Raw genomic sequence first — 213,815 nt, 5'->3', positions numbered from 1 at the left:
TTTTTTTTTTTTTTGGACAGGCAGAGTTAGAGAGACAGAGAGAAAGGTCTTCCTTCCATTGGTTCACCCTCCAGTGGCCGCCACGGCCAGTGCACTGCGCTGATCCGATGGCAGGAGCCAGGTACTTATCCTGGTCTCCCATGGGGTGCAGGGCCCAAGCACTTGGGCCATCCTCCACTGCACTCCCTGGCCACAGCAGAGAGCTGGCCTGGAAGAGGAGCAACCGGGACAGAACCGGTGCCCCGACCGGGACTAGAACTTATTCTCTTCTGTATGAAGTACTCAGCCTCGAGTTATTTTATTATAGCAACAGAAAAGGGAGTAAGACCCAGTGCCATGGGAAAACACTGCAGACGCTTGTTGAAGTCGGAAAGATGGCTTTGATGCCGACTTCCACAGAGAGGGGGGAAGACACCAGCATGCACTGAGCTCAACTCTGACCGAGGTGAAAGTGATGAGGGTTTCAAGCCTCATAAATAAAAATAAATTTTAAAAAGAGTAAAAAAAAACAAGTCGGCCTTGGGGAAATGAAACAAGGGGGTGTGAGTGGGGGTGAGGCTCAGTTATAGAATAGTTGCAGCACTGTAAATGGCTTGTTAGGATAATGGAGCCTGTGCAGACTGGCAGGACTGTGCATTCCTGAGCAAAAGCTCAGCACAGCCCCTGGACAGCCTGAGGAACCCAGCCCGGTGCGGGTGGAACTCAGGCTCGTCGTCTGCTCGCATCTCTTGGCACAGTGTTGGACAGCTTCTTATGACACAGAAGAGTTCATGATTCACAACAGTTTTTTTTAGTAACGCCTTCCTATTTATTTTATTTTTAAAAGATTTATTTTTTTATTTGAAAAGCAGAGTTACATAGAGAGAGGGAGATATATAGAGAGAAATATCTTCCAACTGCTGGTTCACTCCCAATATGGCCCTAACAGCCAGGGTTGGGCCAGACTGAAGCCAGGAGCCAGGAAATTCATCTGGGTGTCCCGCATGGATGTAGGGGCCCAAGCACTTGGGCCAACTTCTGCTGCTTTCCCAGGTGCATTAGCACATTAGCAGGGACCTGGCTCAGAAGTGGGGCAGCCGGGATTCAAATCTGCACCCATCTGGGATGCCGGCACTGCAGGCAGTGGCTTACCCTGCTACGTCACAACGCCAGACCCTCACAGCAGTTTGATTGATAGGTTTGACCAACAATCTAAAACTGAAAGTATGCAACTATTCTATAGCTCTCAAAGTTAATAACTGCTTTATATGAACAAGTGTTTAATAGAATTTTATAATGCTAAAGAAGTAATATTTAGGGGCCAGCATTGTGTGCAGTACATTAAGCTGCAGCATGTAGCACCCACATCCCATATGGGCACCAGTTCAATTCCTGGCTGCTGAACTTCCAATCCAGTGCCCTGCTAATGTACCTGAGAAAGCAGTGGAAGATGGCCCACGTGCTTGGGCCCCTGCACCCACATAGGAGACCCAGATGAAGCTCCTGGCTCCTGGCTTTGGACTGGCCTATTCCTGGCCATTGCAGCCATTGCAGAGCAAACCAGTGAGTGGAAGATCTCTCTCTCTGTATATCTCTCTCCTTCTTTCTATAACTCTGTTTTTCAAAGAAATACATCTTTAAACAAATAATTTAGTTTAATTGATCTGTTACAAAGGAACCACCTTCAATGCAATTTAAAATTCTTAATTAGGCAATCTGTTCCAAAAGACAATTGTATTTATCTATCCCTCAACCATCCTTAGAAAGGGTCCTTGGCTTGTTGCTACTTTTTTTTTTTTTTTTGAGAGTTAATTTAAATCATTCCAGGTAGCAACAAATCTATGTGTTTCAAAAATTTATCAGGTATCTAATCTTTTGGTGTCTATTCCACCAAAGACTTGCAAACCTATCTCAGCTTCAATTCAACCCCATTCTTCAGAAATGCAAAATTAAAAGTCAATTTCACTTTGAAACAATGTTTCAAACCTGTTTAGCACTTTATCTGGTTCTGTTAATAGCAATGACTTATGAAGATTGCATATTGGCTGCTCCATAAAGTTTTAGCTCTTGATAAATAACACTTCTTCCCAAAGCAACTCACAGTATAAATATGAAAATAATCTAAATTAAAAATAGGGATTCCACAATTCACTCACTTTGCCAATACAAATCTACAGTCCTTCTTTCAAAAACCTTTTGGCTGGATGCAGCTGGGACTTCAGAATGTTGCGGTTTCAGACAAGTGATCTGTTACAAACACTATTTATTACGAAGTACCCACAATGGGGGCGACAGCGCCACAGGAGGCGGCTCACGGAGACGCCTGGAGCAAAGTGCGTGAATATTCCCACACTGAGTGTGGCAGGAAACTGCACACAGCTCCACGTCCGTCAGGTCAGGCTTCACACTCATGCATTTTGGTCCCAAGCTGATGAAAAATTTTTCACATGGTTGACAATTTTTAACTTCAGAATTGAAGATGAGGGACTGTGAACGTATTTTTTTAAAAGATTGTATTTATTTCTTTGATAGGTAGAGTTAAAGGCAGAAAGAGGGAGAGACAGAGAAAAAGGTCTTCCTTCCACTGGTTCACTCCCCAAATGGCTACAACTGCCAGAACTGGGCTGATCTGAAGCCAGGAGCCAGGAGCTTCTTCCAGGTCTCCCACAGGTGGGGAAAGGGTCCCAAGCACCTGGGCCATCTTCCACTGCTTTCCCAGGTCAGAGCAGAGAGCTGGAGCAGACGAGAAGCTGCCGGGACACCAACAGACGGCCACACGGGGTGCAGGCGTCTCAGGCAGAGGCTTCCCTACTACACCACAGTGCCGTCCTGGACGGTGAACATTTCTGACTCAGCTGAGGTCTTCAGAAGTGGACTGAAAGTCATGTCAAACGTGCAGAAAAAGAGGGCCTCGGCTAGAGGTTGCCTGCAATCATTTGTAACAGGAAAATCTTAGGACATCCTTTTCCTTCCAAACCCATTTTGACTGGCGACTGCATCTAATACTTGAGAGCAGTGCTTCCTCTGGGAGACAGGTGCAGTGTGAGACGCCTGATTTAGTTGTGCGTCTCTCTGGGCGATCTTCAAGTGCAACACTTTGTTTTCCTCTCTGTCGTAATTGTCTGCTTGCTCCTCCTGCAGGGTCTGTCCTGCCCCTTCCTGGCAGGGGCCCTCCTGAGCTGATCTTCCCACAAGTATCAGAGACGCTGGGGCTCTGCAAACCCATCCTTGGGACAAGAGTAGAGGGAGCACACCTCTGCCCCTACGGGTGTGTCCCTGGCAGAGGTCTCCTGTCCCAGGCAGCTGCAGGAGCACCGTGCTAAGAGACAGCACTACTCTCAGTCTCTCAGATTCTACTTAAAACCCATTTGAATGTACTGTCTTGCAATTTCTCTTCCAATAAAGACACCCTTCCCAATCAAGCTTTGTCTACGCATTTATCATCGTCAGCAAAGATGGATGACAAAATGATCACACAGAAGAAGATTAAACCTCAATGTCTTAATACTTTTACAATCAGCCTCTATTCTTCTTCATGGGAGCCTTAATAAAAGAAGTCAACGAGAGCCAGCAGTTAAAATTCTGCTTTGGTTCAAATTCTGGAATTTCTATTTAACAGATGACCTTGAACAAGCTACTCCGCTGTATGGTGTCATGGTGTCTCATGTACCTCTTCGTGAAGATTAGTCAGTCCTTAAAAGAACTCACAGCACCGCTGGCAGGTAGTACGCTCTCAATAAATGCTTTTTATTATTAAACTATATATGAATCTGCCTAGAAAGCTCTATTCTACACACAAGCATAAAGAAGAAAAAAATGTAAAATAGACTATAAAAAGCACATCTCATCAACAGACACCTTTTGAAGAGTGACTTTCAGCTCCATTTTTGGACAGCATTATAAATTCACATGTGAAGGAAATCCTGTTACTTCTTTGTGTGCATACGCAGTGCTCGCTCTGGAGTTTGTTTGCTCCATCCAGAACACAGGCGTTCCAATGGCAATGTTCCCCCTTCTCTGCCTGAAACCGCCTTCCCGTTTGTGGTTCCAAGGTGAGTTCCCAGTGGTCTTTCAGACTTAGACTGACGTTTCCTCCAAGGCTGCAGGGATTCCCTGACCCACCCTCAGTGTTTTGTGACTGTTCAGCCACGCTCTTCCGTGCTGGTTCTTATCTCTTGGCATTTCCCTCCCCTCTGCCCCCTCCCAAGGGCAAGGCAGGCCACGTCCATCCTGGTCCTCCCAGTGGTTCTTGCAGTGCTCGGCACATGCTGGGTGCTGAACACAGGGAAGAATAAGTCAAGAAATGGGTGAAATGACTGAGTCAATAAATAAAGCTAACCAACGCTCTACCCAAGCTAAATATCAACATTTGCTTACCAAACTAGTCTTATTTTACATGCCTTGCATACCTCATTTGTAAAGTACAATCTGAAGTCTTGATTTAACTGAAAAAGTACTGAGAATTCAAGTGAAGCAGTCCCAGCAATCCTAGTCTGCCTGTCTCTGCCTTCCTCTGAGTCGTCCTTTTCACAAACAACAGCACTTCAAATACGTGGATCTTTCTTTTTGTTTCAACAAGTAAAAGTTGGTCTTGTTGAGAAATCATAGCAAATAAAAATTTCAGGAAGACATTTAGAAATTGTACTAAGAAATTCAAGAAGACAGAATCACAGGGATATGTGCCATTTGCCTTTTTCTGGGTAAAAGCTTACCTTAATCAAAACTATTAAATGTTAGTGCTATAACAAATTCTTAATCAGGACTACATCCTACCTTTCAATTTAGGTCTAATTCCACTTGGGTTTCCAACATCCCTTGTCTGAAGCAAATATCCCTACAAGAATAATTTGCAACTTTGGCTGTGCACTGGAACACCTTGGAGATCAAAGACCCACTGCTGCTTGGGCTGACCCTCCAGACACTGTGATTTTATTTAGCCTGTGCTGGGGCTAGCTCCCAAGGCATTGGAAACCTTCCTCAGGTGATTGATTCTAAGGCACAATCAAGGCTAAGAACTGCTGCCCTAGATCATGTATTGTGTATGTCAGTCTCATTTACCTGAAATCAGTCCCTAACAAGAGCCTGGGACTTACCTATTTGTGGGCTGCATCTCATAGAGCTCTATTCTTCATATTTATTTTGGTAGTTTTGGGTAGGAGAATCTTAATAGGAAAAGGATTCTTTGCCTTTCAATGATGCATCTTGCCCAGGTAAGCCTTGAGTATAGGTAGCCCAGCTCTCCTATCAGCCAGACTGTCTTTTTGATCCACCTGTCCTAGCCAGATGGCATGAAACAAGAAGACAGGAAATCATCTGCCAAGCTGCACTTCTAGCTATCATTAGGGAGGGCAGTGCTCTGGACCGCTAACTAGGGACACACACTCATTCTCTCTGTTTTGGATCTACAGTTGAAAACATATCCCCATACATCTCTCTCTAATAACCACTGTCTGATTCACTCAATCTTCTGTGTCAATACAGTGCTTTTCCATGACTGTGAATCATCATGAACTTGATTCCACCCTTCCCCACATTCTTATACTGACCATGGGCTACTTCTGGTGAAAAGCAGAATGCTGTACTTCTCAGTAGGAAATTTGGAAAGTGAAATCCTTTGAGTTCCACCAATTTATTTGATCACCCCCATCCTATATTTGACATCAATCATATTTTTTTTTGAGAGGAGAAATTGCTGGTCTCTGATGCGCAAAGGATTCTCACTGGATTTAGGCACCCCCACCCAGCTGGGATCTACACAGTAAAGCTGCAACAGCATTTCTGCCAATGTCTGACCAGAATGCAAAATACTACACAGAGTTCTGTTCATGTGACTTCCAATAACTGGTCACTTTCATTAAAAAGAAGTCAAGACAACTATTTTGGGGAGCAACCCCAGTCACAGGTTAGCCAGGTGCAATTACACCTCTTTAGCTGAAATATTTGTCAGCAGAGGAAAAACAATTCCATAAAAATCCAAAGATGTATTTGCACCTGGGAACACTGACATGATCCTCTGGCTAAAATGACTGCTGAGCCCCAGAACCACCAAACAAGGACCCTCACTTTGGTCAAGCCGGCAGTAGGCTGCTGTAATTCCTAGACCGGCACTTCACATACACAGTAAAGTCCACTTCCAGCGAGCCCAGTCCTTACCCCGATCAGAAACCCAGCATCACCAGCTAGACAGCAGCACTTCTCATAGGAGCCAGGGACAGCGTCCCTCATCCAAGCACAGTACAAGCCGCCTGGGTTCTCTCCTTCTCTGTACAAAGCTTTTACATTCAATACTTAATCTTTGGTCTCTTTGCATTTTCTCTTAAATAGAATTAATTTTTTTTGCTTTTTTTTTAAATTTTTTATTTTTTTATTTTTATTTTTTTTTATTTTTGACAGGCAGAGTGGACAGTGAGAGAGAGAGACAGAGAGAGAAAGGTCTTCCTTTGCCGTTGGTTCACCCTCCAATGGCCGCCGCTGCAGCCAGCGCACCGCGCTGATCCGATGGCAGGAGCCAGGATCCAGGTGCTTTTCCTGGTCTCCCATGGGGTGCAGGGCCCAAGCACCTGGGCCATCCTCCACTGCACTCCCTGGCCATAGCAGAGAGCTGGCCTGGAAGAGGGGCAACCGGGACAGAATCCAGCGCCCCGACCGGGACTAGAACCCGGTGTGCCGGCGCCGCAAGGTGGAGGATTAGCCTATTGAGCCACGGCGCCGGCTCGCTTTTTTAAAATATTTATTTATTTATTTGACATGCACAGGGGGTCTTCAAAATTTCATGAAAAATGAACATTATTTTTAAAATTATACATGAATTTTAAATTGTTTTGCAACAAAATAAACTTATCTTTTAAGTCTATCTTTCCATAAATTTTCTGAAGTACCCTCTTGTGGTTCAATGATCCAACTGACAAGGGGATCCTAAGGAAACAAAGGAATGGTTGACCAAATAAGGACATACCAGCACATTCACTGCAGAACAACCTGGAGGAACTTTCTTTCAGATCCCTTGCCTTCTCATGCCACATCCAAACCATCAACAGATGGTCTCCAAGAAGTTCATAGTTTTTGTCAAGGCCACCAACGACTTCCGTTTTGCTAAACCAAAAGTTGAGTTCCTCTCCTCGTTCTGCAGGTCCCTCATGCTACCCTCAAACTCCTCTGGGCTTCTGGGACTCAGCACTCCCTTGATTCTCCTGCTACCCCTGGCCACACCTTCTTTGCGCAGCTTGCATCTTTGGGATGTCCCTTTATTACCCTCTCTCCTAGAGCTCTCATCCAGTTTGATGATCTAACACAGCTCTAAAATGGTGCCTCCAGCCTTGTCCTCTCTACACACAGTTTCTCTCCTAAACTCTGTCCAACTGTCACTTGTCATCTCTGGGAGTCTAATGGATGCCACAAACCTAGTGATTCTAAAATGTACCACTAAATCTGCCCACAATCCTCCTCATTCCAATGAAAGGAAACTGTATATCCTAGGAATATAAAACCAAGACCAAAACATGAAGCCTTCCTTAGCTTATCCTTTGCCTTCTCATGCCACATCCAAACCATCTACAGATCCTCTCAACTTTAACTTCTAGACACATTCAGAATCCTTCTATTTCTCATCACCTGCACCAGCAGGGTGATCTCTCAACGAGATTACTGCAACAGTCTCCTTCCTAACCTTCCTGCTACCTCCTTGTATACTCTCAGCCCCCTACTTCCTCCATAGTTTCATTTCCCAGACTCCCCCTCTCCCTGGCTCTTCCCTACCCACTTTGGTCTTTTTAGGTCTTGCTAGGCACTCTATTTCAAGGCCTTGGTACTCACTCTTCCTGCTGCTTGGAAAAAATTTTTTCCAGATATCTATGGGTCTTTCTATACTCATTTTATTACCCTGTTCTGTTTCTCTTCATATCATTCTCTTTTTATTACCACCTGCCTTACTAAATATTTACCTACTTATTGCCTGAATCCTCTGCACTAGGTTATAAGCTCCATCAGCACAAGGACTTTGCTTTGTCCGCTGCTGAATTCTTCATGCCTAGTGCAGTATCTTGAAGTCAGCAGGTACTGAGAAAATATTTGTTGAATGAATAAACGGGTAATTGCATGAAATGTAAAAACAGCTGGATATGATGCCAAAGGTACATTCTCCTCCATTGCTATCAACGTGGCATCCGTTAATACTTCTTTCTGGAGTTATATTGTCTAATACAATAGCCACTATACACATGTCTATTGAACACTTACAGAATGGCTAGTCCAAATTAAGATGTTACGTAACTGAAAATTCCTGTTTTCAAAGACTTAATTCCAAAATAGAAGGAATAAGCATACTAATAATTCTTATATTGACTATAGAGCAAAATGATACTATTTGGGGGGCATGCGTTATAGCACAGCAGGTTAGGCCACCACCTCCAATGCCAGCATCCTAGATAGGTGCTGGTTCAAGTCCCAGCTGCTTCACTTCTGATCCAGCTACTTACTGGTGCACGTGGGAGAGCAGCAGCAGATGGCCCAAGTCCTTACCCTGAACCCACATGGGAGACCTGGAGGGGAGTTCCAGTCTCCTGGCTTCTGCCTGGACTGGCCCAGCTCTGGCCGTCACAGGCAACTGGAGAGTGAACCAGCAGATGGAAGATCTCTGTCTCTGCCTCTCTCTGTAACTCTGCCTTTCAAATAAACAGATCCTTAAAAAAGAAATGATACTATTTTGAATATATATTATTAAAATTAACTTTGCTTTCTTTTTTATTGTGGTCATAAGAAAATTAAAAATTATATGCATATATATGACTATGCTATTCTAAAACATTTCTTTTAAAGTTCAGTACTATTTTTATTCTCAATTCCTATGGCAGAGAGTCAGAATTACACTCACAATAACTCTTCACCCTTTCTTCTTTGGTAATAGTATCTATCATTTTTAGCTGGGCAGACAACAGCTAGAATGACCAACAGCTGGGCATGGCCCATACTTTGTGGTGAGTGGTATAGGAGAGTAAGTGACATGTGCCCTTCAGGTAGAAAGGATACCTCTTTCCATTCCCTTTGCCTCGTTCCCACTGTAGGCTGGAATCTGGACAAGGGGCTACATCACCAAGGAACTTGCAAACTAGAACAAATCCTGATGCAGATGTCAGAACAACAAGCCAAAAAGCACAATCACTGTGCAGGTCGCACCGGTCCATGAGAGAACTGTAAAACTCAACCTTATTCAACCTGTTGTTGATTTGGGTTTCAGTTATAAGGAGATAGAACAAAAATTTAGGGGCCAGCCTTATGGCGTAGCAGGTTAAGCCACTACTTATAATGCTGTCATCCCAAAGGGGCATCAGTTCGAGTTCTGGCTACTCCACTTGCAATCCAGCTCCCTGCTAATAGCCTGGGAAAAGTAGCAGACGACCCAACAGAGGAGACCCAGAAGAAGCTTCTGGCTCCTGGCTTTGACCTGGCCTAGCCATTTGGGAAATAAACCAGCAGATGGAAGACGTCTCTCTCTCTCTCTGTCTCTCTCTCCCTCTCTCTGTAACTCTTTCAAGTAAATAAAATAAAATCTTTAAAAAAAATTTTTTTAAAGATTTATTTATTTATTTGAAAGGCAAAGTTACAGACAGGCAGGGAGAGGGAGAGAGAGGTAGGGAGAGAGAGAGAGAGAGGTCTTCCATCTGCTGGTTCACTCCCCAGATGGCCGCAACAGCCAGAGCTGCGCCAATCCGAGGCTAGGAGCCCTGAGCTTCTTTCGGGTCTCCCACGCGGGTGCAGGGGCCCAAGGACTTGGGCCATCTTCTATTGCTTTCCCAGGCCATAGCAGAGAGCCGGATCGGAAGTGGAGTAGCCGGGACTGGAATATGGAATGCTGGGACTCCCATATGGAATGCTGGTACTGCAAGAGGCAGCTTTACCTGCTACACCACAGTGCCAGCCCCTAAAAAAATGTAACTGATACAACTAACCGCTTAAAAATATCAATTTCATGGTACATTCACATAGCTCATTTCATTTTTTCAAACATTTCTCAGTATCTCATTTAATGGCCACATAACACCATCAAATCTGTAGAACGCAATCCTGATACTATATTGGGAAGACCCAGGCTTAAAGAGACTTCAAGACTCATCAAAAGATGAGCGGCTAGAAAGTGGCACACCTGATCACTATTTGGGTTTCCTGCTGTGTTCTCTAACACTCTCCTCTGTGCTACCCTGCAGTAGTGTGTGAACTTCTTCATACCCCTCCATAACAGCATACTGGACATTTTATCAGATCTCTCATAAACAAATGTAATATACACATTTCAAAAGACCTCTCTGAGTTTCTACAGGAAATCCATTTAAAACTGGAGACCATGAGGATACAGACCACATTTTCTGTAACATGCCTCCAGTCCTCTGACTAGTGGGGCACGTTAGTGAACAGAACACGGGGAAAGACACAGAGAATTCTCTGGGGCAAAGTAAGGACCACAAGTGATGTGTTGAAGATGAAAAAGAAGACTCTAATGAAAGAATAAGAGCAACGTGTGCAATGAAGCCACACCAGATGTGGGAGTTAGCGACGAAGAAACTTCGAATTTTTTTCAATGACAATATTTTGCTAAAGGAAAAAAAATTGATATGTAAAACTCAGGTAGTGCGTGGATTTAGATTTAGCTGTTGTAATGTTTTTTTAAAATAATGTGAAAACAAAGGAAAAGAGAAAGTGGCACACCTGATCACTATTTGGGTTTCCTGCTGTGTTCTCTAACACTCTCCTCTGTGCTACCCTGCAGTAGTGTGTGAACTTCTTCATACCCCTCCATAACAGCATACTGGACATTTTATCAGGACTTCAGGACTTTCTGTACCACATTTTTCTTACCAATGGAAGTTTTAGTGAAGATCTAAAGATAATCCAATGCTGTGAAAACAAAATCCTGTTTTAACAGTCCAGGTAGTGGAAGTCTCCACACTGCTCTCCACGTAAGCGTCTAAACTTGTATCCGAATCCATGCCTAGGGACAAATCGATAAATGAGTCTCTGCTCATTCACTTCAGCCTCTGATTGCTAAGACTGCCAATAAGGTAGCTATTGCAATAGCAATTTGAGGGATGAAGGCGCTGGCCTATATGAAATTGAATCGAGAACCATTCATTTTACACAGTATCCAGCCATCAAGTGCTATAATTCAATCTCTATCAAACCATGACAAAAGTGAAAATGCCTGAATTCCTTACCTATCTAGTTTATCTGTCTATCTACATGTTATCTTAAAGAGTTTTTTAATTGGAATATCACTGAAGAGCACAGTTAACATCCCTTTAGGGGAAATACATAAATGTATCAATTCTGTAAGCTTAAGATTACAGCTACATTTTAAGTAAAAACTGTGTACAAATAACTAGACTTAACTGACCTTTTTTAAATTCAAAGTTCTGAACTCAAGAAATTATAATTCATATATTTCCACAAATGGCTTTCAAGTCATTAAAACCAGATTGGACTAATGATGAATGAAATACCAGTTTCCATGCTAACCAAGTCATAAATCGTAGTGGCTTTACTGGCAATCGCCTGTCTTCCAAGCCTGAGAGCTAATTAGTAACGAAGTCATTTTACTTTATTTAAGGATTTATTTATTTAGAAGGCAGAGTTACAGAGAGATACATAGATAGATCTGTCATCTGCTGGTTCACTCCCCAAATGGCCATTGTGGGGAGCAACTCGGACTAGACTAAGTTACTGGAATTAAGACTTATTCTATGCATCTGCTCTCCCACAATATGGCGCTGAGAAGGGAGAAACAGCTTCTACACAGCTGCCTCCAGTTCAACCAATAAACTGTAGGACCTGCTCCTGATTGGAGGAGAGCAGCGTACTCGGCGTGTGGATAGCAGAGTTGGGACTGGTGGAAGAGGACTATAAAGGAGGAGAGAGACAACATGCATGAGGAACATCTAAGAGGAACATCTATCTGAAGGAACACCTGTGCAGCCCCCGAGAGAGCCGGCCAGCGGTGTGCCGCTCCCCTGCGGAAGTGGGGAAAGTGGCCAGGGGGAACCGCCCTTCCACGGAGGTGGAAGGGACGGTAGCCAACCCGGGAAGAACCAGCAGCAAACCCGGGGAGGGCCGAGCAGACGAAAGAACAGCGCAGGGTCCTGTGTCGTTCCTCCGCGAAGACGGGGAGCGACATAATGGTGCCGTGACTCGGATATGAAGCCTAGGCAGGGTTCAGTGTTGCTCCTCCACGAAGAGGGGGAGCGACAGCCATAATGGTGAGGGCTAAGCCAGGCCAAAACCAGGAGCCAGCAATTCCATACAGGCCTCCCACAGGGGTAGAAGCAGCCCAAACACTTGGATCATCTGCCACTGCTTTCCCAAGGGAGCTGGATTGGAAGTGGAACAGCCAGGACTCAAAACAGCGCTCATATCCGACACCAGCATTGCCGGTAACAGCTTAACCCACTGAGCCACAATGCCAGCTTCTCCTTTTACTCTGAGATTCCAATTTGTGGCAGCCCACACAGTAAATTCAGCCTGCAGGTACATTTTGCTTGATTCAGTGTCTTCTGTTAAAGGCCAGGAGATGTCACATGAAAATCCAGAGTTATGTTTTCTTTTGAAAATGTAGCTCTTCCAACAGTGAGCCACCTTCCCAAGTGGCAGCAAGGGGCTGAAACTGAGCACCACAGTCCCTACCACCTTCTCTTGCATCCCCAACTGTAAGTCAACTGTCAGCTGCCATTTCAATGTGGATGAACTGCTCTTTCAAGAAAAAAAGTGAACTATTTCCAGACATGGAGGAAGGAAAGACCAAGCAGCTTCATATTTTTGAAAAATGGGAAGAATGTTTAAGATGTTAAAATATCCTTATTATTTATTATGTAAAAACATGTATCTCTATCAGAAGAAGATAAAATTCCATAATGTCAGAATCATAGAAACCAAGCCTGAACTGTGACCAACAAGTTTAAAAGGTTTGTGATACTAATGTACTACGAAGATGAAGATTTCAACTGCTTTCTAATGTGATTAAACCAGAGGATGTGAAGTATATCCAATGTTAGGTAAACTGGTTTCCCAAGCATCAATACCTTTTATTAATTCATTTTTAGATGTGCCTACTGACTGCAACAGAACGTGAACAGAAACAAGGTTCTGTAATTGTAAAGCTTCTCAGAAATATGTTTTTCCAGTTTACAGACGCAATGCAATCCCAAACAAAATACTAACAACATGCTTTGCAGACCTAGAAAACAATGACGCTGAAATTCATATGGAAACACAGGAGATCTCCAACAGCTAAAGCAATCTTATACAAGAAAAACAATACCAGATTTCAAGACATACTACAGGGCAGTTACAACCAAAACAGCCTGGTACTGCACAAAAGCAGACTTGTAGATCAATGGATCAAATGGGATTACATCAAGCTTAGACAATTCCTCACTGCAAAAGAAACACAACAAAGTAAAGAGGCAACGGACAGAATGGAGAAAATATTTGCAGACTATGCAACTGATAAAGTGTTAACATCCAGAATCTATGAAGAGCTCAGGAAATTCAACAACAACCAAACAATCCAGTTAAGAAATAGACAAAGGACTTCAACAGGCATTTTTCAAGAGAGAAAATCCAAATGGCCAATAGACTCTTGAGAAAATGCTCAGGATCACTAGCCATAAGGGAATGCAAATCTAAACCACAATGAGGTTTCACCTCGCGCCAGTTAGAATGGCTCTCATTCAGAAATCAACAAACAACAAATGCTGGTGAGGATGTGGGGAGAAAGGTGCCCTGGCCCACTGTCAATGGGAATGTAAACTGGTGCAGCCACTGTGCAAAACAGTGTGGAGATACCTCAGAAATCTTAATATAGACCTACCATATGACCCAGCCATCACTCCTGGGAATTTACCCAAACCAAAAGAAATCAGCATATGAAAGAGTTATGTGTACCCCCATGTTCATTGCAACACAATTCACAATAGCTAAGATATGGAATTAACACAGATGTCCATCAACTATTGACTGGATAAAGAAATTATGTACATATTACTATGTAGTACTATTCAGTTGTATTAAAAAAAAAAAAGAAATCCTGTCTTTTGCAACAAGTTGGATGCAACTAGAAACCATTATTCTTAGTGAAATAAGCCAGTCCTAAAAAGACAGATAACATGTTTCCCTGATCCGAGGTAACTAATAGAGCACCTGAAATGTATTGGAAGGAAATAGACATTTTGAGATTCAATGACTGTTTATAGCCCTTGTCTCTTCCATTGAGGAACACTATTTTGCTGTTGCTGTTTTTCTCTTCATACTATTTGTTGAACTCTTTTACTTAGAGTAGGGTTAACTATATGATCATTAAATATACTGAAAACTGATCTTTGTAAAAATTAAGAGTGAGAAATGTGTGTGGGGTTCAATAAATGTGATGGGATAAAATGGGTTTATTAAAAGCTATGTAGCTATAGAAAAGCAAAAAATTAAAGGGACGATTCAAATCTTGTATTTCCAGTTTCCTGTTACTGCACGTTGTTCCCACCTCCTCAAATTCCCTAAATCCCTATCACTCAGCCACGCAATGGTCAGCTGTCCATGGTCCAGCTGTCCACGGATAAGGTCTCTGAGGCTTTCCAGTGACAGCTCCTGCGGCCTTAGGTGAGCAGTGGAGCTTCCTGCATCTGAACGCCACAGACTGCGAGACGGCTGCCGCCCCCAAGTATCCACCTTTCAGTCTAGTGCCTGAGCATCCACCAGCACTGGTTTGTGTCACTACCAACATACGTTGCTTCCACGATTACGTTACAGCAAAGACCGGAACTCCCCTGCCCTCCTAGATCATTGGCCCTGGGGGAAGCAAGCTGCTGTGGGGTGAGCAGCCCGCAGCCCAGGTTTCTAGGGAGAGGCACTGAAACCTCCAGCTGACTTCACCCCAGGGCCAGGGAAGCCTCAGGATGACCGCAACCTCAGGGCAGACCTGAGCCAAGATGGGACAGCCGGGGGACTCCTGGACCTCTGACCCTCACACCCCGTGAGATCATCACTTTCACTTTATTCCACGAAGTAACAGGATACTTTGTCACATAGCAACCAATAGAGGCACACCCTGAGAAGGATTTTAAAGCACCATGAACACACTTCATCCAGGGTCCTCTGGGGCCCTCTTGTCTTGTGACTATGCCTGTGACCGTCTTCCATCCCTCCCACCCCCAAAGATTCAAGTTTTTTCTGAGAATGAATACTCTGGAACTTTTCTTTTTTTTTTTTTTTTTTTTTAAGATTTTGTTTATTTATTTGAGAGGTAGATTTAAAGACAGAGGGAGAGACAGAGAGAAAGGTCTGCCGTCCGCAGTTCACTCCCCAAATGGCTGCAATGGCTGGAGCTGGGCTGATCCAAAGCCAGGAGCTTCTTTCCGGTCTAACACACGGGAGCCTTGGGCCATCTCCTATGGGTTTCCCAGGCCACAGCAGAGAGCTGGATCTGAAGAGGAGCAGACCGGATAGGAACAGCGTCCACATGGGATGTCGGCACTGCAGACAAAAGCTTAGCCCACTGTGCCACAGCGCCAGCCCCACTCCAGAACTTTGTGATACCCTAATAGCACAGTGCCTAGTATACGGCAAGTACTCTCTAAATATCTGCTAAAATAATTTGGCAGTTTAGCAGAGCATGCTAATGCAGGTTTGCTTACCTTGATGTAGTTAGAAAGTGACTTCAGAGCCTGAGAAATAAGTTGCAAAGAACAACACACACACAAAAGAGATACATTTCCCTGAAGAACTGGCTCAAATAATCTGGCACAAGGGACATGCCCATTAAAATAAGAACTCTGACAGGGATCTCTGATCTCTGCAATTTGGTTTCGCTGTCTTGTACCCACACTGACAGGAAAACATGTTGGGGGAAGGGAAGCATCAATGTGAAGTTAAAAAAAAAAGCCCATGGAAGAATTTGACAATTAACACGCATGACTGATATGATGTTGAATTCTAAAAGTGTAAAGAGATGGGCCAGAGCCGTGGCAGGCAGGTTAAGCTGCTGCCACCAGGGCCAGCATTCTACATCGGCACAGGTTCGTGTCCCAGCTGCTCCCCTTCCGATCCACCCCTGCTAATGCTCCTGGGAAAGCAGCAGCAGGTGGCCCACGTCCTTGGACCCCTGAGTCCACGTGGGGGACCTGGAAGAAGCTCCTGGCCCTCAGCTTCAGCTGGCCCTGCTGCCCTAGCTGCAGCCATCTGGGGAGTGAACCAGTAGACGGAAGGAAGGTTTCTCTCTGTCTCTCCCGCTGTGACTCTGACTTTCAAATAAATAAATAAACGTCTAAAAATGAAATGTAAAGAGAAACATCTTGACAAAAGTTCTCAGGAAATCTCAAGTACTTGGTTCAGATAATGTAACAACATAATTTTTAAAAAGTAAAGGCTTTTCTGTACTGAGACCCGTAATAAGTACCACTTTTCAGGGACATTTATTTAATGATATTTCTATGAAGATTTTTTTAAATGGCAATATCTTATTTAAACTGAGATGTCGAAAAATGTTTAATATGTACAAAACAAGGTTTTCTCTAAATACGGTAAACTCTTCCTCTTTCAGATGACAATCCTGTGTCTTGGGGAGCCCACGTAGGCAGCTCTTTAATAAATTCCATTACTAGGCGCTGACTGCTATGTGAGCAACATTATTATATTTTATATTGACTTCCGGCATGGGGTGAATCAAGTTGATCAAGGTTGAATCTTTTGAGTAAGAGAGTACTCAAAACTGGGATGGGGAATGTCCCAATGACACAAGAGACAGTCGAAAGGAAACTCACAGGCCAAGTGTGGGAGAGTAATTAATTATAAGTCTTTGAAAACAGCAGGAATCCGTGAGTTCAAACTGATAATAAATGCATTAACCTACAAGCAGATACATGAAAGACGGGCTCTGCTTACAGCAGGCCGCTGAGTGCCAGCTGGCAGTGTGGAGAGAGCCAGAGCTGGAAAACTCTCATTTTGCAATCCAGGAAAGACTAGCTCAGGCAAGAAATGTCAAAGGAAACTAAATCCATCGGAGTCGGACTGATAGAGGCGCAGTCTTTAGAAGTATCTCCCCACAAATTGCTTACTAACTGTGAAAGTGGAATACGGTAAAGACACAGTGGGGAAATTGGACGACACCTTGACCAAGTGATCGGAACAGCCATCACAGAGAGGGGCACGTGCACACCGCAGGCCTGCGGCTCCGACGCCTGGGGCGCTCACCACCCAGCGGCACTCCCTGCTGGGAGAAAAGCCCTGAAGACTCAGCGTGAGCGACATTCCCCTCGCACACACCCGTGTCACGGCAGACGGGGGTCCTTCCACACTGGGGGCTTGGGACAACTGGAATTCATGTATGGCGCTAGACTGGAGGAAAGCATACCATAAAAAAGGACCCTACCGGGTCAGTTAACAGAACTGAAATGCGGACAGTAAAGTATTACAACATTGTGAAGTGTACTTACAATGGTAACTTTACTAAATGGGTATTAAAGAGAACATCCCCGTTTTCATCCAACATCTGGAGTTCCGGGACCACGATGTGTGAACTTAAATCTGAACTGGCAGGAAAACTCCTTGTGTGTGTTTATAGAGGGGGGAGATGGAGGATGCAAAAGCATTTAAACAGTAACAATCTATGAGTGCTGGCAATGTTAACCATCTGTGAGTGCTAGCAATGTTAACCATCTGTGAGTACTAGCAATGTTAACCATCTGTGAGTGCTAGCAATGTTAACCATCTGTGAGTACTAGCAATGTTAACCATCTGTGAGTGCTGGCAATGTTAACCATCTGTGAGTACTAGCAATGTTAACCATCTGTGAGTGCTAGCAATGTTAACCATCTGTGAGTACTAGCAATGTTAACCATCTGTGAGTGCTAGCAATGTTAACCATCTGTGAGTACTAGCAATGTTAACCATCTGTGAGTGCTAGCAATGTTAACCATCTGTGAGTACTAGCAATGTTAACCATCTGTGAGTGCTGGCAATGTTAACCATCTGTGAGTACTAGCAATGTTAACCATCTGTGAGTGCTAGCAATGTTAACCACCTGTGAGTGCTGGCAATGTTAACCATCTGTGAGTACTGGCAATGTTAACCATCTGTGAGTGCTAGCAATGTTAACCATCTGTGAGTGCTGGCAATGTTAACCATCTGTGAGTGCTGGCAATGTTAACCATCTGTGAGTACTGGCAATGTTAACCATCTCTGAGTGCTAGCAATGTTAACCATCTCTGAGTGCTAGCAATGTTAACCATCTGTGAGTACTAGCAATGTTAACCATCTGTGAGTACTAGCAATGTTAACCACCTGTGAGTACTAGCAATGTTAACCATCTATGAGTACTAGCAATGTTAACCACCTGTGAGTACTAGCAATGTTAACCATCTGTGAGTGCTAGCAATGTTAACCACCTGTGAGTGCTGGCAATGTTAACCATCTGTGAGTACTGGCAATGTTAACCATCTGTGAGTACTAGCAATGTTAACCATCTGTGAGTACTAGCAATGTTAACCACCTGTGAGTACTAGCAATGTTAACCATCTATGAGTACTAGCAATGTTAACCATCTGTGAGTACTAGCAATGTTAACCATCTATGAGTACTAGCAATGTTAACCATCTGTTAGTGCTGGCAATGTTAACCATCTGTGAGTGCTAGCAATGTTAACCATCTGTGAGTACTAGCAATGTTAACCATCTGTGAGTGCTGGCAATGTTAACCATCTGTGAGTACTAGCAATGTTAACCACCTGTGAGAGCTAGCAATGTTAACCATCTGTGAGTGCTGGCAATGTTAACCATCTGTGAGTACTAGCAATGTTAACCACCTGTGAGTACTAGCAATGTTAACCATCTGTGAGTGCTGGCAATGTTAACCATCTGTGAGTACTAGCAATGTTAACCATCTGTGAGTACTAGCAATGTTAACCACCTGTGAGTGCTGGCAATGTTAACCATCTGAGTGCTAGCAATGTTAACCATCTGTGAGTGCTAGCAATGTTAACCATCTGTGAGTACTAGCAATGTTAACCACCTGTGAGTGCTAGCAATGTTAACCATCTGTGAGTGCTGGCAATGTTAACCACCTGTGAGTGCTGGCAATGTTAACCATCTGTGAGTACTAGCAATGTTAACCATCTGTGAGTGCTAGCAATGTTAACCATCTGTGAGTACTAGCAATGTTAACCACCTGTGAGTACTAGCAATGTTAACCACCTGTGAGTGCTAGCAATGTTAACCATCTGTGAGTGCTGGCAATGTTAACCATCTGTGAGAGCTAGCAATGTTAACCATCTGTGAGTGCTAGCAATGTTAACCACCTGTGAGTACTAGCAATGTTAACCACCTGTGAGTACTAGCAATGTTAACCATCTGTGAATGCTAGCAATGTTAACCACCTGTGAGTACTAGCAATGTTAAGCTATAATACTCGAGGTAACTCTGGATAGAGGATGTGCAGTACTTTTACTGCATCTCTTCTAGAAATAGAAAGTTATTTCCAGGTAAAAAGCAAACAAACACTCAATCTTTGGGAGTGGACACTTGCCCTCGCAGCTGCAACGTCCATGCCCTACATCGAAGCACTGGGGTTTGAGCCCCAGCTCCGGGTCCTGACTCCAGCCTCCTGCTGATGCACAACCTGCGAGCAGTGGTGATGGCTCGAGGGAGTGAGCTTTGCCTCCTCTGTGGGAGACCTAGATTGAGTTCCCAGCACCTGTCTCCTGCCCAGCCCACTCAGCCAGAATGAACCAGCAGAGAAGAACGTTCTCTCTCTTTCTCTGCTACTCTGCCTCTAAGTTACAAACAAGACTAATCTTCATTTAAAAATACAATTTTTTTTTGAGAGACAGAGTAACAGAAAGAGTTAGAGACAGAGAGAGAGGTCTTCCATCCTCTGGTTCACTCCCCAGATGGCCGCAACAGCCGGAGCTGTGCCGATCCAAAGCCAGGAGCCAGGAGCTTCTTCAAGGTCTCCCACGTAGGTGCAGAGGCCCAAGGACTTGGGTCATCTTCCAGTGCTTTCCCAGGCCATAGCAGAGAGCTGGATGGGAAGAGGAGCAGCTGGGACTCAAACTGGCGCCCACATGGGATGCCAACACTTCAGGCCAGGGCTTTAACCCACTACGCCACAGCACCGGCCCCAAAAATACAAATATTTAGACAGAAGAATTACATCAATGATATTTTAAATATTAAAGAAATATTTTAAATATTAAAGAAAAAATTTTAGGATTCCAACTACTTCACTAAGCACTATATATAAACTTAAGTCCTGAGCCACCCAAGTATGCACGGCTGTAGCAGAAATAATTTTGATGTATGCAGCCTATTTCTTTTAAGGTCTCTGAGACTACTCCAACACTGCGCAAGCATTTGAAGTTCACAAGCTTCAAAAGCAGGCAAGAACGTGAGTATCTCTGGCATTACCCCAGCCTTTGATCCCACAGCAATGACTCTTCAGCTCCAGCCATCTCAAAGTTGGTTCCTACAGCACAGAAGCCCCCTGCACATTTCTTCTCTACGTGCTTTCCCACCCTGCAAGTGCACACGAAAAGGAACATGGTCACAACCACCCCAACGAGTTCTCAACTGCATTTTATGCTGCATACAAAGTGGGTCTGGACAGGAAAGTACTTGTGGGTTCCCTTATTTCTTTCCTTCGCCTGTTTAGTCAGGCACAGCCTCTCCCAGCATATAGGGACACAGACGACAATACCAAATGGCTTCATTCATCCTCTTCTGTAACCAACTACACACAAGTCCTCCTCTCCCTCTTCCTGCACTGCGCCCAGTTGTTCACTTTGGAAGGGTGTCCATGCGGTAAGCCTCTTTCTCAAACCTGTCTCATGTGACTCATCCTCACAGCTACCACTATCGGACTTCAGAACTCACCATCTCCAGTCATCCCACTCCACACACAAGCCCCCTGCCCATCCTCCAGCTACGCTGTTGCCAGAGTGCTCTGTCCAAGCGAGCACGCCGGCGTCTGCACTGGCGTGTCCACAGCCACACTATGCACGATAAATAAGAAGTGGAAGTCCCATGCCCAGCAACCAATGAACGGACAAGCCAAACGTGCCCTACACACAGTGGAGCATTGTCTAGCCTGGAAGGAAGGGACTCCCGACACATGCTACAGCACAGATGAGCCTTGTTAAGTGGAACAGTCCAGATATAGAGACAAATACTGACTGATTCCACTCGCATGAGGTATCTAAAGTAGTCAGACTCACAGAAATAGAAAGCAGAAACCCCTGGTTTCCATCGGTCGAGAGAAGGGAGCGAAAGAGAGGTGCTTGATGGGTAAGGAGTTTCAGATTTGCAAGGTGAATAGGAGCTGGAAATGAACAGTGGTGATGGCTGCAAAACAGTGTGGACGCACCGAATACTGCTGGGCTTGTACACGGAAAATGGGTAGAAGTTGTTACGTATATTTTGGCCACAACAGAAAAGAGAATACAGATACCTCTCTTTTATTTAAAACTGCTCAACAGCTTTGTGTCACCTTTAGACAAAACGGAAACTCCTTAACATTTCAGTGAAGGCATCAGCATCGCATGATCTGGCCTCTGTCTGCTTTCTATTCTAATCTGTTCCTATCACCCTAGACACATTACATACAACTAATCCCCTGGATTCACAGCTTTCTCTCATTCCTTCCACGTTTTTTTTTTTAAGATTTATTTATTTATTTGAAAGAGTTACAGAGAGGCAGAGGCAGAAAGAGAGAGAGAGAAAGAAAGAGAGAGAGAGAGTCTTCTATCCGCTGGTTCACTCCCCAAATAGCTGCAATGGCTTGAACTGAGCCAATCTGAAGCCAGGAGCCAGGAGCTTCTTCCTGGTCTCCCATGCAGGTGCAGGGGCCCAAGGACTTGGGCCACAGCAGAGAGCCACAGCACAGGCCCCAAGCATACAGTTTTTAAAACAATAGTTTCTAAAAATGTTTACCAATTATTATGACATGAATTTTATTCATTTTCTAAGTCAATTGTAAGTAAAAATTTTATCCATGCTACCCTAGGGGAGATAGAGATAAAACAAATTGCCTCATTGTAGTCATCATAATTACTAATGAACTGTGGACTCTAAACCTTACAAAGATCAAGGAGATACACTGTTTGGGAAGGAATATAAAGAAAAGTACACTTTGGGCTGGCACTGTGGCTTAGAGGAAGAGCCTCCACCTGTGGCGCCAGCATCCCATATGGGCACTGGTTTGAGTCCTGGCTGCTCCACTTGCGATCCAGTTCTCTGCTGTGGCCTGGGAAAGCAGTGGAAGATGGCCCAGGTGCTTGGGCCCCTGGACCTGTGTGGGAGACCTGGATGAATCTTCTGGCTCCTGGCTTTGATTTGGTGCAGGTCCAGCCGTTGCAGCCAACTGGGGAGTGAACCAGTGGATGCAGGACCTCTCTCTCTCTCTGCCTCTCCTTCTCTCTCTGTGTAACTCTTTCAAATAAATAAATTTTTTTTTTAAATAAAAGCATACAGTGGCTAAGTTTTCTCCATCACCCCATCTAGCAATCCATATAATACATCTGAAGTAATTTTCCGTTTCAGTACAGAATTTTAGTGGGACCATGTGGAATAGCAGCTAATACAAACTACTACAAAGGGAACATTTCCGCTCACTTACAAGCCAGAGAGACTGTATCATATGCCTATTTGTAGCCTAGAAGACCTCAGATCATCTCCTGTTTTGCACACTGAGAATTTAGATTCTGATGACTTTCATGGAAGGAACACAGATAATAAAGAAATGGAACAGGATGTTAAAATTTAAGTTTTGCCTGAGCCAGAAGATGTAAAAGGTGTGAAATTCCAAAACCCCATCCGCAAAATTTAAGGAGGTAATACCGGAGTCCTGAAGTGCTCCGTCCTGTCCCGTAAGAGGACTGGAAGGGCGGGCGGGAGGAGCTGGTCTCGCAGAGCACTGTTTGCAGTGTTGTGGCTGGGGAGCTGGGACCCGCAGGAGAGGAGCTACTTCCTTCTCTCCAGCACAGTGGGGGCCCGAGGGCACTCAGCAACACCCTCTAGCAGGACAGAGGTCTCCCACTGCAAGAGCCGCCCCCCCCCCCCCCCCCGACGGTGGCCCAAGGCATGGCTGAGCGGACACTTCCCAGGGTTGAGGCATGGCTAACAAGGGGGAGGGAGTGAGCTCAGGGTTAGCGCCAGTCTCCTGGAGAAGCACCGTGACCTTGGGTAAACAGCTGAGGAGAACACCGTGGACTTAGGAGTAGAAGAGGGCATTCACAGCGCCACCAGGGACAGGCAGACGCCACCATCTGCAGAGGACAGAAGCAGCCGGAGCCTCTGAGAGTGAACCAAAAAGCATGCGCAAGAAACAACGTCGGCATTAAACCTGTGCTGGGCTCAGAGTGCGAAGTCGGCTTCCAAAGGTGCCAGTGCACAGGGGAACCTCCTGTTTCCTCCCCGGTCTTCTCTCCTAGCTCCAGCCTTGGTCGGTCAGCACTGGGAGAAGAGGCCAGGGAGCGAAGGGATGGAGAAGGAGGAACTGCCCCCCAGCCCCCCAGCCCCCAGGCCTGGTGATAGGACACTAATTGGGTGCCAGAGCAGTGAGTAGCCACTTTAACATCTGAGTTTAGACTGTATTTCTGACGTAAGTTAACCACAAACAGTTACATAGGAGGAACAGGAAACTAAAGGCCTGCTGAATTTGCACCTGAAGAAAAATAATTGCACAAGAAAAATACTACAATTCGACATCACAAGCAATGCTTATTTAACATACTGATCATACTAATAATGTTAAATTATACCAATAATGTTCAACAGTATAGAAATTTTATAGAAATTTATATTTAAAGAGCTTCTAAGATACTGTAGGGAAATAGCAGGGTGTTTTTCCTATTCGACATTTATGGGCTGAATTACGTTCCCCAGAATTCAAATGCTGAAGCCCAAACCCTCGGTATCTCAGAGAGGGACTACATTTGAAGATGGGGTTTCCAAGAGGTCATTCGGTTACAACCAGGTCATTACGGCAGAGCTAATAAGGAGACTAGGGCACACACACAGAGGGAAGGCTGTGTGAAGACTGGGGAGACCACGGCCACGGACAAGCCAGGGAGGGATCCCTCCGAAGAAACCCCCGGCAGCCACTGTGATAGCAGACTGCCCAGCTCCGGAACTCACTGTGTAAGCCCCAACCTGGGCACTTCTTATGGCAGCCCGGGCAAGGTAATCCAACACTGTACACAAATAGGGAGAAGCATGGAATTAAGTCATTTGAAGCAAATCTGAATAAGGTTCAATTTGCATTTTTGAAATTTCATCTCCATCAATGTGACGTTTGTTTCTCTCAAATACAAGCGTTAGCTTACTCTGCTCTGACAAGAGTTAAGGGTCTTGGAAGATTTCATCTGCTCAGCACCTCTCGACTCTCCAGGCGGGAACCCACGCTCGGGCGTCTGTACAGAGCGGGGCTTCTTGGAGTCTGCATGAATGCACGCCTGCTGGAGCCGGGATGGAAACTTCATTCCTGCCTGGTATCAGAGGAATTAGGTTTAGCGTCATTCAGGACGACCGGAACTGTATTTTAACTCACAATCTGCTTTCTCTCGGTTTTTAGTGTTGCAGCAAACAGAACAATTAGTGAACTGGCAGCAAATTCAGCTACTACAGGAAACCTTATTTCTCCATACTGATGACATGATTTACCTAGTTTTTTTTTTGTTTTGTTTTGTTTTGTTTTGTTTTTTTTTTTTAATGCAGCTGGACTTATTATGTAGCTACTGGTACAAAGTATAGCTCACCCAAACCCATATCACTGCATTTTATAATCATTAGCCAACATTTAATTGACCACCTTGAATAAACTCACTTACCAGGCCAATTAACTTGGAGGTACCATTTTTCAGTTTTACTATTTAGGAAGTTTTATCTGATGTTTTCTTAACTCTATAGTGAACACACTGCAGTTCTTGTACAGGTAGTAAGTGTAAACACCACTTTTAGATAGTGTAGGCTAATTCTTCTATGATGTGGCTTAACCAAAGACATACATGGGACCAGCACTGTGGCGCCGTGGATTAAAGCCCCAGCCTGCAGCACCAGCATCCCATATAGACGCCAGTTCAAGCCTTGGCCACTCCTCTTCTGATCTAGCTCCCTGCTGATGTGGCTGGGAAAGCAGCAGAGGATGGCTCAAGTCCTTGTGCTCCTGCACCCAAATGGGAGACTTGGAAGAGGCTCCTGGCTTGCAGCATTTGGGGTGTGAACCAGCAGATGGAAGGCCTCTCTTTCTCTCCAACTCTCTCAAAATAAATCTTTTTTAAAAAATAGACTTATACAAGGACTTAGGCTGAAACCCAGCTGTATTTTTCTTTTTAAGGAAAATGTAGATATTTTGTGGCATGTTTTGAAAGTTATTTATTTGAAAGACTGAGCAACAGAAAGGTCTGCTGTTTCACTCCCCAGATGCCCAAAACAACCACAGCCAGGCCATGCCAAACTCAAGAGCCAAGAACTCCCACATGGGGCAGAGAACCCCAAGAACTCGAGCTATCAGACGCCGCCTCCCAGGATGAGCGTCACCAATTTCAGGCAAAGCTGCAAAGCCATAGCTAGCTTGTAGCCAAGCTAATTCTTATTGTTTCACAATAGAATGGCAACACTTGCAGTCAAATGGCATCTATTCAGAAAAGGAAAATAACTATCATAGTCCTGTAGTATTCATTAGATATGACAGTAACTGGAAAACAGTAATTTCCGGGTGCGTGACCCTAAGCCGCTTCCATCTCTGTCCTGTCCTTTTCTGCAAAGTGAGAGGAATATTGTTTACCTCTAAGGGCGCTGAGAATCTCCAAGTCAATACATTCAAGCGCATGCCACTACTATGTCCGAGGCATTTTGCCAGGTGGAGAGAGAGAGAGGAACAGAAAGCTGGAACATTAACGAGACCCTGCAGGCTTGTGGTAGATTATTATACAGATGCCCAAATCAAGGGCATCTATGTAGCCACATCCCTTAAAACGTGACTGTGAGGATCTATCAAGAAGCAGAGCTGGGGATAAACATGTAGCCTGTGGTTAAGATGCCCACGTCCCACACCGGCCTTCCTGGGTTCCTAGCTCTGGCTCAGGACACCAACTGCCTGCTGCTGCGGATCCTGGGGGGCAGCAGTGAGGCTCAGGTACTTGGGTGCCTGCCACCCATGTGGAAAACTTGGATGGAGTTCCTGGCTCCTCACTTGAGCCTGGCCCAACCCCTGCTGTTGCAAGCATTTTGGAAGTCAATCAGCTGACAGGAATCTGTCTCTCCTTTCTCGCCACTCTCCTTCCCTCCCTTCCTCCCTCCCTCCATCCTTGTCTGCTTCTCAAATGATCTTTTTATAGTCAGCTCTATTTTCCCACCCTCTTAGTTCTGGCTGGACTCATATCAAACAGGAAGTGGGAAGAGGGGCAGGTGTCTGGTGCAGAGGTTAAGATGCCACTCGGGTACCTGCATCCCAAGTCAGAGTACCTGGATTCAAGACCCAGTTCCGCGTTCAATTCCAGCTGCTTGCTAGCACCTGGGAAGGCAGCAGCGCTGGCCCATGCAGTTGGGTCTCTACCACTCCCATATTGATTTCCAGGCTCCTGGGTTCAGCTGGCCCAGCTTTGGCTGTCATAGGCATTCTGGGAGTGAATCAACAGATAGTAATTTCTCTTTGCCTCTCACAGTATCTCTCTACTATTCAGATATAAATAAGAATTTGGGGGAGTGGAAGTGTGGCAATTCTTAGCCAACATCTTTGCTCTCTTTTGGTTCCTAAGTCTCAGCCATGAGAGCACGCCTGCTACTTCCAGTGGGAAACAGCACCGTTACTCCAGGTGTGAGTGAGTTACCCGCAGCCACAGGAATCAGTCCATTCTGCATGTCACAGCTGGCTGCCGGCAGCCCAACTCACTCACACAACCAAATCCCACCAAGATCAGCCAGAGCCCAGAGTCAGAGACAGCCCAGGGGCACCTCCAGTCCACACCCTCAAAGGCAAGAATAATCCGCTTGAGGGTGGCATGTTATCATGGCATATTATGCGTGCATAGGCTAACCAATATAACATCGACTGGCAATTCAGTCTGAAACCATACCTTAAGAACGTGATTCTGAGTGTAAACTTCAGAAGCAAGGCCCTTACTTAGTATGTGTAGAAACTAAGGTGACTCCATTCAGAGACAGGAGGCCAATGTCGACGTTCAGCCAAATTCTGCTTTAAAATACATTCCACGGGGGCCGGCGCTATGGCGCAATGGGTTAAAGCTCTGGCCTGAAGGGCCGGCATCCCATATGGGCGCCAGTTTGAGACCTGGCTGCTCCACTTCTGATCCAGCTCTCTACAATGGCCTGGGAAAGCAGTGGAAGATGGCCCAAGTCTTTGGGCCCCTGCCCCCACGTGGGAGACCTGGAAGAGGCTCCTGGCTCCTGGCTTCAGATCAGCACAGCTCCAGCCACTGGAGAGTTGGGGAGTGAACCAGCGGATGGAAGACCTCTCTCTCTCTCTCTCTCTCTCTCCGCCTCTCCTCTGTGTAACTCTTTCAAATAATAAACAAATCTTAAAAAAAAAGGGGGGGGGGGGACAAAACTGGTCATATTTGCAGACCATAATGACCTATATAGAAACTGTCAAGAAATTAAAAAAAAACTTCTAGAAATATTAATTTAGTAAGGTTTTACGACACAAACTTGACATTCAAAAATTAATGTTATGTCCATATACTAACAATAAACACCTGGAGACAAATCAAAAACACAATGCCATTTATAATTGTTAAAAAGAGAGGCGTATTTAGGTATAAATCTAACAGAACCTATACAGAACTTGTATTTTTTTAAAGATTTATTTCTTTATGTATCTGAAAGGCAGAGTTACAGAGAGGCAGAGGCAGAGAGAGAGAGAGAGGTCTTCCATCCGCTGGTTCATTCCCCAGATAGCCACAATGGCTGGAGCTGCACTAACCCAAAGCTGGGAGCCAGGAGCTTCTTCTGGGTCTCCCACACACCGGTGCAGGAGCACAAGGACTGCTTTCCCAGGCCATAGCAGGGAGTTGGACTGGAAGTGGAGCTGCTTGAACCGGCACCCATATGAGATGCTGGCACTGCAGATGGTGGCTTTTCCCGCTACGCCACAATACCGGCCCCAGAACTTACATATTAACAACTAAAAAATTAAGGAAAATTTGAATAAGTGGAGACTGTGTTCACTGATTAGAAAAATTCAACATAGTAAAATTATCAATTCTCCCCAAATTGACCTATATGTTTGCCATAATTTCTGTCAAAATGTCAGCAAGATTGTTTTTGTAAATATAATTCAGTTTATCTCAAAATTGACATGAAAAATCAAAGGAATTAGTTATTTCGATTTCAAAAGAGAAGAAAATGGGAGGAAACATTCTACTCAGTATTGCATGTAGGACACTGCATTGTTTTTGAAAGGATACACACATTAAATCATTGGAAAACAGAGACCCCAGAGACAGACCCACACATAGATGGAAGCTGATTTTTAATGAAAGTGCAAAGGACAATTGTGAATGGAAGGACTGCCTTTTCAATAAATAATGCTAAAGGAACTGGACATCTACAAGCAATAAAAACATTACATGACATAAGCCTCACATCTTACAGAAAAATTAACTCGAAATGGACAAAAGATCAGGCCAGCATTGTGGCAAAGGAGGTAAAGCCACTGCCTGCGACATCAGCATCATATATCAGCACTGGTTTGTCTAAGTTGCTCCACTTCCAAAACAAAACAGTTCCCTGCTAATGCCCCTGGAAAGGCAGTGAAGAAGGCCCCTGCACCCATTGGGCCACTACACCCATGTGGAAGACCCAAAAGAAGCTCCTGGCTTTGGTCTGGTCCAGCCTTGGCCATTGAGGTCGTTAGGGTAGTGGACCAGCAGGTGGAAGATCTCTCTAATTGTGTCTCTCCCTCTCCCTATGTAACTCCACCAAATAAATATTTTAAAAATTGACTTTTAAGATGTATTATTAGCTAGACAAAGCAAGATGTAGAAGAATGTTAATATTGATGTAAGACAGGTATTTAGATGTTGGCCTCTTTACAGAACTACCCTGGGAAGCTCCCAGCAATCTGGACATAGAAATCACATACAGAAAGTTGGTGTCTGAATTGTGTGCCATCCAAACAAGGCAATATTTATGGATATCTAGATTCCTATTACCAACATGATACACACTCAGGGCAGACAAAAAACTCTACCAGATCAGTATATTAGTATCTATCCTCCCACTTGCCAACATCCACACAATTTAAGGTTTATTTATTTGTTTGAAAGTCAGAGTTAGAGAGAGGGAGAGAGAGAGAAGAGATCTGTTGGTTCACTCCCAAGATGGGCATAACCCTGGCCAAAGCCAGCAGCCAGGAGCTTCTTCTAGGTCTCTGGGTAACTGGGACCCAAGCACTTGGGTCACCTTCCACTGCTTTTCCCAAGCCATTTGCAGGGAGCTGGATCAGAAGTGGAGCAGGTAGGACATGAATCTGTGCCCATATGGGATGCTGGCATCACAGGCAGAGGCTTTACCTGCTGCACCACAATGCCAGCCCCTTCCACACAAGTCTTAAGCACAAAGTTGTTCCTCTCTTCATTTGCTCCTTCTGACACTATATGTAACATCCATGCAACCATGATTTGAACACATGCTTTTCCTGATGCAGCAAAGCTGCATTTTATTCGTCACTTGGAAGAGTTCTCATGAGTAGCATATCTCGCATACAACAGCATTTCCAAGAGTTTATGAGAAAATGGAATTAAGGTAAGTGTAGGAGTAGTTATTTAGTCTAGTGGTTAAGACACCTGTGTCCCACACTGGAATAGCCGAGGTGGACGCCGGCTTTAGCTCTTGCCTCCAGCCTTCTGCCGCTACCTTGGCTCAAGTAATCAAGTTCCTGCTACCCACATACAAGACCTAGACAGCATTCCCAGCTCTGGCCCCAGGTCAGCCTAGCTGTTGTGGGTATTTGGGGAGTGAATCAGAAGACAGGAGTTGTCTCTCTGTGTCCCACCATCTTTCCAGTAGTTAGGCAGGCTTAAATCTCGAGGGAAAAAAATTTATTTTGGTTCAAAAAAGTTTTGAAATCCACATTTTTTCTTAATATACATTTTCCATGTACTTTTTGAAGATCCCTCATAGGCATAGATCTCAAAGACTTTTTGCTTCAAAAAAATTTTAGTTCTATTTTCCACAAACGATTTGAAGTATATTCAGATGAATCAGGATCCAAAAACCACATCAGTAATTTCAGCAGAGAAACATTAACATGGTTTACTCCAAGTGGTGAAAGATGACTGTAATGGATATGGAAATAACATATATATATATATACACACACACACACATACACATATATATATATATCTCCCTTATAGTATGGGTATGTCTGCTACAGGGACTGACTGTAGAGGAGGCGGGCCCCAGCCAGCCTCGTGGGAGCCCTCTGCCACATGCTGGAACCACCAGCAGCGTGTGGATGCGGAAGCATTCAGCAGGCAGGAGACAAACAGGAAGGTGGAGGCTGCCGAGGGGAACGCTACAAGACCCAGGACAAGCCAATCTGCCCACACCAAGGGAAAGAATGCATTCTAGAACCAGAGGGAAGCCCCTTACCCTTGCTACAGCCTTACTGTCTCCCACCAGTGACAAAGTCGAGCATGAGGCAGTTGGCATAGGAGAAACCAGCACTGGGTCATTCCCACCTTACAAAGCAGGGCAAAGAAGGGTGGACTTCAAGCTGAGCAACAACCAACCGCTAACAGGCACATCCCACAATCCTGAGGGAAGATGAATGAGAGTGCTAAAAGCTTCAATAGCAAGGTGTACTGGTGTTATGAAAGGGTGGAAGAGGGGACTGTGAACTTCTAACTACTCCTTATTAAATACCACTGTGTCTGGTTTACTTTTTCCTTTATATTTTGTATTACTGTACTTTTCCTTTGGAGACGGATAATCCCCAAACAGGTATTCTTTCTTTCAGATTTTGTTTTATATTTTTTAAAGATTGATTTTATTTATTTGAAAGACAGAGTTACAGAGAGAGGTAGACAGAGAGGTCTTCCATCCACTCGTTCACTCCCCAGATGGCCACAGCGGCCAGAACTGGGCCGACCTGAAGCCAGGAGCCAGGAGCTTCTTCCAGGTCTCCCACACGGTTGCAGGGGCCCAAGGACTTGGGCCATCCTTTACTGCTATCCCAGGCCATAGCAGAGAGCTGGATCAGAGGAGGAGCAGCCGGGACTAGAACTGGCGCCCATATTGGATGCCAGTGCTTCATGCCAGGGTGTTAACCCGCTGCACCACAGCGGCGGCCCCTTTCAGACTTCAAAGGCAGTGGTATTATCTTATGTGTGGGAAATACAGATATACATGTTGGATCAGTCTGTACATGGATAACACAGACACAAAAACATCTCTGTTCTATTGCTTTTAAAGAGCATTAATTGATTTTTCCCTCACATTGGATAATATTAACAAGGGGAAAGACTCCATGCTGCGAATAACATACAGAATCACAAAAACACGTGTGTTATTTGAGCTGTCCTGAACAATAAGAGCACAGGGAAAGGAAACGCACTTACGGAGGTGTGCAGATGTGAACAGGGACGCTAAGTTGAGAGGCTGATAAACAGTACATGTGGAACCTAAGTGTTTGGGAGGGATGCATCAAGTGAGGCTGAACAATATTAACATGGTTTAGGTTTTAAGAGTTGGTGTCTCTCAAAACAGCGTCTGAACCACATGAGGATCCTGTCAAGTGTGCAGACTGCGAGGCTGTATCCAAGTCTGTCTAGTAAGTTTGAGACAGGGGCCAACCACAACCACTGTGCGCCCCAGGAAGCTACTGCTCCCTATCCACACACCAGGATTTGATAAATACTGAACTGGAAGATTTTTACACATCTCATGGAGCACACAAGATGATTCCACCGCGTGCTAGAAGAAGACAACGAAATACCAATTTGCATTTAAATTAAACTTTATTAATAGTAAACATATGGACTGATTCCGATGCCTTCATTTGATCTGTATACAAGGTGAAGAGGCAAGAACAAGGCCTGGCGGTGCAGTCCTCACTCCCTCTCCCAAGCACACTGCGACACCAGCTCAGACGTTTCACAGAACAGCAAGGTGCACACAAAGGTAGAAGCAAAAACCCCAGTAGGTGGAACAAGAAACCGGCAGTGCTGACCTTTCTCCTAACCCTAAATTTGCTCTCTGCCAAACTATAAGGTTAAATATTATGAAATCATATGACCAGAAGTCTGTGGATAATTACTTCCAGAAAAAAAATTGCACTATGGAGAGAGCCTTCTGAAATATTTTTTGTTCTTTTGCAGCTGAAAACGCAAGTATATCACCTATCAAAACTCTCAAATCTTCACCATTTAACAACTTGGGGATAATTTCCTCACCTACTTAAAAATCTCCAAAACCTCAACACATTTTAAACACTATTCCAAAGAGCTTCTGCGGGCTTTACAAAGCTGTTTGTGAAAAACATAGAACTTCTGATTAGTTCAATTAATATATGTTGCTTATCTTCCACAAAGCAAACATCAGTTCTCACCAGGAATGGGAAATTAGGAATTTAGAATATCTTGAATCATTTACCACTCCCCCTCCACCATCAGTCTTCACTTTGAGGCTTGGCTGAGCTACCTAGTATAAATGTTTTTAATGTGAAAATAGCATAGTGTGTCTTTTCTACAAGATTGCTTTCTCAACACCATACGTTGCAAATTCCCAGTCACTCTCATAAAAAACAGGTCTTTGTTGTGACTAATTCGTCGTTGTTTTAGTTTGGGGGTTTTACCCTCACCTAAGCGTTTCCTAATGAGTTTATTATTTGGATCCTTTCATATCCTCAAGATGATCTTACCAGGAAAAGTCTTGGTTGCTATCTTGCTCTAAGGTACAGAGGTGTGACTCTCTTTAATCCTGAAATTCAAGGATTTGAGTACCAGCTGCTCAAGTGTAGTAAGCATCTGAAGCTCACCAATCTAAAACTAACAGATCCCCTCTAGCTGCTCCCATCCCCAGACCCCCAGACCCCCAGACCCGATCCTTACGATCTTTCCTACCACAGGAGGCAGAAACTCCACCCTTTCCATGACTCAGGGAAAACACTTTCTTTGTTGACTTTTATTTCACAAAACATTCCAAATCCACAAAGTTATTTCCAGAATCCAGTTAATTTGTCATTCCTCCATCACCACCCCCCTGGAACAAGCCCATTACTTCCTGTCCCAATTACTGTAATACCCAAAAGTCCAGGCGTCCATCCTCACTAGCTACGCAACAGTGACTCCCCTAAACCTCAGGTTGTCACTTCCCTGTATGTATCTTCCAAGCCGGATGCTTCACTCGTCTCTGAGATCCACAATCTTGTTCCCGCTGGTTCTCTAGCCTCACCTTCCGGGTGGCTTGCTCCCTAGCACCTGCATTCCCAGTCCTCCAAACAGGAGGCTATGATCCTGCCTCAGGGTATTTAAACATCTGTATGTGGAGAACTTTCTCCCCAGATAGTGACATGGCTAGCTCCCTCACCTCCTTCAAACTTACCTGTCTCGGATATCCCACACAGAATAATGAATCTTGTCTCTCCCTTGTCCCAGTGTGGCCTAGTCACTACTCTGTTTCATTTTGTTCTCTATTACTTATTACTCGCTGAGACATTCATTTACAATCTCTTCCCACCCAATGAGGGTGTGGCCAACATTTTTCTTCCTCCTGAGCCACTAAAACAGTTCATTTTCACAAATATTTCAATGAAGTATCTGCCTCTCTCTCCCCTGCTCAGCCCCAAAGCTGCCTAAAACCAATACAGTGGAAACCCTTTTCAAACTAGTGAAATTTCCTCTAGTATTTAGTAAACGTGGACTCCTAAATCTGTTTTTTTAGCTTCCTATAGTTTATTCACATTGTAGAGAATTTTTTATGAATTGAATTTTCTCACGTTGATTTTTTAAAATTAAAGCTGCCCTGTATTCCCACCAGCACTTGCTTTTCATCAAACATTTCTGAGTGTTCTTTCACTCTCGCCAGGTACTACTTTTCTACAGGCTTCCTTGGACTACTTTTTGTCTACTCATCCTCCCTTTGCAAAAGTCAAACTTTGGGATACTTCAAACAGCAGTAAGTTCATGAGCAATAGAAGCAAGTGATCTTGGCTTCTCTGGACTAATACCTATTGGACAGCAAGCTGCCAGATAATGGGAGGACAACCTTCCTCCTACTTCCTCTGCTGACACAAAGTCAAGGGATGGTGTGGAAATGTGCCTACCACGCAGCAACACAGCTGGTAATTCTGCATGTGGACTGTGCCACTTTTCTTCTAAGTCCACGACCTCTGAGATCGAGGTCTGGTCTATCTGGATGAGAGGAAGAGGATCACACAAGCCCTCCCCACCGTATTCCAACAGGAGCAAAGAGCTGGATCTACAGAGACGGCTCTGTTCAAGAGAGGCAGCTGATGGTGGCATCAGACAGGTGGAGAGCAGGGCAGAGACACACAATCACCAACTCCCTGGACCCCACTCGCATTCAAGAGGAGAGGTGAGCGGAAAGCACAGGGCGACAGCATGAAGATTCAAGAGCAGGAAACACCTATGAGGGGACCAACACTTAAATCCCCGCAGCTCCAAGAAAGGAGCAAAAACCCCTGCTACAGTCATGTACACGGGTTTGTCAGACACAGCGCTAAGAGTCCACGGCTTCTGTTTCCTCGGTCAAGGAAGGTAAGGTCACTTCCAGGTGAAGACGGCGGAGTGAAGCTGGATCACAGTTGGATCCTAACTTACCAACTAAGGATCTAAAGAGGAGCGAGGAAGCAGCAAAAACTGGAAATAAACTCGTTCAACAAACAAGAAGTTACATAACTTCATGCCAACAAGGAAAGAAAGGAATTCATGCTAAAAACTGATTAGATAAGCAGTAAAGATTTAGATGGGATCAATACAGCACCTAACCCAAATCACTACAGGGAAAGAAAACTGACAAGATCCTAAGAACTCTCACCAAAAACCCAGAACAGAGGAAATAAGAGCCATTCCATAAATAAGACCAGAGAATGAACAAATCTACCACTAGGATCTCCAGGAATTCCTTCTTCCAGCACCCTGCATCTAATTTGGAACCATTCAAGTTGTTCTTAGAAGGAGATGGGCAGAGACCTCTGCTTTGACATTTAATGTGACCTCAAAAAAGCTGGAGAGCAGATCTTCCTATAAGGGTTTACTCACCCACCAGGAGCGCCGAGTAACACAAAAGGAAAAGAACGTTAAGGGCCAACCTCACGTGGGAGCGACTGGAAAGACAAGACAGCCTCAGAAAAGTTAGGAGGCCTGTCAATAAGCCACAGAAAGCCCTCATCCTCTGTGCCCTACTAGACAAGTACAGGCTTTCTGACTGGAGGGGTACAGTGAAATGATGCATATCTTTAATTTGTCTTAAAACTCCTAGATGCACATTCATTCACTAATCCCTTACTAGAAAGCAAGGTTTTGTTTTGAGCTTGAGTTCTTTAAAGCTCACGCTGCCCAGCTACCATCTTCCCTTTGCGGCCATCACGTTTACTCGTGCGGCCCACCGTGCTATTTACTCACTTGAGTAACTGTGGCCCCACACATCTTAGAGTCCTCAAAGATCACCTCTCCCCACTCGGTCTCAGTCAGTTCCAGGGCCCGGACTTTTTTCTCACTAACAATCTGATTTCCCGTTTGCCATCCTCTGACCAGCTCCTCTCACTTCGCTGACACATCCAGTTAGAGGCACAGTGCCAGCCACTCCCCTGCCGCCCACCAACCCCTCCCATTCATTCTGTAAGCAGCTTAGACACTGTGCTTCTGTACCACCAGCATCACCTTGCAAACACCTTCCCTTGACTTTTACTTCCATCAAAATAGTTAAAAATCTAAGCGCAATTTTCTGTGCCTGCAAGCAGGCAGCTGAATGTCAGAGAAAAACCCTACAATGATTGCCTGACTTCAATTCAGGACCACAACCCCAAAAAGCATACAGCACACTACAAATCAAATGACATTTTCCCATTAACTCCGACTTCCCACATATTTTTCTCTCCTCAGATTCCCAGATCAGTTGCTTTAGTAGCTATCTCAATGTTCCTCTGCTCTGTTTCATTAGTGACCCTTATACTTATTGGATCGAGAGGTGTACTATGGGATAAAAACCTATTATCCAAGAATATGCATATTTTAAACCGTTTGATAGTTAAAACTGCCATGAACTAGTGATGCTCAACTGTGTCAATCAACTGAATATACCATGAGCAAGCTGACAACCATTACATAGAGACTTGCTAACACTTTCAAACAGTTCCACTGTAAGGAAAGATGTCTAATTTATCTATCAGTTTAACAAAGAGACATAGATGCTATCACATTTACTGGTGAACACTGTAAGCTCCATGAAGGCAGTACTCTTGAGAGCACACATTCTGCATGTCACTGATGAAATCACCACCGTGTGACCCAATGTGTTCCCAGTTGGAATTTTTTAGCAAATGAAGCACTGTGCAATCCAAAAGACACTGAACCTCTCAGATGTCTCCTGCTTCACTGTGGTCTTAGCTATTACTGACATTAGTTCTGTAACATAAATCAGCTTTGTCTGTGTGAGAACGAGTCATAAGCTATAATTCTGTGCCAAGGGATCTACAAATAACTACTAAACAGACTCAACTACAGCCTTCTCCAAAGCCACTTCATGGCATTGATACGGCCACTGAAGAGAACCAAGAGGGAAGTCTCATAACTCACCATAAATGCTGATCACTACACAATAAAATAGAAAAGGGAAAATATTTTAGAAAATGAGAGGCTAAGAGTTTTTTTGGAAACATGCTGTTACAGGAGTGTTTCAAAAAGTCTGTGGAAAACGGAATTAAATGATAACTACTCGGTTCAAAAAATTTCAGAAATCCATGCAGTTTCTTTAAAATACACTTTTCTCAAAAACTTTCAAGTACCCTCATATTTTAAAACCAGCACCTTTTAGCCTTAAAATAATTAAACAGCATTTAAAACACATGCTTTACATATTCTACTCACCCAAGAGCAGATGAACAAAGAAACGCCAAAGGCAGGATACAAATACAAATCCAGTGGACACTTAGGAACTGATGAAAGTTAAGTTTGAATATGACCCATTAAATTCCTCATTAAAGAGAAATCTGTTGGGCTGGCAGTGTGGTTAAGCCACTGCCTGTGATCCTGGATGCCATACTGGAGATCAAAGAGTCAGCTATTCCACTTCTGATCTACCTTGTTGCAAATGTGCCTGGGAAGCCACAGAGGATGGCATTTTTGGGGGGGAACCAGCATTGTGGCATAGTGGGTAAACTCACTGCCTGACGTGCTGGCATCCTATATGGGTGCCAGTTCGTGTACTTCCAATACAGCTAGCTATCTGCTATGGCCTTGAAAAGCAGTGGAGGATGGCCCAACCTGGACCTCTGCACATACACAGGAGACCTGGACGAGGCTCCTGGCTCCCAGCTTCAGCTAGGCCCAGTCCCGGCTGGTGCAGCCATCTGGGGAGTGAACTCATTCAAATATATAAATAAATCTTTAAAAAATAAAATAGGGGCCAGCACTGTGGCTCAGCGGGTTAAAGCCCCAGCCTGCAGTGCCGGCATCCCATATAGGCACCGGTTCTAGTCCCAGCTGCTCTTCTTCTGATTCAGCTCTCTGCTATTGTATGGGAAAGCAGTACAAGATGGCCCAAGTCCTTGGGCACCTGCACCTGTGTGGGAGACCACAAGAAGCTCCTGGCTCCTGGCTTCAGATCGGCACAGCTCTGGCCACTGCAGCCATCTGAGGAGTGAACCAGCAGATGGAAGACCTCTCTGTCTACATTCTCTCTGTAACTGTCTTTCAAAGAAATAAAATAAAATAATAAATCCTTAAAAAAATAAAAATACTTTTGCTAAAAATTCATGTGTAATTACTGGGACCACTAATACACTGACACTGTTAATGGTTGACTACATGGAAGAACAATTTGCTTTGAAAGTATAAAATATTAAAATCAGGATGCTTGGGACTGGCGCTGTGGCACAGCAGGTTAACGCCCTGGCCTGAAGCAATGGCATCCCATACGGGCGCCGGTTCAAGACTCGGCTGCTCCACTTCTGATCCAGCTCTCTGCTATGGCCTAGGAAAGCAGAAGATGGCCCAAATGCTTGGGCCCCTGCACCCACGTGGGAAACCACAAGAAGCTCCTGGCTCCTGGCTTCAGATCGGCACAGCTCTGGCCGTTGCAGCCATCTGGGGAGTGAACCAGCGGAGGAAGAGCCCCCCCGCCCTGCCTCTCCTCTCTCTGTGTAACTCTTTCAAATAAATAAATAAATATTTTAAAAAAAAATGATGCTTAAACTGTAAAGGTAATAAAATTTACCAGCATATATTCTAAATCCTATTATAATAGGAAACTTGAAAACAACAGAATTTCTAGTTCAGAAAAACATGTAGTTTGCTACTTTTATGAATTCTTTTATGATTTATTTACCTTTATGAGTCTCAACATTACTTAAAGACTGTAAATGAATTTACCTCATTAGTTTTCAAAATAAGTACTTGTATTTCATTTATTACCAAAACAGAAATATTTTGCCTGATAATCTCAAGAACCGCTTCATGTAGAGACACCATCCCAACCTACCACACAGTTGCAGCCTTTTGGAGAGAGAGCTGGGTAAACAGCAGGAGGGTGGGAATATCCCCAAGATTCTCAATGTAAAGTACTGCCAAATGTTCTATTTACAATGAAACCTAAAATTGAAAAGCCAGCTGAGATAAAATCAGACTGTATAGAACATTTCATCAAGCCACACAGTGGCCCAAACTTACATTATATTCAAGAACCATTTTGCTTAAGAAGTATTACCAACAGTGGTTAACAATCACTGCCAGTGTCTACCCCAGGTAAAGGAGCTGTGTTTCTTACTAAGCATGATAATCACACTTGCAGGTTAAGTAACTTTCAGTACATGTAAAGTGGGCAGAAATGGAACTTAAGGGCACACAAAAATCCTGGGCAAAAGAGAGGGAGATCATTTGCTAAAATTTGACATATTATCACCCCACTTTTTGAATTTTGGCAATGAAATTAGTTTTATTTCATTAACTTTACTCATATAAAAATGTTTATCACACACTTCAGTAAATGGCACATATTTTTAACTTCCAAAATACTCTCATGAATACTACCTAGCCAAAATAATACACACAAACCAAAAGAAATCAATAAACTTAAAATATTACTTATTGTATATTTACTAAATATAATTCCTTATATATCTATTACACATTTTCAACTTTTCCTTAGTCATTATTCCATCATATGAGTATGGAAACAACACTGAGGTCAGTATGTCTAAATGTAGCAATGAATATGCCAGAACATACAGGATATGGCATTTCAAAAATTCCTAATCCAGTCCTTATTTTAAATCAAATTCAGTAGTTTATTCCCCCCTTTACTTCTAACACTAGAATCACCAGATGAATCCCAAAGCAAAGTGAATAGTAGAAATTCAGTCTGGTAATATTAAAAACTAATGTAAACTCAATTTGATTTTCATGTTGTCCTTTTTTATAGAAAAAAAAAAAAACAGCAGCTGTCAACTTTTCAGTTAAAAATTCCTATGGCATTTATAAATCATTTTTCCTCAGCATTCTACATGAATGTTAACCAGATACAACAATCTTTTTTAAAAGTATGTGTGTGATATTATAATATAGTTCTCTGAAAAAAAATTAACAACAAAAGTTCTCTACTTCAGTTGTGATTTACGTTTAATGAGCAATTTCAAAACACAAAGTTTAAAGCTGCTTTCTAAGCCATTAATTTTGACCAGTTCTGCAATTACTGTTTGTAGTTTTATGAATACACTGCTAGCCTCAAAGAATTTTATATACTACATTATTAGTTTAACAAAGTCCCTCCCACTCACCCGTCAGAAAAGAACGTCATCACTATAGTTTTGTTAGGAATCACAAAAAAAATGTTTTACTTAGGAAAAATATTCCCTTAATTGTTTTTAGGTAATGAATTTAGAGTAATTTTTACTTTTCTGTGTAGATCAATTAAAAAGCGTATTTTTCTTTTATAAGTACTGTCTCATTCTGTATGGTAGATAGGAAATTAATATTTTACTTCTTTCTACATTTTAAAAGAGATTTTCCTCATTATAAATTAGTTATTTCTACATGGATTGCTGTTGTTCTGCTGCTAAAAACAAAGTTATTAAAGGGTATGGACACACAGAAAACAAACCATCAACTATAACACCAGTCAGTCATGAAATATATTAAACATCACTTAAATACTAAAACAGGAAAATACTCCTTCTATATTAAATAAATAATTAAGATTTGAATTTGTCATATGGTATGTATGTAGGCCAATATCACCAATAAGGGTATGATCTAGTGCAAAATATAGACACACACACACAAACACACATACACAAGTAGCAGGAGGAAGAGGAGGAGGAAATACATTTAATACTGGTATTGTTTTCAACAACAAACCATTGGTACTCAATCCTTCTTGCACATTAAAACTATCTGGAGAAATTTTGAAAAGCACTGCTGATCAGCTCTCATTACAGACAAATTACATCAGAATCAGCATTCCAAAAAGTATGTTTTTATCCCTCCAAATGACTCTACTGTGCAGCCAGGGTTAACGGCTACTACACGCAGACTCTAGGCTTCTTACTTTTACCTGACTCATAAGAGTATCTTACGTGTAAAGAAAACAGAGGCATCTTTATAGGTGGACCAGACAAGAGTATCTCCATTTAATAATAAATTATGGTAAGTTGTTTATTAATGGGTACTTCATTTCTATTAAAATATTTATGCTTCATTCCCTGTAATTGTTATAATCATACTTCAAGACCAAGTACAAATTACTGTTTTGAAAAACATCAGTTACTCTGAAAATACAACATTCATTCATGCATCTGTAGTTACTGAATGCCTACTGTGTGCAAGGCACTGTGTTAGGTGCTAATGTAGGACTGAGTCTTAGAATGAATAGTGATTGGCTTGAAGTTTTGTTTTTGTTTGCTTGCTTCTTTTTTAGAATTAATGGTTATGAAATTAAATACGCGAACGTAAATAAGGAATTAAACTGCAGAAAAGAAATAAGAAACCAAGTTCATACGAAGAGACCAATTTTAAAATATATGGTATAGCATATTTGTACTTTTCCTAATGTTCTGTACAGCATTTCCAGGAGCCTCTGAATATACATAAGGCAAATTCAAAATAGAAAAATAAACCCTGTTCAAAGTAGATGTTAATTTTAACCATATTCTGTATCAAGCAAATTTCATATATAAATACCAAAAATCTTCATGGAAAGGTAGTTAATTTCTATTTGTAGTAGTCTAAACAAGTAATCTTCAACTGAAATCTTGTAGATTCTAGTCCTTAACTATTTCATCATGGTCTAATGTTAACAAATTTGAGTTTTCTTTTATGAAGAGGGAATGCAGAGAAGGGAAGAAAATGGGGATAGAATTGGTTCAAACTTTACAAATATACTAAAATCTAACATTTTAAAATGCTGACTGCTTTTCTTCTCAAGAACCTTATAAATTCCATATGAATAAATATCTTTCTATTTACTACAAGTATGGAACTTTTTGGCTACTTAAAAAATAAATAATAATTTCTTCTCATTTAATGATATCATTAAATTCCAAAAAGAGGACAGGTAGTCCAATGAAAACATAAGGAGCTAAATGTTTACATCTATCTATCGATCGATCGATCGATCAACAGATAGAAAGACAGACAGACCTAAGAAAGAATCATTGGGGAAAAAAGTGGAGAAAAAAACTGACCTATGATTCAATGAACAGCAACAGTTCTGGTTGCAAAAACAATTTAGGGGAATAAAATCATCAGTTCCTTTTAAGTAGTAACAGACGAGATCAACACTCAAGGAAAATGGTCATTCATTATACCTTGGATACAACACTCTGTAGAGAAATAGTAAAATATTTTACTAAGTTAAAATATAGGTTTTATATTTTATACCATATTGAATACACACATAAAAATACCAGTGTTTTTATCTTGTTTCTGTTCAGACACTTAATTAAGCAAATGTGTTCTTTGGTGTCTGGAGTTTATCAATATTTAGGGATAATGGAAGATAAGAACACCAAAACTGACATGCCAGAAATAGAAGACTGGAAATCCAATACCATATAAAATAAGAATCAAAGGTGGACTTTGGAGAAAAGATAAGGAAGTTAAAGTTACACTGCAATACAGCTGACACATAATCCTTTCCCCAACTCATACTCTGGCTCCCAAAATAAAAAGTAGTACAGCCTATTAAGTTTTTAATCTGTGTCTTGAGATTTTCCAAGTGGAAAGATATCACAGATAGAAATATATCATTCTAAGTTTTGAAATCACCAAAGTCAGGGAGAAGAATGTACATTCATGAACTGTATTCATTTGTAAGGTAAAGTCTGATATAAAGGCTGAACAGTTCAACCAAAATTGAAGAATTATTCTTGATTTTTCATTATTCCTTTTTAAATAGAATAAATGTAGATAGAGTAGACTTACAAGTTGACATTTTGATTCATTCAAAATAGTCACATCCCTTTGCTTGTTTTTTTAAGTTCCCAAGACTAAAATTTAACACCATTCATAACATAGCATTTTCAGTAAAAGGAATTCATAGAGCAATGAAAAATCAGAAGCAAGATGGCTTGGAGAGCCTTAAACCTCTAAATATACACACATTTATATCCTGCATCTATTTCCTAAAGAAACAAGTTTTAAGTAATGCTAATATAACCAATAGAGAAAAAACTTCTATCAAAATATACAATTTCAATTACAGACTAGAAGGCTAATATTAAAAAAATAGTTGTAAGCCAAAAGTTTGCTTAAATGGATGACAAGCATCACCCCTTTGAAGCACAAAGCATCAAATAAGGTCCTATAAAAAGATCAATCTGTGACCTTCTTCACTTGTTAAGTTCTTAATAAATTCATAAAGCTTGAGTGAGTCTTAGTCTTTAGATCAAGGTATATGTATCCATGTTTCTTAATCCAGATTTTCAGAAAAGGAAGAACCAAGCAATTCAGAATCTCAAGTGGGATTTATGCTTCACCATGTATCTGGAAAACAATATTATAATAGGTTATAATGATTACAGGAATTTTAGAATTTTTAGAATATTACATGTAAAAATATATTTACACTTCTTAATACAAAGAAACAAAGTGTTTTGTTTTCTGAAAAAGCTACAAAATTGATGCTGTACCCTTTGAGAATATAACTGCTTCTAAAGCAAACTAGAGGAAATGTTCCCAATATTAACTTCCATAATCCAGGAGCTTCTAGGTGGAATAAATGTTTTCCTTTAACACATTATCAGTTTAAAATATCTATCACCTCTGACTTTGAGGAAACCTACAAAACAAGTGAGATTTATACCAAGAAAATTACAGATCTGAAGGACCATCACAAAGAAAACAACAGATTCAGGGTACTATGCTCATATGATATTCTTAAATATGCCAATGACAAACCGTTATTATTGTAAATGGTTCTAAAACTCTATTGCACTAGTACATTACAAAAAATTTTAAAAACTTATTTCTACCATGGATTTCCCATGACCAAATAAATCCAGAGTCAGAGACCTCTCAGTGCTCGCAAAAAAACATAGAAATCACTTAATCTAAGCTCTCTAGATGGACACTGAGATTCAGAGAGGTCACACGGTTCAACAGAACCAAGACTTCTGACTCCAAGTTTAATATTCCTTCCCTATAAAGCTATAAACCCTTCATCTACCCATTTCTAAACAGTCAATATATCAAAGATATTTTCGAATTAGGTATTGAAGATCAAATTAGCCAATATTTGAAGAAGGGAATTGGAGAATATGGTTCACAACTCTAAATAACTGAAAATTAACTGAAGAGATAAGAAAATTACTACAACAAGCACAGGCAAGCATATGTTAGGGTCAGAATTACCTATCCAGTGTCTCCCAGAACCGTAAGAAAACTGGTCTATCCAAATGACGTTTGTGATAGCTCAGTTCTAACACTGTTACATCCCATTTCTGCACGTTTGGATCTAGACGAACTTCATCATACTTGAGATGGAACGCTTTAACTAAATGGGGGATGGAGAGACAAACAAGGTTTCACATTCAAAGTAGTATTAAAATTATAAGAACACTTTACAGAATAAAACACCAATATTAACCAGAAAACTAAAACAAAGAAATTTCAGTATTTCTTCTATCAACTGACACAACATTGTTCATCAAGTGATTTTTTAAGCAAATGCTATATACTGTAGTATCCTCAAAAATGTTCAAGAAATGCTTAGAGATAGTTTATACATGCCAGCCACTGAGGACTGAAATGAGTAAATCTAAGATAAAACGTTTTTGGAACAGTAAAAGAGAGTAAGAAAAAAACCTATCCAAATACAGTACAAAAGAAGCTACCACAGAACAATAAAAGAATACCTTTACCCAGATCATGAATTCATAAAAGGCAGGCTAACCGAAAGCGTAAAGGTCAGGTAAGAATTAAGCAAGCACAGGGAAGTGAGCCAGACACCAGAAGGAGCATGCCCAACAGAACATGATTTAATCTAGGAACTGAAAAAGTAAATGTAAGAGAACTGGACCACTCAAGGTAATACAGGAAAGGGTAAGAGACAGTAAAACAACAGAGGTTTGGAACAATGCTGGACTAGCCCGTATGAAAGTTCGTCTTTTAAGCGACATGGGGAATTCATTACAAAAGGTTTAGAAGGTTTAGTAAACACTAACAATACAATTTAGTAATCTAGTGGATAAAAAGATGTGTTTCTTCAATAGGGTAGAAGATACAGTTTATAAGAAAACTGGAAAATTAATGCTCTACCCTCTGAGAATAAAAGGACTTCTAGAGCCAAGCTACAGAAAATGTTCCCATTATTAACTTCTATAAGCCAGGAATTTCTAACAAGAATAAATGCTTTCCCTTAACATATTATCAGTTTAATATAATTCAAAAGATGATCTGGGAGATGAACAGGAAATGATGAAGAGGGGGACCAGAGGCGCGGTGCAGTGAGTTAAAGCCCTGGCCTGCAGCGCCGGCATCCCATATGGGCACCAGTTCGAGTCCCAGGTGCTCCACTTTCCATCCAGCTCCCTGCTAATGCACCTGGGAAAGCAATAGAGGATGGCCCAAGTCCTTGGGATCCAGCATCCACATGGGAGAAATGGAAGAAGCACCTAGCTTGTGGCTTTGGATTGGCTCAGTTCCGGCCATTACGGCCATTTGGGCAGTGAACTTCTCTTTCTGCAACTGTCTTTCAAGTTAAAAAAAAAAAAAAAAAAATCCATTCAAAGGTGTATCTAACATTCAGCAAGTGTCTACTACATAGCTTAAACAGCCTAGGTACTCAGAACACAGTAATGACCATCCTCAAGGTAATTGCTCAAAAGATAAATATACAATATTCTGGTGGTATAATTGCTACTGAGGAAAAATAAAGCAAGCTGTGGATATAATAAAAGTGTGTAGGGAGTTACTTTAGATAGGCTATTGAGGAAAAACTCAATGAGAAAGTTATCTAGAAATAGATAATGGGAAATGTTGTCTTGCAAAGACCTTGGAAACAAGTCTTTCAAATAAACAAATGAAACTTTCATTGTAGGCAATGGTCTTTATGTAGAATCTTCTCAGCTACTGTATAGGAAATCTGGATTTTATTTATTTTTTTTAAGATTTACTTATTTGAAGAGTTACACAGAGAGAGAAGGAGGCAGAGAGAGAGAGAGAGGTCTTCCATACGCTGGTTCACTCCCCAGTTGGCTACAATGGCCTGAGCTGTGCCGATTCGAAGCCAGGAGCCCGCTGGTTCACTCCCCAGTTGGCTACAATGGCCTGAGCTGTGCCGATTCGAAGCCAGGAGCCAGGAGCTTCTTCCGGGTCTTCCACATGGGTTCTTGGGCCATCTTCTACTGCTTTCCCAGGCCATAGCCGAGAGCTGGATTGGAAGAGGAGCAGCCAGGGCTAGAACTGGCGCCCATATGGGATGCCAGCACTACAGGCGGCAGCTTTATCTGCTATGCCACAGTGCCAGCCCTGGAAATCTGGGTTTTATTACAAATGTATTAAGAAGACATTGGGAAATTAAAGGAAGAAGGTGAAATGATATGGCTTTCATTTTTAAAAGGTAAATCCAGGTATTGATAACAGAATTGTTTTCTGTGATTATCCAGCTGAAGCATGCCAGCTAGTTTATTACTGTTTTTGCAATCAGTTTACATCAATGGAGCTTTTGTTTTGCATGTGTATTTGTAAAACACTTAGCTTTTTTCCCCTAAACGTCTTCTATTTTTTAACTACCATATTATTATTGTTATCATTACCATCACCTAGTATTAGAGGTTTCTGAAGAGAAAACAACTGATTTGGTAAAACTTTTTGATAGCTTCTTTACGGAGTACCTGTTCTATAAGAATATTCAAATTCAACTCTTGATGGAAATTTAAAATGAGTAATTTATGAGGTATACAATTTACCTAGAGGTTAAGAGGCCTGCATTCCATATCAAAATGCCTACGTTCAATTCCTGGCTCCAGCTCATGATTCCAGCTTCCTGCTAATGCAGATATGCTGGGAGGCATGAAAAATTCAAGGAGTTTGCTCCTTCTACTCACATGGATTAAATTCCTAGCTCTTGACTTTGGGCTGTCCCACTCCCCGTCACTGTGGACATTTGGGGAATGAACCAGCAGATAGGTACTCTCCCACTTTCTGTCTATCAAATTACAAAAGAGTAATAACAACTTGTGCCCAGAAAGAAAGTTATTTCTAAATTATTTGCTTTTAGAACTTTCTTTGTAGAATACAAATTATTCATTTTTAATTTGTTATATTAACTTATTAACCGGGCTATGTGTTATATAGAGCTCAAAAAACTTATTTTCAGCCAGCGCCGTGGCTCACTAGGCTAGTCCTCTGCCTGCAGCGCCGGCACACCAAGTTCTAGTCCTGGTTGGGGCGCCGGATTCTGTTCCGGTTGCTCCTCTTCCAATCCAGCTCTCTGCTGTGGCCCGGGTGCTTGGGCCCTGCACCCGCATGGGAGACCAGGAGGAAGCACCTGGCTCCTGGCTTTGGAACAGCGCAGCGTGCCAGCTGTAGCGGCCATTTGAGGGGTGAACCAATGGAAGGAAGACCTTTCTTTCTGTCTCTTTCTCTCACTGTCTAACTCTGCCTGTCCAAAAAAAAAAAAAAAAACTTATTTTCACAATACTATTTATATGCATGAAAAATATTTAACAGATTTGCTTTAAATCATTCTTTTTACACATATTTCAGCTTAAGCCACTTTGTACAACACCAGCATCCCATACAGGCACTGGTTCATGTCCTGGCTGCTCCACTTCTGAATTCAGCTCCCTGCTCAAAGTCTGGGAAAAGCAGTGGAAGATGGACCCACGTGTCTGGGCCCCTGCAACCCATGTCGGAGACCTGGGTGAATTTCCTGGCTCTTGGCTCAGCCCTGACCATTGCAGCCATCTAGGGAGTGAACAAGCAAATCAAAGATCTTAGTATCTCTTTCTCTCCCCCTATGCAGCTCTTTCAAATTAAATAAATAAATATTTTTTTAAAAAAAGGTTACCTGAAGTCAAAGTCCTATAATCTCCTTTAATAATGTCCATGGCTTTAATTGGTGTCTACCAGCATAGACAAATTTGTAAACTACAGCTGGGATATCAGAATTCAAAAAGTTTAAGTCATGACAAAGAAACACAGGAAGGTTTATGTCAACAGCCAAAGTATTTGCATGAAGCAATGATGTCAAGCAAACTTAATTAACATATTATACAACATCTTTCTATTAAGAAAAGGAATTAAAGATTGTAAGCCTCTGAAAATACAACAGAAGAAGCTGTTTGGTGGTATAACAAATACTAATGTAAAATATTCACACAATTCAGAATTACTCTTTTTGGCAAACTTCATGAATCCTTAAAGCACTGGGGCAGGAGAGGGGGGGAGTGGCAAACAAAGGAAATTAAATACAAGAGGTGCCCTATTGAATAATATTTAGATACAATGCAGACAAATAACAATATAGAATACTGTTAAAAGAAATTTCTCAGCAGAAACAACCAAGAATTGAAAGAAATCAATACTAAAAAATCTTGATCAAAAATCTATAGTCACTTCAGATATAAAGAGTCACATCTAGTTAGAAATTCAAACTTCTCATTATAATTTTGAAAATATTTCATGAGTATCATGCAATTCAAGATTTATTATATTCTCTAAAACTTTGTACTTTATTATCATAATTATGCAATATAATAGAAAACACAATATTTTTATATAACCCTATGCTACATAGAAGCTATCATTTTCATATGTGTTCTAAGTGGGAAAAGGGCAGGATACCAGAAGGAAAGGGAGCTAAGAGCTCACAAGATAAAACACTTCTAAGTTTCTGGCTTGGAGAAATTACAGAAAAAAAATTAATTGAGGACAAGAAATGGTTTGAGAATGAGGAAGAGTCTGACAACCAACTCCATTAGGAACTGGGTGAATCTGATGTACCAATGGAGTATCATGGAGAAATCATCTGGTAGTTGGAGAGATAGCAGTCACAGAATATAAAGACAGAGAAACAACCTTTAGAATAAGAAAATACAGATGCTAAAAGTGAAAGCCACTAGATCTTGAGAAAGCATTCTGAATTAAGGGGGAAGAGAAATGGGAAAATATAGCTTTATTAGCTAGACAGAGGGAATGCAAGGGAATGCATGATACAGAGTAGCAAGTAGATGGAAAAGAACTTTAAAAAAGAAATGAAATCAATGGAATCCAATTCTGAAAAGGGGTCAAAAGCATCCAATACTTGGTCACTGGTGACTTCGGTAAGAACAGTTTTAGTGGAGAGCAAAACACAGGCTACAGTGGACTGAGAATTGAACAGGAAGTGAGTTAGTGGAGACAATTCTTTCCAAAGAGTTGTCAAAGGGAAGGAGAGTAGCCACAGGGAAAGGACAAGGTCAAGGGTAAAAGTTTTGCTTTCTTGTTCTCAGATGGAAGGGCCAGGAGCATTTATAAATGCTCTCAGAAAGGAGCCAGAGAAAGGAAAGCTGAGGAAGAAAGAACACCTCACTGAAGAAAATCACTGACAGCTTGAAGACATTCTAATCCTTTTTGTTACAATACCATTCAATAATCCACTCAAGTTCAATACTTTTCAGATACATGAAACACATCAATTATGTTTACCTGCATTAAAATTGCCCTTCTATCGATCCTTGTATATTTTTAACTGCTGCTCCTCCGCACGCGGAGGAGCCGCACCGGACCGGGCGCTTGTTGTTCCCTTTCTTTACAAGTCCTTTCTATAGTAAAGTAAGAATAAGTAAACAGCAAACTCCCAAAGCAAGAATGAGTAGAGAGAAATGAGAAAGAACGAAGTAACGAACTTCCCCGCGAACTCTCCAACGCACTCTCCAACCAACCCACACCACCATGCCGTCTCTCTCCTCCTATATAGTCCTCTCCACCAATCCCAACTCGGCTGCCCACACGCCGAGCACGCCGCTCTCCTCCAATCAGGAGCAGCTCCTGCAGCTTGTCAAGTTGGTGAGAGGCAGCTGGGTAGAAGCTGTTTACTTCTCTCCCAGCGCCATATTGTGGGAGAGCAGATGCATAGAATAAATCTTAATTCCAGTAACAGTATAGTCCGAATTGCTCCCCACAGATCCCCCTTTCTTTTTATTTTTTGGCGTTGATACGCGCCTGTGTAAAGTTCAGTGTGATCTTCATGCTATTGACTCTTGTTTGTCGTGCTACTTCAGAGTTTGTTGAAAAATGTCCCGTATTCCAAAGATCCCGGGGATTGGTTATTCATTGTTTTCTTCCTCAAATGGAGTTTTCTTCTTCTAGATCTTCTGCTGGCAGGTTTATCAACCGAATTCTTCTCTCAGGGGTCCATATTGGTTGTGCCGCACCCTGTGGAAAAAAACAAACGGCGCCTCGTACTCTTCTGAGTAAGGGGAACGGGCCTTTCCATTGGTTGTCCTGTAAATCCTTCCACATTACCCACTGTATTGATTCCTTATCAACTGATTGAGTATGCATTTCTGCAGGTGTTTTACCGTTCTTTTTCTTGTTCAAAAAATTAATTGTATAAAGAGCTAGGGCCAAGACATCCTTGTTGGATGTGGCCATTTCCCCTATTCCCCCTTTTTGTTTAATTATTAAATTTTTTAAATATAAGTGAGCGCGTTCTACCACAGCTTGCCCTTGTGGATTGTATGGAATACCGGTAATATGGGAGATTCCGAATTCTTTCAAAAATGCAGCAAAACGCTTTGATGTATACGCTGGGCCGTTATCCGTTTTGATCACATGAGGAACTCCCCAGGCTGCAAAAGCCTGCAAGCAGTGTTGGATTACTTGTTGTACTCCTTCTTTATTCATGGCTGTGGCCATAATTACACCTGAGTATGTATCTACAGTGACGTGAACACAGCTTTGTCGCCCAAAAGAGGGGATATGTGTAACGTCCATCTGCCAGATATGTCCTGGTTTAAGGCCACGGGGATTGGCTCCCGCAGGAATCTTTGGAACTATGGTAACAACGCACTTTTCACAGGATCTAATGATATCTTCTGCTTGCTTGCGGGGAATATTAAATTTAAAACTTAAAGTGTGGGTGTTAACATGCCATTTAGAGTGATATTCTTTAGCTTGTTCCAAAGCGGTGCATGCAAGCAAGAATCTTGAATAGTGATCTGCCATCATGTTTCCTCGAGTAAGTGGGCCAGGTAAATTAGAATGAGCTCTTATGTGGCCTATGTAAATAGCATGCTCTCTTTGATTTAATAACCCCTGAATTTCACTTAGATAAGAATAGACTGAGGAGGATTTAAGAATAAGGCACTGTGTAGCGAGCATCTGAACTGCATTCACCACATATGCACTATCAGACAAAATATTCATGGGTGCACTCTCTCTGCGTAATACTGTTGCGATAATAGCTAATTCTGCATGTTGTGGAGAAGGGGATGCTGTTAAAACGAAATATCGTTGATTGTTAAATATAGCTGCTCCTGTTCCGCCTTTAGCTCCATCCGTAAATACGGTAACTGCCCCTTGAATTGGATCCCTTCGCACCTTCTGCACCCGTTTTATTGAAACCTGTGTGCAGAAGTTAACAAATGGATGGCGAGGGTAGTGATTGTCAATCTCTATTTGTAGAATGAGAACTATGTATGCCCATTGCCAGCATTCCCTTGTAAAGGCTTCTACTGCCTCTTGAGCAAAGGGAACTACACATCGCTTTGGAGTCTTCCCCGCCATTTCTGTCGCCTTTTTTATTGCTGTTAATATTAAATCGGCCACCGCAATGCCTTGGGTGTATAGTACACGCGGTGCATGTGAATGTGGGTATACAAACAACAAGGGTCCTCCTTGCCAAATGACTGCGAAGGGATACAGCTGTTCCATAAAAATTAATATTTCTAGGGCTTGTTGTGGATCACATCTTTCCATCTGCATTGCTTTAATTTGTTTTTCAATTTTCTGTAACGCCAAGCGGGCTTCTATTGTCAATCTACGAGGGGAATCAAGCTGGGCATCTCCTTCTAAAATATTGAATAATGGCATCATATCTTCGGTAGTTAATTTACAATAGGGCCTCAACCAATTTAAATTGCCACATAATTTTTGGAAGTCATTAAGGGTCTGTAACCCATCTATTGCAATTTCAAATTCTAATGGGGTTACCTTTTCAGAAGTTACTTTAAGTCCTAAGTACTGTACTACTTCCCCTTTTTGTATTTTCTCTGGCGCTACTTGTAACCCAACTTTTTCCAAATATAATAGCAGCAGCTTATATGCTTCCATTAGGTGACTTTCACTTTCGGCCGTTATTAACAAGTCATCCATGTAGTGTAAAATTTGTACCTTTGGGCACTGTTGTCGAACCGGCTCTACTGCCTGGTCAACATATAGCTGGCATATGGCAGGACTGTTGGTCATTCCTTGGGGAAGCACCTTCCATTCATATCTTTTGTCGGGACCTTGATGATTAATGGAAGGTACGGTGAAAGCAAACCTCTGAGTGTCTTGTTCATGTAGAGGTATGCTAAAAAAGCAGTCCTTTAGATCGAGTACTATTAGTGGCCAATGCTTTGGGATCATAGTAGGAACCGGGAGTCCGGGTTGCAATGCCCCCATGGGTTGCATCTGCTGATTAACAGCCCGTAAATCATGCAACAACCGGTATTTCCCTGATTTTTTCTTTATCACGAATATTGGCGTATTCCATGGGGAGGTTGATGGTTGCAAATGGCCTGCCTCTAATTGTTGTGATACTATATCATTTACCGCAGCCAACTTTTCCTGGGTAAGGGGCCACTGTGGTATCCACTTTGGCTTGTTGTCCAGCCATGACAATGGCAGCGGCTGCATCTCAGTGGCCCCCACGAAAAACCCGTGTCCTGTCTTTTAAAATCGCCTATGGGCTGGGCTAGGTCCCTTCTGCCTTCTCTGGAGCCTAATCCTCTCTCCTGATATCCCTTTTTATACATAATACGCCGTCCTGTAGAACTCTCCAATTGATCCTCATTTGTTAACGTCAGTCCCAATTGTTCTAAAATGTCTCTTCCCCATAATGTGATGGGGAGTGCACTAACATAAGGTTGCACATTTCCCTTGTTCCCTTCTTGATCCTGCCAATGAAGCACCTGAGCACTCCTTGATGGTGTCATGGCCGCACCTAGGCCTACTAAAGTATTATCTCCTGGCTGAAGGGGCCATGACTTCGGCCAATCATTTTCCGAAATTATACTTACATCCGCACCTGTGTCTAGCAGGCCCTGAATTGACTTTCCTCTAATGGTTAAGGTCCACAGAGGTCGATCTGCTAGAGATAGGGACAAGGCTGCAAATTTCTCCCCTTGGGGTCCATTAACATCCTGCGCTCCAATCATGATCAGTATTTGAGCCACAGGTTCTTCTGGTTTGATTTGAATAATACCCTTTGTAGATTGTATTAGCACTTTTAACTTATCACAAGGTAATTGAATGACTCCGGTGATGACCATTAGGCCTCTCAAAGCATTTGTTTCTTTTCCTACGATTATTCCAAGTCCGTTATGCTCCGCTGAAATTGTTTCTGCCCTCACCTCTATGGCTTGTGGCCCCATTTGAGGTGTCAGTACCGAATATTCGGTGGCTCGTAACTCTGCGCGGTAAATATTTGGTTTTGGGACCGTGGCACCCACCGATTGTTTTGGCCCCGGGGTGCAGGGGCCCACATTCCGTTTTTTTGCTGTTGACCATATACACCTGATCTTCTTATGGGGCCCGGCTCATTTGGCATCCTCTGGGGATTGCCTGCGCTGTTTATTTTAAAGTAACATTCACTGACCCAATGATTTCCTCTTCTACAGCGTGGGCAAAGGCCTGGTCTTCTCGAGTTCTCTATGCCCTGCCGATCTCGGGCTGGAAATCTGGCCCTACATTCCCTCATTAGATGCCCTTCTCGACCACATCTAAAGCATATACGTCCCCTCATGTTCTGTCTGAATTGTCGGGTTACTGCTACTGCAGCATGTGATCCAGAAACTACATCATCCATGACATCCCTACAGATTTTCAAAAAGGTAGGGATGTCCTTATGCTGCCATGGTCTAAGAGCTTCCCGACATGTTTTATTGGCCTGCTCATACGCCAATCTTTTGACTAAGGGCATTGCTTCTTCCACGGTTTCGAAAATGTTTCCTGCTGCTTCCATTAATCGGTTCACGAAATCAGCGTAAGGCTCAGTAGGGCCCTGTACTATCTTAGTTAGGCTGTGTCTTACTTCTCCTTTTCTGGGTATCACCTTCCAGGCTCTTCTTACTATTTCTCGCACCTGTAAGAGGACAGCTGTTGGTAATCGGGCCTGCTCATCGGGACTGGCAAATCGCCCTTCTCCATTTAACATTTCCTCATCCCATGCTTGATTCCCTGTTTGATAGTTCTGCTTTGAATATTCTCGCGCAAATTCTTTATAGGCAGCTAGCCACAAGAGGAAGTCACCCCCGCCTAACACCGCCTTTACTAAGTTTCTCCAATCCTCAGGTATTAGGCCTTGCTGCCCGATGTTATCAAGGATTGCCTGAGTGTAACTTGCATGGGGCCCATACAATTGTACTGATTGCTGCAACTCTTTAAGTAATTTATGGTCAAGAGGCGTCCATCCCCTGTTTCCCTGTGGATCCTGAATTACAGGAAACACCTGGCCTGGTTCCTGGTACTGCTCCCAAGCAGGTTTTCTATAAACAGCTCCCCTTTGCTTGTTTTCGGTTCTTGGCCTTTCTAGCTCCTCCTGCATACCTACTCCCTCCATCACTCCTTCTTCCTCCCACTCTTCAATCTCATGGGGAAAAAAGGGGCTTTTCTTTACAGGAGGAAACTTTGGTAGTACCAATGGGCGATACCGGGGTGGTGATTCATCCTTTATGGTTGAATTTGCCAGCCTTGTATGGCCAGGCATCTCTCTCGGGGGCGAGGTTCCCTCCTCAGCTTCCTTCTCCCCCCCATAAGCTTCCTGGCTCTCTAAATCCTTCTTTGATTTTCTTCTCACTTGTTCGTTACAATAGTTGCTCGCCTGGCTGCCCTGCCATAATTCTTCCTGCATTTCACTCCCCTCATTAAGCAACAACTCGATCCCTTCCGTGGGGTTCTGAAGCACCTGATCAACGAGTTGCCACAGCTTCAGCACTTCTATCGGTTCCCCAGCCTCGCGCATTTTCCGTCCCACCTGCCTCCACTGCTGTGGAAACCAGGGGGACGTCTCTACGATTGCTCTTACGAATGCATGAATTTTCCTCCCCCCTCGTTTCCCTTGCTTAGAGGAAAAGCTGCGACGAGGTGGGGAGTAGGAAGAGAGAGAGAGAGAAACCATATTTAGCCCATAGATGATCTTTAGGGAGAAACAGAGGATGGTGCCCAGGAGGAGGAAGAGGTAGCCAGTGGGCAAAGAGTAGCCAAAGAACTCCATTGTCTGTACCGTCTGTGACATGTTGGAGCAGTGAGCGTAATGGAAGACTGAGTCTCCCAGACGTTCCCAGTTAATACCTCCTTCCTAGCTTCTAATTTTCTTCCCCCGCGGCTTTTTTCCTAGGTTCTGACTAGCTTTTCACCGGCACTCTTTCCGTCCGGCCTTCCCCTAGGCTCTTTGCTAGTCTCTCTCTCCAGTAATTTCCCACTTCTTCCCGGTCTTTCCCTCCTAGGTTTCCTATCCGAGTCACGGCACCACTTGCTGCTCCTCCGCACGCGGAGGAGCCGCACCGGACCGGGCGCTTGTTGTTCCCTTTCTTTACAAGTCCTTTCTATAGTAAAGTAAGAATAAGTAAACAGCAAACTCCCAAAGCAAGAATGAGTAGAGAGAAATGAGAAAGAACGAAGTAACGAACTTCCCCGCGAACTCTCCAACGCACTCTCCAACCAACCCACACCACCATGCCGTCTCTCTCCTCCTATATAGTCCTCTCCACCAATCCCAACTCGGCTGCCCACACGCCGAGCACGCCGCTCTCCTCCAATCAGGAGCAGCTCCTGCAGCTTGTCAAGTTGGTGAGAGGCAGCTGGGTAGAAGCTGTTTACTTCTCTCCCAGCGCCATATTGTGGGAGAGCAGATGCATAGAATAAATCTTAATTCCAGTAACAGTATAGTCCGAATTGCTCCCCACATTAACTTTCTGTTTATGAACTGTTTGTGGATCATTTAAGTTTTAGAAGTAATAAAGAATCATCAATATCAGTAAAATTAGAATTCATTTTTAAAAATGAGAAGGTGAAAAGACAACAAGTGGTTAGGACCTTCAAGCTTCAGCAGTATCTATTGAAAATAGTACACTGTTAGGAAAAACTGGGTTGTTAAAATCCTGGCTGCTCTACTTCCCATCCAGCTCCCAGCTAATGTGTCTGAGAAAGCAATGGAGAAGGGCTCAAGTGCTTGGGAGACCCAGATGAAGTTCCTGGCTCCTAGCTTTGGCCTGGTCCAGCCCTGGTCCTTGCAGCCATCTGGGGAGTAAACCAGCGGATGAAGATCTCTCTCATCTCTCCTTCTAACTCCACCTTTCAAATAAATAAATAAAGATCTCCCATCAAAACTCTGGCAAAACTGCCCATTGTTTAGGGTGAGGAACAAGCAAGAATACTGTGCTAGCAGAAAAGATCTCCCTGGTGGAGCTTTTCCAGGCATTTTTCTGCCAAACCTTTTGCTAACTTTCTCAAAGCACTCTCCCAGTAAGTAGATGTTATTATTCTTTGACCCTCCAGAAAGTCAATAAGCAAAAAGCAATGCATATCCCAAAAACCTGTTGCCATGCCCTTGGTTCTTGACTGGTTTGCTTTTGCTGTGATGGCCCCACTTCCAGCTCTTGGTAGACAGTACTCTGACTGTGCTGTCTTCAGAATTATGATGGTAAAGTCATATTTCTTCCAAGAAATGCTTCAGGATCTCAGTCCTATTTGTTTAAAATTTTCCACTGAGAGCTCTGCTCTTGTCTGCAGTTGACAAGCATGCAACAGTTTTGACATCCATCAAGCGGAAAAGTTTGCTCCACTTTAATTTTTCAGTCAGAGTGGTGTCAGCAGAACCAGCAGAGATGTTTGTGCTGTTGGCAATTGTTGCTGTTGTTAATCACTGGTATTCTTGAATTAGGACACAAAGAAGATCAAACTTTTTCTTCACAAATCAGTGTGGATGGTCTGCAGCTTTGAGCTTTATCTCCTACACCACCCTGTCTCTTAAATCAAGTAATCCATTTGTAAACTGCTGATTTCTTTGGGCTTTGTCTCCATAAACTTTTATAAGCAGAGGCTTCCCCATTCTTCCACGTAGGCATCATCAATTTGATGCTTGTTTTTGCTTCCATTTTAAAATAATTCACGTTGCTCTAACAGGAGCTCGTTTCAAACTGATGTTTTATCCTCCTCAGTGTCTTAAGCTAGATCTTGTTCAGACATGTTGTAATAAGTTAGAATGAGTTTACTTTGGTGAAAAAAATCTTAAAATCCATGCATACTTTTTTCATAATATGGATTTCCATAAACTTCTTTCAAAAATTATTGGAGGTACACACACACACACACACACACACACACGAGAGAGAGAGAGAGAGAGAAACATGCATACCTGCATGTGCAATCCCATCAGCCGGTTCACCCGCCACCTGCTCAGAGTGTTCTTGGTTATGCCATTCCAATGCCAGGAGCTAAAAGTCTCCCATGAAGGTGGCAGAAAAGCAACTACCTAACCATTTACCACTGCCTCTCAGTGTCTGCATTAGCAGGAAGCTGAAGTCAAAAGACAGAGCCAGGGCCGGTGCCGCGGCTCACTTGGCTAATCCTCTGCCTGTGGCGCCAGCACCCCGGGGTTCTACTCCCAGATGGGGCGTCGGTTCTGTCCTGGTTGCTCCTCTTCCAGTCCAGCTCTCTGCTGTGGCCCAGGAGGGCAGTGGAGGATGGCCCAAGTGCTTGGGCCCTGCACCTGCATGGGAGACCAGGAGGAAGCACCTGGCTCCTGGCTTTGGATTGGCGCAGCATGCTGGCTGCAGCAGCCATTTGGGGGGTGAACCAACAGAAGGAAGACCTTTCTCTCTGTCTCTCTCACTGTCTAACTCTACCTGTCAAAAAAAAAAAAAAAAAAAAAAAAAGGACAGAGCCAGGAACTGAATCCAGATACTACAATGTGTTCTGCCCCTTCAGAACTTTTTTGAAGGCCACCATATTTAATAAAAATATGAGCCACATGAAATAATCCTTTAAACAGGTATGTGCCTGTAAGTCCTCTGTGCTGAAGCCAAAATGATGAGTGAGGCAAAAAAGGCATCTTTTCAAAGTGGAACTTACACTATAAGAATGTAAAAGCTAGGTGAGGTCAAGCAATAATTAAGTGCTACCAAGAAAATAAAACCGCTTAGAGCGCAATTAAAATGAAGTGCAGTGTATTTCAAATAGGACCGTTTACTGAGATCTGAATGAAATAAGAAATGCAATGATACACAATCATTTATTAAGATGATGGGATAGGAGCCAGCACTGTGGCGCAGCAGGTTAACGCCCTGGCCTGAAGTGCCAGCAACAAATATGGGTGCCGGTTCGAGACCCAGATGCTCCACTTCCATAGCAGCAGCTCTCTGCTATGGCCTGGGAAAACAGTAGAAGATGGCGCAAGTCCTTGGGCCCCTGAACCTGTGTGGGAGACCCAGAAGAAGCTGCTGGCTCCTGCTTTCTGATCGGCGCAGCTCCAGCCATTGCAGCCAATTGGGGAGTGAACAAGTGGATGGTCTCTCTCTGTGTAACTCTGACTGTCAAATAAATAAATAAATCTTTAACCAAAAAAAAAAAAAAAAAAAAAGAGAGAGATGATGGGATAGCTGGTAAATACATATGGCACTATAACATACAGATGCATCATCTACTCAGCCAAAGTCAATCCAGTTAAAAACTGGCAGTCCACTGTAATGAAAACATGTGGATATGCAGCAGTATTAATGATTTTTTAGTGACCAAAAAATAGTGCTATTGTATAGGCAATAATTGCTTTTAGATAAAACTACACAGAAAATATTGTACAATTTCAAAGGTTTTCAAACAAATACAGAGCTAAAAAGTTAACATTAAGTAAGTTGCATAAGAGTGATACTTTAAAATACTTTAAAATACAATCAAAGATGGCTCATTCTTTTAAAGTAACAACACTTAGTGTAGATAAGCATTAGAAGAAATAAAATCTTACTTTTAGCGAATATATCAACCGGTGATCCATCAGGCAAAAGCCATGGCCAACCTTTGAACTGCCAAGCAGGACCCTGTACAAAAACTGCTACGACCCGGTCCCTGCAAAGAGATGAGGGATGAAGAGAGGGTGGTGGGAAGCGCGTCTCAGTCCTAAGCTTCAGTTACTGGAAATCCCTAAGAAAAGGGTCTCCGACCAACCCTCTTAGGAGGTGAATACAGTAAATACACTACCTTAACTTTCCAATATATCAGCGTTTAGAGCGCATTAATACTGCTGTACTTCCCATACATTTGTTTTTGTACCCAAGCTTTTTAATATAACTGTATATACAATAATTCTGTGTGACTGATTTAGTCCTTTTGCTTTCCCTCCAATGAGAATAGCTGCTCACCCATTAACTGAAAAAGATGGTTTCACAGGAGAAAAATTTTAAATTCAAACACATCTTAAATATTTTATTTTTCTATGCCCTCATATTTCATGATTTTGTACAACATTCCATTAAACTGAGAATCTGTAAATAGTGCAATACACAGTTCAAGACTACAACTAAAGAGGAGGGAACAAAGCATTAACAATATGGTTTATATTAGTAACACACAGTGAGTATTTACTATTGAAGGCATTCTATATTACATATATCAACAAACCATCTTCATTCAAAGAACTCAAGAAACTCAACAACAAAACAATCCAGTTAAGAAATGGATAAAGGACATGATCAGGCATTTTTCAAACGATGAAATACAAATGGCCAACAGACACATGAAAAAAAAAAACAAGAAAGAAAAAAAGGCTCAGAAAACTGCAATGAGGTTTCACCTCAATCCAGTTACAATAGCTATCATCCAAAGATCAAAAAACAATAGCCGGCGCCACGGCTCACTAGGCTAATCCTCCGCCTTGCGGCACCGGCACACCGGGTTCTAGTCCCAGTCGGGGCACCGGATTCTGTCCCGGTTGCCCCTCTTCCAGGCCAGCCCTCTGCTGTGGCCCGGGAGTGCAGTGGAGGATGGCCCAAGTGCTTGGGCCCTGCACCCCATGGGAGACCAGGAGAAGTACCTGGCTCCTGTCTTCGGATCAGCGCAGTGCACCGGCTGCAGCGGCCATTGGAGGGTGAACCAATGGCAAAAGGAAGACCTTTCTCTCTGTTTCTCTCTCTCACTGTCCACTCTGCCTGTCAAAAAATTAAAATAAATAAAATAAATTTAAAAAAAAATAAATGATGGCAAGGATGTGAGGTAAAAAGGTACCCTAATCCACTGTTAGTGGGAATGTAAACTGGTACAACCATTATTGAAGACAGTATGGAGATTCCTCAGAGATCTGAATATATATCTACCATGTAAGATCTAGCCACCCCATTCCTGGGAATTTACTCAAGTGAAATGAAATCAGCATGTGAGTTATTTGTGCCCCCATGTTTGCTGCAGTTCAACTGACAATAGATAAGATATGGAATCAACCCAGATGTCCATCAACTAATATCTAGATAAAGAAAATGTGGTATTTGTACACACACACACAACACCATGAAATACTACTCAGCCATAAAAATTAATGAAATTCTTTTACAAAGAAATGGATGTAAATGGAAACCACTATGCTTAGTGAAATAAGCCTGTCTCAAAACTACCAATATCCCATTTTTTCTCTGATAAGTGGCAGTTAATACTGAATACAAAAGAATGTACAGGGATAAAATGGACATTCTGGAATATGATTGTTGTTCTAAGCTCTTGTTTATACTCTTGCGGAACAGTTGTCTTCCTTCTTTTATTTGTTGAATATTGTGATTAGTGGCAAATTAAGCCTCTGAATATAGAGTGGATTAAAATTATGTCTTTGCAAAAACTGATGAAGAGAGAGGAGGGATGGAGAGGGTGAGGGGCTGGTGGTGAACAGGGGAGTGAGAGAAGTGTGGTTGTCTTCTTGGAACTGTACGTATGGGAGTGCATGAAATCAGCTCTCTTTATATTAATAATAATAATAATAATAATAATAAAAGCTTGAAAAAAAAATCCATTGAGATGACTATTATACAGCTCCATTTAGCAGATGAGGACACAGAAGTAAATGGGCACACTAGAGAATAGTCCACACGTGAGAAAGGGAGAAAGGAGGGAAAGGGAGAGAAGGCAGGAAGACAGGAGAATGAATCCTGGTCCTGGGTACTGGATAGGCTCCTGTTCCTGCTGTGGGATTAATAACAACAGCCATCTCAGTGTTACCATGACAACCATTCTGACCTGGAAATTCTCTGAAAGGGTGTTGGGAATGTCTAAAGCCTTGCAGGCCACATTTTGATAACCACGGCAAGAGACAAATACTCTATATTAAACCAGGGTTATCTTTTATTCAAATGAAGATCTATAGAAACTATCGAAGTTATCATAAAAGACTATCAGTTTAAAATTCTTAGTCTGCTTAAGTCTTTGAAGGTAAAATGTGAAAGTTTAGCAAACTAAAAAGAATTTGCTGGATAGAGGTTATCTAGCTCCTACTTTGGTCTCACAATGGCAGGGGAACAGAATAATGTTTCTTGCCATTAATTTTTTTTGTTTTTTGACAGGCAGAGTTAGACAGTGAGAGAGAGAGAGAGAGAGACAGAGAGAGAAAGGTCTTCCTTTTTCCATTGGTTCACCACCCCAGTGGCCACTACCGCCGGCGCACCGCCGATCCGAAGCCAGGAGCCAGGTGCTTCCTCCTGGTCTCCCATGTAGGTTCAGGGCCCAAGGACCTGGGCCATCCTCCACTGCCCTCCCGGGCCACAGCAGAGAGCTGGACTGGAAGAGGGGCAACCAGGACAGAATCCAGCGCCCCAACCGGGACCAGAACCGGGGATGCCAGCGCCACAGGCAGAGGCTTAGCCTAGTGAGCAGCGGCGTGGCCTGCCATCAATGGCCACTGCGGCCGGCACACCACGCTGACCCAAAGGCAGGAGCCAGGTGCTTCTCCTGGTCTCCCATGGGGTGCAGGGCCCAAGCACTTGGGCCATCCTCCACTGCACTCCCTGGCCACAGCAGAGAGCTGGCCCGGAAGAGGAGCAACCGGGACAGAATCCGGCGCCCCAACCGGGACCAGAACCTGGTGTGCCGGCGCCGCTAGGCGGAGGATTAGCCTAGTGAGCCGCGGCGCCGGCCCCCACCATTAATTCTTGAAAAGGATAATTAAAATGAAAGAGCAAAGCCATGTGACACCAAGGGCTACCGGTCCTAGCACATATTCATCAGCAATATTTTACAGCACACTGATGGCACTTGCACTCTGCATTATCACTCTGTACAAATAGTTGCAAATATAAATGGTGTAACTTTTCTACTTGGCTTGCAACATCATATCTGAAGCTCTCATATTATTCACTTGATACACATTACTCAAAGTATCTGCTAGGTATCAGGAAGAATTATAACAAAAGGAGCTTTTATTCTTTAGTGAATTTATAAAATATTAACATTCTTAATGACTTGACTTCTTAATGTCTGAAAAGTAATGAGTAATTCAAAGGTAAATTTCATATCACACACCATGTTATATTCTCTGTATCAGAGATATGTGGACTTGGAATTTTTACTCCAACCCAGATCAATGAAACAACTTAAAGACAATGCAAATGAATGAATTTATAGGTACCTCATACTATAAAGTTTAGTATTTTTTAAAAGAACATTTTAATGCAATAAAAGAGCTGTATCAGGGCCAGCATTGTAGCCAGCACATTGTGGGTTATTCCTCCACCTGCAACACCGCCAACCCACATGGGTGCTGCCTGAAGTTCTAGCTGCTCCACTTCTGATCCAACTCCCTGCTACTGCACCTAGCAAAAGAGCATATAATGGCTCAAGTACTCGTGCCCCTGCCACCCATGTTGGGGACCAGGATGAAGTTCCAGGCTCCTGCTCATGGTCTGGACCAGCCCCAGCTATTGCAGCCATTTGGGGAGCAAACTAACAAATGGAAGACTAACTCTGCCTTTCAAATAAATAAATAATTCTTAAAAAAATAAATAAGAGCTGTATCATGATATAAAAACTAATCATAACAAGTTTTATTTAATTCTTCCATTATAATTAAAATAATTGTCATTACTATTATTTCTTACCAGAAAACCTGAATTCTGCTAATCAAAAAACTAAAATACATTAAAGTAACATTAGTCCACTTGTTCTATTCTCTTTTTTTATTTCTTTTTAGGTAGAGAGATAGAGAGAGAGAGAATTTTCCATCTGCTGGTTCACTACCCAAATGGCTTCAATGGCCAAGGCTGAGCCAGACCAAAGCCAGAAGCCAGGCACCTCTTTCCAGATCTCCCAGGTGGGTGCAGGGAGCTGGATTCAAAATGGAGCAGTCAGGCCACTGTCCGGAGCACATATGGGATGCTGGCACCGCAGGTGCAGGCTCAACCTCTACACCACAGCACTGGCCCCAACCTGTTCTGTTCTAAAAGCTCATCTGGAACAAATGAACAAGTGGAAATAATTTTTTACTCTAATTTCTTCACAAGTTATGGTGCTGTTTCTTTTAAGCAAAATATAATGTTTGGGTGTTACTAGAATGTTAACAATGGTGATAACACATTAGATTCACACACATTAACCTAGTTTTCAGAGATACTTTCTATTTAGAACCCATGATAAAATCTGATACATCTTCAATAAAATTAACAGTAAAGAAAAAGTAATTAATTTTAAACCAATAAAAGCCATCTTACCAATCTTGAGGCATAAGTTTAAGGGGCTGGTCTACGACTCTATAAGGTACTGTGACACTAATTGCAGTGCCTCCTGGTTGCATTTGGTCTTTTCTTCTCTGTATTAGTGTTTCATTTTCTCGTTGACATCCCTGTTTCTTCTTTTCATCCGATGGGACAAATCTGAGAAAATGGAGTTAAGAGACAGTCAAATGTACTAAACATGATGAAAATGGAAAACAACTTTTATCACAAAGTGATACTAATTTTTAGTCACAGTTTTTTAACACATGGTGATAGGGATGGTCTTTCTCATACCAACTTCACAATTGAAGAAAAATTTAAAATTTCCATATCATTTAAAAATTTACCACAGATAATTACTTGCTCCTTATGGATTTATTTATCAATCAAGTTACAATTTTTATAGTTTGCTTTAAAAAAAATAAAAATTCACAAACCCAACTGGTATCGACTGCAGACTTGCTGTTTGGTGTATGGGGTGAGATGCCCACATATTATTTATAAAAAAGAGAAAGAAAATGTCAAATGTAACATTAGCAGTTGGGGTTTTGTAAATATTGAAGATTTGAAAGTCAGAGTACAGAGAGGGGGTTAAAGACAGAGAGATCTTCCATTCACTGGTTCACTCTCCAAATGGCAGAGTCAGGCAGAAGTCAGGAACCAGGAGCTTCTGCTGGGTCTCCCACATGGGTAGCAGGTGCTGAAGCACTCATGCCCCTTTCCATTGCTTTTCCCATACCATTAGCAAAGAGCTGGATCAGATGTGGAGCAGCCAGAACATGAACCAGTGCCTATAGGGGACATCAACATCACAGGCAGTGGCTATACCCACCATGCCACAGTGCCAACCACTAGCACTCTGAAGGATGAAACGTATTTTTAAAACTCAATATATGTAACTTGGAAACTGACCTCTAATATAAAAGCATTACGAAAGTACTTCAAGTAAACAGTAAGTCTAATTCATTGCCCTTTAAGTTGCATCATACATGGGGACGTACAAAACACAGTTTCCTACCCTTGTGAACTTCTGTTCTAGATACATAAAATAAAGGGATCTCACTTTCCAAAAGAAAGATGCTTTGCTTTAACTTATCTCTATCCATCAATACCCAGATGGAGTTAAATGTTTAAATTCCTAGGTATAATACTGCAACTTCCTCTTCTCTGGCTTGTGATATTTTAATATGATGTGAAAGTATAAAACTATATAAAATTACTTACAAACTTTTATAAAGATGAAAGAACTGCAAGATACAAATGAGTGACATATTATAATAACCAACTAATAAAGTCTGTTAAACCCCTAATTCCATTCCTGATGTGTCACAGCCAGCGCTACACAGAATCTGCATGTTGACACATTGGTTGCTCCATGTGCTATCAAAGTGACTTATGTAGTTTTTTATTTAATCACAGTCCTAGGATTTTTCAAGGCCCAGTAGTTTAATTTTTTATTGTATTTAAGTATTCTCTTGAAAAAGTAGCCTTCTGTTAGCAGTAAAAGAGGTCTTATTTCAAAATGCTTTTCAGCCTGGATCTTACCTGATAATTTAAGGACTGATTTTATGACCTTCTCTCCTAGAGCACCCTAAAAAGACCAGTGGGGGCCGGCGCCATGCTCACTTGGTTAATCCTCTGCCTGTGGCACCGGATTCTAGTCCCAGTTGCTCCTCTTCCAGTCCAGCTCTCTGCTGTGGCCCGGGAAGGCAGTGGAGGATGGCCCCAGTGCTTGGGCCCTGCACCCCATGGGAGACCAGGAAGAAACACCTGGGTCCTGGCTTCGGATCAGCGCTGCGCCGGCCGTAGCGGCCAACTGGGGAGTAAACCAACAGAAGGAAGACCTTTCTCCCTGTCTCTCTCTCTCTCACTAACTCTATCTGTCAAATAAATGACAATAAAAAGACCAGGGTTCCCCATCCAGCCAAAATCTCTTTCACTTGTTCACTCTACTGTAACTTCATCAGAATTTCCATACAAACCAGAGCCTTCACCTGGATGGAACTGGGTATTTCTCCTGATACAGACTGCACTACCTTCACGTCATCTCAGGAACACCCTCACCTACTGCAATCTTTCTTTTTAAGTTTCCATAAAGCACTTGGTTGTTGCAAGAATATATTGAATTTGAGGTCATTTCTCCAACAAGGAAGAATTCACAAATATCATGAATTTATGCTTCATTTCAGTGTATTTCTATACATGCAATAACATTTTTATTGGCATAAAATTTACAGAGTGAAATGCACAAATGAGTCCTGAGAAATGCATACCCAGTTTAAGCTTCATTCCAATCAGAGGGTTAAGCCGCCCAGCCTGTGAATCCTGCATCTAATAAGAGCATGGGTTCAACCCCTGGTTGTCCCAGTTCCGATTCAGCTCTCTGTAATGCACCTAGAGAAGCAGCAAGGGTGGTAGCTCAAGGGCTGGGACCCTGTTACACATGTGGGAAATCCAAGTGGAGTTCCAGGCTTCTTGCTTCAACTTGGCCCAGCCACAGCCATTATGGCTATTTTGTGAGTGAAGCAGTGGATAGAAGATCTCTCTAATTCTGCCTTTCAAATAAATAAATTCTCTTAAAAGAAAAAGTTTGTTCTTTTTTTATTATCGAGTAGAATTCTAACTAAAAATACACCACAATTTGTTTACCCGTTCCCCGCCAGTGGGCATTGATTGGTTGAGACTATAACAAAAACACTAGAGACTAAATGGTATACAAAGAACAAAAATTAATTTCTCACTCTTCTAGAGGCTGGGTAGTCCAAGATCCAGATGCTGGCACAGTATCTGTGCAGACCTGCTTCCTGGTGCACAGACTGCAGAACAAGGGAGCTCCTCAGGCTGTCTTTCACAAAGGCACTAAGAGCGTTCTTGAGGGAGGTGCTCGAAAGAACTAAGGTTGCCCCAAAGGACCTACTTCCTAGTATTAAGTTGGTGATAAGGATTCAACAGAAGAATGGGGAGAGGAAGAGGGCACACTTAGTCTATAACAAGGCTGTTTCAAAATGTGGGTTAGTACCTCACAATCAAAAGGATGAATGTGATAATTTTGGTTTTACAGCCTATCACACCTGGATTTGGTTTTGTGCAATTCTGTAAGTCTTTATTACTAAAGTACTTTACATAATTTGTCATCTCCCCACTAGACTCCAGGTTTCTTGAAGGCAGAGCCAGTCACTAAGGCGGTTCACTCAAACCAGTAAGTGTGCTGTGCATTTATCCTGTCCTCAAATACTAGCTGAACCAAAAAGTCTAGTCTGAAAGAATCCTTATCATTTAAGATTTCTAAGGGCTCTGAAACTTCCATCAAGGAATGATGGCAATTATATATTAGAATGTATTTTTACAAGGATTTAAAAAGCACAAGCAAAAAGGAACATTACAAAATTAAAATCTTAAAATTATGTATTTTATTTCTATTATGATAATATGCCATACTTCCTAAGTAACGAACAATACTTCCAAAGAAAACAAAAAATTACTAATAAAGTATAAAAACATCTACTAGCAAGACAAAGAATGCTTGGTCTAAAGTCTGAGTAAACAAGGGAACTCACAAAAGTAGTAACACTGTACACTGCCATCCACAGAAGGCATATGCAAACCAATGAAACTCAGGTTGTTTTTAGTATCTCACTGGGCCTCTGGAAGAAAATACAGCATGAATTCTCTTGGTGTAGTGAGTCTAAACATGTACTTTTCCTCATAAACCTGGGACTTTCAGGTTAAGTTCAATGTAAACTGGAAATAAACCCACTGCCTGCCCTCTTTCCTCCCTAACTCCCAGCCCTAACCCCTACTCTGGCAATTAAAGGAAAATCAAATGTTTCAAAATCATAGGCTGTGGCGTAGTGGGTTAAGCCTCCATCTGCGGCTCCAGCATCACAAATGGGGGCCGGTTCATGTCCAGGCTGAACTTCTTGCAGTCCAGCTCTCCGCTGTGACCTGGGAAAACAGTGGAAGATGGCCAAATGCTTTGGGTGGCTGCATCCACATGGGAGACCCAGCCGAAGCGCCTGGCTTCAGATCAGCCCAGCTCTGTTGTTGCAGCCATTTAGCGAGTGAACCAGTGGATAGAAAACATTTCTCTCTGTTTCTCCTTCTCTCTGTCTGTAACTCTACCTCTCAAATAAATAAATAAAAACTAAAATAGGAGGAAAAAAAAAAACAACTGTGAACTGGACCTTACCTGCTGCAAGAACAATAATATCTGGATGCGCAACTCAAGGCCACCGTTGTGGTGTAGCAGGGTAAAGCTGCAGCTTGAAATGTTAGCATTCTATACAGGCACCCATTCACATCCCTGCTGCTCCATTTCCAATCCAGCTCCCTGCTAATGGCCTGGGAAATATTGGCCCAAGCTTTTGGGTCCCTGCTCTTGGCCCCTGGCCTCAGCCTCACCCAGCACCAGCCATTGTAGCCACCTGGAGTGAACTAGTGGATGGAAGACTGATCTCTCTCCTTCTATCCCTTAGCCCATCTCTGTAACTAGGCCTTTCAAAATAAATAAATAAATCTTAAAAAAAGAAAAAAAATCTTAAATCAAGAATCTAAAATAATGCTAGGTTGGTAATGCACCCAAGTGCTTAGCCAACAGTGTGTCAATCGTCTCTGGAATACTCCCACATTACTAGGAACTTGAAGAATTTCCACAGGAAAAAAATTGAGAAAAATGACAGTAAACAAGTCAGTGAAAAACAGTAAAATGAGTATTAAGAAACTAAATACATAAGTAAACAAAATATTGGGAATGAAACATTCAAAATAAAAAGGTAACTGTTAAGTCCAAATATTGCAATTATCAAAAATTAAAGCTGGTAAAACAGGCTTGCAAAAACCAGCAGGGAAAAAAATTACAAAGACAGACCAAATATTTGAAAAAGAACTAAAGAGAACCACTGAAACTGAAATAAACAATATCTGAAATTTAAAATACAACAGATAGACTTAACATCAAATTAACACATGGTCAAACAGACACAACTATGAATTAATCTTAAAAACGAAAACAAAAAACAAAAAACAAACAAAAAAAAGAAACAGAGACAAGGAGATAGAATGCAGAACAGTTTAAGAAATATGGAAGACAGAATGAATGTATCTACAGTATGTCCCGTTTAAGTACCAGAAAGAAGAAAAAGGAGAGAGAAGAGAGGAGATCCACAGAGCTAATATAAAGCATTAAGGGCAAGACTTTCAGAACCAATGGGGAAGAAACCACAGATTTAACCCTACTGCATACCAAACAGGATTTACGAAAAGGAAATGTACATGTGGGCACAGAAGACAAATGTAAAATGACCTTTCCTGAAAATAACCACACACAGCCGATTTGCTTCATAGCACTCATTACCACACTAATGGCTGACTTCTCATCAACTATAACACAGTGCACTAATATCATTAATATGATGATAAGAAAAAATTAAGCATCGATGTTGTTTCCCAAAATGGCTGCATCACCCTACAATGCCCGTGGCTACTGGAAACAAGAAGTGCATTCTGGTGGAACGTGAGCTCCAGGAACTGGTCTGCGCCAGGCCCCAGTAGTGTGCGCACAAGCCCACTCTGAACAGCACCTGCTGCAAGCACGGAACCCTCCACGTCTCTGCCGTGTTCTAGCGTACGCAGCTTCTGCTCTTCACACAGGAGCTCTGTCCTCTGAAGCTGCCCTCCTGCCCAGATTCACCAAGTGTATCCAACCAATGTATTTTTAATAATTGGGCAGTCTCACTAAACTTGTCAATATCATGCATTTAGATTTAATGTATTTTTATTATTTTCATAACGTAATCTTTATGTTGTTACTTAAAGATGTTGAAAGCAAAGATGGACTTTGTTTTGTTTCACTTATTGAAGGGCTAGAAAATTAAAAAATCCTCTATTTTACATAAAACAAAATAAAATCTATGCCACCTTGAAATATGGGTTCCAGCCAGTACCATAATTGTGTGGAGGAGGTTTCAATTATGCATTAATTACACAGCAAAGCCTCCAGCTGACTCAGCCAGCAGGGGAGATGTCAGTTTCAATGAGGTGTTAAACAATGAAGGGAGTGTTTCAAACTTGAAAGAAAAATTAGGCATGGTCTATCCTAAAAATGTGGTCTGTTTGGTCTCTATGTAGCAAAGCTGAAGAGAAAGAAGACATTGTTTTACTTTGTGACTTCTATACATTATTAGATTTATAGTAAGTTCAAATGAACACTGCAAATGTTCTGGAGAATGAAGAACTGAAGACAGAATTTCTTTTCTGACCTTTTCAAACTTACTGTGAATATTTGGTAATCAGCCAAATATGCCTATAAAAATGTTATCAATTACTAAAAACTTTGAGAAACGAATGACAAATTTCAAAAAAATCATAAAAATGAGTTAAAAGGAACCTTGAAGATCACTTGATCCAAATACAGAAGTGCAAAAAAAATTAGTATCAAGAACAATGAAGACACATGATAGCTAAAACTCAGTGTTTATGTGTAGATATGACTACATCAAAGTTGTTTAAAATTAGGTAGAAATACACTAAATCACATTACATGCAAAACATAGCCAATTTTAAATTTCAGATACAGAAGTCCTCCATTCCATTCTCCAATTTTAACATTTTTCTCTGCTCTCTTTTCTCAGCCATTTATTCAACACCATTATACAAACATTTTTATCAATGTAGCTGCAACAATAGATTAAGAGGCCACTGTCTCTGAGAAATTCACTAACCCAATTCAATGGACTGCTAGCAAACTGCAGAACACAGAAACCATCACCAAGAAACAAAACCAAACAACAAAGAAGACGCATACAAAGACTATAAATGACAATAAAGTACTTTTGCTTACTGACCACAAGGTAGACAGGAGAAACATTAAGGCAGACACATAAACCAAACAGTTGTAAAGTGGTTAATGTGATCTATTGTTGCGCAGGTCTGACAGTTTCAGTCTGTTACCTATTTCACAATATGGGCCAAAAATGGATGTTATTCACCCAGGTGTGTATTACTTGAGGAATCTTATCAGGTGGCACATTCAATCAAAAGACCAACATCTGCCAGGATAGTAAAACTTTACTACAAAATTCATTTAATATAAAACTTCCACCTTCCCATCCTTTTATTGGAAAACAGTTCACTGAAAACTGTCATTCAAAACTTAACATATGGGTATACCAGTATGTGCCAAGCTACCTAGATTTTATTTGAAAGCAATTTAAATTGAAGCACTTCAAATATAACTCTGCATTTAGTAACTCCTAAACAAGCAAATACTACAACTTACTTTGCTTCCAATTTTAAGCAATTTAAGTATTTCTAAAATAAGGTTGTTTTTCATTTCTTTCTTACAGAATAATCAGTCACTGAGAAAAAAACCAGAGCATCCACACTTTTCTTTCTGGATGTTAATTATGATGTTGATTAAAGGCATTTTCCTAATTACCAGTAAAAATATTTAATAAGTTTTTAACATTAGACCATTCAGTCTATAAAGCAATATAATTATATTAATATGGAACTGAGGCTTTGGATTTTATAGAGGAGCTTTTGTTCTTGGTGGTCATCACATCCATGAAAGCCAGGATAAAACTCAACTTCTTGATCTCAAAGTCTGTTAAATGTCCACACTATCCAAAAGGTTACACTGAATTGGTCATCAGGAGGCCCGGTTTTAAAATTTCCGTGTATTTCATATTCTTTTTAGGTCTCAAATTGTAAAAAATAAATACATAAAAATTTCCAGTATTTGCTTTGATTAAAAAAGTGCATTATGTACATTCTAAGTAAAGCTTTTAATGCCTGATAATTGTTGAGGTTTTATTTGAACAAATTTATCAGCTGTAATTAATGGCTTCTAACTCACCACCACCACTATCCTAGAAGGTGGACTTACGGCATTATTTACTCATGTAGCTGCTTGCTTTGTTTTGCTTATTGAATAATCATGTTCAAGACAACCTATTACCTCCCCAAATGAAAGTGATCATCAAATTCATCTGGATCTCCTCAAGTCAGACACTGGCATGACCGATTAAAGACAAATTCATTTCTGATGCTGAATGTATACCAAAGCCAACAATCTATTCAGTTAAGAGGCAAATATTTTATGAAATATTTTCTGGGGGCTGGCCTTCTGGTGTAGCAGGTAAGGCAACCATCCTATACAGGTACTGGTTTGTGTCCCAGCTGCTCCACTTCCAATCCAGCTTCCTGCTAATGACTTGTGAAAAGCAATGAAGGGGCCATCGCTGTGGCACAGTAGGTCAATCCTCCCCATATGGGCACTGGTTCCAGTTCCGGCTGTTCCTCTTCCAATACAGCTCTCTGCTATGGCCTGGGAAAGCAGTAGAAGACAGCCCAAGTGCTTGGGCCCCTGCACGTACATGGGATACCCAGAAGAAGCTCCTGGCTCCAGACTGGCGCAGCTCCAGCTGTTGCAACCATTCGGGGAGTGAACCAGCAGATGGAAGACCTTTCTCTGTCTCTCCCTCTCAGTCTGTAATTCTACCTCTCAAATAAATAAAGAACATTTTAAAGAAAAGAGGGGAGGGGAGGGGAGGGGAGCAATGGAAGATGGCCCAAGTGCTTGGGTCCCTGGTGCCCCTAGTTGGCAGACCTGGTTGAAGCTCCAGGGTCCTTGCCAGCCCTGAGGCCAGCTGGGGAGTGAAGCAATGGATAGAAGATCTCTCTCTCTCTCTCTCTCTCTCTATATATATATAAATATATATATATATCTTGACCATTTACCATTTTTTTTTTTTTTAAGATTTCTTTATCTGAAAGGCAGAGGCAAAGAAAGAGACTGACAAAGACAGGGAAGTCTACCATCCGTTGGTTCACTCTCCAGATGGCTGCAACGGCCAGAGCTGTGCTAATCTGGTGCCAGGAGCCAGGAACTTCTTTCCAGGTCTCCCACGTGGGTGCAGGGGCCCAAGCACTTGGGCCATCTTCCACTGCTGTCCCAGGCCATAGCAGAGAGCTAGATTGGAAGTGGAACAGCCAGGACTCGAATCGGCACCAACAGACAGACGTTTTTACCTGCTACACCACAGCACCAACCCCTATAAATGACTTTCAGTTAAATAAATGTATCTTTAAAAAAACAAAGGAAAAGAAATTTTCTGATACTTTAACAGACTGCTTCCAATCAAGTGTAAAGGAAGTACGTTTTTCTTGACAGGGCTCTGCAGAAGCAGAAGCCAAGGCGCTCTTAGATAATCTGTCAGTTAAGGGTTAACTTCAATGTGACTCAGCTCTGATTTCAATTTGAATTTGTATTATACTAGTAGACCAGAAAGCTTCATGTTAAGGACAAAACACTAAAATAAACTTAAGGCTTGGGATATTCTTGGAGCACTGACAAGGGAGTCACCAAATCACACTCAAGGGCAGACCTTCGATCCAGGAATCCTTCAAATGCAGCCATGTTACGATTAGTGAGCAACAACTAAGTCAATAACACCAGCATTAAACCATCGGATACCCAACACAAATGGAGCACTTGACAATTTTTGTAAAGCACCATTAGTACTGAACACTGCTAAAAATGTTCTAAACTGTTAACCCTATCTCTGCAGTGATTACAGCATTTTACTTAAAAAAAGATTGTGATTTTGAGTGCTTCTATTGTCTTTACCCCTATTTTTGATAAAAAGCATTCTGACAAAAGGAACAATCTTAAAATCCTATATTACCAAGCACTGTTTAACTAAATACATAAAATATTTATTCATGTTAGTAATTAGTATGACTGGGGGGTGGGGGGGTCTACCAAGAAAAACTCATTATTGCCTGGCTGAAGCTCCAGGGTCCTTGCCAGCCCTGGCCACTGAGGCCAGCTGGGGAGTGAAGCAACGGATAAAAGAGCTCTCTGTCTCTCCATCTCTCTCTCTCTCTCTCTCTCTCTCTCTCTCTCTCTCTGTCTATAACTGACTCTTTTACTGCCCATGCTGGTTCTAAATAAACTTGACAGCATTCTGAATATCACTTAACATGGTTTCTACATATATTGCTGGCTGATGCATGTATTGTTAAAACAATTTTATCACTGTCATTTTTTCTGTGAACAATGAATCCAAGCAGTATAAATATTAAAGCAACATATCATCTTCAAAAGTGATGTGTCTATTCATATTCATTAACACAAAAAGAACTGTTGCTGGAAAACATATATTAGGTAAATTTGAAGTCTAAAGCTGGTTGTGGAGGAAAGACATTCATTTTGTACCCATTACCATGATGCACATTTATTAGGACAAACTGAGTACAATTAACTATACTCATTTAAAAAAAAAATGTGGGAAACACTAAAAATTTCAAAAAGTGAAGCATCTAGAAACTTTAATGTTGGGTATGTGCTTCTATTTCACTTCTTTAATTTTTACTGCTAACTAGAGTATACAATTATGCCCCACCCACCATTCCCTATCTAGGTATACTTCTAAATTTGATTTAAAACTTCTTAAGCTCATCAGGGTATAAATCAAAAGGAACAATTCACTTTAAAAGTTAATCTAACAGCATTCTTTTCATGAGGACTTTTGCAGGAACTTTCTGCAATTTTCCCTAGAGTTATAAAAGAATGTACTTTTTTTTTTTAAATTGTATTTCAGGTTCTCTGTAAAGCCTACGTAACACAAAAATCAAAATTCTGTTCTCTCAAAATAAGCAATACTCAATTAGTAACAGCTTCTTCTCAATGAGAGCTCCATGTCCTAAGAAAGAAATAGTTTCAAACAATTACTTACTTTAAATCCTGAAGAAGATCTTTTGCATTAAGCATGGTTATTAAAGAGGTGGTAGCTGCAGGAATTATGATAATCGGTGTTCGAGAACCTGTAAAGACAAATTTTTAAATGGTAGTAAACATATTATTACTATGAAAATTACACTTACTTTCCCTATCAAAAGTTAATAGTTCATAAATTTGTAACTTTACCTCTTTTGAGCCAAAAAAACCACCTTAAGCCACTGTGATATTACAAGTATTTAATAACCACTGTGGCTTGTGTACTGATCAAGAATGGGTATCAGAATGGATATCAAATACAAACATTTGATGCTACAAAAGCACAACACCAGCCCTGGTTGTGCCATCTAGCTCATCCACATTTATTTGTAAAGTGAGTGTAAAATCATACGTACAACCTCACCTTTCTTCTGATTTGGGGGAGGTCTTGCTTGTGAAACTGCAATGGGAGAAAAAACAATCACAACTGTTGTAAAACAATTCAAACTTTCAAACTTACAAAGAAATCCTAAAATTACTCGTATTCACATGGCTAAATATCAAATTTAAAAATAGATACTGTAATCTCCTCAAGTAATATTATTTCTCAGCTTCACAAAAGTATTGACACGCCTTAGCATTACTCAACAATCTGTAACCACAAGCAAAGTGGACATATTACAATGTCAGGCCCCAAGTATCAACTTTCATGGATATTTAGAGGTCTAGCAAGGAAGAAAATACACATAATCTCATAATAACCTGATCATCACTGAAACACAAAAACAGGGTACTTCAAGAGCATACAACATTTTGGCAAAGGGTATGAGGCAAGGGTAAATAACCATATCAGTAGAAAGAGAACAGAGTTAAATGGAGCTTAGACCTACAATATTTCTTACATTTTTTTCTTTTTTTAAAAGATTTATTTGTTTATTTGAAAATTATTGTTACACATAGAGAGAAGGAAAGGCAGAGAGAGAGGTCTTCCATCCACTGGTTCACTCCCCAACTGGTCACAACGGCCGGAGCTGTGCCAATCTGAAGCCAGGAGCCAGGAGTTTCTTCTGGGTCTCCCACATGGGTGGGACTTGGGCCATCTTCTAATACTTTCCCAGGCCATAGCAGAGAGCTGGATTGGAAGTGGAAAAGCTGGGACTTGAACTGGCACCCAAATGGGATGCCAGCACTGCAGGCATTGGCTCTACCCACTATGTCACAGCGCTGGCCCCATCTCTTTTAAAAACTGTTTTATTTTTTGTTAGAATAGGACGAAAGGGGCTGGTGTTGTTGCACAGGGGTTATCTACCGCCTGTGACACTGACACCCCATATAAGCACTGGTTCACATCTTGGCTGCTCAGCTGCCAATCCAGCTACCAGCTAATGTGCCTGGGAAAGCAAAGGAAGATGGCCCAAGTTCTTAGTTCTCTGTACCCATGTGAGAGACCTGGATACATTTCCTGGCTCCCAGCTTCAGCTAGAGTTATCGTGGCCATTTGGGAAGCAAACTGTAACTTTTGTCTTTCAAATAAACAATAAATCTTAAAAAAAGATAAGATTTAAAACCAATGAGTCATGTATATCTAAAGTTTACATTACCAAGGTTCCCTGGTGTATAAGGGTCAAGGAGGGGATACTGTGAACTACTAATGATAAGCCTGATTTTTTTTTTTTTTTTAAAGGAGGTAGTGAGGGCTGACATTGTGGTCTAAGTGGGTGGGGTCACAGCTTCCAACACCAGAATTCTGTGAGTGCCGGTTGGAGTGCTGGGTTGGAGTGCTGGCTACTCTGCTTCCAATCCAGCTTCCTGCTAATTCGCCTGGGAAAGTAGAAGATGCTACAAGTACTTCAGTCCCTGCCGTGTGGGACATGAGAGACAACAAGGGTCTTCTTGGTTCTTGAGTTCAGCCTGGACCAAACCTCGCTGTTTTCGTCACCTGGGGATTAAACTGGATGGAGGAGATTGCTCTGTCTCTGTACCCTCTCTTGTCACTCAGTCTCCCCTCACCACCATCAAGATTTATTTATTTTATTTGAAAGGCAGAGTTGGAGAGAGAGAGGGAGAAGGAACAAGAACTTCATTTGCCGTTTCACTCCCCAGTTGGTTGAAAGAGAGAGAGAGACAGACAGACAGACAGAAAGAGACAGAAAGAGAACGAACCAACAGGAACTTCATTTGCTGTGTCACTCCCCAGTTGGTTGCAACAGCCAGGACTGGGCCAGACTAAAGCCAAGAGCCAGGAGCTTCTTCCAGGTCTCCCATGTTGGGTGCATGGGCACAAGCACTTGGACCATCTTCTGATGCTTTCCAAGGAGCATCAGTAGGGAGCTGGATTGGAAGTAGAGCAGCCAGGAATCAAACTGGCGCCCACTTAGGATGCCAACGCTGTAGGAGGCAACTTAACTTGCTACACCACAGTGCTAGCCCCACCCTTGGTCTTTCAAATAAATAAATATTTTGAGAGGAGGTATGTGTGTAAGATGGTGGTGAACAGAATAACACAAGAAGTCAGTATGGCAGAGGGGTCAACAGCAAGCATCTGTATTCCAAGTGATTTTAAGTTCCTTAGGATCCCCATTTTGTCACTTTTTAGGTAAATTATCCTGGCAAGTTGATTCACTTGGCTAGGTCTCAGTTTCCTCAACTGTAAAATAGAGGTAAGAGTTTCCACATCTTGATATTTTATAAGATTTATTTATTTATTCAAAAGTCAAAAGTCACAAGAGACAGTGGGAGAAAGGGAGAGGCAGAGAGAAAGAGAGAGATCTTACATCTGCTGGTTTACTCTGATCCAGCTCCCTGTTATTGGCCTGGGAAAAGCAGCAGAAAATGGCCCAGATGTCTGGGCCTCCACATCTTGATATTTTAAAAAACAATAATGTAGGGCTGGCATTGTGGCAGAGTGGGGAGTGGGTTAAGCCGCTGCCTGTGACTCAGATATCACATGTGGACAAGTTTCATACTCCAGGCCTGTACCACTTCCGATCTAACTCCCTGCTAATGCCAATGGTAAAGTAATGGAAGATGGCCCAAGTGCTTGTGCCAATGTGATTTTAGAATTACCTAGGTGAAAATGTACTACAAATAAAATGATAAACTAATCTGTACCTTTGAAACTCCCAAAAAAATTAGTAAAAGCATCCAATTAAATTCTTGTGTGGGCCTTATTTATATTATAGTCACTTTTAACAGTACTAAAGAAGTAAAAAGGGCAGACAGTCTAGCCTAGCACTGTAGTTATACTAAATATAAAATAAATACCAAATTCCAAAATATTTAAGATAAACTTAGTGTTGGTAAGTACATACATTTATAAAAATCAATCTTTTTAGGTGCTAGAAAGGGGGGAAAATCCTTCCCAAATGACTCAAAATTGTCTTTGCTTAACAAATACTTTTAAGAAATGACTACAGAATGTTATGCCTCAGTAACACAGATATTTGACATTCTAAAGATCAAAGCTCTACAACAATCTATTAAAATTATGATTCAGTGCTTTTGTGTGGAGAAAAATCCACATCAGCACATTCTATCACAGAGCTCGGATGCACCTGTTGGGAAACCAATGAACAGCCTCTGGAAACATTTTTAAAAGTCTTAATCAAAGTAAAAAGCACTTTCTTAAAAATTTCTGTTCACTTTCCAATTACACTTATTTATTCTAGTAAATGTTTTTATGGTGTAACTTTAAAACTCATTCAAATGTGTAGTGCTATAGATTCTTAGTGTTATATAAATAGAGTATTAAAAAAAACCTATTTTATATTTTTATATGACTTTTGAAGCAAACTGGGGGAAAAAATTCAGTAAAGCAAGCAATGAAGTCCAATAGAGCTGTTTAAATGCATGACAGGAAAGTAAATAATTCAACATGCTTTTCATCTTAGATTCTTTGTTTGTCTCCTAAGAACAGAAATTTATTAATGGTGCTAAATGAATTTTACCAAGCGTTTTATGAATATTGTTGCAATTTTGAGATCTGCTTAAGCAATATCAGCAGTTAACTGCAAGAAAAATGTATAACTTTCAATGTACTTGAAGTAAATTTTTCAAGTTATTCAAAACAGTGTAAGTATCTTTAAAAATTCAGTTACATCCATTTGGGAAAAGCAAAAACCAGTTTTTATATTTTTACCTGGTCTTGGTACTGGCTGTGCTGCAGGAGTTTGAGTCTTACGGGCAGATGCACCTTCCTTGAAAAAATAAAAATTGATATGATGTCAAAGATTCTTTACATAAAAAAATTCCAATTACTGCAAAGACATCTCAAGTCTCTGTCAGAAATATCATCCCTTCACTTTCTCTCATTAAAAATCACCTACTCACCAAATGTGCTATGACCCTGAGTTTAAAACAAACAGAAAAAGGTCAAAACCTCCCGTTATCTTTTATGGTATTAGTTATGATGCATAGTAATTAAGATCTTCAGTGGAAAATAAATTTAAACTATTATCACTGAGTACTTACATAATATTTTTAGTGACTTAATTGCTAAAAATTTTAATGTCTCATAAATGTCATCACTTGTTGTAAAGTCAAGTCAACCTTTCTACTCTCTAAACAGTCTCAAAATGAATAAATGCTCCATGACCTCACATTAGAAACATGTAAACATGAGGCTGGAACTGTGGAGTAGAGGGTAAAGCTGCTGCCTACAGTGCTGGCATCCCATTCAGGTGCCTGTTCGAGTACCAGCTGCTCCACTTCTGATTCTATCTCTGCTATGGCCTGAGAAAACAGTAGATTATGGCCTAAGTCTCTAGGTCCCTGCACCCATGTGGGAGACCCCAAAGAAGCACCTGGCTCCTGCTCCTGGCTTTGGATCGACTGTTGCTGCCATCTGGGGAGTGAATCAGCAAGAAGACCTCTCTCTCTCTCTCTCTCTCTCTCACTGTCTGTAACTCTCTCAAATAAATAAATAAAATCTTTAAAAAAAATTTCCAAAGAAACACTGCTAAATAATGCTATCACTATATTCTCTTCACAATGTGAGGTTTCACATGGTAAACTAGTTTGAAATGGAAGGTTATCCTACAGCATTTTTTAAAACTAAACTGAACAATTAGTACCAGAAGAGAAAATGCTTCCACTTTCAATACAACTTTCTTAGCAGGCAGTTACATCAGAAACTACCCTTTCTTGAAGGAAACAAAAATTATAGCAGCAATTAGCAAAAACTCCTGGAGAGAAAAAAAAATAGGGTATACCTGAAGGCAGCAAATATTCTCACTATTCTGCATTTAGTTATACAATGATATACTTAATACTGAGTCACTTCATGTGCAGGTGACTCATGGATGTGAACATTCAGCTTGTGAAAACTTATCAAACTTGTTTATGTTATGGTCATGCTTCTTCAAGTAAATTAAATTCAGATAAAACTTGTAACATGAAACACTTGTGAGTCACCACTAAAGAACATATAAAACATTTAACATCATCAAAATATGAGGAAATTTTCTGATCATATTTGTTTCTAAGTTTATTTTGGAGAATATAGCTGTTTTATTCTTCACAGTCTCAGCATCAAATATTTGCTGAACTACATTGAATCTAGATTTTTAAATCAGATGTCAAGGAATAATTGATTAGTAGGACTAGAGAAATATTAGCTTCTCAGCACAAGTTCCTACACAAAGAAAAATCAATTAGACATATAAAAACAAGAGTACTTAATAACATTACTTATAAATTGTTAATAGGTAAATACTATTAGATAACAGTATTTACAAATAAGTAAACAAATGGAAGTATGGTGTGAATACGAATACAAAACAGAACAGGGAGAAAAAGGAAATGAGACAGGGAGAACAGTGAATGCACACAAACCCAGACACCTTCTACCTGCACTTGACAAGAAGGCTCAATGGATCCAAATCAACTACCAACAAAACAAATTACTATGAGCATGTAAACTATCCACTGACTACTGAATTACACTTTAATACTTGAACAAACTTTTACAACATGGGTCAAAAAAAAAAAAAAACTACAAGCATATAGAAGTAAAATAAAAAAAAAAAAAAAACCTTGCCCATTACATAGAGACATTCTTCTCAGCAGTATATGGAACTTTCTCTAGGACAGCCATGCACTAGGCCATAAAGCAATCTCAGCAATTTCAAAAAAATCAAAATCATCCACGCATCTTCTCTGAGCACAATGCAATTAAGCTGGAATTCACCACTCAGGAATCTCTAAAACATATGTAAATACATGGAGACTGAACAACATGCTTCTGAATGAAAAGTGGGTCACAGAAAAAATCAAGAGAGAAATTTAAAAAATTCTAGAAACAAATGAAGATGACAACATAACATATCAAAACTTATGAGATACAGCAAAAGCAATGTTAAGAGTAAAGTTTATAGCAATTTGGGCTTACAACAAGAAACTGAAAATGCACCAAATAAATGAGCTCTCAATGTATCTCAAGGACAGAGAAAAAAAAAAAAGAAGAAGAAGAAGGAAAAAAAAAAAAAAAAAAAACAGTAAACCAAACCCAAAACTAGTAGGAGAAAATAAATAATTAAAATTAGATGAGAAATCAACAAAATTGAAATAAAAAAACAATACAAAAGATCAACGAAATGAAAAGCTGCATTTTGGAAAAAAATTTTAAAAAACTGACACACAATTAGCCCAACTAACCAAAAAAAGTGGGGGGGGAGGGGGAGACTCACATCAATAAAATTAGAGATAAAAAAAAGGAAACGTAACAACAGACACCACAGAAATAAAAAAGAGTCATCAGAAATTACTATGAGGAGAGTATGTCAAACAAATCGGGAAACCTAGAAGAAATGGAGAGATTCCTGGACACACACAACTTAGCTAATTTGAGCCAAAGAAGACATAGAAAACCTAAAAAGACCAATAATCAACACAGAAATTGAATCAGTAATAAAGACCCTGCTAAAAAAGAAAAGCCCAGGACCAGAGGAGCTTCACTGCTGAATTCTACCAGGCATTTAAAGGGGAACTAATTCCAATTCTTCTCAAGCTATTCAGAACAACTGAAAGAGAGGGAATCCTCCCAAACTCATTCTATAAAGCCAATATCATCTTAATTCCTAAACCTCAAACAGAGAACCTATTTCCCTGATAAACACAGACACAAAAATCCTCAACAAAATACTGGTCAATCGAATCCAACAAAACATCAGAAAAATCATTCACCTGGACCAAGTGGAATTTATCCCTGCTATGCAGGGATGTTTCAACATTTACAAGTCAATAAATGTAATACATCACATCAACAAACTGAAGAACAAAAACCATGAGATTATCTCAATAGATGCAGAGAAGCATTTGATAAAACACAACACCTTTCATGATGAAAATTTTATGTAAATTGGGTATATAGAAGGAACATTCCTCAATAAAATCATGGCAATTTATGACACACCCTGGGCAAGCAACTTATTGAATGGGGAAAAGTTGGAAACATTCCCACTAAGATCTGGTACCAGATGAGGATGTCCACTCTCACTACTGTTATTCAATAAACTCCTGGAAGTTTTAGCCAGAGCCATTAGTAAGGAAAAAAAAAATCAAAGGGATACAAATTGGGAAGGAGAAAGTGAAATTATTTGCAGATAACATGATTCTATATGGAGACAGAGGATCCAAAAGACTCCACTAAGAGACTATTGAAACTCATAGATGAGTTTGGTAAAATGGCAGGATATAAAATCAACACACAAAAGTCAACAGCCTTTGTATACACGGACAATGCCATGGTTGAGAAAGAACTTCTAAGATCAATCCCATTCACAACAGCTACAAAAAAAAATCAAAATTAAAAAACAAAAATCTTGGAATACATTTACCCAAGGAAATTAAAAATCTCTATGATGAGAATTACAAAACATTAAAGAAACAGAAGGTGTCACAGAAAAATGGAAAAACCTTCCATGATTATCGATTAGAACCATCAATATTATCAAAATCTCCATACTACCAAAAGGAATTTACAGAGTCAATGAGATAGCAATCAAAATACCCATGAATTCTTCTCAGCACCCAAGTGGGAAACCTGGAAGAAGCTCCAGGTTCCTAGCTTCAGATCAGCCCAGCGATGGCCATTGTGGCCATTTGGGGAGTGAACCACCAGAGGGAAGGCTCTAACTCTGCTTTCCAAATAAACAAATAAATCCTTTACTTTCTTTTTTTTTAAAGGAGAGATGGGCAAAGGACTTAAACAGGCAGTTTTCAAAAGAGGAAATCCAGATGCCCAACAGACACATGAAAAAATGCTCAGATCACTAGCAATCATGGAAATGCGAATTTAAACCACAATAAGGTTTCACCTCACCCCAGCTAGAATGGCTTTCATACAGAAACTGAGAGACAACAAATGCTGGTGGGGAGTGGGGGACCTTATCCACTGTTGGTGGGACTATAAACTGGCACAGCCACTGTGGAAGAAGACAGTATGGAGATATCTCAGAAATCTGAAAATAGACCTACCATAGGACCCAGCTATCCCACTCCTGGGAATTTACCCAAACCAAAAGAAATCAGCATATGAAAGAGTTATCTGTACCCCCATGTTCACTGCAGCTCAATTCAGGATAGCTAAGACAATGGTGCCTGCATTTTGGACTACAACGGCTGATCACGTGAAGTAAGATGAAATGTTCCAATGCAGTATCACACAAGCACTCAGAAAGTTTCAAATTTTGGGAAATGTAAGTCAAAATGCTCAATTAGTATGTATAAATAGAATCTATCAATATATTAATAAAACAAATACTAATATGATAAACCTCAATGCATACAGAAACTTTGCATGTAATTAATACATAGATATCAAAACAGCTCCTAATGGTTTCATTTCTCCAGAGAATCCAGATTAATATAGCAATTAAAATTTGGATCAAAAAAGATGAAAAGACTAAGGACACAGAATCTTTAAAAGGAATACTCTCATATATTGGGGAGATGTCTTTTTTTCCCACTTATTTATCTACTAAAGGAATACTCTCATATATTGGGGAGATGTCTTTTTTTCCCACTTATTTATCTACTGATTTTAAAATGACATTCATATGAATGCAGCTGAAATGTTTTATTATAAAACTCCCAAGTAACAATTCAAAGCAAGTACATTACTCTACTACGTAATATCAAAGTCTATAAAGATCTCTTGACTTCCTGTACAAATGAACAATTCTTACAGACCACCACCTCACTGAGATTTAATACAAGCACCATCTTTCTTCACCTACAAAGGACAGACAGACATGGGTAGGGAGGATGCTCCACAGCCCAGTGGTCTATTTTATGGGCCCATGAACTAAAGGAACAAATAAACTGATATAACCAGAGGCAGTGTGTGAAGGCACATGATTTAGAAGTCTTAAGATCGCTGGCGCCATGGCTCACTAGGCTAATCCTCCGCTTTGTGGCGCCAGCACACCGGGTTCTAGTTCCGGTTGGGGCGCCGGATTCTGTCCCAGTTGCCCTTCTTCCAGGCCAGCTCTCTGCTGTGGCCAGGGAAGGCAGTGGAGGATGGCCCAAGTGCTTGGGCCCTGCACCCCATGGGAGACCAGGAGAAGCACCTGGCTCCTGCCTTCAGATCAGCGTGGTGCGTCGGCCGCAGCACACCAGCCGCAGCAGCCATTGGAGGGTGAACCAACAGCAAAGGAAGACCTTTCTCTCTCTCTCTCTCTCTCACTGTCCACTCTGCCTGTTTTAAAAAAAAAAAAAAGAAGAAGATGAAGAAGAAGAAGTCTTAAGATCTAGGTTCTAGTTTTGGCTTCACTATACTAAGTCTGGAACTGAGAAAATCACAACTGCTCAAGGTCTTAGTTATTTCATTAATGAAGGAGCAAAATGGATTTTTAGATGACCTCTAAAGTTTAGTTCTGTTCTGAAATTCCGTTATCCTAATTTAAATAATACTTTTCACTGGGCATAATGCCATTACAGTACAAGTTAAATGTCCAAATGATTAAACTTAAAGAAAATCTGGTTTCATCCCAAAAAAGGATGGTGTGATAATTTAGCCATATAAATTCATTCTTCTTTTGTTTTATGTCAATAAAAAGATAATATTTTCCCTGCCCAACTTCCTCTATCAAAAGGAATACATGTTTGGAGTCAGACACTAATCTGGCTATTTTGGAAATCACAGAATAAGGTTATTGACAATATAGCTGCAAGTAAGGTGCCCATCCCACACTGGAGTATCTTGGGTAAAACACCTCTGATTCTTTATTCTGCTTCCTGCTGATGCAGGTCCTGTGGCTCCAGTGATGGTTCTACTGATTGGGTTCCCACCACCAGGCGTGGGAGACCTGAACTGAACTCCAGGCTCCCCACTTCAGGCCATCATTGCAGGCATTTGGGGAATAGATGGGATGGGAATATGCTCTCTCCCCCAAGTTATCCCCTGCCCTGTCCATCTCTCTGCGTCTTTCAAATAAAAGATAAATTTTTGAAAACTCCATAAAATACATAATATATTCCAATTATGCCATGTTTTAGGATCACTTAATTACAAGTCTTTCAACCACATAGATATCCAATGGGACAAGTTCTGTAGAATATAAAAATACTCTGTATTGTTTATAAAGATTGTCCCACACACAAAAGAACTGTTATCTATCCTGGCCCCACTTACTAAATGCCCCTTAATGGTGATTCTGTAACCAGAAACGCCCTGAGAAACTTCTAGAACGTCTCCTAGAAAGCAATACCACCCCCAGTTCTGCCCCTATGGAGAACCACAGGTCTAACCAACAGAGTTCTGACTGCAACAGCTATGCTACCAATAAACCAAGAATACACAAGCAAAATAAAGGATTTCCCAAATCACTGATGATTTTAAATCCTTATATTTTCCCTTAAGATTAATAGTTTGTATGAATTAAAAAAGTATGCCTAATTTTCTGAGAGAAATACTTATATTTAGCTTTGCTTTCAAGTCCAAAGAAATTGTTTTTTTTTTTTTTTTGAAAGGCAGAGTTAATGAGAGAGAGAGAGAGAGAGAGAGAGAAAGAAAGGTCTTCCTTTTTCCGTTGGTTCACCCCCCTCAAAAGAAATTCTTAACATGAGTATATGCTGCACAATTTGGTAAAAACTGAAGGAGAAACATCAGGCAGGAAACACTGACACTTGTGGTCATTCTGAAATCGCTGATTTGCAATCAGACTAATTCTTGCATTGTTGAGTTCAAAGAAAAGCAAAATTGGATCATAAATAATCTATTTACTTCAAAGAAAAATTCTAAATTCTCAATAAACATTTTTCTCTTTCAAAAGGGGAAACTGATATTAAATTAAAAAATATAAACCTTCACTCTAAATAATTTATGTAAAGTAATTGCATCTGCTTTTCAGTCAGTCAAAAGAGAGATAAACTCTGAGCAAACATTAACATACAAAACTGAGTGACCTCGATAGAACTAAAACTGGTCTCTAAACAAATGTGTCAAACTGTTTTCAGAATGGAAATTACACACACTTGATAAAATACATTAAAATTTCTGTCCATCACTGGAAAAGACACCAAATTCTACTGGAAAGCACCAGCTGAAATACAGATCTTGCATTTAGGGACCAATGACTCAAATTAGAACAAAAACATGAATGGAGATCACTGTAGTGGGGAAAACCATATTTTTGTCTCCTTTTTTCATAAAACTCAAAGACATTCATCTGTTCTCATTAAATGGAAATCATGCACCAAGGGTGACGTGTTCCCACCTCACATCCTTCTCTCATTTCACCAGGACACATTTAAATTTACTTATTACATTCAAAGATACATTGATAATATAACCCCATTGAGTTACTAACACGGGGCGATTAGAGCAGGTTTATATCAGATTCATTAAGCAATAATCATTTAAAAATTATTAACTCCATGAATAAAGGAATAATTATTTAATTATTTTCTATACGCAGTAAAAACTAAGAAGTCCTGACATTTTTTTAAAATTCTATCCTAGATTTGCTCTAGAAAATCATAAATGGGCCTGGATGGCTCTGGCCATAATGGACATGGTAATGGCAATCTATCTTTTCCATCAGGAACATGTTATAAGATTTAAAAATGGACTTATGCAACTAACAAGCTACTTATAATACTAAAACTCAACAAAATAGATGTCATTTGGCTGAGTCTGACAAAGAAACTTGCCACATGTACTAAGGTATTTAACCACAGAAATCAAATGTTATAAGAAACCAGACCAAAGAACTTTGTACAAGCTTGCCTATACCATATCTAGGAGTTAAACACTGTCCCTAGAGTCTTCAAAGAAAAACTGATAATTAAAGGCATTGGGGGGAGGGGGGGGGAGGAGATGAACCACAAACTATCCCAAAGACAATGGAAAAAAATAAAAATGTACTACCCCTATGCTCTTCAGAAAACAGAAGCAAGGTGCCAAAGAGACCAGAAGATTAACCATAATAAGAAAGACTTCAGATTGAGTAGCCAGTGCTTATAAAATCTACCTAATGGCAAGTTACTAAACCATCTGAAATTACAAATCAATACAGTTAGTAGAATTCTACTAGAAATGAAGCAGATCCTGTACGTGTGTGTTATACCTACTACATCATTTTGTTGAGTTCTAGGGTAAACATAATTTTAAAGGAAAGGAAAAATAAAAAAATGTTGAAATTAAAAAGTGATTAGCCAAAGTTTACTTTCTTAAAGATCATCAGAAACCACATTAAGAGCGGGGGGTGGGGGTGGGGGAGAGGAAAAGGAAAAAAAAAAAAAGGAAAAAAAAAAAAGCAGGCTGTATCATATCACACAATGGTAAAGCAATCCATGACAGCTGATGTACCAGAAAGTAGTGGGGAGCAGTCTAGGCTATAGATGAAAGATAAATTGTCCACAAGTCTTAACTAGGTATTAGTAAAATCAACAATTTTAGAGGAAAAAGAGACTTCAGGAGAAAGAGTGTACTGAAGGGGTTAAATTATACCAATTTCCATCTAAAAGCTTATATTACTTATACCCTACAAAAGCATGTAAGAAACAAGAAGCCACCATCGAGCAGAAAATATTTAGAAAGCCTATGCTTAAGCATAAAGTACAAACAGGAAATAAGCGAGAAAAAAATAAAGTCGTAACCATTCATTTCATAATCATCCATTGTCATATTATTCACTCATCACTACACTCGTACTGAACATATATAATTCATCGCATGGAAGCAAAATCTCCAAGCTTCTCCCTACCTTAGATTTTTAGTCAAAATGAATGCAAACAATCACGTGGGACTCAGCCAAGCAGTGACGTTAAATTCTGCTCTGTCAGAGAGAGCATCTGTCAAGCCCACATTTAAACTGCTGCCTGCCTGTGCAGCAGCTGAGGAACCGTGGATTTCATATTATGGACTAAAACCCCAGTGAAACTGCTCAGAAAAATCCTTCCTGCAGCTTCCAGGCAAGACCGGCGGAAGAGAGGTAAATCCTATTCTTTTCCAACGCAATCAAAGCACTAGATTCCAGCTCTGGCTGCTTTACATTGCAGCTCAGTGTTCCTACTAGAAATATGGATACTGAGAAGAGAACACAGCACTGCATTGTCCAGCCAGGAAAACAGCAGATGTAAAAAGCTTCAATGCATCAACTGTCGGGAAGAGTCAACAGTGCTCCAAACAGAACGGACAACTACAGCTCTTTTGTTTAACAGAAGAGAGAGAAAATGAAAGAAAGGGAAAATCTCGGAAGAGTAGTACCCATATGAACAAGGAAGGGAACTGGAAGACAAGCAGACAGATGGACACTTTGGATACTGTGAAAAGCAATCGCAGGAGGCAGACTGCTGGGGGATGTGCGCATGTTCGATAGCATCTCTTTGCTGAAGTGATGGCGTGCCAAAAGTATTTTCAGTGGGCATAATCCTCTCCACATAAATGGGCTGACTGAGGAAGGTATGTCGCTGTGTTGTGTATGCTCTTCATTTGAATGTGTTACCTTTCTATGGCCCCAGAGGCACTAATATCTGAAAACAAGTTCATACAGTTCACTGCCTTTGAAACTATGAAAGGGTTTCTAAATATGATCGTAAAATCTGCCTCCATTTAGAAAACAAGCTGTTATTGCTTTATTCAGCTAAATATGCAGCATAGAGTAACTCTGGATTATAGACATAATAGAGGGAAAAGGCAAATAGTGATGTGTTTAAAGGATTCAGTGAGAAATTAAACTTAAAAATTTGTAGTACTTTACAGAAAACACAGCAATCTTCTATCAAATTAGGTCAAACTGAATTCTTATCCAGTGAATTAAAATGCTCTCTTAAAAATGGCTATCAAGAGACAATACAATGCAATTACACAGTAACAGTAGTACAGTATCAGAGATGATACTTAATATTAAGGTTTTTTTTAATTCTTAAGACCTTTTAGAACAAAATCTTAATATATAATCATTTTTAGAATGAAATCTTCCCTATTCCCTTTATTATCTTTGCAAATAAAGATAATGAAACAACCTAAGAGAATACCAACAAATTTTAAGTATCACTGAAATACAAGAAGATACAGGAAAAAAAAGCATTAGCACAAGATCACATGAGCCAGTGTGAGTTTATACATAGCATAACACTACAGTAGAGTCGCATGTTGTTACAGGGTCTTTGGACACAACTTTAAACAAAGAAATCTCAAGAACTGCTAAAAACTATGTTGCTTGAAAAAGTGAGCTTTTATTTTAGTTAACAAAACTAAAGTCATTCTACTGCTCATTCTAAAAATAAAATTTAACAATCTGAAAATGCTGTTACAAAAATATCCACAGATGGCAGGCAGTACAAGGTCAAAAAATAAAGTATCAATGTAGCTAATGTTTCCAGGATATCTTAATATGTAGTAACAAACTACTGTCACTACATGTGTGTGCAGGGAAGAGATAAATTAAACTACTTGACCAATGTAGTTGGAATAGGAGGGCTCAAGAACTCAAATATTTATCTAAAATTTTACAAATCTATTCCAATCTTTACTTTTCCTCAATTTTGCATAACTCAACAGCCTATTATTTAATAATTAAAATGGCAACATTTTTAAGACATGTAGTCATTGTTTTTGAAACTGATCAAGTCTTTCAGGCCCAATTATATCTCAACATCAACTCCCAATCACAATCATGAATTTCTATTCTAATATAAGAAAATAGTATTAAACAAACAAAATATGGTTTGAAACATCTCAAGTCCCTCAATATTTAAAGTCACTATTAAGCAGTTTTATGAGCTGGACATCTCAAAATAGAAGTGTGGAAGTTTTTCTAATAAAGCACCACTTGAATCCACTGAAGATATCAACGCTTTTAAAAGCTACATGGTAAAAACTCTGTATCCTGGACAGCGTATCACAGCACAGTCTCTCCCACAAACCTCAACCACACAATGTAAATACATATTATTAAACTGAAAATATTACTCCCAAAAAATTGCAAGCCATTTCTATTCTGAAAATGTAAAAGTACAAAACTACTTTGCATGCCAAAATACTTTAACTTCCTTGTCTTGTTCTCATTTATTAAGAATTGAAAGAAAATACGCAATAACTGGAGAGTTATACTATTGGATAAAAGGAAAAATAGCTCTTCAATTTTAGTTCCTTTTTAACAGAAAAACTGTAACAAATACCTGAGAAACTTCACTAAAGAATTCTTTAAGGCTAAACACATGAGCTTCAATTGTCAATGGGATATTAACAAATAGTGTGTGCGTGTGTGTGTGTGTATTTTTCCAGCATTGGCAGCTTACTATTTACAAACTATCATGAAATTTAAATTAAGATGTATCTTTATCACATATTGCTACAAAATCATGAGAACCAAAATTATTTATTTATGCTGCATTCAAGGTAAAGCAGTCTGCTCTTTTCTGTTAACACGGAAATGCTCTGGAGACATCTTCTCAGGTACACTTTTTGCATTAAAATAGTGTAACTTATTACTACAATATTTAACTTCATTTTTTCCTTTGGCCTTTAATTTGAACATTCACTCAAAACATCTGACCTTATACTTACTGCTTTTTAAGCCATTAAATTTATACTAAAGATTGTAATGATCAATCAGATCTCAGGCTTGTTACACCAACAGAATGCCGATACATTAAAGTATCCTAAGAAATCTAAAATAAATCATCAAATAAGTTTAAAAAATAACTTTTGTTTCTTTGAAATTTACAAGCACAATCCTTATATCTGCTGGTCTCTCTATAAGGTGGAAGAGGATTCATTACTATTTACTAAATACATAATTAGGAAACAAAAGCTTATAGTTTCCTCATCTAATCAGAACAGTCAGCTATCAGCAAGTACAAGGGAAAAAAAACTGCTTCTAACTCAAGAGTGGTCAGCTCCCTCATTTTCAGCTTAGTTCATAGCAGAACTATGAGCACATTTCATTGGTACACTGAGAAATGAGAGATGAAAATTCAGGTAAGTAAACCCTAATAGCAAGCTAGATGGCTATTTTTTAAATCCCAGACTTAAAAATCATGTTTCTATATCTCAAAAGGATTTTTTACATGTGATAAATACTATAAATTCTAAAAATACTATGTAATTTCACAAACTAGAAATTATCAAATGCTAGTGCCTGTACTGTTACACTTTAGAAATTCACTCAAATTCCCATCTACTTGCTCCTCCTAGTGGTTGGTACTAGAATAGCACTTTCATTAATAAACGCCCATATATGCCCAAACCTTCCAATCGGTATTTTCACAGTACTTAACAATGTATAGAATCCTACTCTCCAATTATTCAATTAGGTTTTACATGTAAATCCTATTACCTCCTAAAAATAATTAGATTTCATATCAAGCTTAAGTAAGTTTATTATTAGCCATGAATCAATCTCAATACCACAGGTTAAATAAATGCATATATTTTTATATATCATAATTTCAAATAAACACTCTTTTATTACAATTATAATTGGTTTTCTTTTGCTTAAAGAAACAATTGTCATAGTAAAAGTTGGAAAATTAAAATTATACATTCATTAGTCTCTCTTCCTCAAAAGACTATTTCTCTTTTTAATGGTATTGAAACTACAACTGTTTTCCTATCTCTAAAAAAAAGTTACACCTTGGTCCAGAAAAAATACCAAACATGAATAAGTGTGTGCTACAAACTGCAAAACTTGTGTGAGACAGCACAACCGCTTTTAATATATATCTTTATAACTCCCCGCAAACTGATAATTTTTTTAAAAGTCTACAGCTCCAAGAGCTGTATTACTAGAAATTCTAAAATTTTAACTAATTTCCTGCGAGAACACATCACAGCTCAAGTGTATTCTAAAATATGCACTGTCAACATTAATGATTTTAAATAGCTGGGTAAGATAGTAGCTAGTGCCTATATTTTGTAAGAAACCCAGAAAGACTGCGCAAAGCAGTTCGTGATTTAGTCTAAACATGGAGACTCAACTAGGGTATATAACTGTGCTCTGCCGAAGTTATGATATTAAAGATGATTACTTGCTATATTTTAATGCCAATATTAAGTCTAAGAAAAGAAAATAATCTCCCAAGCAATTCTTATTTGAAGGGGAAAATCAAAATTAGAATAGAGTACTTTAAAGTGTTCACCATTTATTATTGTCTAAAAACGCAGCACTGAAGTTACTGGACCCTGAAAATTAATTTTGACAGGTGCATCTTCTCATTGACTTTCTCAACACAGTAGGGGCCAATGGAAACATGCCAAGCAGTGTACTGTGACTAACAGAACTCTGCCATAATCAACCTTGCACCGTCTGTCCCACAACTGATACATGATCATTTTACAAAAAAGGCCGCTGACTGTGCAGCATACCACCAATGGTATGTTAAATCAATTTTAATTAATGCCAATAAATTTTCTATCTGTTCCCAAAGGATTCTTACATGGGCTTTCTCAAGAATCTAGTAACATTTTTCTCTTCTATATGCATGCAACTTTTAAATTTTGAGCTTGGGTCAAAAGCACAATTGACTAAAGCTACCCAGACAATGAAATAAGTGGAAGAAAATCACTCAATTGCCTCCCTCTAAAGTGCTCACTGGCTAAAAAGTATATTTTTAAAGAAATCAATCTCGTTCTCAGCCATGATATATTGCCAAAAGGAAACAAATCATTAAGATTCACTTCTGGGTTATCATATTTTTACATCTTAAGAGATTCCAACTTAGTTTAATCTTATTAGCACCCAACATCCCTTTTAGGCAGTTTTGTAAGATTTGGCATTTTGTAAACTTTTATAATTCATCTTTATAGGATGACTGCGAGGGACACAACATGAGTGAAAAAAAAATGATTACCAAAGAACAGTACTGACTGAGAAGAAAAAAACACCACATTTTTCATCCACCACTATCTCCCAGACCACGGCTGGATTCTTCACAACATGTTTCAGTGGCGGAGAAGACACTGCTGCTTTGCCAAGATGACCTGGAATACCAAGAGGTCTCTGTTCCGCACGCATCTGATCGGTGTACTTTCTCTAGTGTTTCTTTTTGCTATGTTTTTGTTTTTCAGTCATCATGACTGGCTGCCAGGCAGAGCTGGATTCAAAGAAAACCCTGTGACATACACTTTCCGAGGATTTCGTTCTACAAAAAGTGAGACAAACCACAGCTCCCTTCGAAACATCTGGAAAGAAGCAATCCCTCAAACTCTGAGGCCTCAAACAGCAACTAACTCCAACAACACAGAGCTGTCACCACAAGAAGTTACAGGGTTGGAGAACACACTTAGTGCCAACGGAAGTATTTATAATGAAAAGGGTACAGGACATTCAAATTCCTATCATTTCAAATATATTATCAATGAACCTGAAAAGTGCCAGGAGAAAAGCCCTTTTTTAATACTATTAATAGCAGCAGAACCTGGACAAATAGAAGCGAGGAGAGCTATTCGGCAGACTTGGGGCAATGAAAGTCTAGCCCCTGGTATCCAAATCACACGAATTTTTTTGTTGGGAATGAGTATTAAGTTAAATGGCTACCTTCAACGTGCAATACTGGAAGAAAGTAGAGAGTATCATGACATAATTCAACAGGAATACTTAGATACATACTATAATTTGACCATTAAAACACTAATGGGAATGAACTGGGTTGCAACATATTGTCCACATATTCCGTATGTTATGAAAACTGACAGTGACATGTTTGTCAATACTGAGTATTTAATACACAAGTTACTGAAGCCAGACTTGCCTCCTAGACGCAACTACTTTACTGGTTATCTAATGAGAGGATATGCACCCAATCGAAACAAAGACAGCAAGTGGTACATGCCACCAGATCTCTACCCAAGTGAGCGCTACCCTGTCTTCTGTTCTGGAACCGGTTATGTTTTTTCTGGAGATCTGGCAGAAAAGATTTTTAAAGTTTCCTTAGGTATCCGTCGTTTGCATTTGGAGGATGTGTATGTAGGGATCTGTCTTGCCAAGTTGAGAATTGATCCTGTGCCCCCTCCCAATGAGTTTGTATTCAATCACTGGCGAGTTTCTTACTCAAGCTGTAAATACAGCCACCTAATTACCTCTCATCAGTTCCAGCCTAGTGAACTGATAAAATACTGGAACCACTTACAACAAAATAAGCACAACGCCTGTGCCAACGCAGCAAAAGAAAAGGCAGGCAGGTATCGTCACCGTAAACTACACTGAAAAAAGGCAATTTTTTTTTCAAATGTGCAATCTGTAAATATTGCTGAAAGCATGTATAGTTAAAACTGATTACATTCATAGGAAAAGTTTTAGTTCAAATTCATCACATAAAGGAATTCAAAATTATTTTTTTAATTTCTGAAAAAGGCGACTTCTTAAAGGTGTTAACAGTCTATAGCAATTCTACGATAAAAAGGTACCCCAAAGGAATCTATAGAAACTGTATGAGGGGATTCTATGTATTAACATGCAATAACAAGCATGCATACATTAATGGCTCAAGTCTTTTGTTAATCTATTTGCATACATTTTCCACATAAATTTTAAGAAATGAATACAGTCAAAACATCCTTCATTTTAGATTTAGCTTTTCATTTCAATACATAATTAAATGTAAGTAAAACATTACTATCAACTTCAAGGAAACTTTGTAATCGTGCAAAGGACAAATTCTCTGACCTGACTATTCTAGGTTTAAAAAATTGTTCCATGCAATAAGATTTAGTTGAATTATTCTATAAACTCATTCATCAAGTACAGATATTTCATCATTGCAGGTGTCACCTATTTATTTTTAAAACAATTGAGATACTCGTTTCAATTTCTTTTGTTGATACATATATCAAGGAAAATTACCCTGATATGATGTGATAAAATGTGAAAAATTAACCTGTCTCAGGCTCAAGTTATTATATGAAAAGTTATTAAACATTCCAAAATAGAAAACTTTTGTTTCCTCATTAGTAAGGTCATCCAAGTATTTCAATGAATTATTCAACTACATCACTTACTGCACTCTTAAAAAGTACCACCATTTAGCTTCAAGGCTATCTGACTTTAAGCTATCTATAAAAATAAATTACGTTCCTCTAACTGAAGTAAAAGTCATCATTTAAAGGCAGAAAGAAGATGTACTGTAGAAAGAAAGATACAGACTAAAGAGTGCAGCACCATTTTCATTCAATGCATTGTTGAACGCATGTCTGCAAAAACACAACATACGGGAAGTTTCTTTCCTGACAGCAGGTGTACACATGCCAATACTTAATCATCAGGTGTACACATGCCAATACTTAATCATCTGGAGGCACCTATTTCTCTGAGTGCCAAGTTTACAAATCTGCATTTCTGGTAGATGACAATCGAAATACCATTTAAAACCTTTTTTGAGAAGGGATGGGGAAAAACTACAAATGATTAATGAAAACTAGACTCTAGGCTGAAATATGTATAGAATGCACTTTTATTAAGGCTTTAATAAAAAAAAGTAAACAAAAAGGCCTCTACTGAGTGTTATGATACAAATATTTTCATAGTAATCTGATTCATGAGTTTCAGAAATGAAGAAATACTAACTCACCAACCTTAAAGCCATTTTTTCCTATAAGTATGTATGTCTTAACTTAGTTATGATGCTTCCAATCTTAATTCTATTAACAGTCATTTCTGTCCAAACCTAAAATACATCACCAGAACAGAACTATAATATTTGTAAAGTTCAGAATCACAAAAGTGTGTTGTTCTTTTTATTTACAATGTTGAATTCTATGTACAACTCTATTTGTCTCCCACTTTCAATTAAGTAGTCCCTGTCCTATCCTACCTAATTATGAGTAGTTATGAAAAGTGATCTATGTAACACGGTCCAAGTCAATGTTTTACTTAATTTATTCTCTATAATTACAAAATGACCAAAATTACTCAATAAAAGTAACATGTAAGAGGATAATATCAAATTAGACTGGTAAGTTTGAAGAATGACAGAAGGAACCCTTTTCTCAGCACAGAATAATTCTGATTTATACCTCAGAAAGTTAAAAAAGGGTGTATGCGCATGCACAGATAGTACCCCCCCCCAAAAAAAAAAAAAAAAAAAACCACCAGAAACCAGGCATTATTTTTCCAAACTATGATTAGAGTGCAGTCACTAAAAAGATAGCATTTTCATTCAGGAAATATTGAGATTTTAAAAAACTGCCTTTTGAAAAACAGAATTCTTAACAGAAATCTACATTCCTTCAATTTCAGGTATCAATTTAAAATAATGTTTATATTCTTGATAATACTACCTTGAAATGGACTGAAACAAACTCTTAATTTCTTAATATAGCTGAAAATCTTTTTATAATAAATAGTCTATTGTTTTATTTTTCTCAACATTTCACTCTCAACAATACACATGCTGATTTCTAGAGCAAAAAGTGCTGATGTTATCCAAACATTCCACCAATTGTTAATCACGCCTTCTTCATCCCAGTACTACGTAATTCTTATGCAAATGAAGAATATAATTCTATTTTTAAAAAAGACAATCTGTATTGAAAGGCAGAGAGAGAGAGAGAGAGAGAGACAGAGAGAGGGATATCAATTATTTTCCATCTTCTATTTACTTCCTATATGCTCGCAACAGCTTAGAGCTGAGCCAAGCTGAAGGCATGATCCCAAAACTCAATCTGGGTGTTTCATGTGGGTGGCGAGGACCTAAGTACTTGAGCCATCACCTGCTGCTTCCTAGGGTACATACTAGTAGGAAGCTGAAATTGAAAGCAGAGCTGGGACTCAAATCCAGATACTCTGACATGGGATATGAGTGCCCAAGCAGCTCCTAACTGCTCTATCAAATGCCTACCCTGAAAAATATAATTTTAAATGGCTGCATGCCATTTGCTTTACCAAAAAAATTACAGTAACAACTACATAAACTTCATGCTCAAAGTTTTAACAGAAATTTTAAAGGATTAAAATACCAATATTTTTGGGACTTACCACACTAGTTTATTATCATAAATATTAGTGTTGATGAAATTCTAACTCAATCACATAAATTAGATTTCACCTCTTCTCTTTGTATACAATATAATCTCAACTGGAATTTTTTTTAACATATATTTCCAGGAAATTATACAAAAATAAAAGTAACAGTAACGGGAATCATTTACTGATTGTGCAAGCAGTGTGCTTGGTGTTGTGTTCAAGTCGTTTACATACATGATCTCATATAAACAACAGTAAAGAGAGAGCAAAGAACATCTCACGTTGGGGGCTTGATCCGTGGTGTAGTAGGTAAAGCCACCACCTGCAATGCCAGCATCTCATGTGGGTGCCAGTTCAAGTCCTGGCTGCTCCACTTCCGATCCAGCTCTCTGTTATGGCCTGGGAAAGCAGGGAAAGATGGCCCAAGTACTTGGGCCCCTGTACCTGCGTGGGACACCTGGAAGAAGCTCCTGACTTCTGGCTTTGGATAAGTCCAGCTCCAGCCGTTGCAGCCATTTGAGGAGTGAACCAGCAGATGGAAGACCTCCCTCTCTCTACCTCTGCCTCTCTGTAACTCTGCTTTTCGAATAAATTAAATACCTAAGAGCAGAGAGTCAGTAAAGCTACAGATTTCCCTTTCAGAGATCATGCTATTAACCATTAGGCTGGTCTGCTATGTATTTTGCCTAAGACACCTGCTAAGAGATCTGAAGAGCTAAACAAAAATGGCTGTTCCTCTATTTTCTCATTCTCTGCTTTTTGTTCATCCTTTTCTAGGACCACCAGCCTTCACACACTGGAGGGGCACCTAACGACTGTTGGGTACAAATATAGAGAAGGAAAAGAAGATATCTGACCCCCAGTTACTTTGTCTTCTTTACAGTTGCTCATGCATGGTGACCAGAACCTTGAAAAGCACATGCGTGACAGCTTATCGTTTGCTGCCCAAGGCATCAAGCTGCATGTGTCCATAGTAGGCAAGCTGAGGTGCTCCTCTTACAGCACAGTTGACGGCAGCACTACAGCTGCAATCATTTCTAATGCCGAGTCCCTCTGCTCTGTGGTGAGGCGGTAATGCTTATTTACCCAGCTGATTCAATCAATTCTACTCTGATCTGCCCTGCATAAGTAGAGAATGACTACTAATACAGAACTAAGAAGAAAAAATAAAAGTCTACGTATATTTATAAGATACCTCAAAGAATGCCACTGTATCGCTGAGACTTCATTTGTAGAAGACAGGCTAGGAACACTGAAAACACAACACACACCCTAAAAGGAAGAACCTTGTCACTGTGCACTCCACCAAGCTACACTCACCCACTCTCCTGCCAGCGTGATGGAACCATGAATCCTGCAACTCTCAAGACACAATCCGCCCAAGGAAGAGTGTGTCTGATTCTACAAAGGCTTGTTCCCCACCCTTAACCGCAGCACATGAATGAGCTGAGGTACCTCAATAAAAATTAGTAAAAGCAACAGAGCATCATTCAACAGTCTCAGGGATTTTTGTTTTTCTTTTGTTTTTTAATCATTTAAGAGGCAGAGGGAGAGGGAAATAGAAAGCTCCCATTCACTGGTTCATTCCTCAAATGGCTGCAATGGCCTGGACCAGGGGCCAACGTCAGGAGCTGGGGAATCACTCCAGGTCTCCCACATTACTTGAGCCACCACTGCTGCCTCTCAGGGCACGCAGTGCCAGGCAGCTGGAGTCAGGAGCTGGGGCAGTAACTCAGGTACTCCAATAAGTGATGTGGGTATCTTAAATAGCATTTTAACCCCTGGGGTAAATAATCCCAGTTCTGATCTCATTTTGCTAGCAACCACACTTCTATGATTTATATGAAAGGAACCCATATGAATTTAATTTGGAAATGGTTTCTACCATTTTTTTGTTTTATTCATTTATTTATTTGAAACACAGAGTTACAGAGAGGCAGAGTGAGAGAGATCATCCATCTGCTGGTTTACCCCCAAATGCCCAAACAGCCAGGCTGGGCCGATCCGAAGCCAAGAGCCAGGAGCTTCTTCTGGTCTCCAACGTGGGTCCAGGGGCCCAAGGACTTAGGCTTTTCCTCTTGTGGCACATCTCGGGCCCCTGTTTTTGTTTTCTTAACACAACTAAGAAATGCATGGGGCTGGAATTGTGACGCAGCAGGTAAAGCCACCACCTGTGAAGCTGGCATCTCATATGGGTGCCAGTTCCCATCCTGGCTGCTCTACTTCCAATCCAACACCTTGCTAACACACTTGGGAAAGCAGGGAAAGATGGCTCCAGTGTTGGGGTTCCTGCCAGCCACGTGGGAGATCCGGAAGAAGCTTCTGATTCCTGGCTTCAGCCTAGCCGAGTTCTGGCAGTTGAGGCCATCTGGATAGTGAACTAGCAGATGAAAAATCTCTGTGTATCTCTCCCTGTCTCTAAGTTAGACCTTCAAAATAAGTAAATAAACAAATATGTTTTAAAGATCACATCAGTGATTCCTGAACTGAAGTAAACATGACTATGAAAAAAAGAAAAGATTATTATGAACACTAAAATCCACTAATTCAAAGAAAAAAAGAATTCAGAAAAATCAGCCAAAAACAAGATAAATACTCACCCAAGAGCCTTATGGCATAATCACGTGTTTTTTGTGTGTGTGTTTTTTTTTGTTTTTGTTTTTGTTTTTTTTGACAGGCAGAGTGGACAGTGAGAGAGAGAGAGAGAGAGAGAGAGAGAGAGAGAGAAAGGTCTTCCTTTTGCCGTTGGTTCACCCTCCGATGGCCGCCGCGGCCGGCGCACCGCACTGATCCGAAGCCAGGAGCCAGGTGCTTCTCCTGGTCTCCCATGTGGATGCAGGGCCCAAGCACCTGGGCCATCCTCCACTGCACTCCCAGGCCACAGCAGAGAGCTGGACTGGAAGAGGGCAACCAGGACAGAAATTGGCACCCCAACCGGGACTAGAACCCAGTGTGCCAGCGCCGCAGGCGGAGGATTAGCCTATTGAGCCGCGGCACCAGCCATAATCACCTGTTATACAGTATACATGGAAATGTTTAATTCACAACACTAACATTTTTACAATAAGAAAAAAATAAGTGTTAATTATATAGAGAAAATTAAACTTTTACTAAGAAGTATGAAAATAAAGATTATTTCTTCAGGTAGGAATACCCATCTTCTGGAATTAACATTTTGTTCATCTACATTTATAAATGTTCCCAAGGTAATTTGTTATAAGGTCAGTGAAAACCCAATCAAATCTTAATGAATTTAATTGTCTATGGTGATAGAAATCACAAAATGATTATAAAGTTAACATCAAGGGCTGGCATTGTGGTGTAGTGGGTAAAGCCACCACCTGCAATGCTGGCATCCTACACAGGCAATGGTTGGTATCTCAACTGCACCATGTCCCATCCAGGTCCCTGCTAACACATCTGGGAAAAGCAGCAGAAGATGGCCCAAGTACTTGGCCCCCACTATCCATATGAGAGAGCTGGACGAAGCTTTAGGCTTCTGACTTCAGCCTGGCCCAGCCCTGGCAGTTGTGACAATCTGGTGAGTGAACTAGCATGGAAAACCTCTCTTTCTTTCTCTCTCTCACATGGAAAATCTCTCTGTGTAGCTCTCACTTCAAATAAATAAATAAATCTTTTTTAAAAAATAGAATGCAACTAAAACAAACTGAGAAGTAAACATAAAAATATAATAATGATGATTTAAAACTTCCTGTCCTTGAGATGCAGAAGAACCACTCTTTACTATGAAAACTGACAAAAGAAAACAATAAAGTCAGGATTATGACTAAGCATGTAGTAGAGCCAGAAAGAATATTTAGCACATTACAACAAAATGCTATGTTTACTGTAGCAGATGAAGAACAGAATTTTTAGGATTCCTTCAAAGACTTTTATAATCTAAATAATTCAGTATAAGAAAGTATTTTCTTCCTACTGATTTTCTATATAAACCTAGCTTATACATGTTTATTCACTAAAATAGTGAAAATACCAAGGTATTGAGAAAGAACAGGTATTACTTACTCTTAAGGATACCACTTATTGGGCCGGCGCCGCGGCTCACTAGGTTAATCCTCCACCTTGCGGTGCCGGCACACCGGGTTCTAGTCCCGGTCGGGGCGCCGGATTCTGTCCCGGTTGCCCCTCTTCCAGGCCAGCTCTCTGCTGTGGCCCGGGAAGGCAGTGGAGGATGGCCCAAGTCCTTGGGCCCTGTACCCCATGGGAGACCAGGAGAAGTACCTGGCTCCTGCCATCAGATCAGTGCGGTGCGCCAGCCGCGGCGGCCATTGGAGGGTGAACCAACGGCAAAAAGGAAGACCTTTCTCTCTGTCTCTCTCACTGTCCACTCTGCCTGTCAAAAAAAAAAACAAAAAAAAAAAACAAAAAAAAAACCAGGATACCACTTATGAAACACAGATGGAGTTAAAGAAACAAACAAAAAACAGTACAGATACAGATAGATTGGTTATACACACACCTTCTGGGAGGTATGAATTATAAAAATGTTTAGTGTAAGAAAATGAAAAGAATACTCAAATATGATCACCAGTTTGCCTCAAGTTGTGCAAAGTATAGAGAAACCATCTTCTGCAACAGCTTCCCAAAAATCTCTGGATTAGGATAGATATAAAAACTCAAGAGTGGGGCCGGCACTGTGGCACAACAGGTTAAAGCCCTGGCCTGCAGCACTGGCATCCCATACGGGCACCAGTCTGAGTCCCAGCTGTTCCACTTCTGATCCAGCTCCCTGCTAATGCACCTGCGAGAGCAGCAGAGGATGGCCCAAAGCCTTAGGTCCCTGCACCCATGTGGGGGACGTGGAAGAAGCTCCTGGCTGCTGGTCCTGGCTTTGGACAGCTCATCCCCAGCAGTTGAAGCCATTTCAGGACTGAGCCAGCGGATGGAAGACCTCTCTACCCATGTATCTACCTCTCTCTGTAACTCTTTCGAATAAATAAATTCAACAAAAAATCAGAGAACAGACTTATTAAAGATGAGCTAAATAATTAAGTAAAATTTTTATGAGACTGAAATTAGTAAGACCAGATTTGTGGGGACAGCACCGTGGCACAGGTTCATCTTCCACCTGTGGCGCCAGCATCCCATATGGGTGCCGGTTCTAGTCCCGGCAGCTCTTCTTCTAATCCAACTCTCTGCTGTGGCCTGGGATAGCAGCAGAAGATGGCCCAAGTCCTTGCCCCTGCACCCATGTGGGAGACCAGGAAGAAGCACCTATCTCCTGGCTTCAGATTGGCGCAGCACCAGCCGTTGCAGCCATTTGAGGAGTAAACCCACGGTATAAAGACCTTTCTCTTTCTCTCTCCCTCTCACTGTAACTCTACCTCTAAAATAAATAAGTAAATAAATCTTCGAAAAAAAAAAAAACACCAGATTTGAATAGTCACTGTGTACAATGATTCCCAAACTCTACTACAGAAAAATGGAATTTTATGATAGATGGAATAATGCTAAAAAAAAATTAATTATCTGTTCTAAATTTTAGAATGCCCTCAGAAGCAGCAATTTTCACTGAGAAGCTACTCCACTACCAATTTAGAAAGTTCAAGTAAGACTGTGTGTCAAGGTAAGCTAATCACAAGTCTCATCAAGCTAAGAAGATCAGAGATCCTCTATTCTAGTAATGTGAATTTTGAGGGAATCACACACATACACACACATTCTCTCTCAGGCACACTGCAAACAGAGAAAATGGTAGGAGCCACATTATTTGAATTTCAGTATCCTGAAAAACTTGTCCATTAATTCCTGCCACCTGATCTCCAGAGCTTCTATGGCTCCTGTCCCTTCTACCATTCGGTTTATCAGTTTTATGAACTCCACATAATCTATTTTTCTTCTCAAAAATCCACTTAGTCAAAGACTCAGTTTTTGTTTGTAATCAAAGAATCCAAATTGACAGAAAATCCACTACCACCAAATTCTGCAGTAATAATAATGATACAGTAATGCTCTGAAGACCATGTCCCCTTCTGTGTGTCTCTGTCCCCTGAAGAAAGCAGGCTAAAAAAGGATTCAACAACAACTCTATGGGAGAAGTAAAACAGAAAATCTTCTAGTGTTTATAATCCAAATCCATGGCCAAGTCTCAAAGGTGCAACAAAGCAACGATTACAACATAATGGAGGTAACACTATATTGTACTAAGGGTTTGGGGACTGTATTGCTAAGGACACCATGAGTCACTGCTAACATATCCCCCAAAGTAGCAGGAAAGTTGACGGCCTGGGCCTGAGACAACATAAAATGCTTTCTGAGCAAACACTGTGATGAACAGCCAAGACTGGATGGCCTACTATTTTACATTTATTTAAAATTTGTTTTAAAATTTTATTTAAGGTATGCGCATTTGGCCTAGCAGATGGGAGCTTCTCTGTCTCATCCCCCTCTCTGAAATAAATAAAATTCATTTTGAAATAAAAATGAATTTACTTGAAATGTTATTCCTTTATCAGAGATTTGTCTTTTGATGATGTTAAAAAAACACACACACACACACACACACACACACAACCTTCTTCCTAACAGACTGGTGCCAGAGACAGGAGAGAGTGACTCCTATATACTCCAGAGAAAGCTAAACCTTGTGCCAAGAAATTAAAATTTTATTAAATTTTTACAAAGTTTTTAATCAAAGTTCATGAGTAAAAACTCAAATTTAAAATATTTCTATGCATATATGAATGTTCAAGTCTAAACATTTAACATACAAGTACATTTAAAACCAATTATCTTCTCTAATCCCCAAATGTAGTACTTTTCAGCATCCCTTATTTAAATGAATGCCTACCCACCATCATCTGACCATACATCTCTAGCATTTTCTTCAAGGAAGGAAATGGGCTAGCACCCACATCCATCAATCCCAAAGACGTGGATCCTGAATGGAATTCATGCACTCTTCCTCATCTTACTACTTTAGTACAGCATTGTATGTTTTTTAATTACCTTGAAACCTTTATAATCAGTTTCTTAATTTGCTCCCTGAATTAATCAACAAAACACAAAGCTACGTATTTCATGCCACAGCTTCCCAATAATGATAAATACCAAAATCCCTCAAATTCCTGGACAGCTTTAAGGCCCACAAAGGATTCTCTTCCTTGCAAAGGCGAATCTCTACACCCAAACTTTTGATCTTGGTTATACCTTATAACTCATCATAAAATATTCTCTATCTGGGGGTAGTAATTATGGCACAGGTTAGGGCCACCCCTGCAGTACCAGCATCCCATATGGGCACCGGTTCAAGTCCCAGCTGCTCCTCTTCCAATCTAGCTCCCTGATAATAGCCTGGGAAAAGAAGCAGAAGACAGCTCAATTCCTTGTGCCCCTGCACCCATGTGGAAGATCTGGAGAGGCTTCTGGCTTTGGCCTGGCCTAACCCCAGCTGCTGTGGAAATTTGGGGAGTGAAGCAGCAGAAGGAAGTTTTTTTCTAACTCTCCACACTTGATCTTAGCCAAAAGGCCAAAAAGCGATTCTCTAACTCTTTCAAATAAATAAAATCTTTTTAAAAAAAAAGTGAACACCAATTAAAATATAATATGCTTGAGGAATAATGAATAGCAATTCAGCTCAATCAGAGTATCAACATGGACCAGCATTGCAGCACAACAGGTTAAGCTACTAACAGTGATGCCAGCATCCCATATAAGTGCTAGGGTGGAGTCCTGGGGGCTCCAATTCCTATCTAGCTCCCTGCTAATTCACCTGGGAAAGCAATGGAAGATGGCCGCAGTCATTGCGGGCCCCTGCACCCTTGTGAGGGACTCAGATGGAGTTCCTGGACCCTGGCTGCAGTGGGAGCTATTGCGGCCACTGGAGGAGTCAATCAGTTGATGGAAGCACTCTTCTCTCAGCCTCTCTCTCTACCTCTCTATCTTCTCTTTAACTCTGCCTTCCAAATAAATACATAAATCTTCAATACTCCACTTTTAGCAACAGGCAGATCAGCCAGACAGAACGTCAGCAAACAGCAGACTTAATCGACACTATAAACCAAATGGACCTAACGGATATCTACAGAACTTTTCATCCTACAGTTGCAGAATACACATTCTTCTCAGCAGTACGTGGAACTTTCTCTAGGACTGACCATATATTAGACCACAAAGCAAGTCTCAGCAAATTTAAAAAAAAAAATTGAAATTTGTTGATAGAAAGACACTAAAAATGCTTTTATACGTTTGTGCTTGAGTCTGCTGGTCAAACAAGCTACACCGTGTTAAGATATTTAAGATGTTTCCAAATTCATACATTCTTAACATTCATAGAAGGCACTTGACCTTCCAATAAATGTTCTCATAAACTGATATTCAACAGTTGAAATTGCTTGCTAAGTTTTCATTTGATAGTGTTATTGTCAGTAAGCAATCCGGGAAGTCTGACTTGTTCACTCATTTCTCTATTCTCTTCAAGATGGGAAACTGACTCTATACTGAAGGACTCTCCGGATGTACAGCTTGATTTCTGGATCTTATAAAAGGGATGGCTAAGCTCTCTGCTGTGGCCAGGGAGTGCAGTGGAGGATGGCCCAAGTGCTTGGGCCCTGCACCCCATGGGAGACCAGGAGAAGCACCTGGCTCCTGGCTTCAGATCAGCACGATGCACGGGCTGCAGCACAGCGGCCATTGGAGGGTGAACCAATGGCAAAGGAAGACCTTTCTCTCTGTCTCTCTCTCTCACTGTCCACTCTGCCTGTTAACAAACAAACAAACAAACAAAAAAGGGATGGCTAACCTTTTCTGTAATAATAGCACAACAAAAATGAGAGCTTCAGTTACGATTTCATGGCTAGATTCACGTCACCATGGGCACAGTAAACAGGCAAAATCTCCCTTTCAGACAAAAAAAGGGAGAAAAAGCTTTAAAGTAAGGACATAATTTTCCTCATGGGCACTGTCTACCTCACAGAAAAACCACTATCAGAACATGCCTGTGACCACAGACTTCAAGTTTAGGCCACTAAAGATCAGAGATGGGATTTGAGCACACCCCTTGACTTGCATCCTCTGGTCTTCTTTAACAAAAACCAGGAGAGAAAGAAAGCTAGTCTCAGAGCAATATAAAGATTAGGTGGCAGACCAATTAATGGCTGCTTTTGCACAGTGATCTGTCATCAAGGAGACCCAACAGATCAGTCCACTGCAATGGTTTATACGGAAAGCCAGAGCTTCAGCAGAAGTCAGTTTATGAAGAGCCCTAGCAGCTCTGTCATCCAAGAGTTGGGTCACTGGAAACAGATCTGCCCTGGAGTGGAAGCACCTCAGGTCAGAGACACAGACCTGGCTATAAGCTCAAAAGCCCTTCTCTCGGCCCAGCTTCCAAAGTAACCACCGCTGCTGAGGGTACAGCCAAGTAGGTCAGCAACACTGCCTGCAGAACTGTAAGTTTCCTGTTAAAGATGCCACCTGCCTTCACCTGGCCAGCTCTCCTCCCAGGCCTGCTGGGTAATGGAAGTCCACAGGATGCCTTTCCAAGGAGGTTCACACCTCCTTTAGGATGTACTCCATATAAAGAGAGAGATCGGTCTGGGCCTCATAACTGGCAAGGCCTTAAAGACCACCAGATTATTATCAGGCCCCTTCTGTAGTTTCTATTGGCCTCTTAATCGGAAAACTTATTTCTGCCTTAGTATCTTTCTTAGGTTCTCTAATAATGACTCTGTCCTTTGTTCTAAACCCTGTCCAGCCTACTTGGGGCCTCATTCCTTTGTAATGATAGCCTCTACTCTAACATCAATGGCTCTACTCCCTAAATCATACTATGTATCTTATCGGACCACAAGGGAATTTCTAACTGTAAAGTTGTATGGTTCTGCATACATTCCTACAGACTTACTTTTAAGGGTACAGTTTAAAAATTTGTCATGGAACTCCAAATCCCATTAAACTTGGTGGTAAAAATGCCATCTTAATTGTTAAAGTGATTGTGTTAAGGTGAACACATAGATAGTGATCATATAAATAGGGTCAAGTCCCTGGTAATAACAGATAGAATTAAAAAGGAGAGAATGACCAACATGGGAAGCAGTCCACACAGAAGAATCACAGAATGACAATCACTTGAAGTAACACTTTGACCTCAGAATCAGCCCTTAAGACTTTCTGGTCTGGCTAAAAAGACTATGAGAACATTTCAGGTAGGGAAAGCCAAGACACTGTGGCAAAAAATGTTCTATGTGACGGATTTCTGTGAGTGAGACACCAATGGAAAGAAGTGGTCTTCAAAGAAAGATTTACTGAGGCTGGCACTGTGGCATAGCAGGTAAAGCCGCCGCGTGTAGTGCCGACATCCCATATGGGCATCAGTTTGAGCCCTGGCTGCTCACTTCTGATCCAGCTCTCTGCTATGGCCTAGGAAAGCAGTAAAAGATGGCTCAAGTCCTTGGACCTCTGCCTCCACATGGGAGACCCAGAAGAGCTCCTGGCTCCTGATTGGCGCAGCTCCTATCGCTGTTGCGGTCAATTAGGGAGTGAACCAGTGGGTGGAAGACCTCTCTCCATCTCTCTTTCTCCTTCTCTATCTCTCTGTGTAACTCTGGCTTTCAAGTAAATAAATAAATCTTAAAAAAAAAAAAATAAGGATGTACCTTTCTCTAAAGGGAAGAGAGAATTTCTATTTCGCTTATGGCCTCGTCCAAAATACTAACCAGTTTGTGGACTCAAAAGGCTTCCATAGCCTAGAAGCTCATTTCAAGAGCCTCGGGTGGTCATTGATATCATACATAAGAGTGTTAATTGTTAAATTAACAACAGGAGTCACAGTGTACTAACTCCCCCTATGAGACCTCCATCCTCAATGAACTGGACTGAGAATTAACTGTAAAATCAGTTCTCAAACTGTGTGTGTGTACAAATTGTTGAAATCTTTACTTAGTATACAGTTGGTCTTTTGTAAAAAAGTTACTTGAAAATCAATCTTAATGTAGTATGGGACAGGGAAGGGGAGAGGGAGGAGGAGGAGGGATGGGATTGTGGGTGGGAGGGCTGATATGGTGGGAAGTATAACTATATTCCTAAAGTTGTACTTATGAAATTTGTATTCCTTATAAAAATAATTTTAAAAAATATAAAAAATATTTTAAAAAATAATCTCACTCTGAGTTTAAAACAATTTTCATTTTATATGAAAACAAACTGTTTAAAAATATCAATGGACTGGCATTGTAGCATAGTGGGTAAAGCCACCACCTGCAGTGCCAGCACCCCATATGAGTGCCAGTTCAAATCCCAGCTGATCCACTTCTGATACAGCTCTCTGCTATGGCCTGGGAAGGCAACAGAGGATAGCCCAAGTCCTTGAGCCCCCTGCACCTGTGTGGGAAACCTGGAGGAGACTCCTGGCTTCAGATCAGCACAGCTCCCGCCATTGTGGCCACAAAGGGAGTGAACCAGTGGATAGAAGACCTCTCTCTCTGCCTCTCTGTAACTCTGCATTTCAAATAAATAAATCAATCAATAAATAAAAACATTAAACTATAAAGCTTTCTCTACAGTGAGGGAAAACAGCAGTAATACAGATATATATATCTTTCTGGAATCCTTTCCATAACTTCGTGATGTGATCGCTGGATACTGAAGGTGTGGCCAAGATGATGCCTGGTAACCTGGGGCCCACACACTGAGGTCATGATGGTTGCATTTACAGAGAGAGAAGACTGGTGCACTAGGAACAATGTGGTAAAGAGTCACGAAGCAATGTAAAAAAGGACTGTCAAGTTGCACTGAGGAGCCTATATATTACAATAAACATATAATAATAATACATTCCATTTACCAATCTATACATATAGGAAAGTATGGAAAGAAACTAAAAATATTACTCATAATATGTGTTTAACAGTCATTTGACAAATACTTTTCAAGCAACATCTACATTCCAAGTGCTTTGTTTTCAACATTGGAGGCATAGCAAAAGGCAATAAAAACATGATTTCTATCTTCGGATTCTTATGTTCGAAAAAAGAAAAAACAAAACCAGTTTACTACAAGAAAAAAGGTCCCTGGGAAGAATGTGCCAGGCAGGGGTCAAAATTGCAGCATGGTGGGTTAAGCTGACATCTGTGACATCGGCAACCCAGTTGCTCCACATGAAATTCAGCTCCCTGCTAACGGCCTGAGAAAAGCAGTGGAAGATGGCCCTTTGGCCCCTATCACCCCTAATGGAGACTAGGATGAAGGTCCTGGCTTCGGCCTGGCCCAACACTGGCCATTGCAGCCACCTAGGAATAAACCAGAAGATGGAAGATATCTCTCTCTCTCTCTCTCCTTCTCCCCCTCCCTCCCTCCCTCTCTGTAACTCTTTCAAATAAATAAATCTTAAAAAAAAAAAAAAAAATCCCAGGCAACTAAAGTACAGATAAACCTCAGAAGAGGTGAGAAACAGCCTTACAAGTTATTGAAAAACTGAGTAAATGCCAGTGAGAAACACAGCCAAGAACTTTCTTCATGCGCAAGCTCACAGAATTCAGAATCTTTAATTTTTATGGCAAATTAATCCTTAATCTTTATGGCTGATTTTCATCAACCTTTAAGTGAAAAGAACTCTTCCTTCATAAACATAAGCAACAGTTTTCTACTAGCAACAGTTGTGACTTTGTCACCAAAAGAAATTGGGTATTTTTGTGTCATATTACAACTGTTACAGAAATATTACCTGTGGGGCCAGCACTGTGGTGTAGCAGGTAAAGACTCCGCTTGCAGTGCCTGCATCCCACATGGGCACCAGTTCAAGTCCTGGCTGCTCCACTTCCAATCCAGCTAACTGCTATGGCCTGGGAAATCAGCAGAAGATGGCCCAAGTCCTTGGGCCCCTGAACCCACACAGGAGACCTGGAAACTCCTGGCTCCTGGCTTTGGATTGGTACAGCTTTGTCTGTTGCAGCTGTCTGAGGAGTGAACCAACAGATGGAAGACCTCTCTATCTCTCTGCCTCTGCCTCTCTGTAACTCTCGTTCAAATAAATAAATAAATCATTAAAAACATTAAATATATCTATTAAAAAGAAATATGACCTATGCTTCTAATACCTTAAATGCTGGCACTAACTTAATTTGCTGCTAGATTTTCTCATGTAATGCATTAGGAAAGAAGCACAAATCACCATGTAATGAATTTGTATTTTTATGTATGCTGATAATTTTACTTCAATATAACTGGTTTCCAATTACTCAATAAATTTTATTTTACGCATTACAAACTATATGTGGGGAGCAGCCCGGACTGGACTGAGTTACTGGAATTAAGACTTATTCTAATGCATCTGCTCTCCCACAATATGGCGCTGGGAGAGAAGTAAACAGCTTCCGCACAGCTGCCTCCAGTTCAGCTAATAAACTGTAGGACTTGCTCCTGATTGGAGGAGAGCAGCGTACTCGGCGTGTGGGCAGCTGAGTTGGGATTGGCGGAGGAGGACTATAAAGGAGGAGAGAGTCGGCATGCACCGGGAACATCTATGGGGAACATCTAAGGGGAACATCTGAAGGAACGCCTGTGCAGCCCCCAGAAAGCCGGCCGGCGGAGTGCCGCTCCCCTGCGGAAGTGGGGAATGTGGCCAGGGGGAACTGCCCTTCCACGGAGGTGGAAGGGATAGTAGCCAACCCGGGAAGAACCAGCAGCAAACCCAGGGAGGGCCGAGCAGACGAAAGAACAGCGCAGGGTCCTGTGTCGTTCCTCCACGAAGAGGGGGAGCGACACTATATTCAGAGAGAATTCAAAGGATTCCCAGTTTGCCAAATGTGTCCAAAGCACAAAACAAATGGCAAACATCTTAATCTACAGAGAGGGGCTGATGCTATGGCATAGTAGGTGGGGCCACCACCTGCTATGCCAGCATCCCACATGGGCGTCAGTTCAAGTCCTTGCTGCTCCACTTCCAATCCAGCTCTCTGCTATGCCCTGGGAAGGCAGTGGAAGATGGCCCAAGTCCTTGGGCTCCTGCATCTATGTGGGAGACATGGAAGAAGCTCCAGACTCCTGGTTTCAGATCAGCTCAGCTCCAGCTGCTACGGCCATTTGGGGAGTGAATGAGCAGATGGAAGACCTTTCTCTCTGCCTCTGCCTCTGCCTCTCTGCCTTTCAAATAAATAAATAAATAAATAAGTCTTTTTTTTTTTTTTTTTAGAGAGTTATGATTCCTATCAACTAAATCCAACTTGTGGCACTTGCTTGGTTCCAACTTTCAACAGATAAACTACAATCAGATATTTTTGAGAGAAGTGAAACTAGAAAAGGAACTGGGTAACAGATGATACCAACAATTTAGGTTTATTAAATGTCTTATTAAAATACTTGAACATTCTTATGGACATTATTTTGCAACATGTCATAATGGTACTGTGGCTATGTACACAGAAAAGCCGACATGTTTTAGAGATACGAAGTATGCAGGAACAGAATGACCATGTGGCGATCTAGCTTTAAATTATCTTAAGGAGGGGGCCAGCATTGCGTCGTAGCAGGTAAAGTCAATACCAGCATCCCACACAGGAAAAAGTTTGTGTCCTGGCCATTCCACCTCTGATCCACCTCCATGCTAATGGCCTGGGACAGGCAGCAGAAGGTGGTGCAAGGACTTGGGCCTCTGCCACTCATGTGCGAGACCCAGGTTAAGCTCCTGGCTCGGGTCTTGGCCTGACCCAAGTGCTACCCGTTGCAACCATTTAGGGAGTGAAGCAGCAGATGTAAGATACCTGTCTTTCCTCTCTCTCTGACTTTCAAAATAAACAAATCTTAAAAAAAATATTTTAGGGCCGGTGCCATGGCTCACTAGGTTAATCCTCCGCCTTGCGGCGCCGGCACACCGGGTTCTAGTCCCGGTCGGGGCACCGGATTCTGTCCCGGTTGCCCCTCTTCCAGGCCAGCTCTCTGCTGTGGCCAGGGAGTGCAGTGGAGGATGGCCCAAGTGCTTGGGCCCTGCACCCCATGGGAGACCAGGAGAAGCACCTGGCTCCTGCCATCGGATCAGCGCAGTGCGCCGGCCGCAGCGCGCCGGCCATGGTGGCCATTGGAGGGTGAACCAACGGCAAAGGAAGACCTTTCTCTCTGTCTGTCTCTCTCAGTGTCCACTCTGCCTGTCAAAAAAAAAAAAAAAAATAGTTTAGGGAAAAAGAAAGAGGTGGAAAAGATGAATAAGAAAAGCCTAAAAAATGTTAACTACATAACCTGTGTGATGGGGCAGATGGAAGACCATGTGCTGTTTTCCCTAATCATATTTATGTTTGAAGTATTTCACAATTTAAGAAATTAAGAAAACAAAGAAGGATCCCCTTGGTAGCTGCTTCACAAAAAGAAGTCCCAGGATTAGGGGTGTTGATTATAAAGAGGTGAAACTACCTGTCAGACAGCAAATTAAGACAAGCATTCCACTTTCTCTAGTCTGATATCCTAGGTCAGGTCATTTGACTGGATGAGGGTGCAAGCACTGTTTTTGTTTTTGTTTTTGTTTTTTTGACAGGCAGAGTTAAACAGTGAGAGAGAGAGACAGACAAAGACAGAGAGAAAGGTCTTCCTTTTTCCATTGGTTCACTCCCCAAGTGGCCACTACCGCCGGCACGTTGCGGCCGGCACACCCCACCAATCCGAAGCCAGGAGCTAGGTGCTTCCTCCTGGTCTCCCATGTGGGTGCAGGGACCAAGCACCTGGGCCATCCTCCATTGCCTTCCTGGGCCACAGCAGAGAGCTGGACTGGAAGAGGTGCAACCAGGACAGAACCAGTGCCCCAACCGGGACTAGAACCCAGGGTGCCGGAGCCTCAGGTGGAGGATTAGCCTAGTGAGCCTCGGCGCTGGCCAAGCATTGATTTTTTTTAACAAATTATTTTATTTATTTGAAAAACAGAGTTACAGAGAGAGGTAGAGAGAGACAAAGAGGTCTTCCATCTACTGGTTCACTCTCCAAATGGCCTCATGGCCAGCACTGGGCCAGCCCAAGGCCAAGAGCTGAGCCAATCCAAAGCCAGGAGCTCCATTTGGTTCTCCCATGTGGGTGCAGGGGCCTAAGGGCTTAAGCCAGCTTCTACTGCTTTCCCAGGCGCATTAGCAGGCAGCTGGATTGGAAGTGCAGTAGCCAGGACTTGAACCGGGTGCCCATATGGGATGCTGGTGCTGTAGGCAGGGGCTTTAACCTGCTGCACCACAGCACCAGCTCTATAAATTTTTTTTTTTTTTTTTAAGATTTATTTTTTGAAAGGCAGAGTTGAGAGAGAGAGAAGGAGAGATATCTTTTATCCACTGGTTTACTCCTCAAATGTCCACAAGGGCCTGAGCTGTGCCTGTCTAAAGCCAGGAGCCAGGAGCCTTTTCTCGGTTTCCCATATGGGCGCAGGGGCCCAAGGACTTGGGCCATCCTCTGCTGCTTTCCCAGGCACATTAGCAGGGAGCTGGATCTGAAGTGAGGCAGCTGGGCTCAACCCAGCACGGATGTGGGATGCCAGCGCTGCAGACAGCAGCTTTATCCGCTGGGCTACATTAAGGACTTCCCTCTTTTCTCCCCCAGTACATTCAGGGAAGACAGCAGAAATCATTGAAACTGCTATTGTGTTATCCATATCTTGTGAGGATGTGCTCTAAAGGTATTCATTTCAAAGGAGAAAAATATTCTATTTCTCATGGTATTAGCTGTCTGGGTCTCAACAAATCAGTCTTTGATCATGCTAGGACATCTTAGCATTCGAAATACTAATGGGTGAGGGAAAAGTAATCTTATTGTACACTTAAGTACCAAATGTTGATTGAGTTTAGGCTGCATAGTTAGTAAGTACTGACAATGCAGAACCCTAGATAATAGTGAGGAGGGAAGCCAGGTTGCTGTAAACACGCACAAAGGATGCAGTGCCAGGTCACAGCAATCTTCAAAAACAATTGGTAGAAAGTAGCAATTTTGGGTGTGAGGCTGTACTTAGATCTCTAGGCCACATGCGATGGTTTCCCCAGGTTGTCAAAAATGTCTGCAACTAAAAAGAAACCCTATTCATTTGTACAACTAAGGTGGGCTGTGCACCTCTCAGGTTTCGGTATATATGGGTAAAAACATAGTTTTTACTACAATAGTTTCCAGGGGAACTGCAGGCAGGGCTCAAAATTCAATAAATCTATAAGAGGCTAGTTTTTAATATGATAATTGTGTATGGCACACAAATGTTGTTATACATATCCAAATGGCCCCTGGTGCAAAAAAAAAAAAGTTCCCTGTCGCTGCTAGAGCCTGCTAGGCCTCTCCCCTCCCCACGCCTTCTACACCACCCTGCTCTCCTGCTTGCCGCTGACCTGCAGACTCTTCCCAGTCTGGCTAAGAAGCAAACAAGGAAACTTCCTATTTTGTTCTGGAGATATCATACACCATCCCCAATCAGGAGGGGGGAGGTCTTAGCAAAAGATTATATATGCTTCCACTGTTGCGAGAAAAAATTCTTAAAGTACCAAAAACCAATTCTATTTGAATTTCAACAATGAAAAATTCTTGTATAAAATATTCACAAATGTTTTTCCTTCAGCATTAAGAAATACATCTTATAGCTTTCTAAATGTTTTTAGTATAACATTAAAATTCACCATTAACAACTTTCATTCAGTATTCATATTTCTTTAAATATACAGGATAACAACCTCTAGCACACAGGCAGCAGCCATTATGCAATTTCTATCACTCTTAACAAATGCAATGCTAAATGTTAATTAGCATTTTTTTCCTTAAAGCACGTATGTTTTTAAATAGCATCTTCCGTGGCTGGCCCTATGGCACAGCAGGTAAAGCCGCTGCCTGCAGTGTCAGCATCCTATATGGGCGCAGGTTTGAGACCCAGCTAATCCATTTCTGATCCAGCTCCGTGCCACGGCCTGGGAAAACAGTGGAAGATGGCCCAAGTGCTTGGGACACTGCACCTGCGTGGGAGACCCAGAAGAAGCTCCTGGCCCCTGGCTTCGAATCAGTCCAGCTCTAGCCGTTGCAGCCATTTGGGGAGTGAACCAGCAGAAGGAACATCTCTCTCTATCTCTCTTTCTCTCTCTCTCTGCCTCTCTGTAACTCTGCCTTTCAAATAAATAAATAAATCGATTTAAATAGCATTCTTCCTAAAAATTCATCTAAATCTCAACTTCTAAGGGCATAAAATTCAACAACTATTCATCACTTGAATTAGGAGACATTTAAGTTATATGAAACTCGAATTCCAGGATCCATAAGGAGAGTTCCATTACAATGTACCCACACTCATCCACTTATCTATTGTTGCCTTGCTGCTACAGCAGAGTCAGGTATCTGCAACAGAAAATGTTCCTTCTCAAGATGTGCCACAATACTCACACACTACACATCCCAAGAAGCCCCTCACATCACCACCCCTGCTACTCTCCCAACAGCACATATCACAAGCATTTTGTCTGTCTTCCACGTTTATCACTGAATTCCCCAGGCCCTAAAAGAATGTTTGGCATACAGCAAGCACACAATACTTGAATAACTGCAAAACACAGAATTTTGTGTGCCATGCATTTTGTCATGCAACAATGTTTGGATTTTACTTTTTTATTACAAGTGCATACCCATCACATCAACATGACAAGTGCAGTGTGTTAAGGCATAGTGAAATGTAGATTGTTACTGAATTAGAAGACACAGCACAGCTTACTGCCTAGTGATACTTACAACTGTTAAAATAAAACAGAAAAATGAGAAAACATAAAACGGAGTATCTCAATAGAATTCCTTTATAAAAATTAAAACTGGGCTGCAAAGCAAATTTCTGAGAAGTCCATTTGTGATCCAAGTAAGGAAAATATTTCACCATGGTGAGTTAACTAAATTCTACAGTCAAAAAGAAAAAAAAAGCATCCAATGAATACAAACTTGGGGGCTTCCGGGCTCCTATTGTGTTACAGCAGGTTAAGCCACTGCTTGCGATGCCAGCATCCCACATTGAACCAATAGTTCAAGTCCAGGCTACTGTGCTTTCAATCCAGCTCCCTATTAATGCACCTGGGAAGTGCCTGGATCCCTCCCAGCCCTGGTTGCAATGGACATCTGGGAAGTGAACCAGTGGATGGAAGACCTCCCTCTCTACCTGTCTTTCCCTGTCACGTTGGCTGTTCCAATAAATAAATATTCAAAAAGAAGAAAGAAATAAAAGTAAACAATCTTGTTTAAGTCTATCAGCTCTTCCACAAAACTGCTGCTTGAAGAGCTGACACCAGGTACAACATCAACAGTTAATCAAAACTCAAGTCAAAAAATTGTATGGTTTTCTTTGCTCTTGAGGAGTTGACAGTCATTACCAACACTATTCAGTCACTGGAGGAGCCAATGCCATCTGAAGTGACTGAAGAATCAGAATCTAACTGCAGTCTACATGGAACCACCAGAGGAAACAGTAATTCCAAAAATTTTCAGAAAAAATGAATAAAATACAACGTGAGTTGGAATCACTTAAGATGTGTTGCTACAAATGATGCAAATATGATCATGTGAGGAGGAGAAAAGAGCTTGGATAAACAAATTTATCATGCTAATAAAAATGCCATGCACTTAAAGTCTATGGTTATTGATCAACAGGCATTTTGCAAAGAATATTTATTTACCATGTGCTGCTGAGCCAATAATCAGCAGTGAACTTCACTTGCCCTCACAGATTTAAACATCATCAGTTTCCGTAAATTTTTGTCGGAAATAATCATCATGTGTCCAGCTACACAGTATTCCAGTGGTTTATCATGAGTTAAGTTCCATTACGATTTTTTTCAGCTCTGGGCTGAGACTAAAATTTTTCTGAACAAGGAAATCCAGCCTCAGCCACAATTACCAAACAATGAATAACTCTGAAAATTAGATTTTGCTACAGATTTGATAATTGGCTTTTAATGAAGTCAACTTAAGCTAGAAGACAAAACAGTAATTATATTAAGAGTTCATAATGTCATTTCCATGACAACTAAGGTTTTTTAAATTATAAGTAACCTCCAGCCACTCTATGCATTTCCCAGGCAGTCAAAAATTAAAACCAGAAATGAGAATTTCATTCTCACCCAAATCTGTAGCAGATATATTTTCCATATTCCAACTAGAGTTCAGGCTATATTCTTCAGACTTCAATACAAATGTAGGGGCTGGCATTGTGGACTATCAGATAAAGTCACAACCTGTGAAGCGGGCATCCATAAGGGTGCCAGTTCATCATCCCTGCTACTCCACTTCCAATCTAGCTCCCTGCTAAATTCCCTGGGAAAAGCAGAGGAAGTACATGGGGCCCTGCCACCCATATGGGAGCCCAGATGAAGCTCCTGGCTTCCACCTGGTCCAGCCTTGGCCATTGCGATCATCTGGGGTATGAACCAGTGAGATGTCTCGGTCTGTCTGTGTGTGTGTGTCTCTCTCTCTCTCTAACTCTGCACAAATAAATTTTTTAGAAGTTTCCTGATTTCAAAATTCATCTAATTCATCTAATTCATCTAATGATCCAAGTAGAGAACTTCCAAATAACCTTTGAAGTATAATGACATATTAGAAATCAAGTATCAAGAAAAATTTCTAGAACTCTAAAAATGCCTTCCACGTGGTGATTAATGCTCAATTAATATCATATACTCATGGACTGATAACAATATTTAGCAGTACCTGTCTATCTGAAAAGATACTTTTTAAAAATGAAATACATATAAACTTCATTACTGATCGGTATTAACAAATTTATGTTTGCAATCAATTTTAGTGATATGGAGCACTAACTCTGAACACTAATTAAATGCCAATGCCCCTTCTAAAAATAAATATCATTCTTCTCATTATAAAAATCTGTAGCATTGCTTTGCTAATGAAATATTATATTTGTCATTAGAAATTTATGGAAATCTGATTTACTTCTTTTTGCTTAAGTATCTAGATAATTTCTCTGATTCTGTCTACTAGACTGCAAGACTAAATATTTACTATCTGGCCCTTTACAAAAAATTCTCGCCAGGGCCAATGCCGTGGCATAATGGGTAGTCACAGCCTGCAGCACCAGCAACCCATATGGGCACCAGTTCGAGTCCTGGCTGCTCCACTTCTGATCCAGTTCCCTGCTAATGTGCCTGGGAAAGCAGCAGAGGGATGGCATAAGTGCTTAGGCCCCTGCACTCATGTGGGAGACCTGGAAGAGGCTCCTATCTCCTGACTTTGGACAGGCCCAACTCAGGTCACTGCAGCTATTTGGGGAGTGAACCAGCAGATAGAAATTTTGGGGAGTGAATCAGTGGATGAAGTCAGTCTGTGTGTGTGTGTGTCTGTGTCTCTCTCTCCCTCTCCCTCTCCCTCTCTCCTCCTTCTCTCTGTGTAACCCTTTCACATAAATAAATAAATCTTTAAAAAAAATGCTCATCATTCAATCTAAATCAATACACTTAAATCTTTTAAATCACTGTAGATGAGAAAATGTAAGGCAATGGTGAAAATACACAAACCATGCAAATTCCTGCTGATTAATTTTCTGTTCATATTTGATTCATTACTGCATTCTCATTTAAAGAAATTTCGCAGTAAAGTTTCCAGCAGTTCAGCTAGATAATAAACACTAAGTGGTTTTGGAAATTAGTTTTTACCACAGACTTGGCAGTTATTTCATAATGAATTCAACCTAAGATTACAAGGTAAAATAGAGCTTAGATGTAAAAATACTGTGGTAAAAAAAGGGCTTGCTTCTTTTTATGGGAAAATATCAAAAGTCAATTATCACATAAATAACAGCTCAAATAAGGGTAGGCTATTCACTATATACCATATACAAATATTAATAAGCTTAGTTTAAATGTACCAGTGGAGACTTCAACCACATTTTTAATAGTATTACTTATCAGGTATGGGATGGGGAGGAGGAAGGAGAAAGAGGTGAGAGAGACAGACTGAAATGGACCGGGGCTGGAGGAGGTGGTGATTTCTTGAGAAAGATCTGTTTTCCTTCCAGTTATTGAAAATGGTTGTTTCATATCACAAAACAAGTTTTATACAGGTGTAACTGAGTGAAGTGTGACTAAAAACTTTCTATAAAATCTATCAAGTATTCTTAAATAAGGCTCCTATTTTGCAATCATACTTTGTGTATCTTTTTCTTTTTAAAGATTTTTTTTTTATTTTTGTATTTGAGAGGTAGTGTTACAGATAGTGAGAGGGAGAGACAGAGAGAAAGGTCTTCCATCCACTGGTTCAATCCCCAAATGGCAACAACAGTGGGAGCTGAGGCAATCCAAAGACAGGAGCTTCTTCCAGGTCTCCCATGTGGGTACAAGAGCCCAAGCACTTAGGCAATACTCTACTGCCTTCCTAGGCCTTAGCAGAGAGCTGGATTGGAAGAGGAGCAGCCAGGACTAGAACCGGCACCCCTTTGGGATGCCAGTGCCACAGGCAGAGGATTAACCTACTGTACCACAGCACTGGTCCCTACCTATTTTTACATCTTTCAAGTAAGTGTATCAAGGCAGAATTTTTTTTTAACGCTGCCCTCTTGAAACTACATAAAATGTTCATCCCAACACTACTTATACATAAAGACTTCCACAGTGGTACTCATATTATTTTTTCTCTATTAACTCTGTTTTATGTTGTGCTTATCTGATTACACTCTAAGCATTTACATATAAAGCTAAACAAAACCTCAAACTGTAGTGTCTTCGTAGTACTGAAACTACTCGATTACAAAGATGCAGGCGTCTGGTCTAGTGGTGAAGCCACCAGTCAGTACACCCACGTCCCACAGTATAGTACTTGAGTAATTTCCCAGCTCTGGCTCTGGCCCTGACTCCTGACTCCAGTTTCCTGAAAATGCAGATCCTAGGAAGGCAGCCATGATGGCTCAAGTAGTAGGGTCCCTGTCAGCTACATGGGAGACGTGCAGAATGTTCTGGCTCCCACTTTCAGACCCCGGCTGCTGCAAGCATTTAGAGAGTGAACCACTAGATGAAAGCATGTTCTCACTCCCCATGGCAAATCCACACCCCCATGAGTGTGTTTCTTAAACATTTTTTTTAATTACTGAATTAACTGTATGGCAGTATTTAAGTAACTTCATTCATTTCATTATCAGCCTCTGGTAAATGAAAGGTAGAGATAAGAAATTTCCAAAATTCCATAAGTAATCCTTTTAAATAAACAAAACTAAACAGGACATATCCTAGGCCTACAACTCATACCTAACGAAAGGTCACTCTATCTGTCCTACCCTCTCTAGGACTAAATGAGATTCTTTGTATTACTACATCAAGAAATTTAAATTCAAAAGAACTAGTTTCCTCGCCAACACTTTTTAATAAATCAAATATAACAGAATGAGATGTTTGTCCTAAAGTTGAACAAATAAAAGCTTAAAAATAGACATTTAAAATAAATGTGGGAACTGTCACTCACAGAGGAACATGAGAAGCAGGAAAGACAAGAAGAACAACACTAAAAGAAACATCCATCAAGCAAAAGACCTGGAAAAGAAACCAAAACTTAGAATTACAGATCAGTGAGGCTTGGCAAGATGGAGGAGGGGAATGGGAAGGGATGACTAATCAATCCAACAAATACTAGGGCAACTAAAGAAATAATATCTGGGTACAAAAATTACAGAAAAGACTGAAAATCTACAGATTCAAATCTGTTTACAAAGTTCAATAAACTGATACAGCAAACTAAAAGCTCAGCCAACAACAATCAACAAAGTATCACTAAGGACGTTTCTAACCATGCAAATACAGCACCCTGCTAAAAACACTAGGGTTTTTTCAAATGAACAAATTGGTTCAAATTATCTTTCACGAAATTAAGGATATTAAAGGTTAACTTATGTTCTTCAAAGTAACAAAGAAAAATACATACAGGTATTTCTATGAAAAAGAATAGAAGTGGTCTAAAAATACCCAGAAAAGGAGTTTGATTTAAAAGTGATAAAACTGGGGCTGGCACCGTGGCGCAGTGCCTGCAGTGGCCTGCAGTGCTGGCATCCCATATGGGCGCCAGCTCAAGTCCCGGCTGTTCCATTTCCGATCCAACCTTCTGCTATGGCCTGCGAAAGCAGTAGAAGATGACCCAAGTCCTTGAGCCCCTGCACCTGCATGGGAGACTCAGAAGAAGCTCCTGGCTCCTGGTTTCAGATCAGCTCAGCTCCAGCTGTTGCGATCATTTGGAGAGTGAAACAGTCGATGGAAGACCTCTCTCTCTTTCTGTCTCTACCTCCCTCTGTAACTCTCTAAATAAATAGGGTGCCGATGACGTTGACGTAGCATAGAAAGGCGCCACCTGCAGTGCCAGCATCCCTTATGGGTGCCGGTTCGAGTCCCAACTATTCCACTTCCAATCCAGCTCTCTGCTATGGCCTGGGAAAGCAGTAGAAGATGGCCCAAGTCCTTGGACTCCTACACCAGCACAGGAGACCCAGAAGAAGCTCCTGACTCCTGGCTTTGGATTGGCCCAGCTCCAGCTGTTGCAGCCAACTGGGGAGTGAACCAGCAAATGGAAGACCTCTCTCTTTCTCTGCCTCTCTGTAACTCTGCCTTTCAAATAAATAATCTTCCCAAAAAAATTAATAAAAATAAAAGTGATGAAAAACATTCAATGCTGATACTAATTTTCTTAAAATATAATGGATTAAAGTTGTAGTGATACAGAAAAATAGAAACTGGAATAAAATGCTCTTTAACTGTATGTCCAAGAGACAACAGGAAGCAAAAAGGAAACTAAATCTGCTTTTGTGACATTTTGAAAGTCATATATAACAGCATTGCAAATTCAACTAAAATTAAGAGAATATATATAATCAAAGTGAAGTTTCATAATAAAAAATTTTATCATGTTGTTAACAAAATACACTATTTCCAAAGTAGTTTCTATTTTCTCCTATTCTTATGGATCCACATGACAACCCTGAGGCAAGGTGATGTTAAATTAAATTATACAATGATTTTCAGAGTACTCAATATATGTACCAACAATAATGTTGTTTATGCTTATTTCAAAAATAAATCTCAGTAGTTTTATGCTTACTTGGTCATGGGAAAGTAATTTGTAAAGGGTATGCTACAGATACTACTAAACCTATAAGATGTTTTGGGTAAACCAATAATTACTCTTTAATAAAATACAAAACTAAATTAATAAAACTTAAACGTATAAGCTTATACCAAAAGTGCTATTCATTGTGCAATGGACTTTTAATAAATCTCAGTAAGATACCTCCTAAGATTAAAAAACATTATTAAAATAACCTTTATTTCAGATGTATTAGACTTCCCTGACACCCATTAGGATGTTCTATTGCTATATAATTCATTTTTTTAAGTACATTAGAATCAAAATGCTGATTATGCTCACAAAATACTAGAGTTCAATCATATTATAACCCTCCTACCAACCAGAAGGTATCACAGTAACAAGATTAATACCCAAGCATCTAAATAAGTGTTCATTCTAAATATAAGCCAACTAGAAGAAAATTACTATTATTCAGTATGTTTACAAAATTTTATATACATAAACATTTCTGCAATAATTACAATTAACTTCAAGTTACAATGAAAGAGCACTGAGACATTACTAAGCAAGGTACATCTGTACATATTTAAACTTTAAAACAAATCCTAAGGAAGATATACCACTTTTCAGATTAAAATTAAAAAAAAAAAATCAGAAAAGCCTGATGCCTAATTTGCTGCAAGGAACAGGTCAACAAATCATAACACAAAATTCAAAAAAGTTCTCTCTGAGGGGAAAACTGCTTTCTCATATCTCTTGTTTCAAGGTTATGGTCCAAATACATAATCAGTTCCTACATTTTTTTCCCCAAAAATGCAACTGGAAAAATCACTAGGAAATCACTAAGGAAGGAGCAAGCAATTAATCTAGTGGTGACGATGCTGGCTGAGAAGCCACAGTCCCCCACTGTGTGCCTGGGCTACACTCCAGCTCCAGCTCAGGATCCCAATTACAGCTTCCTGACAATGCAGACCCTGGGGCAGCAGGCCCCGGCTCAAGTGGTTGGATCCTAGACTGAGTTCCTCCTGGCTATGGGCTAGCCCAGTTCTGGCCATCTAGGGCATTTAGGGAGTACACCAGTGGGATGGAACTCACTATTCGAGTGTCTATCACCCTCTCTGCCTCCATATCTATCCATCCATCCATCCATCCATCCTCCCCCTCTGCTTCTTGAATAAAATAAAAAATGGTGGGAACATTATAACAAGAATGTAATTAAAATTTTGGGCACAAAAAATTGTCTATGCAATTTAGAAGCCTCTTTAGAAAAACTATGAACATGCAAATCTAATAAAAGATAACTATCCACAGAAAATATATTAATAGGGGTGGTGCTCTGGTATAATGGGCTAAGCCTCTGTCTGTTGTGCCAGTTGGAGTCCCTGCTGCTCCACTTCCAATTCAGCTCTCAGCTATAGCTTAGGAAGGCAGTAGAAGATGGCCCAAAGTGCTTGGGCCCCTGCACCTGTGTGGAGACCTGAGGAAGCTCCTGGCTCCTGGCTCCGTGTCAGCTTCTAGCCATTGCGGCCATTTGGGGAGTGTATCAGTAGATGGAAGACCTTTCTCTGTCTATCCCTTTCTCTGTAACTCTCTCTCTAAAATAAACAAACAAATCTTTAAAAATATATATATTATTATTTAAGTATTACTTCATGTAACAGGTAGTAATTTTGTAAAATTAACATTCAACAGCTTAAGAGATATAAAGACGTCTATTCTTAAATGTTTATACTTTATATATAGTTTTTTTGTGTGTGTATACACACACACACACACGCACATACATGAAATCAAATGCTTTGTTTGTTTAGGGCAGGGGTGAGGAACATACAGCTTGTGGGACATAAAAGGCCCTTGAAATCATTGGTCTGGCCTGGCAATTGCATGCAGGACTCAAAATTCAATAAATCTGTAGCAGACTGATTTTTAAGTAGGTAATTTTGTATGGCCCATGAATGATGTTATAAATATGCAAATAGACCTTGGCAGAAAAAAAGGTTCCCCCGCCCTGATTTGGTGGTCCACCAAACACTGCACAGACTGACACAGGAACCAGCCTGTTCTCTGAAACATCAGGACAGTAAATTTTGGGAAATTATTTCAAATGTCATATATTACTCTCAAGTAGAATATTTTAATATAAATGTAAAGTGTAGAAAGTCATATATTATGAAAGTAATATCTGTATCTATAATTATATGATTACATATTAAAGTTCCAAACAGTTTATATACTTTTTGAATCAAAGTAAATATGGCCAACTATCATTCAACAACAGGGATCCATTCTGAAGAAGGCATCATTAGGCAATTCTGTGGTGTGGACACTTCAGTGTACTGACGCCAGCTAGGCAATTCTGTGGTGTGGACACTTCAGTGTACTGACGCCAACTAGGACAGGAGGTACCATCTTACAGGATCACTGCTGTATGGACCATCCACTACTGAATGAAACACCATGTGGTTCATTTACATTCACCATTTAAATCTAACAAATTACAGTTCTTCCTACATATGAGGCCAAAAAAGTAGATGGAAAAGGCTGAGTTATATCATCTACTTCATACAGTAACCTCTTCAGCCATTTTCTCTCAAAGGCCAAAGACCTTTGCTGTAAGATAAACATACACAGCTAGAGCAAAAATATCCCAATTACTTGAGAGGAAAAGGATTCTCTTAACATTTAATTAAACTCTTCTTCAGAACTTTGAAAACTGTATCATTCAACAGGTAATATTAAATATATTCATTAAGCTATTCTTGCCTGCATTTACACATAAGTCAAATGGACAGACAGAATCACAAATTTTGTAGTAAAAGTCATCACTTGTTGAGTCCTCTTTGTGCTAGGCAATTTGTATAGTGTCTTTTCTAATTCTCAACAATACTGTGATACAAAGCATATAATCTTTATTGCAAAGTAAAACAAAAGCACTGATAGAAGGGTTAAATAATTTCAACTTCACCAGCAGGATTTGTAGTAGAAGAATTCAAAACCAGGACTGACTTCAAAGCCTTACATCTGTTGTGTTTCCAACTGATTTTTTTTTTTTAACTTTCTAAGCTGCAAGTGTCTTTATTCAGATTAGGAATCTTCAAACTGAAAGGCCAATAGGTTACATGAAGGGAGCATAAATAAGTGAAGAACACTACATAAAAACCAGAGTGGTGGGGCCAGTGCTGTGGCGTATCAGGTATGCAGTGCCAGCACCCCATATGGCACTGGTTCAAGTCTGGCTGCTCATCTTCCAGTCCAACTCTCTGTTATGGAAAAGCAGTAGAAGATGGCCCAGATCCTTGGGCCCCTATACCTGCATGGGACACCTGGAAGAAAATCCAGGCTCCTGGCTTCAGATCAGCCCAGCCCCGGCCACTGTGCCACCTGGGGAGTGAACCAGCACATGGAAGACATTTTCTCTCTCTCTCTCACTTGGGGAGTGAACCAGCAGATGGAAAACATTCTCTCTCTCTCTCTCTCTCTCTCTCTCTCTGCTTCTGTCTCTAACTCTGCCTTTCAAATAAATAAATATATCTTTTGAAAAAAAGATATGGTGAAGTCTCTGGCAATCTAAAAATACATATTATTAAAAGGAGGTAGCCACTGTTCAGATGGACGGATGTAGCTGTTGCCAGAGTAATGGACCCAACACCCAATCAGGTCAGACAGCCTCTGTTTTAAACAAACATTTAATTTCACATGTATTTTTGAGAGGGAGAGAGCGAGCGAGCTACGATGCACTAGTGCGCCTCTCGAATGTCCTCAGAGGAAAGGACTGGGGTGACGGAAGCCAGGAACTCAATCTACGTCTGCCACACGGTGGCAGGAACACAAGTACTTGAGCCAGGGCTACTGCGTTCCCGGGGCTCCTCATTAGCACGAGTCTGGAACCAAGAGTGAAGCTGCACTACAGCACTCCAACACCACCTCTGGCAGAGATGAACAACAAATAACCAACAACCAAATGACAATGAAGGAAGCTTTATGAAACGCTGGTGGGCAGAAGGGTTACTAACGTATGCGTTCCTGCTTTTAAGAATATAACGGGGGTGGGGGCCCACTGGCATTGAAGCACACCGTTTTAAGCCGAACATCCACGATGCTAGCATGCCGTAGAGCTGCCAGTTTTGATTCCTGGCTGCTCCACTTCTGATCTAGCTCCCTGCTAATGCACCCAGGGAAGCAGCAGCAAATGGCCCAAGTACCTGAGCCCCTGCCACTTACATGCGAGACCAGTAGGAAGTTACTGGCTCCAGGCTTCGGCTTGGCTCAGACCTAGCTGCAGCAATCATTTGGGGAGTGAACCAGAAGATGGAAGATGTCTCCCCCTTTCTGGCTGTCCCTCTCCCTTTCAAATAAAAAAAATAAATAAAAAGAACTTATGTTGGCTGATAGATTCAGATTCAACGTCTTCCTGACAGGACTGTAGTACTATTCCTCTAATATGGAGATACTGGGAATACAAGTTTACTACCCAAATAATGGTTCGCCCAAAAGCTTTACTGAAGAACTGTCTGCTGGAGTTAATTCAAGTGGAGATCTTAAGGGAAACCTTTCAATCTGTACAATGTTAGGGTGCAAACTCCTACCGCAAAATGAACACAGTAACGTAATCAACAGTGTTCAGTACAAACCTTGGGAAAACAAGGGGTTTCGAGTTTGTAACCTTTCCACCTGAACAGGAGTAGCTAGACAGCTTAAAATGGCTTGTTTCACAATACAACTACCAAATCCGCAGAAATAACAACAGTGGACTGTAAATCACAGCTTACATCCTTCCCACTGGAACTGTCCTAAGCAGACAGGTTCTTTGCTACTTCCCGATAACAAAAACAGGTCTTCACCATCTCTTCTTATTTACTGTATAACGAAAAGCAATTTCAAGTGACACTGTCTTAGTCTAAGATGACTCCTTCAAAAAGGGAACCCAAACAGATATACTCTGGCATTCCCCAACTGAATCATTTTCTTATTCTAACTATAATCTTAAAATAGCTTTCATTAAACTGATTCTATTCAACACTAGTTCTTCCCAAAAGTATTACCAACAGGAAACAGGGAGTTGCAAACTCTTGGGGGAAACAGCCTTGGGAAAGAGTGCATACCTTTGTCTTTACCTACTACTAAGAACCAAGATTCTGAACCACAAAATCTGCTTAGTGTTCTTAAAACATTATAGAACCCAAGTAACATTTTTCAGGAAATCCTCTCAACTCAGAAAAGCTCTCTAGCAATTTAACAATTTCATGGCTTGTGCCTCTGAAACCTTTACTGTGAAATATATTTCATGGCCTACTTAAACCAGAGACCCAACGATGTAATTCCAAAACCTTTAAAGATACCTGGATTTCTGTTCCGATAATACATTTCAATAAATTATTAAATTATTATTTTTATGAACATCAGGGTTCTTCAAAAGGTTCATGGAAAATGGAATTAAAAGATAAATTTATTCTGGTGCAAAAAAGTCATGAAAAGTGTGTATTATGGAAAAACTATGTATGTATGAACTTCAATATTTTTTACACCAAAATAAATTATTAAAAAAAAAAAAAAAAAAGGTTTATTGGCAGGTGCTGTGACTCACTAGGCTAATCCTCCACCTTGCGGCGCCGGCACACCGGGTTCTAGTCCCGGTCAGGGCGCCGGATTCTGTCCCGGTTGCCCCTCTTCCAGGCCAGCTCTCTGCTGTGGCCTGGGAGTGCAGTGGAGGATGGCCCAAGTGCTTGGGCCCTGCACCCCATGGGAGACCAGGAGAAGCACCTGGCTCCTGGCTTCGAATCAGTGCAGTGCGCCGGCCGCAGCACGCCAGCCATTGGAGGGTGAACCAACAGCAAAGGAAGACCTGTCTCTCTCACTGTCCACTCTGCCTGTCAAAAAAAAAAAAAAAAAAAAAAAAAAAGGTTTACTTACTTATTTGAAAGGTAGAGTTACAGAGAGGCAGAGAGAGAGACAGAGATAGAGAGACAGAGAGTAAGAGAGAGGTCTTCGATACTCTGAAGCTGTGCCGATCTGAAGCCAGGAGAAAGGAGCTTCCTCCAAGTCTCCCATGCAGGTGCAGGGCCATCTTTCACTGCTTTCCCAGGCCATGGAAGAGAGCTGGATAGGAAGTGTAGCAGCCGGGTCTTCAACCAGCACCTATATGGGATGCCAGCACTGCAGGCAATGGCTTTACGCATTACATTACAGCACCGGCCCCTAAACATATCTTTTTTTTTTTTTTTTTTGACAGGCAGAGTGGACAGTGAGAGAGAGACAGAGAGAAAGGTTTTCCTTTGCCTTTGGTTCATCCTCCAATGGCCACCGCGGCTGGCGCACTGCGGCCGGTGCACCGCGCTGATCCGATGGCAGGAGCCAGGTGCTTCTCCTGGTCTCCCTTGGGGTGCAGGGCCCAAGCACCTGGGCCATCCTCCACTGCACTCCCAGGCCACAGCAGAGAGCTGGCCTGGAAGAGGGGCAACCGGGACAGAATCCGGCACCCCTACCGGGACTGGAACCTGGTGTGCCGGTGCCGCAGGCGGAGGATTAGCCTAGTGAGCTGCGGCCCTGGCCATAAACTTATCTTTCAATTCTTTCCAGGACCTTTTGAAGTGCCCTTCTATTACCAAAGCACCCTGTTCATGCCTTATTTCAGTAACAAATTTCATCAACTTGTAATTCTTACAAAATATATACTCCTTTCTTCATAACATACAAAATGAAAATATATTTGTATAAAAATGGTCATACCATCTGCACAAGTTGAACTTGCATCTAACAGAACTCTGATTTTGAATTTAACATTAATAATCCTAATGCAGAATGATCCTAATTTCAGTAACTGCATCTACCTACCAAGTGGGCCTAGCAAAACCCTGAAGAACATTGACACCAAAAATAAACTACAATAAGTTAGAGGAAGTAACACTAAAGAGCAAAGCCTTTGAACACATAGTTTCATTCAACAGCTCTGAATGTCTAGGTGGTTATTATAAGAAGCTAGAAAATTAAGGTAGAAAACTGGTGCAGCTGACAAGTTTATAAACAGGTAATAATACCAAAACAGAAAACAAGGATTAAAAACACATTAAATTGGAAGCATAAATTTGAGATATAACTGAAAGCAACAACTATTTCACTATGACTTTTTTTCCAACAACTTCTAAATGCTTCAGGTAACAAGCACCACACAGACTTAAAATGAGTATTAAAATGATGACCAATTAAACCATTGTTAGTCTCGCTGTTGCATTTCTACACAGCGCTTCTTTGTGATCACATGCAGTTTAAATTCACCTTTAAAGATATTTAGAAATGAAGTCTGTAATGAGAAAGCAGAACCTTATACTGTTCAATTTAAAAGCTATCCCTGGACTTTAAAAAAAAGTGCTCAGGAAAAAAATACCACTGTAGGGGCTGGCACGGTGGAAAGTAGTAATGCTGCCACCTGCAGTGAAGGCAGCCCATATAGGGCACCAGTTCGAGTCCCACCTGCTCCACTTCTGATCCAGCTCTCTGCCATGCCCTGGGAAAGCAGCAGAAGATGGCCCAAATCCTTGGGTCCCTGCATCTGCATGGGGACCCAGAGGAAGCTCCTGGCTCCTGGCTTCAGACTGGTGCAGCTCCAGCCATTGCGGCTAATTGGGGAGTAAACCAGCGGATCAAAGACCTTTCTCTCTCTCTCTCTCTCCTTCTCTCTTTGTGTAACTCTGACTTTCAAGTATTAAATAAACCTTTTTAAAAAATTTCACTGTAAAAACTATTACTGAATGTACTATGCGCACAGAAGCTCATCATTTCAGAGTTATAGGTATAAAGAAAATAAAAACAACTTGATACCGATAACAAAAACTTACTCTGATGATTACCTAAGGCTAAAAATTGTGCACCTCCAGTCATTCACTTGCAGAACAACCAGTAGGCAAGCCATGATCCGAGAAAATGTCAACAACTCAATTACACAAAAATTCAAATTCAGTCTTACAGCCATTAATTATATTTTGAAGTTACGAACAATCAGGAAGTTGGTGTAAAATGAGTATATTCAATCTCTCAGCATTTTCCTCTCATTCATTCTGGAGAACTGGCATTCCTACTGTTGCTCTTCTGGGCCCAATTCTAGATCCCTGCCTTGCCTCACAGGGCTCTCTCTAAGCTTGAAGCTTCAACTGTCTTCTTCATAGCTACATTCCAGCAACTGAAACAGGGTCTGACTCAAGTGCTCAGTAAGTACCCACTGCATGAATTTATCTATTTTCAGTAATACAATAACAAATCAGATGGCAATTTAAAAACAAGTGTATTAACAAAATATGTAATTCCTAATCCCAAACTGAAGTCCATAAAGAAAACAAAAATTTGAGTTGTTTAATCATATTCTCTACCTGTATCTACTATCTGCTTTTGCAACCGGGACAGAACGGGTGCCCCAACCAGGACTAGAACCCGGGGTGCCGGCGCCACAGGCAGAGGATTAGCCTAGTGAGCCACGGCGCCAGCCCCCAAGTACATATAAAGACATATTGTAACACTGAGAGATCACAGCAAATATATTATGATTCCATATCATGTAGGGCCTATAAAAATCTAATGAGTCATAAAGACAAAAATTTGGTATTAGTGTTTGAAGTGTACAGACACACTAAAACACACAATTTTAAAGCACAGAATGTACAATGCTCTAGAAAATAACATGCAAAGTGTGGTAATTGAGTAAGTCAACTACATTACGAAGTTCTTTCACCAACTAAATATTAAAGGTGTTAAATATAGCTTGGACAGAACATCTAAAAGTAATCATTTCTAGAGAGTTAAAAAAATAAAGAAGTATACTAAAAGTGAACCACTGACTTACAGACATATACATACTTTGTATGCATCACAAATCAGCCAATGCAATGCATCTTTTTACAGAAACACATTTTTTTTTTCTCGACAGGCAGAGTAGACAGTGAGAGAGAGAGAGAGAGAGAGAGAGAGAGAGAGAAAGGAACATACGCTATTATATAACAAAGAACTTCCCCAACATCACCTTGTAACGCCTTAATGGCTTTAAATACTCTAACCAGGTAGCATCACCCTCCTTGGAAAGATAATCCAAAAAGCTTGTATTTATACATACTCAACTCAGTTTGGGTAAAAAAACGAAGAAACAATCAAGTAATACACCACACTGACCTATCAGCACAATGGGTCACTGAAGATAAATGTTGGAAATATGAAAATGTTACAAAGCAAAAGTTTTCTTCACCGTCTGCCACACTCACATAAAAAAACCTCAAACAAAGCACCCTCTGCCAGTGAAAACAACTTACCGTTACAGATTTCAGCGTCATACCATGGTATGTGCCCATAGTGTCAATTTTGAAGCCTTCCGTTTCTGTAAAGAAAAGAGTTATTTAGACTTTACCTACTTTTATAATCAATAAGAAATGTACAGTAATAATCTATGACAGTTCAACAAGGTAACACAGTCTTCAATCTATTTTACATGTACATATACACATATAAATGAAGTTAAATTACATATTTCAGAAAATAAAACTTTGAAACAAATGCCCGAGTTGTGGTGCACCAGGCAAGCATCCCATATCTAAGCACCGGTTCAAGTCCCAGCTGCCCCACTTCCAATCTAGCTTCCTGTATGACATGCCTGGGAAGGGAACAGAAGAGAGCCAGTGCCACCCATGGGGAAGATGAAGAGGGAATTCCCAGAGTTTCAACTGATCTGGTTCCAGTTGTTGGGGCCATTTGGGGAATGAAAAGATGGACAATCACTCTGTCTTTCCCTTTCAAATAAATAAGTCTTCAGCCAAAAAACTTTAAAACAGACTCTAGTCTCAAAAACATGCAATATACAACAACGATTCTCCTGTGTAGAAGGTGCTTATCAAAAACCAATTACATAAGCCGGCGCCGTGGCTCAATAGGCTAATCCTCCACCTTGCGGCGCCGGCACACCGGGTTCTAGTCCCGGTTGGGGCGCCGGATTCTGTCCCGGTTGCCCCTCTTCCAGGCCAGCTCTCTGCTATGGCCAGGGAGTGCAGTGGAGGATGGCCCAGGTGCTTGGGCCCTGCACCCCATGGGAGACCAGGAAAAAGCACCTGGCTCCTGGCTCCTGCCAGGATCAGCGCGGTGCGCCGGCTGCAGCGGCGGCCATTGGAGGGTGAACCAGCGGCAAAAGGAAGACCTTTCTCTCTCTGTCTCTCTCTCTCACTGTCCACTCTGCCTGTCCAAAAAAAAAAAAAAAAAAAAAAAAAAAAAAAAAACCAATTACATACTTATAATTCTCAGATTTTTTATTATTAATTCTCAATGACAGCATCATCAAAAGTATGATACAAAGAGAAGTCCCAATATTATAAAAAAACAAAAATTGTGTTCCAAAATTACAATCATAAGGCATGGGTTACTTTGTAGAAAATAATACTGTAAATAACGATGGGAGTCGCAGAACAGAATTCCAGGATATCCTTCTGTAATGAGTCATAACAAATGTTTTATACATTGCAGGCCAGTCCCCATCACAACTACTGAATTCTACAGTTCCAGTATAAAAACAGCATAAATGATGTATGTACACAAACGAGGACTATCAGATTTTGCCTCTAGGGTCTGATATTGTTTGAAACCTATAATTTATTAATCCCCACGTTACATAATTCATCCCAAAAGAAAACACTACAGTGAAGAACAGATCACCATCTTCCTATGGTATGTATTTAGTGTGTGCTTTCATCCACTAAACAAAATAAGCACACAAAACTGATTACATCAAAACAATACATTCTTCAAAGAATGGAGATTTCCAACTATACAGAAAAAAATCACAAATGATAAACCTTTAGCTGCTTCTATTTTCATAAATCAATTCAAGATGATTGAAGCTTCCAAGCATGGACATTGGTCCTATCTTACTAACCACCTCAATAATGTAGAAATGGTCACTACTATATTAGTCAAAATACCATCCAGACTTTCACAGAAAAAAACCTCCCACAATGATTCTACATGCCTGTGCTTCCCAAGTTTTCAATGTATAAATTTATAATTTGGGGAAAATAATTTGATATAAATCCCCATTCTAAATAAATTCTTTTTAAAAAGATTTGTTTATTTGAATTTTAGAGTTGCATAGAGAGAGACAAAGACAGAGACAGAGATCTTCCATCTGCTGGTTTACTCTCCAGGTGGCTGCAACAACCTGGGCTGAGTTAGGCTGAAGCCAAGAGCTTCATTTAGGTCTCCCACGTAGTGGCAGGGGCCCAAGCACTTGAGCCATCTTCCGCTGCCTTTCCCATGCCATTAGCAAGGAGCTGAATCAGAAATGGAGCAGCCAGGACATAGCCAGCACCCATACGGGATGCCAGCATTACAGGCTGCAGTTACACCTGCTATCCTATTGTAATGCTGACCCCTTAAAATAAATTCTTAAGAAACACAACTACTATTAATAACAGCAAACATTTACGGATACATAATAAACACAATCCTAGGGAATTAATAACTACTTCCCACAATAACCCTAAGAGATAAAAACTGTCACTATTAAGAAGTTAATACTGTAGTTAAACACATAAGGAGACCAAGATAGAATGCAGTAAAATAACATTAAAAGTCACACAAAAAGCAATTGTGACACAAACTTGGTGGGTCAGAATCCATGCCATTAAATAAGAGTTGCTCAATTTTTTCTGTCAAGAGCCAGATATTATTTCCAGGCTTTGCAGACTACACAGCCTCTACAAAAACAACTCAAGACTGCTGTCATGGAGTTATAAAAGCCACAGATAATACACAAATGAATGGGTGTGGCTGTGTTCCAATAAGCTACAAAAATTTGGCCAGCAGATGTCATTTTGCCAATCCTTGCCTTAAACATCGCGCTATACTACACTGTCCTTTTTTTTTTAAGACAGAGTTACAGAAAGAGAGAGGTCTTCCATCTGCTGGTTCACTCCCCAGATGGCCCCAACGGCTGGAGCTGGGCACATCCGAAGCCAGGAGCCAGGAGCCTCTTCTGGGTCTCCCACACAGGTGCAGGGGCCCATGGACTTGGGCCATCTGCCACCGCTTTCCCAGGCCATAGCAGGGAGCTGGATCGGAAGAGGAGCAGCTGGGACTAAAACCGGCACCCATATGGGATGCTGACGCTTCAGGCCAGGGTTTTAACCCTATGCGCCACAGCGCCGGCCCCTACACTGCCTCTTAAGTTCAGCACAACGACAGGAAGCAAAAGACAAACATTAAGCAACTTGCCTTCTTTTCCTTTGAATCTCTCCTGGTCGTATCTGTTGTAGGCAGCCGGGATAGGCTGTTTCGTACGCAACGTGGGATCCTTGAGAAAGATAAGTCATGAGTCACATGTTAATATTCTCATATGCTATTTAGTACTCATAATTAAAACAAGAATAATGATATTTTCTTCTAAGTTCTTTTTCTTACAACAGCCAGTAAGAAAGTAGGGAACAGACTACTAGCTCTTTTATGTCTATTTTTGAGACTAGAAAATTACCATCCCTATCGAGGACAATGGGAAGGAATGCCAAGAACACTTACACTGAGGCAAAAAGCAAAAGTCTTAGAAACAGCAGAGATAAAATGAGTAAAGTAATTTCATTCTGATTACCTAAATGTCTTTATGAATAACACTGTCCCTCCAGTTATGACTTTTTTGACAAAGAAAAAACATTTTAATCCAAGGGTTACTGAACGGACATTTAAAGTCTTTTAATTGAATTTTCTGCCAAATTGCCATTCCTTATTAAATGAAATAAGACAACCATGACAATAAGCCCATTATAAATGTACAGGATAAAGCTGAAGTAATAAGTTATTTTTGTAAAATACTTGGTAAAAGCTATTACTCTAATAACACAAAATTTTTTGAAAGATTTATTTTATTTGAAAGGCAGAAATACAGAGAGAGAAAGAGAGAAAGAAAGAGATATTCATCAGCTGGTTCACCACCCAAATGACTACAACCAGGGTTGGGCCAGGCTGAAGCCAGGAGCCTGGAAGTCTACCTGGGTTTCCCACGTTGGTAGCAGGGTCCCAAGTACTTGGGTCATCTGCTCCTGCTGTCCCAGGTGCATCAGCAAGGAGGTGGATCAGAAGAAGAGCAACCAGGACTCAAACCAGTTCTCCTAAGAGATGCCAGCATTGCAGGCAGCAGCTTAACCCGCTGAACCACACTAGCCTGACATAACTTAATTCACAAATGTTTTACCCAAAACGCACAACCTGTAACATAAAGATGCACATTTAAATAGTATCCCTGCGTCTGGATTTAAGTACTACTGGCTCCACTTCCGATTATAGTTTCCTGCTAAAGTGCATCTTGGCAGGTAGCAGATGATACTCAGGTACTTGGGACCTCTAGAACCACATGAGAGACCCAGATTAAATTCCTGGCTCTAGGGAACAGTGTTGTGGCAGAGCAGGTAACGCTGCCAGCTGCAATGCCAGCATCCCACTTGGTTCGTGTCCGCCTACACCACTTCCATTCCAGCTACCTGCTAATGAACTATAAAAAGTGTCTGTGCCCCTACTACTAATGTTGGAGACCTGGATAAAGCTCCAGGTTCTTGGCTTCAGCCTGGCCCAGTGCTCGCCATTGCATTCAGCTGGGAAATGAATTAGCATAAAGATTTCTCTGTGTCTCCCCTTCTCTCTTTGTAACTCTTTGAAGTAAATTTTAAAAAATCTTCTAAAACAAAAAACAAAAGAAAGATGGCCCAAGTACTCAAGCCCATCCCACCCATGTTGGAGACCTGGATGAAGCTCTTGGCTCATGGTTTTGCCCTGGCCCAGCGCTGGGTAATACAGCCATCTGGCAGTGAACCAGCAGATGGAAGACTCGTTCCTTCTCTCCCCTCTCCCTCTCCTCCCTCTACTACTCTGAAAGTCAAATATCATTAAACTAGTTATACTAGTACTCTTACCAAATTTATTTTTCTTTTGACAGGCAGAATTAGACAGTGAGAGAGAAAGACAGAGAGAGAGTTACAGACAGTGAGAGAGAGACAGAGAGAAAGGTCTTCCTTCCGTTGGTTCACTCCCCTAATGGCTGCCATGGCCGGCGCTGTGCTGATCCGAAGAAAGGAGCCAGGTGCTTCCTCCTGGTCTCCCATGTGGGTGCAGGGCCCAAGCACTTGGACCATCCTCCACTGCATTCCCGGGCCACAGCAGGAGCTGGACTGGAAGAGGTGCAACCAGGACAGAATCCGGCGCCCCAACTGGGACTAGAACCCAGGGTGCCGGCGCCGCAGGTGGAGGATTAGCCTATTGAGCCACAGCTCCAGCCTCCAATTCATTTTTAAAATTACATAAAATAGGAATAATTTTATTTATATTTCTTCCTTTGTTGAAGCATATAAAAAGAACTAGAAGAATTTTCAGTAAAACCTGAAAGTATGCTGAATTTAAATACAGTAACTGCAAGGCAATTTACTTGGGGAGAGCCCACAGTGACACTTCAAAGAGGAGGCGGTCAGCTCTCAAGCTCGAAAACTGAGACACAGGGAAATGGCTGCGTGGCAGGTGATCAGAAGAAATACATCCATAAAGATGTCACAGGACGGCGTCGCAGCTCACTAGACTAGTCCTCTGCCTGTGACGCCGGCACCCCAGGTTTTAGTCCCGGTTGGGGCAACAGATTCTGTTCCAGTTGTTCCTCTTCCAGTCCAGCTCTCTGCTGTGGCCCAGGAAGGCTGTGGAGGATGGCCCAGGTCCTTGGGCCCTGCACCCACATGGGAGACCAGGAGGAAGCACCTGGCTCCTGGCTTCGGATCGGCACAGCATGCCGGATGTAGTGGCCACTTGGGGGATGAACCAATGGAAAAAGGAAGACCCTTCTCTTTGTCTCTCTCTCTCTCTAACTCTGCCTGTCCAAAAAAAAAAAAAAAAAGAAAAGAAAAAAAAAAAAAGGATGTCACAGAGAGCGGTCAAAAACAGCCCCAAGCCGGCGCCGCGGCTCACTAGGCTAATCCTCCGCCTTGCGGCGCCGGCACACCGGGTTCTAGTCCCGGTCGGGGCGCCGGATTCTGTCCCGGTTGCCCCTCTTCCAGGCCAGCTCTCTGCTGTGGCCTGGGAGTGCAGTGGAGGATGGCCCAGGTGCTTGGGCCCTGCACCCCATGGGAGACCAGGAAAAGCACCTGGCTCCTGGCTCCTGCCATCGCATCAGCGCGGTGCGCCGGCCGCGGCGGCCATTGGAGGGTGAACCAACGGCAAAAGGAAGACCTTTCTCTCTGTCTGTCTCTCTCAGTGTCCACTCTGCCTGTCAAAAAAAAACAAAAAACAAAAAACAAAAACAAAAAACAAAAAAACAACAACAACAACAACAACAAAAAAAACAGCCCCATGCTAGACAGTGGGGCAGGGTACTTACCTTTCTTTTTGAATATTTTATTTATTTATTTGAGAGGTAGAGTTATGACAGAGAGAGGGAAAGACAGAGAAAAAGGTCATGCAACCATTGGTTCACTCCCCAGATGGCTGAAACAACTGGAGCTCTACTGATCCAAAGCCTGGAGCCAGGAGCTTCTTCTAGATCTCCCAAACAGGAGCAGGGGCCCACGCCATCCTCTACTGCCTTCCCAGGCCACGGCAGCCGGAATATGAACCAGCACCTATATGGGAAGCTGAAGCCACGAGCTGAGGCTTAGCCTACTCTGATACAGTGCAGGCTCAGGGTATTTACTTTTTTTCTTTTTTGAGGGTATTTACTTTTAACAGTCCTTATGTTACAACCAACAGTGAGCAGGCCAGCTATGGTTTACCTAAAATAACTACTCAGAGGGCTTTTCCTGTATAATTCCTTTCAGACTCTCAGGTGGGTATGTCTCGAGCTAATGATTACCACTGTAATACTTAACTTGTAGTCCTGGGAGGGTCCTCACATCTTTCAAGCACACTGAAGTTGCAAAAAGTTTAGAGCCCACTGATTTTAAAGCTTTTAAGATGTTTTCAAAGGGGCTAGCATTATGGCACAGCTGGTTAAGCTACTGCCCAAAACACCAGCATACCATATGGGCACCAATTGGGGTCCTGGCTGCTGCACTTCTGATCCAGCTCCCTGCTAACAACCTGGGAAGACAACATACAGTGGAGCAAAATATTTGGGCCCCTGCTACCCATATGAGAGACTGGATGGAGTTCCAGGTTCCTAGGTTTAGCTTGGCCCAGCCATGGCCACTGTGGCCATTTGGGGAGTGAACCAGTGGATGGAAGATCTCTCTCCCAGACTTGAGTCTCTCTCTATAACTCTGTCCTTCAAACAAATAAAACACAAATCTTAAAAAAAACGACATCTTCAAAACCACAACACTGAAATTCCTTAAAATTACTATATAGTCAGTAAAAGATTCTTACCACAGGTGCCGCATTTGGGGCTGGTCGCTGTTCAGGTGCACGCCCTTCTTCTCTGGCTTTTACAGACTGAAGAATTGCAAAAATATTCTTGGAAAAATTCTGAAATATAAATGAATTTAATTAAGCCCATTTGAAATAAACTCTATATAACCAGTATGCTTATTTAATAGATACAACTAAGTTTTAATTTTTTTCCTATCTATATCGTAACAAGACAACACTACAGGACATTTAAGTAAAAATCCAACTATCATCAAGAAACTGACTCAGAGACTGATTATTATAAACATAGTATTACTAACTGTATTATTTTCCTTCTATTTAAAGCACATAACTGGCTACAAATTTATTCTATATCTATTCAAATACACAACCAGGAAACAAGTTTACATTTAAGTAAAATAAAAATATGACATTTGGTGTCAGCAGTGTTCCTACTTCTAAAGGACATCAACTATTACATCCTTCTCTAGGTATACTAAAGTGCAGTGCTAATTTCAGATTGCTACAGAGTACATGTGATGGTCAAAGTTTTAAGATACTGTTAGAAATTAGTGAGTATTCTTCAAAGACAGTATTTAGAAATAAATGTTTGTATGAACAAATCTTAGCAACATTCACTATATTAAATTATGGTTAACTACTGCTAGGCCAGCGGAGCTCACTAGGCTAATCCTCCGCCTGCGGCGCTGGTACCCCAGGTTCTAGTCCCAGCTGGGGCGCCAGATTCTGTCCTGGTTGTTCCTCTTCCCTCTAGCTCTCTGCTGTGGCCTGGGAGGGCAGTGGTGGATGACCCAAGTGCTTGGGCCCTGCACCCACTTGGGAGACCAGGAGGAAGCACCTGGCTCCTGGCTCTGGATTGGTGCAGCGCACCGGCCATAGCAGCCATTTAGGGGTTAAACCAACAGAAGGAAGACCTTTCTCTGTGTCTCTCTCTCTCTCTCACTGTCTAACTCTGTCAAAAAAATAATAATAAAATAAAAAATGAAAAAAAAAGATGTATGGTAGCTACTCCTTCATGCAATAGTTTTGCCTGGCCCACTGAGACTACTCTTAGCTTTTTCTCCCTTATTATCTCTTATTCTGCCTACCATTCAACATTTCAAGGAGCATGTGTTACCATAAGCCTAATACCTTGTCTAGCATTTGAGAATAATATTATTCAACAAACACAAGGTCCCTTACCCAATGAACCTGAAATGGAACATGATTTGTCCTTCTAGATAATTAAGCACTGTTTCCTTGGCTCAACCACTCTTTGCACCTTACCCTGTCACGCACCTCACTAGTTTTTATTCTTTACATAGCATTCTCTTCCCTTTACTCAACTAAATTACCTGCCTTCGCTGGGTGCCTAGCTTAAAATGCAAGTCATAAGTACAGCTTACTTATGGTCTATTTTGTGATAAAAAGTCACAATCAACGTACCTCCAGTCAGTGCTTAGCAGTCGACTGGTTTTTAAGAACGAAATGAACATTATACAAATGAGTGAGTACATACAATGTGAGAGGCAGCTTTAATTGTAACTGTGACCACTGCACAAATAATTTAGAGAAGCAAACACAGATCTCTATACTGTTGAAAATTACTAGACTCCAAAAAACTTTCATTTGTGTAAGTTGTCACATTAAAAATTGAAGCATATATTAAAAATACAAAAATATGAAAAAGGGATTACATGTAACATCTTTTGAAAGATTCTTTTCCAAAATGCATAAAACATGGTGACAGCAAAGGATAGCACTTTTAAATTTCTGCAGATTTCCATAATGCTTGACTTACTAGAAGATGACTATGTCCTCATATTGTTTCCATACCTGGTATCTATTATACTAATTTGTCTGATCCAAGAATACAAAGACCGCGGCTCAATAGGCTAATCCTCCTCCTTGCGGTGCCGGCACACTGGGTTCTAGTCCCGGTCGGGGCGCCAGATTCTGTCCCGGTTGCCCCTCTTCCAGGCCAGCTCTCTGCTGTGGCCAGGGAGTGCAGTGGAGGAAGGCCCAGGTGCTTGGGCCCTGCACCCCATGGGAGACCAGGAAAAGCACCTGGCTCCTGGCTCCTGCCATCGCATCAGCGCGGTGCGCCGGCCGCGGCGGCCATTGGAGGGTGAACCAACGGCAAAAGGAAGACCTTTCTCTCTCTCTCTCTCTCACTGTCCACTCTGTCAAAAAAAAAAAAAAAAAAGAATACAAAAAAAATATAGCTTCACATAGACAGTTGGTAAGGGGAGGAGAATTGTAACAGCTTTTTAGACAACCGTGAATATACTTCTTTGATATCACATCAAAATGGCTGTTTCTTAATTACTATACTGTGGAAACCACATTCATAAACATTTTACATTTTTACTTAAAAATCCATTGATCTGATGTTTTCTTGTGCTTGTAATGGATTTTTTTACCCATGTATGGTTTCTAACAGCATTCACTGGTTATTTGGATAATATCAATCATCTATTTGGCAGATTTTCTAAATATTAATGTTATCTTACACAACATCAACAAATTATATTTCTTCATTTCATCATTTGGGAGACTCATCCAAAGAGGCTTTAAGAACCAGAAACTTGGGGCTGGCATAGTGGTGCAGTGGGGTTAAGCCACTGCTTGAAATGCCAGCATCTTATAAACAAATGCCACATGAGTCCTGGCTGCTGAGCTACCAACCTAGCTTTCTGCTAATGGTCTTGGGAAGGCAGTGTGCCGAGTCGAACCCTGGAGCCCCCGTCACACATGTGAGACACCAGCATGGAGTTCCTGGCTCCTAAGTTCAGCCTTGCCCAGATCTAGATATTAAAGACATATGGGGGGCCGGCGCCGCAGCTCAACAGGCTAATCCTCCGCCTAGCGGTGCCGGCACACCGGGTTCTAGTCCCAGTTGGGGCGCCAGATTCTGTCCCGGTTGCCCCTCTTCCAGGCCAGCTCTCTGCTGTGGCCCGGGAGTGCAGTGGAGGATGGCCCAAGTGCTTGGGCCCTGCACCCCATGGGAGACCAGGATAAGCACCTGGCTCCTGCCTTTGGATCAGCGCGGCCATTGGAGGGTGAACCAACGGCAAAGGAAGACCTTTCTCTCTGTATCTCTCTCTCACTGTCCACTCTGCCTGTCAAAAAAAAAAAGACATATGGGGAGTGAACTATAAGATGGAAGGTATTTTTCTCTCTCTCCCTTTCAAATAAATAAATACATTTTTAAAACAAAAAGCAATTAGAAAAAGTTATGATTACAATAAACTCCCAAAATTCTAATTTTCTCACGAAAGCTGACACTGCATCACTGACAACAAATACTGTCAATTGCTTTCCTTGAAGAAGACTGATTTCATTCATTTTTAAAAAATCTGCCAAATACCTACATAGGAGAGAACTTCCACTTTGACTATGACCCTGTCAGAATAAGATCCAAGTCGGCGAACTCTAAAGGCTTCCATAGCCTTGGCAACTCATGACTAGAGCCTAGGGAGATCACTGATGCCATAAACAAGAGTGTCAAATTGTTAAGTCAACAACACTGTGTACTTACTTCTCATGTGGGATCTGTCCTTAGTGTGTTGTCCAATGTGAAGTAATGCTATAACTAGTACTGAAACAGTATTTTACACTTTGTGTTTCTGTGTGGGTGCAAACTGATGAATTCTTTACTTAATATATACTGAATTGATCTTCTGTATATAAAGATAATTGAAAATGAATCTTGATGTGAATGGAATGGGAGAGGGAGCGGGAGATGGGAAGGGTGTGAGTGGGAGGGAAATTATGGGGGATGGGAAGCCATTGCAATCCATTAACTGTACTTTGAAAATTTATATTTACTAAATAAAAAAATTTAAAAAAATAAAATAAAATAAAAAGTTTTCTGTAAAAATCAGCTGATGCAGCTGGTGCTGTGGTGTAGCGAGTAAAGCCAGCCCCCGCAGTGCCAGCATCCCATATGGGCACCAGTTCAAGTCCCAGCTGCTCCACTTCCGATCCAGCTCTCTACTATGGCCTGGGAAAGCAGCAGAAGATGGCCCAAGGCGTTGGGTCCCTAAATTCACATGGGAGACCTCTAAGAAGCTCCTAGCTGCTGGCTTTAGATTGGCACAACTCCAGGCCATTGCAGCCATGTGGGGAGTGAACCAGCAGATGAAAAACACCTCTCTCTCAGTGCCTCTGCCTCTCTGTAACTCTGCCTTACAAATAAATAAATAAGTAAATCTTTAAAAAAAAAAAAAAAAGACACAATCATAAAAAGAAAATCAGCTGATTCAGCTTACAACTCAAATAGGGCATATATGCTGTTAATTGAGATAATCACCATATTTTAATACTCAAAGGCTAGAGTGCTTTTTACATTTCAATCTCATTGCACAAAATGCTAAAAGGACATATTCAAGGGTTAAGATTTAACAAAATTAATAAATTTTAAAGGTCATTAAGGACATTACTAGTGGCTGAAGCACACAATGACTACTGCTGGAGCTTAGTCGCTACCTTGAGGCATGCCACTGTACCAGCAGTTTTGCCAACCACTGCTTTCACACCATCATTACAGAGATCAATATGGTGGAAAATGCAAATAAAATCTTAGTCCTATTACGAAATTATATGAGATTCACTCTCACTACTTTAAATAAAGTACTGAGAGATACAAACTCCAGAAGAGTCCATCAAAATGCTATTAGCTATTCTAGTGTGGAAGAATTATAGTTAAGTCTTATCCTTTGACTCATCTCTTTTTATCGGTTTTTCAACAATGAGCATGTATTACAGTGGTATAAATGTGCCCTCCAAGGTTCACTTGGAAACAAATTTAACAGTGCTGAGAGGCAGGGCCTTTAAATAGAGTTGAGTAGGTCCTGAATGCTCTGCCTTTGTGAACAGATTAAGTTGGAACTGAACAGATTAATTATCATGACATATGAGTTCAGATAAGAGAATGAGTTTGGGGGCCAGCGCTATGGTGCAGCAAGAAAAGCCAGCGCCTGCAGTGCCAGCATTCCATATGGGCAACCAGTCCAAGTCCAGGCTACTCCACTCCGATCCAGTTCTCTGTTCTGGCCTGGGAAAGCAGTAGAAGATGGCTCAAGTCCTTGGGCCCCTGCACCCGTGTGGGAGACCTGGAAGAAGCACCTGGCTCCTGCCTCCAGATCACATCAGCTCAGCTCCGGCCATTTCGGCCATTTAGGAGTGAACCAGCGGATGGAAGGCCTCTCTCTCTGCCTGTGCCTCTCTGTAACCCTGCCTTTAAATAAAAAAAAAATAAATTAAAAAAAAAAAAAAAGAGCTCAGTCCCCTTAACAATCCCTCCCCCCTCCCTCAAGCCTCCCTTCCCCCTCTCTCTCACCCACATACTATCATCTGCCATGTTATGATACAGCAAGAAGAATCTTACTAGATTCTTACTTGATCTTGGACTTCCCAGCCTCCAGAACTATGAGCCAAATAAATCTGCTTCATTATAAATTACCCAGTTTGTGCTATTATTATAGCAGCACAAAACGGTCTAAGACATATACTAACTTATACAAGCTTAAGAATGTGCTAAACTTGTACTAAATTATACAAGTTTATAAATGCTTTCTCTAAAGCGCATTATAAAATCAGGCTGCTTTATTTGGCTAACTACATAAAAAAGTAAGTTTTTATATTTTTCATGGAAGCTTGAACCTGTCTTTTGTTCCTGAAGCTCAGAGAATAAAGGGCCCAGAAACTGGTATTAAGGAAGGTCTCTGTCTCATCTATTGAGCTGTAGGTACCTAAGACTATTTCTAACATTTATTAGATGAAACCAGTATAAAGAGCAACATGGACAAGTGATCAAAATATGATAATGCTCATAAAGACAAACCTAGCTACCAAACAATTATTAAATTATGAACTTATTTTTTAAAAGATTCAGTGGTACCAATAACATTAAATGAGAATACTTAAGTTGAGAAATGGCATAAGCCTGCCACCTAGAGCCCAAAGGAAATTATTCATCTCAGTTGAAAAGTCAATGTTCAGACAAAAGTAAAAAAATCTGTTTTATTTCTTTACTATCTGCTTTAGATATCAATAATATAGTGAATACTCATGGATCAATACAAATCAGTCACAGTATCATTCAACTTTTAGCTGTATCAGTGATAATATGAGTAACTGATCATTTTATTATAAACAGAAAATATAATTTTTTTTCAAAGATTTATTTATTTATTTATTTAAAAGGCAGTGTTAGAGAAATCTTCCATCCACTGGTTCAGACTCCAAATGGCTGGGACTGGACCAAGCCAAAGCCAGGAGGCACAGCTTTATCCAGGTTTCCCATGTGTGTATGGAGTTCTGAGTACTCGGGTGTTCTTCCACTGCATTCCCAGACACATTAACAGGGGGCTGGGATCACATGCAGGACAGCCGGGACTTGAACCAGCACTCGTCATGCCACCATCCCAGGCTGCAGCTTAGCCTACTAAGCTACAATGTGGGCTACCCTTCCCTCCAAAAATAAATCATTTTTTAAACACTCTTCTCTAGCAGCTTTATTCTTACAATGTCAGAGTAAATTTCAGACTAAAATCTCAAAATTCTACAATCAAAATCAATCTGCCTAGAAGAATGCTGAAGTGATGAACAGTGAAGCTCATCACTAATTGCCATGATTCTTCAAATATTCTTAATTAGATCATTTAACAACCGTACATCAGAGGATAATGAACGTTTAACAGAAAACTGAGGTGTAGAACAGGAAAGACTGATGAAAATATACACATGAGACAGAATCAATGTTTCCTTTGCAGAAATTCATGTTATCTTTCAAGGTCTGAAGTGTACATCTCAGGGCCAGTGCTGTGGAGCAGTGGGGTAAGCCTCCGCCTGAAACAGCAACATCCCATATGAGCACTGGTGTGAATTCCAGCTGCTCCACTTCAAGCTGGCTCCCTGTCAATGCACCTGGGAAAGAGTTTGTGCCCCTGTGGCCTACATGGGAGACCCGGATGAAGCTCCTGACTTTGGCCTGGCACAGCCCTGGCTGCTGTGGCCATTTGGGTAATAAACCAGGGATTGGAGATCAATCAATCAGCCTCTCTGTGTCACTCCCTAAAACTCTGCCTTTCAAATAAAAAAATTTTCTTAAACTGCACATCTCCTTTAACCAGACATTCATTTTAATCCTTTACTAGTCACATAACTGAACAAAGTTATATATGTGTAAGAATGTCTTTTAAAGCATTATTTGTAATAGTGAAAGGGAAGGAAGGAGGAGGAAGGAAAAATCAAAGGGGAGGAAGTGGGAGGGAACCAAGGAAGAAAAGAGGCAGCGGACAGAGAGAGAGAGGAAAACCCCACAGTCTTGGAGCAAAAACAACAAAATAGCTCCCATAGTGAAGAAGCAAAAAAATAGAAAGTCCTACATCCACAATAAAGTATAAAATATACTCAATAAATGTCTGCTGACTGATTCTCTACTTTATGTAGAAAAAATTCATGATATCAGCTCTGATGACCAAAGAGCTTGCCATAAAACCCTCCAGACATGAGGTTATGAGCTTTCTTTTTTTTTTTTTTTTTTTTTTTTTTTGGACAGGCAGAGTGGACAGTGAGAGAGAGAGAGAGAGACAGAGAGAAAGGTCTTCCTTTGCCGTTGGTTCACCCTCGCAGCCGGTTTGCTGTGACCAGCGCGCTGCACTGATCCAAAGGCAGGAGCCAGGTGCTTCTCCTGGTCTCTCATGGGGTGCAGGGCCCATGCACCTGGGCCATCCTCCACTGCACTCCCTGGCCACAGCAGAGAGCTGGCCTGGAAGAGGGGCAACCGGGACAGAATCCGGCGCCCCGACCGGGACTAGAACCCGGTGTGCCGGCGCCGCAAGACGGAGGATAATTAGCCTAGTGAGCTGCGGCGCCGGCCCAAGACATGAGGTTTCAACAACTACAACAACAACAAAAAAAACTGGGTCACTCTAATTTACAAATGGTATGTGGAGAGGCTTGCGCTCTGATTCAGATTTTATCAACTTCTTGAATGACTGACAGCCACGTTCAGGAATGCAAGGACAAATATGACCACTTGGAAATCTGTATTATTATTGTTCTTTCGAAGAGTGAAAACTACAAACTTCCTTCTAATAAAAAATGTTAAGCAATTCCATAACCAATCACAGACTAACCACAGACATGGCACTCTAAGAAATGAGTAACCTCTATTACCTTTCCCGTGCTCTGTAAAATCGTTGTTCGTGTCCTCCACACTCTCTCCCTGCTGACAATATCTCGAGTCACATCTACCTCGGCGTCTACAAAACTCCTCTGTTTGAGGGCAGTGATGTCATCATCTAGATCAGTTTTGATAGTAGATCTTTTCTTAGCCATAATTTTGGCTTTGATTGCAGCAATTTTTTCCACAGACATGGCTTCAGATAAAGACCTAAAATCAAATTCCTTTTTAAATTTTCAAAGCAAGAATTCCTTGAGCACATCACAAATACATTGTTACAATTTTCTAGTAAAAACACTTGAAGTACCAACAATTAAAGCCTTCTTTCTATCTATAAAAATGACATATTTTGTACTCTTACAAGATTTTAACACATAAAGAAGGTTCATGCAGATATACTACTGTGAGTAAATTAATAAATTCCAGAAGAAACAATGCAACAAATGTCTTTATATTTATCATTTCCCTCCAAAAGAGCAGGAACTCATTAACATGAGTGTTTTCTTTGTATTTTTTGAGACTCTGTTAGTTAACCCACATCTATTCACAGAAAATAAACATACATATAGAGGCCAGTTGTTAAGAGGGTCCCAGAAGAGGAGTATGAAATTCATTATATAAAGACTTCAAAATTATAGGTTTTCTTGAAATTTATTTCAAGGTTTCAAAACCGTATGTCACAGGGTACAACATATACATAGGTGACAAAGGCTTTTATATACCACAGAAACACACACCCCTTTTAAACTCTGGAAGAAACCATAGTTTGAACACTTTATCTTCCCTGCATCTGATTTTCAAATAGCCGAAACAGCAAAGAGAGACAGGCTATATTTTCAGAACTATGTATAAAAAGGGACTTAATACTTAAAGTACAGATTTTGTAAGATGAATCTTAAGCAAAGTGTCTTTTTATATAATAAGATAAAAAGAATTAAAAAGTGTTTGAGTACCTTATTAAGAGTAGACAAAAATATTACTTTAGCCACAAGATGAAAATCTTGAAATATGTTTACACAAAATCTGGAAAAAGGACAGAAATTCCTGCAGGTTTAAATACAGCAGTATTATAAAGTAAACTAATTTTATTCAGATTAGGTATGAAGATACTTTATAGCAGATGATCAATATGGGTATGGTGGTATCTGACTCATTTTGTGTGACACTGTGCAACATTCCCCTAAAATCTAAAGCACCTAGAGTCAAGTTCAAATGCTCTTCTAAACTATAATCAAGCCTGCACTGGACTTGGTATCACTGGACTTTATTTCCAGCCACACTAAAACAGAGTGACAGGATTAACCTTCCTGTCTTAAATTACCAGTGAAAATGACAAGACACCAGGTTTAAAGGATATTAGATTATCAAACAGTGTAGAACAGTGATTTCCTGACAAATGAGAAACCAACAAGGTGAGCCCTTGGTGGCTTCTGAGATAGGGCATTAAGAAGAGAGCCCACAAAGACCTCAGAGAATTCCCGATTTGAGGGAATGCAGCTGGGGCGACAGCAAGACCAAGGTGGCTAGAATTCACAGGACAAAACACATGAGAAGAGAGCTACACAGATTCCTTGGAGTATTCCAGTAGAATACCAATTAGTACATGAAGATAACGAAATCATTTAAAGCTGGGTAAAGAATCAATCATCCAATGGAATTAAAGAGAACAATGCCCAGTGCTTACACAGAGTGAAGAACAGTACCTGTTCCCACCATCCAGATTAAAAGCCTCATATTCTCAGGGCATTAGAAAGCATATTATTCCCCACTTAAGCAGTAGGGAATAATTATGCTAAGTGACCATTGTTCAGATCTTACAACCAAAACCCAAAAACCTGTTTCCAAGGGATTTAACTGGGGCCCAGAACAAATCTAAATAAGATTTGGAAAAATACAAAAATGTCTACCACTCAACAGAATAAACTGCACAATGTCTGGTATGCGATGAAAGATAAAAACTGCAAAGACGCAGAATATTAGCCAAAGAGAGGAAAAAGAACAATCAATCATAAAAACATTTTTAAAAGTATTATTATAATAACTATATTCCTTAGGTTCAAAAAGTTATTTTTTTAAAACAGCAAAATAAACTTCTAAGGATTAAAAACTACAACACTAGGGGCTAAAAACATAACATAGATTACAGGAAAAATAGACTTGAATAAACAATAGAAAATATCCAAAATAAATTATAAAGCAATTTTTAAAAATGAGAAATAACAGAAAATTGTTGTAATAAAATGGGAAAGAATATAAATGACTTGTCAGACTTGAAACAAATCATAGGAATTAGAGTCCAGAAAGATTTGAGGAAACAATGGCAAAATATTTCCAATCTAATGGAAATTATAAACTCAAATTCTTCGAAGAAGCTCAATGAAGAAAACCCCTCCAAATTCACACCATAATTAAATGGCTCAAAACCAGCAATAGAGAAACTAAAGTACCCAGAGAAAGAAGGACATATTTCATGAGACAAAAATATAAAATATACATGTGAACTGAGAAGCAGATGCTGATCCAGTCAAGCCTACAGTTAAAGTCCTGGTCAGCACCTTAACTGCAGCCTCAGGAGAGAGACTGTAAGACATAGAAGCCACCTGTAGCTACTGACTCCCTTGAAATGAGAAAATAAACGTGTGTTCCATTGGCCCAACTAATAAAAAAAGAGAGAGAGAGAGATAAGACCCAAATTAATAAAATTGGAGATAAAAAGGAAATCTAAGAAGACACCACAGAAATAAAAAAAATCATCAGAAATTACTACAAACAGCTGTAAGCCAACAAACTGGGAAAGCTAGAATAAACAGATAGATTCCTGGACACATAAAAACTATTAAATTGAAACATGAAGATACAGAAAACCTCAACAGACCAATAACCAAGAGGTAACTGAATCAGTAATAAAGACCAGCAACAAAGAAAAGCCCAGGAACAGAGGGCTTCATTGCTAAACTCTACCAGACATTTAAAAAAGAACTAATCCAATACTTCTCAAGTTATTCAAAACAAATGAAAGGAACAGAATTATTCTAGATTTTGTCTGTGAAACCAGCATCACCTTACTTCCTAAACCTGAAAAAGATCTAACAAAGAAAACTATAGACCAATTTCCTCAATGAACATAAATCCTCAACAAAATTATAGCTAATCAAATCCAACAACACATCAGAAAGATCATTTGCCCAAAAAAGAGGGATTTATTCCTGGTATGCAGAGATGGTTCAACACTGGCAAATCAATTAATGTGATACATCATATTAACAAATTAATTAACAAAAATTATATGATTATCTCAATAGATGCAGATGAAGCATTTGATAAACTGTATCTTTTCACGATGAAAACTCTAACCAAACTGGGTACAGAAGGAACCTTCCTCACCACAATCAAGAGAATTTATGACAAACCCACGGACAGCATCCTAGTGAATGGGGGAAAGTTGGTAGCACTCCCACTGAGATCTGGAACCAGACAAGGATGCCCACTCTCATCAGTGCTATTCAATATAGTCCAAGAAGTTTCAGGCAGAACCATTAGGCAAGAAAAAGAAATCAAAGAATACAAATTGGGAAGGAGGAAGTCAATTTGCAGATGACATGATTCTACACAAAGGGAATCCAAAACACTCAACCAAGAGACTACTGGAATTCATAGAAGAGTTTGGTAAAGTAGCAGGATATAAAATCAATACGTAAAAATCAACAGTATACACAAACCATACCAAGGCTGACAATGAACTTCTAAGATCAATCCCATTCACAATAGCTACAAAAAAAAAAAAATCAAATATCTTGAAATAAGTTTAACCAAGGATGCCAAAGATCACTATGATGAGAATTATAAGACACTAAAGAAAGAATAGAAGAAGATACAAAAAAATGAAAAAAACTTCCATGTCCATGGATAGGAAGAATCAGTATCATCAAAATGTCCAGTCTTCCAAAAGCGATTCACAGATTCAATGCAATATCAATCAAATTACCAAAGACATTATTCTCAGATATAGAAAAAATGATGCTGAAAATTCATATGGAAACACAGGAGACCTCGAATAGCTAAAGCAATCTTATACAACAAAAACAAAGCCAAAGGCATTATAATACCAGGTTTCAAGACATACTACAGGGCAGTTATAATCAAAACAGCCTGGTAACCGGTACAAAAACAGATGGGTAGACCAATGGAACAGAATAGAAATGCCTGAAATCAATCCAAGCATCTATAACCAACTTATATTTGACCAAGCATCTAAAACCAATCTCTGAAGCAAACAGTCTCTTCAGTAAACAGAGCTGGGAAAACTGGATTTCCACATGAAGAAGTATGAAGCAAGACCTCTACTTTATACCATACAGAAAAATCTACTCAAAATGGATCAAAGACCTAATTCTATGACCCAATACCTCAAATTATTAGAGAACATTAAGGAAACAAAGCAAGATACTGGCACAGGTAGAGTTCTTGGAAGAGACCCCAAAGGCATAGGGAATCAAAGCCAAAATTAACACATGGGACTACATCAAACTGAGAAGCTTCTGTACTGCAAAGGAATCACTCAGGAAAATAGAAAGCCACTGATAGAAAACGGAAAGGCAACTGACAGAATGGGAGAAATTATTTGCAAACTATGCAACTGAAAAAGGATTAATAACCAGAATATATAAAGATATCAAAAAAACTCAACAACAGTAAAACAACCAACCCAGTGAAGAGACAGGCAAAAGAATTAAACAGACATTTTTCAAAAGAAGAAAGGAAGAAAGCATATGGCCAACAACACATGAAAAAATGCTCAGGATCACTAGCAGTCAGGGAAATGCAAATCAAAATCACAATGAGGTTTCACCTCACCCTGGTCAGAATTGATTTCTTACAGAAATCAACAAACAAAAATGCTGGTGAGGATGTGGGGAAAAAGCCAGCCTAATCCACTGTTGGTAGGAATGTAAGCTGGCACAGCCACTATGGAACACAGTATGGAGATACCTTAGAACTAAGAATAGAAACCTACGATATGACCCAGCCATCCCACTCCTGGGAATTTACCCAAGGGAAATGAAATCCGGTCATTTACAACAAAATGGCTAAATCCGGAAAACATATACTTAAATAAACCAGTCCCCAAAGGACAAATAACGTATGTTCTCCTTGATGTGTAAGAACTAACAGAGCACCTAAAAGGAAATCTGTAGAAGTGAAACTGACACTTCGAGAAGGAGTGACCTGAACAGCCCTTGTCTTGACTGTCAAGGAATATTTTTTTTTCTTCATACTATCAGTTGAACTCTTAACACAGAGTTAATCATCTGTGTATAGTCAATTGAAAATAGATATCAGTAAAAATAAGAGTTGGAATAAGAGAGGGAAGAGGAAATTTGTAACTGAAGCTGACAGTTCTGCATACATTCCTATGGACTTACTTCTAAGAGTATAGTTTAAAAACTTGCCATGGAACCCCAAACCCCATTAAGCTGGGTAGTAAAAATGCAATCTTAATTGTTAAAGTGATCATATTAAATGTTAAAGTGTTAAAGTGATCATATAAATTTAATCAAGTGTCTCATAGTGATAATGGAATTAACAAGGAGAGAATATTCCAACATGGCAAGCAGTCTACACAGCAGACTCATAGAATGACAGTCGCTTTAAGTAACACTCTGACCTCAGAATCAACCCCTTATGGCATCCTGGTCTGGCTGAAAAGCCCATGAGAGCATTTCAGGCATGGAAAGCCAAGACACTGTGGCAAAAAATGTTCCACATGAAGTATCTGTGAGTGAGACCCCAGCGGAAAGTGGTGGCCATCAAAGAAGGATGTACTTTTCTCTGAAGGGAGGAGAGAACTTCCATTTTGCTTATGGCCTCATCTAAATACTGACGGAGTTTGTGGATTCAAAAGGCTTCCGTAGCCAAGGGAGCTCATGTCAAGAGCCTTGTGTGGTCACTGACATCATACACATGAGTGTTAATTGTTAAATGAACAATAAGAGTTACTGTGCTCTAACTTTCCATGCAGGACCTCTGTCCTCAATGACTTGTATTATGAGAGTTAAATGTAAAACTTGTTATCAAACAGTTTTGTGTGTTTGTGTGTGTGTGTGTGCAAACTGTTCAAACCTTCACTTATTTAGAGTTGGTCTTCTGTGTATAAAGTTGAGACCAAATCTTAATGGAGAATGGTACTGGGAATGGGACAGGGAGGAGGTGGAAGGGTGGGAGTTTAGGTGGGAAGGCAGGTATGGTGGGAAGAATCACTATATTCTCAAAGGTGTACTTACGAAATTTGTATTCCTTAAATAAAAGATTTCTTTGGGAGGGAAAAAAAAAGAAAATAAATGTGTGTTGTATAAGCCATTATCATTTGGTCTACTTTGTCATACAGCATCAGATGACTAATAAAAGGAGAAACAGTTTAGCCATGAAACATAAATTCTCATTTTAAATTCATATTAAGAAGAAACAATCAGGGGCTGACCTGGTGGTAGCAGGTAAAGCCACCAGCATTCTAAAAGGACACTGGTTCCAATCCCAGCTGCTCTACTTCCCATTCAGCTCCCTTTAATGCGCCCGAGAAAGCAGCAGAAGACGATCCAGGTGTTTAGACCCTTGCACCCAGTGGGAGACCCAGAAGGAGCTTTTGGGTCCTGGTTTCAGATCAGCCCAGCTTTGGCTACGGTGACCATTTGACAAGCGAACCAGCAGATGGAAACCTGCTCTAACTCTGCCTTTCAAATAAATAAATCTTAAAGAAAAAAAGAGTCAGTAAAAGAATTTGGCACTATCTAAGATTCATTTCTAATTAAAAAATAATTCAGCAAACTAGAACTATAGTAATAGATGGATTTTCCTCAACCTCATAAATAGAATACACTAAAAAACCTAAGCTACATCATTCGTAATGATAGAAGACAATGCTTTCCCCTAACATCATGAACCAAAAAAAAAGAAAAAAAAGGTCTAATCTCAACGCTTCTATCCACCACTGTATTGGACATTCTAGCCAGTACAATGAAGCAGAAAATAAAGGTATCCAGTTCCGAGGCCAGAGTTACAGTGCAAGAGGTTAAGCTGCTGCTTGCCATACCAGCATCCCATCACACTGCCAAGCCTTCTGCTTCCAATCAAGCTCCTAGTTAATGAGCCTGGGAAGGCAACAGACGACAGCCAAGGGACTTGGGCCCTACCACCTATGTGGCAGACTCAGAGTACCAAGCTCAGGGCTACTGATTCCAGCCTGGCACAGCCCCAGCCATTCCAGCAATCTCAGGGAGTAAGCCAGAGATGATGGGAAATCTCAGTCCATCTCTCCCACCATGTCTCTAGAACTCTGCCTTTCAAATAAATAAATAAATCTTAAAAAAAAAAAAACAAAAAAAAAAAAAAAAAAAAAAAAACTCAGTTCAAAAATAAAGAAGCTATTTGTAGAAAATGATTCACTATGCAGAAAATCTAATGAAATTTATAAAAAAAAAAAAACAACGAATCAATGAGTTTATCGTGATCACAGGATACAATATATGAAAACTGTTATTTCCATATAAACAATAAACAATCAGGAATTGGCATATTTAAATATCTCTTACAACAGCATTAAAAATATGAAATGCTTATAAACAGGTATGACAAAAAGTCTAATATTCTATTATAATTGTAAAACAATGCTGAGAGAAACTAAAAAACTATGTCTCCATCAACCAATGGAGAAATATACCTTATTTACAGTTCAGAAGATTCAGTATCTTTTAAATGCCTGTTCTCCCCAAACTGGTCTAGAAATTCGATTCAATGTCAATAAAAATCCCAGTTTGCTTTTATGGAGAAACTGACAAATTATTTCTTAAACTCATGGAAATGCAAAGGACCAAAAACATAACTGAAACAAAAGAAAGTGCAAGGCTAATACTACCTGAATTTAAGACAATTAATTTCAAAGACAGAATAATTAAAACAGAGTGGTACTGGTAAAAAGATCATGAACAGAATGGGCCCACAAATAGACCTAAATATGCATAGACAACTTTTCACAAAATTAAATCATAATTCAGTGGAGATTTAATGGTGCTGAGACAATTAGCTATTCATATTTGCAAAACTGAACGTCAAGTCCTGTCTTATAAAAATCCAATAAACTTTGATCAATACCACGCACCATATTTCAAAGAAAAAACCTGAAACTGTATCAGACTCAAACGTAAAAGAACTTTTTAAGACTTACATGAGAAAATGCAAATGATCTTTTTAGAACTTGTTTAGACAAAAGAACACTCACAATAGAACAGACTTTATAGAAATTAAAATCTGCTCTTCAAAAGGCAGTGAGGAGGAAAAGACAAGCTACAGACAGACAGAAACACATGAGAAAGAACTTATATCCAGAATACAAAATAAACTTTCAAAACTCAACATTAAAGAACGCAACAAAAACTGGGGAAAAAGTTATTGACGCTCCACCAAAAAAGAAAGGATGAAAAATTAAGCACATGAAAAGATGCTCACATCATCACTTATCAGGAGGAAAATGTAAAACTAAATCACAGTGAGACACTACCACACACAAATTAAAATCACTGAAATAATAAAGCCTGACTACATAAGTGTTAGAAAAGATGTAGAGAAACTAAGACATCGCTGGAGGAAATGTAAAATGCACAATCAGTTTGGAAAATCATTTTTTAAAAAGTTATACACACGCCGGCACCACGGCTCAATAGGCTAATCCTCCGCCTTGCGGCGCCGGCACACCAGGTTCTAGTCCCGGTCGGGGTGCTGGATTCTGTCTCCGTTGTCCCTCTTCAAGGCCAGCTCTCTGCCGTGGTCAGGGAATGCAGTGGAGGATGGCCCAAGTGCTTGGGCCCTGCACCCCATGGGAGACCAGGAGAAGCACCTGGCTCCTGCCTTTGGATTTGCGCGGTGCACAGGCCGCAGCCCGCCGGCCACGGCGGCCATTGGAGGGTGAACCAACGGCAAAGGGAAGACCTTTCTCTCTATCTCTCTCACTGTCCACTCTGCCTGTCAACAAAAAAAAAATCTATAAAAAAAAAAGTTATACACACAGTACTATACAATCCCACTGTTCTTCCCCTAGGTATTTTCCCCACGAGAAATCATAGCATATATCCATTTAAAAATTTATAGACAAATGTTCACAAAAGCCTTAGACGTAATAGCCAAAAAATTACAACAAGCATAATGCATCAACAGATGACTGGGTAAACGAGTGAGTGGGTACATCCATACAATGGAAGAGTACTCAGCAATAAAAAGGCATGATTTACTGATAATGCCAAAAGCTTAAGTCTCAAAATAATTGTGGTAAGCAGAAGAAACTAGATATCACCTCCCTCCCCCCAAAAAATATACACTTTATAACTTCATGCACATATAATTCTAGAAAACAAACTAATCTATAACAGTGGTAGATCACTGGCTGCCTGATGCAGAAGTGGAAGTGAGAGGTTTCACAGGAAATTTAAAGGGATGATGTTATATTCAGTATCTTGCTTATAATGATGGTTGTACATATGTAAATACACATGAAAACTTACATACTTTAAACATGCAAAGTTAACTATACATTAATTATATCTCAATAATACGCTTTAAAATCTGCACTGAATTTTTAACTTTGGATAAAACTTCCACAAGGATAATGCACCACAGAAATACTATAAAAGTTGATTCTAATTATAGTAAAAATTAAGGGTCTGCAAACTAAGGCCGCAGGTCAAATCCAGACATGACCATCCACTGATGTATGATCTATGGCTGCCCTTCCTGCAACAGAAGTTAAGCAGTTGCAAAGAGACATCACTGCAAATCCAAAAATACTGAATAGTCATCCTTCAGAATACATGGGTGATTGGTTCTATGACCCTCGTGGATATCAAAATCCACAGGTGCTCGAATTCCTTAAATAAAATGGCATAATATTTGCATATGTCTACCTACATCTTTCTGTGTACTTTAAGCTATCTCTAGATTTCTTACAATGCCTAATACAATGTAAATGCTATGCAAATAGTTATTATATTGCATTAAAGAATGAAGGAAAAAAATTCTGTACATGTTCAATACAGACATAAGCTAATAAAAACAGGTTACAAATAATAATAAAATAAAATATTTTTAAAGAGTTATTTGAAAGACAGAGTTACAGATAGGGAGAGACAAAGAGAAAGAGACAGGGACAGGGACAGAGACAGAGAGAATGAAAGCATCTGCTGGTTTCCTCCCCAGATGGCCACAGTGGCCAGGACTGGGCCACGCCAAAGCCAGGACCCAGGAGTTTTATCAGCTTACTCCCATGGGGATGACAAGGGCCTAAACATTTGAGCCATCCTCCACTGCTTTTCCCAGGCCATTAGCAGGGAGCTAGATCAAAAGTGGAGCAGCTGGGACACGAACCGGTGCCTAAATGGGACGCTGGCATTAAAGCTGGAAGCTCTCCCTACTTCGCCACAATGCTAGTCCCGTAAGTTATTTTTCCAAATATTTTTGATCCACTGTTGGTTGAATCCATAGATACAGAACCATGGAAATGGATCCTCTGGTATAGGAAGTTGAATGTATATGGCACTTTCCAGAAAAAGCTTGTTGATCAAGAAATTTTTTGATAAAATAGATGAGGTTATGAACTAATTCTTCAGAAAGATCAACGTGGTAACAACTCAAGACCAAGGCTTTCCAGAATGCATAAGCATAATGGCTTCCGGTCTTCCACGTATCAGAAATCATGGCCGCCAGTTAGCCCTCCGCATTCACAGGTTCCACAGCCATGAATTCAACAGCAGTTCAGAAGAAACAATTATGTGGGTTTACAGTCGGCACAGCAGTCATGCAGGCCCCGGGACACCCACATCTCATGTCAGAATGCCTGGGTTTGAGCCTCTGCTTCACTTCCAAGTCCAGCTTCTTGTTACTACGCACCCTCGGAGGTAGCAGTGATGACTCAAGTACTTGGATCCCAATCACCCACATGGGAGATCTGGACTGAATTCTGGGCCCCACAGATGTAGCTTGGCACAGCCCCAGCTCTTGTGGGCATTTGGGAAGTGAACCAGAAAATGGAAAATCTGTCTTTTTTCTGTCATCTTTCTATCAAATCTTTTTTTTTTTTTTTTTTTTTTTGACAGGCAGAGTGGACAGTGAGAGAGAGAGAGAAAGGTCTTCCTATTCCGTTTGTTCACCCCCGAAATGGCCACTGCGGCCGGCGCACTGCAGCTGGCACACCGCACTGATCCGAAGCCAGAAGCCAGGTGCTTCCTCCTGGTCTCCCATGCGGGTGCAGGGCCCAAACTTGGGCCATCCTCCACTGCACCCCGGGCCAGAGCAGAGAGCTGGACTGGAAGAGGGGCAACTGGGACAGAATCCAGCGCCCCGACCGGGACTCAAATCATTCTTTAAAGAATGGCGTCTGTATTGCCCACAGACAGACATTTTTTCTTGTCATAACTCAAACAACACAGTATAACTCCTGTACTGACTGAGCACTTACACCATATTAGGCATTACAAACATAAGTAACCGACAGATGGTTTAAAATATATGGGAGGATGTGGGCAGGTTATATACTAAACCTACACTATTTTCTCCAAGGGACTTGGGAGCACCCACAAATTTTGATACACATAGGCAGTGCAGGTGGACAGTCCTCATCAGTACAGGGATGACCACGCCCTTCTGAACCTACAGCACAAGAGCATATAACGAATACAAGTAAAATGTCAACAGCACTTTCCTAACTCATTTTCTACATACATTTAAATAGTAGAAACTTCAAATATCTACTTTGTACTCAAGAAATCCTTACCTAATCTGTTCAGTTTGTACAATCCCTTCTTTATGACCCTCCAAACGGGCAGCCAATCTTTCTTTATCGAGGCGCACACACTCTTCATCCTGGAAACAACAACTGGTTAGTGAGCATTTTATTTAAGTTTAAAAAAAAAAACATTTTCTTACCCAAATTCCTATTTATACAGATCCAAGCATTACTGTCTTCAGATCAATTTTAAGACTATTTTGAGGGGCCAGCACTGTGGTCTGGTAGGCTAAGCCTCCGCCTGTGCCACTGGCAACCCATGTGAGTATCTGTTCAAGTCCCAGTTGCTCTTTGATCTAGCTCTCTGCTATGGCCTGGGAAAGCAATAGAAAATGGCCCGGCCAGCATCGCGGCTCAATAGGCTAATCCTCCGCCTTGCGGCGCCGACACACCGGGTTCTAGTCCCGGTCAGGGCGCCGGATTCTGTCCCGGTTGCCCCTCTTCAAGGCCAGCTCTCTGCTGTGGCCAGGGAGTGCAGTGAAGGATGGCCCAAGTACTTGGGCCCTGCACCCCATGGGAGACCAGGAAAAAGCACCTGGCTCCTGCCATCGGATCAGCGTGGGGCGCCGGCCGCAGCGGCCATTGGAGGGTGAACCAACGGCAAAGGAAGACCTTTCTCTCTGTCTCTCTCTCTCACTGTCCACTCTGCCTGTCAAAAAAAAAAAAAAAAAAAAAAAGGCCCAAGTGCCTGGGCCCCTGCACCCACATGGGATATCCGGAAGAGACTCCTGGGTTCGTGTCCCAGCTGCTCCACTTTTGATCCAGCTCCCTGCTAATGGCCTGGGAAAAGCAGTGGAGGATGGCTCAAATGTTTAGGCCTTTGTCATCTCCATGGGAGTAAGCTGATAAAACTCCTGGGTCCTGGCTTTGGCGTGGTCCAGTCCTGGCCACTGTGGCCATCTGGGGAGGAAACCAGCAGATGGATCGTCTCAGCTCTGACCGTTGCAGCCATTTGGAGAGTGAACCAGTGGGTGGAAGACCTTTCTGTCTGTCATTGCCTTTCCATCTGTAACTCTGCCTCTCAAATAAATAAATAAAAATCTTTAAAAAAAATAAAAGATTACAATTTTAAGTATACACCGGATCACACTGCACTGGAACTAACTACAGATGTTCACTGTACTAATGGTTCTGCATCCCAGTGAATCCATCATAAACTGGAAATACATTTAGAACATGTAACCTACCTTTAAACATGCTTAGAACACTAACAGTGGTCTACATTTGGCCAAAATTATCTAATTCAAAGCCCATTTTTAATAAACTATTGACTACATCATGCAACTTACTGAATACTATATCAACATGAAATGGTTTCTACTGAACACATACCACTTTCACATTACCATAAAGTCAAAAATTTCGAGTTGAACTATCCTAAATCAGGGATATCTATAAAAGGTCACCAAAACAAAACCTTGCTTATTCCTTTTTTTCTGTGAGTTTTTTAAAATTTTATTTATTTATTTCAAAGAGTTACAGAAAGACAGAGACAAAAAGATCTACTGATTCACTTCCCAGATAGTTGCAACAGCCAGGACTAGGCCAGGCAAAAGCCAGGAGCTTCATCCGCGTCTCCCATTTGGACCATCTTCCACTGCTTCCCCTATCTATTAGCAGAGAGCCAGATCATAAGTGGAGGATACAAATTGGCACCTACATGGGATGTTGGCATTGCAGGCAGCAGCTTTCCTCACTACACCACAACATCAGCCCCCATTTTTCCTGTGATTAACACAAGTGTTCTTCACGTAATATTCCATTATTACTTTTACTCAGAAAGAACACACAAATCCCTTGTGAAAAAAATCGTAACTAAATTTTATAGATGTCTTTACCACAGTAAAATTTCATTTTAGATCTAGATTTTTTTTCCATGTGTTGCCACAGGTCCTAAATATATCAGCACAGATGAAAATACTTGAACTAAATCCTAAATGGTTTTTAAAGCATGTTCCTTACAATCCTAGGAGTTTCTACCAACAGTGCCCTGTTGAGAGTCACTAAGAACTTGTCAATCTTGGTGGCTCAGCTTTTATCTTTATTATTTACGTCAGAATATCAGGAGAAACTTAGTCTAAAAAGAGTCTGGCTGCTTAAAAACAAATTAAAATTTGAAACCTCTGTTCCAGTTCAATACCCACTTTCAATGAATAAAAATACTGTGAACCAGAATGTCTATGAATAACAGAATATGAAACTATAAAAAGCATCAGCGAGGTGACAGCACTATGGGTAGTGGGTAACGCTGCCAGCTGTGGTGCTAGCATCCCATATGGGTGCCGGTTCAAGTCCTAGCTGCTCAACTTCCATTCTAGCTCCCTGCTAATGTGCCTGCGAAAGCAGAAGATGGCCCAAGTCCTTGGGCTGCTGCATCCACATGGGATACCAGGAAGAAGCTCAGGCTCCTGGCCAGCTCTGGCAGTTGTGGACATTTGGGGAGTGAACCAGCAGATGGAAGATCTCTCTCTCTGCCTCTGTTTCTCAGTAACTCTGCCTTTCAAATACACAAATAAACATTTTAAAAAAAGCATCAGCATATTCAAGATATCCAAAAAGATGGTAGAATCCAATTCCTAATAATTAATCTATCATTTAAAAATTTTAAATCCGACACATCCGCTGAGATGAATACAATGTTTTCATTTCAGCAAGTGTATTAAATTTTTGCCATTTTAATAATATAATCTGGATTAGTCAAGTTCCTGAATGAAACAGATTTTTATTTATTATTATCTGAAAGGCACAGAGACAGACACCGAGAGGCCCCATCCACAAGTTCACTCCTCAAATGCATGCAATGGCCAGGGCTAGGTCAGGCCAAAGTTAGCAGCCAGGAACCCAACTCAGGCAGCAGGACCCTTTCTGCCTCCCAGGCCATTGTTTTCTGCCTCCCAGGGCCTGCATGAGCAGGCAACTGGAATCAGGAGGTAGAGCCAGGACGCAAACTAGCACTTTTTATAAGGAATACAGGCACGTTAACTGCCAGGCCAAATGCTGCTCCAAGAAACTACCAATTTCACAGACAGCTGCAGGGCCAGCGCTGGGGCACAGCAGGTCAAGCCACCACCTGCAACACCAGCATTCCATCTGGGCACCAGTTTGTGTCTCAGATGTTCCACTTCCAATCCAGCTTCCTGCTAACAGACTGGAAAGCAGTGGAAGATGGGAGATAGGGATAAAGCTCCTGGCTTCTGCATAGCTGAGACCTGGCCATTACAGCCACGTGGAGAATGAACCAGTGGGTGGAAAATGAATTTTGTTTTAAAGATTTATTTGTTTTATTTGAAAGGCAGTGTTATAGAGAGGCAGAGGGAGAGTGAGAGATCTTTCATCTACTGGTTCACTCGCCAAATGGCCACAATGGCCAGAGCTGGGCCAATACAAAGGCAAGAGTTTTATGCAGGTCTCCCATGCAGGTACAGGAGCCCAAGCACTTGGGCCATCTTACACTGCTTTCCCAGGCCATAGCAGAGAGCTGGATTGGAAGTGGAGCAGCCAGGACTCGAACCAGTGCCCACATCAAGTGTCAGTGTCACAGGTTATTTTATTGATAAAGTGTTCTTTCTACTACACAATTTCTTCGAGGGGAAAAAAGCTCCCAGAATTACTACAAACCAAAATTTCTTATCACTGCACAATCCCAATTTGGTAACAATGTGAATCATCTGTAAAGCCCATTACCTCAATTCGTGGTTTCTTTGCTTCTGCTAGAACTTCATCTGCAGCTCGTTTGACTTTAAGAAAAAAAGAAGCACATAAGCAGACAGTCTTGGGAAGGTCTGAACACTCAGTACACAGATGCAACACTACAGACCTTGAGTAGATCGCTGCAGCCCTATCTCCAGGGGGGCACTTCTGTCAATGCTTGCAGACGTTGCTACAGAGGTAAAAAGAGCCACGTGAGATCAGCAATTGAACACATATACTGGACAATATTACAAATGAATGCTCAAGGCTTGTTATGTTTCCAATTTCTACATGGTGATTTCATTAAGTTTTTAAGTTTCAAAGTAGTGAGGTAAAGTATTTCATTAAAAAGATTAATCTGTATTATAAAATCTTTAAGAGTTGATCAACTATTTCTAACAATGTAGCTTAACATTACCAAGATGATCTGGCTGAAATTAATCATACTTCTAAGAATCCTCTCAAGTACAACAGCAAATGCAGATTTAAAGAAAGTTTATCTAAACACAAACATACAAATATGACTGGAAGTTTTTTAAAATTTCATTCACTGAAGCATACAGCTTTCAGTTATTCGTAACTGGTAGAACACCTTCTAGTTAAATCATTTAATTCTTATTTTATTTTATTTGAGAGAAATACAGAGCTCCCATACACTGATTCACACTCCGAATACACGCAAAGATGGGGCCTGCACAAGCTGAAGAAGCAGGAGCCATAAACTCAAACCAGGTCTCTGATGTCAGTGGCAGGGATCCAACTGGAACCATCATCCACTACAGTTCCCAGAGTGCGAATCAGGTGGACACTGGAACTGGGAGTAGAGTCAGGCCTGGAACCCAGACACTCCGCCATGGGATTCCGGCACTCCAGAAGTCTCTGTGCCAAACACCCATCCTTATTGAATTTCTGAAAGTCTCAAAACAACGGAACTGCAAAGTGCACCCACTCCCATTCACCTTGCTCCCACCACCCCATGTAACTATTGACAGTCTTATATATCCTTCTAGTTTCTTTCAAAAAATATCATCCATTTCACTTTTTTAACAGAAAGTGGCATACAAGCCATTCATTCACAAAACTTGGATTTTATTATCTAACAGTGGATTTCTGACAACCCTCTATGTAAGTGTGTAGAGCAATATAACTATTTTTATACAGCTACATAGGTATTTTATAAGTTAATTATAACTTAATTAATTCCTTATCTTTGAACAGTTCAATGTTAAGTCTTTTGTCATTACAAACAATTGCCAAGAATATATTATATACACCATTTAAAACAATTTCAAAAATATGTCAGAAAGTCCCAAAATTAAGATTTCCAGTCAAATCCAAAATGACAGACTGTCGCTCCCCGTCTTCATGGGGGAACGACACTAAACCCTGCCTAGGCTTCATATCCGAGTCACGGCACCATTATGTCGCTCCCCCTCTTCGTGGAGGAACGACACAGGACCCTGCGCTGTTCTTTCGTCTGCTCGGCTCTCCCCGGGTTTGCTGCTGGTTCTTCCCGGGTTGGCTACTATCCCTTCCACCTCCGTGGAAGGGCAGTTCCCCCTGGCCACATTCCCCACTTCCGCAGGGGAGCGGCACACCGCCGGCCGGCTTTCTCGGGGGCTGCACGGGTGTTCCTTCAGCTAGATGTTCCCCATAGATGTTCCTGGTGCATGCCGTTTCTCTCCTCCTTTATAGTCCTCCTCCGCCAATCCTAACTCGGCTGCCCACACGCCGAGTACGCTGCTCTCCTCCAATCAGGAGTAGGTCCTACAGTTTATTAGTTGAACTGGAGGCAGCTGTGCGGAAGCTGTTTACTTCTCTCCCAGCGCCATATTGTGGGAGAGCAGATGCATAGAATAAGTCTTAATTCCAGTAACTCAGTCTAGTCCGGTCTGCTCCCCACAGATCCCCCTTTCTTTTTATTTTTGGCGTTGATAGGCGCCTGTCTTCGGTGTCCCGCGGCACACACTCTGCTCTACTTGCTAGAGTTGCCACAGGCTCTTACAAGTCCTATCAATCAGGCAAACCGAATCCGGGTCCTCTCTTCGCCATGTTGTAAGGAGGTTTTTAGGCGCTGATGCGTGCCTGTGTTCGGTGCCCTGCAGCGCATGCTCTGGTCGAGCCTGCAGGGGCTTACAAGCCCTATCAGGCAAACCGAATCCAAGCCTTCTCATTGCCTTTTTGTGGGGAGGCCTTACTGATGTTAATTCGTGCCTGTCTTCGGTGACCTGCGGCGCATAAGCTGCTAGCCGCCGCAGGTGCTCATCGTACTCATCGCCTCACTTAATCAGGCAGACCGAATCCAAGCTCTCACATTGCAGTGTTGTAGGGAGGCCTTTCTATTTCTCTATTTCTCTATCTCCGGGCATTCCTATTTCTCCCATTTTACTTCTATCTTCCAGCATTCCTATTTCTCTCACTTTGCTTCTAAACTTCTATTTCTCTTATCCCTGCAGCTTCCCGGCTGCGCCCGCCCCGAGGCTGCTTCTCGGCAGCTTTCCGGCTCTGAGCCGCTTCAGCCCGCATCTCTCTCATCTGCACGGCTCGGCTTTGCGCGGCTTGGCTTCGCGCGCTCCGCGGTCTCCACGCCCTTCGCGTCTGCACCACGGCCTCACGCCAGCCCCGTTCCCTATCTATTCACGCCCCGTGCTCTCTCTGCACGCGGCGGCTTCCGCGAGTAACACAGCGTAGCTTACGTGTCCGCCACTAGCATTCAATCTAAGTTCCCCGGGCTAGCCTGGCGAATTCAACCCAGCATACGTCTCCGCCCCACTGTTTGGCTTCCCGTCCTTTGCTCCCCGGGCTAATCAGACGGATCCCAATCTGGCTTACGTTTCAGCTTCTGGTTTCAACTTTTCGCCCCCCATTCCCGGGCTAACTTGAGAACCCCAAAGTGGCTTTCGTGTCCGCCTTGGCCTGCCCCCCACGGCTTCAATTTCCCTAACATTTTTCTCTACCCGGTATGTTTCCCCAAACTTTCCTCCAACGATATTCCTCCCTCATTTCTCCTGGCCTCTCCCCACAGTCCGCATCCGAGTCTGTTCTAGCTTTCACTTTCGCTTTCGACCTTAGAGATTTCTCCCAGCTTCCCCCCGTAGTCCGTATCTGAGTCTATGCCTAGGCTTTCAATAGCTTCTTCCGGCTCCTTTTTCGTCCGGCTTTTCCCTAGGCTGTTTGCTAGTCTCTCTCTCCGATATTTTCCCTAGGCTGTTTGCTAGTTTCTCTCTCCGATATTTTCCCTAGTTCTTCCCGTTTCTTCCCTCCTATGTTTCATATCCGTCCTAAGTTTCCTATCCGAGTCACGTTTCTTCCCTCCTAAGTTTTCTATCCGTCCTAGGTTTCCTATCCGTCCTAGGTTTCCTATCCGTCCTAGGTTTCCTATCCGAGTCACGGCACCATTATGTCACTCCCCGTCTTCATGGGGGAACGACACTAAACCCTGCCTAGGCTTCATATCCGAGTCACGGCACCATTATGTCGCTCCCCCTCTTCGTGGAGGAACGACACAGGACCCTGCGCTGTTCTTTCGTCTGCTCGGCTCTCCCCGGGTTTGCTGCTGGTTCTTCCCGGGTTGGCTACTATCCCTTCCACCTCCGTGGAAGGGCAGTTCCCCCTGGCCACATTCCCCACTTCCGCAGGGGAGCGGCACACCGCCGGCCGGCTTTCTCAGGGGCTGCACGGGTATTCCTTCAGCTAGATGTTCCCCATAGATGTTCCTGGTGCATGCCGTTTCTCTCCTCCTTTATAGTCCTCCTCCGCCAATCCTAACTCGGCTGCCCACATGCCGAGTACGCTGCTCTCCTCCAATCAGGAGTAGGTCCTACAGTTTATTAGTTGAACTGGAGGCAGCTGTGCGGAAGCTGTTTACTTCTCTCCCAGTGCCATATTGTGGGAGAGCAGATGCATAGAATAAGTCTTAATTCCAGTAACTCAGTCTAGTCCGGTCTGCTCCCCACAACAGACTGCTGCCAGTTTCAACAGGAGTTGTATCAACTGACACTATAATGAACAAGACAACAGAATATGTTTCCTCTTAGCTTAGAATGTGTTATAAAATCTCAAGATTTTTATCTATCTAATTTTTAAATAACACTATGTATAGTTTAAATCTGAATGAAACTATCACCTTTTCTGTGAACTCCAAAACAGTACCCATTAGGTCATTAGTCTTTTTTTTTTCTTTCTTTTTTTTTTACAGGCAGAGTGGACAGTGAGAGAGAGAGAGAGAGAGACAAAGTTCTCCTTTTTTTTGCTGTTGGTTCACCCTCCAATGGCCGCCTTGGCCGGCACACCGCGCTGATCCAAAGGCAGGAGCCAGGTACTTATCCTGGTCTCCCATGGGGTGCAGGGCCCAAGCACCTGGGCCATCCTCCACTGCACTCCTGGGCCACAGCAGAGAGCTGGCCTGGAAGAGGGGCAACCGGGACAGAATCCGGCGCCCCGACCAGGACTAGAACCCGGTGTGCTGGCGCCGCAAGGCGGAGGATTAGCCTAGTGAGCCGCGGCGCCAGCCGGTCATTAGTCTTTTACGCGCCTATTTCCAACATCACTTCATGTATGGGATAAGACAGATCTTTTTACTGAGCCTTGAGCTGAAAAATCTTTTCCCAGTTCATCACGTTTCTTATCCACAATACAGAACTTTCTTACTTTTACCAACCCATCAACTGAATAATCTCACCCTTCCTCCCACTAATATGACACATCTCTTTACTCATGTTAAATTCACACATGAATTTTTAATCTAACAGAAGTCAGACAATAAGTAAGTTCAGCTCAAGAAATGAAATGTGATGAAGACTAAAAGAGAACAGTACTATACACACACAGAAGACTGAGGGATGAAATGCTAATTTATATTTTAGAATGATCAGAGAAGTCCTCTCTGATGAAACCTGTGAGCACAGACCTGAACGAGATAGGAAATGAGCCATGGGATGATGTGAAAGAACAACCCCAGGCAGGCAGACAGACAGCACGTGCCAAGGCTATCAAACAAGAACAGCCAGAAGATCAAGACTGATGTTGTGAGCAGAGCAGTACTGGCAAAGACGAGGTCACAGACTCGGGCAGAAGACACGAGGCCAGAAGGAGTGTAGCTTTGATTCCAAGCTACTCTAGGTGTGGCCTTCAGAAGGTGAGGGACACAGTCACATTTCTTTTTCAAAAACAGGTCATTTTTAACCACTAGGCAGAGAATATACTGTAGAAAATAAAGAATAGGAACTGGTGACGAGGCTACATGACAGTCTAAAAATGAAGCATATTATAACATAGGATTAGAATGGAAAGAAGTTGTCATGGTTTTAAAGACCGAAAAAGGGGGACTGAGTTATGACACACAGGGTAAAAACGCCACCTGAAATATGGTATATAATGCTGGTATAATGCTGGTATACCAGCTGCTCCACTTCGATTCCGCTCCCTGCTAATGGCCTGGGAAAAGAAGCAAAAGATGGCCCAAGTGCTTGGGCCCCTGCTACCCACGTGGGAGAACTGAAGAAGCTCTTGGCTTCAGCCTGGCCCAGCCCTTGCCGCTGCAGCCATTTCAGGAGTAAAACAGCAAACAGAAGATCTCGATCTGTAACTCCTTCAAATAAATAAATAAATCTTTCAAAAAAAGAGAGAGAATCAGACTTGCTGATGGAGTGGATATATGGATGTTAGATGTGAGAATGCAAAGATTTTGATAGGGTTCTTCACGTTAAATAACTGCATGAACAGGACGGCACTAAACATTACTGAGGCAGGAATTCTGGGAAAGAACAGAATTGTTGTTTTTGTCTTATATTAGGGGAGAAGGAACGATAACTGGGCATTCTGTTTTCAGGCTGTTAAATTTCAGAAGCCTACCGAATATCCAGGGGAAAATGCTAACAGTGAACTTATCAATATACAGCTCAGGAAAGTCAATGTTGGAAATAAACATTTGGAAATCATCAGCTAATATAGGACATTTAAAGTATAAAACTGGAAAAAACCACATAGAAATTAAGAGTTAAACAAGAAATTAAAAAAAAAAAAAAGGCCAATTCCTAGAAAATGTCAAGAATTACATTTTGGACACGGAAGTAACAAATTAAGAACTGAACAAATGAGTAGCAAAAGAGCCAAAAGAGCCTGGTGCCCCAAATGCTTTCAAAAAGAGAGCAGTCAACACTCCAAATGCTGCGCACAGTGAAGTAAGATAAGAGGAACCAACAGACAGGGCAATCCTCAGCTCTGTGTCAGCCTTACGAAGAGTGACTTGAGAGGGATGGTAAGCATTAAAGCCAGACTGGAGTGGTTTCAAGACTCAGAAGTAAAGAAGACACAATTCTCCTGAAAAGAAAAGAAAATAACAGTAGACAAACTGAGCAATACAGTAGAAATGTAGAACCAAAAACATTTTTAAAAAAGGTACTATTTGGGGGATGGTACTGTGGTATAGCAAGTAAAGCTGCCACCTACAGTTCAGCATCCCACATGGGCGCCAGTTCGAGTCCCAGCTGCTCCACTTCCCATCCAGCTCTCTGCTGTGGCCTGAGAAAGCAGTACAAGATGGTCCAAGTCGTTCGGCCCCTGCAACTATGTGGGAGACCTGGAAGAACCTCTTGGCACCTGGCTTCAGATTGGCCCAGCTCTAGCTGTTTTGGCCAGTTGGGGAGTGAACCAGCGGATGGAAGAACTCTCTCTCTCTCTCTCTCTCTGCTTCTCCTTTTCTCTCTGTATAACTCTGACTTTCAAATAAATAAATAAATCTTTAAAAAAAAAATGCACTATCGCCAGCGCCATGGCTCACTAGGCTAATCCTCCGCCTGCACCACCGGCGCCCTGGGTTCTAGTCCCAGTCGGGGCGTCAGATTCTGTCCCGGTTGCTCCTCTTCCAGTCCGGCTCTCTGCTGTGGGCCGGGAGGGCAATGGAGGATGGCCCAGGTCCTTGGGCCCTGCACCCCATGGGAGACCAGGATAAACACCTGGCTTCTGGCTTCGGATTGGTGCAGCACAGCAGCCGCAACGCACTGGCCATAGCAGCCACTTTGGGGGTGAACCAACGGCAAAAGGAAGACCTTTCTCTCTGTCTCTCTCTAAGTATGCCTGTCAAAAAAAAAAAAATGCACTATCTCACTATGTCTCCTGTAAAGGTAAAAACTGATGGAACAAAAGAAAAACAATAATTTACAGAGGCAAAGCCTCTAAGAGCATGAAGGGAGATGGAATCTACAACAAAGAAGATGGAATTAACTGAAGAGCAAAAACAGCACACACTGCCTGTTAGCGAAGTGTTGCACATATGCACACAGCTGCAGGCAGATTAACATCTTGGTAGGAATATGAAATCTCTTCCCTAAACTTATTTCACAGGGGAAAAGGAAGGAAGGGAGAGAGGGATGAACGACTACATCTATTAAAGAATAGGAACAAATTGAAAAGTACTCACATGCTTCACCATTGAGATAGCCAAGCAGATCTTTTCGGTCAGGTCTTCTAACCACAGGAATATTTTCAGTCTGAATCAAAATTTTAAATTAGGTATTAGCCAAAAAACAACTATATATAAACTGATAAATATCATGCAATGTCTTAATTTATTCCAATATATCTTGACAACATACACTCAAATATCACATTTGTAAAAAAACAAGACTGGGGCCAGCGCTGTGTCACAGCAGGTTAATGCCCTGGCCTGAAGCGACGGCATCCTATACGGGCGCTGGTTCAAGTCCCGGCTGCTCCACTTCCTATCCAGCTCTCTGCTATAGCCTGGGAAAGCAGTACATGATGGCCCAAGACCTTGGGCCCCTGCACCCAAGTGGGAGACCCAGAAGCAGCTCCTGGCTCCTGGCTTCAGATCACACAGCTCCGCTGGTGCAGTCAATTGGATAGTGAACCATCGGATAGAAGACTTCCCCCACCCCCTCGTCTCTCTCTCTCTCTCTCTCTCTCTCTGTAACTCTTTCAAATAAACAAACAAATCTTAAAAAAATGAACAGATTAAAAGAATCTAATAAAAACCTTGAAAAAAAATTTTAACCAACTTTTTTAAAATGTCTATTTTTATTCCATTAGAAAAGCAGAAAGAACTCTTTGATCCACTAGTTCACTCTCCAAATCCTGAAACAGCCAGGGTGGACCAGGTCTCCCACATGGGAGTTGGGAACTCCACCCAGGTCTCTCCCATGGCTGGCAAGCACACAATCACTTGAGTCACAGCCTGCTGCCTCCAAGGGTGTGCATTAGCAAGAAGCTGAACTGGAAGCAGCAAAGCAGAGACTCAAAACCAAGCACTCTGATATGGGATGTGGGGCATCCTAAGCAGCGACTTACCCACTGAGCAAAACACATGCCCACTGAAGATTTTTTAGCCATATTAATTTTTGATAATTTCATTTTTGAAACTCCAGGGAGATATACAAAAAATAATGGAAAGGAAGCAATGACTATTCCTTTTCAAAATATAACGTCAAGTCTTTCTCCTCCACTTAGTCTGAAGTGCTTTCTTTCCCTCACAAAAACCAGAACTCTTCAAAATATTCTGCTTAAACTCTTTCAAATAAATCAAATTAGATAGTAAAACTAAATTCTGATAGGTACATGTTCTATTTAAGTACAGGGAAAAATAGATTATACAGGAAAATATTAGTGGTAGTTGTTTATACATTCTGTATGATATATTTCTTTTTTATCCTTGAATATTATAAATTCTGTAAGCAGGGAAAAACTAAAAAATTAAATCTGAAAAAACTATCCATTTTAATAAAAGGGGTAATTTTCCTATAATTACCTACATGAGCAATTTGTAAAGAGGTAAGTAAAGGAAAACTGCATATTTTAGGTACCAAGTCATGTTTGGACCACAATTTTCCATATAATTTTTCTAATGTAAACAATCAACAGAATGCAAAGCAGTTACTCCAGAGGTGATGCTTAAATTCTTTGTCACCTTATATGAGCAACAATGAAGTAATGATACGTATCAAGGGGCTGGCGCTGTGGCATAGCAGGTAAAGCAACCACCTGCAGTGCCGGCATCCCATATGGGTGCCAGTTGCATTCCTGTCTGTTTCTCTTCCTTTCTAGCTTCCTGCTAATGTGCCTGAGAAAGCAGTAGAAGATGGCCCAAGTCCCTGGACCCGCTGCACCCATGTGGGAGCCTTGAAGGAGCCCCTGGCATCAGATGGGCCTGGCAACGGCCATTTCTGCCTTTTGAGGACTGAACTAGCAGGTCAAAGATCGATCTATCTATCAATAACTCTCTCCGCCTCTGCCTCACTTCAACTCCGCCTTTCAAATTAAGAAATAAATCTTTTTTTTAAAGACTTATTTATTTGAAAGTCAGAGTTACAGAGAGAGAGAGAGGTCTTCCATCCAATGGTTCACTCCCCAATTGGCAGCTAACAGCCGGAGCTGCGCTAATCGGAAGCCAGGAGCCAGGAGCTTCTTCTGGGTCTCCCACATGAGTGCAGGGGCCCAAGGACTTGGGCCATCCTCCACTGCTTTCCCAGGCCATTGGAGAGAGCTGGACTGGAAGTGGAGCAGCTGGGTCTCAAACCGGGGCCAATACTGGCGCTTTAGGCCAGGGCGTTAACCCGCTGCGCGACAGCACCGGCTCCAATAAATCATTTAAAAAAATTAAAAAGAAACTTTTAGCATCTTTGGTCAAATACCTTACCAGCAGTGAATGCTGACTAAATAGCTTCTCAAAAATGAGCTATATTTACCATTTAAAACTTAAGTTATTTTTAAAGTTCTGGCTATTATAAAATAGGGTTAAGTTTTTGTTTCCCCCTATGAGTATATAAAGTTTAAAAGCCTACAAACATTTTTGTACTTTCTTGAACTGGTCTACATAGAATAATGTAAATACTTAAAATAGTGGAACTAATTTTATTTAGATTACTGTCATACTGACAGTTGGTCACTACTGAGTTTATATGACTGCCATGAGGGAATATGTAAGTCTATTCAAATAGGCACTTTAGGTCAGAAAGAGTATTTCAAAAATGGTCTGCTCCTACCAAAGAGCAGTAACACAAAGAGAAGACAACAGCCAGAACTGGTACAACCCCAGAATTTTAGAATTCTTCTTTTCCAATGTGGCAAATATGAGTATTTAAGAAAAAAGAGATGGGCATTGTAGCATCGTGAGGTGAGCTATTGCTTGGGACACCTGCACGCCATGAGTGCCAGTTTGAGTCCCCTCCTTGCTATTACACCTGGGAAGCAGCAGACCAGCTCCTGCTAGTATACCTGGGAAACAACAGACACAGCCCAAGTACTTGGGTCCCTACTACCCATTTGGAAAACCTGGATAGAGTTCTAGGCTCCCGGCTTCAACCTCGCCAGACTACACTTTGGTCGCCATTTGTGAAGTGAACTAGCAGATGGAAGAGCTCTCTCTCTCTCTGTCACTGCGCATTTCAAGTAAGTAAATGAATAGATTTACTTTTAAAGGAAAAGAAAAATAAAAGAGCCAAATCTTAGATGACCACGAGTCCTGAAGTTCACAGTAACTACAGTTGTCAGCCATGTGTTACAACCATTCCTCAACAAAATGATCTGAAAATCAAACGCAAATATTTAAATCATTTCATTACTCTGAAAAGAATGTATATATCCAAAAAAACTGTAATTACTGTCCATTCCTAAAATCTAGTATGATTTAAAGTAACTCTACAGAGCAATATCACTATTTTTTTCTATTTACCAAGTAGTTTCACCCTTTCTAATTTTTTAAATAACTACTTAAGACTAAGTATATATTTCTTGCTCAGAGAAGAGATCCTTGGGGCCATCACTGTGGTACAGCAGGTTAAACTGCCTGCCCAGCATCCCATATGGGCATCAGCTCGCATCCCAGCTGCTCTGCTTCTGATCCAGCTTCTTGCGAAAGAGCCTGGGAAAGCAAGGAAGACGGCCCACGTACCTGGGCCCCTGCAACCACATGGGAGACCCACTGCCATTTGGGGAGTAAAGCAGCAGATGGAAGATCTCTCTCTGGCCCTCCCTCACTCTCTCTGTAACTCAGCCTTTCAAATAAATAGAAAAGAGTGAGTCTTGTGTTTAGTACGTACAAAGCCCATCAGGCAACGGGATACTTTCTCAATTCCGTTAAATAGCACGGTACTGTTTCGAAGGCACCTCAAGTAAGTCAGAAACCTCAGTAATTACTAGTTGGAAGAGAAGCAAAGTTCATAAATGGAAATTTCACACAGCTGAATGCAATTCAGCAACAGTGTTAGATAATTCAAAAACTACTGTGATGACAGACAATGAAAAGCTAGCATACTTCTGTTTCAAGAACAGTAAGAAATGGGAGGGGCCAGCACTGTGGAACAGTGGGTAAAGCCACTGCTGGTAGTGCTGGAATCCCACTTGGGCGCCTGTGAGAGTCCAAGATGCTCTACTTCCAATTCAGCTCCCTGCTAATGTGCCTGGGAAAGCAGCAGAGGATGGCCCAACTCCTTGGGCTCCTGTACCCATGTGAGAAAGCAGAAGAAACTCCTGACTCCTGGCTTTGGTCTGGCCAAGCTCCACCTGTTGTGAGCAGTGAGCCAACAGATGAAAGATCTTCTCTAACTCTACTTTTCACGTAAATGAATCTTTAGAAAAAAAAGGGGGGGGCGGGGGAGGAAGCAATATTTATAGAGTGTGGGGAGCAGCCCGGACTGGACTGAGTTACTGGAATTAAGACTTATTCTATGCATCTGCTCTCCCACAATATGGCGCTGGGAGAGAAGTAAACAGCTTCCGCACAGCTGCCTCCAGTTCAACCAATAAACTGTAGGACTTGCTCCTGATTGGAGAGCAGCGTACTCGGCGTGTGGGCAGCCGAGTTGGGATTGGCGGAGGAGGACTATAAAGGAGGAGAGAGACGGCATTCACCAGGAACATCTAAGAGGAACATCTAAGAGGAACATCTACCTGAAGGAACACCTGTGCAGCCCCCAAGAGAGCCGGCCGGCGGTGTGCTGCTCCCCTGCGGAAGTGGGGAATGTGGCAGGGGGAACCGCCCTTCCACGGAGGTGGAAGGGACGGTAGCCAACCCGGGAAGAACCAGCAGCCAACCCGGGAAGGACCAGCAGCAAACCCGGGGAGGGCCGAGCAGACGAAAGAACAGCGCAGGGTCCTGTGTCGTTCCTCCACGAAGAGGGGGAGCGACATAATGGTGCCGTGACTCGGATAGGAAACCTAGGACGGATCCCCCTTTCTTTTTATTTTTTGGCGTTGATACGCGCCTGTCTTCGGCGTCCCGCGGCACACACTCTGCTCTACTTGCTAGAGTTGCCACAGGTTCTTACAAGTCCTATCAATCAGGCAAACCGAATCCGGGTCCTCTCTTCGCCATGTTGTGAGGAGGTTTTTAGGCGCTGATGCGTGCCTGTGTTCGGTGCCCTGCAGCGCATGCTCTGCTCTGCCTGCAGGGGCTTACAAGCCCTAACAATCAGGCAAACCGAATCCAAGCCTTCTCATTGCCGTATTGTGGGGGAGACTTATTAGTGTTGGTTCGTGCCTATCTTCGGTGACCTGCAGCTCATACTCTGGTCGAGCTGCTTGCTGGTGCTTACCGCCTTAATCAGGCAGACCGAATCCAAGCCTCCTAATTGCTGTATTGTGGGGAGGCCTTACTGATGTTAATTCGTGCCTGTCTTCGGTGACCTGCGGCGCATAAGCTGCTAGCCGCCGCAGGTGCTCATCACCTCATTAATCGGGCAGACCGAATCCAAGCCTTCTAATTGCAGTATTGTAGGGAGGCCTTTCTATTTCTCTATCTCCGGGCATTCCTATTTCTCCCATTTTACCTCTGTCTGCCAACATTCCCATTTCTCTCATTTTACTTCTAAACTTCTGTTTCTCTTATCCCTGCGGCTTTCCGGCGCCTGCCCCGAGGCTGCTTCTCGGCGGCTTTCCGGCTCTGAGCCGCTTCAGCCCGCGCCTCTCTCATCTGCGCGGCTTCTCGGCTCTGCACGGCTCGGCTTTGCGCGCACACTCCGCGGTCTCGCACTAGCCCTTTCGTGTCTGAACCACGGCCTCGCGCCAGCCCCGCATTCCCTATTTATTCACGCCCCGTGCACTCTCTGCACGCGGCGGCTTCCGCGGGTCACACAGCATAGCTTGCGTCTCCGCCACTAGCATTCAATCTAAGTTCCCCGGGCTAACCTGGCGAATTCAACCCAGCTCACGTTTCTGCGCCTTTCGGTCTGGCTTCCCGTCCTTTGCTCCTCAGGCTAATCTGACGGATTCCAACCTAGCTCATACGTCTCCGCTTCTGGTTTCAACTCTTCGCCCCCCCATTCCCGGGCTAACTTGAGAATCCCAAAGTGGCTTTCGTTTCCGCCTCGGCCTGCCCCCCGCGGCTTCAATTTCCCTAACATTTTTCTCTACCCGGTATGTTTCCCCAAGCTTTCTTCCAACAATACTCCTCCCTCATTTCTCCTGGCCTCTCCCCACAGTCCGCATCCGAGTCTGTTTGTTCTAGCTTTCACTTTCGCTTTCGACCTTAGAGATTTCTCCCAGCTTCCCCCCGTAGTCCGTATCTGAGTCTATGCCTAGGCTTTCAATAGCTTCTTCCGGCACCTTTTTCGTCCGGCTTTTCCCTAGGCTGTTTGCTAGTCTCTCTCTCCGGTAATTTCCCTAGGCTGTTTGCTAGTCTCTCTCTCCGATATTTTCCCAGTTCTTCCCGTTTCTTCCCTCCTAAGTTTGCTATCCGACCTAGGTTTCCTAATCCGAGTCATTTCTTCCCTCCTAAGTTTCCTATCCGTCCTAGGTTTCCTATCCGAGTCACGTTTCCTATCCGAGTCACGGCACCATTATGTCGCTCCCCCTCTTCGTGGAGGAACGACACTAAGCCCTGCCTAGGCTTCGTATCCGAGTCACGGCACCATTATGTCGCTCCCCCTCTTCGTGGAGGAACGACACAGGACCCTGCGCTGTTCTTTCGTCTGCTCGGCCCTCCCCGGGTTTGCTGCTGGTCCTTCCCGGGTTGGCTGCTGGTTCTTCCCGGGTTGGCTACCGTCCCTTCCACCTCCGTGGAAGGGCGGTTCCCCCTGCCACATTCCCCACTTCCGCAGGGGAGCAGCACACCGCCGGCCGGCTCTCTCGGGGGCTGCACAGGTGTTCCTTCAGGTAGATGTTCCTCTTAGATGTTCCTGGTGAATGCCGTCTCTCTCCTCCTTTATAGTCCTCCTCTGCCAATCCCAACTCGGCTGCCCACACGCCGAGTACGCTGCTCTCCAATCAGGAGCAAGTCCTACAGTTTATTGGTTGAACTGGAGGCAGCTGTGCGGAAGCTGTTTACTTCTCTCCCAGCGCCATATTGTGGGAGAGCAGATGCATAGAATAAGTCTTAATTCCAGTAACTCAGTCCAGTCCGGGCTGCTCCCCACAATAGAGTAATACATTTCATACTTAATTTTAAGTATGTACTTACAAATAAGTTGAAACAAAAATTAAAAGCAGACATGTGTTTATTTCAATTGTAACTCAAAAAAATTATGTGCATTCTACCAAAAATAATATGAGGAGTTTTACTTAAAAAAATTAAATATTACTCTTCTGGAGCACTTTTCTTGGGCATTTATGGCAATTTATCCTATCATACAGCATCACACGCAAGTAACTTGGAACCCTACTTATTCTCTATTACAAAAGGATACTTCAGAAAGTTTTTGGAAAAATGGAATTGAAAAATAAGTTTATTTTTATACAAAATATTTTGAAATCTATGTATGCCTTTTCCATAATATACATTTTCCATGAACTTTCTGAAGACGTCCTGTACGTGTGAGTATCCAAATTTTTCCACCAAAATAAATTTATCTTTTAATCCCATTTTCCACAAATTTTCTGAAAGGTTTCTATGATGAAGAATCTCATCATCACAGACCCTGTGAAACAGCTCCTTGAAAGGTCCTGAAGATTTCCTGGGCAGGGCAGGCACTGTGGTGGGTGGGCTAAGCCTCAGCCTGAGACGCCAGAGTGCCATTTTGGCTCCGGTTCGTGTCCCAGTTGCTCCTTTTCCGATCCAGTTTTCTGTGAATGACCTGGTAAAGCAGTGGAGGATGGCCCAAGTGCTTGGACTTCTGCACATATGTGGGAGACTCAGAAGGAGCTCCTGGCTCCTGGCTTCAGATGGACCCAGCTCCAGCCATTGTAGCCATCTGGGGAGTGAACCAGTGGATAGAAGACCTTTCTCTCTGTAACTCTGCCTCTCAAATAAATATATAAATATTAAAAAAAAAAAAAAGGATTTCCTGATTTTCTTCAGAGAAAGCTGATAAAATGGAAAACAAATGAACTTATCAACAGAGTATGAAAATAATTACATTAAATGTATTAAAAAAATAAAGTTCTAGTCCCAGTCGGGGCGCAGGATTCTGTCCCGGTTGCCCCTCTTCCAGGCCAGCTCCTGCTGTGGCCCGGGAGTGCAGTGGAGGATGGCCCAAGTGCTTGGGCCCTGCACCCCATGGGAGACCAGGATAAACACCTGGCTCCTGCCTTCGGATCAGCACAATGCGCTGGCCACAGCGCGCTGGCTGCAGTGGCCATTGGAGGGTGAACCAACAGCAAAGGAAGACCTTTCTCTCTGTCTCTCTCTCTCTCACTGTCCACTCTGCCTGTCAAAAATTTTAAAAAAAAATTTTTTTTAAAAAAAAGGTGTCTGTTAGTGGATTCTTTTGACAAAGAAAAGTTTCTTGGTGATTAAACTAGAGTTCCAAAGCATCAAAGTCCTTCCACAGGTTTACAGATTTTTTATAACATCCCTGTAAGTGCATTTAAAAACTTCCACACACGGGCCACGCTGTGGCGTAGTGAGTAAAGCCACCACCTGTGGTGCTTTACTCCCATATGGGCGCCGGTTCAAGTTCCCGCTGCTCCACATCTGACCCAGCTCTCTGCTGTGGCCTGGGAAAGCAGGAGAAGATGGCCAAGTCCTTGGGCCCCTGCACCCGTGTGGCTTCCGACTGGTGCAGCTCTGGACGCTGAGCCAATTGGGGAGTAAATCAGCGGATGGAAGATCCCACTCTCTCTCTCTGCCTCTTCTTCTCTCCCCATGTAACTCCAACATTCAAATAATAAATAAATAAATCTTAAAAAAAAAATTTCTACACTGCTATAAACAAGACCTACGCTTTGCATGATAAAATTAAAAATTTGGGTAAGTCACAAAGTAGCCAAATTTTGACCATACAGGAGACTTTCAAACCTTTTATTCTTTAGATATGAAACCCACAAAGGAAGTTACCCATGCCAAATGAGATCTACTATCAATGAACAAAAAAGAAAAGTTTTAAAATGAAAGGTACTTACAGCTGCTCGCCGAACATAGACAGGATGAGAAAGGTGCACATTATTCAGTAGAAATAGGATGGAGTCCAATGTGTAGTACTCTCTAGGCTGGCCTTCCTTTCCAGTCCTAGAATAATTGAGATTTTTATCACAATTCCAAGTCAACTCTCCAGACTTCGTTATATGTTGTAATTTATCTTGCACCCAGTGCAAGATATATTTAACAACATATTTGACACAGTTAACAGAAACACAGGTAAAGTATAAAATCGAATAAGCAGACTTCCATTAGATTAAAATGAACACAAAAGAGACATGACAAACGCGAGAAGCCGGGAAAGCACAGAAGTTACCCTTTAAGATGAGATACTTGTAAGTAGACACACACACACTCTTCTCTATTTAGGCCCAAAGAACTGTCTGGTATCTGTGAACAGAGAAATCTCACTAGTTACAGATTGGAGAGAATCTCTAAGAGAAAAGAACAGGATTTCATGAGAAGCACAACCACCAGCACTGGTGGCGAATTTACAATCAATTTATCGCGGGGCTCTTGCTAAACAGACCGCTGTTGGGCAACATTCCTAACCATGTTACAGAAAAGGTAGCAATGATTCTTAGGACAGCACTGAAATCAGACCACTGACTCCACACCAAACTGTGACTCCACCTGTGATTAAAACCATGTAAGCTAGCGGTACAGGCTTAATTCAAGCCCATGCACTACTTCATTCCAATCCCACATTTCTTCTTGACATCTAGAAACATCAAAGTACGATTTGAATTCAGCTGAATACCACGCACTATTCTCCATAAGTAATGCACTTTGCAAACCTCTGCCAGTATCTCCACTTTTCCTCTAAATCAATGTATTTCAAACCACAAAGTACGAAGAAACACTGTACTACGAAACTCAGTAAAGCCAATATAGACTTTTTGTAGGATATGAAAAAGAGAAACGCACTGCAGGGAATAGTACTGTGCGATGCTTCACATACATGTGCATAAATGCACTCGCATACAAACAAAAATAATTTCTTGGTTGAATTCGCTGCTGAAAAAGCCTGAAATCTGCTGTGAGCACTGCTTTTTCACTGGCTGTCAAACATTTCCTTTCCGAGTCTGACGCCCGTGAGCACACAGTTCCCTCACCCGAGAAGGCGGGATGCACCGTTTCGGTGCAGAATTCCGACCCATTCCTCAGAGCCTACTCCCTTGTTCACGCAAGGAAACCTGTTGGATGGGAACACGCGGAAAACACGTCCATGCACACTCCCCGCAACACCCCAACCAGAAGTGACGGCTGCTTTCCAGGGAGCGAGGGAGCATCCCGCATCACAGCGGCGGGGTCCTCTCCTCTATCCACGTAGGGCGACCCACGCTGGGGCAGGACGGACCGCTGGGACTGCTCCGACCCAACCGCTCCTGCCTCCTAAGTCTTGCTTGATGACGTTTTACGCGCGGAAAAAAAAAATGCAATCTCGAATGTCATTCCGTCTGCCTGTGCAAACTCTCTGAAGGGATCACAAGGCAGGAGAACTCGGAAGGCTGTCACTTCACCAAGGCTTCGTGAGCTCACTTCACCGCACGGGAAAAACTAGAGAGACCCGGACGCCTCAAAAAGCCGACTTCCATCCACTCCCCAGGCAGAAGGCAGTAGCAAAGTTGGGACCCAGGGCTCTCACCACACCAGCGCCCGAGAGGCCGGACACGGGGATCGAACCCGTCTCCGGACGCTCCCCCGAACCGCGGCCACCCGCGGCACCCCCGCACGCTTCTGCCACCCGCGCTCCACGCCACTGCAGCAGGCACTGTCCCCGGGACGGGGGGAGCCCTGTGGCCGGCCGCCCCCGCGCACAGCACACCGACACCCCGCGCCCCTTTGTGCACCCCTGCGCAGGTGGCCCCGGCGGCCCCGCCCCCGGCCCCCCGAGGCCGGCACGGACGCCCGGCGCCCGGGGCGGCCCCTCCTCGCCCTCGAAGCGCAACTTGGCGCCCGCCACAGAAACTTTTCCCCCCGCCTCAGCGCGCCCGGGTCTCGCGGCCCCCCACGGGCGGCCGCGGCGGCGGGGTCGGCGGCGGGGGCGCCCGGGGGCGCCGCACTCACCCCCACACCACGTAGTTGGTCTTCACGTTCTTGGGCCAGGAGAACTCGCCGAAGATCACCTCGTCCCCCTTCACCACGATCTCCTTCTTCTGGATGTTGTACTGTCGCAGGACGCTGAGCACGTCCGCCATCTTCTCCCTTCGCCGCCGCCGCCGCCGGCCCGGGCGCCGCCGCCGCCGCCGCCGCGCCTGCCGCCGCCGCCGCCGCCGCCTCGCCCTCTCCCGGCTGCCGCTCCGCCGCCGCCGCCGCCGCCGCCGCCGCCGCCGCGGCGCGCCCACAGCAGCAGCACCAACAGCCGCCCTCGCCCACGACAGCAGCAGGGGCAGCAGCCACCCAGGCCGCCAAGGACCCCGCGCTGGAAGGCAAGGCCCCGCCGCCGGCTGCCCGCGGAGAACGCCTGACTGCGCGCCTCCAGCGCCGCACGGCCGCCGCCAGGGGGAGCCGCGGTCGCCAGGGAAAGAAAGTGCCCCTCCCAGGCTCCCCCGCGGCACCGAGCCGACTCCCTCCGCGGATCGCCGAGCGCAGGGACGCGCCGCCCACGCACGGCGACGCACGGACGCGCAGCGCGGGGCCGGGCGCGCGCGCGCTCGGCGGCGGCGGCAGGTGCACGCGCACCTGCGCGGCGGCCCCGGCGCGGGCTCTGAGCCCCTCGGCGGCTCACGTGGCTCGCGGCGCGAGGCTCGCGGGCCTCTGGCCGAAGGCCCGGTGGGGCCCAGGCGTTACCTGGGCGGGTGGGTCGGGCCCACTCCTACCTCTGGGTGTCTAGGGCTTGCTGGTCCGGATGAGCCCCTGTACAGGTGGTGTTGGGGTGGGTTTGCAAAGCGGCACCTGGCACCGCTGATTGTTGGAGCCTGCTCACCTCTCTCCCCTGTACCCTGCATCAGGTGGTCAGTGGGGTGAGGGGGATGGGTTAATGCACGAGGACGGTGAAAAGCACCCAACAAGTCAAGAAAACACCAAGAATACGAGAGCTGCCCGCGCCAGGCCTCGAACCTAGTATTCCACGACGGCCCTTTCTCCCGGCCAGCCTCAGGGTGCGACAGGTGCCTCCGCTGGGAGGTGCACATGGGAGGCTCGATGGGGTCCGTGAGACACTGGCCACGTTGGAGAAGTTCGAGATGCCATGGCCTGGGTGCCGTAATCAAAAAGCCCTGTAAGTCCCGGATGTTTTTGTAACCTTTTCCTGTGTCAGGAGGGAGCAGGGGCGATTTTGTGGCTGGCAAATGCTTTGACCTGCTTTAGGGGAAAAAAAAATCCATTTTTGTTAACGTGCCCAGTAGGGGGATGTGGGTCAGTTCTGATCTCTAGCGGTTCTACCGCTGTGAATTTGACATGTTTCGTCTGTTCTACCAGGATTGTCACCCTTGTGATGTTTTCCTGAACCACATCCCAAGCTCAAAAGAACTGCACTTTTTGTGCCACTCACCTGGATCAGACACCTCCTGTTACTTGGTTTTCCTTGTTAGTTACCTTACCTCCATCCTACAAAACTAAAGGGCGGGCAGGCGCCGCGGCTCACTAGGCTAATCCTCCACCTAGCAGCGCCGGCACACCGGGTTCTAGTCCCAGTCGGGGCGCCGGATTCTGTCCCGGTTGCCCCTCTTCCAGGCCAGCTCTCTGCTGTGGCCCGGGAGTGCAGTGGAGGATGGCCCAAGTGCTTGGCCTCTGCACCCACATAGGAGACCAGGAGAAGCACCTGGCTCCTAGCTTCGGATCAGCGCGGTTGGGGGGTGAACCAACAGCAAAGGAAGACCTTCTTTCTGTCTCTCTCTCTCACTGTCCACTCTGCCTGTCAAAAAAAAAAAAAAAAAAAAAAACCTAAAGGGCGGTACACCTGCATGGTCATGGTCATAGCCTTGTGTCTTGCCTGTTATTTGGTACATAATAGGCCCCTCAGCCCAGTCCAGTTTCAAATAATACAATACTATATTGCTTCATAGCTAGTGTGGCCCCTCATAATAAAATAATCTTAATTTCCAAGCTGTGTGCAATCCATGCCTATAATCACTCTTCAAACAGTTCATGGGAAATGTTTGTTATGGAAAACTATGGGTTTGAAAATTGCACCAAAATAAACTTACCTTTTCATTCCATTTTCCATGAATTTTTGTTGTCCTCGCATATCTCCATACATATGCGAGGGAGAGTTCTGCCTTCCACTTTTTCACTCCCCAAATGCCCACAACAGCCAGGGCCAAGCCAAAGCCGGAAGCCCAGAAATCAGTCTGGTCCCCCAGCAAGTGAGAGAGACCCGAGTACGTGAGCCACTGTCTCCCAGGGTGTGCATTAGCAGGAAGCTGGCTCAGAAGCAGAGAAGCTAGAACTTGAACAGGGCACCCCACTGTGAGTTAAGGGCATTCCAAGTTTGGATTTATGCAGGAATTTAACAGCTGCACCACATGCCTGCCCTTCTTTACATTTTTTAAATGTATTTATTGGAAAGAATGACAGAGAAGGAGGGAGAGATCAAGAGAAGAGACCTTCTATGTACTGATTCACTCCCCAGATGGCCACAAAGGCCAGTGCTGGGCCAAGGTGAAACCAGGAATCAGGAACTCTCTCCAGGTCTCCCACATGGATTGCTGGGGCACAAGTACTTGGTCCAGCCTCTGCTACTTTCCCAGGCACATTAGCTGGGAGCTGTATCAGAAGTGGAGCAGCACTTCAATAATGGAATGCCGGCATTGCAAGTGGGGGCTTAACCCCCACCTCAACGTCTGCCCTCTCCTTTACTTTTGAAGAAAAATTTCACAAAGTACAGAATTCTAGTTTGATGAGGATTATTTTTTCTCAGAATGTTAAATATTTCATTTAATTTTCTTGTTTGCATGGTTTCTAAGAAGTTTGATGAAATTCCTATCTTTATTCATCTATAAAGTTTTTTTTTTTCCCAAAGCTTTTTCAATGAACACAATGTTAGTATATATTAATGGGGGACAGCATGATAATTTGATTAAAATACACAGTGTGTAATGATCAAAGCAAGATATGTAGCATTTCCATCTTATCAAACCTTTATTGTGGGCCGGCACCGTGGCTCACTTGGTTAATCCTCTGCCTGCGGCACCGGCATCCCATATGGGCACCAGGTTCTAGTCCTGGTTGCTCCTCTTCCAGTCCAGCTCTGTGCTGTGGCCCGGGAGGGCAGTGGAGGATGGCCCAAGTGCTTGGGCCGCTGCACTCACATGGGAGACCAGGAGGAAACACCTGGCTCCTGGTTTCAGATCGGTGCAGTTCCGGCCATAGTGGCCATCTTGGGGGTGAACCAATGGAAGGAAGACCTCTCTCTCTGTCTCTCTCTCTCACTATCTATATCTCTACCTGTCAAATAAATACTTATAAAAAAACCTTTATTGATTTTATGTTACCAACCTTCAGTCTGCTTTTCTTCTAGCTACTTTGAAAGATGTAATAAGTTGTTGTAGACCATAGTTAATATAGTATGCTATATAACTCCAGAACTAATCCTTCCTAACTGTATTTTGGTATCTGTTAACAGAATTTTTAATGATTTTTCTGAAATTTAAAAATTATATAACTAGGTGTAGTTTTAAGTTGTAAGTGTGTGTATGGGTGTGTGTGTGTGTGTGTGTGTGGATTTGAAAAGGCAGAAAGACAGATTTTCCATCTGTTGGTACCTTATAGATGCCCTCAACAACTGGGGCTAAGCCAGGCCAAAACCAAGAGCTAGGAACTCCCTCTAGGTCTCCCTGTTGTCTTCCAGAAAGTAGATTAGCAGGAAGCTGGAATTGGAAGCAGAGTGGAGACTCCATCTGAGGACTCCAATATGGGGTGCAGGTAACCCAAGTGGTGTTTTAACCACTATGCCAAACACATGCCCCTTTTGTGGCTGTTTTTGCATTTGTCCTCCTGATGTTCTCTGAGTTCCTGGACCTGTGGTTTTGGTATCTGACATTGGGGAAATCCTGTCATTATTGATTCAAGTATTTACGTCCCTTTCTCTTTTCACTTGATGTTCCTTGTAAAGAGTTGACTAGGACTTGCCGCCAAAACTCATGCAGATGTTTACACTCGATGTCTTAAGGGTGGAGACTTATCGAATGGTGGCTTGGAGGTGGGTCTGGTGAGTGGTGTTTTAGGTCTTTGGGAGCATGGCCTTGAAGGGTGGTTCCCAAGAGCGTATTTATTATTTTGAGCTCAAGTTTGGCCTGCCTCCCTTTCTGCTTCCTGGTCACTGTGTGGTCATTCCTCCACACCTGCCTTGGCCACTGTTCACAGATGCTGCTTTTAGGGCCACCCAACCCTGACCTGTAAGCTCCAAACTTTAAGCTGCAAGAAACCTTGTCTTGTCCAAGAAGCTCCTCTTGGTACTTCAGTTGAAGAAATAAAAAGTGGACTAAGTCATTTCCATGACGTCTACATTACACCTCCGTAGATGTCACAATCCTTGGGTACTGTTCTGTTTTTTCTCTTTATTCTCTGCTTTTTAGTTTTGGAGGCATGTCCGGTCTACTAATAAGCCAGTAAGAGGCTTTCTTCACTTATGTTGTGGTGTTTCTGATCTCTACTGTTTCTTTTTGGTTCTTTCTCAGGATTTCCATCCCTCTGTTTGCATTGGCCGCCTTTTCTTGCAAGCTGTATGCCTCGTCCATTAGCATCCCAAGCATATTAATCATTGTTTTAAATACCCTACCTGATCGTTCAAACAGCCCTGCCATGTCTGTTTCAGGTGCTCGTGCTGTCTCCTCAAATTGTGTACTTTGAATTTTAGTGTGCCTTATAATTTTTTGTTGATAACTGGACATGATGTACTAAGTAAGAGAATCTGCTCTAAATAGACCTTAGTGACGTGACGTTTAGGTGTCAGGAGAAGGGAAGCCTTCTGCAGTCCCAGGTTAACTCCCAGTCTTCTAGCAAGCGTGTACCACTGCACTGGGGACCTCGCTTGTGCTGCTCAGCTTACTGCACCCCCTTAGCCCTAGGTGTAACACAAGATGGCCAGAGTGATCTGCAGTCCAGTGTCCCCTTCTCCCATTTGGAAGACTAGAGCTAGTTGGAGTTGGGCACTTTCCGTCTCCAAGGTCAGCTAGGCTCCAATAAAACCCCCACAAGATTCAGACTCTGATCAACTAGCTTTGTTACAGACCTTGTTAAGAAAAACAAAGTACGCTGGTATATTTCAAAATTATCCCTATTCCCTTCCCCTGCTAGAAAATTAGGAGATTTGTCCAGACATTACTGTGAGAGCCCGGTTGAGCTCAAGGAGGCAAAATCTTCAAACATATGAAAGCTTCCTTGTGACTGAGTGCCCCTAAGTTTTTTTTTTTTTTAAGATTTATTTATGTATTTGAAAATCAGAGTTACACAGAGAAGGAGAGGCAGAGAGAAAGAGGGAGAGGGGTAGGGAGAGAGAAAGAGAGAGAGAAAGAGAGAGAGAGACTCTTCCATCTTCAGGTTCACTCCCCAAATGGCCGCAATGGCGAGAGCTGGGCTGATCCAAAGCCAAGAGCCAGGAGCTTCCTCTGGGTTTCCCGCATGAGTGCAGGGGCCCAAGCACTTGGGCCATCTTCTACTGCTTCCCCAGGCCATACTAGACAGCTGGATCAGAAGAAGAGCTGGGACTTGAACTGGTGCCCATATAGGATGCCAGCATTGCAGGCGGTGGCTGTACCCACTATGCCACAACGCTGACCCCTCAGCTTTTTCTTGATGTTAGGATAAAATGGTGACTTCCAAGCTACTTATGTGCAGAACCAATGTATGTGGTTTTTGCCTAGTGTTGTTCAGGCATCAAAATTTTACTTATTAACTGATTTAATTAGTTGTTGACAATCTTACAAATAGTTAACAATCTAGAATTTTCATTTTTACTAACATTAAATTCTTAATATTTTATTTTTGACAGGCAGAGTAGACAGTGAGAGAGAGAGACAGAGAAATTCTTAATATTTTTAGCACTGTGACAATTTAATAAAAGTTAACCTTTTTAACAAAGACATCTCTTATTACCATTTCATTTGATTGGATACAGTTACAAATATCTTATTTGAATATGTACATACACACACATGTGCAAGTTTAAATATGTTATAGAAACTGATCATTTATTTATTTAACTCACAATGTATCAACTGTAGGATGTTTAAATCATAAGAAGTTTAACTACTAATTTAGCTGTTTTAAAGAAAAACTTGGGCCCTTGACAGTTTTATTTAACCATACAATCAAAAAGCCAGGACTTACTAAACCACAACATAAGAATACAAATGAGGCGGTTTCTCCTACCTTACCTAAGATATCCCCTGCCTCTTTCAGACAAGAGTACAATTTCCTCATGAGGGATTCTTCCCTTTTGGTTCTAAAGAACCTCTAATATGAACAAACTTATTCTTGTTAAAAGTAGACATAGTGGACAGTGACAATCCAGACTGACCTTGGTAAAGAACCTTGCCTGTTAGATGAGCATACATATTAACATGGCAGTGTGAAATCATGAGGGAAGAGGTTTAGGGCAAGGAAGAGGCAGTTTTCAGTGGAGAAAATCCTGTGTGAAATGCAGTGTCCTCTACAGATGGTATTTTGCAGCTCAAGTCCTTGGAAACTGCCAAAGGCTTATAGTTAACCACACAGTTTGGGCAACACTCCTGATTGCAAGTAGATGGAATTAAACAAAGCAGGGACACAATGACAAGACCAAGGAGGAAGACTCTAATTTTTCAGTGGCGACTCATGCCAATGTTGATTTACAGACAATGGTCTGAGAAGACCTTCCAAACTTCCCCCAGGGCCAGCTCAAGGATGGACTGACGGAGTCCCTGCTTGGCTTTTTTTTTTTTTTTTTTTTTTTTTTTTTTTTTTTTGACAGGCAGAGTGGACAGTGAGAGAGAGAGAGACAGAGAGAAAGGTCTTCCTTTGCTGTTGGTTCACCCTCCAATGGCCCCGCACCCCGCTGATCCGATGGCAGGAGCCAGGTGCTTCTCCTCCTGGTCTCCCGTGGGGTGCAGGGCCCAAGCACTTGGACCATCCTCCACTGCACTCCCTGGCCACAGCAGAGAGCTGGCCTGGAAGAGGGGCAACCAGGACAGAATCCAACGCCCCGACCAGGACTAGAACCCCGTGTGCCGGCACCGCAAGGCAGAGAATTAGCCTAGTGAGCCATGGCGCTGGCCCGGCTTCTTCTTAAAGACTTTTCTATGATAGACAACTAGATAAGCAGAGAGGTCAGAGAAGAAATTTTTAAAGTCTAGGAAACAGTTTCTTCAAGAAACAAAACTGTTGGGGCTGGCGCTGTGGTGCAGTGGGTTAAGGCCCCAGCCTGCAATGCCAGCATCCCATATGGGCGCCGGTTCAAGTCCTGGCTGCTCCATTTCCTGCCCAGCTCTCTGCTATGGTCTGGAAAAGCAGTAGAGGATGGCCTGAGTGCTTGGGCCCCTGCACGCACAGTCCTGGCTCCTGGCTTCAGATCAGCCCAGCTCTGGCGTTGCTGCCATTTGGGGAATGAACCAGCAGATGGAATTCCTCTCTCTCTCTCTCTCCCCCTCACTCTCCCTTTCTCTCCCTCTCTCTGGTTCTACCTCTCTATGTAACTCTTTCAAATAAAATAAAATAAATATTTTTTAAAAAATAGGAAAAAGAACAGTTTTGATCAGAAAAGGGAAAGATCAGAGAGGATTTTATTCCTAGGGAAAAAACTGAAACCCAATTTGTGAAGGACTTTAGCAAAATACAAGAACTCAATTCAGCATTAATTTACTTCCCCACTGTAGGCTCAGTGGCCTTGATCAGGATCAGGAGATGCAAGATTTCCAATATGCACTCTTGAGTTGTCAAGGGTGTTAATATTCCAACTCCAGAGTCTCCCGTGAGTCTTGGTGCAAACTGCACTTCAGTCAGTGACTCATGCACCAAGACCACCAGGGACACACTGTGGGGAGAGAGAGTCCAGCGTAGGCCATGAGCTTCCTGCATATTCTGGCTGAGAGTACACCAGACCGCAGTGTTATCTCCTGATCCTGAAGAGTGGTTATGGCTAGCCACGCTGTGCTATGGTTTAAAGATGACTTGGCCCCTGCAAAATTCATGTCAAAATTTGGTCTCCAGTTAAGCAGTATTGAGATGCAGTAGGCTACACTGTGAAGAGTTGCCTGAGTCTCTAAGAGGGGTTAATGCAGTTCTCACGGAATGCGATTAATTATCTTGAGAGTCGGTTGTTATAAAAAGAAGTTACCCCTCTTGTCTCCCTCTTCCGCATGCACCTGCTTGCCCTTCACTTTTCTACAGTATTATAAGGCAGCACAAAGTCCTCACCAGAAGTCCAGTCAATGCTGGTGCCATCTCTTGGCTTCTGAGAGTCCAGAATTATGAACTATATAACTTTGTCTTTGTTACAAATTACCATTCTGAGAGATTTTGTTACAACAACAGAGAGCAGACTGACAGATAGGTGATGACACTTCAGTATGACTATTCATTCCCCAGGTGAGGGAGACTGGCTTCCTTACCTCTCATAATTACATTTGCTACTTGCTCAAAAAGTACTGGCCTCTTGGCCCTGGTATCCTCTGTCATAAGGAACCCACTTTGTCTATGGGTGTCTTCAGCCTCTTGTCTCCCTGCTGGAATCAGGGCCCAGGAAAACAATTCAAATACACAGCCACTCAGGCCACTACTAAGAGAGTCCTTCACCTCTTTTCCAAGAGTCATGTGTCGTTGTCAGCATCCATGAGATTATGGCAAGCTAACTTTTCAACTCACAAGTAGAATAAAATCTCAGACCCTTCCCAGTTCTTGACCAGGAGGTGCTAAGTGTTTCTCTGTTAAGGGCTAAATAGTAAATATGTTAGGACTCATAGGCTACAGATGGTCTCTGTATTCTTTACTTGTTTGAAACAACCCTTTAAAATGACAAAACCACCATTAGCTTTCAAGCCATACAAACACTGACAAATGAGAGGTCAAAGTTGAGTTTATTGACTGTGATAGAGGAGACTACACATTGTGTGTACCTGTGAAGTGTTTCTTTGAGAGTGTCAGACTGGACTTATACACAATTTGGGGCTCATGTTAAGTAATTTAGGGGAGCACCCATTGATGTAGGTTTTTCTCCTATGAAGCAGTGGGGATAATTTTATGATTGAGGGTTCATTTTCTTTTTTTTTTTTTTTTTGAGGGTTCATTTTCTTTACTGCAAGTAAATAGCTAAGACAATCCATTTAGAAAGGAAAATATACTTGGCTTTGAGGTTGTGGAGGGTCACAGTCCAAGATCAGGCTGTCTGGCGAGGGCAGAGGATGGCAGTGGTGGTTCATCTGTGCAAGAATCCCATACAAAACCATGAAGCAACGACAGAAAGCAAGCGCTTCCTCTACCTCTGTGTAGCCTCTCCTTGTGACGCCACCATGACTTAATAATGGGAGCTCCACCCTAACGACCTAATCAAATCTAATCACTTCCCAAAGATCCCAACTTCAGATGCCCTAATGGAATTAATCCATTAACCTTAGTCCATTTATCCATGACATTAGACTTTGGGGACCAAATCTGTAGCACATGGGCCTGTGGGGAACACTCAATCTAACATCCAAACTTTAGCAAACAGAGATTGGCAATTTTTTTTTTCTATGAAAAGACAGAAATATTTTAGGTTTTGTGGGCTACCTATAGGCTCATTGTTATATTCTTTTTTGGGTTTTTGTTCTTGTTGTTCATTTTTTTAACCCTTTAAAAATGTTAAAAAACATTCTTACACAAAGGTTAAACAAAAATGGTCATGGGCCAGATTTGTCCAGAGGGCTGAGTTTTTCCCCACAAAAAAAAGTGGCAAGAGTGCAATGAGGCCAAAGACATAATTGGCACAGAAGCAGCAGCTACACACAGGGGTTAGGTTTGTATCTAGGTTCATTTATGTTTACTGAATGGTCTTGTCTTGATACAGTGTGGTCACAAATGGTATGATCAGATTGTTGATGTTCAGTTAAATTATTTCTTTTTTAACGATTAATTTATTTGAAAGTCAGAGTTACACAGAAGGAGGAGAGGGAGAGAGAGAGAGAGAGAGAGAGATCTTCTATCCGCTAGTTCCCTCCCCAATAAAATTTTTGAAACACTTAAAAAGTAAAATCAATACTATACGAAAACTTCTCAATCTTGATTAGATGTCTACATTTATTTTTCTAAAGACTTATTTATTTGAAAGAGTTATACAGAAAGAGAAGGGGAAGCAAAGAGAGAGAGAGAGAGCAAGAGGTCTTCCATCCAATGGTTCACTCCCTAATTGGCCACAATGTCTGGAGCTGCACTGATCCAAAGCCAGGAGCCAGGAGCCTCTTCCAGGTCTCCCACATAGGGGAAGGGGCCCGAGAACTTGGGCCATCCTCTACTGCTTTCCTAGGTCATTGCAGAGAGCTGGATTGGAAATTGAGCGGCCAGGACTCAAACCAGCACCCATATGGGATGCCGGCACTGCAGGCAGTGGCTTGCGGCCATCTGGGGAGTGAACCATTGGATGGAAGACCTCTCTCTCTGCTTCTCTCTCTGTGTAACTCTGACTTTCAAATAAATAAATAAATCTTTAAAAAAAAAGAAAAATAGGAATATTTATGGGAAAATGGCAGGGCAAAGTCGTTATTATCAATAGTCACTTTAATGTATATGGTCTCACCTCTTCAGTTAAAAGACACAGACTGGCTGAATGGGTTTAAAAACAAAACCCATCTATTGCTGCATCTATTGCTGCCTATAAAAAAAAAAAACACATCTCAACAACAAAGATGCATGCAGACTGAAAGAGAAAGGATGGATAAAAATATTCCACACACACAGAAACCAAAAAAGATCTGGTGTGGCCATCCTAATATCAGACAAAATAGACTTTAATACAAAAACTGTTAAAAGGGACAAGGAAGGGCACTATGAAATGATTAAGGGATCAATTCAACAGTAAGATCTAACTATAATAAATGTGTATGTGCCTAATTACAGGGCACCTGGCTATTTAAAAGAAATGTTAAGGGATTGAAAGGGAGAGATAGACTCAAATACAATAGTAATGGGGGCAGCACTGTGGCATAGCAGGTAAAGTTTCCGCCTGCAGTGCTGGCATCACATGTGGGCACCAGTTCGAGTCCTGGCTGCTCCACTTCTGATCCAGCTCTCTGCTATGGCCTGAGAAAGCAGTAGAGGATGGCCCAAGTCTTTGGGCCCCTGCACCCACATGGGAAGACCTGGAAGAAGCTCCAGGCTCCTGGCTTCAGATCACCGCAGCTCTGGCTGTTGCAACCAATTGGGAATGAACCAGCGTATGGAAGACCTCTCTCTCTGCTCCTCTCTCTGTGTAACCCTGACTTTCAAATACATAAATAAATCTTTAAAAAATAGTAATGGGGTGTTGCAGTGGATTCGTTTCTGAGAGGAGCAGCATGGTGGGGGCAAGAGGCATGGAGTCACCACACAGACCCCGAGAGTCGGGTGAAAGCAGGCCTGAGGCAAGCAGCCTGCAGACTCATTTATTTCAGTTAGTACAACAGCTTATATAGCCAAGGCAGCCAATCTGGTCAAGGGACGGTTTGTGCCCTAACCAGTCACACCCTGTTGCCAGGCAGTTTCTGAAGCCATCCAATCACAGCCTGTTGCCAGGCAGACTGTTGCCAGCGGCCATCTTGGCATGGCCTTCTCATTCCACCACATTTCCCCCTTTACGTTTATTTTTGAGCAATGGGAGGCATGATTCTTGGCCATACCATTGTTGATCCCATTTCCATGTGGTCTCCATACATGGCTGTGCCTGTCTTAGGTTGTCCCCCAGGGGATCTTACCCGTCATTGACTAACCAGCCCTCAAAATGAGAGACCACAGGAGTGCTTGCTCAGATGGCGGTAGGAATGAGGAACAATGTTAATCAGGAATGGTGTGACCGCACACAGGCTGTGGGCCGTTCAAATGGCTGACCAGAGCTAGAGGGGTATAAAACAGTAATGGATGTGGCTATGGGCAGTTCCTCAGGGTAGGATGATAGGGCAGGTGCATCCGCTAACAAGGTGGACTCTCAGTCTTGTTCAGTTGGTTCTGGTTGGCTGTCAGTTGCAGGCTTGATGTTTCTGGCTGGTACCCAAATAGGCTGTCCCGCATTCTCTGGAAAGATACAAACATATCCTTGACCCTTGGTTAGCAGAGGGTGTGGTCCCTTCCATTCTCCTGTCAGGGAGTCTTTCCACCTAACCACAGGGGCTGGAGTCTGGGATGGAAAGGATCCCCAATGTTTATAAGCTGGGATAATCCCTTGGGAATCAAAAGTAAGAAAATTGATAGTGGAAAGGACCTCAGTCAAAGCAAGCTGTGGGTCTAGGGGCATATGATTGTTTTTCTGTCTTTGTAAGAGATCTTTAATTGTCCTATGAGTTCTTTCAATGATTGCCTGTCCCTGCGGGTTGTATGGGATACCTGTGGCAGATTGTATGTTCCAGTATTTCAGGAAGGAATTAAACTCTTGTGATGTATATGCTGGCCCATTGTCAGTCTTTATGGTCCAGGAGACACCAAGGACCAGCATGGCTGATTTAACCACCTTTATCACATTACTAGCCTTTTCTCCAGATTGGGCTGTTGCAAATGCAGCCTTTGAATAAGTATCTACCACCACATGGACAAACTTAAGTTTACCAAAGGAGACGATAAGGAAATACCTCAGAAATCTGAATATAGACCTACCATATGATCCAGCCATCCCACTCCTGGGAATTTATGCAAAGGAAATGAAATCAACATATGAAAGAGTCATCTGTACTCCCATGTTTATTGCAGCTCAATCCATAATAGCTGAGACATGGAATCAACACAAATGCCTGTCAACTGAAGACTGGATAAAGAATTTATGGGATACACACATCATGGAATACTACACAGTGGTAAAAAAAGAAAAGAAAAGAAAAAGAGAGCTGGCACCGTGGCTCACGAGGCTAATCCTCCGCCTAGCGGCGCCGGCACACCGGGTTCTAGTCCCGGTTGGGGCGCCGGATTCTGTCCCGGTTGCCCCTCTTCCAGGCCAGCTCTCTGCTGTGGCCAGGGAGTGCAGTGGAGGATGGCCCAGGTGCTTGGGCCCTGCACCCCATGGGAAACCAGGAAAAGCACCTGGCTCCTGCCATCGGATCAGCGCAGTGCACCGGCCGCAGCGCGCCGGCCGCGGCGGCCATTGGAGGGTGAACCAACGGCAAAGGAAGACCTTTCTCTCTGTCTCTCTCTCTCACTGTCCACTCTGCCTGTCAAAAAAAAAAAAGAAAAGAAAAAGAAAAAAGGAAGGGAGGGAGGGAGGGAGGAAGGAAGGAAAGAAGGAAGGAAGGAAGGAAGGTAAAAGAGAGAGAGAAAGAGAAATCCAGTCCTTTGCAACAAAAAGGATGAATCTGAAAAAAACATACTTAGTGAAATAAGCCAGTCCTAATGGGGCAAATGTGATATGTTCTCCCTGACCTGTGATAACTAATAGAGCACCTAAAATGAAAGCTGTAGAAGTGAAATTGACACTTCAAGAAGCAATGACTTTGAATAGCCCTTGTCTTGACTGTTGAGGAATAGTTTTTTTTTCATACAATTTTTCTTGAACTCCTTACTTAACATAGAGTTAATCTTATGAGTATAAAGTTAATTGAAAATGGATCTTAGGGAATAAGAGAGAGAGGAGGAAGACAGGTGGGAGTGTGGATGGGAGGGCAGACATGTGGGAAGGATTACCAGATTCCCAAAGTTGTAATTACGAAGTGTATGAAGTTTGTAACTGTAAGGCTGTACAGTTCTGCATACATTCCTATGGACTAACTTCTAAGGGCACAGTTTAAAAACTTGCCATGGGACCCCAAATTCCATTAAGCTGGGTGGTAAAAATGCCATCTTAAAGTGACCATATAAATAGGATTAAGTATTAAAATGATCATATGCATAGGATTAAGTTATCAAAGTGATCATATCAATAGGATTAAGTATCTGGTAATAATAATAGGTAGAATTTAAAAAGAGTGAATGCTCCAACAGGGGTAGCAGTCCATACAGCAGACTGATAGAATGACAATTGCGTTAAATAGCACTCTGACCTCTGGATCAGCTAGGCTGAAAAGGCATGGAAGGGCTGAAAAGCCCAGGAGAGCATCTGAGGCATGGAAAGCTAAGCCACTATGGCAAAAAATAAATAAATAAATAAATAAATAAATAAATAAATAAATCCAACATGGAGGACATCTGTGGGTGAGAGCCCAGTGGAAATAAGTGGTCATCAAGGTAGGATGGACTTTTCTCTGAAGGGAGGAGAGAACTTCCACTTTGCTTATGGCCTTGGCTAAATACTGAAGGGATTTTTGGATTCAAAAGGCTTTAATAGCCTAGACAGTTCATGTCAAGAGCACCGGGTGATCACTGATGTCATATATAAGAGTGTTAATTGTTAAATTAGCAACAGGAGACACTGTGCACTAACTTCCCAGACAGGACCTAGGACCTCTGTCCTCAAGTTGTATTATGAGAGTTAACAGTAAAACTTGTCCTGAAATATTTATTGTATGTATTAAGTGGAGAATATTCTTATGTCTCATTAGTTTTAGTTATGCCTAAATGTCCAACTCTAATGCTTGTTTTTTTAGCTGATTCCTTAATTAATAATAAAACATAGTCTCATGACTTATTTTCTTTTAATGTATTAAATGAGGATATTCTTATGGTTCATAAGTTATAGCTATGTCTAAGTGCTCACAAAGCATGTTTCATTCTTGGGTGCTTCTTTAAAGTTAAGTTTCTCAAAGAAAAAAAAAATGAAGTGAAATTAACTTCAAGATGCAATGACTTTGAATGGCCCTGTCTCGACTGTTGAGGAATAGGTTTTGATTTTTGCTTTTTTTTTTTTCCATGCAAATTGTTGAACTCTTTACTTAGTACAGAGTTGGTCTTCTGTGTATAAAGTTCACTGAAAATGGATCTTAGTGGAGAATGGGACTGGGCATGGGAGAGAGAGGAGGAGGAGGAGGATGAGTGGGAGGGCAGGCATGATGGGAAGAATCACTATATTCCTAAAGTTGTACTTATGAACTGCATGAAGTTTGTATTCCTTAAATAAAAGTTTTCTTTGGGGAAAAAAATAAAGTATAGCCATGGCCAAGTTTTTCATCAGTAATTACAGAGGGGGATATTTCTCAGCCAGAAGGAATGAGTGTAGTTATTGAGAACCTACATTCTAGAATCAGAACACTGGAATTAAAAGCGCAGTGTATCAACTGTGTAACCTTAGCAAACTATTTCACATTCTAGTGCTTTGGATTCTTTATATGTAAAATGGGAGTCTCCCATGTGGGTGACAGGAGCCCAAGCACTGAACCTGTCTTCCACAGTTTTCCCAAATAATATCAGGGAGCTGGATCAGAAGTAGAGCAGCCAAGATTTGATCTGGTGCTATTATGGGATGTTGACATTGTAGGTGGCAGCTTAATCCACTTTGCCACAATGATGGCCCTTCACCCTTTAGTCTTAACTAAATAATGCTGCTAAATTATGAACATATCACAATTGATCATAATGATAGGACTAAGAGCCAAAGGGATCACATAAACAAGAATAGTGTCTGCAAATACTAACTGATAGAATAAAAAAGGGAGAGAACGATCCAACATGGGAAGCGAGATACACAGCAGACTCATAGAATGGCAGATGTCCTAAACAGCACTCTGGCCTCAGAATCAGCCCTTAAGGCACGCGGATCTGGCTGAAAAGCCCATGAGACTATTTCAGGCATGGAAAGCCAAAACACTCTGGTAAAAAAAAAAAAAAAAAATGTCCTAAATGAAAGATCTCCATGAGTGAGATCCCAGTGGAAAGAACAGGTCATCAAAGAAGGAGGTACCTTTCTCTGAAGGGAGGAGAGAACTTCCACTCTGACTACGACCTTGTCTAAATATGATCAGAGTCGGTGAACTCAAAAGGCTTCCATAGCCTTGGCAACTCATGACAAGAGCCTAGGGTGATTACTGATGCCATAAACAAGAGTGTCAATTTGTTAAGTCAACAACAGGAGTCACTGTGCACTTACTCCTCATGTAGGATCTCTGTCCTCAATGTGCTATACATTGTGATTTAATGCTATAACTAGTACTCAAACAGTATTTTTCACTTTGTGTTTCTATGTGGGTGCAAATTGTTGAAATCTTTACTTAATATATGCTAAATTGATCTTCTGTATATAAAGAGAATTGAAAATGAATCTTGATGTGAATGGAAGGGGAGAGGGAGCGGGAAAGGGGAGGGTTGCGGGTGGGAGGGAAGTTATGGGGGGGGAGCCATTGTAATCCATAAGCTGTACTTTGGAAATTTATATTCATTAAATAAAAGTTTAAAAAAATTATGAACATAAACTATTTTGTGCTCATCATGTGCCTCTTAAATTTTTCTAACCTGTTTTTATTCTTCTGTATCAATAGGTGAAACTATCCTACTAAATGCCTTTGTAGATTCAACTATGATTATATTTGCCAGTAAAGTGGAAAACATAGCTGTCAAACTGTCCCTTAGAATTCACAACAAAAGCAAGTAATAATTGATAGCTTTGGGATCCGAATGGAGGGAAGGCCTACACTTCCAGGAATGGAGAAGCCTACTTTCGGGGAAGAAAGTCCTTGTCAAGGTCCCTGCGGGTGCCTAAAGGTCAACCAATGAGGATCAGACCCACCTCAACCTTTAACCCCCATGCCCTGAATCTATAAAAGGAGCTCTCCCAATCTCTGACGCACGACTTCCCCGGCCCCCCGCTCTGTTGCTCTGTTGGGACCGGGGAACCTCGCCCGGGAGCAGAACCCCGATAAAAGTCTGTGAATTAATTGATTCATCTGCCTGGGAAGATCTGTTATGCACTGAACACCTTACAATAATAAAGGGAGAAGTTTAACCTCCTGTTGACAAAACAGGAAAGGACAAAGCAACATTGACCTCTATAACACGAAGCATACAGAACAGCAAAATGTAAAAGCTTGGAAAGGAATCTACAAGGACCTGCTGTCTGTCCAACACCAGGTGGCACTCTATTAATTTGCTAGTACAAGGTTCATAGATATCACCAAAGATTTAAAGGAAATAGTAATTTTCTCACACTTCAAAAGAAAACATTTTTTGGTGTTGCATTCCAAGTTTATTGATCCAGAGACTTAAGCAAATATATCTTAAGAACACAAAAATTTGGCCCAGTGCCTTGGCATAGCAGATAAAGCCGCCCCCTGCAGTGCCTTCATCCGATGTGGGCATCAGTTTGAGTCCTGGCTGCTCCACTTCCAATCTAGCTCTCTGCTATGTCCTGGGGAAGCAGTAGAAAATTACACAGGTGCAGGGGCCCAAGGACTTGGGCCATCCTCCACAGCTTTCCCAGGCTATAGCACAGAGCTGGATCGGAAGTGGAGTAGCCAGGATGTGAACCAGCGCTCATGTGGGATGCTGGCACCACAGGTGGCGGCTTTACCTGATACACCACAGCACTGGCCCCATCCTATTCCAACTTTTACAATATGGGTGTAAAACACTGTCTCTCTGATTTTTTCTTTCTTTTCTTTTTCTTTTTATTTAACAGATAGACAGTGAGAGAGAGAGACAGAAAGAAAGGTCTTCCTTCCGTTGGTTCACCCCCCAAATGGCCGCTACAGCCAGAGCTACGCCGATCTGAAGCCAGGAGCCAGGTGTTTCCTCCTGGTCTCCCACGTGAATGCAGGGGCCCAAGCACTTGGGCCATCCTCCACTGCCTTCCTGGGCCACAGCAGAGAGCTGGACTGCAAGAGGAGCAACCAGGACTAGAACCCACCACCCATATGGGATGCCGGTGCCACAGGCAGAGGATTAACCAAGTGAGCCATGGCACCGGCCCCTCTGATTTTCTTTCACCTATGTTGAGGTGAAAGGCATTTAAGTATCTTTCTGTTTCACACTTGACAATTCTGAATACAACCTTTGATAAATCTTCACTTTCTTCATTATGCTGGCAAATATCCTCATGTACCCCAAAAAAGTAATTTTTTAGATTTATTTATTTGTTTAAGGGTTTATTGATGGGGGAAACCCAAAGACTAGAGGGAAGGGGCAAAGAAGGAAACAGAGTAGAGAGAGGGTAAGAGAGAGAGAGCAAGAGTGAGAGTGAGGGAGAGAAAGAGAGAGCGAGAGAGAAGTGTTCAGGAACAGATCTTGTTAACCTTTGCTGAGGGGCGGGCAGGGAAGTAGGAGCAGCGAATCCCATTAGGGTGGGGGTGGAGCTGACACCTGTGATTGGGCTATGTGGTCACCTGGCTTCCAGCAATGGCAGTGGGGAGTTAGAGTCTAGGATGATGTCCAGGGCATAGATTGCGCCAAATAAGACTGTGCCATTTTACTAACATTCCCCCCTTTTGTTTTTTTTTTTTTATAAAGCTAGAGTTGTACGGGATTACAAGAGCCCCCAAAGTCCAGGAGGGGTAGAGGGATGATGATCTGTCTTTAGAGCTACTTCCTGCTGATATGGAGTGATGAACTACTCTCTGCTGGCATGGGGTGATATCTCAAGCCACTATCTTCTGGGTAGTGAGTTGAGTATATCCCTCTAGCAGCATTTGGTTGACTGCCTGGTTGGTGAAGGCTTTGGTTCATTCGATTATCACCTCCTGTAAACACTTAAACACAGTAGGATAAAAGACAGGGTGAGAATAGCAGCCAATGATCCTAGGAGTGGCATTAACCAAGTAATGAGAGGATTTCATTGAGGAGGTGAAATGAGGGGGGTCTCTGGACCCTTGTGAAGACTGATGGATGTGGTTTGAAGCTGATCCCAACCAAGACTTGGAGAAAGGCCACTCATCTTTTGCAGGTAGATGCATTTGTAGAGAATATTCTGGACAATCATACAACATTAAGTGGAGGAGAGGAGATCTTCCATTTGCTGGTTCACTCCCTAAGTGGCTGCAATGGCTGATCCAAAGTCAAGAGCCGGGAGCTTCTTCTGCGTCTCCCATGGGTAGTGCAGGAGCCCAACGACTTGGGCCATATTCTACAGCTCTCCGAGGACACAGCAGGAAGCTGGATCAGAAGAAGAACAGCTGGGACTAGAACCAGTGCCCATGTGGGATGCTGGCACTGCAGAATGGTGCTTTAACCTACTATGCCACAGTGCTGGCTCCCTAGAAGAGTTATTTACTTGGTCACTTTTAAGTTAGGAACATGAACAATATATAAGGGGACTTTTTTTTTTTAATTTATTTTATCCATAAGGCTGAGTAACAGAGATGGGGAGAGACACAGAGAGAAAGAGAGAGATAGAAAGAGAGAGATCTTCTATCTGCTACTTAACTCTCCAAATGCCTGCCAACAGTAAGGACTAGGCAACTCTGAAGCCAGGAGCCAGGAATTCCATCTGAATCTCACAAGTTGTAGCAGGAATCCAGCTACTTGGGCTATCATGTGCTCCCTCCCAGGGTGTACATTAGCAGGAAGCCCCATTGGAAATTCAGATTATCCAGGATTTGAATCAATAGGCACTCCAGGTGGGATGCATGTGTCCTAAGCAGTGACTTAATCCACAGGAAACTTGATTTTTTAAAAAATTTATTTGAGAGGCAGAGAGAAAGATCAATCTTATCCACTGGTGCACTCCCCAAATGCCCACCATAGCTGAGTCCAGGCCGGAGCCAGAAGCCAGGAACTGAACCCAGGTCTCACATGTGGGTGACAGGAACTCATCAGTACCTCTCAGGGGCTTTAGCAGGAAGTTGCAGCCTAACGCTGGGAATCAAACCCAGGAACTCTCATATGGGACTTGGATGTCTTAACACCTGAATTCAACAGCTGCTTCCCTAGTTAAAGATTTTGAGATGACGTCACCCTGGATTATCCAGGTGAGACCAATCACAGGAGTCCTCATCAGAGACACATAGAGAAGGTGTTATAAAAATGGAGACAGAGATGCAGAAATGGGGCCACATCAAGGAAGCCAGGGAGCACTGGGGCCACCGGAAGGTAGAAAGGGAAGGAAATGCATCTCCCTTAGAGTAGCAACTGGAGGGAACAAGACCTGCCAGCTGTGGACCTCTATCCTCCAGAACAGTGAGGGAAAAGGTTCCTGTTGTTTTAAGTGCGTGTAACTTGTAACCCTAGAAATCCAATATAGTAACACCTTTAAGAGTCACCACCATGCTGTTTGGAGTGAGAATCTTTGAAGCTCCCCAGATTCTGAGATCCACTACAGAAGGTGGGACCCACTATGGATCTCTTTTAAGTGCCCTTTCGAATACATCTCATAACTTACTGATCTTAGTGCTTTGCAATCCTAGCCAAGTGGTGAAATTGATTCTAATGTTGAACAAAATGTGTGAGTTTTAATTGATAATTAAAAATGATAATTAGTAAAAGATGTGCCTATTTTTAAACTTGAGACCCTGCTGAATCATGAAAAAGAAGAACCACAGCACTCATAAAGCTCTAATTACTAATATATTCGCGATCTATCTATACCAGCTGTAGCCCATGATGTTCACACTATACATGTAAATGACTATTCAGCTTTTTTGTCTCCAGCTTTATTGAGGTATAACTGATAAGTAAAAAGCATATATATGTAAGTCATACTACTTTGTGTCTTATTATGTGTATACTTTGTATAATTACAAATAAAATGAATTAACATATCCATCATAGTTACCATTTTCATTTTGGGGGTTGAGAACAGTTAAGAATTCCCTTCTTATCCAATTTCAGGTACAGTCACGCCTCTCTAAATGACAGGAATAGGTTCTGGGCAGTGCACCACTAGCTGATGTTGCTGCTGTGTGGACATTATAGAAATGTGTGAACATATACTTTCACACATGAAGATGGTTACAACATCACCACACATTCTAGTGTGTCGTTGATTGCAATGCCACGATGCAATGTGTGACTGTAACAACACAGCATTGTTAAGCACAGGCACGGTACTGTACATAAGGCTCTAGGATTTATTTTGCTTAACTGAAACTATACCCTTTGACCAACATCTCACACTTTTGCCTCTCCCTAACAACCATTCTACTCCCTGCCTCTTTGTAGTCTTCTGAGTTTTATCAAATGTCCAGTTTTCTTCAATATAAGTATTATTTTTCTCTTCTCTAAATAAAACTATTCCAAAGGGCCTCACTTTTAAATTTAAGAGCAGCTAGTCATGAATATTTTACAATTACAATGAACATCAAACTCAGACAACCTGACAGATCCCATAGAGGCCCTGAATGGTGTCAGTTTAGAGACTTCTTTTATAAGAGCAGGGCTGGGGGGTCAGCACTGTGGTGCAGCAGGTAAATCTGCATAAGAAATGAATAAATAGAGAAAAAAAGCACCCATAAGGTGCCAGTTCTTGTCCCAGCTGCTCCATTTACAATCCAGCTCCCTGATAGTGTGCTTGGGAAAGCAGCAGAGGATGACCAAGTCCTGGGATCCTGTACCCATGTAGGAGATCTGGAAGAAGCTCCTGGCTTTGGACTGGCCCAGCTCCTGCTGTTGTGGCCATTTGGGAAGTGAACCAGCAGACAGAAGACATCTCTCTGTAACTCTCCCTTTCAAGTAAATAAATATCTTTTTTTAAAGAGCAGGACAGGGCACAGTGAATCAGACATCAGCCCTTACAATGAAGGGAGGTAAAGTTGTCACTTCTTAAGGAACTGGCAGAACCCAGGAAGCCTGGGTCAGGCTAAGGAGAGCTGATTACCAGCTGTCATCCATCAAAATGCCATAGCCAACTGCAAGGGTGGGATTGAGGGCAGAAGCCAGTAAACTCCACTGGGTAGAAAACGCGAAAGCTGAAGTAACACCTTGACAGTAGGGACTCCATTTTAGAGCACCTGAGACTCCATCTTGAGAAAGAACCCCCCACTGTGAGACTCTGGTCTAAAATTTAGACAATAATTGTGCACTGCTTCCCTCTTGGCAGAACATAGAAACTCCCTAGCATGATCACTCAAGCTTAAAACATGCTACACCTGGATTAATGTTAAGATTGTAATTTGTCTATGTCCCACATATGATTTAGGTCAATGCCTGGACTAATGTCAAGATTGTAATTGGTACTGTTAAGATTATAATTGGTATTATCAAGATTGTAATTGATACTAGTATTGCATAGGCCTTAGGTCAGCTTGACTCTCGTAACCATGTATTCTCCACCCCATTCTTGCAACCATATATTTGCCTCCCTCTGCTCCTTGTGGTTTTTGCCTTTATAAACCGTGTTGCTTTGAGCTTCGGGGTTGAGAATTCATTAGGGCATGAACCTGCTCTCCACCACAGGCAATAAAGCACTGTCAAATTTCATCAATGTGTGGTGCTTCTGTTTGCCCTTGCTCAGGCACAACATTTTAGAAGCCCCAGAGATACAGAGACCACCCCCAGGAAGATCTCATTCTGATCCTTCCAGGTTGGTGCTCTGGCCATGGGGAGGTGCCACTGATGATGTTCCAGGGCCCCACGTCCTGCTTCACTGGCCTGGGAGGCTCTTATAACTCTTCACCAACAAGTTGGCCTTTGGTCCTCTGGTAAGTTGACTCCTACCCTGGCAGCACCTTCTGGGTATTTGGATGTCTGATGAGATGCCAACACAAGTCCCCTTCCAAATGAGCGTGAAGAAAGGCTTATTAACCTTTTCTGGATATAATTGATTTCTGTTCCTGCTTTGTGGCCACTTTCTGGCATCCATAATAATGGGAGGTAAATTCTTTTCCTTGTCCTGTCTGTCTCCTTTATTCCTTTGTCTCTGGAGTCTATCCATTCCATTGAACATGGGCTCTGCTGAGTCTAAGCTGTTACCTTTTCAGTGAATGTTCAAGAATTTCTCTCTTTTGAATCTAGAAATATTACTCTCTTAAAAATTGCCTTATAACTTCCAGATTCCTCCATTTTGTTGCAAATGACTGGATTTCGTTGTTTCTTACTGCGGTATAGTATTCTAAAGAGTACATATCCCATAATTTCTTTATCCAGTCTATCGTTGATGGGCATTTAGGTTGGTTCCAGGTCTTAGCTATTGTGAATTGAGCTGCAATAAACATTAGGGTGCAGACCTCTTTTTTGTTTGCCAATTTAAATTCCTTTGGGTAAATTCCAAGGAGTGGGATGGCTGGGTCGAACGGTAGGGTTATCTTCAGGTTTCTGAGGAATCTCCAGACTGACTTCCATAGTGGCTTGACCAGTTTGCATTCCCACCAACAGTGGGTTAGTGTCCCTTTTTCCCCACATCCTCACCAGCATCTGTTGTTGGTAGATTTCCGCATGTGAGCCATTCTAACCGGGGTGAGGTGAAACCTCATTGTGGTTTTGATTTGCATTTCCCTGATTGCTAATGACCTTGAACATTTTTTCATGTGCCTGTTGGCCATTTGGATTTCCTCTTTTGAAAAATGTCTATTGAGGTCCTTGGCCCATCTCTTAAGTGGGTTGTTGGTTTTGTTTTTGTGGAGTTTCTTGATCTCTTTGTAGATTCTGGTTATTAACACTTTGTCTGTTGCATAGTTTGCAAATATTTTTTCCCATTCTGTCGGTTGTCTTTTCACTCTCCTGACTGTTTCTTTTGCAGTACAGAAACTTCTCAATTTGATGCAATCCCAATAGTTGATTTTGGCTTTGACTGCCTGTGCCTCCCGGGTCTTTTCCAGAAATTCTTTGCCTGTGCCAATATCTTGAAGGGTTTCTCCAATGTTCTCTAGTAACTTGATGGTGTCAGGTCGTAGATTTAGGTCTTTAATCCATGTTGAGTGGATTTTTGTGTAAGGTGTAAGGTAGGGGTCTTGCTTCATGATTCTGCACGTGGAAATCCAATTTTCCCAGCACCATTTATTGAATAGACTGTCCTTGCTCCAGGAATTAGTTTTAGATCCTTGATCAAATATAAGTTGGCTGTAGATGTTTGGGTTGATTTCTGGTGTTTCAATTCTGTTCCATTGGTCTATCCATCTGTTTCTGTACCAGTACCATGCTGTTTTAATTACAACTGCCCTGTAGTATGTCCTGAAATCTGGTATTGTGATGCCTCCGGCTTTGTTTTTGTTGTACAAGATTGCTTTAGCTATTCGAGGTCTCTTGTGCCTCCATATAAATTTCAGCACCATTTTTTCCAGATCTGAGAAGAATGTCTTCGGTATCTTGATTGGTATTGCATTGAATCTGTAAATTGCTTTTGGGAGAATGGACATTTTGATGATATTGATTCTTCCAATCCATGAGCATGGAAGATTTTTCCATTTCTTGGTATCCTCTTCTATTTCTTTCTTTAAGGTTTTGTAATTTTCATCGTAGAGATCTTTAACGTCTTTGGTTAAGTTTATTCCAAGGTATTTGATTGTTTTTGTAGCTATTGTGAATGGGATTGATCTTAGAAGTTCTTCCTCAGCCATGGCATTGTCTGTGTATACAAAGGCTGTTGATTTTTGTGCATTGATTTTATACCCTGCTACTTTGCCAAACTCTTCTATGAGTTCCAATAGTCTCTTAGTAGAGTTCTTTGGGTCCTCTAAATAAAGAATCATATCGTCTGCAAAGAGGGATAGTTTGAGCTCTTCCTTCCCAATTTGTATCCCTTTAATTTCTTTTTCTTGCCTAATAGCTCTGGCTAGAACCTCCAGAACTATATTGAATAGCAGTGGTGAGAGTGGACATCCCTGTCTGGTTCCAGATCTCAGTGGAAATGCTTCCAACTTTTCCCCATTCAATAGGATGTTGGCTGTGGGTTTTTCATAGATTGCTTTGATTGTATTGAGGAATGTTCCTTCCAAACCCAGTTTGCTTAGAGTTTTCATCATGAACGGGTGTTGTATTTTATCAAATGCTTTCTCGGCATCTATTGAGATAATCATATGGTTTTTCTTCTGCAGTTTATTAATGTGGTGTATCACATTGATTGTCTTGCGCACATTAAACCATCCCTGCATACCAGGGATGAATCCCACTTGGTCTGGGTGGATGATCTTTCTGATGTGTTGTTGCATTCTATTGGCCAGAATTTTATTGAGGATTTTTGCATCTATGTTCATCAGGGATATTGGTCTGTAATTCTCTTTCAGTGCTGCATCTTTTTCCGGCTTAGGAATTAAGGTGATGCTGGCTTCATAGAAAGAATTTGGGAGGACTCCCTCTTCTTCGATTGTTCTGAATAGTTTGAGAAGAATTGGAGTTAGTTCTTCTTTAAACGTCTGGTAGAATTCAGCAGTGAATCCATCTGGTCCTGGGCTTTTCTTTGTTGGGAGGGCCTTTATTACTGTTTCAATTTCTGTCTCAGTTATGGGTCTGTTTAGGTTTTCGATGTCTTCCTGGTTCAATTTAGGCAGGTTGCATGTGTCCAGGAATCTATCCATTTCTGATAGGTTTCCCTGTTTGCTGGCATACAAGTCCTTGTAGTAATTTCTGATGATTCTTTTTATTTCTGTGGTGTCTGTTGTTACGTTTCCTTTTTCATCTCTGATTTTATTGATTTGGGTCTTTTCTCTTCTTTTTTTAGTTAGTTGGGCCAATGGGGTGTCAATTTTGTTTATTTTTTCAAAAAACCAGCTCTTCGTTTGGCTGATTTTTTGTAATGTTTTTCTTGATTCAATCCTGTTGATTTCTTCTCTGATTTTAATTATTTCTCTTCTACTAGATTTGGGTCTGATTTGCTGTAGGTTTTCTAGATCCTTGAGGTGAATTGAAAGCTCATCTATTTGGTGTCTTTCCAATTTCTTGATGTAGGCACCTATTGATATAAACTTTCCTCTTAACACTGCTTTTGCTGTGTCCCATAAGTTTTGGTATGTTGTGCTGTTATCCTCATTTACTTCCAGAAAGTTTTTGATTTCTCTTTTGATTTCTTCTATGACCCATTGTTCATTCAGGAGCATGTTGTTCAATCTCCATGTGTTTGCGTATGCTCTAGGGATTCCTGAGTTGGTAATTTCCAACTTCATTCCTTTATGGTCTGAGAAGCTGCATGGTATGATTCTAATTCTTTTGAATTTGCTGAGACTTGCTTTATGGCCTAGTATGTGGTCAATCCTAGAGAAGCTTCCATGTACTGCTGAGAAGAATGTAAAATCTTTAGCTGTAGGATTGAAAGTTCTGTATATATCTGTTAGATCCATTTGGGCTATAGTGTCATTTAAATCTACTGTATCCTTGTTGATCTTCTGACCGGATGATCTGTCTATTTCTGAGAGTGGAGTATTGAAGTCCCCCAGTACTACTGTATTGGGGTCTAAGTCTCCCTTTAAGTCCGTTAATAAATCTTTTAGATAAACTGGTGCCCTGTAGTTAGGTGCATATACATTGATAATTGTTATATCTTCCTGTTGAATTGATCCCTTAATCATGATATAGTGTCCCTCTTTGTCTCTCTTAACAGTTTTTGTGGTAAAGTTTATGTTGTCCGAACACATCATGCTGAGTGAAATAAGCCAGTCCCAAAGGGACAAATACCATATGTTCTCCCTGATTGGTGACGACTGACTGAACACCAAGAGGGAAACCTGTTGGTGTGAGGTGGACACTATGGGAAATGGTGGCTTGATCAGCATAGCCCTGACTGTTAATGAACAACTAAATACATTATCCCTCTTAGTAGTTTTTTTTATCTGTTCTACTTAATATGACTGGTTTAGATCTGTAATTGATGCACAGTTATTCTTAAGTGTTGAAAATTAACTGAAATGTGATCCCTGTTGAACATGGTGGTGGGAATGGGAGAGGGAAGAGATGTATAATTTGGGACATGCTCAGGCTGACTTGCCCCAAGTGGTGGAGTTGGAAGCATACCAGGGGATTCCAATTCAATCCCATCGAGGTGGCATGTACCAATGCCATCTCACTGTTCCAGGTGATCAGTTTCAGTTCACAGTTGGTCATGGTGAAGGGACTGGGAGTCAAAGGGAGCACATAGACAAGTCTAGTACCTGCTAACGCTAACTGATGGAGTAAATAAAGGGGAGAGTGATCCAACATGGGGAGTGAGAATCTCAGCAGACTCATAGAATGGCAGATGTCCTAAATAGCACTCTGGCCTCAGAATCAGCCCTAAAGGCATTCGGAGCTGGCTGAAAAGCTCATGAGAGTATTTCAGGCATGGAAAGCCAAGACACTCTGGCAAAAGATCTCTGCGAGTGAGATCCCAGTGGAAAGAACAGGCCATCAAAGAAGGAGGTACCTTTCTCTGAAGGGAGGAGAGAACCTCCACTTTGACTATGAGCTTGTCTAAACAAGATAAGAATCGGAGAACTCAGAGGGCTTCCATAGCCTTGGAAACTCATGACTGGAGCATAGGGAGATTACTGATGCCATAGACAGGAGTGTCAATTGGTAAAGTCAACAACAGGAGTCACTGCGCACTTACTCCTCATGTAGGATCTCTATCCTTAATGTGCTGTACATTGAGATTTAATGCTATAACGAGTACTCAAACAATATATTTCACTTTGTGTTTCTATGGGGGTGCAAACTGTTGAAATCCTTACTTAATGCATACTAAACTGATCCTCTGTAAAAAAAAAAAAAAAAAAAAAAAAAAAAAAAAAAAAAAAAAGAAGAAATTATCAATTCCCAACTTGACTCTCACTGGGATTAAACATGACAATAGGTCTGCTCTGATTTCATCATCATTTTAAAAAATCATCTATTATTTTTCACTTTATGTTTCTGTGTGGGAGCAAACTGTTGAAATCCATACTTAATGTATACTAAGCTGATCTTCTGTATATTAAGATAATCGAAAATGAATCTTGATGTGAATGGAAGGGGAGAGGGAGTGGGAAAGGGGAGGGTTGTGGGTGGGAGGGACGGTATGGGGGGAAAGCCATTGTAATCCATAAGTCGTACTTTGGAAATTTATATGCATTAAATAAAAGTTTAAAAAAAAATTGCCTTATAACTTGCCAAACTTGTTTTGTGACTTTATAGTTCTGAATAAAAAATAGCAATGGGTAATCAGCTCTTGTTACAGGCCCTCAAGGTGGATTTTGCAATCTCTGGTTAACACCACTGACTTCCAGCTAGAGTTTTATAAAGAGTGGAATTATATGTGAATGCAATTTTGACCTTAATTCAGGTAAAGGCATGATATAATATCAGCATCTTAAGTCATTTAGATGTAATCACTGAATGTAAATTGGATAAATGTGTATAAATGTAAACTTTGATACTCTTAGAACTTTATATTCTCTGAAGAAAAATGATTTGGGTTTGTTAACAAAAATGTTTCCATAAACATTCCATATATGAAAAATAATTCAACACTGTTTAAAAGTAACTAAGGTCAAAATTTGATGTGTTGTCTTATTTAGAAAATATTGTCTTTTTTTAAAAAAAAAAAAAAGAAAGAAAGAAAGAAAAGAAAAGGGCCGGCGCCAAGGCTCAATAGGCTAATCCTCCACCTGCGGTGTTGGCACACCGGGTTCTAGTCCTGGTCGTGGTGCTGGATTCTGTTCCGGTTACCCCTCTTCCAGACCAGCTCTCTGCTATGGCCCGAGAGTGCAGTGGAGGATGGCCCAGGTCCTTGGGCCCTGCACCCCAAGGGAGACCAGGAGAAGCACCTGGCTCCTGGCTTCAGATCAGCATGGTGTGCCAGCCGCAGTGCGCCAGCTGCAGCGGCCATTGGAGGGTGAACCAACAGCAAAGGAAGACCTTTCTCTCTGTCTCTCTCTCTCTCACTGTCCACTCTGCCTATCCAAAAAAGGAAAAAGAAAAAGAAAGAAAATATTGTCTTTTTAAAAAAGATTTATTTATTTGAGAGTCAGAGTTACACAGAGAGAAGAGAGGCAGAGAGAGAGAGAGAGAGAGAAGGTCTTCCATCCAACGGTTTACTCCCCAATTGGCAGCAACAGCTGGAGCTGCGCCAATCTGAAGCCAATCCGAAGCCAGGAGCCAGAAGCTTCATCCAAGTCTTCCATGCAGCTGCAAGGGCCCAAGGATTTGGACCATCTTCTACTGCTTTCCTAGGCCATAGCAGAGAGCTGAATCAGAAGTGGAGCAGTCGGGTCTCAAACCAGTGCCCATATGGGATGCTGGCACTTTTAGGCCAGGGCATTAGCCCACTACGCCACAGCAGCGGCCCTGAAAATATGGTATTAATTTAGAGATTTTTAAATGATTATTTTGATCTAAATCAAGAAATCAGCAGAAAAAGGTTACAAGTATAAAAATGTGTTCTTCCTATGGAAGGTTAAAAAGAAAAAAGAGATTTAAAAGATAGAAAGTTTTAAGTAAGTTGCAGAAGGTGTTAGAATGTAATGGAAAGTTTTGAAAAATTTTTTGGATACAAAAGCTATTAATTAGTCTGATCCTCTATTAAAACAATGAGGTTTTTGTAATACATATATGCTCATAAATAATTTAAAATAGTCTTTAAAATCTGTTTAAAAATTGCAGGATCTCCTTTTAATAGTTTTTGTTTGATTGGTGACTCTCTGTCAGTTTCCCAGCTAGCTTCAGTAAGCTCTCTTCTCTTTCCTAGTTCTGACTCTGTTAAAATTGTTACAAGTTATGGGATGATTCCATGTGCTAACTTATATTTAAGGTTTTTGTTTTCCATTTTAGTGAGAGACCAAAGAGACTGCGATTTTGCATCCTATTGAGGTAATCTTTATGTTCTCTGTTTCTCCATAAGTTCTGATTGTTTAAAAACAGCTGAATTTTTATAAAGAGTATGGTTTGGTTAAATATATGCTCATTCTAAAACATTTGAATGATCACTTTGTAATGATGATAAAATCTGGTCTATATTATGTCCTGACGTTAAGAGATTCTATTTCCACCAGATATTTTAAGCCTTCTTGACATCTTTGACAGGAATTAAAAAATTTGAAGTTCCAAACATCAACTAATTAGGTTATTAGGATTATATAAAAAATACTGTCAAGATGTGACGTGATGCTAAATTTTAAGTCATGATCATGTAAAATGCTAGATACAAATGTCCAAAAATTAAGAAAGTCTAATGATCTTGTTGTATTATCAGTCATGATGATTATCTTAATAAAATAGGCCCAGAGGCCTAAAAGAAATAAATATTTTATAAAAATTTTACTGTACTTTCTAAAATACTATGTAGAGTAAGCAAATGCCTCTTCATGTTTGTTAATGAGTTTTATCATTTTAACTGTAGCTATTTGAAGTCTTTTGTCATTCAATTTTGTATTTTCCTTGAAACACTAAAAATCAGATTTACTGCTTATGAAAATTAAAACATTGTTGGTTCTGTGCTTAAATGCACCCTCTTTTAGCATGCCAAAGGACTTATTTTTCCTGACCTTTGTTGTATTCAGTAGTTTGGGACAGCTCTCCAAATACATAAAGCCAAAGTTTAACAGGTTCCAACTGAGAAAAAATATGGTTAATTCAGGTTACCAAGAGCAGGAAGTACTTCTAATTAATTGGTAATTTAAAAAAAAACAGTTAAGGATTTTAAGAAGCTATTACTGAAACTATTGTTCTATCTTGTTATGTATGCTATGTGTTATACATGTGTACATGTTGTTATGCCTACATGGGAAAAATTTATTAAGAGCTGTGCCTTAACTGGTTTATAGATAAAAGATTGTTCACAAATTAAAATTGCTAAGTTAACCCAAAATACATTTTTGGTTCATGTGACCTCAATAAATCTCTGTATCAAATGTTTTAAACTTGTTGGTTGAAAAAAAACCAAAAAATGTTTTTTCAGTCACTGACATGTTTGTGCTTGGGTTTGCTGGTCAAACAAGTTATACTTGTATTAGATACAAGTTTAAAAAAATTTCCAGCTACATGAACTCTTAAAATTTATAGAATTCATTAGACTTTTTTGTCGCTCCCCCTCTTCGTGGAGGAACGACACAGGACCCTGCGCTGTTCTTTCGTCTGCTCGGCCCTCCCCGGGTTTGCTGCTGGTTCTTCCCGGGTTGGCTACCGTCCCTTCCACCTCCGTGGAAGGGCGGTTCCCCCTAGCCACTTTCCCCACTTCCGCGGGGGAGCGGCACACCGCCGGCCGGCGCTCTCGGGGGCTGCACAGGTGTTCCCTTAGATAGATGTTCCTGGTGCATGTTGTCTCTCTCCTCCTTTATAGTCCTCTTCCACCAATCCCAACTCTGCTACCCACACGCTGAGTACACTGCCCTCCTCCAATCAGGAGCAGGTCCTGCTGTTTATTGGTTGAACTGGAGGCAGCTGTGTAGAAGCTGTTTCTCCCTTCTCAGCGCCATATTGTGGGAGAGCAGATGCATAGAATAAGTCTTAATTCCAGTAACTTAGTCTAGTCCGAGTTGCTCCCCACACTTTTTGGTAAATACTTTCATAATAACTTATTTATATTTATATTATATTATTTATATTATTATATATATTTATATATATTTATATTTATATTTATATTAAAATTGCTTGCTATGTTTTCATTTGATATTAAGTTACTGACAGTAAGCACTCTGAGAAGCCTGTATTCTCTTCACTATAAAAAACTGATTCTATTCTAAGCTCTCCATCAGGATGTACAGTTTGATCTTCAAATCTTATAAAAGGTATGGCTAACATTTTTCTGGAATAGTGCCTGGGTATACATAAAAGACCAAATAGCCTGGCCATATTTTAAAAAAAATAACATATCCTAAATAAAAGCATACATTATATGATTTTACAGCTAGATTTATTTTACCATGGGCATAGTAAATACCTCCCTTTTCAAACCAAACCAAGAGAGAGCTACAAAATCTTATTGATGACTTCAGAATTTATAGACAGGTTGTATAAGGTGGTCTTCATGTTTGATCTTACCTAGAAGAACATAACTCTCCTCATGGGCATCATCTTATCTCACAGGAAAAAGATTGTTAGAACATGCCTGTGACCACAGACTTCTAGCTCAGGTCACCAGAGATTAGGGACAGGATTGAGCACCCCATTGGCTGACATCCTAAAGGCTTCTTCTATGGTCTACTTCAACAGAGACCAGGAGGAAGAGGTCACTCCTGCCAGGCAATGGGAGAAACATAAGGATAGGTGACAGGCCAATAAATAACAGCTTTAGACAGTGATCTGCCACCAAGGAGACCCAACAAGGCCAGTCCACCCCTGAATGGCATTGGTTTCTGATGTGGAAAGCAGGGCTTCGGACAGACAGCAGTCATGACAGAAGCCAGTCTCTAAAGAGCCCTGTCAGCTCTGCCAGCCAGGAGCCGTGTCACTGGAAACAGAACTGCCCTGGAGTTGAAGGACTCCTAGGTCAGAGCCACAGAGCTTGTTGACTCTAAGCTAAAAAGCCCTTCCCTTTGCCTATTTTCCAAAGGAACCACTGCCATCAGGGGACAGCCTAAAGTCAGTAACAAGGCAGGCAGAACTGTAGCTTTGCTTTAAGAGATCCTGCCTATAATATAGTGACCTATTCAGGCCAGCCCTGCTCCCAGGCCAGCTAGGAAGTGGGAGTCAACAGGGTGCTTTCCCTATGGAGATTCACACCTCCTTAGGATGTTTCTTCCAGTACCCTATGTAAAGAGATGGATAGATCTGGGCCTTGTATACCTGGCCAGGCTTTAATGCCCACCTGATTAATATCAAGCCCCTCCTGTCAGTTTTTATTTGCCTCTCAATGGGAAAACTCCCTCCTGGCTTGGACAGCACCTTTCATAGTTCCTCTAATAATGAGTCTGTCCTTTGTTTTAGACCCTGTATGTTTAATCTGCTCATTAGATTCATTTTCCCGAGACTTAAAGCAATAAATTTCTAGATGCCATGCACATAAAACCTTGATCTGCAAGCTGCCACTGCAACCCCATCAAGAGGCCACTTCCTGCTGGAACCCTGTCTTTACCATGGGTCCCTAAAATAGGTACCGTGCAGAGGTCCTGCCTGCACTGGGTGCAGCCCCCTTTTGACTTAAAAAGCAAGACCCAAATCAAGCTGGATGGCTGTGACCACCACCCTCAACACTCCACACCCTAAGGGTCACTAAGACAATGACCCTCTGTCAGCAGGAAGCAGCCAGGATGAGATTGATGCCCTGGGTCCCTACAATAGTAGGGTGTGGTTTAAATAGGGGTGTTGAGGATGTCCAACTGGGCTAAGAGTCTGTGGGCCCTTCAGACTTCAGCAGAATGTCTTGTGCATGCAGGCTGTAAGCTGTGACAGGGAAGTTTGCTCTGAGACCTGCTCCTACCTCTCCTCACTGTGCTATCCTGCTCCACCACATCTTAATACTCATCACAAATCTTCCACCCAAAACTGGCAGCAAGGGGGGGCAGGGCCCACCAAAGAAAAACCCAATACTTAGCACCTCCCATTTGGGCTTGTCACCAAAAGGCCCCACCCTTTGTATTACTGTACTTGTCCTCCCTCAGGTCTATGCTTTTCATGGACCTGAGGGACATTGTTTGCTCCCCTCTGGCCTTAACTACTGCCAACACTGTGCTGCCCCCGTGTTAGCTCCAGTCCTAGTTGAACTCAGGATGGCAGGCACTGCTGTCCTCAACACAGCAGCTTTGGTTTGGGTGAGCTAGGTATTTCCTATATGCCAGTATCAGCCACCTCCAGTCTCCTATTGCTCTGTTACATAGCTAGGTAGAATCTCTTGAAGGGGTTGTCCTACTAAAATAGCCCCCTCCTCCTTCTTGGACTGATTGCAGGCCTTTCATTCTTAACTGGTTACTAAATTTCCTTAGACAAAGTATAGGTTCTGTTAAACTGTACATACACACCTATTACTATAAAAAACTTTCCTGATCAATATGATGATGTGGCTGAATCAAGGATCTGATTATTGTCAACACATA

General features: G+C 41.7%; 2 protein-coding genes across 5 annotated transcripts; one reads left to right on the top strand and one right to left on the bottom strand.

Annotated features, from left to right (window-relative positions):
- Positions 1 to 39,112: 39,112 nt before the first annotated feature.
- CDC73 (cell division cycle 73) lies at positions 39,113 to 180,529 on the bottom strand. Of its 4 annotated transcripts, XR_016219483.1 has the most exons (18): positions 180,109 to 180,529; positions 178,023 to 178,128; positions 169,153 to 169,222; positions 161,860 to 161,922; positions 161,727 to 161,779; positions 158,031 to 158,119; positions 146,212 to 146,428; positions 138,043 to 138,141; positions 133,930 to 134,008; positions 130,986 to 131,050; positions 120,088 to 120,155; positions 78,429 to 78,486; positions 74,715 to 74,750; positions 74,310 to 74,397; positions 63,568 to 63,729; positions 58,854 to 58,954; positions 44,054 to 44,195; positions 39,113 to 43,186 (listed from the first exon to the last, which is right to left on the bottom strand). XR_016219483.1 is itself a non-coding variant. In XM_002717688.6 (17 exons), the coding sequence occupies exons 1-17, from the start codon at positions 180,237 to 180,239 to the stop codon at positions 43,150 to 43,152; spliced, it is 1,596 nt and encodes a 531-aa protein (XP_002717734.1). In that variant the 5' UTR covers positions 180,240 to 180,529; the 3' UTR covers positions 39,113 to 43,149. The 4 variants fall into 4 exon arrangements, 3 of the variants coding, with proteins under 3 accessions (XP_002717734.1, XP_069911013.1, XP_089168148.1); XM_002717688.6 differs by lacking the exon at positions 120,088 to 120,155; XM_070054912.2 differs by lacking the exons at positions 39,113 to 43,186; positions 44,054 to 44,195; positions 120,088 to 120,155 and adding an exon at positions 58,106 to 58,443.
- On the top strand, positions 87,555 to 95,223 carry B3GALT2 (beta-1,3-galactosyltransferase 2). Its single transcript, XM_008268723.5, has 2 exons — positions 87,555 to 88,196; positions 92,547 to 95,223. The coding sequence occupies exon 2, from the start codon at positions 92,677 to 92,679 to the stop codon at positions 93,943 to 93,945; it is 1,269 nt and encodes a 422-aa protein (XP_008266945.2). The 5' UTR covers positions 87,555 to 88,196; positions 92,547 to 92,676; the 3' UTR covers positions 93,946 to 95,223.
- Positions 180,530 to 213,815: the final 33,286 nt, after the last annotated feature.

Source organism: Oryctolagus cuniculus, chromosome 13 (genome assembly GCF_051225735.1).
Source record: "Oryctolagus cuniculus isolate XC-2025 breed Fujian yellow rabbit chromosome 13, ASM5122573v1, whole genome shotgun sequence".
Lineage (NCBI taxonomy): Eukaryota > Metazoa > Chordata > Mammalia > Lagomorpha > Leporidae > Oryctolagus > Oryctolagus cuniculus.
Note: the sequence above shows the minus strand (reverse complement) of the source record. Positions and strands in the feature narration are given on the sequence as shown.

Bases quoted from the DNA above. Each gene is read 5' to 3' on its own strand.
- B3GALT2 (XM_008268723.5), top strand. From the start codon at position 92,677: ATGTTTCAGTGGCGGAGAAGACACTGCTGCTTTGCCAAGATGACCTGG.
- CDC73 (XM_070054912.2), bottom strand. From the start codon at position 180,239: ATGGCGGACGTGCTCAGCGTCCTGCGACAGTACAACATCCAGAAGAAG. The intron at 158,120-161,726 runs GTAATGGGCTTT...TGTTGTTTCCAG, and splicing joins CAAAGAAACCACGAATTGAG to GATGAAGAGTGTGTGCGCCT. The intron at 63,730-74,309 runs GTAAGTAATTGT...CCATTTTCTCAG, and splicing joins GATCTTCTTCAGGATTTAAA to ATTTGTCCCATCGGATGAAA.